The sequence below is a fragment of the Thamnophis sirtalis genome, unplaced genomic scaffold, assembly GCF_051295495.1.
Source record: "Thamnophis sirtalis isolate CommonGarterSnake01/CBP01778 unplaced genomic scaffold, rThaSir2_p1.2 scaffold_8, whole genome shotgun sequence".
In the NCBI taxonomy this organism is placed as follows: Eukaryota; Metazoa; Chordata; class Lepidosauria; order Squamata; family Natricidae; genus Thamnophis; species Thamnophis sirtalis.
The window spans coordinates 14,765,255-14,991,988 of NW_028261388.1; the positions used below are offsets into that span (position 1 = coordinate 14,765,255).

The 226,734-nt window shown below is 41.3% G+C and overlaps 1 protein-coding gene across 1 annotated transcript; it reads left to right on the forward strand.

The window, feature by feature from the left end:
* The first annotated feature begins 15,624 nt into the window (after positions 1 to 15,624).
* ARHGAP42 (Rho GTPase activating protein 42) lies at positions 15,625 to 197,803 on the forward strand. Its single transcript, XM_087721121.1, has 24 exons — positions 15,625 to 16,075; positions 46,482 to 46,577; positions 82,499 to 82,560; positions 105,521 to 105,592; positions 125,752 to 125,853; positions 130,463 to 130,573; positions 147,365 to 147,469; positions 153,311 to 153,440; positions 158,013 to 158,113; positions 160,314 to 160,423; positions 162,341 to 162,419; positions 164,196 to 164,235; positions 168,887 to 168,949; positions 171,055 to 171,129; positions 176,836 to 176,920; positions 178,540 to 178,598; positions 179,962 to 180,067; positions 183,408 to 183,567; positions 185,400 to 185,544; positions 188,801 to 189,184; positions 191,049 to 191,205; positions 191,300 to 191,353; positions 196,442 to 196,521; positions 197,046 to 197,803. Exons 1-24 carry the CDS (start codon positions 15,922 to 15,924, stop codon positions 197,132 to 197,134), a joined length of 2,619 nt encoding a protein of 872 aa, XP_087577247.1. The 5' UTR covers positions 15,625 to 15,921; the 3' UTR covers positions 197,135 to 197,803.
* The last annotated feature ends 28,931 nt before the right edge of the window (positions 197,804 to 226,734 follow it).

Sequence of the window (226,734 nt, forward strand, 5' to 3'; positions counted from 1 at the left end):
TAGCAGTTTGAAAGCACGTAAAAAAATGCAAGTAGAAAAATAGGGACCACCTTTGGTGGGAAGATAACAGTGTTCCGTGCGCCTTCGGCAGGGGTGGGTTTCAACCGGTTCGCGGCGGTCCCTGCAAACCGGTTGGTCAGCGAACCCAGAAGTAAGTAACTTCCGGGAACGGCGAAGGGCCGACCCGCCCGCCCGCGCTCCTTACCCGGTTTTGACGAGTTCTGCGCTTCCACGCATGCGTAGGACGCATACAGCGCCTGCGCGATCCTCCAGGAGCAGCTGGAGCATCGCACAGATGCTAGTACGCATGTGTGCGCCGCGCGCGTGCACAAGGACGCCGCCGGCCCCGTTCCAACCGAACCGGTTGGAACGGGGCGAGAAACCCACCCCTGGCCTTCGGCATTTTGTCCTGCCGGCCACATGACCACGGAGATGTCTTCAGGACAGCGCTGGTTCTTTGGCTTTAAAACGGAGATGAGCACCACCCGCTAGAGTCGGGAACGACTAGCACATATGTGCGAGGGGAAGCTTTACCTTTACCTTTAAAAACATTCTGATTTGCACTGGATTTTTAGAGTGTTTTTATTACCTTGCCTCCTATCTCGACCAGAATTCCTAGACTGGGTGGCTTTAGATATGCTGGAACGTTATTGCAACCTGCAGGTCAACAAGTCAAATGTATCTGGTGGGCACTGTCTTGAGGAAAGCTAACCCAGAATATATTGGCTGAAAAATTAGCATTCTTAAGGTCTCTTCCCATAACTTGACTATTGGCTGCACTGCCTGTTAATAATGTTGGATTATTTGCATTCTCTGCATTTTATTGTAATGATTCCCAGTTTTTTTTAAAGCCAGCAGGCACACATTACCATTTCGAGTTATGACACGGATGAAGAAAACGGCCCCGTGGAAGGCATGCCTTCAAGTAGTCCTCAACTTACAATCATTTGTTTAGAGACCATTCAAAGCTGCACCAGATGGGAAAAAAGTGACTTGTGACCATTTTTTGTTGCAGCATTCTTTGAGCGGGTTTGGTCTCACTGTCAGGAAATTTATCCTTATTTCTAGATAGGTTTTCTCCTTGATTAGGTCTGTCTGAGTCCCTGTGGGCTCAGACCAGGGGTGTCAAACTGGATTTCTTCCAGCGCTGGATCAGCATTGTAGTTCTCCTTTACAGGCAGGCCAGGGGCAGATGGGACAGATGGCTCCTGCACAGAGGTGGGTTCCTACCAGTTCGCACCAGTTCAGTAGAACCGGTTCGTCAAATCTACCGAACCGCTAAGAAGAGGTTCCACCAGTGGACCCGGAAAGCAGGCCACACCTACGGAAGAGGTTCCAAAAATGTTTGAAACCCAACACACACACACACACACACAGAGAGAGAGAGAGAGAGAGAGAGAGAGAGAGAGACAGACAGACAGACAGACAGACTCACACAGAGAGAGAAAGAGAAAGAGAAAAAAGGAAGAAAGAAAAAAAGAACAAAAAAGTGAGAGATGAAAGAAAAAAAGGAAAAAGTGACAGAGAGACAAAAGGAAGGAAGGAGAGAGAGAGAGAGAGAAAACACAGGGCTGGCAAGCCACTCCCACCAGGTCACATGGCCGGCAAGCCACTCCCACACGAGGCCACACCCACAGAGTAGGTTCGAAAATTTTTTGAAACCCACCACTGCTCCTGCAGCACCCTGCCAGCCAAAACGGGGCACGGAGGGGCCACGTGAGCCCCCCTCCCTGCACCCCATTCTCAGCCTGGACGGCCTCCTGCAGCACTTTGCTGTCCAAAACAGCACGGGATGTGTGTGACTGTACGTGACCCTCACCCCCCACTTCCCGTTTTGGCTGCCAGAGGCATCCCAGGCCAGTCCTTTGCTATTTCTAGGCCGGCCCCGTGGTCCAGATTTAAGCACCCCGTGGGCCGGATGTGGTCCACGGTCCTTGAGTTTGACACTCCTGGCTCAGACAAACCACTTATTGACCTTGGCAGTGGTTAGGAAGCGATGTTCTATATTTCTACTTAAAACATTTTTCTATAACCCATAAAGGTAAAGATTCCCCTCACACATACTGTATGTGCTAGTCATTTCTGACTCTAGGGGGCAGTGCTCATCTCCATTTCAAAGCCGAAGAGCCAGTGCTGTCTGAAATAGTCTCCGTGGTCATGTGGCCGGCATGATTAAATGCCAAAGGCGCACGAAACACTGTTACCTTCCCACCAAAGGTGGGTCCTATTTTTCTACTTGCATTTTTACCTGCTTTCGAATTGCTAGGTTGGCAGAAGCTGGGACAAGTAATGGGAGCTCACTCTGTTACGCGGCGCTAGGGATTTGAACCACCGAACTGCTGACCTTTCTGATCGACACCACGTTCCATGTATAGCCCATACATATACTTTAATATGTACAGATGTTATGTAAAACTGTGCCCTATTTTGCCAGTTTGTTGTTTTTTTAAAAACAACAAACTGGCATTTCATTTTTACCACCGTCATGTACCCCATCTACTCAAACAGCAGACGCCAAAGTATTTCCACCTTAAGGCTACATTATACTTCTGTTTATTGTTCCAAGGCCTTGAAGGCTCTTGCTTTTCAGATTATGAGTGTTAAAAAAAAACTGACCTAAAATTTAATCATCTTCTTTTAAAAAGAAAAAAGAAAAGAAGACGCCCGGGTTGGATGCTTTGCACAATATGTTTTCTAATAAAGCGATGGACTTTGAAGGCGAATATGCTCAGAGATACAACCATTTAGGGTCCTAAGAAAACATCTGCAATTTAAAACAATACAGGGAGTACGTATTAAAAAAAAAAAACATGTATCAGCAGAAAAACCAGCATTCTCTGAACTGAATGCACTGGCATGCAGACTGAGAACTGTTGCTCTCATAATACAATAAAAACACAGGAACTGAGAAAAATAACAAGGATAGAAAGAAGTCAAGCAAAGGACATTTTCCTCATTAATACTAGCCTCACATATGAAACTAGGGAGGGCTTTCCCCCCACGCTCCAGTCTTTCCCCCTTCCTCGTCCTCCTCAACATCCCCCAACATAGAACACACACTCCTGTTAAGAAAAGTTCATTTGACATTTCTTCCCTAGGGTTCTTGCCACGTCTGCTTAGGCATGGTGAGAGCAGTAGAGATTTTAATTTGAACACCGTCGTTCTTTGCGCATAATTTGACGAGTTGCAAAACTGATACGGAGCACCAGGTCTTTAATACCCTCAAAAAATGACGCCATCGTTAAGTGGGTCCTGACCATGGCGTTGTTTGCTGAAAACAATCCTGTATGTCGAAAAAGTTTCTGGGATTGTTTCCATGGCACAACCACTCATGCAGATGTTGTTGCCGTAGGCAAAACAAAACAAACTGGAGGAATGCTTTCTCCTGCTCCAATGTAACATCTTTCTGTCGCACTTCCCCGTCCATTCATTCATTGCAAGAGCAGGGAAATATCGCACAAATGGGAAGCCTGATTTCATTATTATTTTTTTAAAAAAAGCTTTGCATTTCATAACAAGCAGTCACTGGAATTCTTCCATCATGGTTTGGTTAGCTTTTCTACAATATCGGCTCTTGTATTCTTGAATTCAAGAATCTAAGGAGGGCCACAGTGGCTCAGTGGCTAAGATGCTGAGCTTGTCGATCAGAAAGGTCGGCAGTTCAGCTGTTCGAATCCCTAGCGCTGCGTAACGGAGTGAGCTCCCATTACTTATCCCAGCCTCTGCCAACCTAGTAGTTTGAAAGCATGTAAAAATGCAAGTAGAAAAATAGGAACCTCCTTTGGTGGGAAGGTAAGAGCGTTCTGTGCGCCTTCGGCATTTAGTCCTGGTGGCCACATGATCACGGAGACGTCTTCGGACAGCACTAGCTCTTTGGCTTTGAAACGGAGATGAGCACCGGCCTCTAGAGTCGGGAACCACTAGCACATATGTGTGAGGGGAACCTTTACCATTACCTTTATTCTTGAGTTCCTTATATGTTGAGTTGCCAAGAAAAACTTACCATCTATTCTCTGAACAATGTCACATCATCCTATGAAATACAGGTAGTCCTTCATTTACAATCATTTAACAACAAAAATATCCATCCAGGAAATGGATTTGACTTATGACAGTGAGTTTTGCTTAACAATCACAATTGATCCCATCACAACTTGTCTTACAACTCAACAACTTACAACTAGTATTCCAGTCCTAATTGTGATTGTAAGTTGAGGACTACCCTTGTTTCTCGAAATAGTCATGGGACCAAAAATAAGCACTAGGGCTTATTTTTTGAGGGGTGTTATTTTTTCCCCATGTATGAGACGCCCTCTTCTTCTGCTTGCTCGCAATGCGTCAGGTTCTACTGTTGCCACCATGAGGCAGGGGGTGGAACTGCCCACGTGCCTTGAACTGGTTTACCTCAAGATCCTTGCAGGTAAGCCATCCATGCTCCAACACCTGCCTCGCCTCACACTACTACCGCACCACTTAACCCCTTGATCCGTTGCGGCCATAAGCAAGCAGAAGAAGTTGGTCGGTGACCATGTGGGCTACTGCTGCACATGGTTGCTACTTCTGCTGCTGCAAGGCATGTGTCGGGGTGTGGATGGCCTGGCTGTGGGGGCCCTGAGGTGAGCTGATGCATGGCACATGGGGCAGCTCCATCCCCCCACCTCACCTAGTGGCCGCAGCACCGTGAGCAACCAGACGGCTCTTAAGTAGGTCTTATTTTGGGAGGTAGGGCTTATAATAGAAGCACGTGTAGAAACATGCTAAGACAGAGCCAAGGTGGCGCAGTGGTTAAATGCAGCACTGCAGGCTACTGCTAGATCAGCAGGTCAGCGGTTCAAATCTCACCGGCTCAGGGTTGACTCAGCCTTTCCATCCTTCCGAGGTGGGTAAAATGAGGACCCAGATTGTTGGGGGCAATATGCTGACTCTCTGTAAACCGCTTAGAGAGGCCTGAAAGGCCTATGAAGCGGTATATAAGTCTACTGCTATTGCTATAAGTCTTATTTTCAGGATATGTCTTATTTTGTGGGAAACAGGATACCTGTACAGGTAGATCAAAATTGGGATCAGAATTTCCATTGTTAAACAAAGCAGTTGCGAAATGAATTACACTTGAATTTATGGCTTTTTTTTGCTATGGTTGTTAAGTGAATCACTGCAATCATTAAGTGAGCATTATGGTTGTTAAGCGAATTCAGTTTCCCCCATTGATTTTGCTTGTTGGAAGCCAGCTGGAAGATCATAAATGGTGATCACATGATCCCAGGACCCTGCAAGTGTAGTAAATACATGCCAATTGCCAAGCACCCAAATTGTGATCACATGACCATGAGGATACTGTGACAGTTGTGCGAGGACTGGTTGTAAATCACTTTTTTTAGTGCCATTGCAACTTTGAATAGTTGTTAAACATGGTTATAAGTTGTGGACTAACTGAACTTTTAAAGATTGCAATTGGAGAAAATAAGATTCACCTCTACACCATGGGACCTTGTGAACGAGGACTGTCCTTAAAATATCTCCACCATTGATGAACATTTAAGAACTATAATGATTAGAGGATTGGAGACTAAAACATATGCAGGAAATGGGCGTGGCTAGTCTAGTGAAGAGAAGCACCAGGGGAGACATAATAGCAGTCTTCCAATATTTGAGGGGCTGCCGTAAAGGCCAGACAAGGAATAATGGATGGAAACTGACCAAGGAGAGACTGACCTTTCAACCTAGAAAGAAGGAGAAACTTTATGACAGTGAGAACAATCAACCCATGGAACACTTGCCTTTGGAAACTGTGGGAGCTCCATCACTTGAGACTTTCAAGAAGAGATTGGACTTGCCATCTGTCAGAAATTGTGTAAACAGTGGTGGGTTTCAAAATTTTTTAGAACTTCTTCTGTAGGTGTGGCCTGCTTTGTGGGAGTGGCTTGCTGGCCATGTGACCATGTGGGAGTGGCTTGCCAGTCATGTGACTGGGTGGGTGTGGCTAACTTGTAAAATGTGGTGAAACTCAACAGCGCTCTTGCTTAGCAACCAAAATGTTGGCTCAGAAACATTTGAAGCACGCAAGTCTTAAAGCTGTCAAGTTACAAGACCCTTGCACCCCTAACCCTTTAGAAAAAAAAACAGGGGTGTTCAAACTTGACAGCTTTAAGACTTGTGGACTTCAACTCCCAGAATTCCTCCTCCAGTCATGTTGGCTCAGGAACTCTGGCATTGAAGTGTACAAGTCTTAAAGCTGTCAAGTTACAAGACCCTTGCACCCCTAACCCTTTAGAAAAGAAACCCCAGGGGTGTTCAAACTTGACAGCTTTAAGACTTGTGGACTTCAACTCCCAGAATTCCTCTTCTCACTCTTCATCTTGATGATGTGCGGACGGACGGGGGGAGAGAGCTGGAACCCGTTCTAAATGGCACTGTAGATTTGTGGAACCTCTTCTATAGAAGAGGTTAGAACTGGCAGGAACCCACCCCTTGTGTAGGGTCTCCTGCTTAAGCGGGGAGGTTGGACTAGATGACCTACAAGGTCTCTTCCAACTCTGTTAATTTGTTAATCTGTGAGAAGAAATCAAGAGGGATAGCTAAATTTTCTTCAGAGAAAAAAAACCCACCAGTACAGATGTTACTAAAAGGTCCTTAATTAATTTTAGTAAGTTTGATTCCAGATGAGGTAATTATTACATAATCATCACTAATCTTACAATGGATTCAGAGGCCTTTGATCTCTATTTGAAAAGTTTTTGAATTTTTCTCTATTTTCTTTTTTTTCCCTTTCAAGAGAACATTCATTAAGAAAGAAAACAGAGGCACTATTTGTTTGGAAGTATTAGAAGTCTGAAAATTACTGTGCGCCCCCCCCCCCCACCCAGCTGTAATTGAACTACAACTCCCAGCATCCCTCATTCTTGGCTCTGCAGGCCAGGCCTGTTGGGAGTTGTTCAGCAAGAGCCGGTATGGCAAGCTTCCATTTCTGAGCTCTTTTGCTCAGCGTGCATATAAAAGCTGGGCTTGTGGTGACTGTTAAATTCGGGCCTTGTGTTTTCTGCTTTGTGGTTGAATTACTTTCTCTGATGCCTCTTTTTGCATTTTACACACTTGATCTTAGCCAAAAGGCAGAGAAGCGATTTTTTGCATTTTTAAAAAAATATATATTTGCATCTCTTTGGAGAGACAGTTTGGTTTCATGGATAAGGCAGCAGGCTAGAAAGCAGGAGACTGAATTCTATTTTTTTATTTTATTTCATCAAGCATGTATTAGATAACATACACAAGTATAAACAAGATTTTGGATACATGAAATGGATACGAATAAAAAGGGATATTAGGACAGGGACAGTAGGCATGTTGGTGAGCTTATGCACACACCTTAAAGACACTCTTAGGAATGGGGTGAGGTCAACAGTAGACAGTTTAAGGTTGAAGCTGTGAGGGTTTGAGGATGCAACAACAGAGTCAGGTAGAGCATTCCAGGCGTTGACCATTCTGTTGCAGAAGTTGTATTCTCTGCAATCGAGTTTGGAACGGTTTACCTTAAGTTTGCATCTATTGTGTGCTGGTGTATTGTTGTGGTTGAAGCTGAAGTAGTCATTGACAGATAGAACATTGTAGCCAGTGGTGGGTTTCAAAAATTGTTCGAACCTACTCTGTGGGTGTGGCCTCCTTTGTGGGAGTGGCTTGCTGCCCATGTGACTGGATGGGAGTGGCTTGCCGCCCATGTGACTGGATGGGAGTGGCTTGCCGCCCATGTGACCAGATATGAAGATGCCGACGACACTTGTCAGAACCACTTTAAATTACCTCACACACAACACTGGCATGCATAAAAATATGATGTAAACTTGTTTTTTAAAAGGCATCTTTGGTTTGCGTTAAAACAACTTCAACACACGCTTCTGATTGCACCACAAATGCAGTAGTCATCCTTACCTTTCACAGAGGCACTGAGTTTCATAAATATGAGCATGACAGTGTAGAATAATCATATCCAAGGACCAGTGGTGGGTTTCAAAAATTTTTGAAAACCTCTTCTGTAGGTGTGGCCTGCTTTCCGGGTCCACTGGTGGAATCTTCTAACCGGTTTGGTAGATTTGACGAACCGGTTCTACTGAATAGGTGCGAACTGGTAGGAACCCACCTCTGATTGTAGCAGATAGTTTTATGTACTACGCTTAGGTCAGACCGAAGGCAGCATAGTTCTGCAAACCCAAAATTTCAAGTCTGGTGGCATAAGGTATTCTGTTGCGAGCAAAGGATTGGAGGACTCTTCTCGTGAAATATCTCTGGATTTGCTCAATTGTAATAATGTCCGATATGCAGTGCGGGTTCCAAATAGATGAGTTGTATTTGGGAATTGGTCTAGCAAATGTTTTGTATGCTCTGGTTAGCAGTACAATATTACCAGAGAAGAAGTTACACAAGATTAGGTTAACAACTCTTAATGCCTTTTTGGCAATATTATTACAATGGACTCTGGCACTTAGGTCATTAGATATGAGTATTCCAAATACTCCAAGGTACTTCTACCTCAGTCAACTGGATGACTTTGGGCAAATCACTCTCTCTCTCTCTCTCTCTCTCTCTCTCTCTCTCTCTCAGCCCAACCTACCTCACAGGGTTGTTGTTGGCAAAAATAGGAGGAGGAAGATGTGCTGAACATGTGTTTACTACCTTGGCTGTTTGTAAAAATAATAAAGGTGGGATAGTAATAAATAAATATTAACAACAACAAATCTAAATGTTTTGAGATGACCTGATTTTTATTTTTATTTTGTATTGTTTTATCTCCACAATATTAAACTGTACTCTTCAGTGAAGGTTGGGCCATAAGAAAGGCTGAGCGCCAAAGAATGGAGGCCTTTGAACTCTGGTGCTGGAGAAGACTCCTGCAAGTCCCTTGGACTGCAAGGCAATCAAATCGCCTTGAGGAGATCAATCCTGACTGCTCTTTAGAAGGCCAGATCCTGAAGAGGAAACTCAAATGCTTTGGCCACTTAATGAGAAGAAAGGACTCACTGGAGAAGAGCCTAATGCTGGGAAAGATGGAGGGCAGAAAAAGAAGAAAGGGATAAGAGAGAATGAGGTGACCGGATGAAGTCACCGAAATAGTGGTGTGAGCTTAAATGGACTCAAGAGGCTGGTAGAGGACAGGAAGGCCTGGAGGAACATTGTCCATGGGGTCACGATGGGTTGGACAAGACTTTGCAACTAACAACAACTTCAGCGATGGTCACTGCCTTCAGCATGGCAGGTGTCATAGAGTGATCAAAGTCATGTCCTGTTTTAGGACTATGTGATTGATACATGTTAAAAAGAGTATTCTGACTGCCCATTGCATCCAACATTTTGGAGCCAGTGAACGTTACTGCGGCTGCCCCAGCACTTTCTGCCAAGGTGCTCATATGATCAAGTCACTCACTCAGGAAATTGACAGGTCTTCTTCCGCTTGGTACAACTTGATCAGTTGTAGAACTGATTTAAATCTCTTCAGAACTTTAATGGACAATATAGCCAGAGGTGGTATTCAGCTGGTTTGGACTGGTTCGTCTGAACTGATAGCGTAAATCACGGGTGGGCCTGGGCACTCGCCCTGGCTCTATGCCGTCCGGGTGTATGCGCGGAAGGCGTGTATGTGAGGAAAGTGCATGTGTGGAAGGCCAGGCTCATGGGGGCGGGCGCACGGCGAACTGGTGGTAACAAAATGTGGAACCCATCGCTGAACATAGTCAACTGCAATGCTTATCAGGGTGAAGCATGGTTGTAAATCACTATTTTCAGTGTCAATGCAACTTTGAACATGGATGTCCAACCTTTGGGTTTGCCTGAGTCTCGCTGAGTGGAATTGTCTTGGACTGCATATCACATAATAGTGTTATAAGTTTATGATCTTATGGCACCTCATTACTAGTTTTCCAGGGCCGCATGTGACCTACGGGTTGAAGGTTGGATACGTCTGAGCTAAATGAGTAGCTGTAAACCAAAGATTACCTGCAATCTAATGCAGGTAATTCTCAAGTTATAACCTTTCATTTACTGATCATTTAAAGTTAAAAGGACTGAAAAAAAACCTGACTTATGACTGATTTTTACCCTCACATGATCAAAATCCGGATGCTTGGCAACTGGCATATGTTTATGACACTTGCACTGTCCAGAAGTCACATAATCAACATTTGCAATCTTCCCAGCTGGCTTCTGAGAAGCTAAGTCAATGGAGGAAACCCAACCTCTGGAGGCAAGTCATGATTGATTGTTCTGTCAAGAAATTTAGTTCAATATTGCTTCTCTCCTTGATTAGTTTCCATCCATTGCTTCTTTTCCTACCTTCAGGTGCCTTGGGGAAAAGGTTTGACACTCTCTTCTTTGTGGCAGCCCCTTAGATATACATAGAAACACTGTTATCATGTCACCCATAGTCCTTCTTTTCATTAAAGTAGATATACCTAAATTCTAGCAATTATCATTCACTGGTTATTGTCACAGTAAAATTATCAGCAGAATTATTGCATTTTTGCTCTTTGAAACTTAAACATAGTGCATTTGAAAAGTAATAGTAATGCCAGAAAACATAATGGTTTTCTCAGAAAAAAATGGTCTTCTCTTAGGTAGATTTACCATACCTAAAGTACAAAACTGGATGACTAATAGATTTCAGAAAAGAGTTGAGTGTTTTGCACCTATTGCTACCATTTAATAGCTGTGTGAATTTATGTAGACCAGATGTGATAAATTTAATATTGGCGAGACTCAGATTCTTTAATAAATTGATTTGAGAATATAAGATTATGAGACAGAGAACTACCAGTCAAAGAAAGTTTTATTCATTTATTTGTTCAATTTATATCATTTCTACTTAAATTTTATATCAATCAGTGACTCTGGATCAGAGGTGGGTTCCTACCAGTTCAGACTGGTTCAGCCGAGTAGTTAGTAACTCGGCCTGCCACGCCCCCGAACCGGTTCTATTGGCAGTGGTGCCATCTTGATTTTTGGTTCTGTGCATGCACTTTTTTTGCGCGCCAAACTGGCAGTAATGCCGGTAGCAACCCATCCCTCCTCTGAGTGCCTTACAGCTCTATGATCTAACCCTGATCTAAGCAAATTTATATGGTAGAATATTCGCCAGAACATTCACTTATATGTAAGAGCCAGGGGTGGGTTTCTCGCCCCGTTCCAACTGGTTCGGTTGGAATGGGGCCGGCGGCGTCCTTGTGCACGCGCGCGGTGCACGCATGCGGACTAGCATCTGTGCGATGCTCCAGCTGCTCCTGGAGGATCGCGCAGGCGCTGTATGCGTCCTGCGCATGCGTGGAAGCACAGAACTCGTCAAAACCGGGTAAGGAGCATGGGTGGATGGGCCCTTCGCCGTTCCCGGAAGTTATTTACTTCCGGGTTCGCCGACCAACCGGTTCGCAGGGACCGCCGCGAACCGGTTGAAACCCACCCCTGGTAAGAGCTCAATAGGTTAAGCAGAAATCCAACTGATAAAGCTTTTCATAAATTATTAGATATCTGTGTGGGCAAAATTTTCCAAGGTTATTTATACCTTCCAGACACCTTTGAGGCCAAGCTATGAATCAGCAAGATTTGGTTCAACTCATTTACTCATTTTACTCATAATTATAACCACATCGCCCTACCTACTGTGGTTGTTGCACAAAGATACCGAAGATAAATTGCTTTGCTTTTAGCCCTTAAAAATAAGGAATGCATATTTGTTATTCTGTATTTTACTTGAATTCTGAAAAATCTTCGTTGGAAAAAATGTCCAGTTGGGTTCAGTTCCAAGTGGGAAGAAAGACACTGGAAACATGGAGACTGCTGTGAAAGATGGCTTAATGGTGGACAGGGCCACATGGTTTGAGGTCTTGGGCAAAAAGAGCACAGGGATGAGATGGGGAGAGAGATTTATACCCTCTCTTTATTTATTTATTTTATTTATTTATTTAGTTTGTCAAACATGTATATATAAAACGATAGGACGATAGGCCTCACCTTGGAGCTTCCTATTCCTGTGTAAGAAATGTACTCTGATTGGTTGTCAGACGCTCATGGGGCCATGAAGGGATAACTTTGTAGGTTGTCTTGAGTCCCAGGCCTGGTTGAATCTTGCTGGGTGATGATGTAATGAAGGGGCTTTGGGCAATTCCTATTATGGCTTAATGGCTTTGCCTTGGTTTGGATCTTGAGTGAGGGCTAATCCTATCATATCCTGAGGGCCATGTCTTTTCTTTTGTAGATAGGTTGGCACCAAAATATCTGCTGTGTGTGCAGGGAGCTGAGGCTCTGAGTTTATGTCTTTAGAAACATGTTTCTCCTTTAGGGAAAATACAATATTCTGCCTTTTTAATATTTCCTAGAATATTTCATTTTTCTAGGGGAGGGGTAGGTGCTAACGTCCTGTCCAGGACCTATTCAAGTTGGGTAGCTAATACATTTAAATTCATATATATATATATATATATATATATATATATATATATATATATATATATATATATATATATATATATATATATATATATATATATATATATATATATATATATATATATATATATATATATATATATATATATATATATATATATATATATATATATATATATATTTGAATAAGAGTGGCTTATAAATTATTAAACTTCTTTTTTTTCCTCTCAGAACTCCTTCCCACTTTTAAAAAGGACGGGAGGACTTCAAAAGAGCTTTTGCCTACCGTGTTCCCCCCAAAATAAGGCTGGGTTTTATTTTCTTATCACCCCAGAAATAAGCACTTGGCCTTATTTTCAGGGAGGTCTTATTATTTTTGAGGAGCAGGAGGCAGTGAGCGTGGTCACCTCATGGCTGCTGCTGTGTTGCAATATGTTCAGGGGGGTGTCTTATTTTCAGGGAGGCTTATTTTAGCGCATGCGCTCAAAAGCCCAATTTGGCTTATTATCTGGGGAGGTCTTATTTTTGGGGAAACAGGGTAGTTTTGCTTTTGGGGGAACCGCATGAATCCTAGCTGCACTTTTTAAAACAATCAATCAATTGATTTAAGACAGGGGTGGGCAATTAATTTTCCCAAAGGGTCATAGGAAAAAAAAAACCCAGACTGTTGCATAGAGTGGAACTACTAAGAGGTTATACTTAATTCTGCTCAATATTAATTTTATAAAAAGCAGTAAGTTATATGGTTTTGATCAGCTGCTACAGGTAAGAAGACATGATATGCTTCATTTACATTTGATTTCTAATTTCCGATTGATCTCATGTGGGCCAGACAGAGACAGCCGAAGGGTCGAATGTGGCCCAGGGGGGCAGAAAATGCCCAGGTCTGCTTTAAAAAAAATGCTGGATTATTATCGTTAAATATGAGCTAACAGTGTGCAGCTGCAGCCAAAAAACCAATGCAATCCTAAATTGCATTAAACAGAGGGATACAATCAAGATCAAGTGAGGTACTAATACCACTCTATAAAGCCCTAGTAAGATCACACCTAGAGTACTGCATCCGGTTTTGGTCACCACACTATAAAAAAGATGCTGAGACTCTAGAAAAAGTGCTGAGAAGAGCAACCAGGATGATTAGGGGACTGGAGACTAAAACATATGAAGAACAGTTGCAGGAATGGGGTATGGCTAGTCTAGTGAAGAGAAGCACCAGGGGAGACATGACAACAGTGTTCCAATATTTGAGGGGCTGCCACAGAGAGGAAGAGGTCAAGCTATTTTCCAAAGCAGCTGAAGGCCAGACAAGGAACAATGGGTAGAAACTGAACAAAGAGACATTCAACCTGGAAATAAGAAGACATTTTGTGACAGTGAGAACAATCAACCAATGGAACAGAAGTTGCCTTCAAAAGTTGTGGGAGCTTCATCATTGGAGACTTTCAAGATGAGTTTGGACTGGAGTCTTAGGGGGAAAATGTTATGATATAGGATACAGTCAAATAAAGAAGGGATAATGATAAATAATTTATATATAGGTATGGGTACATCATAAGGAAACTGGATGTAAATTGCAAACTGTTTTGAAAAGGAGGATTGGAAAATTTTGTTACTAAATATTATGGATGTTTAGCTAGGATATAAGGACTTAGTACTATTGGAGGATTTTAGAAATAGTAAATGAAATGCCAGTTTGTGGTTATGTATTAAATTTTGGTGTATTTTATGATGAAGGATGTCTAAACAATGATAGTTCAAATAAAACTGGAGGTATGATGATGGTAACATATATAAACATTGGAGTTAAAATACTGGAGTTAATATGAACTATACTTGATGACGGTGGAAGAGATGCACGAAAGCCTTTTGTAACCAACTGAAACACCTTCTACAGTATGTAAAGAAAGATTTTATGTGTCATGTTTGTTTTGAAAATTAAAAATAAAAAAATATTTTTTTAAAAAAGAAATTGGGTTGCCATTTCTCTGAAATCGTATAGGGCAGTGGTCCAAATGTGGGGCCCACGCCCCACAGGGGGGCAATTTGATTTTTAATGGTGGAAATCAAGTTAGTTGAGGGGGGGGGGAAAGGTCAAACTCAGCTATTCTCTACTCTTAATTACTAGAATTGTTTTACTGTCTCCTCTCTGTTTTATTGCTGGGATATGGCTTTAAACCAGTGGTTCCCAATATGGGCCCTGAGAGGGGGGATTTTATTTTTAAGAGAGGCAATTTGAACATTGTTTAAACCAGGTTAATGGCCTTTTAGGCTTCCTCCCATGAGTAGAGTTCACTTTTTGAGTAAAGTAGGATGTCACAGTGGTGGAATCAGGATTTTAAAGATGCTTAGGTGAGGCATGGCCCAAAAAAGGTTGGGATCCATTGGTATAGGGATTCCTGCTTGAGTGGGGGTGGGGGCTGGACTAGATGACCTATAAGGTCCCTTCCAACTCTGTTAATCTGTCTGTTAATCATTATTAAATCACCCCAGTGGAGAAGGAAGGGAATATTCCTACTCAAAGCAAGTTTACCATGTTCCACATCGATCCTTAGTTGAGGAAATAAAGTCAAACTCAGCTATTCTCTAGTGTAATGGTGGCACCAAAATAATGCCCAAACAGGAACGCACATGCATGCGTGCGCGCCAGAGCACCGGAAAAGACCAGCATGCCAGTTTTTTCTGCCATTTTGGGGGGCATTTTCAGGCTGTTTCTTGGGCCGTTTTCAGGCCATTTTCGAGCCGTTTTCAGCCCCCCGCGAAGACCACCTGGTAACGGTGCGTGTGCCCACACTGGAGGGCTCTGCGTGCCACAGGTTCGCCATCACGGCTCTAGTCTAATTACTAGGATTGTTTTATGGTCCCCCTCTCTCTTTTATTGCTGGAGTTTGACCTTAAGCCAACCTGATTGGAGACTTTTAACAAGAAAGGTGGGCAGGCAAAACGGGGCGAAGTTCGCGCCTTCTCCGGGGAGAACTTTGGGGAGAGAGAGGAGGTGGGTGTGGGTGGTCCCCTTTCCAACCTCTTAAAGGAGGGGCGTCGGGGAGGGGGCGTGGAAAGAAAGAAAGAAAGAAAGAAAGAAAGAAAGAAAGAAAGAAAGAAAGAAAGAAAGAAAGAAAGGAAAAAAGAAAAGAAAAAGTGGGTGGGGGGTGCTAGGGCTGGCTCTACTGATTGGGCCGGAGGCGGGCTCTTGCCTCCTCTCCAGCGCAGCTGCTCGCGTTGCGGGCAGAAGAGCCGCCCCGGCCGGCCTTGGGAAGGGAAAAAAAAAAAAAGGCTCCGCGGGAAACTGGGGGAAGAGTTTGCTCACGGCCGGAAGGCGTCTCTCTCTGAGCCGGCGATGTCCTGCCGGCCGGAGCTTGTAAGCAGCTGACAGCGTCTTCTAGGGAGTCGGGAGAGCCCCCCGAGACGGGCGGAAGATCCAAGCGCGCTCCTCTGCCTGCTTTGCCTGCTCTGCCTTCGCTCTCCTCCGCCCGGGATTTGTGTGTGTGGGGTGTTGCAGCAGCCATGGGGCTGCCCACGCTGGAGTTCAGCGATTCCTACTTGGACGGTCCGGATTTCAGGGAGAGGCTGAAATGTCACGAGGTGGAGCTGGAGAGGACCAACAAGTTCATTAAGGAGCTGATCAAGGACGGCAGCCTCCTCATCGGGGCGCTCCGGAGTGAGTAAAGAGGCTGGGGTCGGGGGGTGGGTGGGGAGGGAGCCGAGCCGACGCTGGGAGTTGCTTGTGAGAGAAAGGGCCGCTCTTTTGTTTCAAATGGAGCCTCCGAAGAACAAAATAAATAAATAAATAAGTATTTTAAAAAAATTAAATAAAAAATCCCACCGGGGGGCGTGGAGTGGGCTTCGCATTCCGTTCCACGCGCGGGGTGGGGAAGGGGCGCGCGCGCGCGTTTTTGGGGTCCGCGCGCAAAGCCTCAAGCTCACCCAGCTGGCTTTGTGCTTAAAGCTAGGAGTAGAACTCAGGACTTCTATATTCTATATTGATATCTTTACCACTACATTATTTTATTTTTCTATTTATTGTTTTATTTACAATTGTTATTGGTGTTTTTTTTTAAAAATTAATTGCATTATTTGTATTAATGGTGAGGAGTTGCTGTAGCGTCTCCCTCCAGCGCAGCCTTGACTTAAAAGGTTAAAATGTCTTTTCTAGGCTTTTCGTCCCAATAATTGCTTTTTTCCCTCCTCCCCATCCTGGACCTGACTTGTGAGATCCTATTGCCCTGCGTTGTCTCCCCCCCCCCCTTTTGCAGACAAGACATGTGCAGGATGCTGGGCAATACCAGCTTCTCCTCCCTGCCCCCTTGCAGGTAGTTCTCGATTTACAACGGTTCGTTTAGTGACTGAAGTTAAAAGGGCACTGGGGGGCAAAGTGACTCGTGACTGTGGGGTTTTTTTGCGCTTAGAATATTGCTGGGTGATCTTGGGTGAGGAATTTATCACATTAACAGAGTTGGAAGGGACCTTGGAAGGGTCATCTAGTCAAACCCGCCCCGCCCAAGCAGAAGACTCTGTACCATTTCTGAGAAATGTCAGTCCAATGTCTTCTTGAAGGTTCCACCACAAATGCGCGCACAACAAAAGCACGCCTGACTAAACCGCGGTGTCTAAAGTGCGGTGACAAAATCGCGCGACGAAGGAGCGACTAATTAGCCCTAAAGCGCGCTGACAGAAGCGTGCTGTAACGTAATCCTAAACCTAACCCTAAACCTAACCCTAAACCTAACCCTAAACCTAACCCTAAACCTAACTGTAAATCTTACCTTAAATGAAATCGCGCTTCTGTCGGCGCGCTGTTGTCGGCGCGCTGTTGTCGGCGCGCTTTTGACATCGCGGTTTTAGTGCCGCGGTGTTGTCGGCGCGCTTATGACGTTCGCGCTTTTGACGGGTCACGTTCTTGAAAGTCTCAAGTGATGAAGCTCCCACAACTTCCAAAGGCAACTTCTGTTCCATTGGTTTCTCCTTATTTCCAGGTTGAATCTATCGTTCAGTTTCCATGTGTTATTCCTTGCCTGATTTTATTTATACTCTGATTCAGGTACAAATGAACCACCGATTCAGGTCCTCATTTTAAAACCTCAAAAGGCAAAACCAAGTAGCGTCAATGACTCTCAGAAAACAAACCTTCACAGTGCTAATGACTAGTTGACTGCAAAGAGTATAAACCCTTCTACAATCTCATTGTTCTCTTTTCTCTACCTTTTTCGGTGCAATTCATATTCCCACCCCTCACACCCCACTCTTGCCAGTCCATCACTTAGAAGTTCATCTCCTTCATTGTCTTATCCTGAACCACCTTTAAAACAAACAAAAAAGGAGCCAGGAATAAAAAAAAAAAAAAAAAACCAAAATCACACTATCCCAAACTATCTAACAAAATGAAATTCAATGGTGGGGAAAAAAAAATAAAGTTCTTATTTTTCATCATTTTTTAAAAATAGTCTTTTCTGGTTGCTTTTTCACCAGTATTGAAATACGATTTCAAAGGAAGTACGGTCACTGATGAAAGAATCATTGCGGGGAAGGGGGGGGGGGATCCTGTATCAAATCAAGTCATTTATTATAACCATCGTCAGAAAAGAACAAGATAAAAACTTACTGAAAATATACTATATATGTGTGCGTGTGTGTATGTGTATGTGTAGGTATGTGTATGTATCGATCTATTTCAAGCTATTTAGCTCTCATCAGCTAGCCATACCCTTACTGAGAATCGAACCTGGTTAGCTAATGAGAGCTAAATAGCTTGAAATAGATTGATACTAGTCTCCCTTTATTTATTTATCAGCACAAATGCAACACACACACACGTGTGTGTGTGTGTGTGTGCATGTATCTGTGTGTGCTTATTTGGGTGTGTATATGGATCTACCAAAATGCAGGTAGTCCTTGACTTATAACAGTTCATTTAGTGACCATTCAAAGTTACAACAGCTCTAAAAAAAGTAACTTAGGTTCGCTTTTCACACTTAACCAGCATTGCAGTATCCTCCATGGTCATGTGATCAAAATTCAGATCCTGGCGACTGGCACGTATTTATGACGGTGATAATGTCCCCAGGTGATCCCCTTTTGCGACCTTCTGACAAGCGATGCCAACGGGGGAGCCAGAATTATTTAACAACTGTGTGATTATTCCCTTTGCAAACAGTAGGCAGAAAGCTCATAAAATGTAGCAAAACTCACTTAATATCTGTCTCAATCAGCAACAGAAATTTTAGGCAGAATTGTGGTCATAAGTCGAGGACCACCTGTACAGCTGCTTCCCCTCGTAGATGTTTACAATCTTTAAGAAACTGTCTGTGGCTTTACTCGGAAGCTAAAACATGTGGTAGGTGGTTTATTTATTTTTTTCCGCCTATGAGGTAGGTTCAAAGAGATACAAGCTGGGGATTAGATGCTTCGATGCCTGAACATTTGTGGGTGTATAACTAAATGGCGGAGGAGAGACACTGAAGAAAAGTTTCCAAGATAGGTAGTAAAATACAAAGGGAATACCTACCTCACAAGGGTTGCAAACAAACCCTCCACCACAAAGGAGCTTAAAATTTCTATTGCTAAGCAAGACAATTGAATTTTGCCCCATGATATGACTTTCCTTGCCACAATTGTTGAGTGAATCAGTGTGGTGGTTTAGTTAGTAACACGGTTGCAGAAGTGAATCTAGATTCCACATAGACTTTGCTTGTCGGAAGGCCACAAAAAGTGATCACATGACCCCGGGACACTGCAACTGTAATAAGTATGAGGCAGTCACCGAGTGTCTGAATTTTGATCATGTAACCATGGGGATACTGCAAGAGGTCATAAGTGTGGAAAAACACTCGTAAGCCCCCTTTTTGCTGTTCCAAAGGTTTTATTTCTTTTAAAAAACACAAATATTTCATCATTCGTCAATCATTAAAACATTGAAGTACAATTTTTTTGTATGCCCCTCCCTCCCTCCACCCCCCCAACCCCCCTCCTCCTTCCCCCCCCCCGACTTCCCAGAACCCGTACACGTATGGATTTTTAACTAACACTGTCTAAAATCTATTGAGAAAAAAGAAATAAAGAAATTAATGACATTCTACATTGACCTTAGCTTCTTCTTGCTGAACTAACTTTATACAATTTAAATCATGTCTGATCTTAAGCATCGGCTAACTGGAATTTCTTGGTCCCGTATTTATTTTGTATATAGTCAATCCATTTTTTCCAGTCTCGTTTATATCTCTCATTTGAGTGATGTTTAAGATATGCCGATATTTTAGCCATCTCGGCTAAGTTTGTGACTTTCAATGTCCATTCTTGGATTGTAGGCAAGTCTTCCTTCTTCTAGTGTTGCGCCACCAACAGTCTTGCTGCCGTTATTAGGTGCAGAATCAAGTTAGTCTCTACCACTGTAAAGTCAGTACATATACCTAGTAAAAATAACTGAGGAGTAAACTTATCCTTCTTTTAAAAATATTTTGCATAACCCACCATATTTTTATCCAGAATGCCTTAACCTTTTGGCAGGGTAAGCCCCCTTTTTGAGTCCCTTTGAAATTCGAAGAATTACGAAATGAAAGTTTGTAAGTCACCTATACTAGAAATATTCTGGCACTTTCAATGTGCATTGCAACTCCTAAATGATATGGCCATAAAATACATTGTGAGGTTAATTGAGTACAGTAATATTTTTGTAGGGCTCAAGATCCCCCACCCCCTCCCCCCCAGGGCAGCCTGTAAAAGCAGCCAGAAATTAAGATTGCTAAATGATGCTTCAGTTATCCATTTTACCTGGAAGTGATCGCTGGCAGCAAGTTCAGCTGGGGTTACATAGGACGGAGCGCATAGATGCTGTGTGGGCCTGCGCTCTCTGTGTGCAAGAAATACATGTTTAGAAATGCATAATTACGCTAGGGAAGCAGACCTGGCTGTCTTCCCAGGATATTTATTTATCTCATTTAGGAACTTTTTTTTTTTAAATGCTACCCACTCCCTTAACAGCTCTGGGTGGCTTACATAAAAGCAATAACAATGTTTGTAAAAGCTAAAGCGAAGCCAAAGCAATTGTAAAACACTTATAAAAGAGAAAAAGTCAGCACGTTGTAGAGGGAAATACATATGAATTTGGTCCCTTCCTCAGCTGTATATAGCCTGCTTTGTTCCGTAGGGTGGCACCAGGAGAGTTAACATTTTAATGTCAGATATATCTGTGACAAGGCCTGAAAAATGGATTCCCTAAAACTCACAAAAAGGTGAGGCTGTGGATTGTTGCAACTGGAATTTAGGCCTAAGCTGTGTAATAATACAAAGGATTTCTGGGTATGCAGGTAGTTCTTGATTTATAACCAGTGGTGGTATTCAGTCGGTTTGGACCGGTTCAGGCGAACCAGTAGTGGTGACTGTACTGGGTGGGCCTGGCCACCCGCCCCAGCGCTGTGCTGTCCTATTTAGCCATGTTTTCTAAGCCGCGTGCATGTGTGCAAGCCTTCGCGCTCACATTTTCGGCGCATGGCGAACCAGTGGTAAAATTACTTGGAACCCATTGCTGCTTATAACCGTTTGTTTAATGATCATTCAAAGTTACAATGGCACTGAAAAAAGTGACTTATGACCACTTCTCACACTTGTGACCGCTGCAGCATCCCCAAGGTCATATGATGAAACTTCAGGTGGTTTGGAAGCAACGTGTATTTATTATGATAGTTGCAGCATCCCTGCGTTCTGGAATAGTCATTTGCAATCTTCCTAAGGAGCTTTTCACAAGCAAAGTCAATTGGGGGAGGGGGATTTGCTTAACAACTGCATGATTCACTTAACTACAGTGATTTGCTTTACAACCATGGCAAAAGGTCATAAAATGGGGCATGACTCACTTAATAACCGCCTTAGTTAGCAAAATAAATTCTGGGCTCAAAGGATTACCTGTATGTATATGTATTAGAAAAATGTCCACTGAATACTGTGTATTGCTATGATAGGTATTTGTTGTTGTTAGTTGTGTCCGAACCATCGCAACTGCATGGACAATGTTCCTCCAGGCCTTCCTGTCCTCTACCATCCTCTTGAGTCCATTTAAGCTCACACCTACTGTTTTGGTGACTCCATCCGGTCTCCTCATTCTCTCTCATCCCTTTCTTCTTTTTCTGCCCTCCATCTTTCCCAGCATGAGGCTCTTCTCCAGTGAGTCCTTCCTTCTCATTAGGTGGCCAAAGGATTTGAGTTTCCCCTTCAGGATCTGGCCTTCTAAAGCGCAGTCAGGGTTGATCTCTTCTAGGACTGACCGGTTTGATCGCCTTGCAGTCCAAGAGACTCGCAGGAGTCTTCTCCAGCACCAGAGTTCAAGGGCCTCAATTCTTTGGCACTCAGCCTTTCTTATGGTCTAACCTTCACAGCCATACATTGAAGCTGGGAAAACCATAGCATTTACTATATACACTTTTGTTGGCAGGGTGATGTCTCTGCTTTTTAGCATGCTGTCTAGATTTGCCACAGCTTTCCTCCCCAGGACCAAGCGTCTTCTAATTTCTTGGCTGCAATCCCCATCTGCAGGGATCTTGGAGCTCAGGGAAATAAAATCTGTCACTACCTCCATTTCTTCCCCATCTATTTGCCAGGAATTGAGAGGACCAGATGCCATGATCTTAGTTTTCACTAATATTGAGTTTCAACATTAACATGATAGGTATAGGCACCGCAATAAACTATCAGGTAATTCACATAATTGATTATGTGCCATCAAGTCAGTGTCAACTGACAACAAAAGAGATAACTTTTTTTTGAAAAGAATCCGTTATCAATGTGGTCCTTCAGATCTCTACGTGATGCGACCTTGTTGTAATTCTGCACGTCAGTGTTGGTGTTGGATGTCCTCCTCCTCTTCTGTTTCCTTCCACCTTTTCCAGCATTCTATTCTGAGAAAGTATGTGTCAGCCTGCAAGAAAAGATAATAGATAATTATCTATTATCTATCTAAAGATAATTAGAGCTTGGTTATATACGTGCCTCAAATTAGAACTTTTGGGTTGATGTGTTCAGTTGGTAATTATCTAAGTCAGATACAACCTTGTTGGTAGTGCTGTTGAAAATCTTTTCTTCCAAGCTAATGTTTTCATAGAGATGATATTTCCCAGTAAAACTGGGAGATTCTCAGTCATCCAGGTCATGGCTGTCCCAAAGGTGCTTCTTCAAGAGGCACCTGGACTTTCTGGTTATTTCTTTGAAGACATTTCCCTTCTCATCCAAGAAGCTTCTTCAGCTCTGAGAAGCAGAACGTCTTCAAAGAAAAACCAGAAAGTCCAATTGGCTCTTGAAAAAGCATCAATGGAATAAAACTGGGAGGATTTCCCCTTAAAAGCTATTAGCTTGGGAGGTTTAATTCTTCTTTCAGACAACTAGTTAACTCCTTCTCTGGCTGCTGCTATCTCCCTTCTACAATGTTATTTACATTTTCTTTTAACCTGTGCAATAAACGTAAGGAGTGTTTAACTTCCTGTATTGTTTGTTTGACCCTTATCTAAAATACGCCCAGGAAACGGAGATGGTAGGAAAGACAAAAAAAACATCTTGTTTTTCTTATAGTCTGTTGTGAAGGGGGACAAGAGCTTCATTTTATTGTGTAGATCTTTATGTTCACCAAATGTTCTGTCAGCAGGCTAAACTAAGTCTCTCCCCCCCCCCCACCATACACACAGTTAATAATTATTCACATATTTAAATTTGTGTGGAGCTCACAAGTAATCCAGGAGCAAATGTCTGTGCTGTAAAACCTAGAATGACCACTAGCTGGCAGTAAAGAAATCCATAAAACTTAACTTTTTGCTGCCATCTAGTGTTTACCCAAATTCTGTAGTCTAAGCATCTAATATGCTGTTTGGGTTGCCTGGTCCTCATTTGTTCTGTTCTAAAAGAACAGAACTTGGTTGCCGAAAAGGGGTTGTGGCATGTTTTAATTCAGTTTAGTGAAAATTCATAGAGGATGGGCGTGTTGTGAGGGATTTGTTAAGATAGTTTTAAAACTTGGACCATTGAATTCTTTTAATCCTCATGCATATTGACCAGTGGTGGTATTCAGCTGGTTCGGACCAGTTCGGATGAACCGGTAGTGGCAACCTGCGGGTGGGCATCTCCACCCACCCACCCCGGCGCTATGCCGTCCTATTTAGTCACGTTTTCTAAGCCATGTGCATGCTTGCAAGCAAAATGCATGTGTGGAAGGGGTGCGTCCGAGCAAAGTGCATGCGTGGAAAGGGCGTGCACTCATATTTTCGGTGCGCAGCAAACCGGTGGTAAGATTATGCTGCCATCTAGTGTTTACCCTGAAAATGACCATGTGATCATGGTCACAAGGCATGTTTTGCTAAGTGGAGTGCGTCTAAACTTACTAGTAAGTCTAGAATAAACTACTTACATTAACAAGTCACCCTTATGGAAGTAATGTCTCCAGTCATTTTCTCTAGAAGGCACTAGGACCCTACTCTCCTTGGTCCCATATAGTGTTTGTGATGCCATTTCTTCTTCACTGTACCAAAATTTGAAAGATTGCTATGCTATGCTGCTAAACCTGTATGATTGTATGTTGAGAGACTAAGGTTTTTTTTTTAAGATGGTTGATTTATGTGTTCTTATGATAGGAATTGGCATTTCTAAATAATTGGAATTAAAACGTGGGTAAAGTGATACTTCATTAATTTAAATTTTAGATTTGTTAAGCACTTTGGTCTCAGTTTTAAGAGTGCTTTGATACATGGAGGATTAGCAAATATGGAACCTGTCTCCAATTCTTTAAAACCGCTATGTCTTTGCAGCTTTTCTTTTTCCTGGACTCATATACAAAGCACTGCACATCTGTAGGAAATTTAAACTCTCTGTTAGTTCATAGGATCAGATAACCTTACTTGGGTGTCCCAGACACATAGCATTCATCTAGTTAAATCTTTGCATTGAGACTACAAAATCAGGTGCTATAATAAGCTTATTTATCAAATTTGGGCTTTCTTCTAATTGCATCATCTATCAATCTGGTATCTCTATTTATAGGTATACTTTTTCATCAAAACAGTGCTTCAAAAAAAGGATAATATTTGGGTTACATTTTAATTGATTAGTTTGCATGAATGAAATTGTTGATCCGTTCCCTGATTTTGTAGGATCTTAGGGAAATATATCAGTGTCTCCTTTTTTAAAAATAATCCTGGTTACATACAAAAACAGGATTCCTTGTAGTTGTTTATTGTTACTTAGGTTAATATCAGAATGTATGATTGCAATGGATGGTCCATAATTCCATCATTAGTATTAATGTCACATTTTAAGGAATATCATGAGAGGCATTTTAAGAAATAGGCCTTTAAAATCTTTTCTTACTTTGGAGAAATGCATCAGGCAAGGTTTTCTTCAAGAAAGCAGTAATATGGTTTACTGGCTTTGATTTCTTTATAACTTCTGATATAATGACATAAAACAAAAGATTATGGCTTTATCAGACCTAAAAATATTTCAGAATGTTTCTGGAGGGTTGATTGTGTCTGCTACAGCAAAACCATCAAAGAATCTTCAGACAGTTTGAGAAATATTATTTTTATTATGGATATAAACTTTCATGACTGTAGTCTACTCCACTATAAACCGATGGAGTGGGTTATTATTCTATAAACATGTGAAAATAAATGATTTTTTTTTAGGGTGACATAAATTTATACTATATTAAAAAATCTGGAAAACATGGCTGGTTATGTTTGAAGTAGACTTGACAATGTGCAGTGCATATATATATAAAACTAGGGAACAATCTGCCTTGTACTAAACTAATGTTGAATATTATAAACCATTTATCCCCTGAGCAAGACGTCTGCTAAAAACCATTATCTTAATCTCACTTCTAATCTAAATAGCTTTAAGTGATGTTAAATTGCACATGATTTCACTACTTTGTCTTTGCAAATAGTCTGCAGAAGAAGGTTAGTTCAAAAACCGGTCACAAAGTGAGATTTGTGACCAAACAAGAGGTTGTGATCTGTTTTTCCTTTGCCTATATATGTTTTCCAATCTCTTAAATATGATTAAGAGATTTAGAATGCCCTGTGGATTTACCCAGCTCCCTGCTTCTTCCTTTCCCAGGCTAAAATTTGGGCTCTTCTTCCCAATGTTGACTGTGGTGTAGTTTGCTTGCACCAAATATAGTGATGGATTCCACTGTGTTTAAACTTTAGCTCACATCTGAATACTAACACTTGCTACAGTTAAAAATACTCTGAAATCTAAGCTTAGGAAAAGCACATATTTCTCACGGTTCTGCAGAATTTGTTTACTTTGATAGGCCTTTGGTTGAAAGGAAGGGAGGGGGAGAATGGTTTCTTCTCCAGGCCTGAGAAACTCCACTGAATTTCAGCGGAAACTACCTTCTGGAGTGTTTTTTGGCAGTAGCTCTGTGTTGTAGACAAAAAATTCTTTCAAGTTCACATTGCGTTAACCACACTCTCCTCTTATACTTTTAATGTGTTGTTTTCTTTTGCTGATTAGTCTTGCACCCATAATTTTGAATTTTTTCAGCGTCAGTGTGTCAGCTGAGCTCGTTAAAAAAAAACTTGCAGGGTTTGGAGACTTTGAAATTTGGAAATAATGATTTAGAGGGAATCCTCGGCTTTCGACGACAATTGGGACTGGAACTTTTATTACTAAGGGAGGTGATTGTTAAATGAGTTGTGCCCAATTTTTTGCAATGGTGGTTAAGGAGATCATCATGGTCATTAAGAGAATCATGCGGTCATTAAGCAAATCTGGCTTCCTCCATTGATTTTGCTTGCGGGAAGTGCCTGGGAAGCTTACTAATAGCAATCACGTGACCCTGGAACTCTGGAATATATTGTAAAAATGATTGTGAAGTTCCTGAATTGTAATCAAGTGACTTCAGAGATATTGCACAATCATATATGTGAGGTCATGTTTAAGTCATGTTTTTCAGTGCCATTGTAATTATGAACAATAATAAGGGAATGGTTGTTGAGTACAACCAGTATCACTTTCTTTGGAATAATGTTGTGTGCACTGAGTTTTTAATTTGCACACTTTTCTCCTCTATTTGCCTCTACCCCAAATAACCCCAAGTAATCTTTATTCCATCCAGAAACATTGCAAGGGTATTGGTGTGTTGTTCTTATACTTCCCCTACTTAGCTTAAGAAATAAATTGGTTTCTTAAAGTATTGCACCTCCATCAAGAATAAGGCACTTGAAAGTAAATAATTAAACTGTGCAGAAAGTTACTCACAATTGAAGCATCATTTGGGAAAATGATAGAGTCTTGTATTTTTCCAAGCTTCGTAGCTCTTTCGGGATTTCAGTGAAGTAAACTGTTTCCAGTAGCTGGCTTTTCCTTCAGCAAATATTTGATCTAATGTAATGTAAATAGAGTACTTTCTTTAATAAAGTCTAGTATTCTAGAACTTGAACATATATGGATGTTCGAAGTTAGCACACTCAAAGTTAACAAAATGCTCTTTTCTTTCGCTACAGCTATTTTTTCTCAATTTGTTTATCTGTTTGGAGGACCGAAATATGCTAAAGGTTCTCCTTTTCTTAAGATAACAGGAAGAAAAGTCCTACTGTGATTACACTGACATTATACATTTACAAAATTGCCTGATAGTATTGCTGCTATGAAAAATAGCAATCATGCGCCTTTGGACCTTTAAACATAGTTAGGCCAATCCTCAGCTTGGAAACCCACTCATAGGTTTGTGTGCTTTAATTGTCTACATTTGAACAGTTCCATAGCTGCTTGTGATTTTCTTTTTGATGAAGGACCTTCTCAACTTACAGGTTTCCTTTGCAAGAGAGGCAAAACTTAGAAAGCAATCAGGCTTGTTAAGCAATTGTGTGCATAGTTAAATGGTTCATATGAGGGTAAGTTCTAGGTCCATTTTCTGCTCTTCAGAAAATCAGATAGGTTGACACTAGTCTAGTGGTCTTTGTTGAAATGCTTGGACTCTGGAAAAACCTAGAGGTATAGGGTTTCCTGCCTAGGCAGGGGGTTGGACTAGAAGACCTCCAAGGCCCCTTCCAACTCTGCTATTGTATTGTATTGCGAAGTCTGGTTTTAACCACGATTTGGACTGGAGGCTAAAACATATGAAGAACAGTTGCAGAAATTGGGTATGTGTAGTCAAATGAAAAGAAGGACTAGGGGTGACATGATAGCAGTGTTCCAATATCTAAGAGGCTCCCACAAAGAAGAGGGAGTCAACCTATTCCCCAAAGCACTGAAGGCAGGACAAGAAGCAATGGATGGAAACTAATCAAGGAGACAGGCAACCTAGAATAAGAGTGAAATTTCTTGACAGTTAAAACAATCAATCAATAAAACAGCTTGCCTTGAGAAGTTGTGGATACTCCCATCACTGGATGGAGACTTTTAAAAGAAGAGATTGGGCAGCATTGTCTGAAATGGCATAAAGTCTCTTGCTTGTGCTGGGGTTTGGACTAGAAGACCAAGGTCCCTTCCAACTTTGTTATTCTGTATTTCTTATAGTGCAAAGCATAACCAATGTGGAGAAGGGATAGGACAAGTTGCATGGAATAAATGGAAAGTGAAAGAATTCCCAAATTCATAACTGCCTCTTAATTTTCATCCTGTATAGTGTGCTATTAGAATGGAAGTGTTGGACTTGTGCTTGATGTGCGAAAAAAATGGTATGCAGATTATCCAAGTAGTATTTCTCATCAGCCCTCCATTTGTGGTGGAGCTGAGCTGGGGGGGGATAACTCAGAGAGGGCTCTGCGTGCCACCTGTGGCACACGTGGCATAGGTTTGCCATCATGGATGGCCTGCTGCCAATTACCTCCACCAGACCGATTAGATCCCACAGACTAGGCCTCCTCCGAATTCCATGCGCCGGCCAGTGTCGACTGGCGACTACCCGGAGGAGAGCCTTCTCTGTGGCTGCTCCGACCCTCTGGAACGAACTCCCCGTAGAGATTCGCACCCTCACCACCCTCCAGGCCTTCCGCATAGCCCTTAAAACCTGGCTGTTCCGACAGGCCTGGGGCTAAAGAATCGTTGCCCCTATCTCGAATGGTATGATTGTTGCGCTTTTAAATTATGTATTGTTTTGTGTTGTTGTCAAATTGTCTGTATCTCCCTTCCCTTGTTTGAGTTGTGAGCCGCCCTGAGTCCCCTTTGGGGAAAAGGGCGGCATACAAATGAAATAAACAAACAATATGGTCAATGGTGATGAATAACAGGAATTGCAAGCAAAGCAGTGTCTGATGTAGATCAGTTTCCTCACTCTGAGATAGAAAGAAGTCCCATTGAGAAGGATGCTTGATTGCAGCCTACAATATTGCATTCATTTTACTGGATGCTCACACAGGATGAGTAAGACTTCTGTTCAGAAGAAAATAATTTCGTGAATGTTGTTCTTTTATTAAAGTGGAAAAAATGAGTCTTTGTTACCTGCTTGGATTTTATAGACTGGAAATTGTTGTCTCCAATCAACAGTTTCTTTTCGTTGCTCAAAATGATTTTCTGCTTTATCTGTTCGTTGTGCCATGAGTTTATATTTGATCGCTTAAACCAAGGACAAAAAATTATTATTATTTATTTTGGGAAGATCTTCTGTTTTCATTCTTTGTCGAAGGACAGCCGGCTGAGGCTGCTAGTAGAATAAAAACTTGCCAGCTTACAAAATAAAAGCTGTTTCCCAATAATCTTGTGAAAGTTCTTTACCAGTTGGAGGTCAAGAATTGGTTTATTTAGTTTGATTTGTTTATCTCACATTGTCTATCACTTATGACTGGATAGGAAACTTCTGAAAATTATGGGAATTATATTGCAAACTTCTAAAGGACCAGTAAGTAAGTAACAGTAACAGAGTTGAAAGGGACTTGGAGGCCATCTAGTCCAACCCCCTGCTCACGCAGGACACCTGTACTAGGGACTCGAACCGCCGAACTGCTGACCTTTCTGATTGACAAGCTCAGTGTCTTAGCCACTGAGCCAACTAGTCGGACAAGAAGTTGCCTCAAAGAAGCAAATGATCAGATTTAAAGCACAGCCATATTTAAGTCTACAGAGAAAAGCCAACGTTTTTATTTGGATGTAACGTTCAACTGTTGAATACAATTGTTACAAAAAATAGTCTAAAACCATCAACATTTAAAACAAGGATAGTCTGCAATTCAAAACATATAAAGCATAGAGATGTTGAGAAAACCACTCATTAAATACCAGTGGTGATCTGTATTGTTACCAATAACAGTAAATATAGAAGTCATCAGAAGTCAAGTTCAACTTAAAACATTTTATTGCTCTCCCCGCAAAAATACAGATAGTCCATAACTTAACAACAGTTTATTTAATGACCATTCAAAGTTACCACGGCACTGAATAAAAGTTACTTAGGACCGTTTTTCACACTTATGACCATTACAGCATCCCCAGGGTCATATGATCAAAATTAAAATGCTTGGCAACTGGCATGTACTTATAACGGTTGCCATGTCCCGGGGTCATGTGATCATCTTTTGCGACCTTCTGACAAGCAAAGTCAATGGGGAAACCAGATTCACTTATCAACCGTGTTAGTAACTTAATAACTGTAGTCATTCACTTAACAACGGTGGCAAGAAAGGTCATAATATGGGGCAAAACTCACTTCACAAATACTTCACTTAGTAACTGAAATTTGGGGATCAATCGTGGTCATACATTGAGGTGTACCTAGAGCCGAGGTGGCGCAGTGGTTAAATGCAGCACTGCAGGCTACTTCAGCTGACTGCAGTTCTGCAGTTCGGCTGTTCAAATCTCACTGGCTCAAGGTTGACTCAGCCTTCCATCCTTCCGAGGTGGGTAAAATGAGGACCCGGATTGTTGGGGGCAATATGCTGACTCTGTAAACCGCTTAGAGAGGGCTGAAAGCCCTATGAAATGGTATATAAGTCTAACTGCTATTGCTATTGCTATTATATGGTAGATAACTACCAATTAACTGTACTAACAATGGTATTGGCTATATTTCTAGTTGATATATGACTTGTATAGCAAAATTATTGGGTGAGTAAGCAACAAAAATACTTCGTGTTGTCTTAGAAAGAAACATGGGGCGGGGGGGAGAAAATCCCAATTAAATTCTATGAGACCTACTCTTAAATTAGTGAAAGTAAATAAATAAAATTTATTTAAATAGAATTTTGAGAATGGCTAGGCCTTAGAGAAGTGCCACCATTATTTACATGCATTCACAATTGTTTCTCTCTCTGCACAAAATTCTACCCAGATTCTTTCATGAGAGTAGATGAAAAAATTTAACAGATGTCCAACCGTTTTTCAAGCTCTACTGCCAATGGAACCAACTTCACTATCCAGAAATTTACTAATCAGAAAAAAAAAGAACTTAATATTGTATCTGACTCATATTTTGCAATTCCCAAGCATGCCAACTTCAAATTCTGGCTTATTAAGGAAGCGCCATGCCAGAAGTTCCATTTTTCTCTCTGATGAATTCCTAGAGGGACGATATGTAGCCGGATATGAAAAAGGAGACTTTTCTTAGCAAAATAATGAAGGCTATGTCTATATTCCTCTCTGACCCATTGTAAACAATGTTTTAATATTTCCTCCATTCAGGAAGAGGAGAGGGATTCTATTTAATATGTATAGCTACTGATCTTTGATAAACTTAAGCTCTGGAAAACATCATGGTGGCCTCCAGATGTTTTAGATGACAATTCCCACAGTGCCTTGTCATTGGTTACGCAGGCTGAGGCTGATAGAAGCTGAGAACTAAAACATCTGGAGGGCATCAAGTTGCCTGTTCCTAGGAGAAGCTAAATGACCTCAGTGGAATGGGTGAGTAGACGTGAACAGGGTTATGAAATTGTCTACTTTCTTCCTTTGTAAATTCAGAGAGATCAACTAGGTTTTTGTGCCAATGAACTTTCACAGGCTGTTTATGTATTCTGCAACTATTCTATCTTAACATTTCAGAGTGATTAAAAAAACAAGTTTTTAATATTCCGTAGTTCTTCCACATTGAGGTTTTTTGGTGTTTTTTTAAAAAAAACTCCTTTGGGGCTTTTTGAGGAAATATGAGTATAAAGTTGAAATATTCCTCTTTTGTGGAATGTATGCATTTGCCCAGGCTTACCCTGACTTTGTAGGATTCTCAATAAAAAGGAGTGATTTTATTTAAAGTATTTTTATTACTCTTAAAGGCATTTTTGTCTTCTACTTCAGCTCAGAACTTCTACCTTTTAAACATTATTTAAAAAAAAATCCCCTCAAAAGTTTCTTTAGAAGTTTCCATTTGTTTAGCTGTCTGTCTGTGTGTTCCATAAGTCACTGTCGGATCTAATGTATTGAACTGTGCATCTGCTTTTTATTCTACGTCTGGGGGTTCAAATGACGGCTGAAAGTGTTTCACTTTCAACATGAGGTTACTGCCTGTCACTTCCTGTTTATATTTCTTGGAACCTTTAGGGTGATTAATACGAGGCATAGCATGTCTGTTTTGTCAATTTAAAATTTAGTAGGTGTTTGTTTCTGAGAGGTGATATTACACGTCACTTTCCCCCCCATCTCTCCCTTCCTTTCCAAAATAATGCCCTGGTATTACTTTAGTTCAGGGGTGTCAAACTCAAGGCCCGGGGGCCGGATCTGGCCCGCAGGGTGCTTAGATCTGGCCGGTGGGGCTGCCTTGGAAACTGTGAAAGACCGGCTCGCGGTGCATCTGCCAGTGAAAATGGAGCTAGGGAGAGTCTTGTGGTTCTCCCAAGTTCCGTTTTCACTGGCAGAGCGTTGCAGGAGGCTATCACAGCCAAAAATGGAGCTTGGGAACCCGTTTTTGCTCGCATAGTGCTCAGGCCACCCCAGGCGCCCCCAACACGAGTGACATCAAGCTGGCCATGCCCACCCCAGCCACCCCCACCCCGGCCCCCCAGCTCAAACACAACTCTGATGCGGCCCTCAATGATCGAGTTTGACACCCCTGCTCTAGTTGAAATAGTATTTTAAAACACGGCTATGCTAGGCAATGCAGGGATAGTTTTATACGTATGAGCATAATCTAATAAATAAATCACAATCCTGTAGCAAGCAATTTAGTTTTTGGATAATAGAGTGACTTTCTTCAAGGCAAAGTTTACATGCAGATGCTTGCTCTGTCTGTAGGAAGGGCTAATTGTTATGCATGTGATGCATTCCTAACTTAATGCAGCACACAATTTGGTAGATTTGCATAGCTCCCCTAAGCATGGACCCACTAAAATGTTGCAACTGCGGTAGAAAAACATGGAACAAATACCCTGCATGTGTTAAAATTCCCACATCCTCTCATTTGAATAATCCACCCCAATTAAGTTGTTCCAACTCTATGTAGTAAAAGTTCTTCGTGAACTAATTAGAGGAGAAGGCTGTAATTTCAGAGAGTCTAGTCAATCTGAATACATCATTGTGGAAATATCATGTGCATCATTTATGTTTGGGGGATGATATATTATGCAAATAACCGCAATTGATGCAAAAGGGATACATTTTTGTGTAATGACTTCATGGATATAAATTGCAATGAGATTTGTTTTGTTGGATGGAAAGTGTGTCGCTTTCAGGTCCATAAAAATCGAGGTTGGTGATTTCCATTTTGCTCTGTGAATGCAGGGTGACCTAACCCTAACCCTAACCCTTAATGGATTTTCTCCCAACGGGATTTTCCTATGTATTTTACCACGGAATGCAGATGAGCAGCCTCGAAAAGTCAGGGCCCTCCTAAGCATACTGTTGTGCTCTGAATCTATTGGCAACATCCGTTTTGCTCTCTGAATTCGTGGTAACCTAACCCTAGGTGCATTTTCCCCCAATGGGATTTTCCCATGTATTTTACCAGGAAACAAAAAGAAGGAGGAGTGGTAAGAGGAGAGAGGAGAAGGAGAAGGGAAGGGGAAGTAGAGTAGAAAATGATGGAGGGAAGACAGGATGTAGAAGAATCGGAAGTAGAGGAGAGAAGAAGATAGGAAGAGAGGGATAGGAGAGAGGGTGAAGTGGAAAGATGAGGTGTATAAGGAGGAGTGGTAAGGGGAGAGAGTAGAAGGAGAAAGGAAGGGGAAGTAGAGTAGTATGGAAGCGGAAATACACCAATGAGAGGAAGAGTGGGAAGCAGAAGGGAGAAGAAAGGTGGGAAGAGAGGGATAGGAGAGAGGGTAAGGGGGGAAGATGAGGAGGATGAGCATAAGGAGGAGTGGAATGTAGAGAGAGGAGAAGGAGAAAGGAAGGGGAAGTAGAGTAGGAAAGGAAGATGGAGGGAAGATAGGAAGTAAGAGAGAGGTAGAAGAAAGAGGTGTAGAAGAGCTAGTGTTAATCTTTTTGGGGCGTTGAGGACAAGAGGAACTGATGTAATCATTATTTAATACTATATGATACTGGCTATGCATAGTATACATGTGATTGTATGTTATGAAAATGGAAATAAAAATATGTTTATAAAATAAAAAAGAAGGCAGGTTGGAAAAGTCAGCGCATTCCTAAGCATATCCATGCTGTGCGTATCCATTGCCAATGTCTGTTTTGCTCTCCGAATTCATGGTAACCTAACCCTAAGTGGATTTTTACCCATTGGGATTTTCCTATGTATTTTATCAGGAAAAGTAGATAATGCAGGCTGGAAAATTCAGCACCATCCTAAACATACCTATGCTTCCAAATCCATTGGTGATGCCTTTTTCTCTCTCCAAATTCATGGTGACCTCTGTCTCTCTGTCTCTCTCACACACAGAGACACACACTTTTTTCCTCCGCTCCTTGCGTGCAAGCCAAAGCAATCACTGCGTCCCCCTCCTCCCTGTACCTGATGTTGCCCAACTTCGGCGCATGGATTGGCTGTCCAAATGCGCGTTTTAATCTCCCACATAGCCAACAGAGGGAAAAGTATCCCTCTGTGAATTGCCCAGGATGAAGGGGCGGGGAAAGTGCCCCAGCGGACCAGTGGCGGGATAAGAGCATTGGCGGAGAGCTGGGCCAAGTATGAATGCCACTGTTTGGGAAGCTGTAGTCCCCCCCCCCCCCCCTGAAGTGGATGTGTTAAGGCAGCCTTCTTCAATTGTCCCATTCCGCCTAGAGAAGGCAGTAAAAAAAATACCCAATTGACCTCAACCAAGTTTTGCTGAAATGGAAAATGGTTATCTAAAATTTCATTGCTGATTGGTGGCATGACTTCACCTTTTATTTCTGGGTGCCGTTTCTTATTACGTAACTTATAAAAATGTTCTGTTTGTATAGTGGGTGTTTTTACAATTATATAGGAACAGTCCAATGGGTTCATTCAAGTAAGGAAGCAGAGCAGGGAAATAAATGATGATCTCATTGAGTTGTCTCACCTGTCTTTGATACTTAGTTTTTGTGGTTTATACTGTATATTGTTTTGCTTAGATTCCCGGTGTTTGCTTATTTTGGCTTGTTTTTATGGAGTTTTTGTTAGGCAGCCGCAAAAAAATCTCCATTAAATAATGAATCTTGGCATTGTAATCTTCTGCATAGGGTTTTGTTGTTACAGAATGACATGACGAAATTGTGATTTATTAAACCAAGAATGAGCATTATTCCTATATGCTCCCTCTTTGGTTCATGTTTGCATTTTAATTCTGTTTTTCCAGGTTTCTTTACACCACAGTCCTGCAATTCATGTGAACTAAGAAACTTGTTGAATCTTGCTTGAAATCAATAAGTAATAAAATGTAAGCAGATTCTTCATTTCAGATGATGTTGAAATAGATCTCATGATGGATAAATGTTTTTTTCACACAGTTGCCTTTTCCCTCCCCCACTCCTGCCATTCATTGGTTGCTTGCACTTTACATTTGTAAGAATTTGCTGTATCCACATTTATTTTAGTGATGTGTTTAATTTCATAGGTATTTTGTTTAGAAAAGTGGGTGTAATGACGTAGTGCGTTTCAAGAACTGGGTGAAGAAGGGAAAAGTTGCATTCTTTTGCTTTGTAGCCTGCAGCTAAAGAGCAGTATTAGGACTGCTTCCATTCAATTAAAGATAGTTATGAATATTCTTCTGACCGAGAAATAATTTCTGAAACTGCAGAAAAAGATAATAAGGAACTACAGGATATAGAAATGATAGTTCATGGGGTTATTTGCTGTTCAAAAGTAAGAAACTTTTTTTAAAAAACTCATTAGGTGTGTGCAAATTCCTGGGCGTGCCAAAATTTATTTGGATCCCAGCCTATAAGCGAAAGAGCAACTTTTTAAACTCAGAAAACTCCCATGATTTTCCTGTTACACCTGAGTTTAGTGCATTTGGGAGCAATCATCAGTACAAGCTATAACAAAACGTTGGTGGTATGTTTTACAAACTAACACATGCATCATGCCTCAGTTTATCATTCCCCTGTGTAAATACAGGTGTATGTGCGTGTATGCATATTTGTAAACAGGGAGTCCTTGTTTTACAACCATAATTGAGCCCAAATTTCTGTTGCTAAGTGAGACACTTGTTCGGTGAATTTTTTTCCCATTTTACGACTTTTCTTGCTACATTTGTTAAGTGAATCATTGCCGGTGTTAAGTTAGTAACACGGTTGTAAAGTGAATCTGGCTTCCCCATTGACTTTGCTTGTCAGAAGGTCTCTAAAAGGGATCCCTGAGACACTGCCACCGTCATAAATATATAGCAATAGCAATAGCAGTTAGACTTATATACCGCTTCATAGGGCTTTCAGCCCTCTCTAAGCGGTTTACAGAGTCAGCATATTGCCCCCAACAACAATCCGGGTCCTCATTTTACCCACCTCAGAAGGATGGAAGGCTGAGTCAACCCTGAGCCGGGGAGATTTGAACAGCCGAACTGCAGAACTGCAATCAGCTGAAGTAGCCTGCAGTGCTGCATTTAACCACTGCGCCACCTCAGCCATGGGGATGCTGCAGTGGCGTGAAAAAGGATCGTAAGTCATTTTTTAGTGATGTTGTAACTTTGAATGGTCACTAAATGAACTGTTGTAAGTCGAAGACTACCTGTATGTACATTTTGCAGTGCTTTGGATTTTTTTTAGGAAGATGCATGAGTTTGGATGCAGCCTATATGCAAGTGATTCTTGATTGCAATGGCGATTGAGGCTAGGAAATCCATTGTTGAGCAGGGCATTCGTACAATGCAACATCATGTGACTGTATCACTTAGCAATGGAGTTCTCAGTCCCTAATGCCATCATTAAAATGAGGATCATGTTGGTTGTTAAGTGAGGAGATCAGTGATTCTTTTGATTACAGCTGCCAGCTTCTCCATTGATTTTACTTGTGGGAAGTCAGCAGGGAACATGGAAATCGTGATCACATGACTGTAGGGGCAACTGTGATGGCTTCAACTCCGAGGAGCCATCCCTCATTCAGTGATGTTGTAACTTTGAATATTTGCTGACTGAATGGTCGTAACACAAGTATTTGCATGTTATTAAAGTCAATAGCTATGTCTTTTTCCAGTATCGCATGTCTGCTGGCTATATGCTCCTGAACACATAGCAATAATGTTAGTTATAGAACCTACCCTGTTTCCACGAAAATAAGACCCAACCAGGAAATAAACCCTAGCATGATTTTTCAGGATGCTTGTAATATAAGCCCTACCCCCAAAATAATCCCCAGTGAAGATCACCAGCCTGATGGACGCAATTAATACTGCATTTTCCCCAAAATAAGACCTAACCATAAAATAAGCCCCAATGCATCTTTTGGAGCTAAAAATAATATAAAACTTGGTCTTATTTTCAGGGAAACGTGGTAGTAATAAAACAGCCCATACATGTTTCCAAGAAAAACAATGATGGAAATTTTAGAACTGAATCCAAAGCATCCCTACCTACTTACTGTATACCACATTGATGTTAATATGGCAATAGACATTTAGCAACACACGGTTATGTAGTTTTGTCCGTCATGTTCCGTTACATGGCTGTCCTTGCAACTCCAAGGATACCATATACACCAGATGTTATATTTTTTTTAAATAGCTTTTGTTAATGGATTTTATCACAAAATTGCCAAATAATAGCATCATCAATATTAATATTATGAAAATTTTCTTTTGGCTTTGAAACAATAGGTTGAAAATAAATTTGTGTACCTGAAGATCCAACCATTTGGGTTTGATAGAAGCATGATTGAAATCTGATTAAAATAAAGGCCTTCCCAAAAGTTTGAAGTCAAGCCAGATGACAAATGCTGGATCTAGTCCAATTTTATCCTAGCATTTATGTGTCCTTGTGGAGTGCTGTATCCAGAAGTAAAATCTGCACTCACATTTGCAAATAAAAATAATGCTCTGTAATGCAAGAGAAAATATTCGAAATACTTCAATGGACTTTCAGATCTTTAAAGCTCTTTATGCTACTAAAATAATCTTGAGAGGTCCACTTATTTCCACTGTACTTGGAAATTTGTTTAATTGGAGCTAGCAATCCCATTCTGAAAAAACTCCAATTGTATCTTCTTTAAGAGCTTCCTACCACATCTGTGTTTTCCAAACTTGGCAGCTTTAAGGTGGACTTCAACTCCCATGCTGACTGGGGGATTCTGGGAGTTGAAGTCCACCGATCTTAAAAGTTGCCAGGTTTGAGAAACAGCATACTAGATGATTAAAATCTTTTCCTAATTTGAGTGTTCTTGGTCAGAGGGACGAAAACATCCCTCTTTTTTGTCATCTATAAAATCTTCTCAGAAAGGTTGAGGTCAAATAGTTTGGCTTTTTTTTTAATTGGATCTCCTTCTGAATTTTGGCATTTTTTCAAAAAAGGAACAAGTGAGGGGCAAAGACTCAAATCCAAGTCTTTCTATTGTTCAGATCAAATGCTGTTAAATTTAGAAGTAATCATTTTTCACATGTGATTACTTTGGATATTGGTAGGAAAGAAGTACCGTATTTATCGGCGTATAACACGCACCGGCGTATAACACGCATCCCCCATTTTAACACAAAAATTTGAGTAAAAATTTTTTTCATTAAAAATAAATGACTTGGAAGCTCGGAACTTAATGTTGGATTAAAATTTATAACATTAGAACATGAATTATAACATTAACTCCTCTTAAAAGGCAAATATGAAATGAAAAAACACCTCTTTGAGCAAAAAGTTATTTCCATTTTCTTCCTTATATAATATTTTCTGTTTCAACATAAAGTGCCTTCCTTCCTTCCCTCCCTCCCATCCCTTTCTTTATGTTTTCTTCATGCTTTCTTTTCTTTTTCCTCTGCTCTTTTTAAATCCCCCCCCCCTTCTTCTCCTCCTCTACATTTAGGTTGGATTAGTTTGTACAACGGTCATCAAACTTCTGAAGTAAAAATAAATAAATAAATCATATTTAAGAAGAAGAAGAAAAAGGAAGACGTTTTTAGTTAAGTCAAACGTTTTAATAAAAGTTTCATCTTTTAAGATTTGTCCAACACATCCAATTGTAACCTTAACAGTAAAGAATATCACCCCAGCTGCTAAAGGTTCAACCAGTCTGAGAACCATTGAAAAGACAACAGTGCAAAATCCAAAAGACACAACTTCCTCACCGCCATTGCTTTGGTACCAAATCTTTGAGGAAGGGGCTCCAGAAAGAAGGAGGAGGAGGAGGGAACCAAAGAGAGCTTTTACCGAGTCTGCGCCCCACAGCCAGGACCGTCCTGGCGCCTCCAGCCGCGTTTCTTCCCCGCAAAGCCCTTCGGGCAACCCGAGAGTTCCGCTTGACGCCAGAAGGGCTTTGCAGGAAGAAACGCGGCGTTTCTTCCTGCAAAGCCCTTCTGGCGTCAAGCGGAACTCTCGGGTTGCCCGAAGGGCTTTGCGGGGAAGAAACGCGGCTGGAGGCGCCAGGACGGTCCTGACTGTGGGGCGCAGACTCGGTAAAAGCTCTCTTTGGTTCCCTCCTCCTCCCCCTCCTTCCACAGTCTGTGTGACGCTGCCGCCAGGCTGAGAGCTGCCGCTGAAACAAGTTTGGGGAGGTCCTTTGCAGCCAGCCAGTTCTAGCTGCCTGCAAAGGACTTCCCCACGTTTGCTTTGAAAGAAACCTCTGCGCGGGAGTTAGAAACCTCTGCGCGGGGGTTTCTTGCCATGTGCGCGGCCGCGCGGCCGCGCACCTTAGAGGGAACAGTGGACCCGGCGTATAACACGCAGTATCGGCGTATAACACGCAGGCAGGGTTTAAGCTTGCAATTTTAGTTTTAAAACTGCGTGTTATACGCCGATAAATACGGTACTGCATTTCCCCAAAAATAAGACAGGGTCTTATTTTCTTTTGACCCCTGAAATAAGCGCTTGGCTTTATTTTCGGGGAGGTCTTATTATTTTTGAGGTACAGGAGGTGGCGAGCATGGTCACCTCATGGCTGCTATCCTGTTGCAATATATTCGGGGGAGGGCTTATTTTAGCGCATGCGCTCAAAAGCCCAATTGGGTTTATTATCTGGGGAGGTCTTATTTTTGGGGAAGCAGGGTATGAAATAGTGCATGGAGTCTCATTATCCAGTTCCTAGCACTGAGTGTCCTAATTATTAAGGGGAGATGTGGGTTTAATTAGGGTCAATCCACTCTTCTTTCTTGTCACTGCTATTTTATTATGAGAAGAACAATTAGCCTCTCTCCCTCCCCCCCCCCCCAAAAAAAATCTAGTTACATATTTTGGCTCGTTCCACTGGTTGCAAGCTGGCACATAGCAGAAATACAGAATGTGTGAAAGACCACTCATTATAGTAGACAGTAGATCTACTGTTGATGCAGGCTAATCAGCCTGTAAATTTTTTGGCTAGAAGATTAGACCATGTAGCTTTTCTCTTTTTGCTGATAAGGTTCATTTTCTTTTTCTGAATTTGCTTGTATCTGGGTTTTTTTTTCTTCTTCCCCCACTGCCAGGCCCTGGTTTCATTATGCAAACCATCTGGTTACTAAGTTCTTTAGAAAATTGGCCAGAAAGAGAAACAAGTGCCGACAGACAGCTCTTGATGGAAAGGAAAACGTTGAGTTGGGGATGAGCTTTGGTTAAGCTTTTGCTAACAAAAAGAGATGGATGGAGCGCAGAGAAAAGCATGTTCTGTGAAATTGAATGGCTTTTTCTAAATAAGCAAGCAAAATATAAGATTGGTTGTTAGTAGTCCGTTGGATGCATTATTCAGCTTTTGGCAGGATCTAGAAATCTATCCTTGTCTTGGCAATTTCTAGAATTCATTCTTCGCTTCTGGCATCTTGACATTTAACGTCAGAGCCGGTATTTAGCTGTCACAAGCAATAGATGCAGATAGGATTTAGCATCCAAGAAAGGAAGTCTATCCGAGAGCTATGGTGGCGTAGTGGTTAGAATGTGGTATTGCAGGTTAATCCTGCCAACTGACAGCAGTTCGATTCTCACTGGCTCAAGGTTGATTCAGCCTTCCATCCTTCTGAGGTAAAATGAGGACCCAGATTGTTGGGGGCAATATGCTGACTCTGTAAAACAGCTTAGAGAGGGCTGTAAAGCACTGTGAAGGGGTATATAACTCTTAAGTTGGTAAAGGTTCCCCTCACACATATATGCTAGTCATTCCTGACTCTGGGGGGTGGTGCTCATCTCTGTTTCAAAGCCGAAGAGCCAGCAGTGTCTGAAAACATCTCCGTGGTCATGTGGCTGGCGTGATTAAATGCCAAAGACACAGAACGCTGTTACCTTCCCACCAAAGGTGGTTCCTATCTTTCTACTTGCATTTTTTTTGTGGTTTTGAACTGCTAGGTTGGCAGAAGCTGGGACAAGTAATGGGAGCTCACTCCGTTACATGGCGCTAGGGATTCGAACCACCAAACTGCCGACCAGTCTGACCGACAAGCTCAACGTCCTTTAGCTATAAATAATTTAGAGCAAAACCCTATCAGAGTTTTTTAAGCCAGGGTGTCATACCATAACCATAATCAGTGTTTCACTTGTAGAAGATGTAGTTATCCAGTGCCATTAATGGAGGGGAAAGTGTTTTGGGCCTCCCCCCGCCCCTTTCCCCATTTTTATAGCAGGTACATTGTTTTTCTTGTATTCTATGCTTATCTTGCTTAATTTTTTTGCTGAAACATACACAGTTTTGGGAAGTTAGATCTTAATATTCTGCTTTCCAGTGAACTCATTTGAAGAAAGTTTGCAAATCCAATGAAATCCAGAATGAAGACAGTGCATTAAAACTCTAGTAAGAAGGAAAACAAAAAAGAAAGGAAGAAAGATCAACAAATTAAAAAATAACTGCAAAACTGGAAAATGATTAAAAGATAGAAATATGAAATAGATTGTAGAAAATAAATAATAGGAAATGGATACAAAACAGCTCAAATGTAATAAAGGTTGTTATACATAGAATATATAGAATGTTATGTATAGAATGAAGAAAAAAGATATATGAAATAATATAAATGCGCGCGTGCACACACACACACACACACACAGTTATACAAGACTTATATGTACAGATAAAAGAATCACAACAGATGTGTAAAAGAAGTGTAATGTGTTGTAAAGATGTGGTTTGCATAAACAAAATAAAAAGTTTTTTTAAAAAAAAAACCTCTAGTAAGATTGTAGAGGAGGGTACCGTCAAATGTGAGTTCCTAAAGACACCAATGCCCTGTCAGTGATCAGATGGACAAACTGTCCAAAAACATTGAAGAATTTCTGGCACTCAGACAAATCAGCCATTAACAGGCACAGAGATAAACAGTGTGTGCATACCATTCAAAACAGACAATCCAAACGTTAAAATGCCACCTCTTTGTGAGCAATCCAAATCCAGATAAACAGAGATTAACACCAAGATTAATACTAGACCAACAATCAACAATAACCCCATCAAGGAACTACCAACTCAGACAAACAGTCAAACATTAAACAGCAGTCTAATCAAGGAACCACCAAGAACATTCCCACCAATATTAACAAGGCCAAGCCATATTATATAAACAAAGAGCAAACCCCACTTCCCATCTAGCATGTTTACTTGGTTGGATAATGAAACATCTGCACAAAAACAACCAAGTAGAGAGAGTCCCAGGAACTCCAAAGTTATAAAAACTGGATAAAAATATAATAACTAACTAACATTACTTTAAATTCTTCAAGATCAGCCTCCCATGTTCCATCAATGTAACTGAACTATTAACCATCTCTGCCACTCGCGTCACAAGTGAAGTTGAGGAAAATAATTTTTCAATCTTTAACTTGCAAGAAGGATTTTAATGTCTTTTTTCTTTCTTTTCCAGATTTGCTATCTTTTTTTTAAAGATTCTTTTTGTTGTTTTAATGTTGCAAACTTTATTCTTAAGGCTGATCGGGACTTTTTCTCAATTGGAGAATTAGTCATGAAACTCCTTTAACAGCCTACTTGATCCCTGTACAGTAATATGAATATAATATGCTTAATTTGGGGTTCACATGGGGATTGGAGCAGAGCCCAGCAACGTTGACTAGGGCCTATGATGAATGGATTGGGAACCATAAAACATGGCTTGCATTTTGCAATATTTATAGATTGCGGAGTAGACACGCAGGGATTGATGTAAAAAGGATTTCCTGAAGGCATTAAGCTTTTCAAAACCGCAACCACTTTAAAGTTATTTTGGAATGCATATTTTTTTCAGTATTTTCATCTGTCGCTATGTTGATTAGCAAATGGGGTCTAGGATTTTGACAGCCAGGGTACCATTTCTGTTTTATAAACCTTCCGTCCACCCTATGGTTTCTAAATTGGTGTAACTAAATTGGTGTCTGTGGGTTGAGGTTTTGTAAGAAGAGGTATAATCTCAAATGCAATCTTGCTTCCATCCAATTGCTGGTTTCAATGTTTGGGTTTTTGGGAAGAGATGTACACAACAGAATATATTCAGCATGAGCTGAACGAGCACACATTTAAAAATCATGCAACAATCAGCATTTTAAAAGGCAGGATTTGGCGATGAATCTTAAGCAGTACGAAAGTATAATGATGATAACGGTTTCCTCTGTCCAGTTGCATCCGTGAGGAGGTTGGGGAGGCTGGGCCAGTCCTGGAGTCTGGGGAAGGCTCTGATGTGGGCTCTGTGTCGGAGGCAGAGAGGGGGCCAGAGCCATATGCCAGTTATCAGCTGCCTTCAGAGCCAAACATCAGTGAGGCAGACAAACAGCTGGAACCTGTTCCCAGTGTGTGCATGCGCAGAGTTGCGAGACAAAGGGAGCAGCTAAGGAACAAGGATCGACTTGGGAGTAAGGCCACAGGTGGACGATGAATGGCCCCTCCCAGAGGAAATAAAAGAGGACTGAAGGGGGAGTGGAGTTTGCAGGAGACAATTTGTTCATTTCATCAGTGTGAAGATTTGTTCTTGACTCTCAGAGACTCCTTGCCAATTACTTTCTTGTACAGCTTTGGGAAGATATCGGCCTGGCAGCTCTCCAAGTCTGATAAGGTCTGTGGTTGTAAATTCACCCTTGAAAGACTGTTTGCCCGGACTTTGCTGGATGCAAATGAGAGGAATTCACATCAGCTTAATACAAAGGGGTTTTGTCGGGACAAGGAGTCTGCCTTGTGATTTTGTGAAGCTTAGGTCAGAGCAAGGTCATGTGATTTCCATTTTGTGGAATCTGACAAGCAAAGTCAATGGGGAAAGCCAGATTCACTTAACAACCGGGTTACTGCAGTGATTCAGTTAACCACTGTGCCAAGAAAGCTCGTAAAATGGGACAAAACCTGCTTAGCAAATGTCTCATTTAGCAATGGAAATTTTGGGCTCAATTATGGTCGTAAGTCAAGGACTATCTGCAATGTATTCCCGAGGGAGGATAAACTCAGGGTTCCAATGTAGATGAAGTGAAGTGGAAGCCTGTTAAACCATCTTTCTCAGCTGACTGTGACCTTGCAAGTTGAATTATAGGACCAAACAGGTTTCCCTCCCCCCTCCACTTATTTTAACCCCAAATTAACTCTGGGTGGCCTTGGGAAGCAGGACTTATTAGGGGTGGCAGAGTAGAACAAGTGTGAGTCTTTCAGGAAAGCTACTATTTAACTGATTTGATTTTTAATTTAAATAATCCTTCATCTGGGCCTTTAAGAGAAAACACACTTTTTTCTGGATCGCAGTTGGAAAGAATGAAGTTCAGCTTTTGCTGCCAAAACAAACTGAACACTTGGTTGTCAATTTTCAGATGTTTCATTGCAAAATAAAAATGATCTATTTCTTCAGTGCATGTCTTTGAACATTTAAACAAGGAAAGGTATCCGCTAATTTTGTCCAACATTCACTCAATGCCTTTTTTTTTTTTTGTTACTGGAAAACAAAAAAAATATGAGATAGTACAGTAGCTCAAGACATCAAGAAGCCAACCAGATGGACTTCTGTTTTTTATCATCATAATTCAATTCACAGCTAGTTTCTCAGGATTTCTAAAGGCAGAGAGGCACAGAGAGCAAAGCTTTGGGGTGAATTTATAGGTGTTTGTGCTTTGCTCTAAAGGCGAACGTGAAGGTCTCATGGCGGGGGAGGAAGTGTAAGAGTAGACACTTAAAACGATGGACCCATAAAAAAAACCCTGTCCATACCTGTTTTCCAATGTAGAGTTATAGATCATAAAACTATACAGCATGAAGAATCTGCTTATACTCTATAAAAGTGCCAGACGATACAAGTGGTATTTCTGCTTCCTGCTGTCATTATTAGCAAAAGACAATTTAATATAGAAAGAGACAGTTTGGCCTACTGGTTACGGCGTTTTTCTTCAGCTTTTCCAGCTTGGCAGACTAGCAGTGATGGCAGCAGTGGAATGTGGAGGGGATGGATTTTCGTGCACGTGCCAGTTTCACAAATGCAGCTATGCATGCGCTCGCCCACTACTTCTGTGGACTGGCTTCCAAATGAGCCTCAGACGAGGGGTTGGGGACCCCTGGGTTAAGGTACCAGCTAGAAAACTGGAGACTGTGAGTTCTAGTTGTACTTTAGTTGTGGAATCCAGCTAAGTAACTTTGGCCCAATTACTCACTCTCAGCTGCAACATCAGGCTTGGGTGACAAGTTGGTCAATCAATGCCTCTCACATTCAATCAATTAATACTCATTGATCCTCCCCAAAAAAGTAGACCCTGCATTGTGAGAAAATGTTAGGGAGACCAAAAAAAAAACAAAATTCACCCCACTTTAATATAGTTTTTCTTTCTTTCCATCTTCTGTCTCCAAATTACAAAGCATGAATAAATGCCTAACTTGTGATACGTGATAATTCACAACTCTGTACTCCCCCCCAATTTTTAAAAAATCTCCATATTTAGGGTACAAGGAACAAGAAAATTTAAAATAACAGAAGAAACCTACCATATATACTTGCAAATAAATTAAAAAATTTTAGGTGCCAATACACACCCTAAAATTGCGTTCAGCTTATCCACATATCCTTTATGCATTTGTGTACCAGCTCATTAGCAGACAAGCTCAAAATTTTTAAATAAAATGCCACGAAAAAAATCAGGGATTACCCATGGATAAGCGAAGTGACAATGAAAATTAAAATGTACAAAATTTTAAGGATCAGCTTAAAGGTCAGTTTATCTGCTGGTGCATTTTTCATGGTATTTTGGTTAAAAATCCAAGGCTCAGCTTATCCAGAGATAAACTTATACATGAGGTATATATATGATATTTATTATAGTTCTGGAAATGTAAATTACATTTTAAACATGGAACTTGGAAAATTATTTGTGAAAAAAATTGTATCTATTCCCACCTATGACTCAGCATGCTATGGAATTCCAACAGGTAGACCGTGGCCCGTCAAATGCGCGCCTGACAAATGCGCACCGACAAAACCGCGCCCGCCATCAACAAACAACATAGTGGGACACGAAAACAATGTTATAAAGGGTTAGGGTTATAACGTTGTTTTCACGTCCCATTATGTTGTTTGTTGATGGCAGGCGCGGTTTTGTCGGCGCAGTTTTGTCGGCGCGCATTTGTCAGTGAACCCAGGTAGACTACCTATTGCCTTTCCAAGTATTGTGCAGGGTTTTAAATTTTGAAACTCTTAATTTTTCTTTGTATTAGTGAAATGCTGTGTTTTAAGTAGAAAGCTGAGGCTGACTTTTGTTCTTTTATTCTACAGATCTCTCAATGGCAGTGCAAAAATTTTCCCAGTCACTTCAAGATTTTCAGTTTGAATGCATTGGAGATGCTGAAACAGATGATGAAATTAGCATTGGTGAGTTGAACTTTGTTTTAACTTGAATTTAACTGACTATAGATAGTCCTCGATTGACGACCACAGATGGTTCCAAAATTACCATTGCTAAGCAAGGCACATGTCAAATGATCTTTGCCCCATTTTACAAACTTTTTTTTTGCCACAGTTGTTAAGTGAATCTTGTGGACGTTTAGCAGATCTGGCTTTTCCCATTGATTTTGCTTGCCGGAAGCCGGCTGGCAAGATTACAAATGGCAATCCTATCACTTTGGAACAATGCAGCTGTCATAAATACACGCCAGTTGCCAAGCACCTAAATTTTGATCATGAGACTATGAGGATGCTGCAGTGATTGTAAGTGTGAAAACCTGTCACAAGTCACTTTTTTTTTGGTGCTGTTGTAACTTTGAACAGATACTAAACGAAGGGTTGTAAATCCAGAACTGCCGATAATAAAGTCTCAGAATCAGCTGTCATTGAATTCTCTCCCTGTTGAGCTTACTACTATCAGTTGCCAATGGGAAGGAAGCCAGGAATGGTTATCATTTTTTCCCCATATTTTTATTTTATTTTTTCCTGCCAAAAGAAACTGCATAAGTCAATGGGACGAGGTTTAGCTGCTCTCGCTTAAGGTGAGCTTGTCAAAGAGGTATTCACCCATGCCATTCTGGGGCAGCCCCAAGCGCTTCAAGTTGGTACAATGGTCTCCCAGGAGCTTGGTGGCCTTTACTTGCTCCACCTGTGACGTGGCTCAAGTGAGTGGATCCATGAGTGCCCACAAGGCTCATGTGAGAGGGGCCACGAGCACCCGTGATGATGCTCACACTACTTAGGACAACACTCACGGGGCCCAGTGGTGAGATTAGCCTGCGGCCTGGTAATGGTCCATGGACCACAGGTTGGGAACCCTTGTTTTAAAGAAAATATTTTTTGGTTTTTCTAAGAGGTGTGGTGGCTCAGTGGTTAGAATGCAATTCTGCAGGATACTCCTGCTGGCTGCTGGCTGCCTGCAACTTGGCAGTTCAAATCTCACTTTGACTCAGCCTTCTATCCTTCCGAGGTTGGTAAAATGGGGACACAGGTTATTGGGGGCAATATGCTGACTCTGTAAACTGCTTAGAGAGGGCTGTAAAGCACTGTGAAGGGGTATATAAGTCTAAGTGCTATTGCTATTCGTGTTAACTGTGAGATGTACTGGTAATACCCATTTTTTTGAATGGCAAGTTAGTATTGCACTTATGATGGTTCTTCTATAGAAATTTGAATTCAGGATGACGATGTTAATATAGGCACTTTTTTAAAAACATTCACACGTTCAGCAACCATTTGAAATTACCGCAGTGCTGAATGACGACTACTTACAATAGGTCTCCCTATTTGCAGCCGTGTAATGTTCCCACAGTCATGTGATTGCGATTCAGGCACTTGGCAATCAGCTTGCAATTACAATGTCACGCTATTGCCATTTGCAACCTTCAGACCAACTTTGATAAACAAAGCCAATGGGGAAGCCGGCAGGAGGTTGTAAATGATGATCACATGACTGCAGAATGCTGTGACTGTGCAAGATTCACCTAACAACGGCAACTGGGACTGCTGGAACTACTGTCATAAAGTGATATACATCGTGATTTCACGCCGTATGACCATGTTGCTTAGCAATGGAGCTGCTAGTCCAATTATAAGTGGGAACTACTTGCTGTCAACCCTGAAGCTGGACTGGCTGAGGCCATTTTGCAACTTCAGTCCTGACACACCAGAGAAGAGGGATAGGGAGGGGAGAATAGAGATAGTTGGGATGTTGTAGCCAAAACAAAATACTTTTTCGTGGGAGCCAAGGACATTCATGAAGGTGCTCAGAAGGAGGGGACTGGAATCACCTAGCAACTGGACAGTATCCTGATTGGGCCATGTGACTGACTGTTTTGAGAAAGTGACAATCTTTTAATTAGGTGAAAACTGTGGGAATAGTCAGAGTCGGTTTTCACCAGCCTTTGCCAACGTGACATATCCAATAAACCTATTCTTTGAGGAAATTGCCTGCCTCAGTTTTGTTTGCTATGGGTATGTTACTTGAACCCTGACACTTGCAATCTGTTTGGTAAATACAGACTTCTTGGGATTCTAATTGTGATATGTTCAGTTTGGAAGTTTAGAGTTTTAAATGTTGATGCCAAATAAACAGCTTTTTGAACTGAGGGGGGGGGGAGTGGATATGAAAGGAGCATTCTGTGGAGCCTGTAGACATTAAAGCTTTAATTTTCGGAGATAAGATCTCTCTGTTTCTTTACAATCTTCTTATATCATTTATTCCTTGAAGCAGAGTTTCATGACTTCTTATTGAACTGGTCAGCAGCTTGAATAATTAAAATAAAGATAAAGGTTCCCCTCATACATATGTGCTAGTCGTTCCCGACTCTAGGGGGGCAGTGCTCATCTCTGTTTCAAAGCTGAACAACCAACACTGTCCGAAGACGTCTCTGTGGTTATGTGGCCGGCATGAGTAAATGCCGAAGCCGCACGGAACGCTGTTCCCTTCCCACCAAAGGTGGTTCCTATTTTTTCTACTTGCATTTTTACCTGCTTTCGAACTGCTAGGTTGGCAGCAGCTGGGACAAGTAACGGAAGGTCATTCCATTATGCGGTGCTAGGGATTCAAACCATGGAACTGCCAACCTTTCTGATCTACAAGCTCAGCGTCTTAGTCACTGAACCACCGCATCCCTATCTTGAATAATTACCACAAGCTAAATTATCAACGTCAATATAAAGTAGGAGAAATAGAAAATACTTTTATTTAATTGATCCACCTTACCTCACCTACTGTAAAAATACTATATATCATTTTCACAAGTGCAAGCTTCAAATGGTTGATTTGTGTGTTTTTTACTCCTTAGCATGGATTTATGCTTCTCATTCAAAATATTGTTTGATGTATTGTTTCATCTGTTGCATTACTTAGGACTCTTTTCTAGTCAATGTATTTGTAATTCTTTGATATGATGTGATTAGATTAAGGAACATTGATTCCCATGGCTTTCTTCTTTGTCTTGCTTCAAACTCCTCTGCAGTTTTTTTTTTTTTGCAAAAGTTCTCCTAATATAGAGAATACACATAATATATTTTATTGCATGCTACCGAACAATGACGTGTGCCAAAACACACAATGACATATGACAAAAAGGTAATCTTGGTTATTGATATAATTAAATGGGGAAACAGCAAACAAGGGATTGCCCCTTTATAAGCTACATTGTTTTTTGCATGCATAGAAAAATTGAAAACAACAAATGTACTAAGAAAAATAGATCCTTGTATGCTACAGATCTAGTCATATTTTTGTAGAATAATCTTTACCCTTTAATCTCAGTTTATGTAGTGAAATGATCAGTATAAGAAAGATGGACTCTGAAGCATACTTTTTCTGATATTTCTCAGTTCTATTTTTAAGTTTTTTTTAAAAAAAATTAAAAAATGTGAACTGGGAAGCCAATATGCTGCAAAATATTAGTTTTCAGAATTATCTTTATTTCAACCATTCAGTTTGCAGCCCTTTGAGATTCTGCCACCGAATTTCAATGGCAAATGCTTATTACATAAAGAGTGCAAAGAGTTGAGTCTTATAGCCTCAAAAATCCAAAATAGTTGCCTGTGTGTGTTTGTGTTGCTTTCATCTCTTTCTTTTACTTGGGATGGGGGGTGTCAAGAATAGAAATGGAAACAGGAATTCAGTAGGAAGTAAATTTGTATCCAGACTTCTAAAATTCCTTCCAGTCCCTGAAAATGGCCCATTATAAACCTAAAAAAAGATGATTGTCTTCCATTCCCATATTAAATCCCAATCCTCCATGCCCAAATCTTTCTCCAGAATAAACTCCAATCACTCACTTTGATCGAGTTAAATCAGTGATTTCCTGAGTCCTAATACAACACAACAAATGTCAAATCCCATTTAACTATATTATACTGGCTCTCATATGCTTCATCAAACAATTTAACTACCCCGTTTCTCTGAAAATAAGACCTCCCCCAGATAATAAGCCCAATTGGGCTTTTGAGCACATGCGCTAAAATAAGCCGTCCCACGAAAATAAGCCCTCCCTGAAAATATTGCAACACAGCGGAAGCCATGAGGTGATCATGCTTGCTGCCTCCTGCACCTCAAAAATAAGACCTCCCTGAAAATAAGGCCAACTGCTTATTTCGGGGGTGAAAAGAAAATAAGACTGTCTTATTTTTGAGGAAACACGGTACTTAGTGAAATTACTACAGGTAATTCTTGACTTATGGCCAAGAATGTAACCAGAATTTACACTATTAAGCAAGATAGTTGTTAATAGCAATAGCACTTATATACACTTCACAGTGTTTTGCAGTGCACTCTAATCCAGTGGCCCCAAACTTTTGGGTACCAAGGACCAGTTTCTTGGTGAGAGGTTTTTCCGTGGACCAGAGGGCCATGGTTTTGTGTGCTGTCTGCATCCCATGGATATGGCTTCGCTTGTTTGCACGACCCAGTTTCTGGCATGCCACAGCTCAGTACCGCTCAACGGACTGAGGGCTGGGAACATGAGTCAGCATGTCAACATGTTGCCTCCAGCAATCTGGCACCTCATTTTACTGACCTTGGAAGGCTGAGTCAACCTTGAGCCGGTGAACTGCTGAACTGCTGGTAGTGGGCAGTCAGCAGAATTAGCCTTCAAAATAGATGGGGCCACTGGTTTGCTGATAAGACAGTTTTCTAAATGATGCTAGCTTGTTCTTCTTTGCAAACCAATATAGTGTATGCCAAACGGGACACCGGATTTATAGTCCAGTGAAAAAGTATACTCTGCTTGGCAAATCGATTTTTATCATTAGATAAATAAAGCAAGAACCAAACTTTGCTATTATAACATAGTTCTGACTCCCTTTATATACACTTATCAATAGGACCATGTGAAGCTTTGATAACAAGTTACAGCAAAGTTATGAAAAAATGTAGAAAATTTGAAAAAAGGACATGCCTTTTTAAGAACTTTAGATCTAGCCTTCCTAAACAGGATATCGTCCCAGAAATTCAGAGCCATTACTGAGAAATTTTAAGACTCAAAGTTGACACATTTGGAAAAACACATTTGGTTGGGTAAAGGAATCTTTAGATGCAATTGAAGGACTGAAGAAGCAAGGAAGGCAATTTCATCTGGTCAAGGTTTACCTTAAATATTTAGCCATAGGGGCATGATGGCAAACCTATGGCACGCGTGCCACAGGTGGCATGCAGTACCCTCTCTGTGGGCACGCAATCCAGTGCCCGAGTTCAGCTGCACCGCACATGCACCTCCTGCCAGCCAGCTGATCATTGGGTCTCTGCTGTGCATGCGCAGGGGGCAGGAGTGCATGTCTGGGGGGGCAGTGCATGCACAGGGTCTGTGTGTGCATGCATGCGCAAGGATGGGGCACATGTGGGAGGGACATACACATATTACATTTGGGGGTTTGGGCGTGCGCGCACGCATTCCCATGCATGCACGCACACTTTGGGCACTCGGTCCGGAAAAGGTTAGCCATCACTGCATGTAGGGGAACTTCATTTAGATGAGCTAAGTCCACATGGCGTATATAGGTAGTCCTCAACCTACGACTACAATCGAACCCAAACTTTCTGTTGCTAAACGAGACCCTTACTGAGTCTTACCCCATTTTACAACCTTTCTGACCGCAGTTGTTAAGTGAATCACTGCAGTTTTTAAGTTAGTAACACGGTTGTTAAATGAATCTGGCTTCCCCCTTTTACTTTGCTTGTCAGAAGGTCACAAGACGATCATATGAACTTGGGGCACTGCAACCGTCATAAATATGAACCTGTTGCCAAGCATCCAAGTTTTGATCATGTGACTATAAGGATGCTGCAATGGCTGTCGGTGTGAAGATGGACATAAATCACTTTTTTCAGTGCTGTTGTAACTACAAGCAGTCACTAAACGAATGGTTGTAAGTCAAGGACTACCTGCACATTGGTGTAATCAATACTCAATCCTGGAAGCAAATGGAAAGTCTACTTCTTGACTTGTCAAACTAATAACTGCTATCTTTCACTATAAATGTTTATATAGGTTCCTCCAAACTTTGTAATTGCCTTTGTAAGGTTTTGAGGGTGGACAACTCACCTTTTGTTGTTGTTGTTGTTAGTTGCGAAGTCCGACCCATTGCGACCCCCATAGACAATGTTCCTCCAGGCCTTCCTATCCTCTACCATCCTCTGGAGCCCATTTAAGCTCACACCTACTGTTTCGCTGACTTCATCCAGCCACCTCATTCTCTGGCGTCCCCTTCTTTTGCCCTCAATCTTTCCCAGAAGTAGGCTCTTCTCCAATGAGTCCTTCCTTCTCATTTGGTGGCTCAACTTTTACAGTAACTATAAACTTGCAGGACTGGTCAGGAGAAAAATTGTGGATTTTTCATTAGAGTAATTATTAATGCAAATTCCATAATTAAATCAGTGGATATTATCACAGGAAAGATGAGTTCTTGTTAACATTGTGCCAAGATTCCTTTCAAAGGAAGGACATAGTATTAAAGCTTTTTAATCCTTCTGTTTCAGCATGCTGCTTTTGTAACTCGTGGCATTACAGTTTGGATTTAGATTGCTATGCTACATTTCTCCCATGGTTGTGAATATTAAGAACCTAATCTTTTTCATAGCTACCGTTCTGCCTCGCTGCTCCGAATCTCTTGAGCAACATGCAGGAGCTGTGAAATTCATTATTTTAAATGAATAAGTTGGCCCGAGATTACCAGAATGTTAATGCTGTGGATATTTGTGGACTTGTGTGAATTCAAGCATAGTTATCCGAGTGTGAGAAGGCATCAGATTCAGGTCTTATCTTGCTACAGTCAATCAATGAACTATTGAAAGATGATCAAATTAGAAAGCCTAACAAGCAGCAACCTCTAGCTTGTCTCACTCGGGTCTTGTTATTACTTGGATGGGAGACTACCAGAAAATTCCTGGATTGTTGAATTGTCAGGGAAGTTGAAAAATATCCTGGATGAAGGCAGTGACAAAACATTCCATAAAGCATCTCTATGAATCCATCAATTATGGAACTGAATCTAAGGAAGATTTACTATTTAAAAGCTTAGGTGAAGGTAGAGGTTCCCCTCGCACATATGTGCCAGTCGTTCCCGACTCTAGGGGGCGGTGCTCATCTCCATTACAAAGCCAAAGAGCCAGCACTGTCCGAAAACCTGTCTGGGTTATGTGGCCGGCATGACTAAACGCCAAAGGCGCATGGAACACTGTTACCTTCCCAGCAAAGGTGGTTCCTATTTTTCTACTTGCATTTTTATACGCTTTCGAACTGCCAGGTTGGCAGCAGCTTGGACAAGTAATGGGATGCGGCACTAGGGATTCGAACTGCTGAACTGCTGATCTTTCTGATTGACAAGCTCAGTGTCTTAGCCACTGAGCCACGGCATACTTATTTTAAAAGCTTAGTACTTTAAAAGCTTAGAACTCTTTTACTGGATGAGAAGGGTATGGAACAGGGGTGGGTTTCAACCGGTTCGCGGCGGTCCCTGCGAACCGGTTGGTCGGCGAACCCGGAAGTAAGTAACTTCCGGGAACGGCGAAGGGCCCATCCGCCCGCCCGCGCTCCTTACCCGGTTTTGACGAGTTCTGCACTTCCACGCATGCGCAGGACGCATACAGCGCCTGCGCGATCCTCCAGGAGCAGCTGGAGCATCGCACAGATGCTAGTACGCATGCGTGCACCGCGTGCGTGCACGAGGACGCCGCCGGCCCCGTTCCAACTGAACCGGTTGGGGCGAGAAACCCACCCCTGGTATGGAATATATATATATATATATGTATGTATGTATGTATGTATGTATGTATGTATGTATGTATGTATGTACGTACGTACGTAGGTACGTACGTACGTACGTATATGTATATGTATATGTATATGTATATGTAATATATATATTACATATTACATAGAGATTAGTGCAATAGCAGAAGTAGCATTATAAAAAACAGTTGCAATAAAGGACAGAAGGCTAGGGATGGTAGAATGTAAACCTGATAAAAACGTTTTTTGTACTGTTTAAAATACAGATAGACCTTACGATCACAATTGAGCCCAAAATTTCTGTTGCTAAGTAAAATAGTAACTTGTCAGAAGGTCGCAAAAAGTGATCACATGACTCTGGGACCCTTGTAAACCGTCGTAAATTTGAATCAGTTGCCAAGCATCTGAATTTAGATCACATGATCATAGGGATACTGCAGCAATCATAAGTGTGAAAAATGGGTCACAAGTCACTTTGAAGCTGGGACCAGTAACAGGAGCTCACTCCATTATGCAACACTAGGGATTCGAACTGCCGACCTTTCTGATCAACAAGCACAGTGTCTTAGCCATTGAGCCACCGCATTCTCAACCAGTTCACAAATGTGAGTGTGCGCGTGCAGATTCTTCCGTGCGATTCATCGGCAATTTCCACTATTGGTTTGGGCGATCCAATCCGAACCGGTAGAATACCACCTCTGCATTGTACCTTTGTACGGTTCCACCACAAAACCGCGGTAGACTAAAGCGCATGTGACTAAAGCGCGGTGACAAAACTGCACCGTCAAAACCGCGCGACAACAGCGCGCTAACAGAAGCGCGCTGTAACATAACCCTAAAAATAACCCTAAACCTAACGCTAAACCTAACGCTAAACCTACCCTAAACCTAACCCTAAACCTAACCCTAACCCTAACCCTAAACCTTACCTTAAGTTAAATCACGCTTCTGTCGGCGCGCTGTTGTCGGCGAGCTTTTGACATCGCGCTTTTGACATCGCGCTTTTGACATCGCAGTTTTAGCGCGGCGGTGTTGTCGGCGCGCTTTTGACGTTCGCGGTTATGTCGTGCCACGCCTTTGTACTGTCACTAAATGAACTGTTAAATAGAGCACTCCCTATTTAAATTACAACTTATAAATACTACTATGATGTGGCTATAATAATTGTTCCAAGAAAAATACCAATTTGAAAACTCAATGCATCATTTACTAATAACTACACTTCTCTATATTCCTAAATCATACTAGCAATCTTTCTGTTGGTGGGAAGAATACAAGTATCCTTGATTTACGTTTAACAATAATTCAGAATTATGATGCCTTGGAAAAAAATATTTATGACCTGTCCTTACAGTTCGGACTGTTCTGACCTAGGGTTCCCGAAAGCATGAAGCAAACTTCTTGTCCCAGCAAAAAAACCTTTTATTAATTTACTGGGAATTCTGCTCATTCACATCCAGTAAAATCCTCCCTTTCAAGGGAGGATTTACAGTCACAGACCTCATCTGGCTTGGAGAGCTGCTAGGCCGATATCTGCAAAACTTGGCAAGGAGTCTTAGAGAGTCATGAATTTTTTTTTTAGAATTTTTTTTTTAGAATTTTATTAGTATTTGTAGGCCGCCCTTTTCCCTGAGGGGACTCAGGGCGGCTCACACAAAACTGGGAAGGGGGAATACAGACATTAAGACAGAAACATGTAATAAAATAGCAAGCAACATACATTCATCATTCGGGAGGGGTAACTATCCTATCCCCAGGCCTGACGGGCGAGCCAGTTCTTCAAGGCTATGCGGAAGGCTTGGACGGTGGAGAGGGTATGAATCTCCACGGGGAGCTCGTTCCAAAGGGTCGGGGCTACTGCTGAGAAGGCCCTCCTCCTTGTAGTTGCCAGCCGACACTGGCTGGCCGATGGGATACGGAGGAGGCCTAATCTATGAGATCTTATCGGTCGCAGGGATGTAATTGGCAGAAGGCGGTCTCTCAAGTATCCAGATCCACTGCCATGTAGGGCTTTATGGGTGATTAATAGCACCTTGAAGCGCATCCGGAGATCGACAGGTAGCCAGCGCAGCTCGCGGAGGATAGGTGTTATGCGGGTGAATCGGGGTGCACCCGCAATCACTCGCGCGGCTGCATTCTGCACTAGCTGAAGTCGCCGGATGCTCCTCAAGGGCAGCACATTGCATGTAGAGCACATTGCAGTATTCCAGCCTAGAGGTCACAAGGGCCCGAGTGACTGTTGTGAGAGCCTCCCGATTCAGGTAGGGTCGCAACTGGCGCACCAGGCGAACCTGGGCGAATGCCCCCCTGGTCACGGCCGTTAAGTGGTGGTCAAATGACAGCTGTGGGTCCAGGAGGACTCCCAAGTTGCGAACCCTCTCTGAGGGGTATAAAATTTGAATTAATGAACCAATTAAGCAAACAAATTGTCTCCTGCAAACTCCACTCCCCCTTCGTTCCTTCTTTATTTCCTCTGAGAAATGACACAGTTTAGACATTAATGGCTGTGTGTTGCGTTATTTTCGTGACCCGTCAAAACCGCGGTCCACAAAAGCGCGATCGACGAAAGCGCGCATTTGACGTCATCACAGCGCGACGAAAAAAATAAAAAATTGAAATAACAATAAAATTAAAGCAAGCCGATTCACATAAAGGTAAGGGTTAGGTTTAGGTTTAGGGTTAGGTTAAGGGTTAGGGTTAGGTTTAGAGCGTTAGGGTTACGTTAAATTTTACGTTAAAGGTTAGCGTTAGGTTTAGCGTTAGGTTAAGGGTTAGGTTTAGGGTTAGATTTAGGCTTAGGTTAAGGGTTAGGTTTAGGGTTAGGTTTAGGGTTAGGTTTGGGGGGGTTAGGGTAAGGTTTTCGCTTTATTTTTACATTTTTCCATCACAGCGCGATGTTTTCGTCACGCTGTGATGACGTCAAATGCGCGCTTTCGTCGACCGCGATTTTGTCGTCCACGGTTTTGTGGTGGAACCGTTATTTTGAGGGGACAGCACATTTACACTGTTATACAAGCTGTATACTCACTACTTTACATTGTACCCAAGTGTCATTTTTTTCAGTGTTGTCACATGAAAAGATATACTTAAATATTTACAAAATGTGAGGGGGTGTACTCACTTCTGTGATATATATCTCCCACTAAAAACTAAAATGAGAACACAACAGTATGACACCATTACCCGTAGACAAAGTTGACAAAGGACTCATTTACCTGCCATTATCACTTGTGGAAAAGGTGCAGTTGACGATGTTTAGATCTTTGGACAGTATGAGAGGAACACATGCTAAGAACACCACATGATTGATGAATTTCAGTTGTTTTTCTGATCTTCATACAACCTTGGAATAGAAAGATCTTTAAATGAGCAAGAAAGTTGAGTGATCGTGAGTCCAAGTATTTAACTGATTATAAATATAGTGCTGTTCAAGCCACTATTAATTAGTATTTTCTGATTTTTGTGTAAACATTAATTAGAATTACAATAGCAAGATATTTTTTGCAGGTGTGAGAATAAAGAGAAACAAACATTTGGTGTCTGATCTGAAATCATTTCTGGATTTTTTAAAATATATATATAGCTGCAATACCACATTAAATAGATTCAATTAGTTAACAAGTCTTAAGTTGTTTTCTTGTACTGTGTGACACTGTCAATCAGTTTATTCCATTAATGAAAAATAACATGGCCACTGATTAGGCTTAAGGTCAGATGTGGTGACAAAAGTTAATTGTTTGTATATGAGATGTTAAAGTTAGTGGAAGGAGGGATTGATGGGAAGAAGGAAATATGGCTGAGATTTGATAGTTGGGAGAAGTGGAAAGGATTAACTGGATGGCAAAAGGGGTCAAAGGATTAGAATTCATCACATTCATCCAGACATCAGTTTATTTGAAGAATAACAAAAGTAAATCATCTAGTAAACATTCTGGATAATTGCCAGGAAAGGTCACACTAAAAGGATTTTGAACACCTTCGTAGTATTTAAGGCAGGTTCTGCTGTTAACAGTAAGACAGAAAATTATTGCGTCAGGTTTCTAAATATTCTTATTGCAGTTAAGCCATTCCAGAGTCTGAGGCTGTAAATTACAAGGAGTTGAATAAGTTACCTAGTAAACCTGTACTCACCTACGGATCATAGAGCTGGGAGAATGTGAGCTGTTTGAGTTACACAATAACAGAATTCTTCATTCCCAGTGATGTTGTGGAAAGATTTGTGGTAGGGCTCACCGAACATTAACGCTTGTTGTGGTCATGGAATTAGATCTTTTTGATCAACTATCATCTACTAAAATATACATTGCTGGCTCTTAATTACCTATGGCAATGATCCTTATTTCTCTGAGTTAATGTTTGATGCTGAATACCTTTTCTTAAATGCTAAGGTGATAAAGGAGGTTCTTTTTATAAGTTGCGACATGTTTTTTAGGGCCTTCTTTTCCTATGAATTCAAACGGAAACTTTAAAATTTTGGCTAACAAATCATGGTATTGAGCAAACCATACTTGGCTGAGCTTGTTAAATACACAGGGTCCCAATTCATGATTTACAAAACAGAATGGCTTGGCCACTAAGGTTGATGCAGTGTTTGAATTCAGCCCATTCCTGAGTCTTTGAACTTCGGCAGAGATTTTGGAAGGGAGGGGGAAAGGAGAAAGGATCTAGAAAATACCTGTATCTGCAATTTTGTCTATTGTTCTGCTTGCTGCAGTTCAAAAAGGATATAAGAGCCATTAAAAGTGCAAGCTTCAAAATCATTAGGGTGCTCAAACATCTTCCCATAAGAAAAGACTATGTTTTAATGTGGAAAATGTCGAGTGTAGAAATATGGGGAAAACTAGGTGTAAACTACTACTACTATTACTTCCTCCTCCTCCTCCTCCTCCTCCTCCTCCTCTTCTTCTTCTTCTTCCTCTTCCTCTTCTTTTTCTTCTCCATATAAAAACGACTTGTGTGTCTAAGTTCCAGCATAACTCTGGAACCCCTCAAGCAATTTCAACCAAACTTGGTACACAGATGACTTGCTTTCTGGAAACAAATATTGTGTGTGTGTGTGGGGGGTAAAATATCCCTAAAGCCCCTTGAGGGGTGTTCTGTTAAGATACAGCCTGTTGTGCCTTAGAATGGCTTTTACTGTACAGCTCAGTGGAGTTGCCATGATAATGGCTTCACAGTACTCCACAAGGGGGCTCCCTCTGATAAAGGGGAAAATCCAATATTAAAAATTACGTTTGGTCCAGACATTTTCCCCTATAAATAAATATCCGGACAATGCCGTGTTATCGGCTAGTGGGGAATAAAAAGGATTTAAGTGACATGCCTATGGTATATTAACCATGCATAATCCAGAGAAAGGCTGCTACCTATATTATGAGGGCATCCAATAAACCTGATGAGAAGGAACTTTAAAACAGTGCATAATTAATCTGTAGAACTCATTGCCACAAGATGTCATGCTGGCTAGTAAATTGGACAACTTTAAAGACGAGCAGGATTACGTTATGGGAGATACTTCTACTAAGGGATATTAATTTCAGGGTTACCTCTGAAATGAGGCAGCATGTCCCCAAAATACCAGTTGCTGGGAGAGCTTCCTATCTACTTCTACTTGCCAAGAATCCAGAAGCATCTGGTTAGCTGCTAACCTTCAAAATCTTTATTTATTTAAAACTTGTGTTCCTCACATGTATTAATTGAGTTTTTCAAAGCTATCTAGGTTTGCATAAAGCCCAGATTAAATCCCAAGTTCTTCTCATTTCTTGTTCACCTACATAGGGCCATCCACATTTAAAGATGATATAACTGCAGTCATGGAAATATCAGGTGTTTTCTTCTTAGTTAAGAACTGGATAGCAGAATTGTTTCCCTTATAGCACTTAGCAACAGCACAAACTTATATATCACTTCAAAGTGCTTTACAGTCGTGTCTAAGCGATTTTACAGAGTCAGCCTATTGCCTCCAACAATCTGGGTCCTCATTTTACTGACCTCGGAAGGATGGAAGGCTGAGTAAAACCCTGAGCCTGGTGAGACTCGAACTGCCAAATTGCAGTCAGCCGGCAGTCAGCAGAAGTAGCCTGCAGTACTGTATTTTAACCACAGCACCACCATGGCTCTTAAATTAATTGTTTATACAAATATGAATACAAAGCAGTGATGGGTTCCTGTGGAACAGCCCCGGCGTCACCCACATGGATGCACGAAGTGCACGCGCACACTTTATACTTGCTTGCGATGCTTCCGCAAGCCTCTGTGATGCTCCAGCTGCTCGGAGCAACGCGCAGGTGCCATACACACCGTGTGCAGTAGCGCCAAAGGCTTAAAGGACATATAGGGAGCGTGGGTGGGTGGGCCCTCCGGAGCACCGTACCGGTGCTCTGGACAGGCTCCGGTACGCCCGTACCGGGGCATACCGTACCGGGGCATACCGCCTGCAACCCACTACTGATACAAAGTATAGAAAGCAAACTGTATCTGGGAATAGCTATCTTTCTCTCCCTATCTTACTAACTGGCCCTTTCAGATATGACTTTACAGCATCTAGCTGGGGATAGTTATCCTAGCATATAGAGCTGGGGTGTCAAACTCAAGGCCCATGGTATTTCCAGGTCATCCCTGCAGGCCAGATTTAAGCATCCAGCCCACGGGGTGCTTAAATTTGGCCTGCAGGGATGACCTAAGAAATAGCAAAGAACCGACCCGCAGAACTTCTGCCAGCCAAAATTGGAAACGGGGCCTTTTCGCAGCCCGTTTGCAGCTTGGACAGCCAAGGTGGCACAGTGGTTAAATGCAGCATTGCAGGCTACTTCAGCTGACTGCAGTTTGGCTGTTCAAATCCCACCAGGCTCAAGGTTGACTCAGCCTTCCATCCTTCCGAGGTGGGTAAAATGAGGACCCGGATTGTTGTTGGGGGCAATATGCTGACTCTGTAAACCACTTAGAGAGGGCTGAAAGCCCTATGAAGTGGTATATAAGTCTAACTATTGCTATTGCTCTTGAAGCTGTTTGCTGGCCAAAACGAGGTGCAGGGAGTGCACGCGCATCCCCCCATGCCCCGTGTTGGTCAGCAAAGTGCTTCAGGAGGCTGTCAAGGCCAAAATGGGTGGTGAAAAGGCTACCCCCCCCCACCAGCCCACGGAGGAGAACTACAGTGCTGATCCGGCCCTCAAAGAAATCCAGTTTGACACCCCTGATCTAGGGGATTAAAGTTTGGGAATGTTGGTCTTCTAGCTTGACTAGTGTCACTTTTAGTCATAGGCAAGCCACTCTCTAATCTACATGAAACCTAGGTTGAAAATTCAATTTGAAAAACTTGGATGTTATTACTCTGAATTTGTTTGGGAAAACAGAAGGAAGGAGAGGAGAACAATGATGACAGAGAACGACAGAAGCCTTACCAATCATGCGTAGGCGCATTAGAAGTCTCTTTTTAAAGTATAATTTTGGTTTTGTCTAAAAGCTGCTTCCTGGCTGTTAAAGTACAGTTACCATCCTTAAGAATCTCTCCCACGCCCCTAAGCTGAGCAAAGTATTACAAGGAGCCTCCTTATCCAATGTTTAAATTAGAGGGTGAGAGTTTCCCACCAAGTTTAACAAAACCATTACCTTGCTCTCTTTAAATAATACTTAAGAAAACCTTCACAAAAACATAAGGAAGCGAATTCTCCGGTTTACTTGTTTTATGTAGGCAGTTGCTTTGTTTCAGTTCAGACCACTGATCAACAGTAAGGGTGTTGTTTTGGGACTCGACAAGTTTCTTCAATCTCTTCGCTGCCATCTAAATGATCCTATTATTTTTTTTACACTGAAAGCACATAACGGTGGTGATTTATAAATTCATTGCCACGTGTTTAACTTGCTGAATCTGCTGATGTATGTGGGGCTGCTTACCAAGATGATTTGGAAATACAAGTAGTCCTCGACTTACAACAGTTCATTTCGTGACCATTCAAAGTTACAATGGCACGGGGGAAAAAGTGACTTATGACTATGTTTCACAGTTACGACCTTTGCAGCATCCCCATGATAATGTGATCAAAATTCAGATGCTTGGCAACTGGCATGTACTAATGACGGTTGCGGTGTCCAGGGTTATGTGATCCCCTTTTGCAACCTTCTGACAAGCAAAGTCAACAGGGAAGCCAGATTTGCTTAAGAAGTGGATTAATAATTTGTCAACTGCAGTGATTCACTTAACAACTGTGGCAAGAAAGGTCGTAAAATCGGGTGAAACTCACTTAACGAATGTTTCAGGAACAGAAATCTTGGGCTCAATTGTCATAAATTGAGGACTACCTGTGCACTTGGTCTAAAGGGTGGAAATCCAGGTGCACACATGGAAGGTAGCCAATTAATAGGATAGTGCCTGCATGTGATTATAGCCAGTTTGATCTAGAACAGTGATAGCCAACCTTTTTGGTGCCAAGTGCCCAAAGCATGCACGCACGTAACCCCAAAATGCAATGTGAGCACCCCCATGCATGCGCCCCCCATGCATACACCCCATCCCCTCCACACATGCCCCCCCCCCCACATATGCTAATCTCACTGGTGGTAAATGCTACCTATAAAACATTTTGTACCGATTTTCCTTATATGCCATTGACATTGTTAGTTTATGGCAGTGTTTCTCAATCTTGGCCACTTGAAGATGTCCGGACTTTAACTCCCAGAATTCCCCAGCCAGCAAATGCTGGCTGGGGAATTCTGGAAGTTGAAGTCCGGACATCTTCAAGTGGCCAAGATTGAGAAACACTGGTTTATGGTTTCTATCCCACAATTTCTGCCATTTATCTACCGTATTTTTCGGAATATAAGACTCACTGGAGTATAAGACGCAACAAGGTTTGAAGAGGCAAATTTTTTTAAAAACGTTTTTGCACTCTGCAGACCTCCCAAAAATGGCCTGTTTTTCTTTTTAAAAAAAGGCATGAATAGCCTTTAGGAGGCTTGTAGAGTGCTCCTGGGGGAGAGGGCAAAAATGAGCAAAAAATGCCCCCCCCCTTTTTGGCAAAATTGGGCTCATTTTTTGCCAAAAAAATTGCATGCATAGCCTTTAAGTAGCTTATAGAGTGCTCCTGGGGGCTGGGGGGAAGCAAAATTGAGTTAAAAAATGGCCCGTTTTTCACTCATTTCTGCCGTTCCCAGCCCTCAGGAGCACTCTGAAAGCCTTCTACAAGCTCTACACGGCCATTTTGGTGAAGGGGCGGTGTTTCGAGAGGCCAAAAATGCTGTATTCAGGGTATAAGACGCACTCAGATGTTCAGCCTCTTTTTTTGAGGGAAAAAGGTGCGTCTTATACTCCAAAAATATAGCAGTTCTATTCCTACTTATTGTGGGACTCTCTCTCCCAATTCAGTCTGCCCCTTGAAGACTTCTTGTGTAGAGGTCACCTTGCAAGAGGGAAAGAGAGTGATGGGCAATCCTTCTTGATGGTGCTCTCAAGAAGTTCATTTGGCTTGGAGCCATTCAGTGCAGGTCTCTTCCAAGAGGCATTTGAACCTTAGCAGAGGACTTTGATCTTTTACTTTTCTTCTGGTGGCTTTTGTAATTGTATTATCTTGGCATTCAATTTGTTCCACTTTGCCGCTGTCGTTTTTGAACTGCCGGGAATTTGATGTAGTGGTTTTTTGTTTTGGTTCCTGAGGTGGGTCTTTAAATAGGGCAGAGAAGAGTGGAAAATTACTTCCTTTGATCTGTACGATATGCTCCTATTAATATACCCTATTTTAGCATTTATCTTTTTAATATCGTGTTTCCACAAAAATAAGACAGGGTCTTATTCTTTCTGACCCCCAAAATAAGCACTTGGCCTTATTTTCAGGGAGGTTTTATTATTTTTGAGGTGCAGGAGATGGTGAGCGTGGTCACCTCATGGCTGCTGCTGTGTTGCAATATTTTCTGAAAGGGCTTATTTTGGGGGGAGGGTTTATTTTAACTCCTGTGCTCAAAAGCCCAATTGGGCTTATTATCTGGGGAGGTCTTATTTTCAGGAAAACAGGATAGCAGCTTTTCATTGTTGGCTGATGTTTAACTTGTGGTCAAAAAGAACATTCAAATCTTTTTCACACATTCTAGATTCAGAGCCAGGTCTGAACGGGTCATCCCGTATGTGTTCCTTTCATTTTATGTGCAGTATTTGGAAAGATGTGGCATAAGTTGAATCTTATTTGTGGGAGGGAACAAAGGTGTGCCAGAGTATATTCATAGATTGGAATAGGCAACAAGGTCAGCCAATGAATAGACATGGAACAGGTCAGCCAATGGGGACTGATTGGAAACTGAAACAGTATTTTCTGGAGACAGCTAGGAGCCTGGGTGTGTCTTAGTTTATCTTTCGTGCTAAAGCTGTAAATTGGTTTGAGCTCTGAACTGAAACTGGAAACAGATCTCTCCTCTTTACCACATTGGAAGAACCACTCTTGGTATTGTATATATGTCTCATGTGTTATATTATATATAAAGGGAAGTTAATGAATCCTGCTGCATCAGTTGCCTATGTGTGCTTTCTGGATTTGATTTCTGCAACAAACTCTGACAAGGTGTTCAATGCGAGCTTATAATCCACCTGGAGGAGGTAGACCTGGATTGCTGTGGTTCATTTTGATTACAGTATCTCCAGATAGTCAAAGCAGAGAGATGGCAGATAGGGAGGGCTGCCTGAAAAAAAACTGAATTGGATCATCTTTCAGCCAAACCATGTACAAGTAGGTCCTTGAATTATGGCCACAACTGAGCCTAAAATTTCTGTTGCTAACAGTACATTCTGTTACTTGTTAGGCGAGTTTTGCCCTATTTTATGACCTTTCTTGCCACAGTTATTAAGCAGTTCGCTGCAGGTAAGTGAAGTCATGCAGTCATTAAGTGAATCTGGTTTCCCTCATTGACTTTGCATGTAGGAAGTCAGCTGGGAGGATTGCAAATGGTGATCACATGATCTCAGGGGATAAGTAGATGCCAGTTGTTGCCAAGCATCTAAATTTGGATCACATGAAGCTGGAGATGCTACAACGGCAGTAAATGTGAAAACAGGTCAGAAGTCTTTTTTTTTTCCAGTGCCGATGTAACTTCATACGGTCACTGTTGTGACCCAGCAGGAGCCGTTGGAGCTGCTGATGGACTCCGATAGCAAGGAACCCTATGAGTCTGTTATGGAAGATGTGGAGGACCCTGGGCAGGGTTCAGACTCATAGCAGGGACCAGAGAGGCTGGTTGGCCACCAGGAGGCGCCTGAGGCATGGAGCAGTGGGGAAGATCAAAGGGAGTTTGTCCCTGATGCCAGGCAATGGAGGGTGGAGAAACAGAGGCAGCAGTTACGGAGACAAACTCATAAGAAATAATCAAGACCAGGTGATTGTGGCTTGGCCCCTCCCAAGAGAGTATATAAGAAGAGACTTTGGGAGGAGTCCTTTTGCAGGACACAACCATTCGTAGTAATCTGGAGAACTCCTTGTCTGGTCTGACTTGTGTTCCTGTGTCTGTTGGAGTCTGGGTTGCTGCCAACTTCTTGCCAGTGAGTCGTGTCTGGGCTTTCAGCCAACAGGATTATAATTGCTGTGAATAAAGAGTGGCAAATAGCTAAGCCTGTGTCTGCGTTCATTACCGGACGGAGGGGGGCCAGAACAGATCACTAAATGAACAGTTGCAATTCAAGGAATGCAGTAATTTGAGAGGAAATGTACCCATTTCTACATTTTGTAATTTCTACTTTTGTACAAATTAAAAGCTGATTCTGATTAGATCCAAAGCTATTGTCATGTCTGAAGACTTTTACAGGGGTACCAGACCCAAGGCCCGTGGTCCGCATGTGGGCCATGGAGTGCTTAGATCTGGCCCGTAGGGCCACCTTGGAAGCAGTGAAGGACCAGCACTTGGTGCCTCTGTCAGCAAAATCGGAGCTCGGAAGGGCTACACACGGTCCTCCTGAGCTCCGTTGTCAGCTGCGACGGCTTTCTGCAACCCTCTGCCAGCGAAAAAGGAGCTCGGGAGGGCCACAAGCGACCTTCCCAAGCTCCATTTTCGCTGGCAGAGCATGCAGGCCGCCACAAGCGCCCCAACATGAGTGACATTTAACTGGCCATGCTTCTCCCCCCCCATCCCCATGGTCAAACACAACTCTGATGCAACCCTCAATGAAATCAAGTTTGTCTTCCCTGCACTTGGACAAAGTCAGGTCACCAAGAACTAGAACAATTTTAGTAAGATTTCTTTAATGATTTCTTTAATCTTTTGTGAGATTATCTCTGGTCCCATCCTGGTCAATTAACTCTACTTCATTCAGAAGAGATATTATCTTCCTTTACAAACATGACTCAGTATGATTGCCTAAGATTTGGCAACAATACTTTCACATAGAGACTTAATAAAAGTTGCAAATTTCATTGCGAATTGTTGCAAGTAGGGATTGTTTTCCCACTTCAGATTTTAAAGAGGCATATCAAAATCTTCTGCACCGGGTTCTCCAATGTTTAGGAAGCTTCATTCTCTCTAATTATCTTTCTTGCAAATTATAACCCATTTTACTTTAAAAGAAAACCTCAAACTGTAAAACGGTTTTGTTTTTTTGTTTTTTGTTCTTCCCACTTTAGATAATCAGAGAACGAAGTTGTTTATCCAAATCTTAGTTTGGACATAAACTTGGGTTAGCCTGATCTGAACAACATCTGCCCTTTTCTGAAACTTTCGATGACTCCTTCAAAACAAATTATGGTAAACAGTTATGATACGCCTGCTATCTAAATAGCTCAGCCTTTTTCTATATTAGACTAACTTGTTTTCTTCAATTATTTTATTTAAAGTGAGTAGCAAATTGCAACATTTAGTGAAAATTCATTTTTAATGAAATACTTATAAAGTAAAAGTAAAGGTTCCCCTCTTACTTATGTGCTAATCGTTCCTGACTTTAGGGGGCAGTGCTCATCTCCGTTTCAAAGCCGAAGAGCCCACATTTTTTAGCCACTGAGCCACTGCATCCCAAAATACTTATACAGAGTTTTAAAGAATATTCAGTAACGTTTGTTTCATTTAGAATCATTGTTAAGAATGAATACACTGAAACTGCTTAATATAGCTAAAAGCTTGCATCTGTGAATATATATCTTCTTAGAAGCAGTCATCTGGAAAAAGTTAATAACATTTTAATTTTAAATTTCAATTGCATCCATATTCATTGTCTTGACTTATTTACATTCTGCTTTACTTTATGGAATGATGTATTTCCAGAAGCACGAAAGCAAGATATCTCTTGCATCACAGTAAATTAATGAAATAAAGTCTATACCCATCTGCTTTGTGTTCAGCCGAGCAATTCAAAAGAGGCGCATCGGCAGGTATCATAAGAATTATTGCTCTGATAAAGCAGTAAAAAAAACCCTGCTATATTATTTTAGTAGGCAAAGGGCAGGTGATCCTTACTTTATGCCCATTGTATTCTTTCATACTTAATTATATCTTTTTTTTTTGCAAGTCCATCTTCTAACCTGCGACTAATGCCTCAGATATCCTTAATAAGGCCGCACCTGGAATACTGCATCCAGTTTCCATCAGCACAATACAAAAAAGATGTTGAGACTTTGGAAAAAGTACAAAGAAGAGCAACTAAGATGATTAAAGGCCTGGAAATTAAAACATATGAAGAAAGGTTTCAGGATTTGGGTTTGGCTAGTCTAGAGAAAAGAAGGACTTGGGAAAGGGGGTGGGGAATGATGACATGATAGAAGTATTCCAGTATTTGAGAGGCTGCCACAAAGAGCAGTCAATTTATTTTCCAAAGCACCAGAGGGCAGGACAAGAAACAATGGACAGAAACTAATCAAGGATAGAAGCAACCTGGACTTAACAAGAAGCTTCCTAACAGTGAGGACAATTAATCAGTGGAACAGAAGTTGCCTTCAGAAGTTGTGGGTGCTTCATCACTGGAGGTTTTTAAGAAGAAACTGGACAGCTACTTGTCTGAAATGGTACAGGATCTACTGTTTGAGCAGGGGGTTGGACTAGAAGACCTCCAGCTCTATTCAGATAGATTGATAGTGACTCAGATAAAAAAATAACCATGCAAAAAAATATTGTGCGCAAAATTGTGCCAAAAAAACCCCTAATGATTCCATTTTAAAATGTGAACTATTTATATAATGGCTCACTAACCCATTATTACATTTTTTGGCAGAGATGTACGTACAAAAAAATAATAATCCATCTTCCAAGAGCAGAAAGTTGGTTCCTTGGCTCATACGCTCCAAGTTAAATGTTTACATTCTGAGTTAGGTATCAGTTGGTATGGAAAGTAGAAGTGTCAGATGTTTACATCTTTAAGAGAAAGATCTTAGGAGTAGAATTCAAGATGATATAAATATTGCTTGAAGTACTCTTCTTTGGGAATTAATTTCATCCTGGTTAATAACATTTTTTAAATCAATGGTGAACTAGGGTGAGTTTTAGGTAAAACTATGGTAAAAGTGAAACTTGGAGGTGTTAAAACTAAACTTGTGCAAAGAGCCAGTATAAATGTTGGACAGGATGGTTAAAACTGGAATTAAAAATAATAGAAAACCCTTAAACATCATTTAAAAGTCTTAAATACATGTAGGACAGAGGTGTCAAACTTCAATTCAACATCACTTGTGTTGGGGGTATCTGTGGTGTCCTGGCTGGGGCGGGAGGATCCGGGATCCGTTTTTGGCCACAACGGTCTCCTGTAGCCCTCGGCCAGCAAAAACGGAGCCCGGGAGGTACGCGCCACTCCCGAACTCCATTTTCACTGGCAGAGACACTGCGGGCCAGTCCTTTGCTGTTTCCAGTGCGGCCCCGCGAGCCAGATCTAAGCATCCTGCAGGCTGGGTCTGGCCCATGACCCTTCAGTTTGACACCCTTGTTGTAGGGCATTTTACATTATGTACTTGCATTATGAGCGCGATGGCTCAGAGGTTAAAGATGCTAAGGTGGTCAGCTGACAGCAAGGGTATGAGACCCGGGCTCCACACAATGGGATGAGCTCCCTTTCCTTGCCCCAGCTTCTATTCACCTAGCAGTTCAAAAGCATGCAAACGCGAGTAGATAAATAGGTATTACTTGGGTGGGAAGGTAACAGTATTCCATGCATCTTTTCTGTATAGCTATACTGGCCACATGACCATGGAAATTGTCTTTGGACAATGCTGGCTCCCTCAGCCAAGAAATAGAGATGGGCACCATGCCCTAGAGTCAGACATGACTTTATCTTTTACTTATACATTGTAGCTTATATTTCAATAGTAGTAGTTTTCATAATCAGCATATTAGTGTAGTATGGCTTAGTAATGGCAAACTGCTAGTACTTTTCATAATATTAGAGATTTTTGTTTGAATGCCTTTTTCTGACATTTGTGCTGTTTAAAAAACAGCAATCTTCTTTTGCCCTTTGCACCTCATGTTTTTGACAGTTGCTTTTGCATTGTTTTCTACAAAGTTTACGTATTAGTTGCTACCTCTACTTAAGCAATAGCAGTAGACTTATATACCGCTTCATAGGGCTTTCAGCCCTCTCTAAGCGGTTTACAGAGAGTCAGCATATTGCCCCCAACAATCTGGGTCCTCATTTTACCCACCTCGGAAGGATGGAAGGCTGAGTCAACCCTGAGCCGGTGAGATTTGAACCGCTGAACTGCTGATCTAGCAGTAGCCTGCAGTGCTGCATTTAACCACTGCGCCACCTTGGCTCTTTTCTTCCCTAAGAGCGTTAGGGAAGGCAGAACCTTGCCTATAATAGTAGTACAATACCACACAATGGTCATCTATAGAACTAATGATAAAATATGCAGCTGGTGAAAGTTATTTAAGAAACCCTGACCAATTTCTTTCAGCCATGATAATTAATACTTGAAGGAATGAGAATCCCCTTCTCTAATGGGAACTTAAAGCAGTTTGTTCTCACATATGTTGTTCATTGTTTTACCATTGGCAGTAAAAGCCACATGCTTTACTTCATTCCCCGCTGAATAAAGAACATTTGCTACTGTTAACTCCATCTTTATTTCGTGCCATTAATTTAATACAACCGCTTTGCTTCTGTCCCTCCTAAAATAGAACAGGAAATGATATTCAGGTTATAAGTACTGTACCTTTAAAATTTCCCATTTCTTCTCCTGGCTTTAAATGATTATTGGAACATTGTAGTGGTGGGTAATGGTATGGCAGCCAGGGTCGCTGGAACTGGCAGCGACCCAGGCCTGCCACGCCCCTGAACCAGTTCCCTGGTCGCTGCCATTGCCATCTTGTTTTGGAGTTCTGCGCATGCGCCAGAGGTGGGTTCCTACCAGTTCGCACCTATTCGGTAGAACTGGTTCGTCAAATCTAATGAACCAGTTAGAAGAGGTTCCACCAGTGGACCTGGAAAGCAGGCCACACCTACAGAAGAGGTTCCAAAATTTTTTGAAACCCACCATTGGTCCTTGGACATGATTATTCTATACTATCATGCTCATATTTATAAAACTCAGTGCCTCTGTGAAAGGTAAGGATGGCTACTGCGTTTGTGGTGCAATCAGAACATTATGTGTGTTGAAGTTGTTTTAACGCAAACCAAAGATGCCTTTTAAAAAACAAGCTTACATCATATTCTTATGTATGCCAGTGCTGTGTATGAGGTAATTTAAGGTGGTTCTGACAAGTGTCGTCGGCATCTTCATATCCGATCACATGGGTGGCAAGCCACTTCCATCTGGTCACATGCGTGGCAAGCCACTCCCACAAAGGAGGCCACACCCACAGAGTAGGTTCGAACAATTTTTGAAACCCACCACTGGCATGCGCAGAACAATTTTAATTGAACTGCGCATGGCCACACAGTTTACATCCAGCAAAGCGCACGCACGAGCGAACCAGCAGTAAAGCCGGCCGGAACTCACCCCTGGAACATTGCTATTCTGGCATCCGCTATCTAACTGCTGCAAAGATCCAAATATCAAGGGCATTATTTATTTATTTATTTTTATTAAATGCATTGGCTGCCTGTCTTACCACACGGTAACTCTGCAGCAATTAGGAGGCTGTCCATAGAAAAAGACACAACACTGGCGGGGGGGGGGGAAGTGCTGAGCTGTTATGACTTATTGAATCCCATATTTTAGATTCTCTGAAAATGCTCACATTTAGTTGCCCTGTTTTTTTTTAATAACTGAGGTAAGAGGTTGTGCTAAATCAAACAGTTGTAATAAAATGCTCTGAATTGTGCCTCAGAAGTTGATCTGTCACTTTTTTTTTAACCTGAAATCCTATATAGTCTTGGTATTAAATCAGGATATACTGAGACTTGTTTTCATGTTCTTTTTTAGGTCTCTACAAATCCATTTACCCTGGAATTTTACTTATTGATATTTTGTGTGATATATTTATATCCCATCTTTTGTGCAAATTCGTTCTTCCACTTTTTACTAATAACAATAACTCAAAGCTCTGTCGGGCTAAGAGACAGTGACAGGTTACTTAGTAAGGAGCTGTAGCTGAGGATGGATCTGACTGCAAGTATATATACACAGTGGCTATTCATGAAATTGACCAAAAAGAATTTCCTTCAAATATAACTTCTCAGTGGCTCCGATTGTGTAGATCTGGCTTTCGCACTGCAAATGGCTTTCACACTGGAAAAATGTCATGAATAGTTACAACTCTTCGGACCTGGGTACCTGAGAGACCGCCTCCTGCCGATTACCTCCCTCAGACCGATTAGATCTCACAGGTTAGGTCTCCTCCGGATTCCATCTGCCAGCCAATGTTGGCTGGCGACCCCCCGGGGGAGAGCCTTCTCTGTTGCAGCTCCAGCCCTCTGGAATGATCTCCCTGTTGAGATCCGGACCCTTACTACCCTTCCGGCCTTCCGCAAAGCCACCAAGTCCTGGCTGCTCCAGCAGGCCGGGGGGCCTGTGAAACATCCAGCTCCACGGAAATTGTGAATGTTGCAGTTCTGTTTTTAAAGTGTTGTCTTGTCTAGTTTTCCCCTTTCCCTTGTCTATTGTGAGCCGCCCGGAGTCCTTCGGGAGTGGGCTGCATACAAGACAAATAAATACAAATACAAATATACAAACTCTGCCTGTGGAAATTTGCAGTCATCCAGGTCATAGTTGTCTCAAAGGTGCTTTTTCAAAAGTCAACTGGACTGTTTTTGTTTCCTTGAGAAAGAAGAAAACATTTTCCTTCTCATCCAAGAAGCTTCATCAGTTGTGTTCATGGGAGGATGGATAGTTCTGATAGGAAGGTGGGCAGGAGATGGAAAGATTGCATTTCTTCGCAGTCCTCTGATCATTAGCACATTCTCTGAGAACTGTTGAGGCCACTCGCGGGTTTATCTGTTCCTTCAGGATCATCTAAATCAGGGTGCAACTAGTGTGGAATCTTTTTGGAGCAGCTGAAAGGGTCGTGTTGTAGACTGGCGCTGTGTATGAAGCCGAGGTGGCGCAGTGGTTAGAGTGCAGCACTGCAGGCTACTTCAGCTGACTGCAGTTCTGCAGTTCGGCTGTTCAAATCTCACCAGCTCAAGGTTGACTCAGCCTTCCATCCTTCCGAGGTGGGTAAAATGAGGACCCGGATTGTTGGGGGCAATATGCTGACTTTGTAAACCGCTTAGAGAGAGCTGAAAGCCCTATGAAGCAGTATATGAGTCTAACTGCTATTGCTATTGCTATTGGAGATAGGTGATCTTATTCTTCCACTACGGTTGAGGGAGTTTCATTAAGGACTACACACTGAGTGTGGTTTGTCAGTCAGTTATGAATCCATCTCGTACTGATTCTGTCTATCCCATATTTTTCTAGTTTGCCAAGAAGTAGGTTGTGGTCTGTTGTGTCAAATGCCTTACTGAAATCCACAGCATTTCCCTGATCCACTAATTTAGTCACTTTGTCAAAGAGTGAAATAAGATTTGTTTGGCATGATCTGGTTTTGACAAACCCATGTTGGCTTCTGGTGAGAATATAACTTTGCTTGCTTATAGATGTTTGCAGATCTGTTGCTTGATTATCTTCTCCAGGATCCTCACAGGTATTGATGTCAGGCTGCTTGTTCTGTAGTTTCCTGGATTTGTTTTTTCCCCTTTTTGCAGATTTTTTTTAATAAAAAGGGAGTTTACACACAGACATAGACACAAACACACACACACACACACACACACAGAGAGAGAGAGAGAGAGAGAGAGAGAGAGAGAGAGAGAGAGAGAGAGAGGGAGGGAGGGAGGGAGAGAGAGAGAGAGAGAGAGAGAGAGGGAGAGAATATCTCTCCCCAGCCGATTAAATCTGCAAAGCAAGTGATAAATATCAGCATAAAAAGTAAAATGTATCTTAAGAGTTTCTATAATAAATCCCCAATAAGCAAATAAAATTTGAACATTGGTAAGAATTAAAGAGATGAAGTATTTGCATATCCTGCACTTATACAGTTGTTTATGGTATTTTATCCTTAATACTGCAAATTGTTTCAAACACTTTGACGTTAGGAGTTTAAACAGAATCCAGATGGGTAGAAAATAACACCCATAAGTTATAATCTTTTCAGTTAAGTAGAGTGATTTTAATGTATGATGGTTCCCCACCCCCACCCCCTAGATATGAAGAAGCCCTGGAAGAATAATTACACTGATAAATTCCTGATGAAATGGGTTAGTCCTAAAATGCCATCTATCATTTTGGATTTATTTAAAGAACTATTTAGGAAGCACATCGAAAAGTGCTTCAAATAAAAATAACATCTGCTTTTTTGTAAACACAATCCTATATGTATGAATTTCCATCAAACATTTTAAGTGAGCAATTCTTGAGATATATTTTATTTTTCATCCAAGTGCTGGAGTAGAGCACAGAATAACATTGATAGTTAGTAGAATCCTTATTTTGGACAAAAACATTAAGCAACTATAAAAACTAACAAATTAAAATCACATTACTTTTTCCTATAGAAGGCAAAGGGGTTATAATAAAAAGTTTATTATAAGTTTTAACAAAATTATAAGAGGACATAACTATTTTATTTTTTCAGACAATTCAGTATCTTTCAGTCTTTCATTCCTCCCTGGATTTGGAAAACCTCCAGGGAAAACAGCTGCAAAACTCCTTTAACTTTCACGAAAGAAACTGCCAAACACATTGCTGGCCTCCGGATCCTGGGGAGGGCAAAAATGACCCACTCTCCATGGTGCAAAAGGACAACTAGGCCTCGCCCACCATGGCCACGCCCACCCAGCAACCAGGCAGAGAACCCCTTACTAAAATTTTTGAAGCCCACCTCGGGAAATTATATTAGTTGCCTGTGTGTTTCTGGTTGCAGATTCAGGTGCTAGTAATAATAGGCAGAATCCTGCAGGGCTTCACATCCGGTCACCTGCAAGACTGCAGTAGAATATGTCCAACTAAGGCGTGTACAAAAATCCGCAGCCCCTGCAAGTTATGGTAGGAATATACTCAGAAGTTATGTTTCTTTGTTAGATATCCCATCGTGTACATCTCCTCCTCCTCCTCCTCCTCCTCTCCTTCTCCTCCTCGTTATTCCTGTAGGTGCAGGATCTGTTTTTTGGATTGACAAACACCATCTTGCACAATCAAACACAGCATCTGTGTCACATCTACATTTTTACTATAGATCCATTGGTTGCAACAACAACAACAAAAAACACTGACTAAGCAGTTTGTCACCTGAGCCTGATGTTGGTCTTGTACAATTAGTGGCCCTTCGAAATAAGATTAATATCCTCAATATAGACTTATTAAACCTGTGTGTTCTTTAAGATGGCATTTAAGAATGACAAGGCAGTAAATGTGTAGCTGCCATACACACACACACAAAAAAAACCACTCACCAACCTGAGGAAAGACAACAACGTAATCATTCTCCCAGCAGACAAAGGTAACGCCACAGTGGTGATGAACACGTCTGACTACCAAACCAAACTATCCAAGATACTCCAAGACTCCTCTTACAAATCTCTAAACACAGACCCCACCATGTACCTGGAAAAAAACCACCAAATCCAAAATAAAAGCCTCTCCCATCAGTGAAGAGATCCAGCTAAGAATCATCCCCAGAGAGTAATCTTCCAGATGCCCCAAACTCTATGACCTCCCCAAGATACACAAGAAGGAACACCACTCAGATCCATAATCAGCTCCATAGGCTCATCTCTACAGAATCTTGCCAAATTTTTCACACACACACACACACACACACACACACACACACACACACACACACACATCTTATTGTGTTTTAATGTGGTGATGGTATTGAATTACTGTGGTGGCATAGTGGTTAGAATGCCATATTGCAGGCTAACTTTCAGGACTTTCATCCCGATGGGATCAAAGTTGACTCAGCCTTTTATTATTTGATAAAATTAGGAGCCAGATTCTTGGTTGCAAAATGTTGACTTGTAAACCGTGCGGTGCTGTAAAGCAGCAGTCCCCAACCTTTTTGGTTTGGTGGCCTGCTGGTGGTAGGAGAGGGGATAGTTCCCTGCAAGTGGCAAGTGCACATTTGCAAGTGTGTACAACTCCATTTGTATGTGCAGCTTGCGCAAGAGGAGCTTCACGTGTGAATGCAAGCGGCTGTCTTTTGCATGAGGGGAGCTTCATGTATGCACTGCTATCCCATTCCAAGCAAGCCACAGCCTGGTAGTGGGCTGTAGCCCGGGGATTGGGGACCCCTGCTGTAAAACACTATGAAGCGGTATATAAATCTAAGTGCTATTGCTATATGTGCATATGTGAGGTTGCTTGAAGTACTACAGTTACACAGCTTTTGCAGGTCGCTTAGATTCATTCATCTGAAGCTACAAAAACACTTTTAAGAAATGTATTCTGCACATCATCCTGTATTGAAGAACGAGATTGGAAACAGGTCTTCTAGAAGAAAATCAATCTGGATGGTCATTAAGAGTTAACACAACTTGATGGTATCTAATCAATCAGATCAATCTATTCCCATCACTACTTTTTAATTTAAATGTTAATGCAAGGTTGTTACTCAAATAAAAACAGCAAGGGGTCATGCGACATCTTAAATTTAATCATCTAAGGTTTTATGGACCACAGTTAACTTTTTCAGTTAATTAGATAGTAAAACAAAGATCTGAAACTCTGTAAATTACTCAGAGGAAACAACAACAATTTCAGTAGTCGTTACCTGTGCTATATGGACATTCTTGGATAATAGATCATTAAAACGAGTCTTGTGATAAGAAAGTTTATACCATTTTAATGCATGAGAAATTATATTAAGACTTCTAATAAAATCTGACTTGTTTCATGATAAAACTTTGTACGGTTCCTGTTTTCAAGGGCAACTTTAGGTCAGTTAGAGAGTGACCTGGAGAGTTAACATGTACCTTATTCATTTTTGCTTTATTTTGATATTTTAATGCTTGAAGAATTGGCATCAGAAGGTGCTTCTGAGTTTTGGTTGGTCCAATGTTGATTAGCAGCTATTTTAAGTTTGTTAATTCTATAAACAGCTTCCTTGCTATTCACAGATATGAAAATAAGGTTTAGAACTGTCTAGGCTGAGCTGTAAATCATTAGGTTATACGCCTGCGTCATTTTATTGGGAACTGTAGGTAACAAGCAATAACATTGGGTTGTGCTGTCAATTTATTTCATACTATTGCGCATTAATCCTAAGCAACATTCCAGTCCTTTTGATCTGTTTAATGCTATATATTTGCATCTTGAGAAATGCCAGCCTTAAATCAATTGCCTGTGTACTTTATCTGATGAGTCTGAATAATTTGTATATTCTAGGTATCGCTAGAAACAATGGACTTCTTAGTGTGTTCCAAATGGAAGCTAGAGACACCTAAAATGTGTAGTGGCCAGTTTCTGGTAGAAGATAGAAGTTACACATCCAAAGTAAACTTTCACAATAGGGTCTAGAATAGGGGTGTTAAACATGATTTCATTGAGGGCCGCATCGGGGTTGTGTTTGATCTCGGAAGGCTGGGAGCAGAGGTGGGGGTATGTGACCATGGTAGGTGTGGCCAGGGGCGTGGCCATGGTCGACGTGACACAGTACTCATGTGATGGCACCTGTGGTGTCCAAATGCTAAGGCAGGACTTCCCTGGGATCCTCACTCTCATTATAATCTTCCTTCCTTCCCTCCTTCCTTCGCTCCCTCCTCCCCTCTTCTTCTTTTTCCTTCCCTTTTCCTTCTCCTTTCTTCTTCCTCTCTTTCCCTATTTTTCCCTTGCTCTCTTCCCATCTTTCCTTCTTTTTCTTTGTCTTTTCTTTCTCTTTCTTTTTTCCTGTCCCTTCTTGCAGGCTCAAACACAAAAGGGACAAAATAGCTCGGTTTCGGTCGGACTTGGACTCCACCGCAGTAGATCCAGCCGAGACACAGGAGGACCGCTTGGCAAATCATCTCTGGGTTGAGTTCCAGGATGTTGCCTCTGGGGATGTGGACAAGGCCATTCGAGCTGTAAGTGCCTCCACCTGTATTCTGGACCCGTGTCCCTCCTGGCTGGTTGCCAACAGCAGGGAGGTGACACATGGCTGGATCCAGGCGGTCGTGACCGCCTCCCTTCGGGAGGGGCACTTCCCCGCCGTACTTAAAACGGCGGTGGTGAGACCCCTCCTGAAGAAACCATCCTTGGATCCAGCCATTTTAAACAACTTTCGTCCTGTCTCCAACCTCCCCTTTATCGGGAAGGTTGTTGAGAAGGTGGTGGCCTTCCAGCTTCAACGGGCCTTGGAGGAAGCTAGTTATCTTGACCCCTTCCAGTCCGGCTTCAGACCTGGTTACAGCACAGAAACCGCTTTGGTCGCATTGACCGATGATCTCTGGAGGGCCAGAGATGGAGGCTATGCATCCATCCTGGTTCTCCTTGACCTCTCAGCGGCTTTCGATACCATCGACCATGGTATCCTTCTGCGACGACTGCGGGAGGTGGGAGTGGGAGGCACTGTTTTACGGTGGTTCTCCTCCTACCTCTCGGACAGGTCGCAGTCGGTGTTGGTCGGGGGGCAGAGATCGTCCCTGAGGCCCCTAACATGTGGGGTGCCACAGGGTTCGGTCTTATCCCCCCTACTATTTAACATTTACATGAAACCGCTGGGCGAGATCATTCGGAGGCACGGGATAAAATACCACCAATATGCGGACGATACGCAACTGTATCTGTCCGCCCCGTGCCAACTCAATGAAGCGGTGGACGTGATGAACCAGGGTCTAGAGGCCGTTAGGAACTGGATGAGCGCTAACAAACTGGTACTCAACCCGGACAAGACCGAGTGGCTGTTGTGCTTCCCTCCCAATAATTTGGCGAATGTACCAACACTTAGGCTGGGGGGTCAAATTTTACACCCCTCAGATAGGGTCCGCAACTTAGGAGTCCTCCTGGACCCACAGCTGACTTTTGACCACCAGCTGTCAGCTGTGACCAGGGGGGCATTTGCCCAGGTTCGCCTGGTCCGCCAGTTGCGGCCCTACCTAGACCGGGAGGTTCTCACAACAGTCACTCGAGCCCTTGTGATCTCTAGGCTGGAATACTGCAATGGGCTCTACATGGGGTTGCCCTTGAAGTGCATCCGGCGACTACAGTTAGTCCAGAATGCGGCCGCGCGAGTGATAGTGGGCGCACCGCGGTTCGCCCACGTTACACCTGTCCTCCGCGAGCTGCACTGGCTACCTGTTGGTCTCCGGGTGCGCTTCAGGGTACTGATGACCACCTTTAAAGCACTCCATGGTAGTGGATCTGGGTACTTGAGAGACCGCCTCCTGCCGATTACCTCCCTTCGACCAATTCGATCGCACAGACTGGGCCTCCTCCGAATCCCATCTGCCAGTCAATGCCGACTGGCGACTACACGGAGGAGAGCCTTTTCTGTTGCAGCTCCGACCCTGTGGAACGATCTCCCCGCTGAGATCCGTACCCTCACCACCGTCCAGACCTTCCGCGCAGCCCTCAAGATCTGGCTCTCCCAGCAGGCCTGGGGATAGGTTCCTAATTCACCCGCCCGAGTGTTTGATTGTTGAATGAAAGTTGCGTTTTACTATTTTTTTCTTTGTTCACATTTTGTTTTGTTTTTGATGTTGCACTTCCCTCCCTTGTGATTGTGAGCCGCCCTGAGTCCCCTCAGGGAAAAGGGCGGCCTATAAATTTTAATAAATTCAAATTCAAATTTCTCCTTTTGTTTTGTTTTTAGTTTGCTTTGATAGCCCTCTGCCAGCAAAAATGGGCTGCGGGGAGGGGGGCTGCATGTGGCCAAGCTTCGTTTCCGCTGGCAGAGACACCGCAAGCCTGTCTTTTGCTGTTTCCTGACCGGCCCCACAAGCTATACGTATCTAAGTGCCTTGAGTTTGACATCCCTGGTCTAAAAAGTGGATCTAGCATTCAAGGTTGCAAAACCTACAGAGTTTTTAAGTTAGTGTTAATGCTGATCTGGAGTTGCATACAGAATCCTGCAAACTGTAACTCATTTATGAGTTGTTATGACAGAGACTCATTGAAGTGCTTCTTCCAGCTTTCTTATCACCATGGCCGGTTTGCTACCAATAAATTCAAACTCCGTACCTTGATTGTTTATGTCTCCTCTCCCTCCCGCTCCTTTCTCAGCTATTCTAATCTCTCACATGTGGTGATGGATGTATTCTGTAATCAGGAGCCTTGAGAGGCTACTACACACTGAGCTGAAGATCTTCACTTTATCATCGGTTTCATTTATGACTAATGAATGTGCTGGCCTTTTAAAGTTTCTACTTAAAGTGATAATGAAGAGAGCCACATGTTTGTTTTCATGGTGGACACATACACGGGAATTCTGTGCCATCAAAAGAGGGGGGAAGCTTAGAAATTCTATGATAGCTGCAGATCGTATACTTAAAATGAAATAGCTACCATAGTTGAAATCATTTCACAGTGATGTTTTTTACTGATATTTACAAGAATTCAACTGTTTTACCAAAGCAATTGTCTGAATACAAATGCAAATTCAAATTGTTTTTTTTTAAAATCATCTTCATGACAAATTAATGTGACTGTCATTTTGAAGTATCTATAAGTTCCTTCATGAATTATCTGGGATGGTTTCACGGCCATAATTTTGCATCTGTTTGTGTTGACAGCGAAAATAAAGAGTCCTTGAGAGATCTATAATTTGTCTGCAGTGGGCGTCTTTATTAAAACATTCTTATTTTATGCATCTAATTCGTACTTTGGCTAAGAGCTTGTCGCTCAAGTATAAATAAAAACTTAATGAACAGAAAATAATATGAAGTTCGGGTTTTCTTTATTATTATGCTGTATTCCTGTTAATTAGCAGAATACAAAATAAGACTTGGAAGGGATCTTGGAGGTCTTCTACTTTAATCCCTTCCTTGAGCAGGAGTTCCTATATCATTCCAGATAAATGGCTTTTCAGTCTCTTTTCTAAAAATATCAGTGATGCAGCAACTTCTGGAGACAAGCCATTCTACTGATTAATTGTTCTCATGAACAGGAAATTTCTCCTTAATTCTAGGTTAGATCACTCTTTGATAAGCTCCCAGCCATTACTTCTTGTCTTGTCCTTCTTTGGAGAATAAGTCAACTCTCTCTTCTTTGTACAACGTTTCAAATATTGGAAGACTTAAATCATCTTACCCTTAGTCCTTCTCTTCGTTGGACTAGACATACCCAATTCTCACAACCATTCCTCATATGGTTTAGCCTCCAGTCCCCTAATCTTCTTTCTTGCTCTTCTCTGCACTCTTTTTAGCTTCTCAACATCTTTTTTCTATTGTGGCGACCATAACAGGATGCAGTATTCCAAGTGTGATTTTAGAAGTGGACTATAAAGTGATACTGACACCTCACATGATCTCAATACTATCCCTCTGTAAATGCAGCCTAGGACTTCATTGGCTTTTCTGGATTTCCTATCTGATAGGATGTTTCTTTACTAACCTGCTCTACTCTGTCTTTATTTTGAACTCATACTTCTAAACTATTGCTGGAAATAATGGTTCCCAAATTTAACTTGTGAGCACTTGATTCAGGAATTTGGCTGTCTTAACAACTCGGGGTTTTGTGTCCTTCAAGTAGATGATGATTTAAAAGACAAGGAAACAGAAGGATGAGAACAAGCGACATTAACATGTGCATATGTACACAGGCATATTCATATGTGTCCATATTACAAGGAAAAAAGGATAGTGTCAGTAAAATATGTTGATAGGAATTCAAAAATCTTTTTTCCCCTTTGCATTCTAATAGGTTTTATTTATGCATTTGGTCATACTCATTACAATGTCTTTAAAATGATGCCATAGGTTTAATAACTATAAATATATTTTAGAAAATGAAAATGAGAGGGGAAACCCTTTTGGATTGTTTCTTTTTTAGAGAGTTATATAGTCTTGGATGGATGTAAAATTTCATTGCTTTGTTTAAATCTGTGATGTTTCTCTATGTTCATGTGTGTTTTAACTCTTTATTTCTTTTGTCTATTTATGAACCTTCCCCACCCTCTTTTTTCTGTATCTTAATAGAAATGAAAAGAAGTCTAAAAGAACATTAGTTTTATTGTAAGCCGCCCGGAGTCCTTCGGGAGTGGGCTGCATACAAAACTAATAAAACAAAACAAACAAACAAAATTGTCTTGAAGTTAACAGAATAACAGAGTTGGAAGGGACCTTGGAGGTCTTCTAGTCCAACCCCCTGCTCAAGCAGGAAACCTTACACCAGTGATGGCGAGCCTTTTTGACACCGAGTGAGGACACCCATGCTCATCAAGGTCACAACCCGGAAGTGGAGCTGCCCAGGGGCATGCGCGTGCCAGAAAATGTACTTCTGGTTACTGCCACATGCATGCTTACTAGCCAGCTAATCTTCCGGTTACATGCATGAAGGCCAGCTGATCATCGCAAACGCACGCGTGCTAGAAACCCGGAAGAGGAACGGGCGATGTTGCATGTGCCAGGCGACATAGCTCCGTGTGCCACTTGTGGCACACGTGCCAAAGGTTCGCCATCACAGCCCTACATTACCAAGTTACAGCCAGGGATAGAAGGTTGCAATTATGATTCTTCTTGAAGGAATTTATAAGAGGTGTGACGAATAGCATGGTAGTATAACGTAAAAATAATGTGGGTTTGTTTTTTGTGTCTTTTTATAGCTCAGTCATTAAAGGAGTTTGCTCGATTACTAATTGCTGTAGAAGAGGAAAGGAAACGCCTGGTAAGTCTGCCTGAGAATATACTTGTAAAATTCCACTTCTGTTTCTACATCCCAGAAATTCCCTATTTCAAGTTTTGTAAAATCCCAGCAAGAACTAAACATATTTTTTTAAAAAATTATTTGGCAGATGACAATTGAATACATCATTTTGTACTTCACGGTCTGCATATTCTTTTCACATTTAAGAAACCAACCTTATTTTTATTCAGAATTCTTGCTTTTATTGTATTATACCTGTTATACTTAGTTATAAACTATAGTTCTAGTTCTCTTTTTTTAAAAACATGAAGAATATTTAGCCCAAAGACCTTAGATTAGACTGATATAACTTGAAACATAGCCCCTTTGCTGCCATCCCAATACCTGAAGAAGCTCTTACCATTGTAATATAGGTACCTTAACCCAGTGTTTCCCAACCTTGGTGACTTTAAGTCCTGTGGACTTCAACTCCCAGAATTCCCCAGCCAGCTATGCTGGCTGGGGGATTCTGGGAGTTGAAGTCCACAGGACTTAAAGTCACCAAGGTTGGGAAACACTGCCTTAACCTATATTAGTCCTTAACTTACAACCATTTCTTCAGTTCATTTAGTGAATGTTCAGAGTTACAATGGGACTGATAAAGTGACACAACCATTTTTCACAGGAGCAATCTTTGTAGCATCCCCCATGATCATGTGATCAAAATTCAGATGCTTGGCAACTGGTTCATACTTACGACCACTGCTGTGTCCCAAGATCATGTGATTCCCCTTTTGCGGTCTTCTGACAAGCAAAGTCAGTGGGGAAGCCAGATTCACTTAACAGCTGGGTTACTAACTTATCAACTGCTGTGGTTCATTTAGCAAATGAGGCAAGAAAGGTTGTAAAATGAGGCAAAACTCATGTAAAAATGTCTCATTTAACAACAGAAAAGTTGGACAAATTTTGGTTGTAAACCAAGGACTATCTGTAATTGTTTGAAGTTACTGCCCTGGTCATAAGATTGAAATATGGGCACTTGGCAACTGGCATATGATGGTTGCATCATCCTGGGATCACATGGATTGTGAGTTTTAACCTTTACAAACTGGCATCTGAGACAATGGGAGAAATTGGATTTGCTTTAGTGACTGCATGAGTCACATATAACTGCAGTGATTTGCATAACAACCATGGCAAAAATGTCATCAAATTGGGCATCTCAGTTAACAACCGTGTTGCTGAACAACATAAATGCTAATCCCAATTGTAGTCCTAAATTAAGCATTTGCTATATTTTGTGATCAGAAGGAGCAAATTATTAAATACCTGACCAGAGACTATGATGTTAGTGTCTGGTCTGCCATCTTTGGCTTGGCGCCTCTCTGGCATCCTGCCATCAAGGATCAGGGGGGAGGACAAATGCGCAATAAACATATGGGGATGTGATAAGGGGGATGACAGCTTGACAAAGACCAGGGAAGCAGGGAACCAGTTTGTGCCAGCACTCAAGACCACACATCCTGAAATTGGAATGTAGACTACACCAAACATCTCAGCATTCTCAAAACACCTCAAAACATGGCTCTTCATTGGCTGAAGATGAACTGGTCCTGGGGAGAGGGCTATGATCAGGGGGGAAGTTTGTAACTTTCTGTGTGGGAAACTTAGTTCTAGCATGATTTTACTGCAGCTTTTAGTAAAAGAACCTACCAATTCACCCAAATGGAGTCGAGGGTCTTTCTTTCCTAGGGGATCTGACTGAGGTAGGTCTGACAGTTAGATAAATGGATGATTTAATTCTAAGTAAATTGAAATGAAACAAATAATTGTAGTAGCTGTACCACTTCCATTTTAATTGGGGCATTCTATAACAAATGTATATCAGCCCTTCAAGATAGACCAGACTTGGAAACAAAATCATAGTGACCAATAATAATTTATTTTAAGATTATCATAGCAGAAACTTCCAAATTTGAATGTGCTTTCCCCCTTCCTCCCTTTATCTTCCCAAGTGTTAGGGAGGGTTTTGTCTGAGTTGTTTTCTCTGTCCCATACTCAAGGTTTATTTCTTGGATTTGTTGGCTTGGCAGCATGTCTTTCTCCTGTTCCTCAAAATAATTCCTTGTACTCATTACATTGTGGCTTAATTTTTTTTTAACCCCTGCTATAGATTAATCTTCCCCAACTAGTATTTTCCAATTGATTGGAGAATAGGCTTCTGAAGCCTGCTGGATCACAGATTTATTACACTTTAATAACAAGAGAAGATATCTGGAAACATAGCCCATTATATCTGGCATGTGCCAAATTGAGGACTATTAGCAGAACTGAGGCTAAGTGTTCCACTCCTTTTCCTCTCTGTTATCCAACAGAATGCAGAAAATGGAATTTTTCCCCCCCTTGGTCAAGTTTCAGTTGGTGGGTGGAGTTGATGAATACATCTAGTCTTTTTGGCTGTCTGAAGGGAAAATCATGCACTCTACCACAGTCTAATGAATAACTGTCACAGTTAGTCTTTAAACACATTTATGCTGGTACCCCAGAAGTGTTGCCAAAATGATACAACCGGTTAAATCTTAACAGGATTGACCTGTGCCAAATTGTTTGCTCCAGGGTGGATGGTTTATAAATTAAAATATTATGAGAACTGGTTTGGTCTAATGGTTAAGAAAGGCACCTGGGTAATAACTAGGAAACTGTGGGCAGGCTGGATGACTGGGACGCTCACTTTCAGCCCAAAAGTTCCCTAGGCTCAGATGACAAGCTAGATCAGGGGTATCAAACTCAAGGCACATTGGTCGGATCCGGCCCATGGGGTGCTTACATCTAGCCCCCAGGGCCACCCTATAAACAGCGAAGGAACAGCCCTCAGTGCCTCTACTAGCAAAAATGGCCATATGCGGCCCTCACAGGCTCCATTTTTTGCTACGACAGCCTCCTGCAGCCCTCTACCAGCCTTCCCAAGCTCTATTTTCACTGGCAAAGGGCTGCAAGAGGCAGTCGCAGCCGAAAACAGAGCCTTGAAGAGTGATGTCGAGCTGGCCACATTCCCACTGCCCCCCCCCCCCCCGAGGTCAAACACAACCCTGATGCAGCCCTCAATGAAATTGAGTTTGATACCCCTGAGTTAGATGGTCAGTTCCTGTTGCCACCAATAGATCAGCACTTGGTTGATCCCAAATGGGAAATGAGGGGAAACCATTAGGAAAGGGGGAGGGGAGGCTAATTAATTGAGGGAAAACTGTTAGGAAAGGTGGGGGGAGAATAATTAAAATACTGCACTAAAGAAGCACACATTAAGATGGATGCAGTGATTTTATTAGACTTTAGTAACAGAAGCTATCTGGAAACGCGTCGCAGGACTGATTTGATTTAAAAAGGAAATGTTTTCCCATTGAGAGTCATAGTGCAAATGGTCTCTAACCTGCTGCCTAAATGCTAACTTTTCCCATTTTTCTATCTGCCTCTGTACTTTGAAACAGGGTTTTAGAACTGGATTTCAGTGTCAATATTTTAATACTTCACACTTAAGCTACTTCAATTTACCAAGTTAGATGAATTTCCGGCTGAGCAAGATAAGGAGAGTGCCTAGAGGCCTGGAGTTTCCACTAAAAAAAATAAATTGTTGTTGACATTTAGGATAGGAAACATTTCTTGAAATAGCTAAGAATGGCCTGTTTTCATCTAATGGTTGGAAAGACCAAAAAGCTTCTGTATTTATTTTTTAATTTATTTTCAGGCTGTTGTGAGGCTAAATCCTAAATATCAGAATTGTATGTTTTTCTGCTCTAGCTTTACTATAGTGTAATGTAGGGCAGTGATGATTAACCTTTTTTGGATCACATGCCAAAGGCAGGGAGAGCACAGGGGGGTCGTACACGGGCGTGCCCACACCCATAATGTTATGTGCACGACACACACACCCCCGCGCCAGCATGCATGCGTGACCAGTGCCCTGCCCCCACCGCTTTTGGTGCATTTGTTTCACCCTCCCTAGGCTCCAGAGGCTTTCTAGAAGTCTCCCGAGGCCCTCTGGAGGCTTCAGGAGACTTCCCCGAAGTCTTCAGAGGCTGAAAAATGGCCCTATGGGCAAATCAGAAGTCACCATTCCTGACTTCTAGGTTCCCTGTAGGGCCATTTTTCATGCTCTGGAGGCTTCAGGAGGCTTCCCTGAAACCTCCGGAGCGCGAAAAACGGCCCAACATGCAAACCCGGTGTCCGTTCCCAAGCTTCCGGTTTGCGCATTGGGTGGTTTTTCAGGGAAGCCTCTGGGGGGCAAAAAACGGCCAAAATGAAGGCCGAAGTCAGCTGGTTGGAGTTGACAGGGCAACGCCTGGCGTGCCCTAACAAATGGCTCTGCGCACCACCTGTGGCACACACTCCATCGTGGCACGACATAACCGCGAACGTCAAAAGCGCGCCGACAACACCGCGGCACTAAAACCGCGATGTCAAAAGTGCGCCCACAACAGCGTGCCGACAACAGCACGCCGACAGAAGCGCGATTTAACTTACGGTAAGGTTTAGGGTTAGGTTTAGGGGTAGGTTTAGGGTAGGTTTAGGGTAGGTTTAGCGTTAGGTTTAGGGTTATTTTTAGGGTTATTTTTAGGGTTATGTTACAGCACGCTTCTGTCGGTGCGCTGTTGTCGGCGCGCTGTTGTCACACGGTTTTGACGGTGCGGTTTTGTCACCGCGCTTTAGTCACACGTGCTTTAGTCTACCGCGGTTTTGTGGTGGAACCACACTCCATAGGTCACGCATCTAGGACCTCATTTCCTCTAATCCAGTGGGGAAGTAGCTACTTTGATCAGGGATCTTACAGTCTAAAATGACATTAATTTGAGTTCCTTAGTTCTACAAAGTAATTCTGTGGGTTGTTTGGAGGAGGAGGTGTTACTTAGACCACCTGGAACTGGGGGCAAGGGTTAGAGTTAGGGTTAAGATTCGGGTTAGGGGTGGACATATAGAGATAGATTATTCTCCTTAAAATTTGTGTGTTTTGAAACATGCAAAAAGCCATTATAAAATCATGCCTCTTGCATGCCTTTATTCAAACTCAAGGCCTGGGAGGCGGATATGGCCAATGGGGTGTTTACATCGTCCCAAGGGGCCATCCTAGAAACAGCAAAGGATCGGCCCACAGTGTCTCTGCCAGCAAAAACGGAGCTTGGGTGGGAGGGAGCCCTCTTGAGCTCCCTTTTCGCTGCCAGAAGTTTGCAGGAGGCGGTCGCAGCTGAAAATAGAGCTCGTGAGGGCAACAACCGGCCCTCCAGAGCTCCTTTCTCACTGGCAGAGGGTTGCAGGACACCGGTACAGCCGAAAACAGAGTTTGTGAGGGCCGCGTGGTCCGTTTTTGCTGGCAGATGGTTGTAGGAAGCTGTCGCAGCCGAAAACAGAGCTCGGGAGCCCGTGTTCACTGGCAGAGCGCTCAGACCACCACAGATGCCTCTGACACAAGTGATGTCAAGCTGGCGATGCCCACTCTGGCCCCTCAAAGTCAAACACAACCCTGATGTGGCCCTCCATGAAATAGAGTTTGACACCCCTGCCTTTTATTCAAAGAATATCATGAGTATTTTCTTGAGATTTAAAAAAATATATATCTCCAGCAATAATAAAAGAGTCTTGTAGTCTAAGCTTTAGTTGGAATAGCGTTTATACAGTGTGTGTCCAAGAGAGCACTATGATGTATGGAAATATCTAAGTAATGTTCTGTCATAATCATTCCCAATCAGACATAACTAACAGCTCACAATCTCTGGATATTCCCTTTTTACTAGCTAATGAAAAATTGCTTTAAGCACAAGCCTTCTTGCCAAGAGATTTTGTCTAGAGCATTGCAGGGTGGAATAAGAAGGGGAAAAAAAGTGTCTGGCGATAGAACGGAAATTGAATGTCACATGAAACCCCCTTTTAACTTGCAAAATATTAATATTGCTGTTAAAGACCAAACTTCACTTTTCTTCGCCATCTGTAGAGTTTCCTTTTGCTTTCTTTGTGGAGGCTAATGGCAAAATGCTTACAATTATTCATATTACTTTCTCCATCCCAATGCATTCCTATTTGCAGATGCTGTTTCCTCTTATTGACTTTTTTTTTAGAAGTAGAGGTTTTAATAGGCTTTAAAAATTACCTAAGAGAAATTGATTTTCTCTATCTTAGCATTCTTCCATTTGGCTATCAGCCTTTCATGGTTTTTTAAAGCAAAAGGATAATCAGTAGGATGAGGGGAAGACAGAGGATGTGAAGAAATGGGGAATCTCTGCTGAGTGGCTTGGGTAGACACAGGTACCCATCATTCTTGACCATTGGTCATGCTGGTTGGAATTCATAGACTCTAATGATATTAGGAGATTGAATGTTAAAACATATGAGGAACAGTTGTAGGAATTTGGTATGTCTAGTTCAATGAAAAGAAGGACCAGGGGAGACATGATAGCAGTCTTCCAATATCTCAGGGGTTGCCACAAAGAAGAGGGAGTCAAGCTATTCTCCAAAGCACCCGAGGGCAGAACAAGAAGCAATGGGTGGAAACTAATCAAGGAGAAAAGCAACTTAGAACTAAGGAGAAATTTCCTGACAGTTAGAACAGTTAATCAGTGGAACAACTGGCCTCCAGAAGTTGAGAATGCTCCAACACTGGAAGTCTTTAAGAAGAGTTTGGATAGCCATTTGTCTGAAATGGTATAGGGCAGTGACGGCTAACCTTTTCCGGTTGGAGTGCCCAAAGCACACAAGCGTGCACACGTGCCAGAACTCCCAAAATGCAATGCATGTACCTGCGCCCGCCCCCCCACGCATGTGCACATGACCCCCCTGCACACACCCTACCCCCTGCGCATGCCCGCATGACCCTCTTGCACATGCCTTGCTCCCTGTGCATGCGCAGCAGAGATCCAAAGACTAGCTGGCCGGTGGGAGGCAGGCACGCATGTGTGGCGGAGCTGAACTGGGACGACGGCTGCTGTGCCCAGAGAGATGGCTCTGTGTGTCACTTCCAGCACGCGTGCCATAGGTTCGCCATCCCATGTATAGGGTTTCCTGCTTGAGCAGGCAATTGGACTGGAAGGCCTCCAAGGTCCCTTCCAACTCTGTTACTCTATTAAAATATCTGAAGCAATCTTGGTAGGTGACTTAAAACAACACTGTCCACAATAACAATAAAAGAAAGATGAAAATGAGATGTTGAAGGCATTAAAATACCCACTAAAGAAAGAAAGAACAGTTACAGCGCAAAAGCAGCAGGAAAGCTTTAATTTTTTTCTCTTTAAAATAATAGTTGTGCCACTAGAAGAAAAGCAGAAGACTTTTGCTTTTAGAATGTGTATTTTATTATGAACTGTCAGAGTTTGGTAAAAAATAATAATTCTAATGGTCTGCTGGGTTTGCTCATGACTTTAAAGACACACTGTCTTTAATATTGCCATATTCGTTGCGCTTAAACAAACACGATATGCGTATGGAAACTGCTGTGCTGCACCGTATTCTGTGTTTTGACCCTGATCCCCTTTAAGCAATTTTTAAACACTTGGCTTTTCACGCAGGTCATGGATGGATGGATGGATGGATGGATGGATGGATGGATGGATGGATGGATGGATGGATGGAAGGATGGATGAATGGAAGGATGGATGAATGGCCACATCCTGTGAATTTCTAGCAACATGGACATATGACCCTTAGTGATGCAATGGTTAGAATGCAAATATAGTACTGCAGGACTAACTCACTGCTCAATCCAGGAGTTCGATTCTGAGCAGCTCATGGTTGACTCAGCCTTCCATCCTTCTGAATTTGGTAAAATAAGGACCTAGATTGTGTTGGAGGCAATATGCTGACTCTGTAAAACACTTAGACAGGGCTGTAAAGCACTATGAAGTGGTATATAAGTCTAAGTACTATTGCTATTGAGGAGGTATATGCTGGTAATAAAAACAGTGAAACACCGAAGTTAAGAAAATGTGGCTTTGATTCAAAAATAATCAACTTGTTCAAAGAATGAAGGCTTTGTAGATCAACGCTTGACCAGTTAAGAATTTTTCTAACCTGGCAAAATAATGACCACTTATTAGAACATATCTTTATTTAATTAACCACAAAACAATTTTAATTATAAGAACAACTTGTTTTTGCGATACTACAGACTAGCCTTTGCCGTTTGGCATCCTCATGCTATCTTTGACTGCAACTCCAATAATTACCAATCAGCACAGTCTTCCAGAAACGTCATGGAGCACCGTGCCAGATTTCATGGAAGCCTTTAGCTAGAGTAAACAAGGACCTTAAAAAGCAATCAGCTCAGTGAAACAAAGCACAACTGCCTAAGTGTTGAGAGAAAAATAGCATATTGAATGCATTCATTTACCACAGACTTGCTGATAGGGTCTTAGAACTTAGACGGTTGTATTGTCTACCATTATGTATGATATTTTTCCAAAGCCCTTGCATCTAGCAACCCAAGGTCATTTAGAAGAAGCTAGACAAATACATCTTAAATAGAAAAAGCATATTGGACAGAAGCACAAGGCAGACGTTTCTTGAGATAATTTCAGAGTTGCGATGGCCTGCTTTTTAACAATCTCTAATAAAAATTGCACTTGCTTTTAACCCAAGAAGTTGAAATCCAGAACAGAGCTGTCATTGACCCACTAAGAACAAGACTGAGCTTTGTGTAAAATTCCATTTGGGAATTGTTGGAATTTTCCTCTCTTCAGTTGCTCGCACAAGAATTTGCTAATTTATTTCGTGATGGAGAGTCTGCCAGATATGCCTGCATCACACTCTTAAGTGTTTGGTTGTTCTTTCCCCCCAGAATATATTACTGTAAAACAGTTCCTGTCTAAGGACTTCTGGCTTTGACAATGACACGAAATATCCCATTTCACAATTCCTGCGAATCATGTAGAATACTAATGAACCCAATTCTGAACTGATCAATCCTTTGTTCTCCATATATTTTGAGTCTTCAACTCAAAATTTGTACTTAATATTTGTTAAATTTGCTGGGGATGCTAGAAATTGTTGTAAATTTCTGAAGATATAGGAAGATTGTGAGAAATTATGAGGACTGGCTATAAATAAAATAAATGAGAGCCGGTTTGGTCTAGTGATTAAGGCAGTAGGGTAGCAAGCGGGAGATGGTGAGTTCAAGTCTTGTCATAGCCATGAAAGCCACCTGGGTGAATTTGGGTCAATCACTCACACTCAGCCCAACCTACCTCACAGAGTTGTTGTAGGGAAAACAGGAGGAGAAAGGTGCATTTTTTCTGACTACTTCTGACGATGATTATTGACACATACACAAAAACAAAGCACAAGGGAATCTACCTGATACTGTGAGTGGAGGAATGTGTTTTTTAAATTACCGTATTTTTCAGACTATAAGATGCACCGGTGTATAAGACGCACCAAGATTTTGAAGAGGTAAGTAAGAAAAAAAGTTCTTGTCCTCCCCGCCCCCAAGGAGCACTCTGTAGGCTTCAGCAGGGCTGAGGGAAGGCATAAGCGCCCCCGTTTTTCACCAAAACGGGGGCATTTTCCCTTCCCCAGTCTTGCTGAAGCCTGCAGAGTGCTTCTGGGGGGTGGGGGAAAGCAAAAAGACCCCCGTTTCGGTGAAAAACAGCCCATTTTTCACAAAAATGGAATGCAGGGGTAGGGCTTCGGGAAGCCAAAAATGGCTGTATTCGGTGTATAGGTCACCCCAACATTTCCATGCTCTTTTAGGGGAGGGAAAGGTGCATTTATACTCTGAAAAATACGGTACTTATTCTTAACTCAGAAACCCTTGTATATTTACTACCAGAAATAATTTTTCAAGGTATGATATGCCTTAGAACAGGGGTGTCAAACTGAATTTGTTCGAGGGTCAGATCAGCATTGTAGTTCTCGGTGGGCCAGTGGTCTTGGAAGACGGGACAGAGGCCTTCTGCAGCACTCTGCTGGCCACACAGGGGCGCTATGAGGTGACTGCGCAGCCCATTTTCACCTCCCCAGCAGTGCTTTGACGGCCAGAAACGGGCCCTGCAAGGCCTCTGTGCAGCCTATTTTTGGCCGGCAGAGTGCTGCAGGAGGCCATGGAGCCTAAAATGGGCCATGGGGGGTGTGTGCAGAGGCACCACAGGCCTATCCTTTGATATTTCCATGCTGACCCCATGGGCCAGATTTAAGCACCCCATGGGCCAGATGCAGCCCGTGAGCCTTGAGTTTGACACCCCTGCCTTAGAAAATCTATACTTGAGAGACCGCCTCCTGCCAATTACCTCCTCGCGACCTATTAGATCACACAGATTAGGCCTCCTCCGAGTTCCATCCGCCAGTCAGTGTCGACTGGCAACTACGCGGAGGAGAGCCTTTTCAGTAGTAGCTCCGACCCTTTGGAACGATCTCCCCGTGGAGATTCGTACCCTCACCACCCTCCAGACCTTCCGCACAGCCCTCAAGATCTGGCTATCCCGTCAGGCCTGGGGTTAAAGATTATAATCCGTCCCCACCCGAATGATGAATGTTGCTTCTATTTTTAATTATGTATTGTTTTATATGTCATTGTGTGTATTCCCTACCCCATAAGTTGTAAGCCGCCCTGAGTCCCCTCAGGGAAAAGGGCGGCCTATAAATAAACTTATCTAATCTAATCTAATCTAATCTAATCTATACTTTGCTTGAGAAACAACACAACCTCATATAAAACGAAACCCCAGATATCTCACTAAAGCAGCTGAACGGAGCTTCCTTTGGACGTTAAAAACTGTCTCCTTTTTTCACGGTATACCAAACAGCTTTGTCTTCTTTGCCTTGAAGAACCCGCTGTGTGGGAGTGGGAGAGGGAATACCGCTCAGCCAAGTTCAGCCAAAGTGCAACCTGATTGTACGGTAGAATTCTAAAATCACTTGCTCTTTCTTGTTCAAAAAGATAATTCATTCCTCTTTTCCCTTTTATTTTTTTTACCACAAATTCTTGTTGCCCTTGAAAAGCGATTGATGGTCTTTGGGACTTCAAGCCCGTACTTTGAAACATACCAAAGTTCTTCATGTAATTTATCTTAATACAATCCTGATAATAACCCTGGAAGCTTGATCTGAACGGAAGATGAGATGAAGATTTGCCTAAGGCTACAATCTGCCTCAGATAATACCTACTAGTCTATCAGTGTATATTTCCCATCTTGGGACTGTAAACTTTAAGGCTGAAACATCTGGTTTCGTTATTAGACTTTGTTATTCCTTTTCTATTTGATTTGTTCTAAAAACCTGCTTGATGAAGATTTTAGACGGAACCCAAAGCTTCAGCGCTCCTTAGGGCTGATTTTTTATTTATTTATTTTATTTATTAATAAAGTTTTTTTTATTTTTTTCATTTTCATAACATATAACCACATGTATATTATTTGTCAGACCTGCAATTATATTCCTTTTAGAATTTTGGCCTGCCACACTTTCTCGCTGACACTATTACATAGCCAACATCGTATTGTATTGTTAAATGTTTACATCAATTCGCCTTGCCACCAACTCCCAAAATCAATTATTGGCTCTTCTGCTCTCCATATACCATATTTGTACCTTATCCATCACTTTCTTCTCCCTCCCTATCTCCTTTCTCCCCTCTTGTCACCCTTCTCTACTTCCCCTACCTCTCTCCTTCTCCTCTCTCCTCTTTCCACTCCTTCTTTCTCTCCTCCTCTCCTCCCCCCCCTCCACCTTAGGCCTGTTTTTGTTAGTCCTAGTAAATTCCTGGTTCACTCAACTCTTGAACTTTATAGGCCTCTTTGTTATGGCTATGAAGACTTTGTACATACTCTCATCCGTTTTGAGGAGAGAAGGAAGCTCCAAGCTAAAATATATATCTCATTTGCCTTGAACATTCTCTATATCTAGGGTTTATATTTATGGCTCGTGTGGGTAAACCTTTGCACTGGGTTTACTGAATCCAGAATTGCACAGTAGTCTCAAGTTCAAGGCTGCTGGGCATGGTACCATTACAAACAGCAGTGCTGATTTGGCTGGATGCCTGGACATGTTCATTCATGAAATCCCGTTGAAGCCATCGCTTCCAATTATATTCTTTCGGTACAACAGATACGCTTGCATGCTTTCTGCTCTTGTTTCATAAGCCACCAAACAGTTATTTCATGGGTCAGTGGCGCTCTGTGTAGGGACCGTAAATATGAACTCGTTTTTCTACTGACATATTTTTTAAAGGGAGAAATTTGTATTACACAAGATTTCCGCACAATGAGATCATTGGAATCTATTTTGTGGTGGAACGTAGAAAACAGAATTGTAGTATAAGAAGGAACCAATAAGTCCAAATTCCTAGTTGGAACAAGAAGCCACATAAAAGCACCTGTAGTATGGGCCAGTGTCTCTCAACCTTAGCAACTTTAAGATATACGGACTTTAACTCCCAAAAGCCCCAGCCAGCCCTGAATTGATGAACTGAAGTCCACACATCTTAAAAGTTGCCAAGGTTGAAAAACATTGCTCAGAGCTGTGGTGGCACAGTGGTTAGAATAGTGCTTAGTATTGCAGGATAACTCCCTGGTCACTCCAGGAGTTCGATTCCCACTGGCTCAAGGTTGATTCAACCTTCCATCCTTCCAAAGTTGGTAAAGTGAAGACCTAGATTGTTGTGGGGCAATATGCGGACTGTAAACTGCTTAGAGAGGCTGTAAACGGGTGGGCTGCTACGGGTTCGTCCAGGTTCGGGAGAACCTGTAGCTAACGTTATGGCCGGTTCCGCATCCCACCCATCGCTGACCCCTTCCATCCTGGCCTGCTTCTCCCACCCAGCCCACCCCTTCCAGGAGTCTCCATGCAGCCCGATTTGAATGCAAGGTAAGTTCAGGGCTTGCACGACAGCTTGGGAAGTGGGGGAAACGGGTCTCCCGGAAGACCTCCAGAGCCCAGGGGAGGCAGTTTTCACCCTCCCAGAGGCACAAGGAAAGCCTCTGGAGCCTGGGTAAGGTGAACACCCCCCTCCCCACCGCCACTGTGGTGCAGGAGGCCGACTAGGTCACGCCCGCCCAGCAACCAGGCAGAGAACCCATTGCTGAAATTTATGAAACCCACCCCTGGCTGTAAAGCAGTATGATACAGTATATAAGTCTAAGTGCTATTGCTATTTGGACACTTTCAAAAGGTAGGTATCCCATAATCACTTTGGACAATTGCTTCCAAGTAAAGTTAATTTATTTACCCATTACTCCAGCTTATTCATCCTGATTGCAAATGGAGCAGGATAGTGGACATCTCCCTTTAATTCAACTCTCTATTCCCTTTTTTTCCCCACTTCCCAAATTGAGAGAGAGCAATAGCAATAGCAGTAGACTTATATACCGCTTCATAGGCCTTTCAGGCCTCTCTAAGCGGTTTACAGAGAGTCAGCATATTGCCCCCAACAATCTGGGTCCTCATTTTACCCACCTCGGAAGGATGGAAGGCTGAGTCAACCCTGAGCCGGTGAGATTTGAACCGCTGACCTGCTGATCTAGCAGTAGCCTGCAGTGCTGCTTTTAACCACTGCGCCACCTTGGCTCATGAGAGAGAAGAAAGACAAGCTCAAAACAGTTCGGGAACAAAATGATCCAGTTTTAAAGAAGATAAAATCACTGCTCTGCTGGATCAAAACAAAATTTCAAAGTGACCCTGGCCTTAGGTTCTCCCCCGCCCCCTTGACTGTGAGGATCTTCTGGATGGAACAGTGTTTGCAATTTTTGTCTATTATGCATCTGTCAAGAAAATGGTCAGTGACTGATTTTAAAAGAAAAAAGAACTAAACAGGATTAAAGGCGGCATCTTAACCATTGTACGGCATTCAGATCTGAGGATCGTATCACTACCTTCTTTCTTCTTAAAATTATAATTCCTAAACAAAAACTAAACTGATCGATAAAATGGATCAAAAATAATTTCTTACTCGTTTCTTTACAAAATAATGTTACTGTTATTGAAATTCCTCCCTTTGTCCAATATGCTGCCTTCCATCTGTATTGGGCTATTATTATGGTTTCAGGATCCAGCCTGGGTAATAATATTGTGCCCTCCGAGCCATTATAATTTGAAGCGGGGAAGTTGCATCAATGCGTTGGAAGGCACTAGGTCAGTGATGCCGAATCTATGGCATGCATGCTCAAAGTGGCACACGGAGCCATGTTGCCTGGCATGCGCAGCGTCACCTGTTCCTCTTCTGGGTTTCTAGCATGCATGCGCACATACCGATCGGCTGGCCTTTGTCCTTGCGGCAGTGCCAGAAAAGCTAGTTTTCCATTTTCCAGCATGAGCATGTGTGCCAGCCAGCTGATTGGCATGTGAGCATGCGTGGCAGTAACCGGAAGACTTGCTGGCTGGCGTGCATCTTCGCACCAGAAACCAGAAGTATATTTTCCAGTGCACACATGCCCCCCGGGCAGCTCCTCTTCCTGGTTGCGGCCCAGATGAGCGCACACGCGAAGTACTCCCTTTTAGGCTCTCAGTGCCGAAAAGGTTCACCATCTCTGCACTAGGTTGAAGAAGGATACATAATATTGGCATTTCCACGTGGAAACCACCTTTACCAAGTCTATCGAAAGCATTTTTGCAAACCGGTGTGTTAATGTCTTCCTTCCCGTTGACTTCAAAATGCTGTCAACAAATAGGGACAATCATGAGCCAGTCAGTGAATCCTCCAACTTATCAGTGAGACAATGCAAAAATCATAACATGGTTGATGACTCTCCCACTAAGCAACAATAGCTCCCGGAATAATAGTGTGTTCAATTAGTAACCACTTGAAATTATGACATATTTTGAAAGTGGAACTTAAGACCCAGATTCGGAGTGCTAATATCTGCAAGTTTTCTTTCCCTGCCCTGGTCAGGTGACCATGTTTTTGCAGTGCCTCACAGTCATATGACTGCAATTTATGACATTTTTGCTGGAGACCAACGATTGCTTCCAGTTTTTGGCAAAAACTGCCCCATAGCGAATAATGGATTAGCTTAATGACTGTGGCATCCATTTTATGTCGACTTTACAATTGCTGCAAAAATGTTGGCAAAATTGGGCTTCTTCCCATAATGACCCATTTTATGATTGTTGTGACTTAACAATTGAAATTGTAAGCTCAGTTATAGCTGTAAATTGAGGATTCCCTGAAAAAGGGCCTTCAAACCTACCCAACGTTGGAGAAGTGAATTGATAAAACTCTACTCAACAAAGTCCTCCTTGAGTTTTCAGCATATGCTCGGCGTTCTGTCCCAAGACTCTACAATATGTACGGATGCAGACTTGGCTGTCTGCCACAACTAAGGAGGGAGATAAGCAACCCCTTGGCTGGGAGTCCAGAAAATTATCTCTATGAAAACAAGGCTTGAACTCACGAAATTCTCCCAATCTTTCACTATGCCTGGATTAGTAAACTGTTGTTTCCTGCAAAATTCCCCTCCCATCACCCCACCTATAAGCTCTCCGGGAGGGGCCAATCAGTAGCCACCTGTTCCTATTTCCTTCTGTGCGCCTTTTTCCAAAGCTGCTCCCTCCTCCTCTCAGCCCTACGCATATGTACGTCAGGGACAGCCTCCCACTGTTCTTCCTCAACGCTCACTGACTCAGATGCCATCTGGTGGCCAACAGGCCTCTCTAGTCCCTGCTCTGACTCCGAACACCCCCCAGAGTCTTCCTCAGCCTCCAGGGCAATCCCATAGTGTTCATCGCTGTCAGATTCCACCAGCAGCTCAGCCAGCCGCTATTGAGCCACAACAGCTCGGTATGTTTGCTTTGCAGAAACCTTGAACTCTTGATCAGTGGGAAGGCCTGACTGGTTACCAAAACCTGTGCCTAAATTCCCTCTGAAAGCTGGTAAGGACGGCATGGCAGTCCAGTTTTACAGCCATGTACTTTTAAATAACAGCTCAAAGTTTGTATTGTACAGCCTCTGTGAGAAAGGGGATGGGAGTTGCTGCTCCCTTGAGCTAGAGCAGGGGTCTCCAGCCTTGGCAACTTTAAGACTTCTGGACTTCAACTCTCAGAATTGCTCAGCCAGATTTGTGGACTTCAGTTCCCAGAATTCCTCAGTCAGCATGGCTGGCTGAGAAATTCTGGAAGTTGAAGTCCACAAGTCTTGAAGTTGGCAAGTTTGGAAACTATTGAGCTAGAGGTTGGGAAGTGAAGCTAAGCACAAATCCCGCGTGGTTGCAACTCCACTGAAAAAAAGTGATTTATAGAATAGAATTCTTTATTGGCCAAGTGTGATCAGACACACAAGGAATTTGTCTCCAGTGCGTAAGCTCCACAGTGTACATATAAACAGCAAGTAATAGGTCAGAATCATAGTTGCAATCATTGATCATAAGTTACAAACAACAATGGATAAATCATAAGAAACCAGTAAGAGAAGATAGTAGGAAAGATGAGAAATGAAACACTGCTGTGGCACATACCCAAGTGAAGCCAACTCTGGCCCCACGTAATTTACAGCCCAATTATGACCCTGTTTCCCCTCCTTCCCCCCCCCCCCCAGGGCGTGCCATAAATCACATTCTCCAATGGAGCACTTTTGGGGGCTGTAGAGATCATGCCCCTCTGGCTATTGCTGGTAACCTGGGAAACAACATTGAGAAAGATATGCGTGGAATGTGCTTCTGGTTGTGGCAGGCGTGCTGCTCCGTCAGTTTCTCCCCTCCCACCTTGCATATGGCAACTCGAGAGCAGGTCAGGGATACTTTGCGAGTTGGCAGATGGCACAGGGAACAAAAAGCCTGCTTGCTTTGGCATACAATGCTCTATAGTGGTATCCTGAAGGGAGAAATTGAAATAGCAATAGCAATAGCAGTTAGACTTATATACCGCTTCATAGGGCTTTCAGCCCTCTCTAAGCTGTTTACAGAGTCAGCATATTGCCCCCAACAACAATCCGGGTCCCATAGATTATGGCCAGGATGTTCTCACACTTATGACCATTTATTTATTTATATTTCATATTTATAAACCACCCAACTACCTCACAGAGGGACTGCTCCACTGCGGCATTCCTCACAGTCACGTGATCAAACTTCAGGTGCTTGGAAACTGCCGATGGTTGCAGCATCTTGGAATTGTCACCTGCAGTTCTCCTTCCTAGTTTCTGACAAGCAAAGTCAATGAGGGAACCCAGATTCGCTTAGCGAGTGCATGTTTAACTTTAACAACTGTAGTGATTCACTTAACACGCATGGCAAAAATTGTTGTAATATGGGCCACGACTCATTTAACAGCTGCCTGGGTTGAATTGTGTGTCAGGCCTGGAGGCCATTTTTGGGCTTTGGATCTCAGGCCTGCCACATTTAGTGCTGGGAGGTGGGATTGTAGGGAGCTGGGGAGTTATATAGTCAAAATAACATGCCTTTCTCCAAGAGTCAAGGCCACTCTGCCCTGCACCTGGAGGAGTGTGATTGGGAAGCATCTCCAGTTAGGAGGTGCATTGATTGGACCATGGGATGAACATGTGGGTCCTGGGGCAGGGACTTGGGCTTTCTTTTGGGTGAGAAAAACCCCGAAGCTTTCAGATTCGGGTTTTCCCAGAGGTGCCAGTATGACATCTCTAATAAAATAGAACTTTGAGAATCTTTAGCCTTGGAGTCTTCTTTCATTGGGGGTATTACTTGGAACCCTGACATTGTGGTTGTTATTCGAGCACTACCTATAATCTATTACACAGGTGTCAAACTCAATCACATCACGGGCCAGATCATAGCAATAGCAATAGCAGTTAGACTTATATACCGCTTCATAGGGCTTTCAGCCCTCTCTAAGCGGTTTACAGAGTCAGCATATCGCCCCCACAGTCTGGGTTCTCATTTCACCCACCTCGGAAGGATGGAAGGCTGAGTCAACCTTGAGCCGGTGAGATTAGAACCGCTGAACTGCAGATAACAGTCAGCTGAAGTGGCCTGCAGTACTTCACCCTAACCACTGCGCCACCTCGGCTCTTATATGGGTAACAATGTTTTTTGCCTTTGTGGAGCCGGGGTGGGAGTGGCCTGCACCTGACATATCCAGCCTACAGGCCACCAGTTTAACAGGCCTAATTTATTAGGAAACTCCAAGTTCCATGAGGAACCCACAGAGAGACAATAGTTTTATTGTGGCCCACCAGCAGATTCAGACAGTGAGGAGGTTAGGGAGGAACATGGGCCAGTCCTGGAGTCTGAGGAAGGCTCTGATGAGGGCTCTGTGTCAGAGGGAGAGAAGTGGCCAGAGCCATATGCCAGTTATCAGCTACCTTCAGAGTCAGACATTAGTGAGGCAGGCGAACAGCTCAAGCCTGTTCCCAGGATGCGCATGCGCAGAGTTGTCAGACAAAGGGAACAGCTAAAGAACAGGGGTCAATTTGGGAATAAGACCACAGGTGGATGATGAATGGCTCTTCCCAGAGGACACAAAGGAGGAGCAAAAGGGGAGTGGAGTTTGCAGGAATCCATTAGTTTGCTTAATTGGTTTGTGACTCTCCGAGATGTTTTGCAAGTATCCGCCTGGCAGCTCTCCAAGCCAGATAAGGTCTGTGACTAAATCCTCTCTGGAAAGACTTCGCTGGATATGAATGAGCAGAATTCACAGGAAATTAATAAAAGGGGTTTTTGTCGGGACCAGGAGTTTGCCTCATGCTCTTGGGAAGCCTCGGTCAGAACAGGTTTCCACAAATGGGGAAAACCCTCAGACCACATGATGGTGTGTCATTACCAAGGGAGAAACCAGTTGGCTCAACTCTTCGAGAAGGGTACAGCCATATGGCAGTTTCTGCACTTTGAAAACTGCCTGTTCAGTTTCATAGCACGGTTCCGCTTTCATGAACTTCTTTATCGATGATGAAAGAGAAAATCCATACCATGCTTTTTGTTTCTCTCAAGACTGCTTACGTTTTTTGTTTTTTTTAAAGTACTGCTTTTAAAATTCAATTAGCGTTTCCACTGGGGTGGAGACCTCACAAGGAAGACAGTTATGATTACATTTTTCTTTTGTTTTAATTGTTTGGTATATACACGTTGAAGATATTTGGTTTGTGTAGCTTGTGGCAATGCTTGAACCTATAAAAAAAAAGCGTGGAATGACAACATAAGGAACTTATTACAGGCATTTCTTTACAATTCCTGAGAGCATGGTTTTGGGTGACCGCAAAAGTTATGTGTGTTTCTTTCTCTCCCTGTTGTTTGTGTATATGTTTCCCTTTTTACGATGACTTAATAAAGGAACTGACTTTTATTTACTTATTTAAATGTAAATGATTTGGATACATCTGGATTCATTGATAAGAGATACTTGAATTCACCATGATGTTTTAATTTATTTCTAATAACCTCCCCTATCCCTTTTAGTCTTCATTCTGCAAGAAACGCCACATTCAGCTTTGTAGACAAATGCTGCAGTTTAAGGCTTAAATTATTCTTGCAATTCATTGGTAACAGCCTTCATGTAACCAATACTGTGAGTGGATATCACCACAGGTAGTCCTCAACTCATGACCACAATTGATCCCAAAATTTATGTTGCTAAAGAGAGAAATTTGTTAAGTGAGTTTTGCACCGTTTTACAACCTTTCTCGCCACAATTGTTTAGTGAATCGCTGCAGTTTTGAAGTCCGTATATATATGGTTGTTAAGTGACTCTGGTTTCCCCATTGACTTTGCTAGTCAGAAGGTTGCAGAAGGAGTTCGCATCTCCCCAGCATACTGCAACCGTCATAAATATGAGTCAGTTATCAAGCATCCGAATGTAAATCATGGGGATGCTGCAATGGTCACGTGTGAAAAACGGTCATAAGTCACTTTTTTTCAATCCCGTTGTAACTTTGAAAGGGTCACTAAGCAAACTGTTGTAAGTCGAGGACTACCTGTATGCTAAAAACAAATTGACTATTGTTACAAAGAGGTAGAAATGTTCAGTTATAACGGAGAAAGTGGGGTCAGATGTTATTACTGGCCTAAATATTTTTAATACAACAGCAAGTTAGTCTACATTATAATGAGTCTATAATGGAGAACCTTAGGTAAATGAGAACCAGTAATAGAGAACATAGGTAGCTCAATAGTTTGTTTCTCGATCTTTGGTCCTCTGAGACGTGGTTGTTTTTTTGGCAGATGTTTCGTTGCCAAGCTACAAGTGCAGTGATATGATTGCCTGGCCTGGTAATGAAACATCTGCAGGAAAAGATCCAAGCTCAGAGAACACCAAGAATCTAAAAGAATCTGTGCTTATAAAATAGTTGTGTTGCCTTTAAAGATAAGCAAGATATCGTTGGATGATCAAGAATTGTACAGAGGTGAGTGAACGAATGATGGAAGAACTACACATCTGAAGACAGTAATTAGTAGATGTATCTCCCATTTTCTCTGCCCAGCACAGAAATATAGCAGGGCATGGTCGCTACCACAGCTAGCAGTCTTCTAAACTAAGAGTCTCCAACCTTGGCAACTTTAAGACTTGTGGATTTCAATTCCCAGAATTGAATTCCCAGATTCAATTCCCAGATTCAGTTCAATTCCCAGAATTCTGGGAGTTGAAGTCCACAGCTCCTTAAGTTGCCAAGGTTGAAGATTTTTACTCTAAACAGTTCCAGAGACAAGTAACGTGGAATGTGTGTGTGTGTATTAATGAAATTGTTTTCATATTAAGTAAAGATATTTAACAGTTTGTCTTTTTAGCATCTCTTTGACATTTTGTGAAATTGCAAGCTAGGTAGCTCTCTCCAATGTTCACTTGCACTCAAAAATAAATTTAACTGCTTGAAATATTTAGCTTTAGGCAAGCTACCAGTTTGTGGCTTAGGGCCTTAAAAACACACTTTTTGATGAAGTAGCAGAGACATGTTTGCATTTTCTTTGGGAACAGATAATAGGAGGATTGCAAATATTTTGAAATAAGTTCCTTAAGCCCTGTGAGGATTTGGTCTCTCCAGCTGGGAACGTAATGCCTTTATATTAAGTCTAGCAGATAATTCCTAAACAAATCCGGAACACCTATTGGCAAAGAAGACTCAGTTATGTCCTATAATCCAAACTGATTTTTATTTCCATACATATAAATTTTATATATTGCATTTAAGAACAGTACTTTAATCTTAGGAATTTCCCCCTTGCATCATTAGGACATCTTAAGCATCCTCAGTGTTTATGGTCTTTGCTCATTTGGCTTGCCAAGTGTTTATCTTCCAAATATGAGTGATATTTATGATGTCTACATGATTATATAAAACTCTGCTTCAGGCAATTTTCTTGCCCTAATATCCTACACTTAGCACTGAAATACATGAAATGCATCAATGTTCAAACACTAAAGTCTAATTACTGTGAAATAACTGCAGCCCAGGGAGCTTCGTTTTACAATGTTTTTCTCTTTAAATATTCATAAGCATTTTTTTTTTTAAGAAAAAAGTCTCAGCTGTATAAATATAGAAGTTGGGGACAGATGGGATGATTAAGACTCCATTCAAAAGGTTTACTGGTAATAAATATAGTAGAAGCAGTCATAATATTTTAAAAGCAAATACTTATTTAGTCATGCCACTGAAAGTATTTTAAGAAATCGGTGATGTATGTTTCCTATTCAAGAAATCCACTTCTTTGGAAGTTAAATGTGGTCTTGTGGGATTGTGGCAGAGTACAAATGGAATGAATGAATGAATGAATGAATGAATGAATGAATGAATGAATGAATGAATGAATGAGATTAAGTCCTTATAGGTATAGGTCATTATGTTGTAGAGATGGTGCTTAGATCTGCAATGCCAGCCTCTGTGACATGCATAATGATATTCAAATATAATTCATGCCAGTGTCATCATGATTTATATAATATACAATATGCAATTCTTGTCATTTGTGTAATGAATTCTTGGGTGCACAAACAAATCGTTCTCAGATTATGACAACAATTGGCGCTGAGATTGTTGTCAACTGATCGTAAAGTAGGATATCATATGATTGCTTAACTTAGCAATAGCAAACCTGGGTAACGGTACCAGTAGTTCCGGTTGCTGCCCTAACTCCAAGTTGGTTCGGATATTTGGAATATTCACTAAGGTTTGGGAAGCGCTGCTATAGTGGGTATCTATGTAGATGCAGTTGAAATAATTGTGCTGGCTGCAATTGTTTTTAAACAACCATGATACTATATAGCTGTGATGGCAAAGCTATGGCACGTGGGTCACAGGTGGCACGTAGAGCCCTCTCTGCAGGAACATGAACTGTCCCCCCGCGCAGCTCCATCGTGCATGCACGCGCGTCTCCTGCCGGCCAGCTGGTTTTGGGGTCTGCTGTGCATGCATGGGGCCAGGGCACATGCGGGAGATGCATGTGCATACATGGAAGGGATGGGGTGTGCATGCGCATGTGGGGGAGCACAGGGGCTTGGTGTATCTCTCGCGGCCCTTTTTTGCTCCTAGGAGGCCTACTAGGCCCAAAACAGGGTGCAAAGGTTCGCACACGCATGTGCAGGGGGGCGGGGGGAATGCAGGGTTGTGCACGCTTGCATGGGGGAGCACCGGGGGGGGGTGTCATGCACACATGTCCAGGGGGACAGGGCGATGTGCGCATATTGCATTATGGGTGCGAGCGCATGTGCACGGACACTTTCGACACACAACAACAAAAAGGTTAGCCATCACTGCTATATAGCAAGCAACAATTGAAATGTTGAATATAATTATTAATACCACTGACAAGTGTCTTGAAGAGTTTGTAGAGAGAAGCATACTTCATCCTACTAGGGTTATAATTAAATTGGAACTTTTGTGTGTCCATAGTAAGCGGGGATTGAGATTTATATAAAAATGTTTCTTAGTTAGATTGTGATTTCTGTACTTATCAGGCACCCCTGAAAGTGTTTCATTTAATAGGGTCACTGGGGTTAACTTGATTATTTGACCATTTCTGGAATTAGTGTTTTAAATGTAAAAACTACTGAACTACTTTAAAATATTATTATTTTGAATTATTATTATATACCTACCATTGAAATAATGATTTATTTATTTTTTGGTTTGGTATTTCAGATCCAGAATGCGGACGATGTTTTAATAGCACCGCTTGAGAAATTTCGTAAAGAGCAAATAGGTGCAGCAAAGGTGAGTTGTTAAGAAATACTACTGTTTTTGTTAAGGAATACTACTGTTTTTACTTTATTGTTGCATCACTACTACATCTCTTAAATTCAAAGTCAAAGTATGCACATTCTCTTGGATTAATGACTTTAGGGTGGTGGGGGGGGACACAAGAGACTCCATCTTGGGAACTTGACAACTTCTTGACTTCAACTCCCAGAATTCTTCAGCCAGCATGGAGGAATTCTGGGAATTGAAGTCCACAAGTAGTAAAATTGCCAAGGTTGGAGACTTTATGCATTCTTGTTCTAAGAAGCTGTTTGTTGATTGATTGGTTTTCGTATGTGATCTTCTAATCAGTACAGACTTCTAGTGGCTAATGTCATAAAAATTACAATAGCTGCAAAATAAAAAATGAAAAAACCCTCATAACGATAGCAATACTAATAATCAGCCAACATTGATACATTTCTGTTGCCTAGTTATTCAGTTATCGTGCTTGACAAGTCATTGCTCACAGTGACAATAGCATGCTTTTGGAGGGTTTCAGTTGTAATGAGAATTAAAAAAAATAGTATTGCATTAACTGTTATCCTATCTCTTACTGATATGTCATATGCTAAAGAAATTTATGGCTCTGAGAACTAATGGTTTAACACTACTCATATCTTTAAGATTTATTATAAACTGCAGTAAGATGTAAAAGAGATTAGGCTTCTATTTTTAACATAGCTTACTCTCCCTTTAGCTAGTCATGTGTAGTATATGCTGGCATCTTCTTCCTTCAGCTAACTGAGATGATCTGGTCTGTGTGTAGGACTAGAACGGAGAGAATAAATAGGATAGGGAGATTTTGTAATGTTGGGGGTCTTATGTAACTTGAAAATGATTTGCGAGAGTTATTAAATTTATAAATATGGGGAAGATAAAGAGAATAAATATTAGTTGTGTTTATGATTAACCAAGCTTCCGATCTTAAGTATTAAGTCTAAGCTAGCTAATGATTTCCTGTCTTGAAATTGCCAAAGACTGAAATACAGAATAGAGCTGGAAGGGACCTTGGAGGTCTTCTAGTCCAGTGGTCCCCAACCTTTTTATCGCCGCGGACCAGTCAGCCTTTGATAATTTTACCGTGGCCCGCTGAGTGCGCGCAGGGGTGGGGGGGGCGTTGTTCGCAACGACACATTGATTGTTTATATATCAGATTGTTTTGATTAAACAACTTTTATTTTATTGTATTAAACATGCCATACTAGGGCCTAGTATCAATGTTTGATACTGATCTGGCTGGGTAACTTTAGCCCATTCACTCTATCTAAGCCCCCCCACCTCACAAGGTTGTCGTGGGGGAAATAGGGGGTGGGAGTATTAGGTATCTTCACTATCATATATAAAAGGAGATACTATCTTAAATAACAAAGTGGGCCCCCACCTCCAAAATATACTAAAAGAAAAAAGATTCCATGTGCTCAACTAATTTTTTTTTAAATCATCACTATATTATGGACTACTAATATATATATATATATATACGTACGTACATACCGTACGTATGTACGTACGTATATATATAATGTCCAAATAACAGGAAAAGCGCTTCAAGGACCAAAGTATATTCCTTTTTTGCAGCCTTAAGAGAACTCTCGTTTTTTGAGGCTCAGAACCAGGCAGTCTCGTGGGCTGCAAAAAGGAAACGCGACCCGGGAGCGCAGCCTCCAAGAGTCCATATCGCCAATAACTACGCGTGGGGGGAAAGGAAATGTGTTTTGTGTGGAAGAGAAAGAGCGCGCTTCACCGATGCCCGTTGGCAAAATTTTGGAAGAGAGGGAAGAGACTTCAGGCACCGAGCCCCCACCCCTGGCTGCGGCAACTGGAGCGGGCGGGAGGCAGGGAAGGGGTGGGCAAGACCGCCGCTTTTCCACCGTGCGCTGCAATAGCGGCAGCGGCGGCCTGAATCTGGCGACTGCCCCTCACCACCTCAGGCGGCGCTCATACCCTCCCCTTTCCTGCGCTACCGTTAGACTCCTCTCAGCCCCCCACCCACGCCCGCGGAGGGCGCACGCGCGCCAAAATCGCGCACCCCCATCTCCCCTCAAAAGACCCCCCCCGCCCTCGGCTGCCCGACGTTCTCTCTCTCTCTCTCTCTCTCTACCTCTCCCGCCGTTCCTTCTCACAAGCCAAGGCCGGGCGGGGAAGCGCCGTCTCCATCCCGGGCGCGCCGCCCCTCCCTGGGCAACTCGGAGACGACTGAGCCGCTTTTTCTCCGGCTGCGCGGCCCGGTGCCAGGTACTCCACGGCCCGGCACCGGTCCGCGGACCGGGGGTTGGGGACCACTGTTCTAGTCCACCCCCCTATTCAAGCAGGAGACCCTATAACATTTCAGACGAGTGGCTGTCCAGTCTCTTTTTAAAAACCTATTTTTATTTTCCACTTGCAACCACAATTGAATCCCATTTTTGTTGTTGTTAAGCAGGACAGTTAAGCAAGTTTTGACCTATTTTATGACCTTTCTTTCCACGGTTGTTAAATGAATCACTGCAGTTGTTCAGTTAGTAACACAATTATAAAGTGAATCTGACTCCCCCTTGACTTTGCTTATCAGAAGGTCATAAAAGTAGATCCCATGATCCCATGTCATAAATACATGCCAGTTGCCAAGTGTCTGGATATTGATCCTGTGACTAAGGGGATGTTGCAATGGTCGTAAGTGTGAAAAACAGTCATAAGTCCTATTTTTAGTGCCTTTGTAACTAGGAACGGTCATTTAATGAATGCTTGTAAGTATCTGTATTCCAATTTTCAGATCTTCATCTTTTGCTCATTCTGGCTGGAAACTAATTCAAAATATGTGAAGAATAGTAGTTCTATGCTTCCCCCAAAATAAGACAGGGTCTTATTTTCTTTTGACCCCAGAAATAAGAGCTTGGTCTTATTTTCAGGAAGGTCTTACAATTTTTGAGGTGCAGGAGGTGGCAAGCGTGGTCACCTCATGGCTGCTGGTATGTTGCAATATTTTCGGGGAGGGCTTATTTGAGCGCATGCGCTCAAAAGCCCAATTGGGATTATTATCTAGGGAGGTCTTATTTTCAGGAAAACAGGGTATATGATACATTTCTGTTAATGTCATTGAATCTCTTGCCTTCCCCTGCCGTTAGCAAGTCCCAATATGCATTGGGTAGCCTGGCAATCAAATTTATCTGAGCTAGAAAGTATGGGGGGGTGGGAGAATGACCTCTATCTTTTATATTCCCCAACTGTAAGGCGGGAGGGGGGGGAGTAGAGTGAGCTAACTGGGAAAGGATTCCAGGCACGAAGGCACTTTCCTTATTTGGTCAATGTGGTTAGCTGGAACCCAGCTGGTAATGTTGAAATCATGGATTACTGTGTTGTCTGCTTTTAGGGCCCAGCTCCCTCTTGGTTCAGCCTTATCCATTCTGAATAGTATTTAGCAATATTTTTTCAAGTGCTCCTTGGCCTCTTTGCAACAATCTGCATCACATCAAAGAAGATGGAGGAGCAAATTCTTGATGTTTTTAAGATATTAATGAAGACTTCTTTGCTCGCCACCTCCCCTCTTCCGCCCAGCACTGCATTCCTTCTGCTTTTGCTATTGTATTTGGCACAGGAAGAAACGGATCTGTTTGTTGTTCTGTTGATTTGGCTCTATATCTATATCTTGAATTATCACAACCTCACATTTCCACGGCATTTCAGAATCTCCCAGACCTTCAAGCTATAGGATCTTGTTGCAATTCCTGAAACATCCCTATAAACATAATGCCATATAGTACCTGCCTATCATGCTATTTAGCTTGCTGTTGCATTCTTATGGTTCGTCACACAGTCAGTCAGATGTTCAAACTGGATTTGGCATTTTTATAACTATCCAGTCCTTCTCAAGGACCTTTGATGGGCAGATATGGATGTTTGATGGTGTTACAGATATTGTCACAGGATGGAAGCTGTTCCAAGTAAAGCTGCCATTTGCAATTGACTGATGGTGAATTTGTCAATGCCGATGGTGATCATGTGGTGCTCCAGTTATTTTGGCTTGCAGCAAAAGCACCTATTACTATTGGTGGTATCTTAGCTTTCTTTTGCTACAGTTGTTTGTGGGTCTTTATATTTTGTTGTTTTCTCCAGTTTTTTCTCTTTTATTCCACTATCTATGGGTACTTCCACGTCCATAATCCATATTCTTTTGTCTTTCTTATCAACAATTATTGTTGTTGTCGTTATCATGGTTGGTCACACAGTCAGCCAGATGTTTGGATTGCATTGGCATTTTTGTCCTCCAATCAAGTCCTTCCCAAGGACCTGTGCGATAGGTAGATGTTTAAGTTGGGTGGTGTTACAGGTATCGTGGCAGGATGTAAGCTGTTCCCATTAAAGCTGTCTTTTGCAATTGACTGATGGTAAATTTGTCAGTGCCGGTGGTGTTTAAGTATGTTTAGATGTTTAGACTGCATTTGGCATTTTTGTCCACTTATCTAATCCTGGGATTATTATTATTTCCTGTTCATCCTTCTCCTATGATACAGTTTTGAGAAACAATTATGCTATTACAGTGTTTGGAGAGCAATAATACTTTAGTCTCAAGGAAAATAACTGAAGCTTTCTTTTCCTGTTCTGTTCCTTCAACATGGTGTCATTTTAAATCAGGAGACTGAGGGAAAGAGATTGTATTATTATACAATTGTATCACAGCGGCCAGTTGTTTCGCCGGATTTGGCATTGATTACTAGTCGGGCCCCACCCAGAGGCCTAGGACATCGTAACGTATTTTCGTAATATGCGTGCAGATCCAAGCAGTGCGGCTTTTTGCATTTGACTGATGGTGATTTTGTCAATTTTTAACTGTTTTAAATGTAATTCCAGTGCTTTTGGAATAGCACCCAGTGTGCCGATTACCACTGGAATTACCACTGCTGGTTTGTGCCATAGTCGTTGAATTTTGATTTTTAAGTCCTGGTATTTTGCGATTTTTTTCACATTCCTTCTCATTGACCCTGCTATCACCTGGTATTGCGATGTCTATGATTGTGACCTTGTTTTTCTCAACCAGTGTGATGTCTGGTGTATTATGCACCAGTATTTTGTCTGTTTGTATGCGAAAATCGCACAAGATCTTGACCATCTGATTTTCGGTGACTTTTTCAGGCTGATGTTCCCACCAGTTTGTTGCTGTTTTATTATTATAATTTTTGCACTTAAAGCAGCAACAAACTGGTGGGAACATCAACCTGAAAAAGTCACCGAAAATCAGATTATTATTATTATTATTATTATTATTATTATTATTATTATTATGTTAATCTTTGGTGAGATTCACAGCCTTTGGGGTTGGTTGGTAGCTTAACAGCTCGAGTCCTAACCAAGAACCTAGGAACTATTAAGGTAACGTCGGAGGATATAAGCTGTTCCAAGTAGGGTGGTTTTTTGTAGAATCAGAATGTTCAAGTCTGATAAATTTAAAATTTCCAAATAGTGAGATCATATTGTTGTTGTTGTTGTTGTTATACTGTAAGTCACTCTAAAGAGCTTTCCAGACTGAAGAGCAAGATATACATGCTTTAAATAATTAAGTAAGTTTCAGCCTGGTCTGGTTGAATACAAATAGTTTGACTGCTAAAATAATACAACTTTTTCTAAAATAAAAAAGTGTTGTGATGAAAGAATGCAGTGAAGAAAATTAGTTTCTATATTCCCACTGCAAGCAGGTTCACAATGTACCAAAAAAAAATTGACATCGAAGAAGTTGGAGACTAAACTAGCAGTTCCTCATCAGACAATGAGATAATTGAATGAGAATTCCAACTCAGGGCCTGGATGCTTAAGACAAATGCTTAAAGGATTGTAGGAGAAGGACAGGCAAAGCTTGAAGGCAGGGTCAAGAGAGTAATCAGTCTAGAGTCATTGCATTCCCATAAACAGTCTATGTCTAATACCCTGAATTCTGTTGACTCTTATCGAGCACCCATTCAGTGCTGACCATAAGGTGATCAATTCTTGTGTATAGACATGAGCAATAAATCAACTTAACTGGAGCTTAATGTGTGGTCCTGATTCTTTGGGCTTGACAAGGATGATGTTATTGAAGGGGTGCTGTTGAAGATTATGGGACATTAAACACTCCCTGTTTATTTCTGTGTACCTTCAAAATGCTGGTTATCATCTTTAAAGCCTTCTATGGCACAGACCAGATTCTTGGTGGGACTACCTTCTCCCTGAGGGCATTTGCTCATTTGCACTAGATTGGATATAGCGGACCTACTCCAGGCTCCTACCCTTAAATCCCACCTACGAACTATGCTTTTCCTGTAGCTGCCCCTGCCCTGTGAAAGACCCTTCCCCTTAAGATCAGGTAGGATCCACCCTCTTATCTTCTGCAGATATCGCTAGACTACATCGCTGCTTTAGAAGAGTGAGGAAAATCCTCAGGGATGACTCACACGCTGGTCAGCCCTTCTTTATTCTCCTACCATCTGGAAGGAGATAGAGCTCCAGTTAAGTTGATTTATTGCTCATGTCTATACACAGTTTTTATCTGTGGGCTGTCAAACTCCTGAATGAAAAATAATGCTACACCACCATAGTATGATTGACTTGCAGGGCCGGAGCGATGTGCAATAAATTCACATGGTGCTGGGTGTTTGGACTGGATGTTTATTAGTAGGATTCACTGGGCTAGGAATTTTTTGTCTTTCACTGTGAGTTGTATTGTATTTGGGGGGGGGGCACGAAGGGAGGCTCAGCCAATGTCATTGTACACATGTTGTACTCTGACAATAAAGGATTGAATTGAATTGAATTGAATTGAACTTGTGGCTTTTCCCACAAGTGCTAGGACAGTAGGATTGGAATCTTAAGGATTTACGAGATGAAAGGGTATAGTTATGGATTCGGGGCCAGTTTTTTCTTGGTTTCTTCTTTCTCTGTTGGAATTCTTTTTATTGCTTCTGTTTTTATTACTGTAGTTAGCTATAAGGGATGCAGTGGCTAAAATGCTTGTTGATCAGAGAGATTGGCAGTTCAGTGGTTTGAATCCCTAGCGCTGCATAATGGAGTGAGCTCCTGTCACTTCTCCCAGCTTCTGCCAACCTAGCAGTTTGAAAGCACGTAAAAATGCAAGTAGAAAAATAGGAACCACCTTTGATGGGAAGGTAACAGTGTTCCCTGCACCTTCAGCGTTTAGTCATGCCACCCACATGACCACGGAGACGTCTTCGGACAGTGCTGGCTCTTTGGCTTTGAAACAGAGATGACCATTGCCCCCTAGAGTTGGGAACAACTAGCACATATATACGAGGGGAACCTTTACCTTTTAGCTATCCCGAGTAGTGTACTGCAAAGTGGGAAGCCGTATAAATCTAATAAATAATAAAAGTATTAGCTATGATAGATATATTATGTCTTATAACATCTTACATATTTTCTAAAAGAAACAGTTGGAGTTCTAATGCCAGTCACTGGAGAATATGAGAAGAATGTTCTTTTCTTTGTTGCGTAATTTTGATCTTGATTTTTTTAAAATTGTCCACTGTCCCTTAATCATCCTCCATAGAGGGGCCTTCTGTTGTTATGTCCCAAATATGGATGTTATAGCAGTGACTAAGCATAAAACAATAATGTTATATTAGAATCTCACAGTAATTGCTTAGTCTACTTAAGGGCTGCGCAGCCTTGATTAACCTTCGGATTCATTCATTTATTTGCCTTCCTTGTTTTCCCCATTTCTATAAACAGGAAAACATTTGTATACAATTTTTGATGATGAGCATGAGATTGTTTTCCTATAGAAAGTTTCTGGCTCAAAACTACAGGGAGAGTTATGCCGTGATGTCACCTGATAGCTACAAGGAAAAAATTATATTTAGCAGATACTGTATTAAATAGATGTTGTTGTTTTTTTGCTTTCAATTCTCTCTTTACCCCAGAGAACGTTAGCAAAGAGGAGTATAAATCTGCAAACACTTTATGAGATAAGTAATATTTTCCACTGTTTGTGACTTCAGCCTCTTTAATTTAAGGTCACTTACTTAAAAAGCAAACAAAGTGATCAAGGGAAGGAGATACTTCTCTTTGAAAAGCTAAACATTTGCTTTTGGAGGGGTTATATAAAGGAGATGACATAATTATTTGTGGGGAAAATGTGTAGAACAGTGATAGAGAACTAGACGGCTTGACATGCTGTGAAATTGTTTGGAAAGAGATTTAAGCCTTAAAAATAAATATTTTTATACAGTAAATAATTAAGATGGAATTAGCTTTCTCAGGAAATCTTGGTGGATCGAATCTACTTTAAATTACTCTTTTCCAATCCAGAAATGTGTTGGGACTATAAATCGCAGAATCTCCCAAAATATTTGAGAATACAAATTAGATAAAATGAAATTTTAAAAAATTACCTTATATTATGAGAAGGAAGCACTCACTAGAGAAGAGCCAAGACAATGAGGTGGCTGGATGGAGTCACTGAAGCACTAGGCATGAGCTTAAATCTACTCCAGAGGATGGTAGAGGACAGGAAGGCCTGGAGGAGCATTGTCCATGGGGTCGCAGTGGGTCGGACATGACTTTGCAACTAACAATAACAACAACCTTATACAGTGGTGAGTCAGAAAAAGCTTTTAGAACTTATGTGGGCTCCTAAGTAATACCAGTTACCAGTATGAGCCGAGGTGGCACAGTGGTTAGGGTGCAGTACTGCAGGCCACTTCAGCTGACTGTTATCTGCAGTTCAGCGGTTCAAATCTCACCGGCTCAAGGTTGACTCAGCCTTCCATCCTTCTGAGGTGGGTGAAATGAGGACCCAGACTGTGGGGGCAATATGCTGACTCTGTAAACCGCTTAGAGAGGGCTGAAAGCCCTATGAAGCGGTATATAAGTCTAACTGCTATTGCTATTGCTACTATAGTTCCTTTAAACTAGGGGTGTGAAATTCAAGGCCCATGGGCTGGATCCGGCTCGCGAGATGCTTAGATCTGACCCAAGGGGCTGCCCTGGGAACAGTGAAAGACCAGCCCGCAGTGTCTCTGCCAGTGAAAACAGAGCTCGTGAGGGCTGTGTGAGGCCCTTCTGAGCTTCGTTTTCATTGGCAGAGGGTTGGAGGAAGCCATCACAGCGGGAAACAGAACTCAGGAGCACATTTTCCTTGCCTGAGCACTCAAGCCACCACATTCATCCCCAACATGAGTGCCATCGAGCTGGCCACACCCACCCCAGCCACCACCACCCCGGTCTCCCTAAGGTCAAACACAACCCTTATGCAGCCCTCAATGAAATTGAGTTTGATACCCTGACTTTGAATGAAAGGTATCTTTGTTTGGAATTGTGATGGAGCTATCCTATCCTAGGGCAAGTTGTAGTTGCTTTAAAGAGCCATGTCCCCGGTTGCTTTGATACACGTTTTGATTTTCAATTTTTTGCTGGTCTTTTTTATAGCTCAATTTTTTTTAAAAAAAACTAGCTACTGTAAATAGTGGTTTTTTTCTTTTCTTTTTTTTTTCTAAATCATGTTATATTGTTTTGACCTCATCACTCAGGAACTTTGGGAAAGAAAGACTAAGCAGGAGTTTAAAGACCTGACTATGCCAGTTGGCTTGAAATTCCAATGGAGGAGTTCCACATTGGGGATGGTTAATAGATTAATAACAGATCCAACCTCCCCTCCTTCTCATCCTATTCCTTTCCTTCCCATCTTTTTAGTTACAGCTCAGCAGTTTGGATCTTTGTAGTATTTTATTGATATCATCAAAATTTTGTACAGTTTTATATTTTTAATATTATGAGATGCCCAGACTTAGCCTGTGGTAAGATGGGTGGCTAGTAAATTTTGCAAATAAATAAATAAATAATAAAATAAATAAATAATAAAATAAATAAATAAATAAATAAATAATAAAATAAATAAATAATAAGGAAGGAAAGAAGGAAGGAAGGAAGGAAGGAAGGAAGTGAGATAGATAGATAGATAGATAGATAGATAGATGCCATATTTTTCAGACTATAAGATGCTTTTCCCTCCTAAAAGAGGGTGAAAATTTGGGTGTGTCTTATACACTGAATGTAGCCCCACCCACCTACTGGCCCCAACCCTTTGGCCTCTGCCTCCCAGCAATTTAACTCTTTGCAGCAAATGGGGGCTTGCCAAGGCTTCAATAAGCTATAGCAATCCCTGCAGCCTGTAACAGCTGATGATTGGGAGAAATTGAAAGTGAAACTTGCTGTTTGCTTGGAAAATTGCTGGGAGGCAGGTTTTTTTTCTTGGGCTAATCAGGCTGTTTGCTGCAAGGAGGTAAGTCAACAACTATAAATGCCTATAGAAATGTTCAAATTATTAGACTTATTTTTTAAAGACTACTTTATTATTATTCTAGACAACTTAACAAAATGAAGAAACTTTTTAAAATAAATGCTTGATCTGAAGAGGCCCCGTGCTATTGTTTTAAAAAGTGCTATTCTTTTAAATAGCAGAGAATAACTATACTATATAGCACATCTATTTTAACAGAATCTGTACAAGTATAGTCTGAAATATAACATTACAAACAGTGTATATTTTCTGTACTGTTTGTTGCAAGGAGGCAAATTGCTGAAAGGCAGAGGCAGATATTTTTCCCTTGTTTTCCTCCCCAAAATCTAGGTGCGTCTTATACTTCGGAGCGTCTTATACTCTGAAAAATACGGTAGATTCCTTACCCTACTCCAACATTAAGCTCTTTTGCTATCCCCAGAGAACCAAAACAAGTCATCTTCCACTACCAATACTCTCCAACCACGTAGTTCGACTTGGACTTAGAGCCGTGGTGGCACAGTGGTTAGTATGCAGTACTGCAGGCTACTTCTGCCGGCTTCCAGCAGTTTGGCAGTTCAATTCTGACCGGCTCAAGGTTGACTCGGCCTTCCATCCTTCCAAGTCCGGTAAAATGAGGACCCAGATTGTTGGGGGCAATATGCTGACTCTGTAAACTGGTTAGAGAGGGCTGTAAAGCACTGCAAAGTGGTATATAAGTCTAAGTGCCATTGCCATTTAAGATCACTGTGGGAACTTGGGAGTCTGTAATACTTCCTTCTTCTCCTGAGATAAGCAAACAATCTTTCATCAGTAACATGTTTTGCAAGTTAGATCCCTGTAAGCAAAAAAAAAAAAGGGTTTCCCATTAGTGATACCTTTTTACAACGGTGACCTGCCTCTTTTTTCTCCAGGCAAGCAGCAGTGCAAGCATTACACCCACAACTTCCTATTGTGTGGATGACTCAGGGGTTGAGCACATGTTTAGAATGAAGATCACTGTTTCAATCCCTGATGACTATAGTTGACAAGAAGATAAGAAAAAAAAATAAGCTGCTGCTAATCTGAGTAGATGGTTAAATACATCTAGGGACTAAACTGCCTGGATTTTTATAAGTTTCCTATGCTGTTATTTCCATTTGGAATGCCTGTCTTCTCTGTTATGTCATTAGTAAGTAGATATATTGGACCAACAGGAGCGCGGTGGCTCAGTGGCTAAGATGCCAAGTTTGTCGATCGAAAGGTCAGCGGTTCGAATTTCTAACACCGCGTAATGGAGTGATCCCCCGTTACTTGTCCCAGCTTCTGCCAACGTAGCAGGTCGAAAGCATGTAGAAATGCAAGTAGAAAAATAGAGCCCACCTTTAGTGGGACGGTAACAGTGTTATGCGTGCCTTTGGCATTTAGTCATGCTGGCCACATGACCACGGAGACGTCTTTGGACAGCGCTGGCTCTTTGGGTTTGAAATGGAGAAGAGCACGGCCCCCTAGAGTCGGGAACGACTAGCACATACCTTTACCTATATTGGACCAATTATCTTCCATGTTCCATTGGGAAGAGTTGTTAAAATATCACTGATCATTGCAAAATTTAAAGAGCTGGTGATCCTCCTAAAAACAAAACCAGCTTTTTGAGATACCTGTGGATATTTTTTCTGCTTTTCCGTGAATACGAAGAGTTATTTCCTTAATGTATAGAGTGATGCATAAATATGTTAAAAATGAAATTGAAATTTTAAGGTACGTTGTATTATATATAAAACATATGTTCTTTCTTCCAGGGAAAATTGATATTGTTATCAAAGTTTGATGGTCCTGGGTGGTCTCTGAGCTTTCTTGCTTTCTTGCAGACCTTTCATTACCCAAACTAAGTAACACCATCCGTCCTAGTAGGGAGTGCTGTTTGAATTCAGTTTATTTTCATGTGCAGGGGTGTGTCCAACTCAAGGCCCGTGGGCCGTATCTGGCCCACGGAATGCTTAGATCTGGCCCATGAGGTCACCCTGGAAACAGCAAAAGACTGGCCCGCGGTTCCTTTGCCAGCGAAAAGGGCACTTGGAGAGTGGGGGAGAGAGCTTTCGCTGGCAGAGGACTAGCAAAACAAGCTAAAAGCAAAACAAAACAAAGGAGAAATGTTTCCCCTTTTGAGCATCCAAGAAGGAACAGGAAAGGAGAAAGGGAAAGAGGAAAGGCAAAGAAAAAGAAGGGAAGATGAGAAGAGAGCAAGGAAGGAAGAAGAAGGAAAGAGGGGAAGGAAGAAGAAAGGAGAATGAAGAGGGAAGAGGAAGGAAGGAAGGAAGGAAGGAAGGAAGGAAGGAAGGAAGGAAGGAAGGAAGGAGACAATGGATCCCCCAGCCCTGCCTGGGCCACCACAGGTGCCCCCAACACGAGTAACATCGAGCTGGCCACGCCCACCCCGACCCCCAAGGTCAAGCACAACCCTAATGCAGCCCTCAATGAAATTGAGGTTGACACCCCTGTTCTAGTCAGTGTTGGTGGGGGGGGGGGGTCTTAGAAATTCTTCGGTTGAGTTGTTTGCTATTGGCTTCTTTGGCAGCTTCTTGATTGGAGGTATTGTTACTTGAATGTTGGTCTTTTTTGCATAGTCTATAGATACGCACATCCAAACAGAAACCCAAACACAAGAAAACAGCTTCTTTTAATTAGGTATAGGTTTCCATTTGTATTATTTTAAGAGACTAAGAAGGAATCACACAACAATGAATTCACTACACCAAGGTACAAACGGGTCCCAAATGCGAAAAAGTTAGCAGTTAATTTTGACAGGCAAGAACAAATGCTTATAATGGATGAAAAATTGCTTTTTGTTTCCCAATTTTATTGGGAGTAGGTTTTTTTCTTTTCTTTTTGTGCTGTTTTGGAAAAAAAAAAGGAGGTTTAAGGGATTATGGAAGGAATGCTGGTATTCCAGTGTGACATCCAATATTACTAGTTTATTGACCATAAACTACAAGTAATTGCTTTCTTGGGGGGAGGTGGAGGTAAGAAGAGATTTCTTGGCATAATTGAAAATGCTCTGATTTCCCACAAAAGAAATCCCCTTTGCTGTTAGAAAATATGGCCCTTTGCATCTCCCCCACCTTTACTGTGATTTTCTTTGAATCTTAAGAGGTTGCAATGGAGGCTTCCATGAAAAAATAAACATGTATTTTTATTGGCAGTTAAAGATGGGCATTTTGTTCTTGCTGACCCATAAATTTGAAAGTTACTGTTTTTGTTTTAGAAGTGTTCTGGGAATATTTGTCAAGCAGTTTTATTTTCGAAGCTGGAAAAGACTGGCTTGCTAATTTTTTTATTGAGAAATCCTCAACAGCGAGATCGTAGTCTCAATAAAAATGAAGATATAAATTCAGCTGAAACTTGTGACGAATGGCCTTGACATCTTCCAAGGCTCCTCAAAGTAATTTTCTTCTGCCTTTGGAATAAAAAAAAAAATGCCAGCATGTGGTAAGAATAGAGACAATTAAAAAAGCTGTATTACATGCTTTCCAGTAAATGGACCTCATAGGTCACTGGATGATCTGGTAACAGGAAATCATAGTTAAGGTTTTTGTGTGGGTTTTTTTTTTTTCAAAATAGCTGGTTTCCAAACATTGAATCTTAAGGAAGGTGAACTATTGCCCTTATTGTAACAGACTATCTTTTGTTTCCCCTTTAGGAGGAAGGGTGGAATTTTAATTGACTGCTGGTCCTGTGTGTAGGTAGATTTGGGAAATGTTTACAGTTTATCAAAGCACATTAATGACTTAACCATTTGGTGCAAGAATTTATCTTGCAGTTTCCACAAAGAGCAAAAGATAATGGTGAAAATGATCTATTGGGGAAAAAAGCAAAACCCACAGAAGAGTTTGTCCCACTCTTTGGGGTTCCCCAGAACACTTCATCCACTGTGGGGTGCCACAAAGAAGAGGTAACAAAAAAGATAGAACCTGGCTGTGTCGGCAGGCCTGGGGTTGATGAGTTCCCTTCCCCTCTCGATTGTGTGTCTGTTGGTTATTTTAAATGCTTGTATTTGTAGTTCTTGTGTTTCCCTCTCCCCCTTGGGTTTGTGAGCTGCCCTGAGTCCCGCTGGGAATAAGGCGGCATATAAATAAAACGAAACCTGAAACCAGAATGCCCCCCCCCCCCAAAAAAAAATTAGGGCAGAGGCAACTCATTCATGTCACCTCTTGTTCTTTGTAGCACCCCACAGTGGATAAAGAATTTTGGGGAACCCCAAAGAGTGGGACAGTTTGTTGGATCCAACCAGTGGTCGGTTTCCATTTTTTTTTACTATCGGTTCGTTCATACGGGCATGCATGACGCTTCTGTGCATATGCAGAGGCGCCCGGGCGGGTGGGCGGAGCCCGATCCATGCTGAACCGGCAGAAACTCACCTCTAGATCCAGCGTATCTATTATGTGGGTTTTGCTTTTTCCCCAATACATCATTTTCATCATTATCTTTTGCTCTTTGTGGAGTCTACAGAATAAATTCCTGTACCAAATGGTTAAGTCATTAATGATCTTTATTTTATAATTTAATCTACAGTCGTTCTCACAGACGGAATGCCTTTATTAGCAGCAAGTATAATTGGTGTCAGATTCCTCCTAGGTTCAGAAACAAAGACCCACACCACTATGCTTCCAAAACAAAAGCCATTAGTTTCCAATCTGTTTCTCATCACCCCCCAAAAAATCACAAGCTCCTGGTCCTGGAAACACAAAAAAACTAGTAAGCAAATCCAGAAAATACTTTTGGGTGTTACTTTGGCTAGTATATATGATATTATCTTGTAATTGGAAAGAAAGTTTGAGAAAACTTCCTTCTTGCAGTTTCTCTGCTGATCCATAGAGAGGATCTGTTCATCCCTACTTCATAACTTGTTAGTGGTTACATATTTTTGCATGGAGATCATGACTGAGATTTCAAGGCAGCAGTCCTGTGGCTTGTGGGACTTAATACAGAGAATTTATTTGTAAGAAACCCCAACAATCAGCAATTCATAGAGCTGTGAGCAAGTTAGTGATGAAGTTGTCATTATTTCTTCCCAATTTAATGTTTTATACATTATTTACTTATCTGCAGCAAACGTAATAATGTCCTTATTATCATAATTCAGTATAATTTAATATAGAACATTATTGATGTTAATCATTCAATTCATAGGTTACAAGATGGTAATAGTGCTTCTAGATCAGGAGTGTTAAACTGGTGGCCCGTGGGCCGGATACGTCACGCACAGGTCATGCCAGCTCCGTGAATGGGAAAATGTTGCAATACATCACATGCAGTGGTGGGTTTCAAATTTTTTTAGAACCTCTTCTGTAGGTGTGGCCTACTTTGTGGGAGTGGCCTGCTGGCCATGTAACCTGGTGGGAGTGGCTTGCCAGCCATGTGACTGAGTGGGAATGGCTTGGAAGTCATGTGACTGGGTGGGTGTGGCCAATTTGTAAAATGTGGTGAAACTCACTTAACAATGCTCTTGCTTAGCAACAAAAATGTTGGCTCAGAAACTCTGGCATTTGAAGCACGCAAATCTTAAAGCTGTCAAGTTACAAGGCTCTTGCACCCCTAACCCTTTAGAAAAAAAAAAACCCCAGGGATGTTCAAACTTGACAGCTTTAAGACTTTAAGGTTTAGATAGGACTCTTAGAGGCGGGCGGGGGGATTGGTGAGCTAACCAATCAGTGAGCGACAGGCGGGGCAAGTGTGGTGCGGACGGGCAGGGGGAGGAAGCTGGAACCAGTTGTAAATGGCATGGTAGATTTTTGGAACCTCTTCTATAGAAGAGGTTAGAACTGGCAAGAACCCACCCCGATCACATGACAGCAACATGACGTCACAAGTTTCACACCCACCTATATAACATATTCTAAGTGTTGGTTTTCTTTTTCTTCAGTCAAACTTCTTCTAGTTTACTAAATAGTATAATAATAATACTGTACTAATACTTTCTGTTGTGGGCCAGTTTGATATAGGTGTTAAAAATCACAGGCTAGAAATTGGAACACAGTTGAACAACTTTGCCTAGTGCAGTGACGACCTTTTTGTCATCGCATGCCAAAACAGCACGCGCTCATGGACGAAAGCGTGCATGTGCACACAGACTCAATGCAATGCATGTGTGATAACCGGCAGGAGTGCGCACGTAGCTGAGCTGGGGTGACGGCTGGCGTGTCCACAGAGAGGGCTCTGCATGTGGCACATGTGTCATAGGTTCGCCATCACGGGCCTAGTGAATCTCAGCTCAAGGAAGAAAGAGGCAATGATGAACCACTGCCAAAAATGTTGACTGCAGGGTCAGGCAGTTGCCAATAGTCAAGACTGACTCAAAAGCACCAAAAATGTGGCTTTCAGTTAATGTAATGTTCTTGCTAAATTTCAAAGAAATGCATCTATGCCAGGGGTGTCACTCGCTTCATCACAGCAGCGTCATGTGAGATATCGCGACTTTTCCCCCTTTTACTAAACTGGGTGTGGGCGTGGCCAACACATGACGCATCTGCCCGTAGGCCGCAAATTTGACAGCCCTGATCTATGCCATTTTCATTCATACTTGCAGAGTTCCTCCATATGGGCTCAGTGAATTGGTTATTGTCGATATGCCTTAAATGAGAATGGTGAAACTCATGGCATTTGCAAGCAAGTAAATAGCTTGCCACACTAAACAAGGGCCTCTTATGAACAGAGCTACTGATTTTACACAACAGGGTAGCATCTTGTATTACAAATAGTTGATTGAGTGAAATAATATGATTAATAGGACCCAGTACTGTAAAGAATTCATGGCTGAAGTTCTGCTTTCACTGGGAAATTCCCCATGCAGAGTTCAGGGTATCAACAGTTGCATCATATCAATTGTTGAACAATACTATGATCTGTTTCACTGCACTGACTTAATTATGACCTGTTCTTATTTCTTGGGGTTTGTAGCAAATATGTTGGCAAACTGGACAATTTAAGAGAGTCATTTTTTTCTGTTCTCCTACTTAGACTCCCATACTTATATTCTCCTACCATGTAGCTGCTTCTTCCTTATAAGTTAATTTTGGTTTTTAGTAGATGACAACATTCATTTTAACATGTTGAACAATTCAGACATGTTCCTTCCTCACAATAATCAAAGAACTTATTATCTGCTGCCAGATTCTACTGGTTGAAATAATAATATTAATAGTCTAAATCTGTGATGGTGAACTTATAGCACGTGTGAAACAGGTGGCACACAGAGCCCTCTCTGCGGGCATGCAAGCCATCACCCCAGCTCAGGTCCATCGCGCATGCACACGTTTCCCGCCAGCCAGCTGGTTTTTGGATCTTTGCCGCACATGCACAGGGGGCGGGGCGCATGCAGGAGATGTGAGCACATGCATGAGGGATGGGGCGCACACAGGGGTCACACACACATGCATGTGGTGTGGGATGCGTGAGGGCAGGACACGGGGCATCATACACATGCACTGGGTGGGGTGGGAGTTGTTTGCACATGCCACAGGGGCAGGGCACACGGGGATCACATGTGCATTGCATTATGGGCGCGCACACATGTTTTCACACACACATGCGCTTTCGGCACCCCGCAACAAAACGATTAGCTATCACTGATCTAAGTTGTCTACACTATTGACTGATTAGGAGGAATATTCTGGATTTTGATGCATGAATCTTTCCTACCTCTGTTATGAGACACACAGCCTGAGTTTGTCTGTACACAAAATGTATGTTGTTTGCTCCTTATCTATCCTTTGCATTGACCTGATCTTTGAATAGCCTATAGAAATTTTGGGCAAAAGATGTTCAGATCATATAAGTGCTATTTTAGATTTATAGATTTGGCAGTAGACAGAGGAGCACTCCTGATCTTGACCCACAGCAAAGATAGCAAAGATGACACCAAATTCCTGCAAATAGCTAGACTCAGTACTCCCAACTTTCCAAGTAAGAACTTCTGCTAAAGTCTCCACAGCACTTATTATGTAATAAACATTTGGAATTCTTTGCAAACAAAGGTCCAATTGTTCCTGTGGATTTCTTACATTAAACTGAAATTTCTGAAATTTTGATAACAGAATCAACAATGGTGCATTCTGTATTTATGCAGATGTGCTGTGGTATTACGACCTCCCTTGCCTTGAATCCCCCTCTTCCAAAGTTATGTTTGTAAACTTAGTTTAAACTTCAGCAGCTGTGTATCTTGCTTGGCTTCTGCATATTTTAACATACAGCTGGACTACATATGAAAATTGTTGACTCTACCTGAAAACAACTGGGAGGTAAAATGAGAAAACTTCCTGAAAGAGATAAACATTAAAAAACGTGAGCTGTCAGCTCTTGAACCAACTTGTTCTGTCTTGGTGGAGCGTGTGAGTGTCATGTGGAACCATAAAAGTGCTCATCTTATGCTTCCTGCCAACTCATACTGAAATTTATTTCCAGTTGTCCCTGGATATTTCTGGCAAAGGATAATCTCAGACAGTTAAAAATGGAACAGTAGGAATGTCTCACTAGCTGTTTGTCCCCCCAACCCCTTTCCCCCCAAAAAGTTGATGTGGGTACTCAGGAAAATTTTTATGATCCACATTGCTCTGAGCCAGACCTGTCTGTCTGGAGGTGGTGGTGCCAATGAGTCATCAAAGTTTTTCAAATCTGACCTAATGGGTTTTTTTCTGTTTGTAAAACTTTACCTGCTTAACTACTTGAGAGGGGTCCGCTAGAAATCATCTTTATAAGGCATATTTAGTATTATTCCATGGGACTAATATACCCAAACCTTAGTAAAGCATCCAGCATAGAAAGAGGAAAGACATGGAAAGAGATGCTTTATCATTATGCATTCTCAACTATTCAATACCACGTTGAATAATTTCAGGCTGGGAGAGGTATTCAGAATTATATCTTTCCCCCTTTTTTTTGCTGCTGATAGTTGCAGACAGCATGTGCAAATTGGCTTAGCATACATTGCCATCATCCCACGCAGTTATCCGGCATGTATGTAAATGCTCCTCATTTGGGTCCACCAGATCTAAGGAGGGCTACTATTGTTTGCTGACATATAGGGAAAACCAATAATGAAAGTTCTGTAACAACCTCCTCATATGATTGGCTGTGGAAGACTCTCGCTTTGAAGGAGAAGAAGACATTTCAGAGCATGCCAGGGTCCATAAGTGGCACCTAGTGACAACTCTTTAAAGCAGCTGCATCCTTCCTCAATATCATATAACTGTCATGCACAACTAAAGTGCAATCCTGGGGGGGAAAAAACATTTGGTTTAAGGCAGGGGTGTCAAACTCAAGACCCGAGGGCCAGATCTGGTCCGTGGGGCCATCCTAGAAACAGTGAAGAACTAGCCCCGCCGGTGCCTCTGACAGCAAAAATGGAGCTCTGTTTTCACTGGCAAAGGGTTGCAGGAGACCGTGGCAGCTGAAAACGGAGCTCGAGAGCCTGTTTTCACTGGCAGAGCATTTGGGCTGCCAGAGGCGCCCCCGACATGAGTGACATCGAGCTGGGCATGCCCACCCCCGCCCCCCATAAGTCAAACATAACCTTGATGCGGCCCCCAATGAAATCGAGTTTGACACCCTTGGTTTAAGGAGTTATGAACAAATCAGCAATTATATATTCTGATGTAACCTTTTGTCTTTGACTCTAAAGTCTGTTCATTATAGAAACGATTGAAGGGCTGTGAAGGACCCATTTTGCATTTAAACTCTTGAGTCTTCACAGCAATTGAGATATCAGTTTTGATCTCGCATATTTAAGCCATCATTTCTAAGTTTCGGGGGGGGTGGGGGGAGGTTGTTAACTTTTTTTTTATTTTATTTTACATCATAAGCATTTCTTTGACTTTCCAATTCATTTATTTTATAAGTGTCTTTTATTTTCCAGGAAGGAAAGAAGAAGTTTGACAAAGAAAGTGAAAAGTATTATTCCACCCTGGAGAAGCACTTAAATTTATCAGCTAAGAAAAAGGAGTCACACCTGCAAGATGTAAGTTTTCGCAACTGGGATTTTGTATTTTCAAATTTCAAAGGAGGAAAGCAAAAGATATAAAACATACTTGTTTTAGGCAGAGCAGAAATGAAAGCATTGTATTATGTAAGTAAATATATGAGGTCAAAGTCAGGTGTGGGTTCCAGCTGGCACTACTGCCGGTTCGCTCGTGTGCATGCTTCGTGCGTGCATGCGCAGTGCAATTAAAAAACAAGATGGCGCCACCGACTGGGGAATCAGTTCAGATATGTGGCAGGCCTGGGTCGCTGCCAGTTCCAGCAATCCAGGCTGCCAAACCACTACTGGTTCAGCCACACCGGTCCGAACCAGTAGGAACCCATCAATGATGTTGCTAGCAAAGGAGAGTGTTTGCCTGTTTTAATAATTTAAATATGAGCCTAACTGTGTTTCTTTTATGACCAAATATTTAAGCTCTGGATTTAATATGTTTTTCCTTCATGTTTCCTTTGAAAAGAAGCTATTGAAGAAAGATTAATGAATTTAAAAGAAGTAATATACAATGATAATGTCAGCGTTCCAAGTATCATGTGGAATTAAATCAGAGTCCAAGGCAAAACGATCCTTAAAGTTCCAATTTAATAGATCAGACATCTTGGCATTATGCTATGAAATCCCAATACTGGAAGTGACATCAGAATCCCACCCAGTTAAAAGTTCATGGTCTTGTCCCCACACCCATAATCCATCACATGGTCCAATCTTCTTCTTCCACGCTAGCACCCACGCCCAGCTGCTTCCGGTCAGGTGCAAAGGTGCGGAGACAAAAGATGACCTTGAGCTTCTAGAAAGGAATTTTTTATTTTGAAAACAACACATTCTACCCCTTGCTATTCCCCCCTTAATGAGAGTGTGGCAGGCCAAAGATTCTTAAAGGAACCGCTGCAGGCCTGACAGATTACTTGTCAGAGGAAAGTTAGATCACCTCATGCCACTTCATTTAGGGTTCAAAGACAGGGATGCACTGTTTACATGCGCAGATTTGTCATTATTTTGAAACATAAGATAATAACACAGTTAGAAGGGACTTCTCAAACAATTTTTGTTTCAGCAATTAAAACATCAGTTTTAATTATTTGAAACAAAAACTACTAATGGTTCACTGTGGAATATTGATGTCATTTTTAGTAATTATCCAGATTAGTAGTAGTGCTTGGTCTAGTGTCCCTCTCATTTTTTCCCCAGCTGCTAGCAACAGGAGAGTAGAACAGCAAGTAGAAAAATCACCAGATTACTCCTATTTCCTGTTATTCACTGTCAGACTCTCAAGCTAAACATTTCATAGCCCACTGAGGATTCTAGAATGTTGCCCACAGACGCACCCACTCATTCCAAAAAGAGTGGGGGGAGAGTTGGGTAGAGTATGACTATCAGAAATCTTTAACTTCATTATTTTTGTTGGGCTTTGCAATTTTTTAACAATTTATTCCTCAAGAACATTATCATCCTCCACTCCCTATAACCACCCTTCGGTCTGGTTCATTGGGAATACATTTCCATCATCCATAGGGTGAAAGGCAACATTTATTCTAGCATGATCTATTCTAGCATGATGTCATCCATTTGTTGTGCAAATATGCTTCACCCTCCCTGATCACTGGCTGTGCTGGCTGTTCTGAGACTGGAAATCCAACATACAGGTAGTCCTTGACTTACAACAGTTTGTTTAGTGACACTTCAAAGTTACAAAGGCACTGAAAAAAGTGACTTACGACCATTTTTCACACTTACAACCATTGGCCGGGTGATCAAAATTCAGACACTGGACAAGTGACTCATATTTATGATGGTTGCTATGGTCATGTGATCACCGTTTGTGACCTTCTGACAAGCAAAGGCAATGGGGAAGCCAGATTCACTTAACAACTAGGTTACTGACTTAACAACTATGGTGATTCAATTAAGAAATGCAGCAAGAAAGGTTGTAAAAACTCAGTTAACGACTATCTCACTTAACAACAGAAATTTGGGACTCAATTGTGGTCATAAATCAAGGACTACCTCTACCTAGTAAATACCATAATGCCATAGAAAAGACTGGTCTATACCATGCTTTTGTTGCATTGTTAAAATTTTGCTAAAGGGTTGGGTTTTTTTGTGATTAAAGGAACTTTATCTCAATAGGCAGTTACCCAAAGTCAAAGGAAGTTAATTGCTTATACGTCCTCTGGATGTCTATTGGATGATCTTGTTGTTAGTTGCAGTCATGTCCGACCGATCGCGACCCCATGGATAGCATTCCTCCAGGCCTTCTACCGTCCTCTGGAGTCCATTTAAGCTCACGCCTACTGCTTCGGTGACTCCATTCAGCCACCTCATTCTCTGCCGTCCCCTTCTTCTTTTGCCCTCAATCTTTCCCAGCATTAAGCTCTTCTCCAGTGAATCCTTCTTTCTCATTAGGTGGCCAAAGTCTTTGAGTTTTCTCTTCAGGATCTGGCCTTCTAAAAAGCAGTCAGGGTTGATCTCCTCTAGAACTGACCGGTTGGATCGCCTTGCAGTCCAAGGGACTCACAGCATGACCCGTCAAAACCGCGCTCGACTAAACCGTGCCCGATTAAACCGCGTCATTGACGTCATCAACAGGGCGACAACAGCCAGCGCGGAGAAAGAAGGGCGCTTTAAATAGCGCTTTGAAAGCAAGCCGATTCAACTTAAGGTAAGGGTTAGGTTTAGGGTTAGGTTTAGGGTTAGGTTTAGGTTTAGGGTTAGATTTAGGGTTAGGTTTAGGGTTAGGTTAAGGGTTAGGGTTAGGTTTAGGGTTAGGTTAAGGGTTAGGATTAGGTTTAGGGCTAGGTTAAGGGTTAGGTTTAGGGTTAGATTTAGGGTTAGGTTTAGGATTAGGATTAGGTTTAGGGGGGTTAGGTTTAGGGGTTAATTTTAGGTTTAGGGTTTACAGTGTGCTTCTGTCTCCGCTCTGTTGTCGCCCTTTTGATGACATCAGCGACGCGGTTTAGTCGGGCACGGTTTAGTCGAGCGCGGTTTTGTGGTGGAACCGACTCACAGGAGTCTTCTCCAACATCATACTTCAAACGCCTCAATTTTTTGGCGCTCAGCCTTTCTTATGGTCCAACATTCACAGCCATACATTGCAACTGGGAAAACCATAGCCTTGACTATAGCCACTTTTGTTGACAGGATGATGTCTCTGCTGTTTAGTATGCTGTCTACATTTGCCATAGCTTTCCTCCCCAGGAGAAAGTGTCTTTTAATTTCTTGGCTGCAGTCCAGTGGTGGGTTGCAGGCAGTACGCCCTGGTATGAGCGTACCGGTGCCTGCTGGGAACACCGGGTACCGTTCCGGTATGGTGCTCCAGAGGGCCCACCCGCCATCCCGAGCTCCTTACCTGTATTTGAGCTCTTTGGCGCTTCCGCGCACGTGCAAAGAGCGTATGGTGCCTGCCTGACGCTCCGCCAAGCAGCTGGAGCAGCGCAGGAGGAAGGACACATGCGTGTGCTGCACGTGTTTGTGCACATGTTGCACACATGCATGTGGGGGATGCCGGGCCCCATTGCACCGTACTGGTTGCAACGGGATCCAGAACTCACCACTGCTGCAGTCCCCATCTTTGGCTATCTTGGAGCCCAGGAAAATAAAATTGATTCAATGGGATTTGTAGAAGTATCCATCTTTCGCTTGGGACCAGTAAAAATGCCCTATGTATTATTTACCTCTTTGAAATTTTTGCTCTATAAATCTTGATTGTACAATAAATGGTTTCTAGACTGTCATTTTATCTATATTTTATTGATTATCTATATTTCACTGCCTAAATTTTAGACGTAGATTGTAGAATTCATTTACTTTCATGAGAGATCATGTATTTCCTTTTAACTTCTTTCTTTATAATCCTTTCTGTTATATTTCTGAATCTGACAATGATTTCCGATCGATCGTTATTTACATTTAATAGATGAGAAGGAGGGAGGGAGGGAGAGAGAGAGAGAAAGAAAAAATGACTACAAGATGAACTTCTACTCACTTTTAACTCAATCTAGATTTCTATAGTACTTTTTCTTGTTCTTTTCCATAAGAGGAATATATTTTGTTTAACAATTAATTTGAGTTTGATCTAACTGACTCCACTCTTTAACATAATCATTTATGTTCTGGATCAGAGAAAATACTAAATAAAACTAAGGTACATCAGAAGCAACCCCTCCCAAAACTAAGAACTATTTATTGCTCTCAATTTGTTTTTTTTTAAGAATAATTCTCAGACCAAATAATTCATCATGTCTGGAACCAGGGGTGAGTTTTTTGTAGCAATGCAGTGATTCTGTCATTGAATTTCCTTCCACGGAAATATGAATCTCAGATGATTGTATATTTTTCAGTACATAGATTTTCATGCTGATCTATCTATTCCTTTTTTTTTAATCTGTGCAAGAAACAATTTGCTTCTCCTAATCCAGTAGAATGCCTAACCAAGAGAATTTATCTTGTGTTTACTTTTTATAGGATATATTGAGTTAATGTGGAGCTTTTGTTACAGAAGACTTTCCTGCTGCAATTATAACAATACTAACAACATAATTGTATATTTTTGTATATTGTATATTTTTACAATCATTTTATATTTGAATTTTAGGCAGATACCCAGATTGACAGAGAACATCAAAATTTTTATGAAGCATCATTAGAATACGTCTTCAAAATCCAGGAAGTGCAAGAGAGAAAGAAGTTTGAATTTGTTGAACCTGTAAGTTTTAATAATGCTATTTCCTATAAGCAACGTACCTCTAAATCAGGGGTGTCAAACTCACATCGTCACAGCGGCATCACATGATGTATCGGGGCTTTTTCCCCACTTCACTAAACTGGACCTGGGCGTGGCCAGCATGTGATGCCTCCTGCCCATGGGCCGGGAGTTTGACAGCCCTGCTCTAAATAGAGACCAAAATAGAAATAATTCATAGGATTGACTGACTATGCTACTTTTACATCACATCCATTCAAACATCCTATCTTCAAAATATTTTCATATTTATTTATCTCACAGTAAACCTCTGTTTATTAATTCTGGAATCTCTGTAAACTCTACAGATGAGATTGGCTTGGTCTCTCCTGCCAGCAGATTGGCTTCCATAGCAAGAGGAGAGATTTTCTACATAGAAGCGGTCTCCATGTAGAAAATCACTACCTCTTCCTACATGGAAACCGCTTAAGAACTTTCTACTTGAGGTGGAAAAAAAATGAAACTTTGATTTTGGGTTTTACTAATTCGATTGATTTGTTATTATAGAAATGGCTAGTTTATATTATTATGGAAAAGTAAAAATTGAGATTCGATGTTAATGCTTCATTCTACTGCAATAGAGAGAGTCGGAAGTCAATGCTTCCCTCCCCCTTTCTTCCTGCCTTCCTCCCTTTTCTTTCCCCTTTTCCTCCCCACTGTGTGTCTTTTTGTATTTTATTCTATAATTTAATGAAACATTTTTTTAAAAAATGAAGAGGAGTGATTTCCCTCCATCAGGCACTCCCCCCCCCCCATGTCTTCAAAAATCGGAAATGGAAAATCAAGAGAGGATTAGAATGTCCTGTTGTGTAAGGATCACTTTGAATAAGCAGAAATATTGTCATATTAGATTGTGTTGTGCTCCTTTTTTGCCGTTTTTATTCTTAACATTCTGTCTTTCATGATACAGGGTTCTTTGGCAGAAAAATTACAGGCATCATTATGAATTTGGTTCGTTTTGTTTTAATACCAAGCCATGTTTAATGCCAAGCACAGTGCAAGTTTATTTTAAATGTAATTTAAATTTAAACTGTCTAATCACAAAACTTTGTGGTTTTTTTCCCCCCATTCTATAGTTCAGAGGTGTCAAAATCAAGACCCACAGGCTGGGACTGGCCTATGGGTAAGCAGATCTGGCCTGCAGGGCCACCCTGGAAACAGTGAAGGACCAGCCCGCAGTGCCTCTGCCAGTGAAAATGGAGCTCAGGATGGCCATGTGCAGCCCTCCTGAGCTCCATTTTCACTGGCAGAGCGCTTGGGCCACCACAGGCGCCCCCAACACAAGTGACGTTGAGCTGGCCACCCCCACCCTGGCCACGCCCCCTCCCCAAGGTCAAACACAACCCTGATGCGGCCCTCAATGAAATCGAGTTTGACACCCTGCTGTCAAACTATGCTTCAACCACATGATGAACATTGACGAGAACTGTATATGTTTAGCCTAACGATAAGACCTAGAGGTGATATGATAGTAGTCTTCTAATATTTGAAGGGCTGTCAGGGAGAAAAGAGGTCAACCTGTTCTCCAAAGACCTCAGGGCAGGGCAGGGAGTAACGGATGGAAGCTTATCAAGAGATCCAACCTAGAACTAAGGAGATATTCCTGTTAGTGAAAATGATCAGTGGGACTGCTTATCTCCAGAAATTATAGGTGCTTCATCACTGCAGAATTTTATAAACAGTTGGAGAGCTATTTGTCCAGAATGACCTAGGGTCTCTTCTCGTGTAGAGAGTTGGACTAGGAGACCTCCAAGGTTTGAATTTGTTGAGCCTGTAAGTTTTAATAATGCTGTTGCTATAACGCAACATACTTCTACATACAGACCAAAATAGAAATAATTCATAGGATGGATTGACTATGTTCCTTTTCCATAATATCCAAGTCTGTTATTCTATATTCCAAAGCTGACTAGCAGTCAAGCTACCTAAATATTGGTTACCTTAATAATGACCTCCTAGTGAAATTCTAGAGATTTTCTTATGATTCCTAGTAGATGCAGTTCTTAATCACCAGAATTATACCCATGCAAGGAATGCAAATCAAGTAAAATATATTAGTTAATGAAGGAAGTGAGTTTTTCCCATAAACAACTGAAAGTCTAAACTGTCATGTTTTAAATGTTCACAGAAAGGTTTTCTCATCCACTGTGGAATAAAATTGCAGATGGCTTGCCATCTATCTGTGTGACATTTTAATGGCAGTGCTCGTTGTGCAACTAGAATTTCATAATGTAAAAAATGGCTAAAATGCTTGCCAGAGACACTACTCTTCAGGTTTCAATAAATCTATTTGACCTTTTATTTAAGAATAATAAAAAAGAGCATGGAAAATATTTATAAATGTGGAACTATTGTGCTCCAACCCTGTTTTTCTAGCACAGTCAAATAATTTCTAAATAGATTTCACCAAAGTAGATAAAAATTGAAATCTAAAAGAAGAGAATATATATATCTTAGGCATGAACTGTGGGGTCCTTGGTGGTTTCCGAGCTTGGTTGTTTGCTAGTTGATGTTTCATTACCCAACTTAGTAACTTCATCCAAGCTAGTGAGTACAAGTAGGTCCTCAACTTACAACAGTTTGTATAGTGACTGTTTGATGTTACCATCGCACTGAAAAAAGTGACATGACCATTTTCACACTTACAACCATTGTAGCATCCCATGGTTAAATCAAAGATCAAAATTCAGATGCTTTGCAGCTGACTCATATTTATGATGGTTGCAGTATCCCGAGGTCATATGAACACTTTTTTTGCAAATTTCCAACAAGCAAAGTCAATGGGTAAGCCAGATTCACTTAACAGCCATGTTGCTAACTTAGCAACTACAGCAAGAAAGGTCATAAAATAGGACATGTCTCAGTTAGCCATGGAAATTTTGGGCTCAGTTTGGGTCATAAATCAAGGACCACCTGTATAAGCAAACCGCACATGAAACGTCTGAGAGTAAACCACGAAGTTTAGAAAATATCAGGACCAGAGGTGGCATTCAGCCATTTCTGACAAGTTCTGCGGAACCAGTAGCAGAAATTTTGAGTAATTCAGAGAACCGGCAAATAGGCTGGCCCTGCCCCCACTGCCTCCCAGCCTCCTAGCTGATCTTCTTTTGTTGCCCTGAACAGGAGAACAGAGTTGGAAAACAGGTTAGTGGAGTGGGGAGGAAATGGGGATTTTGCAGAATCCTTCCCCTGCCACACCCACAAAGCCACGCCCACAATACTAAAAATATTTTAATCCCACCACTGATCAGGACTCCACAAATTGAATTCTGTTCTTCCTCTTGTTGATTCTTTTCAGAGTAGTCTTGATGTAGCAAAATACATAAACTGAAACCATAAAATTTATGACTTCAATGGCTGCATTGATAGGCCCAGGTTCAGAGGATATGGGTTTGATGAGCACAACAAGGGCAGCAATTACCAGTCTCCCTTTCAAGAAACGAACACAAGAAACGCTCTGCAAACATTAATTGCACGACAACTAGTGACACAATTTCACCCTATAGCCACTTTCAAGAGATCTCTAACTGTAGATGAGGATGTGTACTTAACCACTTTAGCTGATGTCTGACGATAAGTCTCTTTATAAACAGTTCTGTTTTATTAAGTAGAGCCACAAAAGATTACGAGCCAACTCGCCTATAACTATGCGTCCCCTGATCGTTGCAATCGTATAAAATTGCACTTTGGTAAAACCTTGGATTTGAGCTAATAAGTAATTAATGTGGTAATTAATCTATAGTGGCTCATTTGGAACTTGGTACTGCAACTGTGCAGCGATGAACATGCTTAATGTTTTGTTGGAGATAATTATATGCAGATCCATAAACATTAACCTTTCCTTGAATCCCTAAATTAACCAGTTCAATAAATCAAAGTTTAACACAGCTCAGAGCCATGAGTGTGCTAAGCAACTTTAAGGCTCTAACCAACAAAGCATAGCATCTGAAAACCTCAAGTAGTCTTGTATTTATTTTTATGTAGTGTTGTTGACCCTGAGATTGTTTGGCCATCTCATTCTCACAGGAAGACGATTTTGGTAGGAATTTGACCTCTACCCTTCAGTTCATCAGCCAAGCACTTATTATCTTCCTAGTTACTTTAAAAAAAACCAGGGAAGAGAGAGAAAGAGAAAAAGTAACAGCTACCATAAAATATATATGAACAATCAAGTTTTAAACCAATGTGTGGTTAGCAATCTGGTAAGAGAGGAGAGGCAAGTGACTTTTGATAACCATCACTCTGTCAATAAAAAGTGGAATAGTTATCAAGAGTTGCTTGGTATTGGTCTATGCATATATTTTTTAGAAGGGGTAGTCTTAACAATTCAGTTTGTCTGCCAAGAAGAAATTTATTTAAGATGGTTTTGCTGAAACTTGGGTGGCTCTTAAAGCGGTAGCTTTTTCTCCAGCAGTTTTTTCCCATCTGGACATTCTCCAGATGTTTGGACTTTAACTTTTAGTTCTTTAGCCAGCCTGGGTATTATTGTGGAATTGAAGCATTTGAGGAGCATTTGAAAACTAAAACGGGGGAACCCAATTATGTAATAGGTTGGGAACAAACAGTTCCTTTACGAGCTATGGACTTCAACTCCCAGAATTTCACAGCTGGTTCAGGAATTCTGGGAGTTGAAGTCTTGTTGTTATTGTTAGTTGTAAAGTCGTGTCCAAGCCATCGCGACCCCATAGACAATGTTCCTTCGGGCATAGTTCAACGGCCTCAATTCTTTGACGCTCAGCCTTTCTTATGGTCCAACTTTAGCAATAGCAATAGCAGTTAGACTTATATACCGCTTCCTAGGGCTTTCAGCCCTCTCTAAGCGGTTTACAGAGTCAGCATATCGCCCCCACAGTCTGGGTCCCCATTTCACCCACCTCGGAAGGATGGAAGGCTGAGTCAACCTTGAGCCGGTGAGACTAGAACCTCTGAACTGCAGATAACAGTCAGCTGAAGTGGCCTGCAGTACTGTACCCTAACCACTGCGCCACCTTGGCTCCTCACAGCAGTACCTTGCAACTGGGAAAACCATAGCTTTGACTATAGAAGTTGAAGTCTACATACTTGCCCACCCCTGTAATAGGTGTACTGGTATGAGAAGCCGATTTTTTTCCCCCCCTGAAAGCTGCCCTACACTGTTTATAGGTTTCATGGAACCATTCCTACTATTCTTATGACTTAAATTTATTCCTTTAAAATGTGAAGTTGGTAGAAAACGTTTAAATGCTTTACAAGTTGTTTGTAGATGCAGGAGCCATCCTGGCCTATATAGCGACTAAGGTTGTCCGTCCAAGAATGCTACTTGATCCACCAAGAAGACTTCAAGCAATGTAAGGAACAGGATGCTGACCTGCAACCGTGTTTTTGAGCTGATGTTGCCATAAAAAAAATGTTCAGAAATTTGTTTCACTGAACATAGGCCCTTTTCCCACAGTTTCTTGAACTAATACAGCTAGCAATAAGACAGTCATTACAAAATGCCAAATTTGGATTCTCTGTTGGGATAGAAGGTAGTGTAGCATAATGACTCTTCAAAAAAGCATAATTACAGGAAGATAATATTCTTTTTTCTTCTGATTTCTGTGCACCTCATAAATGGGTGAGTTATTTACAGATGCAAGGGCAGGTAGTATCAGAATGAAGAATGAACTGGCTTGGGGAAATCAGTTTATACTCCAGCCTAAATACCAACTTATAGTGCTTTGTGAAGGCTGAAGGTTGAGATCATGGAGCTGATCTTCAGATAACTAGCAGTAGCATCTTTTTGAAGAAAATGACAGCTGTCCCAATAATGCAGATGGAGTGAAAGTAGATCCTTTTAGGTTACGGAAGCCATAAACTGTCATAAGCCAAACCTAGGATGACAATTAAATTTGCTAGCAACATGTTGACCTAATGCAGAGGTATTCTACATTTGATGGAGAATAACAGATTATCATTGCAGGTTTTTAAGAAAAGATTGGACAACCATTTGTGTGGAATAGTATAAGACCTCCTGCTCAAGAAGGGAGTTGACTGGAAGACTTCCAAGGTCCCTTCCAACCCCATTATTCTATGTTCTATATTCTAATGGAGTGTGCTTGAAATTTAAAGAAGTCAACGGATACGGGGGGGGGGGGGGAGGTAGAATGAATTCCTGGCTACAATAGTTTATAGTCACAACCTTTGTCAGAAATTTATCTACTGTATATAAAAACGGCTCTGTGTGTGGGTGTATGTGTATGTTCCAGCATAACTCTGGAACGCCTTAAGCAATTTCAACCACACATGGTACACAGATGACTGACTCTCTGGAAACAAATACTGCGGGGGTAAGACACCCCTAAAGCCCCTTGGGATTTGTGTTCTGTTACGATACAGCCTTCTGTGTCTTAAAATGGCTTCTACTGTACTGCTGCAAAATTCCTTCTACTGTACAGTGCAGTGGAGTTGCCATGGTAATGGTTTCACAGTACTACAAAAGGGGGCTCCCCCTGGTAAGAGGGAAAATCCAATGTTAGAAATTACATTTGGTCCGGACATTTCCCCCCTATAAATAAATACCTGGGCAAAGCCAGGTTATTGGTTAGTAATATAAAAAGCAGCTTTATTCTTGTGAAAAATAAGGTCTGGCTGGTTCACCTCTGGTTCAAGGCCATAAATATTTCCGGTTCAGAGACATTAGAAAAATGAATCCACCTGTTCATGGAAAATGATAGCGGGATTTTTTTTTTTAAAAAAAGATGAAGTCAGTTCCTTAGGATAGAGAGACATCAGGAATGAGAAACTGTCTCTGGAGATTCATGTGGATCCAGTAAATGTTGGTAGGATAAACAAGGTAAACATTTTTACTTGGATGTACTGTACAAGATCACCACGTGGGTGGCTTTCTGGCCATCACCAGTACAGCTGAACATCTGGTGTTATGCTGAAGATGAAGAGACCCTCCACACTCTGAGGCAGTCGTCCTAGATACCTAAGTGATTTACCACAAGATCAAATCTGAAGAAGGTCAGATTCTGAGGAATTTTGTAATTAAGTCTGCAACAGATGAAAGAAAACTTAGTGAATGTCTACAAAGAAATGATGTGATCATTTCCTCTCTGATGCCTTTTCCTACCCCCTTTTTGAGCAGAAATAGAGGGAAAAGAGGACCTGTTCACCCTTAGTTCTGCAGGAACTTCACTCTGTAACATTTGGCCATGGGAATCCTTTGTAGATGAATAACAAGATAAAGGATATATCCAGTCCTAGATATCAAGTACTAAGTGTACTAGAATTTGTGGGTTTTTTTTTTTTTTTTTAGAATTGCAAGTTCTAAGTTATTTATTTAGAGATTTTCTCTGACCTGTGCTAAATTTGTCTAATCTGAAGACCATTGCTGTCTTCTTGAAGACTAACATCTCTAGGATGGATAGATAGAAATTTCCAGACATGGAAATGTCCAGTCCTCCACATCAAAATCCGTGACTAGATTTTAAAGGAGAAAAACTGGGTTCCTTAGTACAGGTTTTCCTTGAGTTTAGCCCAAAAAGAAGCATTGCACCTAACTGGGAAGATGCAGTTATGTGGAGGATATTGGTGGCGAATACTTGAAAAAAAATCAAAACTAGAACTGTGTTGGCTTTTTTGGCAGCTGCAGCACACTGCTGGCTCCTATTAAAGTAATTGTCCACTAGGACTCTAAAATCCCTCTCACAGTTACTACTATTGAGCAAGGTACCATATATACTGTACCCGTACATTTTGTGTTCAAATGCGTAGCAGCTTGGGTCCTTATTGTGTCAACAAGAAGCCATTCGTCCATCAAAAGAAAACTGTGGATGCCACACTATAGTATCTAGTGTTATAGATATTCTGCAGAAGGAACCTTTTACAGCAACACAAGACACTATAAAATTTGCTAAAGCAAAGTTAACATCTCTAGGATGGGTAGATAGAAATTTCCAGACATGGAAATTTCCATCTCAGATCGATAGTTGCATCCAAACACATCTGCTTAGACTAGAGTCCTCTTCTCCAATTCTTAAATATATAGTTGATGAGATGCTTGATGATAATATTATGCTATATTTCACAACATCCTTGAGGCCTTAGTTTCAAAAGACAGGCAATACCTTTGGGTAATATTTCCACAGAAAATGCTTGCTTACTTCCTGATTGATTGATTGATAACCTCTCTTGTCTACCACAGTTGAGAAATTCCTAGGAGGCTGCAGTCACAATAATAACATTTCCACACTACAATTACAGTTTCATAACTACAAATACAACCGTTACTAAGCAGTTTTCACAATTAAGTTACATGAAAAATCCTGAAGCAACCATCCAAAAATCCATAAAAATAGATAGCAACATCTGTACATCAAATTACATTCTAAACAGTTCTGTTTCTGATAATTTCTTGAAGCCTAAAAAGGAAGAAATAAATGGAAATAATGGCGTACATTCATTTAGGCCTGGTAAACTATCTTAAGTCCATCTGGAGCAGGGGTGTCAATCTCAATTTCATTGAGGGCTGCATCAGGGTTCTGTTTGATCTTGTGGGGGGTGGCCAGGGAGGGTGGCCAGGGTGTGTGTGGCCAGCTCAATGTCACTCATGTCGGACGTCTGTGGCAGCCCGAGCAGTCTGCCAGCGAAAATAGGCTCCCAAGCTCTGTTTTTGGCTATGACGGCCTCCTGCAGCCCTCTATCAGCAAAAATGGAGCTCGGGAGGGCTACGTGCAGCACTCGCGGGCTCCATTTTCAGCTGCAACAGCTTCCTGCTGTCTTCTGCCAATGAAAATGGTGCTTGGGAGGGCTGTGCGCAGCCTTCACAAGCTCCGTTTTCAGCTGCGATGACCTCCTGCAACCCTCTTCCAGTTAAAACGAAACTCCATTTTTGCTGGCAGAAGCACTTTGGGCCAGTTCTTCGCTGTTTCCAGGGCAGCCCTGCGGGCCAGATCTAAGCATCCTGTGTGCCTGATCCAGCCCATGGGCCTTGAGTTTGACACCCCTGATCTGGAGTATTGTTTCCTACCCAAGATGCCATTTTTTTTTCAGTCTTCTCTGTCAACATGCTGCTGAGATGATTCTCCTGTTGCTGCTTCCATCGGAATCAAATATGGCATATGGATCAAAGTAGAGTGGTGCACATTTTCAAACCTTGCCATCTTTTATTTATGTTTTTCCTCACCCATTTCATTTTAACACTGTATCTTAGAAGTCAGCTTGAGCTTAAATAGACTTTGGGGGGATGGTAGAGGACAGGAAGACCTGGAAAAATGTTGTCCATGGGGTCGCGATGGGTCGGACACAACTTCACGACTAACAACAACAACAACAATCTTAGAAGCAAAAAGACGAAGGACTTACTCTGCTGGTTCCTTCAATATGGAGGCCATAAGAATTGAATTTATTTTTTATAACTGCACAAGATTCAGTGAGGGAACCATGGTCATAATACATAATACCTATGGAGTTGTTGATTTATTGATGCTCAGGGATCTGCAATTTTAAGTTCTTATTCCCAAAATGTTGCCCAGCTGTAAAATAAAAATGTCTATAAGAAATCTATTTTATAAAGGCTTGGCAAGTGGTACATGAGTCAGCACTATTTCTCTCAAATGCTATAGGTTCTTGCTTACCTGAGGAGTGATTTTTTTTGACACATTTTGTGCATTTCTTTTTTTAAAAGCCCTAAAAATAAAAAATTGAAGACATTGACGGCAGAGAAAATGTCAAAAGAATGTGGATGCAGCATGAATCAATCAATACTTTCTTTCTTCCTTTCTTTCTTCCTTTCTTTCTTCCTTTCTTTCTTCCTTTCTTTCTTCCTTTCTTTCTTCCTTTCTTTCTTCCTTTCTTTCTTCCTTTCTTTCTTCCTTTTTTTCTTTTTTCTTTCTTTCTTTCTTTCTTTCTTTCTTTCTTTCTTTCTTTTTCTTTCTTTCAATATTTACTTACTTACTTACTTATTTTTATTGGCCATCCATCTTACCACAGGGGTAAAAGCTTGGAAAAAGTTCTCTGCCAGCCTAAAGAAAGTGAAAACATGCAGTAAGCATCTCTTGGACAAATGCAATAAGGGTGCATTTAAATACTTTGAAATATTTCCTGCTTTAAGATCTGAATAATGCTATATATCAAAGTAGAAAAAGAAAGGCAGTAAGTTGAAAGCATAATCAAAGTTAGATTTGATAAGTTGCAAACAAGAGCGATTATTTTCTGAACACCTCAAGGTCAAGTTGTAATAAAGAAGTGTACAATTTCTCATAGGAGTACTCTTACAGGACCATCCTTTTCTAAAATAAATTAATCAGAATCACATGGCTTCGTAATTTCTAGCTCAACTTCTGCAGTAAATCTCTGGGCTAATGTTAACATGTGGCAACTGGTTTAATATTTGGTAACTAGATTAATCGTGAGAGTAATTTGAATATATCATATTGCTCACATAATAAAATATATTCCACTGTTGATATATCTCTACCAAAAAAATGATGGTGCTTACTTTTAAGGACCTAAATTTGTTAAAAGCTACCATATTTTTCGGAGTATATTACGCACCTTTTTCCCTCAAAAAAGAGGGTGAAAATCTGGGTGCATCTTATACACTGAATACAGCATTTTGGGCCTCCCAACTCTCCTCCCCTTTGCAAAAATGGCCATGCATAGCCTTTAGGAGGCTTCCAGAGTGCTCCTGAGAGCTGGGGAGGGCAAAAATGAGCTAAAAACGGGCCGTTTTTGGCAGGTCTGCAGAGTGCAAAAAACTTTTTTTTTAATTTGCCTTTTCCAAATCTTGATGCGTCTTAAACTCCAGTGCATCTTATACTCTGAAAAATACGGTAACTTAGAAGTCACATGGTAAAGGTCTACTTGATGACTCATTAGACATTGACTCAAGTCTTCTACAGATATCCAAGGTTTTTGAATGTGTTCCCTATAAGTCTGTAGAATCTCAGTCATCCAGGTCATGGTCGTCCCAAAGGTGCTTTTTCAGAAGGCAACTGGACTTTCTTGTTTTTTTTCTTTTGAAGACGTTTCTCTTCTCATCCAAAAGCTTCTTCAGCTCTGACAGGACCCACTGCCCATTCCCCACTGTCCTGTCAGAGCTGAAGAAGCTTCTTGGATGAGAAGAGAAACGTCTTCAAAAGAAAAAAAACAAGAAAGTCCAGTTGCCTCCTGAAAAAGCACCTTTGGGTGTTCCCTATAAGATCTCTGAGATGACACTATCTAGTTAATCTTGTTTAGACTTGAAATCTAAGTACTTTCTTTCTTGGTTAAGGCCTGGATGGGAGATCTTCAAAAAATACATGGATTGTAAATTAATCTGGGAATTTGAAAGACTAGTCCAACAAAATAACAAGCCATGTCTGTGTTGCTGGCAAGAAAACTAAGTAGGTATCTGTGAATTCAACTTAAAAGACTTTTATTCCTTTACTTGAAGTAGTAGCATACTTTGTGGTTTTTATAGAAGTTTTGAAATGCATAGATTTTCATTTGATTTAACTGCTTTAGCTTTTTAAATTTTGTTTTGCTTTTACCCACTTAAGGAATGTAGAAACAAGGACAGTACAGTAACACCAAAATACAAGCTACAAATTGATTCACTTATTTAACCTTATTGGTATATTCATGAAAACCACAAAAGGGGTTGCAGTCTGACATTCAGATAGATCCCATGATAGCCAGTCTAGTGGTTGAATTCAAATTAGAATAAATGTTAGCTAGCTACTTACCACCTTTTATCCATTTTCAGGATAGCTCAAGGCAGTGGTGGGTTCTGGTCGGTACATCCCGGTATGGGCATACTGGTGCCTGCTGGAAGCAGCAGGCACCATTCTGGTACGGTGCTTCGGAGGGCCCACCTGCCCGCCCGCTCTTCTTACCTCTATTTGAGCCGACCGGGGCATTTGCACATGCACACACTGCATACGGCGCCTGCGCGATGCTCTGCTAAGCAACTGGAGCATCGCAGGGCAGTTGTGTGCATGCATGCACAGCGCACGTGCAGGGGGTGGACACCGGCCCCATCGCAGCATACCAGTTGCAACGGGATTCAGAACCCACCACTGGCCCAAGGAGATCCAAAGGTTTTGCTTCTTAATTTCATTTAACTTCAATGTTCAATATTTCTAAACCTGACTGCCTTAATTATGGGTTATTGCAATAAACCAGATCGATACATATTGCATCTGAACTGGAAATTTATATTAGTTACTATTTGTTGGGTCAAAAATAGGGGGGAAAAACAGGCTTTTGATTTCTTGGTAGGTCTGGAAAGAAATGGAAGAAGCTTGAAAGACTACCAGTATTCAGTTTTAAGATCTGAATGCTGTGATTAAAATCCTGGCGGTTGAAAATTAGATTTTCATTACTGAGATCAGATTAAAAACCATTAATCCTTTCTCCCAGTCACATTTTACACACAGATGCTTATTAAATTACCTTGACTGCAGGGTTATTTTTGAATGAGCAAAATTACCTTCCAAGAAGCAGGTGACACGAGTGGAGAAGAGGACATTGCCTTTTTTGTGGTTTGAATAATCATCCTGGAAATGTTCCTTAGGCTCACCCACCCATCCAGAAATGCCTTCTTATAGTTGCATTTCTAAAGTGGGGCGGAGCAAGAACCTTCCTGGATGCCCTGTCTTCTTCATCCCAACTGTAGGTGACTCCATGCCCTTTTGCTTGCTTTCTTGCTTGGTCTTTCTTGCCACAATTTTTGCACGTCCTTCCTCTTGCTGTGGAAGGAAGGAAGGAAGAAAGGAAGGGGGAAAAGGAAGACAGGAAGAAGAAAAGGAAGGAAGGAGAAAAGGAAAGAAAGAAAGAGAGAGAAAGAAGGAAGAAAGAAAGAAAAAAGAAAGAGAAAGAAAGAAAAAGGAAGGAAGGAAGGAAGGAAGGAAGGAAGGAAGGAAGGAAGGAAGGAAGGAAGAAAGAAAAGATAGTTACCAAAAAAAGAAATCAGTTCTGGAAAGTGGCAAAAATCAGACATTTGTTGGGAGCAGCACGGCCAAACAAAGGGGAAGATGGCAACAGCACAGTGGTGGGTTCCGGATCCCAGTGCAACCGTTACAGTGCAACGGGGCCCGGTGTCCACCACATGAATATGCGCAGTGCACGAGCACATGCATGCAGCACACACGTGTGTTTACCGTCTGTGACGCTCCGCGACGCCTCTGCGAAGAGGCCGAAGAGCTCAAATACAGGTAAGGATGGCGGGTGGGTGGGCCCTCCGAAGCACCATACTGGAACGGTACCCGGTGCTCCCGGCAGGCACCGGTACGCCTCGTCGTAACGCACCATTGCAACAGCAGTTTTGTGTTGTTGCATGAAAGGGGTAGTAGAACTTGCATCATGATGGCATGACACTCTTTTTGTCATTTCGGTGAAAATGTTGGCTCCTGAAGACACCTGTGGTTGGCAGTAATGGAATAAAAAAATGCCTTGCTGCCACAGTAGGGTAGGGAGACTGTTCAACTGTGTACACATTACTCAAGAGACAGAGAAGCTCTTTGTCTAAAGTATGTCAGGCTCCCAAAAAATAGGAAAGATCAAGAGTCTTCTAACTGGTTTCCTATATTGTTCCTCGCCTATAGGCAGAAGTCTTGCCAAACTAAAGCAGTTCCTTGCACCATAAAACATATATTCTGGGAACCAATAGGGAAGAGCTGTCTTAATTCTCATTCTCTAAACTGTGCTAACTTTCACTTCTTCAAAATACTCCCCCCTCTCCTGGGAATTCAAACAATTTTCCATCACCAAAGGACACTTTAAAGGACAGGGATGGCTAACCTTTTTGTTGTCATGTGCCAAAAATGCACACATGTGCATGACAACACACGCCCCCCTGCATGCATTCACACCCGCTCCCCCACGCATGCATGTGTGACACCCCCCCCCACGCCCCACTTTGAGCCTAGTTGGCCTCCCTGCAGCCTCCTGGGAGCAAAAATGGGCTGTGGGGGAGAGCACTGCACTCCCTGTGCTCCCCCCCACCCCTTGCATGTGTGCATGACCCACCCGCTCTCATGCATGCATGCATGACTCCCACACACACCCCAGCGCATGCGCGGCAAAGACCTGAAAATCAGCTGGCCAGTGAGAGGTGCACGCACATGCGTGGTGGAGCTGAGCTGGGGCGATGGCTCGCGTGCCCACAGAAAGGGCTCTGGGTGCCATAGGTTCGCCATCACAGGTATAGGACCTAGCTTGAAAGTTAATTTCTCTTCTTGCTTACTGGTGACAATGTTATTTCTTTCCCCGCCCACTCACCCAGTTTCCAGCCTATCTTAAGACTATATACGAATTCAGGTACAATAAGATTCTGAGATTATTCAAGATCCATGTCTGAAATCGTCACAATTCTGAGTCTCCAACTGATGGCACATCTGTGGAGACACCTTAGAACCGTGATGGCGAATCTATGGCACGCGTGACAGATGTGGCACACAGAGCCATCTCTCTGGGCATGTGAGCAACAGTTCACGTGTTGCTCTTCCGGGTTCTGGTGTGTGGGCCAGCTGGTCTTTACACACACAGGAGCACTGGAAACAGGAAGAGTAGCCACCCGATGCGCATGTGCACACCGGGCAGCTGCTCTTCTGGTTTCTGACATCCGCACTGGCCAGCTGGTCTCACGCACATGCGCACCATAAACCGGAAGGCTAGGTGGCTGTTGTGCATGAGTGCGCACACATGCGCACCGGGTGGCTGCTCTTCCAGTTTCCGACACACACACTCTCCCATTTTGGCACTCGGTGCCAAAAAGGTTCACCAACACTGCCTTAGAGCCATTTATATTAACGCAACATTTGCTGGATTTTTCATACAGCTCTATTGCTCCCATAATACTGAACCAGACTAACATTATTTATCTATTTATTACATTTACTTGCCGCCCCTCTCATTTAGAAGCGGCCCTGAGGTCCCTTAGAGCCTATATTTTGGTATATGACTTTTATTGACAAAAGTATTTAAAGTAGGGATTTCTGAAAAATAAATTCTTCATAAGAGATGTAGCAGATCTTCACAATAAATTTGCCATGACTGCCATCTAGTGTCGGGAGTTGTCTACGATTAAGGAGATATTTAAAAACATAACACGTACATAATCTGAAGCTGACATGGAAGTCTCACCTTGATACTACATTGAACTAAGGAGCACAATGGGTTTACCAAAAGATGGACAGCAGAAAAATTAAGGAAGCTTACATTCATTTGCAAAATAATAATAATAATAATAATAATAATAATCTTCAACCTTGGTGCTGAAATTAGCAGTATTAACAAACATTAATAATGCTTAAATTGATAAAAGGCTTAATAAAAGTCTTGCTCACTGCTTTAAAAAATGTTACTCTGGTTAATTGGAAGCTGGTCTTACTTTGGATGTTTTTTCCTGAATCTCAGCCTTTTCCCTCAATCTGGACTAGAGACAATATCTCCCACCACATGTGTAAACCTGTGTACTGGTTTTAGCTATCAAGTTGTCACTTTGGGCCAGGTCTATAAAGTATCTGCTGTTAATAGAAGACCTAAAATATCACAGTCAATGCTGCATGGTCTCTGTAGTTACGGTGAATATTCAGACTCAATCGGGGATGGGTTCCAGCAGGCATTACTGCCGGTTCGCTCGTGTGCACGCTGTGCATGCGCAGCGCAATTAAAATAGTTCTGCGCATGCGCAGAACTGAAAAACAAGATGGCAGCGCCATCGGTGCTGCCCAGGGAATCAGTTCAGGGGTGTGGCAGGCCTGGGTCACTGCTGGTTTCAGCGACCTAGGCCGCCAGACTACTACCGGTTCAGAACCAGCAGGAATTCAACCACTGGTGAATTCTGGTGAATCAACGTGCTATTATAGTAATTATTTTCAATAATTTGCAACTCCAGCTTTTATTTTTGGGTCTTGTTCTCTTCTTTTCTCTCTCCCTACTTACCTTTCGTGTTCTTTCCTGACTTACCTCTTAATTCCTTCGGACCAGTCAGTCTTCCATTCCTATCCTTGCCCTGCAGTAGCTTAATCCATCTTTGGCAACTTGCTAGCTGGGGTATTCTGGGAGTTGAAGTCCACAAGTCTTAAGGTTGGCAAGTTTGGACATCTCTGACTTGCAGCTTGGCTTTGTTGTTTTCTATTTTCTTCTGCTGTCCTACCTCCTGATTTCTCTCAGTGGTTTTAAAAGAGACAACATTGGCATCTTGGGATAACTACAGTGGTGGGATATGACCAGTACACCCCGGTACAGACATACCGGTGCCTGCTGGGCACACCAGGTACCATTCCAATACGGTGCTCCGGAGGGCCCGCCCATCCTCCTTACCTGTATTTGAGCCAATCGGGGCTTCTGTGCATGGAATGTATGGCACCTGCGCGACGCTCCGTCGAGCAGCTGGAGCGTCGCGGGCGGTAAGTATGCATGTGCGCCATGCGCGCATGCATGTGGTGTACACCCGGCCCAGTTGCACCGTACTGGTTGCAACGGGATCTGGAACCCACCACTGGATAGCTACAAACCAAAATACTTGTGCTCACCAACTCTTTGTGCTAGCAATCAGCTTCGAAGGTGGGCTAACAAACTATGCTTAGATTAATGCATCAAAGTCTCAATTCTTCTTTGAAAAAGCCAAAGAAAGAAACCGTGTTTTGTTTTCATATTTTGTCCTCTTAATATCTTCACAGACATTGATTCATGTTCTTTCAGTTACACGATGGATAAAATGAATTTTAAACGCTTCCTTTGGGTTTTGATTCTATTTTGTTTTGTTCTCGTTTTTATTGTTTTTTCTCTTTTTTTCCCCAGCTTTTGGCATTTCTTCAGGGATTATTTACATTTTACCATGAGGGATACGAGCTGGCCCAGGAATTTGCACCATACAAGCAACAGCTGCAGTTCAATTTGCAGAATGTAAGGCTAAATTTCATTTACTAGCATTTTTTGAATAATTGAATGCCTTTATGATGACTGCCCAATTCAATTACAACATTGAAATCTCTGGAAAATAAAACGAATAGTTTCAGGCATAAATGCACAAACTTTCCTGCAATTGCTTATCACATTTATTTATTTTTTTATTTATTTGCCTCCCATCTCGTGATTCTAGGCTGCTTAGAATATAAAACAAAAACATTAAAACCACCAATTATAAATTATTATAATTCCAAGGAACAGACATTTCAGGTCTCTACCTTGGAAAATCAAGTTTAAAATTCCTAAGTTATAAGCGAGTACAGGTAGTCCTCGATTTACAACAGTTCACTGAGTGGCCATTCAGAGTTATAATGGCACTGAAAAAAGTGGCTTATGACCATTTCTCAGACTTATGACCGTTGCAGCATCTCCATGGTCATGTGATTTACATTCAGATGCTTGACCACTGACTCCCATATATGACGGTTGCTGTGTCCCGGGTCATGTGATCCATTTTTGCAACTTTCTGACAAGCAAAGTCAATGGGGAAACCTGATTCACTTAACAATCAGGTTACTAATTTAACAACTGCAGTGATTCACTTAACAAATGTGGCAAGAAAAGTTGTAAAAGGGGGTAAAACTCACTTCTAACCAATTTCTCACTTAGCAACCTAAATTTTGGGCTCAGGAATGTTGCAAAAGTATAAACATGACCCTGGGACCCTGTAGCCATCATAAATATGAGCCAACTTCCAGGTGCCCTGAATTTTGAACATGTGACTACAGGGAGGCAGCAACAATTGTAAATGTGAAAAATGGTCATAAGTACTGTATATTGCCAAAAGTATACGCTCACCTGCCTTTACTCGCATATGAACTTACTGTAAGTGACATACTATTCCTAATCCATAGGGTTCAATATGACATTGGTCCACCCTTTGCAGCTATAACAGCTTCAACTCTTCTGGGAAGGCTGTCCACAAGGTTCAGGAGTGTGTTGATGGGAATCTTTGACCATTCTTCCAGAAGCCCATTTGTGAGGTCACACACACTGATGTTGGACGGGTTTACGTGGCCGACCACTTCGTGGCTGAGTTGCTGTTGTTCCCAAACACTTCCACGTTCTTATAATACAGCTGACAGTTGACTGTGGAATATTTAGGAGCGAGGAAATGTCACGACTGGATTTGTTGCACAGGTGGCATCCTATCACAGTTCCACGCTGGGATTCACTGAGCTCCTGAGAGCGACCCATTCTTTCACAAATGTTTGTAAAAACAGTCTGCATGCCTAGGTATTTGATTTTATACACCTGTGGCCATGGAAGTGATTGGAACACCTGATTCTGATTATTTGGATGGGTGAGCGAATACTTTTGGCAATATAGTGTATATTTTTCAGTGCCGTTGTAAGTTCAAGCGGTCACTAAAACTGTTGTAAATCAAGGACTATATGTAATATGTTTATATGCAGCTAAAAAGCACTGCTTAAATGGAATGTAATCTGCTACCCATCTTCCTATTCCCTTTTATTGTTTTGCTCCACAAATGGACACACTTCAAAGCAGAACGTGTGCTTTGATCATCCGTTGTTGTTTTTTTATTTCCCTTTTTCTTACTGACCTGTTAGAAGTCCAGATGCATTCTGAAAATAAAAATGCTGAGAGTAGAATTTTGTTCTGCAGCATGCCAACCTCCCATTTTTATGAGATTTCTATAAAAAGTTAACAGCCATATTACTCACTTACTGTAGCTGCAGTGAGTCACTTAACCACTGGGGCAAAGAAAAAGGATGTAAAATGGGGGAAAACTCACATAACAAATGTCTGTCTTAACAATTTAATTTACTAGATCCTGGATGGCGAACCTATGGCACGCATGCCACAGATGGCACGCGGAGCCCTCTCTGCGGTCATGTGAGCCGTCCCCCCAGCTCAGCTCCACCCTGCATGTGCACATGCCTCCCACTAACCACCTGATTATTGTGTCTCTGTCATGCATGCGCAGGGGGAGCGTGGGGGTGCAGTGCACCCTCCCATGCCCCATTTTTGGTCCCAGGAGGCTGCAGGGTGGCCTAGGCCCAAACTAGTGCACAGGGGGGGGGGGGTTGGATGCACATTTCTGGGGGGGGGTGTCACGGGTGCATGCGCAGGGGGCGGGTCATGCAGAATGGAATGGAATTTTATTATTTGTATGCCGCCCTTCTCCGGGAGGACTCAGGGCGGCAAACAATTCAAGGGGGAAAAAGGGGAACATTAAAAAAAAACAAAATACAAATAATAAAAGTAAACAACAGTCGCACAACCATACATGTCGAGAGGGGAGGGAACTCATCACCCCCAGGCCTGTCGGCAAAGCCAGGTTTTGACGGCTTTTTGGAAGGCCTGGAGAGAGGTGAGGGTCCAAATCCCTGCGGGGAGTTCATTCCAGAGGGCCAGAGCTGCCACAGAGAAGGCCCTCCCCCAGGTAATAGCCAGGTGGCATTGGCTGGTAGATGGCACCCGAAGGAGGCCAACCCTGTGAGATCTAATGGGTCTGTGGGAGGTAATTGGCAGCAGGCGGTCTCTCTCGGTGTGTCATGCGCACATTGCATTATGGATATGGGCACGTGACAACAAAAATCACTGGACTAGATCCTTATGAACTGCAAGTCTGGGGGGGTCTGTTGGAATCCATAGACCCCCACATTGAATACAGCAACTGTAATTGACATCAGGACATGTGGAAACATAATTTTAATAAACGGGAGTAAATATGTCACAAGATGCATTTTATATTTATTATAGTTTGATGTAGTTTCTTCCCCCTGCCCCACCCCCACCTTCCATTTTAATCTCCAGATAACTGGAATGTCAAGAGTCAGCTGGACTTTCTGGTTTTTCTTTGAAGACATTTCGCTTCAAGATGCTGAAGAAGCTTCTTGGATGAAAAGCGAAACATCTTCGAAAAAAACCCAGAAAGTCCAATTGAAAAAGCACCTTTGAGACAACCACGACCTGGATGACTGAGAATTTCCATAGACAGATAACTGGAATGTATAAGAATATACAGTATAACAAAACATATTAAGGATGAAAATATGCTTCGTGCTGAACAGATTATTAATGCAGAGTGCCATGATGGGAGAGAATGAAGTATTGTGGATGTCAGTCCTCAAAATACTTTTAACTCTTATGCTGTCATCTGTCTTACCTTTGGGGCAAGTCCAAATTGCTGCCTAGAAGGAGAGAACATATAAATAGAAATTTTTAAATCTCTGAATCAAGAAGAAGAGGAAGAGAAAATACAAACTTCCAAATGTCAACAATTCAAAACTGAGGATACAAAAATTTCATATTTACTGTTGCATATTTTATGTACCATTCAACAGAATGGTAAAATCTGACCACAGAGAGGAAAAGGAAAGTGTGTATTAAGATCACATCTAAACTGTTGATTTTAAAAGCACCAGGGGTCACTGTTGCTCTAACTTTATATTTTGAAAGAGCAAAGGGGAGATGTGTTTTAGCCAAAAGGCTGAGGAAATTTACAGGTCGTTATTAGATTAGTTCAATCTCACAACTCTGGTTACATATCACAATGATTCAGTGCCAGTTGCTGATCTTGTTCAAAGCAGTTGTATTTAGTGTTAAAGATGTCATCTTCAACAGTATGTTGAAAGGGAGAGGGGAAAACTCTTTTTTTTTTCCATTAACATCTTTTATTTCATTTTCATTTTCCTTTATACAATCACTTAAATACTGTGCAGTTAAAAAAAAAAAGCAATAAACACAACTCATAACACTTCTATCCTTCATACACCCTTTCTTCTACCCCTCCAACTTTCATTTCTCCCCTCCAACAATCCCCTCTTCTACTTCCCCTCCCCCTCAACTATTCCTTTCTCCCCTTCCCACCATCTCACCCTCCTTACATTCCCTTCTCACTCCCTCTTAATTCCTCCCTCTTCTTTCCCTCTACTCCTCACTTCGGTGTATTTTTACTATTCATTGGTCTATTCGTTTTGTAATTTACACTAAAATTATAAAAGAAAAATTTAAGGGAAAGGAGGAAAAAAAGAAAGAAAGAAAGAAAAAAAAGCAACAGTATCCAAGTGCATTCATTGTTTTAAAAAATTGAATCTATATTTCCACCCTCCCCCCTCCCCCCCCCATGAACCCCCCCTCCCAGACCGCCTTCCGACTTCCCAGATCCCATTCCCGACATCGTTCCTTATCAAGCAAAGTCTGGAGTATATTGAAACCAAATAGATTAGAAGCTAAACAAAAAATAAAGAATAAAAAAAAAATAAAAAAAATAAAAAAAAAGAAAGGGGAAAAAGACCCCCCCCCAAAAAAGAGAAATCAATAAACTCTCTACCTTAAGCTCAGCTTCCCATTATTATTAACACTTAAGCAATGTGCATCATTCCTAGTCTCAATTAATTTATTACTTGCAGGATTTCAAACTATGTTGAAACCAAGTGAGTTAATCAAATAAAATTCTACTCTAGCTAGGGACCTTATCTCTTTATCTAAATATGTATCCATTTCCAAACCTTTAATATATCCCTTTTACCTCTTTCTCTATAAAGCAACTTAAACACCTCAAATATTTCTCTCGGTTTCTGTTCCAACTCCTCTCATCCTGCCTCTACCCGTGTCCATATATATATTTTATTATCATCCGTACACCTCTCCTATTTGCTCCGCCTTCCTTCAAGCTCCCTGAATATATTCTTCCAAACATTATGTTCAGATAAAAATTACTATAAAAGTCAACTTACTTTCTGGCCCAAAATAAGCTCTAATTAAACCTTCACTACCCTCCCATCTGCGCCACCCTTCCCAACTCGATTCAACCTAAACCACAATCCGAAAGCATCACAATCTCCGCCTTCCTCACCCTAGAGAATAAAACATAAGCAGTTTATGTAAAAGTTCCAAGTTGTCCATCAAGTCTTTTTTTTTTTTTTTTTTAAAGTCCCATACAATATAATTTCCGAGGCGATCAGCATCACTTCCCACAGCCTTAATGTCTCTTGATCGGTATACCGCCACGCCATCTTCTACAAGACATAGTCACAGAGTATTATTCGAGTTAAGATTAAGCAAATGTTTTGGAAGCATAACTAAATCCTTGATCTCCACTCTGCTGCCCCTCCGAAGGGGAATGGAGAGGGGAAAACTCTTTAATTCCTGGATTTTGGGGGGGCTTATTTGGTACTTGGCTACAAATAATAAATATTCCCCAAGGCCACTTTATATGAATGTGATAATGCCATTGCCTTGACGTCTTTTTACTTTATTAGCAGAGCAGAGATTCTATACTTGAAAAAAATATAGTTTTGTTTTCATCCCAAGAACTAATGGAGATGTGCAATGCTACTGTACTAGTGAATTATGCACTAATATACAATACTAGCATTCTCTTCAGATACAGCATATAGTTTGCTTATTAATAGCCATTTGTACTCGGAGGAGGTATAAAGGCAAATACATTAATATATTAGTGTTCTGACCTAGGCTTCCGAAAAGCACGAAGCTGACTCCTCGTCCTGATTAGTTTTATTTAGTTTAAAGTGAATTCCTCTCCAGCAAAATCCCGGCCAACAGTCTTTCAAGAGATTTCACAATTACAGACCTTTATCAGGCTTGGAGAGCTGCCAGGCTGATATGTTCCAAATGCTACTCTGTGGCAGACAATACTTGGCAAGAAAGTCAGGAACAGATCTTCACCCTAATGAATTGAACTAATTGTCTCCTGCAAACTCCACTCCCCTTTTGCTCCTCTTTATTCCCTATGGGAGGGGCCATTCACTGTTCACCATCTTTCTTTTTCTCTGTTTGATTCCTTAGACCAGGAATAATTTTGAAAGCACGCGTCAGGAAGTGGAACGACTTATGCAGCGAATGAAGTCTGCCAGCCAGGATTACAGGCCACCAAGCCAGTGGACTATGGAGGGCTACCTCTACATCCAAGAGAAGCGTGAGTAGTCAATACCCCACACAATATATTATAAGTTAATCACAAGTTAACACATCATAGAGTTAAAGACACATCATACTGTATGTACTGGTAGTCCTCAATATACAATTGGAACCAGAATTTCCGTTGCTAAGCAAGGCGGTTGTTAAATGAGTTTTACTTCTTCTTTTGCTCCAGTCGTACTTGATTCATGCAGTTGTTAACTGAATCATGCAGTTGTTACGGAAACCCCTTGTAAGAAACCAGCTGAGAAGATCGCAAATAGTGATCACATTATTCTAGGACTGGAATAATTCCAGTTATTCCAAAACTGTCATAAATATAAGCCAGTTGCCAAGCTCCTGAGTTTTGATCACATGGCCTGTGGGTTTTGTGGTTATCGACCGGTCATGGGTCATTTTTTTCAGTGCCATTGCAGGCGCTAAACAATGATTGTAAGTTGAGAACTGTCTATACTCTTTTCCATTATAATAGTTAGTTGCACAGTCATCCAGATGTTGAGACTAGATTTGGCATTTTTAGCCATCAAGTCTTTCCCAAGGATCTGGGATGTAGGCAGATGCTGAGGTTTTTGTGGTGTTAGAGCAGGGGTGTCAAACTCAATTTCATTGAGCGCCGCATCAGGGTTGTGTTTGACCTTGTGGGGTTGGGGGGGAGTCAAGGCCAGGTTGTGTGTGGCCAGCTCGATGTCACTTATGTGATCAAATGCCACTTTTGCTAGTAGTTTGTTTTGCTAGCGTTCTGCCAGCAAAAACGTAGCTCGGAGGGACGCGCGTGTCCCTCCTGGCTCCGTTTTTGCTAGCAGAGGCACCACGGATCGGTCCTTTGATTTTTCCAGGGCAGCCCCGTGGGCCAGATCTAAGCACCCCATGGACCGGATCCAGCCCTGTGTTAGAGATATCATAGCAGGATTGTAAGCTGTTCTGAGTAAAGCTGCCTTTGGTAATTTGACTGATGGTGAATTTATCAATGCCAAAGGTGTTCAAATTCCCATTGTTTTAGGATTGTACCCAACGTGCTATTGGTACTACCTTTGCTTTCTTCTATGATATTATTATTCCTATTATTATCAGACTACACCAATGCACCTGTAGAAGACCTTTTGTTGACAGATTTACTATTTTACTATTGGATGTCCATATTTTAGGGGGGAAAAAACAGATTTTACTAGAAAGATAAGGCACCTGCACACTGAAGTAGAAAGACCGAATGGTAGAACTGATGTATCTTATAAATCATTAGAGAGAAGTAACCATTAAGGACAGAGATTTTGTAATAGTAAAATAGATTTCATAAGTAAGCCCTTTGCTTATTTCAAGATGTCATCAAATGGCAGAAGTTTTTATTAGCTTCCCAAGGAGTTGCCATCACTGTTTCCTCTAAGGTGCGCGGCTGCGCGGCCGCGCACGTGGCAAGAAACCCCCGCGCAGCAGTTTCTAACTGCCGCGCAGAGATTTCTAACTGCCGCGCAGAGATTTCTATCAAAGCAAACGTGGGGAAGTCCTTTGCAGGCAGCTAGAACTGGCCGCCCACAAAGGACTTCCCCAGACTGGGAGAGATATTAAAAAAAAACGGCGGTCCTTCTAGCTCGCTTTGTTGCTTGGTTTGCTGCAGCCCTGGGGAGCCATGGAGAGGGCGAGTCTGAGGCAGCCCAGCACCTGGTGTTCCCCCCCCCCTTGGCGGCACCGAGATGGCTCTCCTGGACACCCAAACTGCCGGTATCTCCCCCCCCCCCGCTTTCCGCCTTCCGGAAGCCCATCGCTTCAGGCGCTTCAGGCTCTTTCCTTTCCTCCCATCCCTTGCCCTGCTTTCTGCTCGAACGGAATATCTGCTGCTGCCTCCTCCTCCCCCAACAGCACTGCCGGATTTGCCGCCCAACGCTGCGGCTGAGGTGAAGCCGCCAAAGCTCCCGCCAGCACCCCTGTTTAGGCGAGGTGTTCCGAGCGGAGGGGGAGGCAGGCACCGCCGCCGCTGCCATGGGCGGGGGCACCAGCGGGAGCTTTGGCAGCTTCACCTCAACTGCAGCGCTGGGCAGCAAATGTGGTGGTGCTGTTGGAGGAGGCAGCAGTTATTCTGGTGAGGGGGGCTCGTCACAGCAGTGATAAGGCCATAGATTAGTTTTAGATGCAGGACATTTTCATACAGTAATGTAGAAAAAGCAATGCTGTCTGCCAAAATGCTGTCACTTAATGAATATATATAAGCATATCAGTGAAAAGTGGGTGAATGAAAGGCAGTAAAAATAGGAAATGTTTGCTGAAAGCAATGCAAACAGAAAAGCTTTCTTGTTAAATTCTTTGAATACAAATTTTAAAGATTGTCTTAAATTTCTTGCTGGTTTACAGGCATTATTTTTTTTTCTTCCAAAAATTAAGTTAGCCTCACGGAATTTCATTCCCAAGAAAATGAACACAGAAATGAATGTAAAAAGAAACTATTAAAAAAAACCCTGTTCATTAATTATATAAAGCACTATTTTACTTACACTATTTTCTCCAACTACCATTTCAAATTATTCACCCTTCGAAGTTCCTATGTTTCCCTCTCTCCGTGTGTGTGTGTGTGTGTTTAAAATGCAGGACTAAAAATGCTCCTAACACACCACAACTTTAAAGGCTATTTTTTGTTTCAAATGCCAGACTTTCTGAGCCAACATTTTGGTTGCTAAGCAGGAGCTTAAGTGATACTGATATTATATAACACTTTTAATTAAGCGGGTACCTTGAATAAACATAACTGAGTTTCAAATAATACTGATTTCGTCGTTGTCTTAGGTGACATCTGTGAAAAAAATTCAGGTGCTCAGGCATGAAAATGTGCCACTCAAAGACTATACTTTTCTGCTCACACTGAAAAAAAATTAGAGGGAACATTGGTTGCCATCATTGTATCCCACGTTAAGAGCAAGAGCATGGCTATTCCTGGGACATCTGTCAGATATATCCCTTTGATTTTTTTCCTCTCAATATTGTGTGACCACTTGAAAATGATTGTTAAATTAATGACTCTGGAATGGTGATATTCAGTTGCCTAAAAGCAGGTCTCCGAGGACCAAGTAGCTTGAAGTTACGATTGTTTCACTGAAATGTTTTGCCCTCCCCATCTATTAAACAGCTTCTAAGTGACCCCCCCAAAAAATAGCCCTTTCCCTCACGATGATTTTTCAAGGCTGCCTTTCCTGCTTCAGAACAGCGACAGTTTGCTCTGGGCATTTTTTCCCCCCTATCCTTTAACTAACTGATAATAATAAAAGGCAACCCTCCACCCCAAAGGTCTCTGTTAAGCAGAAATTACCTTGGACATCATTAAGAGGACAGCAAGGACATAGGAAAATGCCAGGCCCCCACACAGTGCTTCACTAGACAGTGAAAGGCCACGGTGACCCGTTGTCATAGCGGAGGAAATTATTTCCTCCTTTGTTTAGGCTATGGGAGAAAGATGACACAAATGTAATTTCAGTCTCAGAGATACAGTCTCTCCTATATGGCAGACTAAATTAACATATTTATTTATTATCTTTGTGTGGTAATTTTGAGACGGGTGATTTAAAATAGACCGAGTTTCCCCGTGTATCTCAAAATACTCGGCGCTAATTTTGGGGAAACACCTAAAAATATCGTCATTTAGCTTATTTCATGGGTGGGCATTTTCTTTTTCTTTTTGGTGCTCGTAGCTTTATCCCTTTGTTTTTTTTAAAAAAAAATTGTGCACTTCCCAGAGTCATGTGGGGTCCTTGGTAGCTTTCTGAACTTGGTGGTTTCTTGCAGACATTTCATTACCCAACTAAGTAACATCATCAGTGCATCATCTACAGAGTCGTCTACAAGTGAGGTGGCTTTTGAAGTGGGAATCATAAATAAATTAGTAAAATTATATTTTAATAAACATTACTTTATACTATATGACTAAGCGGTGGCTCAGTGGCTGTTGTGCTTGTCGATCAGAAAGGTTGGCAGTTTGGTGGTTCGAATCCCTAGGACCGCATAATGGAGTGAGCTCCCGTTACTTGTCCCAGCTTCTGCCAACCTAGCAGTTCAAAAGCATATAAAAATGCAAGTAGAAAAATAGGGACCATCTTTGGTGGGAAGGTAACAGAGTTCCGTGCACCTTCGGCATTCAATCAACTTTCAACTTTAATAAGATTTGTATGCCGCCCACTCCCTTGGGACTCTGGGCGGCTCACAACAAAAGTAAAAACATATAAAATATTAAAAATACAATTATTAAAAATAAGATATCATCCATTCAATCAAGTGGGGCTGGATGTTAATCAACAGCCCCAGGCCTGCCGGAACAGCCAGATCTTGGTCGCTTTACGGAAGGCCGGGAGAGTGGTAAGAGTCATGCTGGCCACATGACCATGGAGACGTCTTCAGACAGCACTGGCTCTTCAGCTTTAAAATGGAGATGAGCACCACTCCCTAGAGTCAGGAACAATTAGCAGATGTGTGCAAGGGGAAGTTTTACCTATATGACTGTAGTATACATTTTAGCATAAAAGGTTTCCTTGTTATGAATTTTTTGTTCTCATGACCTGCAAAAAAAACCACTTCCCCTCCTCTTCTTTTTTAGGACCGTTAGGATTTGCTTGGATAAAACATTACTGTACATATGACAAAGGGACCAAAGCATTCACAATGAGTATTTCTGAAGCCAAATCTGGAGGGAAAGTTGTGAGTATCATCCCGAAGACCGAGTGACTTTAGTCATATGCTTACCTTGAACAATGTCTGTATCTCCCAGAACATTTATTTATTATTTATAAAATAAAATTATATGACAAAATTATATTGTATTATATTGTATTGCATTTCATTATTTTTTTTACAAATAACTCAAAGTGGCGAACATATCCAACACAACTTCTCCCTCCTATTTCCCCACAACAACAGGCCTGTGAGGTGAGTTGGGCTTAGACAGAGTGACTGGCTCAAAGTCACCCAGCTGGTTTTCATGCCTAAGGCAGGACTAGAACTCCTGGTTTCCTGCTTTTGTAGCCCAGTGCCTTAGGCAGTAGACCAAACTGGTGCTCTGTCTCTCTCTCTATTCTGTTTTAAGTCTTAAAATGTAGCACTCCTTAGGAGAAATTAACAGATTAATAGAGTTGGAAGGGACCTTGTAGCTCATCTAGTCCAACTCCCCACCCAAGCAGGAGACCCTACACCATTTCCGACAAATGGCAGTCCAATCTCTTCTTGAAAGCCTCCAGTGATGAAGCTCCTGCAACTCTGAAGGCAACTTCTGTTCCATTGGTTGATTGTTCTCACTGTCAGAAAGTTCCTCCTTATTTTTAGGTTGAATCTCTCCTTGATCAGTTTCCATCCATTATTCCTTGTGTGGCCTTCGGGTGCTTTGGGAAATAGCTTGACCCCCTCCTCTCTGTGGCAGCCCCTCAAATATTGGAAGACTGCTACCATGTCTCCCCTGGTCCTTCACTAGACTAGACATACCCAGTTCGTGCAACCATTCTTTGTATGTTTTAGCCTCCAGTCCCCTAATCATCTTGATTGCTCTTCTCTGCACTTTTTCTAGAGTCTCAATATCTTTTTTTTTAGTGTGGTGACCAAAACTGAATGCCGTATTCTATGTGTGTTCTTCTGTGTGCCAAGATAAGATTTGGAAATGTGATAATGGGAAAAAAAAGTAAAGTGTCGAGTGACAGCACTCAGTTTTAATTATTTTCTATATACAGAGAACAGCAAATTCACTCTGTTTTAATGCAGTCGTTCTCAGCCTTCACCTTTGACCCCCAGAAGTTAACTCGAGATTTAAATCATAACATTTCTTCAAGCCTTTCCCGATTCTCTCTGATGACATGGTAGCCCCCACAAGGGTCCACGGACCACAGGTTGAAAACCGCTGGTCTAATGGTACTGGCTGTAAAGTGGCACAAAAATTAGTTAAGTGATCTTGGGCCAGTCCCTCTCTCTCAATCCTCCAAAGAAGGCAATGGCAAACCACTTCCGGAATCTTCTCTAGAAAACTAGCAGTCCCTGGGAGTCATCACTGACACAAGATGCCTTTAGTGAAGAGCTTAGACATTGGCTGAATTTAGCCTTTCCAGAAATAAAGCCAGTAGAGATTACAGTATCTCCAGATTTATTGGTTAAATTAAAAAAAAAATGAATTTATTAGTTAATAACATTAGCACTTAGACTTATATACCGCTTTACAGTGCTTTACAGCCCTCTCTAAGCGGTTTACAGAGTCAGCCTATTGCCCCCAACAATTTGGGTCCTTGTTTTAATGACCTGGGAAGGATGGAAGGCTGAGTCAACCTTGAGCCTGGTGAGATTCAAACTGCCAAATTGCGGTCAGCTGGCAGTCAGCAGAAGTAGCCTGCAGTACTGCACTCTTAACCACTGCGCCACTGTGGCTCATTTATTAGTTAAACTAAGAAAAAGTTTCTTAATGCTAAATAAGGCAAATGTCTGCAGAGTCTGTTGCAAAAGAGATATTCTCCGTTCTCTTGAAGAGAAAGGATGATTGCCTGCCTCATTCAAAATACTTCCAGAAATAATATGTGAGCACTACTTAAAAGCAAAGGTGAATATGCATGTCTATGCAAATATAATAAATATAGAAGGGAAATATAGATCTGGTAGGTCTTACATATTTTAAGTCTGTACTTTGTCCCATGGCCAGAAAGAGACCTCTGGGTTAATATTAAGCAGATGCTAGAGATAATCTCTCTCCTGCTGCTGTTTTATCGGCAAAGTTAACCAAAGCTCCTGTGGTTGATAATTACAGTTTCTTTATCTTATTTGGCAATTGATTTCATTGTGCAATGAATGTTTCTTCATTCTAACTTTAAATGTTCTAATTTTTTAATTTTTTTTTTTTTTTTTTTTTTTTTTTTTTTTTTTTTGGTAGAACGGCCTTGTTCCAAATTCACCAGAATTGTTCAAGCTGAAGTCCTGCATCCGGAGAAAAACAGATTCAATTGACAAGCGCTTCTGCTTTGATATCGAAGTTGCCGAAAGGTTTGCAATTTTAGAAAGGGTGATTTTTTTAATTCTCTTAAAGGGAAAAAAAATGTCGTGGTGCCCTGTTAGGACATTTTGTGAGCCATCTGCATAGCACTTAACCCCGCAACCTTTTTTTTTCCTGTTCCCAAAACCTCTCTAGATCAGGGGTGTCAAACTGGTGGCCTGCGGGCCGGATGCATCACATGCAGGCCACACCCACCCCAGCTCCGCGAATGGAAACAACGTCACGTGATGGCAACGTGACGCATCAAGTTTGACACCCATGCTCTAGATTATATAAAATGTGATGGAAAACCATTCATAATGGTAACAGTTTTCTACTTCTTAGAAATAAAACAGGTGTGTTAAGTCCTCCAGAATCATTTTGTCTATAAAGCATCTGCCCTTATATCTCCACAATGACTTTCAAATCTTTTTGTGTTGGTTTTTGTTCAAGTTCTATTTCTCTCAGCAGATTTGATATTCTAGAGCAGTGGTCCCCAAACTTCCTGGATTTGTGGATCGATGGGGGGGGAGAGGAAATGGTTGTGTGTGAGTGACAGGTACGCACGCTTTTGCGCACAGCTCCATTTGCGTAAGTGGCGGGCACTTGTGTGCGCGTGACGCTCCATTTGTGTGAGCGGTGAGCTAGTTATTTGAAGTTCCATTTGTGTGAAAGGTTTGTGCAACTTCCGCTTTCGCGCCCCAGTTCTAAACGGGCCATGGCCAGTACGAGGGTTTGGGGACCCCTGTTGTAGAAGACCCTATTCTTTTTCATTATGGGACATATCTTCTATAATGTTATACATTTAGTCCAGCAGCAGGATTCAGTTAGGTTTACCATTGGTTCGCCATTGTGAGTGCACGCATGCTTGCGTCACGCATATCTCTTTCACAAATGTGTACGGCCTTCCTTGCATGCGCTTTGCTTGCACATGTGGTGTGCACACATGCGTGTGACATGCACACATGTGTGACGTGCACGCATGCATGTGACATTGTAAATGAGGATACATAGGATGTTTTGGAGCCAAGGCGGGTAGCCCCCCCCCCCCCCCCGGCAGTTCACCGCTACCAGTTCTGGCGAACCGGTCCAAACTGGCTGAATACCACCTCTGATTTAATCCCATTTCAAAGTCATTGTTTCTGTTTTCAGTGCTGTTGGATATCCATTTCTCCTTTGGATTTATGAATTATAGAAAATACATAGCTGTTATTTTTTCTGAATGCACCACCTGTTACCATTTTGGAAGATTGTAATCTTCCAAAGTTATTCATGTGAATGTATTTTATTGTGTGTGTATATCAGTTGGTGTCTGTGTGTATACATGTGTTTATTAAATATATTAAATAGCTATACATCCTTTGATAATAGCTAGCTTTCCCAGCAATTATCACTTAACACATCTGTCTCATTTTAAACAAACCTATCTCATTAATTTAAAATTAATGGTAAAAATAAAGTATTCTGCAATGAATAAGATCTTATCAATGTATTTCGTTTCACACTATTTTTAACAAAATAATAACAATACAATTTGAATTCGCTCTTCTTGAAAAATCTTCTTTGACCTTGCTTTTCACTATTTAAGAACTTTTTTTTGTGTGTTATTTTCTGCTGTATTGCTGTTTGTTAATTTTGTTCACCTTATGGCCCTAGAAAATTTCCACTTGGGAAACTTGCAATAAGCAAGAAGATTTTGTATTAAGAACAGAAACAGTTAACCTGATAAGAACATTTATTTGTTTGTTTGTTTGTTTGTTTGTTTATTTATTTATTTATTTCAGATATGCTCAGGTTAATTGTAATACCTAACATCTTTTCATGTTCTAGGTTTTGTACTTTTATTTAGCGTAACTTTCAGATTCATGGGAACAAAGTGAATAACCAAGTTTCTAATTTGTATATTGTGTTCTTTTATTTTTAAATAGACATGGGATCATTACCCTGCAAGCTTTTTCTGAATCCAACAGAAAACTTTGGCTAGAAGCTATGGATGGAAAGGAACCTGTAAGAAAAACATTTCTCCCTCTCTCCCCCTCTCTCTCTCCTTCCCTCCCTCCATTCATCCATCCCTCCATCTCCCTTTCCCCCTACTTCTGCTCCCTCTGAGATTTTTGAAAGTAACAAACAAAATAGTTTTGCATGCCATTTAAAAATATCACTGCTGTTTTTAAATACAAATATACTTTTATTAATCAATTTATTTGTTCTGACTTGATTTACCGCAAACTATCAAAATCTCTCAGTGATTTGTTGTAAAAAATAAAGTTAATATCAGGACAATAAAAGGAATTAAAATAGCAAATAGCTGAAGTTAGAACTGAAGAAGCTTCTTGGATGAAAAGTGAAACATTTTCAAAGAAAAAAACAAGAAAGTTCACTTGCCTTTTGGAAAAAGCACCTTTGGGACAATTGGCATGGGGCCTAAAAGTAATATTCAACCCCAAGGGTGGTTAATGGCTTGCAGGTGATTCTACCTCCTCTTTAACATTTTAACCTTTAAATTTGTAACCTCTAATTTTATTTTGTTTTTAATACTGCTTTTAACTCTGTTTTAATTTTTTATATGGCTGCATATATATTTGTAAACCATCAAGAGTCACTTAGGTGAGATGGGTGGCATAGAATTTAGATAGATAGATAGATAGATAGATAGATAGATAGATAGATAGATAGATAGATAGATAGATAGATGATAGATGATAGACAGACACTGTAGATAGATAGATATTATCTAAGTTGTTGTAGAAGTATATGAAAGGAGGCCTCTGCATTGGTGAGAGTTGCATCAATAATTAGATTAGATTAAATTTGATTTGATTTATATGGCTACTCATCTCACTCATCTTAATAATAATAAGAATTAAAATATTTCTATAAATGCAGTTCCCAGCCAACTAACACAAATGGGCTCCCAAAAACACCATCAACTAATAACATGGGCTCTATTACTCTTCTAGCCCCCCATGCCTAGAAAAACAGGCAGGTCTTTAAAACTTTCTAAAAGATGAGCAGAGTTAGTTGAACTTTGAGTGGTTTGGTGTTCCTAAGGGCAGATGCAGCTACAGAAAAGTCATGCTTCCCGAGTCCCTCCAATGATGGCTAGGAATGATGAGCATCGGGTAGTGTGGTCGAATGTAATCCAAAGTTGCAGGAGGGAAAGCAAAGACCCAACATAGCTTGGAATCTTTGGTATGCAGAAAGAGAGTGATGGTGAGTCCTCCCTAGCAGTTCGCAACTACCGTATTTTTGGAGTATAAGACGCACCTTTTCCCCCCCAAAAAGAGGGTGAAAATCTGGGTGCGTCTTATACACTGAATACAGATTTTTGGCCTACCGAAACTCCACCCCCTTTGCAAAAATGGATGTGCAGAGGGATTGGGAAACTTGCAAAGTGCTTCTAGGGGCTGGGGAGGACTGTTTTTGCTCATTTTTACCCCACCTCCTAGGAGCACTCCACAAGCCTCCCAAAGCTCTGCATGCCCCCTCCTTTTTTTTTTTTTTGCAAAAAAACAAGGCGTGCAGAAGATTTGGGAGGCCTGCAGAGTGCAAAATCTTTTTTTGTTTTAATTTACCTCTTCAAAATCATGGTGCCTCTTATACTTCGGTGCGTCTTATCGTTTGAAAAATACAGCATATCTAATAGTTATACAGATAGTACTTTAGTCTGGCAAGACTGCTGTCTATAGGCGAATAACAATAACTCTGATAAGAAAATAGTGAAATAGCCTCATCTGATTTTCAAAAAATTACATTATAATAATACAAATTTGTTCTTTTTAGATTTATACTCTACCAGCAATTATTAGCAAGAAAGAAGAAAGTAAGTTGAATTTTAATTATTTGAAATTATTATGCATGTTTAGATTTTTTTAAAGTTGTAAATGTTTCCTGCTCCCCCCCCCCCCATTTTCTTCTACTATTATCTTCCTCTGCCATTCAAGTCCTCAAATAGCACAAACAAAGTAAAATGTTCCAGGGTAGGCATTTGATTGCTACCTTATATATATTTAAGAGTACAGCTTGATTATTGCTGAAATACCTTTAGGCTACAATCTCATTAAGCTGAGAGTTTCTAAACATGGTTTCCTGTTACCATCACCTGTATTAATCTGATGAGTCAAAAGTAAACTAAATATAGAACCTGCAGAGTAACTTATTTTATGACTAAAATGTTGACAAAATTGTAATCACATTTTTAGACTTCAGTAAAATTCTTGAGCAAAATGTTATTGGTGCTTTCTATTTCTGGGAACAATTAAACCTATGAAATGTGTCATATGTATCACACAGGTTTTTTCCGGTCTTCTCAAAAAATTTTTTAGCAAAATAGTTTCTTTACTTTGAAAACAGTTTGGGACAAGGCTAGAAAGAGCAGAAGTATTTCTTTTCATCTTAAATGTTTTTCCTTAAATAATATTCCACCCCCTTTTACTTCCCATGGGAGGAAAAACCAACATTTTCTCAACAAGCCTTACTTCAGTTTGTAAGAATTTGATATTAGCTGTCTGCTGAAAGAAACGTTCATAAGATAACAAAATAAGGCATGGCTATTTTTTCCCTTTCTACATATGTAAGATAAGCCCTATTTCTCAGTCATTCACATATTTTTGCTCCCTTCAGCATAAACTTTGAAGTTTAGGGAAGGCTTTCATACAAATGTTGCATTTTATTTGCGTGTGTGTGTGTGTGTGTGTGTGTGTGTGTAAAAATTCATATCTGTCTCAAGGGGGGATGCTCATCTCTGAGCCAGACGTTTCCATAGTCATGTGGCCAGTATGATATGCCGCAGAGCAAAGTGTGCATTGAAACATGGAATGCTGTTATTTTCCCACTGAATTGTCTACATACGTAAACACACATGCATGTGCATGAATACATCCAAACACACACACACACACACCATCTCTGACTAACATCCATCTGGAGACATTACGTCAAGATTAGATGTTGACTACTTTATTTGGATCTCACCAAAGTCTTCCACAAATTCTCTCATGAAATTCTCCTTGACAACATGTTAAAATACAGTTGACGACTGAGAGCAGTAGGATCTTATGATTGATTGTGTTGGCATGCCACATTCACTGGTTAAGGGCCTGAACCGTGATGAATACCAAGTCAGGCTAAAAATAACTTATACAAACTCGTCCCCATTTGGGGCAGGCGTGATGGTTCAGTGATTAAGACACTGGGCTTGCCAGCTGGAAAGCCGACAGCCCAGGTTCGAGACCTGAGTGTGGCGTGACAAGGCGAGCTCCTGATCCTTGCTCTAGCTCCTGCCAACCTAGCAGTTTGAAAGCATGCAAATGCAAGTAGATAAATAGGTACCTTCAGTGGGAAACTAAGAGAACTCCATGATGTCATGCTGGCTACATGATCACGGAAACGTCTTCAGACAGTGCTGGCTCAATGGCCCTTGAAACGGATGAGCTCTATCCCCTACAATCAGCAACAACTAACAAAGTAAAATCCCCAGGGACTCCTTGACCTTTACCTTATTATAGCAATAGCAATAGCAGTAGACTTATATACCGCTTCATAGGGCTTTCAGCCCTCTCTAAGCGGTTTACAGAGAGTCAGCATATTGCCCCCAAAAATCTGGGTCCTCATTTTACCCACCTCAGAAGGATGGAAGGCTGAGTCAACCCTGAGCCGGTGGGACTTGAACCGCTGAACTGCTGATCTAGCAGTAGCCTGCAGTGCTGCATTTAACCACTGCGCCACCTTATCCTCACTTAGATGTTTGATTTTATGTCCATATTCCCCAAAACAAAACAAAAAATGTAAAAACTTTGTTTGACTAAAATGCAGATTTAATTGATTAACCATTAATATACACTTGTATTTTTTCAAATTTAAAACTAATTAGATGAAAGGTTTTTCTATAAGTTAGCAATAGCACTTAGACTTATATACCGCTTCACAGTGCTTTTACAGCCCTCTCTAAGCGGTTTAGAGTCAGCATATTGCCCCCAACAATCTGGGTCCACATTTTACCAACCTCGGAAGGATGGAGGGCTGAGTCATTGAGCCCGGTGAGATTCGAACTGCCAAATTGCAGGTAGCCAGCAGGCAGCAGAAGTAGCCGGCAGTATTGCATTCTATCCACTTATGAGCCAACACAGCTCATAAGTTAGATAATAACTACACATTTGTGAAGAGTGCAAGTCACTGATTATATGGAAATGTTTCTGAATTTAAATAACATTCATATAAATGCCAAGGTAAATATTTTGATCACCTTTCTTAACAATAAAATTTGTTACATAACATTTAAAAAAATGATTAATAGGAGAAAATGTTGAAAGATGGTGTCTATGTGTTATGGAAAGGAAATCTTACTGTTTGACTGCTTGTGACTGTCCTTTTTATGCTAGAAACATTGTGTTTTGTTTGCCATAATTCAGCTAGTTAGCAAAATAAGCCACAGAAGGCTTTTAAACTATCTGTGAAGTCTACCTTACAGAAATAAATCTACCCATTGAAAAGGCTAAGAAATGTTTGCAAATGCTGTTTGCCTTTCGAGAGTTGATAATAGCCTGCTTTCTTTCCCTCTGTGAATGGATATCAAGTACAGTTCAGCCTGACATTTCATCTTTTCTAATTAGTTTGTCATGACATGAAACTCTCTACTCCCAACGTTTTCTCTTGAATGGTCTGAATTCATTTCTTGGATTCTAAAACAGAACACTTAACGTTATCAAGCACGGCTGTCTTCCTTACGCCTCCTCAGCATAGATGGATAAGTTTTTACAAAAGTAAAACTAGTGGGCCTGGTTTTAAGAAAGTTAAACGTCTCAAATCTAATGCTGAGGTTTTGATTTCTCTACATTGGTCTTTTTTTCTTTTGGTGGGCTTTCTGTGAACCTCTCTCTCTGCATGGGGCATGATAGGTTTTGAAGGGAAGCTAGTATTGGAGATGAGGATCCCAGACATGTCATAGAGTATATTTGATTTTATTTTCAAAACGTGCCCCTCCAATTTTGCCTTGTAGCTTTCTTTCTCCTGATTATTGCACCTCATTCTAAATTAATGGATGTCTAATTGATACTTAGAGAGACAAAGTGGCTCAGTGGCTAAGACGCTGAGCTTGTCGATCAGAAAGATTGGCAGTTCGAATCCCTAGTGCCATGTAATAAAGTGAGCTCCCGTTACTTGTCCCAGCTTCTCCCAACCTAGCAGTTCAAAAGCATGTAAAATGCAATTAGAAAAATAGGGACCACTTTGGTGGGAAGGTAACAGTGCTCTGTGCACCTTCGGCATTTAGTCATGCCAGCCGCATGACCACGGAGACGTCTTCAGACAGCGCTGGCTCTTCGGCTTTGAAAGGGAGATGAGTACCTCCCCCTAGAGTCAGGAACGACAGCTCACATGTGCAAGGAGAACGATTACCTTTACCTTTAAAGTTCCATTCCAATGCAGAAGAAAAATTATACAAAATAATAAAATAAAATATCCTACCCTGGTTAATATAAAAACCATATTATCTCCCAGACCCCATTGAGATTCAGGTTAGAGGAGGAATTTTTAAAGGCAACAATGAATAAATAATGGATTGAAGAGAAATGTTTTGAGTTGGTCTGATTTCTAAGTTGGCCTCTATCTCCCAGAAACTGGGAACGCCGTTAATAAAACGTCTCTATTCAGTTAGATCAGTATTTCTCAGTCTCTGCCATCTTAAGATATATGTATTTCAACTCCCAGAATTCTTGAGCATGCTGGCTGAGGAATTCTGGGAATTGAAGGTCTTAAAGTAGCTGAAATTAACCAACATTGTGTTAAACAATACCCTTCTATTGTCCTTCTTTTGTTCCGATGGGGGCGGGGGTGGGTGGATTAAGGATGGAATTATGGGTGTCCGTTGTTAGTTGAATTCATTGCATCGTAGAAAATGGCTTACTTTTTAGCTTTCTAAAAAATTAATTTCTATTTAACACCTTGTCTTTCACACTCCAGAAGCAAAAACAGAATCATAAGAGAACTTTGTTCTAAATTGTATGAATGGTGGTCTAAATGTCAACTGGTTTCCTTCTGGTTGAACTCACCTAGTGGTGACTTCACAAGCATGCCCCGTTGTTTTCATGATAATAGATGAAAGGGATTTCTTTTTTAGTCTACATCATGGGGATCAAACTTAACCACGTCATGTTGATGTCATGTGACGTTTCATAACGGTTTTCCCATTTGCGGATCTGGGGTGGGTGTGGCCTGCACGTGATGCATCCAGCACGTGTGCCGCCATTTTGACATTCTTGGTCTACATCTCTCTGCTGAAATAGGATGCAATGATAATAAGGAATGCTTTTTCTTTAATGCTGATTATCTACCATAAAACAAAAAGTCACTTGATTTCTCCTCATTATTATTATATAAGCCTCATCAATAATTCAGTGGTTTTGATAGCAATGAATTTGGCTTTCTGGTTTGCCTGATGAATAATGGATGTTATTTTGGGTCTTTTCTTTTGATAGCATTCCTAAATGAAGCTGGTTTTAATTTTGTAAGAAAATGCATTCATGCAGTGGAAGTAAGAGGTATGTATTAAACTGTTGGTGTAATTTAAAACATTGCAATTAAACCAAACAATTTAAATAACTAAGTAATTAACAAAGAAATTAAATTAATACTTCTTACCCCTTGGGGACTGCTGAGCATATTTAAAACTTCTCAGTTTGAGCAAAATGGCTGCCTTGAGGGGATTGCAGATTTGACTATTGTCAAAGTGTCAGAACTTGTAGCTGTAGCTTATTGCAAAATACTTATTGTACCCATGATATTAGCTACCAACTATCATCCTGCCTCTGTTTTTTTCTTTTCGTTTCTTTTTCTTGACAGATAGGAAACCTTTAAACACGTTCTATTGTAGTTCTCTATCATTGTTATTCCCATTTTATGAAAGCAATGCATAACTTGCATTTCACCTTTGCAATGCCCGCTCTTAAAAATATTAGGCTGCTTTTATCAGGGGGTTCACTCAGTAAAAACCCTAAATTAATCTAAAATTGTGGGCCTTTGGTCTTCAGTGGTGTTATGTCATTACTTAACCATCCTCTTTGGGCTTCCTGAAGTCTCTTCATTCACCATATGTTAGTAGACTGATTTAAACATGATTCCAAGAAGAAAGACATTGAACTCTGCAATGCTGTACAAGACTGGCTTTTCAAACCATTAAACCTTGTTTGTACACGTCTGGTTCATTGTATTGACTTATTAATTCAATCCTCACTTTTATATCGCCACCTTGCAAGGAACTTGGCAGGTCATCTAATCCAACCCCATGCCCAAGCAGGAAACCCTACATCTGCCTCTACCTAGGATCAAACTCACAACCTCCTGATTGTGAGGCGAGAGCTCCACCTCTAGGGCACAGCAACAGGTGAAGTTCGCTGCCGTTAATTACATCATGGAGATTTTTCTGAAAGCCAGACATAGGGATGTACAGTTTCAGAGTATTGGCCATGTCTTTTTCCTTCTCCTCTTTCTTTTTATTCCTCTTCCTTCTATGCTAATTTTATCCCAATGTTCCCTCGAGAGATAGATTGGACTCAAAAACTGATTGACTCCAGATTGCTGAGAACATAGAGACCATCACACTTCAATGGCCTTCTCATTCCTGTTCTAATCTGGGACTCTTCTGTCATGTGACCCTGTTGCAAAGAGTCATGGGGCTTACCTGTGGCTATTGGAGGGCAATGTGCCTCACAAATGAACTCACAATATGGATTTGTGACCATGCATCACAACAGTGGCAAGGTGACAAGGCTGATTACAGATTAACAGAGTTGGAAGGGACCTTGTAGGTCATCTAGTCTAACAACTCCCCCCCCAGCGCGCAAGCAAGAGACCCTATAGCATTTCTGACAAATGGCAGTCCAATCTCTTCTTGAAAGCCTCCACTAATGAAGCTCCCACAACTTCTAAAGCCAAGCTGTTCCATTGGTTGATTGTTCTCACTGTCAGAAAATTCCTTCTTATTTCTAGGTTGAATCTCTCCTTGATCAGTTTCCATCCATTATTCCTTGTCTGACCTTTGGGTTCCTTGGAAAATAGCTTGACCCCCTCTTCTCTGTGGCAGCCCCTCAAATTTTGGAACACTGCTATCATCTCTCCCCTGGTCCTTCTCTTCACTAGACTAGCCATGTCCAGTTCCTGTAACCGTTCTTCATATGTTTTAGTCTCTAGTCCCTTAATCATCTGGTTGCTCTTCTCTGCACTTTTTCTAGAGTCTCAACATCTTTTTTATAGTGTGGTGACCAAAACTGGATGCAGTACTCTAGGTGTGGCCTCACTAGGGCTTTATAGAGTGGTATTAGTACATCACTTCATCTTGATTGTATCCCTCTGTTAACACAATTTAGGATTGCATTGGCTTTTTTGGCTGCCACTGCACACTGTTAGCTCATATTTAATTGGTTGTCCACTAAGACTCCAAGATCCCTCTCACTGTCACTGCTATTAAGCCTGTTTCACCCAGTCTATATGTGTACTTTGGGTTTTTCTTGCCTAAGTGTAAGACTTTACTTTTATCTACTCTGAATTTCATTTTGTTAGATAGATCGATGTTTTAAGTGAACTGTAAATGTGGGTATTGAAGCATTCATAAAGTCTAACTACACCGTATTCTTGTTTATCTTTGAAGGTATCACAATCTTGGGATTGTACCGGATAGGGGGTGTGAACTCCAAAGTGCAGAAGCTGATGAATACCGTTTTCTGTAAGAGTACTGAGATGTTCATTGTGCTTCAGTGTTTTACTGTGTGTTCCACCAGAATCTACTTCTATGCGCAAGCAAAATAAGCTTGTACTTATCCAACAGTCCTGCTTATTGGATATGTTCTTAGGAAAGGAAGAGTTCAGGCGTAACCCCCCATTTAATGTTTTTTAATGGTTAAATATTCCTTTTTCCAAATATATATCCTGGTTATATATGATTAGCATTAAATTTACAACTGAGTTTTATTCACTTGCTAGGATAATTGCATGATTTGTAAATACAGGTAGTCCTCGACTTACAACAGTTCATTTAGTGACTGTTCAAAGCTCCAACAGCACTGAAATATCTGACTTGTGACCATTTTTCAGAGTTACAACCTTTGCAGCATCTGTATGAACATGTGATGAAAATTTGGATGCTTGGCAACTGGTATATAGGTGTAGGTGTGTGTGTGTGTGTGTGTGTGTGTGTGTGTGTGTGTATATATATATATATATATATATATATATATATATATATATATATATATATATATATATATATACATACATACATACATACATACATACATACGCACACGCACACGCACACGCACACATACATACATACATACATATTTAGATTTACAACCCCCGGTATGCCCAAATATGGGAGGAAGATCACTACTTCTATTCGATTCCCAGTAAGGGTATAGCTAGCTGATGAGAGCTAAATAGCTTGAAATAGATCTATACTAGTTTCCCTTTATTTATTTATCAGCACAAATACAACATATATATATATGGCCACGGCCACGCCAACCAATAGGAGGGATGCGGGAGACCCCTTGCAGGGTAGGGCTGAGGATTATGCTCAATTCTTGGCGGACAAAGTAGCTCGGTTTCGATCGGACTTGGACTCCACCGCAGTAGACCCAGCTGAGACACAGGAGGATTATTTGCCACATCAGCTCTGGGTTGAGTTCCAGGAAGTTGCCTCTGGGGATGTGGACAAGGCCATTCGAGCTGTAAGTGCCTCCACTTGTATTCTGGACCCGTGTCCCTCCTGGCTGGTGGCTAACAGCAGGGAGGTGACACATGGCTGGATCCAGGCGGTTGTCACCGCCTCCCTTCGGGAGGGGCACTTCCCCGCCGTACTTAAAACGGCGGTGGTGAGACCCCTCCTGAAGAAGCCATCGTTAGATCCAGCCATCCTAAACAACTTTCGTCCTGTCTCCAACCTTCCCTTTATCGGGAAGGTTGTTGAGAAGGTGGTGGCCTTTCAGCTCCAACGGGCCTTGGAGGAAGCTAGCTATCTTGACCCCTTCCAGTCCGGCTTCAGACCTGGTTACAGCACAGAAACCGCTTTGGTCGCATTGACCGATGATCTCTGGAGGGCCAGAGATGGAGGCTATGCGTCCATCCTGGTTCTCCTCGACCTCTCAGCGGCTTTCAATACCATCGACCATGGTATCCTTCTGCGACGACTGCAGGAGGTGGGAGTGGGAGGCACAGTTCTGCGGTGGTTCTCCTCCTACCTCTCGGACAGGTCGCAGTCGGTGTTGGTCGGGGGGCAGAGATCGTCCCTGAGGCCCCTAACATGTGGGGTACCTCAGGGTTCGGTCCTATCCCCCCTACTATTTAACATATACATGAAACCGCTGGGTGAGATCATTCGGAGGCACGGGATAAAATACCACCAATATGCGGACGATACGCAATTGTATCTGTCCGCCCCGTGCCAACTCAATGAAGCGGTGGACGTGATGAACCAGGGTCTGGAGGCCGTTAAGAACTGGATGAGTGCTAGCAAACTGGTACTCAACCCGGATAAGACCGAGTGGCTGTTGTGCTTCCCCCCCAATAATTTGGCTAATACACCAACGCTTAGGCTGGGGGGTCAAATTTTATACCCCTCAGATAGGGTCCGCAACTTAGGAGTCCTCCTGGATCCACAGCTGACTTTTGATCACCAGCTGTCAGCTGTGACCAGGGGGGCATTTGCCCAGGTTCGCCTGGTCCGCCAGTTGCGGCCCTACCTAGACCGGGGGGCTCTCACAACAGTCACTCGAGCCCTTGTGATCTCTAGACTGGAATACTGCAATGGGCTCTACATGGGGTTGCCCTTGAAGTGCATCCGGCGACTACAGCTAGTCCAAAATGCAGCCGCGCGAGTGATAGTGGGCGCACCGCGGTTCGCCCATGTTACATCTGTCCTCCGCGAGCTGCACTGGCTACCTGTTGGTCTCCGGGTGCGCTTCAGGATATTGATGACCACCTTTAAAGCACTCCATGGTAGTGGATCTGGGTACTTGAGAGACCGCCTTCTGCCGATTACCTCCCTAAATCGACCAATTAGATCGCACAGACTGGGCCTCCTCCGAATTCCATCTGCCAGTCACTGCCGACTGGCGACCACACGGAGGAGGGCCTTTTCTGTTGCTGCCCCGACCCTGTGGAACGAGCTCCCCATGGAGATCCGTACCCTCACCACTATCCAGACCTTCCGCGCAGCCCTCAAGATCTGGCTCTCCCAGCAGGCCTGGGGATAGGCTTCCAATTACCCGCCCGAGTGTTTGGTTGCTGAATGAAAGTTGTGTTTTATTATTTTTTCTTTTGTTCACATATTGTTTTGTTTTGACCTTGCACCCCCCCTCCCCTGTGGTTGTAAGCCGCCCTGAGTCCCCTCAGGGAAAAGGGCGGCATATAAATCCCAATAAACCTTAAACCTTAAACCTTAAACCAGGCAGAGAATCCCATCGCTGCTGGTTCTGTGACCCAGGCCAAAATACCACTACCGGTTTGGCCGAACCTGGCCGAATCGGGAGCAACCCACCTCTGGCTCAGTCAAGCTGGTCATAAGTCAAGGACTACCTGTGCTGAAATCTTAAAATGATGTTTCTACCTCTTATAACTGCTTTTTATCTTCAGTTTAATTTCAGCATTCTGATGAAATATTATAAATAATACAATATAAAAAGACACAACAATAATATACTTTGAGAGTCTGTATAAAAAGATTTGCAATGTTAAACTGAAATTTAAGAACATTAAGACACCCTAATAACCAAAAACAGAGTACTATATCTACAACCTTTGTAATTTAAGGAACTGCATTATTATTATGCAAAATGAAAGATATAAAATAGCCTTTTTAACTGCATGAGTCAGTTTGGAATCCTTTAAGTTATGAATTTTTATTTTATTTTTGGGAAATCATCAAAATTGTAAAATAATTTATAGATGGCATTTTACCGTAAAATCGCATTATGTTAATCAGTCTTTCTATATTGTGAAGATTGTACCCCAATTAATACATGTTACCATTTCTGGTAGCAAAATTCCTGTTCTGCTTACCATTTTGGTTCATAGTATTTGAAAAACTTTTTGGAGATAATTTTTGGAAACGATACGACAACCTTCATTCATTCGTTCATTCATGTTCTCCAAGATATATAAAGTAACACAGCTCAAGAGATTATGAGCAAATTAAATTTCTTTTTATTAGCTGCCACATATATTACAGCAAATTATGGGGGAACTATTTATTTCAGATTATTCTAACTTCTAAAATGGTTTCTTCAATTTCCAATAAAAATGAGAGTGATTCAGTAATCGGATTTAAAAGCAAGCACAATTTTTTAGTCTTTTGAAATGCTGGAACATTTTGGCATTTATGCAAGACAATCAAACAGCGGCAGAGAATTGCCAGTGACACTGCCAACAACTGTAGCTTGGCAATAGAGAAGGAGCATAAAAGTTCTGCCAAGTTAGGCTGTAGCTCCTCTGGTCCATCATTTTATATCACATAATGGCCAACTGAATGGAAATGGGAAGTTGGACTGGAGAGCAAAAGCCTCATTCACTCTTGCTTCCCAGGAACCACTATTTTAAGCCATTCTTAAGAGGTGAGTTCCTACCGGTTCGGCCGAGTAAGTAGTAACTCGGCTGCCCACGCCCCTGAACCGGTTCTATCAGCAGTGCCGTAGCTGCTATCATCTTGTTTTTTGCTTCTGCGCATGCACAAAAGCAATTTTTCACTACTGCGCATGCGTGCATCAAGCTCCCATGTGCCCAGACCGCACATGCGCCCGATGCACATCCGTGAGCAAACCGGCAGTAAAAGAATCCGGAAGCCACCCCTGCTTCCTATGATTTAGAAAATAATAAAACTAATCACCAACACTATTAATAGCCATTGACAGCCTCATCTTTCATGAACTCTTCTAAAGATTGAAATTGACAACCATTCATTGTAATTGCTGGCAGCAAATGCCAAAGTTTGTCTCATGAGTCAGTTAAGTATCTCCTTGCCTCTGGTTTCAGACACTGACCTTGAGTTCTAACTTTGTAAAGGGTGAAAGGATTTCTGTCCATGTTGTCTGTGTCACAGATGAACATCCTCTTAGCCTCCGTTATTTGAGCTATAGAGCAGTGGTGAGTTGCAGGCAGTACGCCCCAGTAGGGGCGTACCGGAGCCTGCCCGGAGCACCGGATACCATTCTGGTACAGTGCTCCGGAGGGCCCGCCCGAGCTCCTTACCGGTCTTTTAAGTCTTCGGTGCTTCCATGCACACACATGTGGATGCCACCGGGACCCACCACTGCTGTAGATCCACCAAGAGCAATACAACGTAGACTTATATACCGCTTCACAGTGCTTTACAGCACTCTCTAAGCGGTTTTACAGAGTCAGCATATTGCCCCCAACAATTTTGGGTCCTCGTTTTACCCAAACTATACAACACAGCTGTTTCAACACAGCTCAACTACTGGTATGGATTCCTTATTGAAAATATTTCTATACTCTTTCTTTCCAAAGAAGGGAACCACAACCATAATATCTGGGACACAATACAAGGGGAGAGGATCTCACACACAGATCTCTGTTAAGAGTGGTCATCAGAAACTTTCATGGGACTCTGAAATTCTAAGCATTATTTGCAGTTTGACCAGGAAGTTATCTGACCATGATAAAGGTGATATTGTCCTCAGAGGTGGGCTTCACATAATTTAACAACTGGTTCGCCTAGTGCAGAACCGAAATTGTGAACGAGCGGACACATTCTTGCTTCGCTTGTGTGCGCACCTTCCGCACTTGCATGTGGCTTCAAACACACGGCGATTTCCTGCACGCGGCTTTCAGCACACCACCTCGGGTAGCTGGGCTGTGTGGGCGAGCCAGAGAGTGATATATATAGGAAGGGATAGCGCTGGGGGGGGGGGGGCAGTCGGAACTACCCTTCTTTGGAAAGAAAGAGTACAGAAATATTTTCAACAAGGAATCCATACCAGTAGTTGAGCTGTGTCGAAACAGCAACAGACATTCAGAGGTACTTTTAGAGTAAGCTGATAGGATTTCAGATTGCAAAGCTATCACAATTACTTCTCTATTGTTTTGGAATAACTGGTGATTGGGAGTAGTATTTTTGATAGGATCAGCCAAGGGTTTGACTCTAAGTATCTCTCTTTGAATATTCTTAGATGTTTAACACTAATCAAGGGGAAAATTTGTTGTTGTTGTTAGTTGCGAGCTGTGTTGTATAGTTTGTCATATACTACTTGTTTTTCCCCAATGATATAAGTTGTTGTTAATATTGAATTACCAACTGTATTGAATATTTCAATATGTACAGATTTTCATGGCTTCACGTGATGACAATACTAGCAGGGGTACCTAAAATTCCACTAGGAAATGGATTCATCCAGTTTCTCTCCCTTTTTATTAGCTCCTAAATCTCCTCCTGATATGGACATTGATTTGGAAATTTGGGACAATAAAACTATAACAAGTGGACTAAAGAACTACCTCAGGTAAGCATAAACCATGTGCCATTCCAGCCTCTTATGGCAGGTGCTTGTCAGTATCTCTGATTTTTTTTTTTTTTTTGGTTATTTTGTCTTATTTTTGGTGCATTATGAATCTTTCCCTTTTAAATGGACCTTTTCTTAGTTGATATCTAATGCTTACAACACTGGGTAATATATTTCTTTAACTAGTTAATTCATTTATTCAGAACTTCTGCAGCATGGTTCACTAATTGTCTATTAGAATCACATAAAATAAATACAACTTATTTGTTTAATAAATCCAGTAATTTAGGCAGCTGCATTGGCAAGGAATGGGGGGGAAAATGAGGATACATGTTTATTCAGAAAGCAGATTAGTTTTAAATCCATTGTCTTGCATTCCAGACAACCTAATGTTGAATTCATTTGAGCCATATTGGAGTATTTTGACTGTGAATCTACTGAGACAGTTGTTAAGAGTGCAGACATTCAGAGGTACTTTTAGAGTAAGCTGATAGGATTTCAGATTGCAAAGCTATCACAATTACTTCTCTATTGTTTTGGAATAACTGGTGATTGGGAGTAGTATTTTTGATAGGATCAGCCAAGGGTTTGACTCTAAGTATCTCTCTTTGAATATTCTTAGATGTTTAACACTAATCAAGGGGAAAATTTATTGTTGTTGTTAGTTGCGAGCCATGGACCCCATGGACAAGGATTCTCTAGGCTTTCCTGTCTTCTACCATCCTCTGGAGTCCATTTGAGCTCATGCGTACTGCTTCGGTGACTCCATCCAGCCACCTCATTCTCTGTCCTCCCCTTCTTCTTTTGCCCTCAATCTTTTCCAGCATGAGGCTCTTCTCCAGTGAGTTCTTCCTTCTCATTAGATGGCCAAAGTATTTGAGTTTCATCTTTAGAATCTGGCCTTCTAAAGAGCAGTCAGGGTTGATCTCCTCTAGGAAAATTCCAACGGTTTATCCAAAATAAAGAGGCAGATTGAATTTAGTTAAGGACGCGGCAACTTCTTTGGAATCTAAGTAAACTTCCTTCTTCTTCACATAATTTAATGAAATCATAGAAGATAGCCTGTTGCAGCACCAAGCTAACATTGGTCAATGTCTAAACAAGCAAAGCCGTCAAACCCATCTAGGACTTGATGAGAAATCACTAGAAATCTGAAATCTGTAGGCTAAACAAAACAAGGCAGTAATAATCATTACTGTGCTCTGGCCAGGAAAATTACATGGAATCAAGGAACCAAACTTGATGTGAGAAGATCTTTACCTTTGAGAACTATGAATGATTTAGTCACAAAGTTTTGTCTCCTATGCTTCCATGATCATATCCTTCCTCCATGTAACATCCTCTAAAGATCATACAGCTGAAAAAGAGCAAAGCTCTTGTAGCCCAACTCATCTGGAGGTCACCAGCTTGGAAAAAGCTGCAATAGGGCACGTCAAGAAGCTTTATTTATCATCTCTCCTTCCAGCTGTGTGACTATTTAAGACTTCAGTAGTACTATCCATAACTCATAGCCATGCGAGTTTAGAATGGAGCTAAAGCAAGTGTCTGCTTTGGAATAAAATGCGAAAATCTTCAAAATACTACATTCAGCCTCTTTCTTTCACTATTTTTCCCCTCAGGTGTCTTGCAGAGCCACTGATGACCTTCAAGTTACACAAGGATTTCATCATTGCTGTTAGTAAGTGAAAAAAAAAGAATGATAATCCTGGAATTGGGGGAGAGAGGGAGAGAGAGGGAGGGAGGTATGTGTGTGTGTATCCACATACAGTATGCACATTACGCACAAACACACACAGAGAGTGCATTTAGAAAGTAATCAGACACCCTTTCAATTTTATTATGCTGTTTTCACTTTGTCATTATGGGTTATTGAGTGTAGATTAATGAGAAAAAAGTGAATTCTAACAACTATAGTCTATCTATCTATACATCTATATATCTATATTTATATACTAGTATACTATATATATTAGTTTATGCCACAGCAACCTAAGTCTATAAAGAAATCTGGTTTCTTATTTACTGTGTTTCTTGTAATAGTCGATATAAACTGTTGGATGTTGGCATTTTGTAATATTTCAATTTTCCTAAGAGCCAGGCAGTGAACAATACCGTGGGCCTTCCAGTAGTTCTCTTGTATGTCCTTGTATTTTTATTTTTATTTAAAAGGGAAAGGGCCACTGAAGGCTCAATTCTCTAAACAAACATGCCTTTGTGTGTTTGTGACTTTTTAAGTGAGATCTCTTGGGGGATACTTGTAGATGTTCCCAGATTGCCACGGAATTAGGACACTCCTCCCCCGCATCAATGGGCCTAACACAGATTTTATACAGGAAGCCATTTAGATGAAAGTGGTGAATCCAACTTGAATAAAGTTAAAACTGGGCTTAAAGATATGTGGGAAGTGGCAGGTGAATTCAGCATTTTCATCTATGTGTCCCATTTGCAAATCACATCGTCTTTTGTCCCGTTCCTGCCGATAGCTTTTGATATTCATATGTCTATTTTATCCATTTCTATTTTAAGAATTCAATGTGCATTTTAAAACTTTCTATATGGATGGCCTTATGCATTTCTGTGCGGTGAATAATCAGTAGTGTTTAGACGTCTGGTGGTGTATACTTTGTTTGTTTAAAGAAATCTTTAAAGATACATTCCATTTTTGTTCCTGACAATAAGTAGCATGTGATATAGCAATGATGATTGAAGTAGCAGAGCTTTATATAGTATTCTTAAAATTGGAGGGAATCTTAAAGATCATCTTAATCAATGCCTTCCTCAGCATAAGATTCACTAGTTAGAACAGGGATGTCAAACTCGCGATGACACATTGTCATCACATGACGTATCTCAACTTTTTTCCCCTTTGCTAAACGGGGGGGTGGGCGTGGCCAGCCTATGACGCATCCAGCCCACAGGCCGGAAGTTTCACACCCCTGAGCTCGAACATCTCAGCCAGGACGACCTCCAGCTTCTGTTTGAAAGCACTTAGTACAGGAGAACTCATTGGGTTATTTTTAATGTTACTATCTCGTTAATAGAGTCTGATGACCAGAATTATAGAGTGGAAGCAGTCCATGCCCTTGTCCACAAATTGCCAGAGAAAAACCGGGAGATGTTGGACATCCTGATAAAGCATTTGGTCAAGTAAGAATTGCTTTTTATGGGGGTTACTTACAATCATGGGAGGAAAGAAAGGAGTTTTAGTGCCGCTGCCTTAAATCACATCCCAAAACAACAGTTAAACCCAGTGGTGGGATTCAGCCAGTTCGCACCTATTTGGGAGAACTGGTTGTTAACTTTCTAAGCAGTTCGGAGAAATGGTTGTTGGAAGAAATCTCCTTTTGGTTTTTTTTCACTTCACAGGGCTAATCCTGTAAGGAAGGCAGGAAGGAAACATTCTGGTGTTGTTTCTAGCCTAATCTTTATTGCCCTGCTTATAGAAACTGCCTCTCCGGTTAATCCTTATTACACTGTAATAGCTAAGGTGAAATGCCCATTGACTTGAGTGACGATGCCCACATGATCACATGACCACCAAGCCATGCCTACCCAGCTGTTCATTAGGGCACAGAACCGGTTGTTAAATTATTTGAATCCCGCCACTGGTTAAACCCTATGAAATAAGTACTCACGACTGGAAATGTATTTATTAACTAGCGCCCCCTGCAGGTTCCCAGTGCAAAGTTGAATTCATTCCATGATCTGTTCACCTAAATTTTTTCTGGCAAAAGGTTCTGTTGAAGGTTGCTCCAAGCTGATTGACCATTCTCCTTTTCATATATTTCTGAAAAAACAGTAACTTAAAATGTCAGATCTGTCTCTTGTTCCTGATGCTGTTTAGGTGGTCACCTTGCTGTATGTTTGAAACTTCTTGTGTGTGTGTTTGTGTTTAAAACTCTTTCATTTTTTTAATTTTTCAAAAGCGTTACTTAAAGAACATCTGGAAATCTGTTATAGATCTGCCGTTGATGCTTGTAACCATTTCTTGGTAGAATGAAATCATGGAACATAAAGGAGCCAGTTCTGCCTTAAATTAACTCTCAAATGGATTTCAATTTACAGTCCCTACATTTAACTCTATATAAATATGTGTGTGGTTAACGTGTGTTCCTTGGAAATGTTCAGCCATAAGCAATGATATTCAGTCATTGGATTCACACATTCTATTTCTCTTCCCATAACTATATCTGTTTGGCAACCAAATACAATAAAAGACACAAATGAAATCGTTAGGGTACCTCACAGGATGATTTTAAGCCAATTGCTCTCACTCTACATTACACGTACTGTTATGGGGGGGGAGGGGAATGGGAAGAGGCAATTATAAAAGTATCTTTAGATTTTGGCATAATGGATAGCGTAATAATCACCATCATCTTGTCTTTATCTAATTCAGGTGTACTGTAATATAATCTAAAGAAATGCTATATATAATATATGCTTCCATGAATTCTTTTCATATGTTACTTTGATAAAATATTAGATTGACATTTCACAAATAAGAGTTAAAATTTGTGGTGTCATTTGTGGATGAAAGGATTACTAATCAGATCTAATAAATCTGTTCAAAATTTGACTATTCCACCTTTATAATGATGAAAAACTAAAGATTGTTAATATTTAAAATTTTATCTGGAAATATATAGCACAATAAAAGTAGACTTTCGGGAAATGGATATTTAATGTAATAACATACATTTTCTTCTCTTATTATTTCAGCCTATTTATATTCATTATCCCAAAATAAAACCATTACAATAACATTTCTATCTCATTAGTATTTTGAAAAAGCTATTTTCTAAAATTTCTTAAGAACCTGGGCCTTGGTTCCCATTTCAAAAAATTATGTCCAATTTATTACTTTTGAGGGTAATATCTGCCTCACTTTTATTATCTAAAAGATTCAATTTGTTACTAAGGTAACAAACCTAAGCTTTCCGTCTTAAGATAATAAATTACAGTAATATGGAAACTGACATCAGTATTACCTCAGTTTTAACTTTACTTACTTAATATTCTTTTATTAGTAAAGAATTGAAAATCTTTATAGGGCATTCTAGTTGCATACATAGTTATGTGACTGCTTTAGACAATATTAAGCCATAAAATATTCCAACTTTAAATATTGTATTCAGTAATATGTAATAGGGTTAGTTATGAAATTTGGAACCGCTTTAATATGAAGAAGACAACTACCAAGGACAACACCCTGTGTCAATTGTGTCCAATGTTATGTGTAGGACAACTTACTCTGAGATATGAACTCCACAATGAGTCCGTATGACAAAAGTTACTGCCCAGTCTACTCTCTCAGGAAAGTGAGACTCATTACTATATTTAGCTGAAGCAAAGGAACTTTTACTGAAAGAAATTGGTGTTCCCGCTCAAAATACAAAACTATTATTTCATTTCCCACTCCCTTTCCCCATGACCAGTCCCCCGGCCAGCCAATGTGATGCTAGTAAGATGTTTTGAGAAACTCTGAGGTATCAAACTGGTAACATTCTATTCTTACAGCAAACGGCCTTGAAGATCCTGTAAGTACTGGTTTCCAGCAAAAACTTCATAAATCCCAGTCATGTGACTGCAGGACACTGCAAGTTACCATAAATTTAGTCCAGCACCCACAATGCTATCTTACATCCAGAGGGAGCCAGATGTTGGAACTTTAAATCTAGGTCATAAGTAACTTTTTCAGGATCCATCGTAACTTTAAACAGTTGTTAAGCAATCAGTCATAAGTCAAGGTCCACCCATAGTCTAAAACAAAGCTTTTATAAATTTCTGGCCTCTTAAGGATTGTATAAAATGACAAATTCTGCCTGGCGTGCCTTTTCATGTGGTCATGCTACAAAGTGTTGGTGTTTGGAACTGGATTGTGTGAATCGATTTGAATTAATTAAATCATTGGTGGCAATACATTGAATAGAAGTCAGTTATCATTTTGGGAAAAAAATTCTGATTTCAGTTAAGCCCTGTCAGCTATATTTGTTTGTGATTCCTCTTACTTGGGGGGAAAAAGTTAAAATAATTTCTACTTCACACATAAAAGAAAGTGTTATATTGGATTTATATTTATTGGGAAGAAACCTGATCTTTAGAGGCAGTGTACATAAAATATACATATTGTTTGGTATTTGTGTTAATCTGTAGAAATTCCGTAACAAAACAGCTTGGGAGGAAAACTACAATTAACCAAATATGTTAAATATTTGAAACTCTGCTTAAAATATGTAGAATGTTTAAATCATTTAAATATTTGAATTATTAACTAGGAAAAGCCTGTTTCCAAAATTTCTACATGAATATATTCTTCACCAAAGGGCAAATAGTTTCTGTTTTTCCAACGTACGTTATCAAAACAAATTATAAATGTTACTTAACATATACCTAAATGGCGTGTCCAGTTATATTGAGTGGAAATGCAAAGCTAATTATATGATGCCTAAAGTCTATCTTTTTTAAAAAAAATGTTTGTTTTCAGAGTATCATTACATAGTCAGCAGAATCTCATGACGGTCTCCAATCTTGGAGTCATTTTTGGTCCCACGCTGATGAGAGCTCAGGAGGAAACAGTGGCGGCTATGATGAACATCAAGTTTCAGAATATTGTGGTTGAGATTCTCATTGAGCATTATGAAAAGGTAGAATGTCGTGAGTTTTACTGAAATCTACGGTGAAAAGAAATATGAATTACAACTCATTATATTACTGTAATAACTAGGAATATAAATGTCTTGGGTTTTTTAATGAATAGTGAATAAACGGAATAGTTTATTCCTGTTTTGGCAAACCAGAGGTGGTACACAGAGCCCTCTGTCGGCACGCGGGCTATTGCCAGCTGCTCTTCTGGGTTCTGTCACGCACTTACGCGTCAGGCAGCTGGTCCAGCGCGTATGCACAATAGCCAGCTGCTGCTCTTCCAGGTTCCGGTGTGCACATACATGCCGGCCAGCTGGTCTTCGTGTAGAGACCAGCTGGCCAGCGTGCACGCGGGCACCGGAACCTGGAAGAGAGCAGCTGGCCAGCGCACATGTGTGTGACGGAATCCGGAAGAGCAGCTGGCTGCCCTACACATGCACCCTGGCCAGCTGCTCTCTTCTGGGTTTCGGCTCTCCGTTGCACGCTCCAGTTTCGGCACACAGTGCCGAAAAGGTTAACCATCACTGGTTTATTCAGTCAACAGCACCATAACATTTCCCGATTTGAAGCTAGGCTGCAATTTGGGGGGACTTCCTAAACTCATAGCTCCTGCTTCAACGTCAAGTGAAAAGAAAAATGGAGGAATTGCATGTTTAGCCTACTGAAGAGCTAACAGAAAGAGCTATGACGAGAGCCTTCAAATATCTGAAGGGTTGTCACATAGAAGATATATTCTTTGTGGTCCCAGACAGCAGGACAAGAAGTAATAGATTAAAACTATAACAAAGAAGTAGATACCAGCATAGTTATCAGAAGGAACATCTGGTCCAGGGGTGTCAAATTCAAGGCTCGTGGGCTGGATTCAGTCCACGGGTGCTTAGATCTGGCCCACAAGCCCATCCTGGAAACAGCAAAGGACCAGCCCATGGTGCCTCTGCCACCGAAAACAAAGCCCGAGCAGCCTGCACGTGGCCTCCCCAAGCTCCGTTTTCGCTGGCAGAGAACTGCAGGAGGCCATCGCAGCCGAAAACAGAGGCCAATTTTTCACTCATTTTAGCCCTCCCCAGCCACCTGGAGCACTTTGGAAGCCTCCTGAAGGCTATGCATGGCCATTTTTGCAAAGGGAGTGGGGTTTCGGGAGGCCAAAAATGCTGTATTCAGTGTATAAGGCGCACCCAGATTTTCACTCTCTTTTTTGAGGGAAAGGGGTGTGTCTTATACTAAGAAAAATATGGTAATAATGGGGAGAAGTAAACTAGAAGTAAGGAGAAATTTCCTGACAGTGAGGACAATTAATCAGTGGAACAGCTTGCCTCCAGAAGTTGTGGGTGCTTTGGACATTTGTTTGAAAGTGATGGTGAACCTTTTCAGCACCGAGTGTCCAAACCGGAATGAGTGTGTATGTGCACGCTTGCACACATCGGACCCCAGAAACTCAAAGACCAGCTGGCCAGCGCATGCATGCTTGTTTTCTGCCATTTTTTTGCCCTCTGGCACTCATGAAGACCAGCTGGTCCAGAAGAAATGCTGGAAACCAGAAGAACAGCTGGCGATGGTGCATGTGCCTACAGAGAGGATTCTAAGTGCCACCTCTGGAGCATGTGCCATAGGTTCGCCATCACAGGTATAGGACTTAGAAGACCTCCAAGGTCCCTTCCAACTCTCTCATTCTATTATTCTGCAATTGTTAGATTATATTGCAGAATTTAATGTGATACTCAAATTGTATAGAAAAACTTCTGCTGCAAGCAGATGGCTCACAATCTCTCAGCCTGAGCAAATGCAAGTATTGCCAAAGATTCTCAACAATATGGATGTTTGCTTTTATTGATAGATATTCCACACGGCCCCAGATCCCAATATTCCTCTTCGGCAGCCTCAATCCAGATCAAGCTCAAGAAGGACAAGAGCAATCTGTCTCTCCACAGGTACTCGCAAGCCCAAAGGACGATATACTCCATGTCTAGCGGATCCAGATAGTAAGTGCATTTGATTCTATTAGCACTTTCTGGTTTCTCACAGTTGATTATAAACGGGTGGTAATAATTGTATTGCTCTGAGCACGAGGGCTGCTTCTCTGCTGAGCATTTTATGCCATTCAGATGACACCCAGGTATCTGCACTTTTTCATTTGGGCTTTTCTTATTTAACATATTTACATCTCACTAGCTGATATGGGATATTTACTTATTACATTCCTGTATTAGACAGGAATGGCAAGAACAACTTCTCCCTGAGCCCTGATTTCGGCAACAATTAAATTAGTTAAAAACATTTTCCCTGTGCCCCCAGAAGTGTAATTTCGAATGTTGGATTGTCCCCCTTACCAGAGGGAGCCCCCTTGTGGAGTACTCTGATGCCGTTACCATGGCAACTCCATTGTGGTGTACAGTAGAATCCATTTTACGGCAGTACAGTAGAATCCATTTTATGGCAGTACAGTAGAAGCCATTTAAGGCACAACAAGCTGTATCTTAACAGAACACACACCCCGAGGTGTGTTAGGGGTGTCATACCCCCACAGTATTTGTTTCCAGAGAGTAAGTCACCTGTGTACCAATGTTTGGTTGAAATTGCTCAAGGCGTTCCAGATATATGCTGGAACATGCTGCATGCACACACACACGCACACACACACACACACACACACCAATGGTGGGATTCAAATAATTCAACAAACTGGTTCTCTGCCCTAATGGCCAGCTGAGTAAGCGTGGCTCTGTGGTCATGTGAGTGGGTGGGCATGGCCAACTCAATGTCACTCAGATCGATGGGCACTTCGCTTTAGCTGTTACAATGTAATAAGGGTTAACCCGAGAGGCAGTTTCTGTAAGCAGGGCAATAAAGATTAGGCTAGAAACAACACCAGAATGTTTCCTTCCTGCCTTCTTTACAGGATTAGCCCTGTAAAGTGGAAAAAGCAAAAAAAAAAGATTTATTTCAACAATTGGTTCTCCAGAATAGGTGCGAACTGGCTGAATCCCACCACACACACACACACACACACAGACAGACACACACACAGACAGACATTTTTATATAGAGAATTTACGTTGGAACTTTTATATATTTCTTGTTCCTTTGTTTCATCTAAAATGTTTCACTGTTTTTTTATAACCTCCCCCCCCCCCCAACAAAATCTAGATATGCTGAGGCAGAATTAGCTGTCTTAATTGTACACAAACAGAATCTTTCCGACTCAACCAAAGATATAGGAGGGATCACAGGGTATGATCCAAAGGCACATGATGCAATTTTGGGGTTTAATAATTATCTGACCAAAATACTTCCTGGAAGTTTATTTATATTGCTCTGCGCTTCATGATGGAAAAATCCCAATACAGATAGTCCTTGACTTTCAACAGTTGGTTTAGTGACTGTTTGAAGTTACAATGGCACTGAGGAAAGTGACTTATGACCATGTTTCACACTTACGACTGTTGCAGCATCCCCTTGGACACGTGATCAAAATTCAGACACTTAGCAACTGACTCATATTTATGACGGTTGCAGTGTCCTGGGGGTCATGTGACCCCCTTTTGCCACCTTTCGACAAACAAAGTCAAAGGGGGAAGCCAGATTCACTTAACAACTGGGTTACTAACTCATCAACTGCAGTAGTTCACTGAACAACTGAGGGACAAAAAGTCATAAAATGAGGCAAGGCTCAACAAATGTCTCACTTAGCAACAAAACCTTTGGGCTCCATTGGGGTCGTAAGTCACGGATTATCTGTATATATAAATGTAAAATAAGTGCTCAAGAGCAATTTAATTACACTGGTATATGAAGGGCAAATGTTTCTTTTAGCCATTTGTAACATCAAATTCCAGTGGTTTGATTTACAAAAGACTTGAAAAATAGGATTTCAAATATTCTGATGCTTGTCTAGATTCATTCAATTGACTATTGAAAGCTCCAAGGAGACATTTTTTGACTTTGGGACCTTCGTCTGGCATAGAGTACTAGTACTAGCATTATTATTTAGACTTATATATTGCTTCATAGTGCTTTACAGCCCTCTCTAAGCGGTTTACAGACCCAGCCTAATGCCCCCAACAATCTGGGTCCTCATTTTACCGACCTCAAATAGATGGAAGGCTGAGTCGACCTTGAGCTGGTCAGAATCGAATTTCTGAAATGAGCAGTGAATTAAACTGCAATATTGCATTCTAACCACCGCACCACCCCAGCTCTTACAGATCATATAGCCCAGGGGTGTCAAACTTGATTTCATTGAGGGCTGCATCAGGGTTATGTTTGAGCTTGGGGGGGTGGGGGCACGACAAGATGGGCATGGTGAGTTTCACATCACTTGTGTCTAGGGCACCTGTGGTGGCCCAAGCACTCTGCCAGCGAAAACAGGCTTCCGAACTCTGTTTTTTGCTGTGGCGGCCTCCTGCAACCCTCTGCCAGCAAAAACAGAGCTCCCCCGAGTTCTGTTTTAGTTGGCAGAGGATTGCAGAAACCCGCGCAGCTAGTGCTATTTTCCTCCCAGCGGAAAGCAAAGAAATTTGAGAAATGTGGGTTCCTTGTGTTGTGGCCTGCTAGTGGCCAGTGGAACTGGCAGCAAATTCGGATAGTGAGGAGGTTGGGGAGGAACATGGGCCTGGAGTCCTGGAGTCTGGGGAAGGCTCTGATGAGGGCTCTGTGTTGGAGGCAGAGAGGGGGCCAGAGCCATTTGCCATTTACCAGCTGCTTTCAAAGCTAGACATCAGTGAGGCAGACGAACAGCTGGAGCCTGTTCCCAGTGTGCGCATGCGCAAAGTTGCCAGACGAAGGGAACAGCTAAAGAACAGGGCTCGACTTGGGAGTAAGGTCACAGGTGGATGATGAATGGCCCCTGCCAGAGGAAATAAAAGAGGAGTGAAAGGAGAGTGGAGTTTGCAGGAGACAATTAGTTCGCTTAATTGGTTCGTGACTCTCCACTCCTTGCCAGGTTTTACAGATATCTGCCTGATAGGTCTCCAAGCCAGATAAGGTCTGTGACTGTAAATCCTCCCTTGAAAGACTTTGCACGATGTGAATGAGTAGAATTCACAGTAAATTAATAAAAGGGGTTTTGTCGGGAGAAGGAGTTTGCTGCATGCCCTTAGGAAGCCTAGGTCAGAACACCTTGATGCTCTCTGAGCTGACATTTCATTACCAATCCAAGTAACATCATCAGTGCTGGCTAAATTTGAGGAGTGCCATTTATTGTTTTCATCCCTTTCTCTTAACTTTTCTACCTTCCAGGTGATTCATACAGTAGCAGCCCAGACAGCACTCCTATGGGCAGCATAGAATCCCTGTCCTCTCATTCTTCAGAACAGAACAGCACTACGAAACCTGCATCTTCTCAGTCCAGGGAAAAAACTGGGGTGGTTCCGTGGATTGCATCATCGTCCCCATCTTCCAATGGACCTAAAAATCCAGGGCTTTGGACCACCAGTCCTGAATCCTCCTCAAAGGAGGATGCAGCAAAAACAGATGTGGAATCTGACAGTCAAAGTGTCACCTCTGTTACTGGACAAGACAATGTGACTTCACCAGGAGACCCAACCAAAAGAGGGTTGTACATTCTCTCTGGAATGAAGAGGTCATCAGCTTTGTCTTTAAGGTCTATCCCTTCTGCAGAAGGTAATCTTTGAATGATCCATTGCTTTACTGTCAATAAGTTAATTAATAGTTTGAACGTATCTATTTTCATATATATTTCAACATTGCAATTACATAATATTGGTATCTTGCTCAACAAGATAGATGGCATATAAATTAAATGAATCAATCAATCAATGAGCATAAAATTGGGAATAGTTGCGGGCTATGATTAGAGGCAAAAGGGACGCGGTGGCTAAGACACTCAGCTTGTTGATCAGAAAGGTCGGCAGTTTGGAGGTTCAAATCCCTAGTGCCGCGTAATGAAGTGAGCTCCCGTTACTTGTCCCAGCTTCTGCCAACCTAGCAGTTCGAAAACATGTAAAAATGTGAGTAGAGAAATAGGAATCACCATGGCCTTTGGCGTTTAGTTATGCCAGCCACATGACCATGGAGACGTCTTTGGACAGCGCTGACTCTTTGGCTTTGAAACGGAGAGGAGTACGGCCCCCTAGAGTCGAGAACGACTAGCACATGGGTGCAAGAGGAACCTTTACCTTTTACCTTAACTTGGTCAGCAAGATGAAAGACATTTGAATGAATGAATGAATGAATGAATGAATGAATGAGAGAGCATAAAATTGGGAATATTTGCTGGCTATGCTTAAAGACAATGAGACACGTAATATTGAGTTTTTACTACCTGGGATGACAAATATATGAAACAGAAAGGGTTCTTATTAAATGCTAAAACAATGCAGTGCTTGCAAATTTAGTATTTGGGAGGTATTTCAAAAATTATTATAGAACTTAATGACAAGGTATGTAAGATTTCAATTCTGATTGCTGTTTTATTTTATTAAGTTTTAATGTTGTTTCATAGTAGTGGTTGTAATTTTTCTTTCATTTATTTTTGCATTCCCCACCCCACCCCAAGAGTTAGTTGGTATGAATATAAAGCCATATAAAAGCTTAAATAACCCAAAGCAGGCATCCACAAGATGTTGTTGTGAGATGATGTTAAAATGATGGGATTATTTTGCCAATGATCTAAAAACTCTGCAATTTCTATACATTTTTAGAGAGAAAATAGATGAGATAAGTTGGTTGTTTTACCATGTTTACAATAAATGTGCTCCTATTGCTAATTTCAAATATATGACTGGGAGAAAAAATTGCTGACAGGCCTATTTTGCATTCACAATAAGGATTGTGGAAAGCCATAAATGTATATAGTAGGATATAACCAAGCAAATATTTGGAACTGAATAATAGGCTAAAGAAGTATTTAACACACCGCTATAACTTTATCTTCACGTTAAATCAGTTATTATTCACACATCATGGTCTTTCAGGAAATAATGAGAATATTACATCCAAAGAGTCAACTAGTATACATCTATCTATCTATCTATCTATCTATCTATCTATCTATCTATCTATCTATCTATCTATCTATCTATCTATCTATCTATCAACCGACCTACCTGTTTATTTATCTATCATCTATCTATATCCAACCTTGATTATTTTATTATTGTTTTTCACACTTACAACCATTACAGCCTCCCCATTGTCACATGATCAAAATTTGGACGCTTGGCAACTGGCATGTATTTATGACTGTTGCAGTGTCCAAAGGTCACCTTTTGCATCTTTGAATAAGCAAAGTCAATGGAGAAGCTGGAATCCCTTAACAACCGTGTTACTAGCTTAACAATTGCAGCGATTCACCTAACAACTGTGGCAAGAAAGATCGTAAGATGGGATAAAATGCATTTAACAACTGCCTTACTTAGCAACAGAAACTTTGGGCTCAATTGGGAGCATAAGCCAAGGATTACCTGCATTGAACACCAAACTAGGAGACATTCAAGTTAATATCATGTAATACTTTGTTATTTAGGTAACAAAAGCTGCAGAAGCTCCTTGCAAAGTTTAGCTTCCTTGGACACCAAGGAAGTACCAAAGATGCTAGAAAATCCAGATTTGCCTCCAAAAATGTGCAGAAGATTACGATTGGATACAGCATCGAGTAATGGCTACCAGAGACCAGGGTCTGTGTAAGTTTGTCCACATTTTGACTTGCTTAAATTTCTTACATTGGAAAGAAATTGGAAACTATTGGTAATCATGGAATTATTTCCTATATTTCAGGGTAGCAGCAAGAGCCCAGCTGTTTGAAAGTGGTTGCTCAGCGAAGCAGGCTAGGTAGGTCTTAACTATAATAATAGCTGTCCCTTTGAATATTAAGTCATATTTTACTTCTAAGTTGCAGCTTCTTTTGAAATGCAGATACTATATAATGCTGGAAGAAAATCAGTCCTTATGTTATTAGCTAGCAGTAACAGAGTATTAAAGAGTTGAAAAAAATCTGGAGATTCTCAGTCATCCAGGTCATGGTTGTCCTAAAGCGTGACCCGTCAAAACCGCGGAGGACAAAATCACGCTCGACGAAAGTGCGCATTTAACGTCATCACAGCGCGACGAAAAAAATTAAAAATTGAAATAAAATTAAAATTAAAGCAAGCCGATTCACATAAAGGTAAGGGTTAGGTTTAGGGTTAGGGTTAGGTTAAGGGTTAGGGTTAGGGTTAGGTTTAGAGCGTTAGGGTTACGTTTAGCGTTAGGTTAAGGGTTAGCGTTAGGTTTAGCGTTAGGTTAAGGGTTACATTTAGGGTTACATTTAGGGTTAGGTTAAGGGTTAGGTTTAGGGTTAGGTTTAGGGTTAGGTTTGGGGGGGTTAGGGTAAGGTTTTCGCTTTATTTTTACATTTTTCGATCACAGCGCGATGTTTTCGTCGCGCTGTGATGACGTCAAATGCGCGCTTTCGTCGAGCGCGATTTTGTCCTCCGCGCTTTTGTGGTGGAACCGTCCTAAAGATTTATTCATTCATTCATTCTCTCCCTCTCCCTCTCTCTCTCTCTCTCCCCCTCTCCCCCTCTCCCTCTCCCTCCCTCTCCCTCCCTCCCTCCCTCCTCCTCTTCAAGAGACAACTGGACTTTCTGGGTTTTTTTTAAGACATTTCATTTCTCAGTCTTTTCTTTGAAGACGTTTCATATCTCATCTCAAAAAACAAAAAAGCATCTTTGGGACCAAATTTTAGGTGTTTCCCTCTCCTTCTTGTGGAAGAAAAGTGGAGAAATCATGCAGTGGAGCTGGAATTGCTAGAGATTTAGAAGTAACTCTTATTAGAACTGATGCTTCTGAGCCTTCCAGAAAACATGGGATACAGAGATTCCATTGCATCCATGCCATAGAATAATGAACCTACAGACTTAAAATACAGTACAGTTGCTTGGAAGTGAACTAATCCATCAAGGAAACCTACCTAGAAATTCACAGGACCTGACTGAGGTCCAGTCTTAGAAATGTACAGAATAGTCCTCAATTTATAATCTCAATTAGGATCAGTATTGGTTTTGTGACAGTCATAAATCAAAGCACTCCTCTGACCTAATCTGGTTTTGTTACCATTTTTAAGTGGCCGTTAAACTAATCACACTCTGAGTCACAACTCTGATCCATTCTGCCAAGTGGGCATCTTTTTCAGAAAACTGACCAAAAAAATATCACAAATCACAGTCACATTATCTTCAGGATGCTACAACCATGAATATGAGCTTGTTGCCAAACATCCAAAATATGGTCATGGGGCCCCATCGAAGGCAATTTGGCATTTTACGATGGCCAGAAGTGCTTTATAGGCCATAAATTGCCCTTTCTGAGGTGGTCGTCGTTCCAAACAGTTGCTAAGTGGATAGTTGTAAGTTGAGGACTACCTGTACTTTGTTGCCAGTGGTCTGTGTAACAGACTTGCCTCTGAAGATGCCAACCACAGTTGCCAGCAGAACATCAATATATCTGTTGCATAGACAGCAGTCACTAAACCTTGGAATGTGGAAAACTAAATTCCAGTCCATTCCTTCCAACAGAGGGTTATGGAGGCAGACAGATGTCAGGGTTCCAAGTAACACCCCCAACAAAAGAATAATCCGAGGGTTGAGGTTCCTCAAAGTTCCATTTTATTAGAGATATCATATTGGCACATCTGGGGAAACCCGAATCTGAAAGCTTCCAGGTTTTCCCCACCCAAACGAAAGTCCAAGTCCCTGCCCAGCACCTTCATGTCCATCATGTGGTCCAATCGGGCACCATCCCAACTGGAGATGCCTCCCAGTCACACCCCCTCCAGGTGCAGGGCAAGACATCCTTGACTCTCTGAGAAAGGAATGTTATTTTGACTATATTTATCCCACTCCATATAATCCCTCCTTCCCAGTTTCCCACAGCATTAAATATGGCAGGTCTGAAGGCCCAACGCAAAAGATGGCTTCCAGGCCTGAAAACAGAAAGGTTTGTCGTCCAGGTTCAAAGTAAATCATTAACTTCATAGAAATGCAAGTGCCTTTGTGTGTCCTGGAGAGTTTGAGCTCTTGCACAAAAGAAGTGAGAATCTTCTTCAGGAACATGCAGCAGTTGGCAATGTTATTTTCACATCCTCTTCTACTGGCAGCTTTATAGCAAAGAAAGAAAGAAAGCAACCCAGCTTCAGAGAAGCATACAATGAGTTCTTTGCATGGAACTTCAGGGCCTCTAAGGTGTGAATAGTGATGATTAGCAATGAGAGTGAAGAGCATCTTGACCACCCTCCATGGTAGGTGTCAACCCTGAAGTCAACCTGGCTGAAGCCATCTTGGAGGCTTCAGGGTTGCCACACAGTGATGGGAAATAGTTAGATGGGGTTCTATAGACAAAACAATAAAGTTTACCTGTGGGAACCAAGGACATTCTCACAGATGGCTGGCCAGAGGAGGAGTTGTTGTTGCGCAACATCCTGCACATAACTCTACGGGACCGATGGAAAAACGAAACGGTATTGCAGCTGTGTAAAAACCAAACTACAATCGAACTTTACCTAAGAAGACAACGACTTAGATGGTTTGGACACATTTGCCGTATGGACAATAGCCGATTACCTTACCGATCGATTAACTCACTGCGACCGGATGGGTGGAAAATCGCACGAAATGGCTCACGATCTTCAACCACTCCATTTCTCGATAACCGATGCCCAACAAGCCGCCCTAAATCGGAATCAATGGCGTGCTGTAATCCGTGACGTCCTGCCCCTGGCCTTCACAATGCAACGGTCACTGCCTTATGGACGTTGACATTTATGAAGATTAAGTCCAAGTCCAGAGGAGGAGCAAGTAACCAAGTAACTGGCCAGCACTTGATTGGAAAGCATGACCAGTGACTTGGGAGGAAAGAGGAAACTTTTACTTTTAATCAAGTGAAAGCCGCAGGAAATTTCAAGTCAGCTTTCACCAGTTGTGCCAATATGATGTATCCAATGAACTGTTCTTCGAGGAACTCGCCTGCCTCGGAGTTTTGTTTTCTATGGGTACGTTACTTGGAACTCTTGACAGTAGGTAAGAAAAAACCTTGGGAAATATTTATTTGGAAAAATGGAAGTATCATTTGTCAGTATGCCTGGATTGGGAATCTCCAGAAGTGCAATTCCCAGAATCCTCAGATGACATCTTTGGCCATTCTGACTAGAAAAACTAGGAGCTCCCGTTGCAATACATATTAAGGGACACCAGGCCAGAGTGCAGCTAGTCCTCAACCTATGACCACAAATGGGACCAGAATTTCCATTGCTAAGCAAAGTGGTTGTTCGGTGAGCCTGATTTTATGACCCTTTTTTTGTTAAGCAAATCATTGCAGTTAAGTGAATCATAGCAATAATTAAGCAAATCCAACTTCCCCCATTGACTTTGCTTGTCGGAAACCATCTGAGAAGGTCACCAATGATGATTGCAGGCCTATATTTAGTGTTATCCATATTTAACAGGAGCTTTGTTTATTAGAAAGTGTATAGCACATTTCCAGCAAAGGATGTACAAGTAAAGGATGTACAAAGGCTTAACTAAATAACATGTTTTTGCATGTTAGTGGGAAGGTTAGAAAAAAGAAAGAAAGCCTAATCTTTACAGATCTAGAGCTAACCTTTTTGTCATCGCATGCCAAAAGCGTGTGCATGTGACATCGTACATGCATGCCCATACCCATAATGCAGTGTGTGTATGACATGCCCCTGACAGTTAGAACAATTAATCAGTGGAACATCTTGTCTCCAGAAATTGTGAATGCCCCAACACTGGAAGTCTTTAAGAAGATGTTGGATAGCCATTTGTCTGGAACGGTATAGGGTTTCCTGCCTAGGCTGGGGGTTGGACTAGAAGACCTCCAAGGTCCCTTCCAACTCTGCTATTGTATTGTATTGTAAGACGCAATCCCCAACAAATATTTTTGGGTAGCATTGGGAATAAAACAAGTGTTTCTTCAGATTTATTAAAACACAGGACCTATTTATGAAAAGGAACGTAGTATTGTATTTGGAGGGGTTTAGTTGCACCTCAAGTAAAGCTTCCAAGTAACAGACCCAAGGCAATCAAAACTCTGTGGCCTGGAGTTTCCTCAAAGTTTTGATTGCCTTGTGTTTGTTACTTGATTATAACAATGGTATACTTTATGCATTGAAGCAGACTAGTATCCAACAGAATGGTTTTAACCAAAATAACTAAATACAGATAGTGTTTGACTTACCACCGGTCACTTAGTGACTGTTCAAAGCTACGATGGAACTACCCAAAAGATACTTACAACCTGGTTCTAAAGTTCCAGTTGATGCCCCCCCATGGTCACACAATCACAGTTTGGGTGATCAGCAACTGGCCCATATTTAACCCTGTTTGCAGGGTCCTAGGGTGATGTGACTAAGTTGAATGACATTTTTGTTTAACACAGCATTTACTACTGATTTGGTGCAAAAACATACCCTAGTGAGGCATGTTGAGCCATGGGTTTGCTTAACAACCGTTGACATTCACTTAATGTCCATGGCCACCACAAAATAGGTCTCAAAATTACATTGATCGCATGAGTAACCCTCTTTACAACTGTCACAATGTAGGACCATAACGGGCAGGCTCGTAAGTCAAGGACTACTTGTAACTGGATTTATTTTTTTCATAAAATTGATTGGCCGCCCATCTTACCTCAGGGCAACTCTGAGTGGCTGGATCCTGCCACAACATTTGGTAGGTCAGTCCCACCGCGTTTTAGAGAGTGCCTTACTTTAGTTAACTGCAAAAGGGCCTGTTGGTTTGAAACATTTCATTTACGGATGTATTTCCCATATTGCAATTTTGTTCTACTGGAGTGCTCTTCCATTCGTAGATCTTTTTCCTTTCTAGTCTACAATGTTTGTTTGTTGTTACTCTTTTCAAGGCAAGCCAAGGCCATGTATTCCTGTAAGGCGGAACACAGTCATGAACTGAGCTTCCCGCAGGGGGCAGTGTTTTCCAATGGTAAGATGCAAATTAGCTTTTATTGTCCTCGTAGCAATCACATTACTAACTCTAGCACCTCCGTTCAGCTTTAAAGAGCTGTAAAGTTGCTTGTATGTTCATTATTCCAGCACAATTCATCATATTACTTTTCCAAGGGTGACTGATAATGGGAATATGAACGTGTGTGTGTGTATCATCATTCTCTTTTAACGTCCCGATAACCCCTTGTGGGATGGAGTCTGGATAACTGAATGGATCTGAGTGTTTACTGGCCGGATGCCCTTCCTGGCACCAATGCGGAGTCTTTTTTAGCAGATATATTCTCAGTGTGCCCAGAGAGAGAAATGTCTGCCTCTACCTCGGATCAAACTCACAGCCCCCTGATTGTCAGGCAATAGCTTCACCTCTAGGCCACTGCACCACGATCTTGTGTGTGGAGACATGCAAATATTATTATTATTATTTATGTTAAACATTAAACTGTGTCTATGAGAGAAGACCATAATCGATGTAAGTCATACATTTTCCTTTTTTCTTAACAGTATATCCATCTGTGGAACCCGGGTGGCTAACGGCGACATATGAAGACAAAACAGGACTTGTTCCTGAAAACTACGTTGTCTTTCTCTAGTGATAGTAATAATGGACAGCAGTTTCTTCATGGTATCCATGGTAACAAGCAATAAGCACTGTGATTTTTTTTTTATCTGACGCAGATATGGAGAGCCTGCCAGCTATCCCCATGTATGGTTGACTCCCTTCTGTTTCTGCAACTGCAGATTATGTAGCTTATGTAGAACAGAATTTAACGAAAACAGTCGAGAGGATGAAGTTTGTTTTGTTTTGTTGTTTTGTTGTTTTGTTTCAGTCTGTGTTTTAAAACTGAACATGGTACTTTCTCTGTCTTCCACTGTTGGTAACGAGAAAAATCACTTTATTTTATTTTTTTTCCTTTATGGCACAAAATCAAATCACCTGAAAATGAATATGTTTTTTTAAAATAATAATAATAATAATAATAATAGTAATCTGAGCGACTGATTCTCAGTTGGTCCCTATCATTTCAAGAAAAGCTTGTATTTAAATTGTTAATAAATATTCACAGATATCACTGTTTGTAAAAGCAATATGGACATTTGATAGGGATATACAAATGCGTTACTTGGAGCAACACTTCATCAAAGTGATATTTTTGTTTCAAACGGCATTTTAAAGCGGTATATGTGCGTCTTTGGTTTTTCTTCCTTCACTTCTATGTTTTATCCTATAATTATTAATAAATTATATTTATAAAATCTCACTGCTGTTCTAAAAATACATTGGAATGCCAACTACATAAATCAGCTGCTGCTATTATTATTATTGCGTGGTTAATCTTTGGTGAGATTCACAGCCTTTGGGGCTGGTTGGTAGCTCAACAGCTCGAGTCCCAACCAAGGATCTAGGAACTGTTAAGGTAACGTCGGAGGATATAAGCTGTTCCAAGTAGGGTGATTTTTTGTAGAATCAGAATGTTCAAGTCTGATAAATGTAAAATTTCCAAATAGCGAGGTAGCCCTTTAGGTATTGCTCCAAGGGCTCCAATTACAATCGGGACAACAGACGATTTCTTTTTCCACAGACGCTCAACTTCAATTTGCAAGTCCCGGTACTTTGTAATTTTGTCTTGCTGTTTATCTTCAATTCGTGCATCTCCAAGTATTGCAATGTCAATGAACCATACTTTTTTTCTTTTCAACTATTGTTATGTCAGGTGTGTTTTGGGCCAAGTGCCTGTCAGTCTAAATTCTGAAGTCCCACAAGACTTGACTTTCTCATTCTCTAAAACCTTCTGAATCTGATGTACCCAGTGTTTTTTGCTGTACTCAAATCCAAACTTTTGGCACAATTTCCAATGAATGATCTTAGCAACGCGGTGATGGCACTGTAGGTAGCCAGTTTGTGAAATTTTGCTGCACCCACTGATCAAGTGGTCGACTGTCTCTTCTTTCTCATTACAGAGATGACATTTGCTGTTGGTGATAAGATGTTGAATTTTTGTCTTCATGCAGTTTGTGGCTAAGGCTTGTTCTTGAGCTGCCAGAATAAAGCCTACTATTTCTTTTTTCAGTGCTCCTGATCTTAACCAGTTCCAAGTTAGCTTTTGGTCAGCTTTGCCTTCAATACTTTTCAAGTATTGGCTATGCATAGCTTTGGTTTTCCAATTTTCAGCTCGCTTCTCAATTACTTCTTTCTTATATTCAGCTTTTGACTTAGTTGTCTTTAAAAGACCTCCTTTATTTACTTCTTTAACCTTAAGTGATTCTTCACTTTTCTGGATGTAATCATTCAAGCTGTGTTTCTCTTCTTCCACATTTTGTTTTATTTGTATGAGTCCTCGACCACCCTCTGCTCTTGGTAGATATAATTGGTCAACATCACTTTTAGGTGCAGAGTATGACTTATTGTCATAAGCTTCCTTGTTTTTCTGTCCAAATTGTCCAACTCCAACTGGGTTCAGTCAATTATTCCTGCAGAGTACCGAATCACAGGTATAGCCCAGGTCTTTATGGCTTTTATGATGTTTCCTCCATTCAATTTGGACTTTAATATCTTGCGAATTCATCGAATGTACTTGGCTGAAGTTAATTCCTTGACTTTATTATTAACCATTGCACAGTCAGCCAGATGTTCAGACTGGGTTTGGCATTTTTGTCTACCTATAGCTGTGATGGTGAACCTATGCACATGTGCCACAGGTGCCATGCAGAGCTGTCTCTATGGGCAGGTGAGCCATCTCCCCAGCTCAACTCCACCGGGCATGTGCACATGTGCCTCCTGCCAGCCAGCTGGTTTTTGGGTTGCTGCTGGGGCATGGGCCGCATGCAGGAGACACATGTGCATGCATGGGGGGATGGAGGGCACGCTCGTGCGGGGATCACGTGCACATATGCGGGAGGTGCGCACATGCACAGTGGAGCTAAGCTGGGACACCGGCCCATATATTTGTATATATATATTTGAATAAGCAGTAGTGACAATTCATTACTTATGATAGCAGACTAAAGTTAAGCTTCTCTGATTATAGTATGTTGTTACTGAAATAGTTTACAGGCAGTAAAACTGAGCTTGTGCTCCTTTTATAAGATGCCAAGCTGTCATTTATATACATTACTTACTTGGGTTGAAATTAATAAGAAATTCAGAATCATTTTATGACACCACATCTTATTCTTCTGGCCTTTTATGTGCATCATTTAGGAAAAAAAGGCACATAGAACAAGGAATTTCAAGTGATAAAAGACTACTACAACCCTAGGCTTCAGAACCAGGTTGGTTAATTTAATTCAAGATGCTTAATGCAAGGCAGAAAAAAAACCCCAAGTATCTCTGTCTCCAGTCTTAATAGTAAAATAACAAAAACAGCTGATTAAATTATTTTGTCAGGATGAGCCAGGTCACCCATGTTTATGTGAATCCATGCCTTTAAATCAATGTTTGTATTTTTCCTCCTCAATCTGTAGAAAATGACAAACGGAAATCAATTCAGTGCTTAGTGGAACTAAGCATATTCTAAAGTTCATGCAAGGCAACAAAACAAGCAAGTGTCTCCTTCTGAGATGTACAAATTAAGGAGTCCATGAGAATTTTTCTTTGTTAGTTCTTGCTGACTGTAGGATACGATGCTCATCTCTGTTTCAAGGCCATTGAGCCAATGCAGTCTGAAGACATTTCTGTGGTCATGTAGCTAGCATGACATCAACAATAGTGCTGTTACCTTCCCACCATAGTGGTACCTATTTATCTACTCACATTTGCATGCTTTCGAACTGCCAGGTTGGCAGGGGTAAGTAATGGGAGCTCGACCCATCACATGGTATTCGGGTCTCGAACCTGTCAGCTTTCCAGCCAACAAGCCCAGCATCTTAACCGCTGAGCCACCATACCACTCTTCTGAGAAACATGTTTGCAAAAGGGTCTTTTTGGAAAAATCAAGCCAGTCCAATACTATAAATCCTAAATTCAGAGTGGCATTAACATTAGGCCAAGTTAATATCCTTCTTACATCGATCATGGAAGGGAAATTCAAGAAAATTCCATATGTGGACAGATTATTATGCCCAAGTGTGTTGGTATTACAAATTGATAGCTCTTGTTCTCCTTTATTGTTTACTTTATATGGACACACTTTTAGTACGTCGTTGGTATATATGGACATACTTTACGTATCCTTGGTATATCCTAATGAATCATTTCAGGTACTCGTACTTAATTCTGTTTAATACATCTCCCATATAGAAACCAGCTCTCATTTCATATGGCAGACATTTACAGATTAAAAGGCCCAACAAGTTAACAGTGCTGGTGTTTTATGGTATATATGATGTCCTCTGCTTTTTATTTTAGTCCATTTTTTTTCTGTTCAGTTATCTCTGTTTATTAGGTTTTTGTGATATTTTATGACCAAATCTGAGCTGATCATCCTGACTTTGTAAATTATTTAAAGAATTGCTTTATTGTGTGACATATAACTAATTTGAGGAACACTTTTCAGTATGTGCAACATCAAATGTTCTTGTCATAACTTAAGTGAAACAGTTTGAAAAAGGTCAAACAATGCAAGTCCTTAAGTACATACTTTTAACGTGTCCCACTTCCTATTATTGTTTTTCTACATCTATTATGAGGAATGTCTCAGCAGCTTTGGCTAAACCAGATCAGGCTTGATTGACCCTTGGATGGAGAATCATGGGGAATTAATGTACTATTAGGAAGTTGAAGAAACATTTTTAAAAAATGAGATATGTGACTTTTTCATTGTTGCCAAGAAAAATTGATTGCGTTCATAAAATTACAACTCAAGCTCAGCTGAGGGACATCTCTACCTTTCTAATATAATGTCGCACTGCTAATTTATTTCTGGATGAAAAGAAAATTGCCAAATCATTGTACCAAACCTATCTTTCTATATCCGGAAGAGAGAGAGAGGAAAAAAACAAGAGAAAAGAAAAAGAAGCATGGAATAAGAAATGAGTTTTCCAATCTCAATTACCTCTTCCACAAGCTGGAGGGTTTTATTTTTTTTCCTTTAAAAAATAAGCAAAAAAAAGATCAGGATGTAGATTTAGTCATGCTTAGAATTGTTGTTGTTGTTAGTTGCGAAGTTGTGTCCGACCCATCGTGACTCCATGGACAACGTTCCTCCAGGCCTTCCTGTCCTCTACCATCCTCTGGAGTCCATTTAAGCTCACGCCTACTGCTTCGGTGACGCCATCCAGCCACTTTATTCTCTGTCGCCCCCTCCTTCTTTTTTGCCTTCAATCTTTCCCAGCATTAGGCTCTTCTCCAGTGTGCATTGAAATCAGTAAGATTTAATTGAATCAGTTGGTCTCTAATCATAAAGTGCTCTGGATCCAATTAGTGTCTTGGTTTCATTTGTTGGTACTTCGTGTGTAATTAACATTTAAGAATAGAGAAGACAATACAGGTAGTCCTCTTCTTTTTTTAAATTGAAAAGTTTTAATAGATTTTACAAATATTTCCCCTTCCCCTTCTCTCCCTCCACCCCAACCCTGCCCCCCCCTCCAACCCTCCCTCCCCCCAACCTCCCAGAGAAAATACAGGGTATAAACATTTAGCAATCATCCACTAAGATAAGCTAACTAATTATAGCATCCTACCTCCTCTTGTACTTTAACTCCCCTTTTATTAAGCTAACTTTAGATAAATTGCAACATTCCTTATTCATTCATAAGCTAATTGAAATTTCTTAGTCCAATATTTATTTTGAATGTAGTCAATCCATCTTCTCCATTCCAGCTTGTATTTCTCATCTGAATGGTCCTTCAAATATGATGAGATTTTGGCCATCTCTGCTAAGTTTACTACTTTTAACGTCCATTCTTAAATAGTAGACAGATCTTCCTTCTTCCAGTACTGCACCACCAACAATCTTGCTGCCGTTGTTAAGTTCAGAATCAAATTAGTCTCTATAACTGTGCAATCTATAAATATACCTAGCAAGAACAGCTGGGGAGTGAACTTTATCCTTTTTTTAAGAATATTTTAAATAATCCACCATATTTTTATCCAAAATGCTTTAACTTTTTTACAAGTCCACCATATATGATCAGGTAGTCCTCTTCTTACGATCACAATTGAGCCCAAAATTTCTGTTGTTAAGTGAGACATTTATTGAGTTTTGCCCCATTTTCACGATCTTTGCGCCAGTTGTTGAATGATTCACTGCAGTTGATAAGTTAGTAACCCAGTTGCTAAGCGAATCTGGTTTTTCCCATTGACTTTATTTATCAGAAAGTCACAAAAGGTGACATCAGATGCCTCAAGGACACACCAAAGGTCATCAATATGAACCAGTTACCAAGCATCTGAATTTTGATCACCTGATCATGGGGATTCTACAAAGGTGGTGACTGTGGAAATTGTACATAAGTCACAGTTTTCAGTGCTGTTGTATCTTTGAACGGCCACTAAATGAACAGTTGTAAGTCAAGGACTAGTTATAATGAAATGAATGTGTTTCAAGAAACCACTCCCTTTATGATGTGCACATATTTGCAATTTGTTTTGGTCAAAGGGCTTTTTCAGGGCTTTGAAGCACCATCTGATTGAATTTATTAAATATAGAAGTGGAACAATTAGATCAGAAACAGCAAATCTTGTGGGTTTGTCGTGTCAAAAATTGGGGAAATGCCTAACTTGAACGTTCTGGCATATCGCATCTCTCCACCACCACCACCCCTCCCCCTGAACAAAAGAGAAACCATTCTTTACATATTTATTTTTTAAAAAAAATACAAATTATAATTGGACTATTATAGTGTAATCCCCAGAATCTGCCACCTGTCACTTAGCTTAAGGCGGTGTTCTATTTCTGTTGACAAGCCCTTACAGTCTACCTGAGGCACCTCTGTGTCACACGAGGTCCTTGTTCTTGAACCAACTTCAGAAAATGCTCCTATGTGGCTTCTGCAGCCTCAGAAAACCACATGGACGCATTCCCCATTCTTGAACCACTTCTGGACGCTCTGAAGGCTGCATGAGAATCCTCTCTTTCCATTTCTAGAGCAGCAGTCACCAACTGGAGGTCTGTGGACCACTGGTCGTTTGCAAGAAAATTTTGGTGAACTGCAGAAAAATTATTTGCATTTTTTATATTGCACTAAATTCCTCAAACTACGGTCCCTGGGATGGATATGTGCAATGAATGGTTTTGTTTCTGCAGAGAGTCTCCCCCTTCAGGGTCTTTATGTGTGGTTTGGAAGGGGGCAGAAATTCTGAGTAGCAGTCTCCTTCAGCCTCCTGGTGTGGGACTTTGGCTGAAGGCTAGAGGGAAGTGCCGCTGGTGGAGAAGAGCCGGAGGGCCTTGTTCCAGTGGGACTGCATCATGGCCTGGAACTGGCTGACCATCTCAGCCCGCTGAGCCTTCAGGCGCTGGCACCTGGCCTTGCATCCCCACAGGTGTTCCCTCTGCTTGGAAAGCCTATGCTCATAATCTTCAGTGAGGTCCTTCTGCTGAGCATCTTTCTCGGTCAGATCCAATTTGAACTGAGCCACATGTTTTGCCAACTCTTTCTCATGGTGGCTGCTTAGCTCCAACAACTGCTTCCTGTTGGGGCCCTAAGGAGCCTGGGTGGGCAGGCACGGAATAGCTGGGAGGGGAGGGAGAGGAGTAGAGGCCGGCGAGATGCCCCTTGACATGAGTTACATTGAGTTGGCCACATCCATTCAGTCATATGACCACTTAGCCACACCCATCCAGCCAACCATTAGGCAGAGCATATTAATGGTCTGTGGGATTTAAAATTATGAATTAAGTGGTCCCTGAGGTCCAAAAGGTTGGTGACCCCTGCTCTGGAGGAGCCATAGGCCACGCAACAGCACAGCACATTCTTGAATGACCTGCTGCCTTCAAAAAAAATCACATGGGGCATGCTTTCAAGAACAGTTGTTGGGTGTTGGGAATACTGGTGTGTCACCTACCACATGGTGTTTCACCTTTGACATGCGTGTCCTAAACTTCCCATTCCTGGTTTAGACTCATCGCAATCAGTGTTTTGAATTGCTTGTTACGTGAAAGGACAAATTTGGAGTGATAACTTCTTTGAAAGCTAAAGCTACATTTTGATGATATTTGAGGAGAACACAATGATTATCCTTTGGGGACGGTTTCCCTCCCCCAAATTTCATATGGTGCCCCCCTTTCCAACATTGAGAAAAGTGCCTAAAATGGACCATTTCATATGAATACTCAATGTAGCTTTTGTCAGTGGGGTACTATCCAGGAGTGAGATTCTTCCAGTTCAGACCCGTTCGGGGGAGCTGGTAGCTCCGAAGATCAGCTGGGAGTGAATCAGTTCACTCCCAGCTGAAGTTAGGTACCTGATAAAGGCAGGTAAAGTGCAGGGGTGGGCTGGCAGGCCCATTTGCTGTGGGAGCAAACCAGTTCGCTCCCGGCTGATCTTCGGAACTAGCAAGTGGGCCCGCCCGCCTGCTCACCCCTATGCTTTACGTACCTTCATCTTCTCAGCTGAGTCACGCGGCAGAGCGAATTGCTGCATCTCAGCTGTTTTCTTTCACAAGCAGTAATCCAGAAGGTAAGTCTTTTCAAAATTGCGATACATGCGTTCAGCGAACCGGTTGTTAAACTGGTAGGATCCCACCCCTGGTACTATCCACGCTTCTCTGTATTGTCATCTTGCTTATGACGATGTAATATTCATTGTAGTAATACGTTGTATCATGTGAGTATGTGTATTTCTGCTGTAAACTGCCAGGAGTCTTGGGAGTGTAGCAGTATAAAAAAAATACAGTAAATGCATACAGAGAAAAATGTAATATTGTATGTGGAGGGATATTAAATTCTCTGTGACTTCTCTTTCTTTATTAAGATACATTGAGTATTTTTACTGGCAGTGACACAAATGCCACGTAAGTCAGTTTTATTCTATTAATGCTGGATCAAGGTAGTGCTGTTGTGCTGTTCTAGATAAACTGAACAAATCAACTATGCATTTACTGAGGAGAAAAATAGCCTAGCAAAACAGTAGCCTTCAGCTGATTAATAGAACAGTTGACTTTCAAAGCACAAGCCAAAGTTTTGCAGAGGTAATGAACTACATTTATTCAGCTAGACATATTTGTTTAGAATAATGTGTTTTTGTATGTGTTGTATTTTGCTTGCATAAGTATATATGTACAATTTTTTTTGTGAATGCATTTCCTGCAGGCCTGAAGAAATTAATTTATTCCCATCACCACCACCACCACCGGCAATAGTGTAATGGTAGAATAAGCATGCTTTTGATTTAAAATAATGCCAAGATTTAGCTTGTTGTTTTACCCAAGATATCAGTTCCATTATCTGAACTCCATTGTAATATGTGCTTTCGGTAGCCATAAACAAAGTATAAATAATGCGCTAAAAATTTCAGCATTGAATAGCTTATATGCTATAACTCTGAAATATGGCACTTTTTATGTTCTTTTTTATAAGCATTTTAATTGATCTGTGGAGGAGGGAGGAAACCATTCTGACAAAGATTTCAAATTACTCCCAGGTTTTTAAATTTTCAAAATATAGTGGATTCAAGTACGATTTAACAAATATTATTTCCACCTAATTTAACAGATTTCTCCCCACAGGTTTTTGTACAGTATTTTTAATATTTTATATTTTATCACTGGATTCTGTACCCAGTAATAAGTTAAGATCAAGAGCCGAGGTGGCGCAGTGGTTAAGGTGCAGTACTGCAGGCTACTTCAGCTGACTGTTATCTGCAGTTCAGCGGTTCCAATCTCACCGGCTCAAGGTTGACTCAGCCTTCCATCCTTCCGAGGTGGGTAAAATGAGGACCCGGATTGTTGGGGGCAATATGCTGACTCTGTAAACCGCTTAGAGAGGGCTGAAAGCCCTATGAAGCGGTATATAAGTCTAACTGCTATTGCTATTGCTAAGATGCTGCTAGTAAATAGACATTTTTGTGTATTTCATGGTGTGCTTGGAGGGGGAGGGGGGAAAATCACATAAATTATACATAGCTAACCAACTCACTCACTATCAGCATATATTTCCTGGTAAATTCTGCCTCTGCGGTCTGCACTAATGAGTTACGTGAAGGAATTAAAACGACTTATTGTTCTTTTCCTTGTAATCATATATTATTTAACTGCGGAAAAACCCACACTGTTGGTTTCTTATGACTGAGTTGATGATGCATCACTCCTTGAGAATTGTTGAAAAGCGTCACTGAAAAATGCTTGGCCCTCAAGATTTTACTAAAGGAAATTCCCAACAAGATTGGAACCAATCCTTGTTAAGAAATATTCATGCTGAATTTATGGTTAGCAAAGGAGATGTTTGAGGCAGGTACAACTGCAGTGCATTTTGGCTGCAATTCAGTGTTTTATAAGGTTGAGAAATACCAATCCTAGAACAATGTCCATCTGCTCTACATCATTTGTAAAAAGGGTGATATATATATGTGTGTGTGTGTGTGTGTGTGTTTGTGTTTTATTTGTGCTGATAAATAAATAAAGGGAGACTAGTATAGATCTATTTCAAGCTATTTAGCTCTCATCAGCTAGCCATACCCTTACTGGGATTTGAACCTGGGCTATATTGCACACTAGGCATACTAGGCAGAGATCTTAGCCATTAGGCCACAGGCTCTTATCCATTTATCTGCGAAGCCAGGGTGAAAGGTATCTATTAGATAAGGAGTCGAGCCTTGTAGCTCAATGGTTAACACATCTGCTTGAGAGGCAATAGAGCACAGGTTCGATTCCCAACATAGGGTATGGCTAGCTGATGAGAGCTAAATAGCTTGAAATAGATCTATACTAGTCTCCCTTTATTTATTTATCAGCATAAATATAACATATATATATATATATATATATATATATATATATATATATATATATATATATATATATATATATATATATATATATATATATATATATATATATATATATGTATATATATATACTTTATTTATTTATCAGCACAAATATAACACACACACACACACACACACACGTGTGTGTGTGTATATATATATATATATATATATATATATATATATATATATATATATATATATATATATATATATATATATATATATATATATATATATATATATATATATATATATATATATATAATAAAGTCATTCAGCAAAGTATTAGGCACCATTGGCATTAGGGTGCTGTGGCTCAACATTAGGATTGTATGCCTGCTCTCAAATAGCAAATCAGACAGTAACTTCTTTGCTGAGTTAGTGAGGAGATTCTCTCCTTGAAAAAAATATGGAAGTAAGCTCCTGAACTACTGTTTGCTGTTAAGAGATTTCACTATGATAGTTTCTACAAGTTTATGTAGAAGAATTAATATGATTGAGGTATTTCACGAGAAGAGTCCTCCACTCCTCTGCTCACAATAGAATCCTTTATGCCACCAGGCTTCAAATTTTGGGCTTGGACAACCTTGAACTACGTTGCCTATGATCTGACCTAAGCATAGTACACAAAATCTGCTACAACGTCCTACCTGTCAACAACTACTTCAGCTTCAACCGCAATAATACACGGGCAAACAATAGATACAAACTCAAGATAAACCACTCCAAACCTGATTGCAAAAAATACGACTTCAGCAACAGAGAGGGCACCTAGGTGCTCCCATGTTACACCCCTTTTAGGTGGCCTGCACTGGTTGCCGGTTGTCTTTCCACGTGCGATTCAGGGTACTAATTATGACCTTTAAAGCGCTCCATGGCTTAGGCCCGGGATACCTGCGAGACCACCTACTGCCACCGGTAGCCTCCCACCGTCCAGTGCGATCCCACAGAGTTGGCCTCCTCAGGGTGCCGTCGGCCAGACAGTGTCGGCTAGCGACCCCCAGGGGGAGAGCCTTCTCTGTGGGAACGCCTTCCCTCTGGAATGAGCTGCCCCCGGAGCTCCGTATAATCCCCGACTTCCGGTCCTTCCGACGCGCCCTAAAAAGTTGGCTTTTCCAGCAAGCCAGCCTGGCCTGAACAAAACAAAATAAATTATTGATCATTGTTAATTTTAATTCATTTTTTTTTAAAAAAATGTTATTGTCAATTCTAATTGGGTTTGTTTGGGATATTCTATTTAATTTTTTTAAACTTTTGTATTATGTGCTTCTTTTAATGTTGTACGCTGCCCTGAGTCCTTGGGAGAAGGGTGGCATATAAATCTAATAAACCAAACCAAATGTCTGGAATGCTCTACTTGACTCTGTTGTTACATCCTCTATCCCCTATAGCTTTAAACTTAAACTGTCTACCGTGGACCTCATACCATTGCTAAGAGGTCCGTAAAGGGGGCATCCTACTGTCTCCATTTATTTATGTCCATGTTTATTCTCATATCTGTTATCCAATACATGTTTGGCAAACTAAATAAATAAAATAAAAGAAATGAATTCCACTCATATTATTCATCCTAATATTCCCTCTGTGCTACCCAAGCATTAATTGACCAGAAGTATTTTTCTTGTGTGATGTGTTGAGACATATACAATGTTGACCTAGAACAAATCAACTTGTCAAAGAACTTAGTCCTGCCTTTTTTGGGATTAACTCCCCATTATTTAGATCAGCATCTTTGTCATCTGCTACCTGAACCTAAAGTTGTTTTCCCCATCCCGTGTCCTTCTCATTTTTGCTACATGGGCAGGGTTGTTTGTTTTTTTCAATTCAAAGGTTTTATTTCTTTTAAAACACAAATATTTCATCATTCCTCAATCAATAAAACATCGAAGTACAATTTTTTTTGTATGCCTCTCCCTCCCTCCACCCCCCAACCCCCCTCCTCCTTCCCCCCCCCCCGACTTCCCAGAACCCGTACACGGTATGGATTTTTAACAAACACAGTCTAAAATCTATTGAGAAAAAAGAAATAAAGAAATTAATGACATTCTACATTGACCTTAGCTTCTTCTTGCTGAATTAACTTTAAACACTTTAAATCATTTCTGATCTTAAGCATAGGCGAACTGGAATTTCTTGGTCCCGTATTTATTTTGTATATAGTCAATCCATTTTTTCCAGTCTCGTTTATATCTCTCATTTGAGTGATCTTTAAGATATGCCGATATTTTAGCCATCTTGGCTAAGTTTGTAACTTTCAATGTCCATTCTTGAGTTGTAGGCAAGTCTTCCTTCTTCCAGTATTGCGCCACCAACAGTCTTGCTGCCGTTATTAGGTGCAGAATCAAGTTAGTCTCTACCACTGTAAAGTCAGTACATATACCTAGTAAAAATAACTGAGGAGTAAACTTTATCCTTCTTTTTAAAATATTTTGCATAATCCACCATATTTTTATCCAGAATGCCTTAACCTTTTGGCAGGTCCACCATATATGATAATATGTAGCATCGAGAGAACCACACCTCCAACATTTAGACCAGTGTTTTTCAACCTTTTTGTGCAAAGGCACACTTTTTTCATGAAAAAAATCACGAGGCACACCACCATTAGAAAATGTTAAAAAAATTTAACTCTGTGCCTATATTGACTATATATAAAGTAATTTTCCCACGGCACACCTTACACTATGTCACGGCACACTAGTGTGCCGCGGCACAGTGGTTGAAAAACACTGATTTAGACTGTACATTCGGATACATAGAAGCCAGCTTTTTAGGATCTAAATGCCATCTATGCTACATGGGCAGGGTTAATGAGGAGTTTAGTCTATGATATACAGAAAACTAACTGGAGGTGTTCATCACAACTGAGTTTGGCTGCTTGAGCATTGTTCTCACACCAAATTGCAATACCTGCCTGCTTGAGAATGAAGCATATATAAGCAGAAACCCTCATGCTGCTAAATACTATTTCTATACAGGTGTAACACAGAGTCAGCATGACTAGCTGGGGAATTCTGAGAGTTGAAGTTCACAAGTCTTAATTGTTCTAAATTTGGAGAGCCCCAGACTAAAGGGAATCCAGCTGGTCTTTAGGGTTGAATTAACAAAGAGGACTTTGTAAGAAGTTTCTTGAGTCATTTGAAAGTTTCCATCTTCTTGGGAGGCTTTGAAATTTGCATCCAGGCACTTAGCTGGCAGTTCGATTGTCTTTTAGCTGAAATATTGCTTTACATTCTTTAATGCAGTGTCAAGAGTACTGCCTTTCCATTGTCCTTACAGTTTGTAAGGATGCATAACTAACTTAGCAGGAGTCCCCTTGCCAAAGATCGTGGCGTACTTCTTAGTATAAATAGCAAAGAATTCATAGGAGCCTTTACTGACCTTCACTGTATACAGAAAGACCTTTGGGTTCTCTTCAAAAGCAATTTGGTGGGTGAGAAAAATCCACCAACATAACTAAGAGGAATATTGGTTAGTTGTACTCAGTTGTGGTACATTTCCTATGCTGTCATTGTAAATCTATTCAATTTCTCCTTATAAATGAATGGAGGGGGGGGGGGAAATATAGAAATATTTGTGGTACAACATCAACATACATAATATAGGAAGAGACCTTGCAATCTAATTTCCTGTCTCATACAGGGATTCACTGCACCTATGCTTCTCAAACTTGGCAACTTTAAAAACTTGGCAAAAAGAAGGCTGTAAAAATATTTACAGACCCCTCACATTCTGGACATAAACTGTTTCATCTCCCACCCTCAAAATGACGCTATAGAGCATACACACCAAAACAACTAGACATAAGTTTTTTCCCGAACGCCATCACTCTGCTAAACAAATAATTCCTTCAACACTCAAACTATTCACTAAGTCTGCACTACTGTTAATCTTCTCATCGTTTCTATCTCCCATCTCCTCACACTTATGACTGTATGACTATAACTTTGTTGCTTGTATCCTTATGATTTATATTGATTGTTTCCTAATATGATTTGATTGCTTATTTGTACCCCATGACTATCATTAAGTGTTGCACTTTATGATTCTTGATGAATGTATCTTTTCTTTTATGTACACTGAGAGCATATGCACCAAGACAAATTTCTTGTGTGTCCAATCACACTTGGCTGATAAAGAATTCTATTTTATTCTATTCTATTAAGATAGACAAACTTCAGTTCCCAGAATTCCACAGCCAACCAGGGTGCATGACATCATAACTCACAGATGACGATATAAGCATCTCCAATGAAGTAGATTCTATCTCCCAAAGAAGTGTCTTTTCCTTGCAAAATAGTTCTTACAATTGGGAATGTTTTTTTCCTAATGATCAGGGGAAGTATTCTTCTTTAAGCAAGTTTTTTCTCATCCTTTCTTCTGGAACAACTTTGAATAATTCTGCTACCTCTTCGGCATGACAGCCTTTTTGATCTCTGAAGACGCCTCATCTGTCTTCAGTCTTCTCTTTTCTGGGCTAAACAGACAGTTTATATATGTGCTAGTCATTCCTTATTTTAGGGGGCGGTGCTCATCTCTGTTTCAAAGCCAAAGAGCCAGCCCTGTCTAAAGACATCTCCATGGTAATGTGGCCAGCATGACTAAATGCCAAAGGCGCACGGAATGCTGTTACCTTCCCGCCAAAGGTGGTTCCTATTTTTCTACTTGCATTTTTACATGCTTTCAAACTGCTAAGTTGGCAGAAGCTGGGACAAGTAACAGGAGCTCACTCAGTTATGCGGCGCTAGGGATTTGAACTGCTAAACTGCCGACCTTTCTGATGGACAAGCTCAGCATCTTAGCCACTGAGCCATCCTGTCAGCAGACAGTTACAAGCAGCAATTTAATTGGTCAGACTGTATATTCCCATGAAACTCTTTAAGTGAACAAAGACCAACTCAGTCTTTTGCAACAGTGTAAAATTACAGGTGCCTTTTTTATTTGAATACATATTTACCCTTTTTGTGCAATTTTTTACTTATTCATAATATACACAGTGAATGTGGTGAATACAAGTTAGGACAGATTTTGAGTCAATGCTTTGTTACACCTTCCTTGAAAGAATGATGAAACTTCTAAATATTTTTTATCCCCAGCTAACAGCTTTTTCTGTTCTTGATTTTTATTTCTCCTTGCACAATTCTAGCTAACAACTATTCTTATGTCTCCTTGAATTTAATCCGTGTTTGAGAATTCCTCACAGATCTTCAGCTATTCTAAAATCTGGGAACTGTAAAGTTCTTTTCAAAAATGTATTCCTTTATAAGTTTTCCATGGTTGATTCGGAAGCATGCTTTGTTCTATTGTTTGCTAAAATAGCCAATCTCTCTTCAGTTTCATTTTCTTCACCGATACCAGCTTCTTGGATGTGGTGATATCAGTTGAATTCATTCTTTCTTGTATTTGCACAGTGTTTCCTGAGTTACTGGTTGATATACAAGCCTACCCATTCCTTCCTTAACCTTTGGCAAATGTTCTCCTGATACTTCATGCTTTTTTTTTTCCTCCAAATTTATTTTTTATTTATTTTTGGTTGTTTCATCAGTTCAAAGCACTGTGTTTCAAAACATAATAGACTTATCAGGGTTTTCTTTTGTATAGTTTAAACAAGGAATTTAGTGCTGAAGTTGGGAGAAAAGGGTTTCTGTGACAATCTGCCAGGTGGAGCTGTGTAAGCAACATTGCACTTCTGGAGCAGGTGAATTTTTCAGTGAGCTGTTTGCTGTGAACTGTTTTGCAGTGTGCAGCAGTTCAAGCCAAGATTTTTCTTCAGGCTTGCCTTGACTTCAACAGTTGCATGCCGCTTCCTTTTTTAAAATGTTTCTCCCCATTGAAACTGCTAGCTGGAAACCTTTACATGTTTTCAAAGGCTCCTCTTGCCATTTAGAGCTGCTCATCGCAAAACAACTATAACCTGAAATTGTGGGGGGGTTTTTTCACATTTTTTTTTTTACTTTTAAGTTTTTATTTCCATTCCATTCTATACAATCACATGTTTACTGTGCATAACCAGGGCATATAACATTGAATAATAAACACAGCCCTCACTTATATAGAAAATGCCCTCTACAATACAAGCCCAATATACCTCCTTGGCCCACCATACACCCTCTTTCAACCCCCTCCAACTTTCATTCTTCCTTCTTACTATAACCTGAAATTGTTAGGAACATTAGAGCCTTTGTTATCTTGTGAATTTTTTAATAGTAGGCCCAACATTTTGGCATTTTATTAGGAATGATGCAATAACAAAGAAGGGGGGGGGAGAGCAGAGAATCAACTGGAAATGTAGCTCAACTTCTGAACTTGCCATATTCGCTATTTTATTATTTTGAACCAAACAGCTATGCATACATACCCTGTTTCCCTGAAAATAAGACCTCCAATCGGGCTTTTGAGTGCATGCACTAGAATAAGCCCTCCCCTCAAAATAAAGTCCTTTCTGAAAATATTGCAACAAAGCAGCAGCCATGAGATGACCATATTCACCGCCTCCTGCACCTCAAAAATAATAAGACCTCCCCCAAAATAAGGCCAAGTACTTATTTCGGGGGTCAAAAGAAAATATGACCCTGTCTTATTTTTGGGGAAACACGGTAGTAAGTATTCATTCACGCTTGTAGAACAGTGCACATTTAATTTTGCTGCATTTAGAGGCTGTGTCAGCTTTTATTCACCTAAAGATTCAATGTAAGGATTGACCAGGAGAACATAAATGTTCATAAGCAATATTTCTAACTTTACTCCTACATTTCCAGCCTGTTCCATCTTAGATGTGCTCCTGTTGCAGCTTTTCAGTGTCCTTCCTAAAATGCAGGGCCTAGAATTTGTTGTAATATGTGTATGTGCAGAACAGAGTTTGAGTTTTAAGTTTGAGTTTTATTTCATTTGTATGCCGCCCTTTTCCCTAAGGGGACTCAAGGCGGCTCACAACTCGAACAAGGGAAGGGGGATACAGACAATTTGACAACAACACAAAACAATACATAGTTAAAAAGCGCAACAATCATACCATTCGAGATAGGGGCAACGATTCTTTAGCCCCAGGCCTTTCGGAACAGCCAGGTTTTAAGGGCTATGCGGAAGGCCTGGAGGGTGGTGAGGGTTCGAATCTCCACAGGGAGTTCGTTCCAGAGGGTCGGAGCAGCCACAGAGAAGGCTCTCCTCCGGGTAGTCGCCAGTCGACACTGGCCGGCGGATGGAATTCGGAGGAGGCCTAGTCTGTGGGATCTAATTGGTCTAGTGGAGGTAATTGGCAGCAGGCGGTCTCTCAAGTACCCAGGGTCCAGAGAAATAAAAATATTTTTCCTTGATCTTGATCAGTGGTGAAATTCATTTTTTTTTACTAAAAAAAATTGGGGGGGGGCATGGCTTGGTGGCCGAGGTGTGAGTTGTTAGGTATGGCTTGGTGGGAGTGGTAGGGGAAAAATACTGCAAAATCTCTATTCCCACCCCACTCTGGGACCAGCCAGAGGTGGCATTTGCCGGTTCTCTGAACTACTCAAAATTTCCACTAACGGTTCTCTAAACTACTCAAAAGTTCCGCTAATGGCTCTCCAGAACCTGTCAGAACCTGCTGGATTTCACCCCTGATCTTGATACTATTTTTTGCTCAGTGCTGCCTAAGATTGTATTTGCATTTCCAGCAGCTGCATCATACAGTTGGCTCATGCTCAGCTTGAGTTCGTCAAGATACTCAGCTCTTTTTTGCAGATACTACTGTCCAGTATTGTCCCCACCATCCTATATCCTTGTCTTTTTTTTTCTACCCACCTGTAGGACTTCACATTCTTTCATACAATTTATCCTTCTGGTTGCTTCCCTCTGTTCAGATTTGCCAAGATACTGTCCACTAAGAAGTTGGTTATCTTCCCCATCTTTCTGTCATTGCAAATCATATTTTTTCATTCCTCATCTGGCTCTTCTCATGGCCTCCTTTTCTTTTCTCAAAGAAAAAACCCCTCCTAGTCTGAAGATCTTGCATTGGAATGTTTTTCAAGAAGAAAATTCCAAATAAGTACAAAGTTTAGATATTATTTTTCCCTCTTAGAGATTATCAGCAGCTCAACTATGTCAAGTAGGGAGCAGAGCCAAAATGGAAGATATGTTGAAAGAGTTTTGATGTACCGTAATAAGGACTGGCTCATAAAGCCATATTTTGAGCTATTGAAAATTCCAGTTATAGAGTATTTTACACTGCTGCATTTGGTCAGCTGTTACTCAGTAATTACATAGGGTGGAAAACCTCTAAAGGGAATGAATTCCTTTTTCATGAGAAAGAGGAATGGACATCATAGCGAGTATAATCCAAGCATACATCTTGCACAATAAAAGGCATCTATCTTCTCTTGTGGATTTGAACGATAAATTAGTTTAGGCAGGGGAGATGAAGGAGAAAGATTTTCTTTTGACAAATAAAAAAATACACATGATTAAGGTAAGTGGAATGGATGAGGGGTGCTACTCCAAAGTGGAGGCAGTTTAGAAGTATGTCTAGATTGCAAATATCCAAATTAATTTGAGGGGACAGAAAGATTAATGTGGCAAGTCCATAGACTTCTGAACTCCAAGAACAGTTGAACATTATGAAGCAAAGAGAACCAAAAAGCATTAATATTGGTTCAAAAATGGCAACAAATATTTCAACACTACATAAAAGGGTATTTGCTTCAAAAAGATAGATTGCCTTTTTCTCCCCCTTCCTATTGCAATTTTTACAGGGCCCTTTGTTTTTGTGTCATCTGCAAATTTCACCAGCAAGAACATATACTGGCAAATCCCCAAAGAATTTGGAATACCAGAAAGTTTATAACCGATAAAACATCCAGCTTGCAATTCTGGCAGGGCATCATGGTTGACACGCCACCTCAAAGCCACTCAATTGTTTTTTAGATTCTTCTGTTTCAGATGGGCCCTGTTGTAGATCATTTTGGTTGCTATTATCAAGGGAAGCTGCTCATAATATTCAACTGCATCTGAATTGAAAACCTTGCTTTATTTGTTTATCTATTTATTTCGAAACTGTATTTGCCACTCATGTTGCATCCAATGACTGTGTGGCCTACAGCTTTAAGTTCACCTCTTTCACGGAGAGGCAAGTTAGCTCAGTAACAATGTGGATAGCTGGGAGGACAAGCCCCAACTTCTAAATTACAGTAAATTAATATGCTATGGAAAATCATATTATGAAATGTCAATATAAGTTGTTGATCTACACTTCACAACAAAGCCCCACTGATGATCTTTTTTTTTAACTTTAGAAGGATTATAATGCTCACCTTTGCAGGAAATGATGATTCCCAACTCTATGGAGATTCTCAGTCATCCAGGTCATGGTTGTCCCCAAAGGTGATCTTTCAAGAGGTTACTGGACTTTCTGGTTTTTCCTTGAAGACGTTTTCTTTCTCATCCAAGAAGCTTCTTCAGCTCAGAACTGAAGAAGCTTCTTGGATGAGAAATGACACATCTTCAAAGAAAAACCAGAAAGTCCAGTTGTCTCTTGAAAAAGCACCTTTGGGGTGATTCTCGAGGTTTCTGGCCACCATTTGCAAATTCAGTAGCATTTTCCTCCCTAACTTTAGTGAACAAGATACCTCGTTTTCAAAGTGAAACCTAGATTGTAAGCATTAATACAGATGTAAGCAAGCAAGCTTCTTCTTAAGGTAATGGTTTTAAAGTTGAGGGAAGCAACTGTCTTGATTATTTCAAATGAAATGATTTTAAATGAGAGTGGCTTCCAAAAACTGGATCATTTCCAATCAAGCCATTTTATTTTACAGAATTGTTAAATTCTGTAAACATTGTTTTTATTCCATAGCTAGCCTAACATTTGATTATTAAAAGCAGTATGTGTATTTTGTGTATAAATTCATTTACAGTATCATTTTAGGAGGGTTATCATAATGCACATTTTGAGAATCTGTACACCCCATAGATGGGGATTGGAAAGATACAGTAATCCTCAGAGTTTCATCTTTTGTTATATAGGACATACTTAATGGTGAACAGTGGCTGGAAAACCACATTTCTGTATTTCCCCAGGCGTTTGTGCTACCTTGTAAGTGGAAGCCAAGCTATAATGAGAAGATGGAGTAATTTCCAAGTGAATTCTTTTTTTTGATATAAAAACTTCCATTAAAGGACGAGGCTTTTGAAAGAGGCTTCCTGATAAGAGAATATAATAAGGAACTAACATGGTATAATACAAAGCTGATACTGCATTGTACTCTTTCCCACAAAAGTTGCTAAAAGAACCTAGTTTTTTTTTTACAGTGGTGTCGGTGGGTGGGTGGGTGGGTGGAAAAAGGGAGGGTGGATGGATGCCAGCCGAGGTGGCGCAGTGGTTAAATGCAGCACTGCAGGCTACTTCAGCTGACTGCAGTTCTGCAGTTCAGCGGTTCTAATCTCACCGGCTCAGGGTTGACTCAGCCTTCCATCCTTCCGAGGTGGGTAAAATGAGGACCCGGATTGTTGTTGGGGGCAATATGCTGACTCTGTAAACCGCTTAGAGGAGGCTGAAAGCCCTATGAAGCGGTATATAAGTCTAACTGCTATTGCTATTGCTATACAGTGAGACAGCATGGTGCAGAATTGTTAAGGGTCCATATTGACTGTGTCAAATTTCCTAATGATGCCCTAATTAATTCATAATTACCGAGTCAAGTTTTTTAATACAAAACCAATGATTTATTAGGCACTTCATTAGGCAATATCTGTTCGCAGTCAAGCCTGTGCTTTGTTTTGATTTTCTTCTGAACTTTACCCCTGTTCCTTCCCTCCCCGCAGTCTGTGTCATAGATCACATTCCCCTGTAAAATGCACCCCTCCCAAACCGGCTACAGTAATCTGAGACCCAACTTCAGCCGACAGTATGCGTGGAATGTACTTCCCCCCCCCCTTTCTACCACGGCAACTTTATTCCCGTGGTGGCAAACCTATGGCAGGTGTGCCAGAAGCAGCACACAGAGCCATCACATGCAAGAGGCGCAGCTTGCTGGCTCCTCTTCCGCATTCCTGTGCACACAAGTGCACCAGTCAACTGGCCTTTGCGCACATGGGAGCACTGAAATCCGGAACAGCAGCATTCTGGTGTGCATGTGTGTGCTGGCACCCGAACTTTGGGGTTTCTGGAGTACACCTGCGCGATGCCCAGGTGTTTTGTCGGTCATGCACCCATGCCAGAAACTGGAAGTTTGGGTGCCGGAGCACCAGAACACGGCTCTTCCAGGTTTCAGTGCTCCCACATGCGGGAAGACTACCCAGTCCAGGTGAGATGGTTTTGCATGCCATTTCCGGCACGCAGGTCGGCACGCGGTGACGTAAAAGGTTAGCCATCACTGCTTTATTCCATAGCTAGATTAACATTTCATAATTAAAAATAAATGTGTATTTCCTGTACAATTTCATTTAGAGTATCATTTGAGGGGTGGGGGAGGTTATCATAATGCAAGTTTTGAGACTCCGCATACACCATAGATGGGGTTGTTTTTTTTCAGATTTACAGTAGTTAGTTCGGGAAATTCAAGTTTAGCTTCTTCAGGAAGATCTTTGCAGGCATAATCATTCCCAGTAAACTGCCTTACAAGGTTTGTAAAACCCATGAGGAAATCTTAGCTCATCTTCTGATGAATGCCCAAATTCAAAGCATCCATGACAAATGTGGAAAAGACCTAGGAATGGGAGTCTACCTCTTTTTGTGGCAATTCAAGTGTTGAACTGACTTTATAATCAGGATGCACTTTCCTATTCATTCAGCCAGAATCTGCCTTTCAGTAGCTAAGTCATTGTTTGGTCTTTATGATAATTTAAAAAGACAAAACAGAAAGGTCAAAGGCCTTTTTCTGTGCAGTGCTTCTCCAGATATTTGACGCATGCCATCATATCTTCTCCTAGAGCTCTTCCGAAGGATAAACATACTCAGTTCTCTAGAAAGGTAAAGGTTCCCCTCGCACATATGTGCTAGTCGTTCCCAACTCTAGGAGGTGGTGCTCATCTCCGTTTCAAGCCGAAGAGCCAGCACTGTCCAAAGACATCCTGGTGGTTATGTGGCTGGCATGACTAAAGTCCACTGTTAGCTTCCCACCAAAAGTGGTCCCTATTTTTTCTACTTGCATTTTTACATGCTTTCGGACTGCTAAGTTGGCAGAAGCTGGGACATGTAATGGGAACTCACTCTGTTACGCAGCGCTAGGGATTCGAACTGCCGACCTTCTGATCTACAAGCTCAGCATCTTAGCCACCGAGCCACCATGTCCCTGTTCAGTTGTCTATATCTGCTTGCATTTATGAACCTCTGAACATTCATTCATATAATTATACAGCCATCCATCTTAAACTCTGGAAGTTTCACACACAAGGATAAAAGCAATATATACAGAGAAATAAAATGTGTGCGGCGTGTGTGTGTGTGTGTGTGTTTGTGTGTGTGTGTGTGTGTGTACCTTTATATAACTTGTAATTTTGAACAGTCTCTAAATGAACTATTATAAGTTGAGGACTACCTTTATTAATTCTATAAATCACAGGATGGGTATAAACTTGTACTATTTTTAATTCAACTGCATCCATTCAATTTCCACTTATTGCCTTGCTGATATAAAGGATGGTTAGATTTTTTTTTCTTAATCTACCTGCCCACAGCATCAAACAAAAGTTGCCAAGGTTGGAGACCACTGGACTAGATGACCTACAAGGTCCGTTCCAACTCTGTTATAATCTGCCTTGTCACCTTGCCACTGTTGTGATGCATGGTCACAAATCCATATTGTGAGTACATTTGTGAGGCACATTTCCCTCCCAGATCCACAGATAAGCCCCATGACACTTTGCAACAGGGTCACATGACAGAAGAGTCCCAGATTAGAATAGGAATGAGAAGGCCATTGAAGTGTGATGGTCTCTATGTTCTCAGCCATCTGGAATCTATCAGTTTTTGAGTCCAATCTTGGGGGATCACTGGGATAAAATTAGCATAGAAAGAAGATGGATAGAAAGAAATTGGAGAAAGAAAAAGACATGGCCAATACTCTGAAACTGTACATCTCTGTGTCTGGCTTTCAGAAAAATCTCCATCATGTAGATTATTTTTACCAATGTTTGCAATTTTACCAATTGCAATGGTTGGGCTCAAGCAATTTAAGAATTATTGCTTGGGAATTCCGTGACCCGTCAAACCCGCGGAGGACAAAATCGCGATCGACGAAAGCGCGCATGTGACGTCATCACAGTGCGACGAAAAAAATTAAAAATGGAAATAAAATTAAAATTAAAGCAAGCCGATTCACATAAAGGTAAGGGTTAGGGTTAGGGTTAGGATTAGGGTTAGGTTAAGGGTTAGGGTTAGGTTTAGAGCGTTAGTGTTACGTTTAGCGTTAGGTTAAGGGTTAGCGTTAGGTTTAGCGTTACGTTAACGCTTAGGTTTAGAGTTAGATTTAGGGTTAGGTTAAGGGTTAGGTTTAGGGTTAGGTTTGGGGGGGTTAGGGTAAGGTTTTCACTTTATTTTTACATTTTTCGATCACAGCGCGATGTTTTCGTCGCACTGTGATGACGTCAAATGTGCGCTTTCGTCGAGCGCGATTTTGTACTCCGCGGTTTTGTGGTGGAACCGGGAATTCATAGCAGCCTGACTATATAACAGTAAACATAATGCAATCAGCCAAAGATCATTGCATTGTAGAACTTACAGAATGCCAAGAACTGCAAGGGATGAAATGGTGATTATTATGCAATCCAATTAAACCAACTTAAACCACTGCTGGAATGTTACTGTATGAAGTCATATTTGTTCATCATAAATATCGTTTAGCCTACTATAAATTCTGGAAACAGCCTCTGTAACACTTCGCGGATTGCAGGGTAATAAAATAACTTCTTATCTTATGAACTCTTTCCAAACTAAAGAATATTTTTTAAGCTTAACTCTTCATGCGTGGTCAATTCCACAGTCATGGCTCATTGGCAACATGCAGAGAAAATACTAGGTGATGGGCATCAACAACAAAGCTGAAAAAAAGAAATATAAAAATACTGAATTATTTCTTGCATTATTTCTCTTCTTTGTAAGGTTCGTCGTTAACTAAAATATGCCCCTGGCTGGCATATTTGCCTAGGAAATTCTGAATTCTGTATTTTGAAAGCTCTCAGACAGCAAGTTAAATTCCATATTCCTCATCTCTGTTGCAGTGCTAAAGTGCAATTCCAGCCAGCATGGCATGGTCCAGGGATTGGTTGCTGTCAGTTTTACTACTGGTTCGCAACCCATGTGCATCAAGCACTCGTGCGCGCGTGCACAGTTCAATATAAATTGTTCTTCATGCATGCACAGAACAATTTACAGTGAACTGTGCACATGTAGTCACTAAAATCCAAAATGGTGGCGGCCCAGCAAGGGAACCAGTTCGAGGGCGTGGCAGGCCTGGGTCGTACCCATTTCTGTGACCCAGGCCTGAATTCCACTATTGGTTTGGGCGAACTTGGCCAAACCAGGAGCAACCCATCTCTGGCATGGTCTGATACCAGGATAAAGTATACATTAGCTGGCAACTGCAGAGTCCAATTTTCTCATGCAGTTGAAAGCCCTTGCAAGAGAATTAGGGTCAACTATAAAATCAAGCAAGAGATATTTTTAAAAAATGACAGCCTGTTAAAAGAATTATTGTGATGGTTGGAATTTACATTGCTGTTGTTGTTAGTTGCGAAGTCCTGTCGACCCATTGCAAACCCATGGACAACCTTCCTCCAGGCCTTCCTGTCCTCTATCACTCCCTGGAGTCCATTTAAGCTCACACCTACTGCTTCGGTGACTTCATCCATCCACCTCATTCTCTGTCGTCCCCTTCTTCTTTTACACTCAGTCTTTCCCAGCATTAGGCTCTTCTCCAGTGAGTCCTTCCTTCTCATTAGGTGGCCAAAGTATTTGAGTTTCATCTTTAGAATCTGGCCTTCTAAAGAGCAGTCAGGGTTGATCTCCTCTAGGACTGACCGGTTTGATCGCCTTACAGTCCAAGGGACTCACAGTAATTTACATTACCTCTTCTTAAAAGAATCTATAGTCTCTTTTTCATCTCTTTTTAACAAATGAATGAAATTTCAATGTTGAATTTATAAGAATGTGTTTCAATTCCTGTCTTCATTCAATTCTATTCAATTGCAGGGCTTCCCATATTTCCTTTTGAACAATCCTATAGAATTCTGGTTTCAATCTTGAGGAATTTCAGTCCTCTGAAATGCTTTTTTTAAAATAACTCAGTGGTTAAGAACCCAGTGCTTGTTTCAAGCTATTTCAAGTGGTTAGAGTGCAGTATTTCAGGCTACTTCTGCTGACTGCCATCTGCCTGCAACTTGGCTTTTCAAATCTCACCAGGCTCAAGGCTGATTTCCACCCTTCCAAGGTTGGTAAAATGAGGACCCAAACTGTTGGAGGCAGTATGCTGATTCTGTAACCGCTTAGAGAGGGCTGTAAAGTGCAGTGAAGTAGTATATAAGTCCAAGGGCTATTGCTATTATTACTCAAAGCACAACATACCCCAAAGAAGCACTTCAAGTAAGCAGAGCTAGCTTGTTGCAGTGGTAAAGGTACTAACCTAGAACCAGGTCAGTGTGAATTCTAGTCTTCTCAGGTATGAAATCTGGTTGGGTGACTTTGGACACTAGTCACTTTCTCTTAGTCCAATGCATTTCATAGGGTTATTGTGTAGAAAAACTATTAAGCAGGCAAGGCCTCCCACCATCCAAATTAATATATTATTATAAAAATATAAAAATATAATAATAATAATAATAATAATAATAATAATAATAATAATAATAATAATAATAATACGTTACGACGTCCTAGGCCCCTGGGTGGGGCCCGACTAGTAACCAATGCCAAATCCGGCTAAACAACTGGCCGCTGTGATACAATTGTATAATAATAATAATAATATCAAGATCAGATGGTCAAGATCTTGTGGGATTTTTACATACAAACGGACAAAATACTGGCTCATAATACACCAGACACCACACTGGTTGAGAAAAATAAGGTTACAATCATAGACATCGCAATACCAGGTGATAGCAGGGTCGACGAGAAGGAATATGAAAAAAACGCAAAATACCAGGACTTAAAAATCAAAATTCAACGACTATGGCACAAACCAGCAGTGGTAATTTCAGTGGTAATTGGCCCACTGGGTGCTATTCCAAAAGCACTGGAATTACATTTAAAACAGTTAAAAATTGACAAAATCACCATCAGTCAAATGCAAAAAGCCGCACTGCTTGGATCTGCACGCATATTACGAAAATACGTTACGACGTCCTAGGCCCCTGGGTGGGGCCTGACTAGTAATCAATGCCAAATCCGGCGAAACAACTGGCCGCTGTGATACAATTCTGTTGTTGTGAATAATAATATGTTTAAAGGCTGCAGTTAAAGTAAAGGCTCAACTTTAAATTCTCTTAAAAGAATGTCCCTCTCTCCCCCCTCCTGAGTAGGAGAGGAAAAGGGGAATTAAGTTAGAAGCAAACACTGTACTTGCTACAAGGTCATCTTGACATGAAACCCAAAAGCTCAACACACATATAATAAGGCTGACAGATCAGGCTTATTTGGACAGTTATTTCCACAGAGTTGTGTATCAGCGTTCCAAATATCATCCAGAATTAAATCAGAGTTCAAGACATAACTTTCATCAAAGTTCCAATTAATAAGACAGTCATGTTGACACATCTGTGGAATCCCGAATCTGAAAGCCTCCTGGGTTTCCACCCAGTTGAAAGTAGTTCAAAACCTTGCCCCCACACCCACAAGTCCATCACATGGTCCAATCTTCCTCTGCCACGCTGGCATTTCCACTCATCTAGTTCCAGTCAGGTGCAGCGGTGCAGAGACAAAAGATGACCTTGGGCTTCTAGAAAGAAATGTTCTGTTATGACAACAACACATTCTACAATTCTACTCCTTACTATTCCCCCTCCCATTTAACCCACTAATGAAACAGCATAGTAAAGAGAGAGAGAGAAAGTGTGGCAGGCCAAAGATCCTAAAAGGAATATAACTGCAGGCCTGACATTGTGAGCAAAGCTGGGATGCTTTTGGTCCCGAGGTCAGCTGCAAAGTCTCCCTTGAGCAAGAGGAAGAAACCAGCTCTTTGCCAGAGAGGAAAGCACCACTCGATAACAAAATCATTAGTTTACTGGGTGAGATGATGTAGATGTGACATCCTGAATCGTGCTAGGCTTCAACAGATTGCCTAGAATTATTCATTACTTCTCTTTCATCTATCTTGTAAGCAGTGGTGTGATCCTGCTGGTTTAACCACCAGTTCAGTGATTATGTGTTTCACGCGCATGCATGCTAGCTTCACTCACGCAGTTTTACCAAAACTTACCTTACATGTTACTTCTTGGGGAGTAACATAGCAGAGGCGTAGCAATCCGCTCTGCTGCACTAATCAGCTGAGAGGATATAGGTAAGTAAAGTGCAAGGGTGGGTGGGCGGGCCAACCTGATCATCAGAGCGAACCAGTTGACTCTCAACTGATCGTCGGAGCTACAGTTCAATCGAACCAGTCCAAACCAGCTGAAACTCACCCCTGCTTGTAAAGCTCTTTCAGGCATAGAAAACAAGGGGAAAAAACCCTAACACCGCGACAGATGGTGGCAGGAACAGTCAATCAAATCCAGAATTATGACCTACATTAAAATTGCTTTATTTCAATATTGGGAAGCACTGCCATCCATTCTCTGCAGCAGGGCCTTTGTGGTAAAGGCACCCATCTTGTGAAATACTCCTGCCAATTAAAATTTGTTAAGCCCCTTATACTCAATTGCCACCTTTCTCAACCTGATGTGGTCCAGAAGAACCAAAGATTATTTCTTCTCCTCCGTAGGCAGCATGGTCAACCATGGTCTTTGGGGGTTTATGGAAATTATGACAGATTACGCTCTATTGTACAGATGATACCTGAGCATCTTGCCTTCAGCTCCTAGTAGCAAAGAGATATAAATGTAATACATTGACATTGCTTGAAGGAAAGAGAAAATCCGTGTGTAATGCAAAAATAAAAAAAAATATCTCTGTCAATATCGCACTGTAAAGAGACTTTACACTTTAAAAAAATTAAGATTAGTGTGAGTTGGCCTTTGTGCCTTAACAAGAGGGAATGGTGGAGGAAAAGCACACCCCTCTGCGATAAAGACACATATTTTGCTGATGTCTCGTGATTATTGAGCCAATGCTCACTTTTCACTTCATCCTGGAAATTAAAGGCTGCCATCTTAAACATGCATAACGTTCATGAGGGTATCAACAAAAGTCAAGATGGCCATTGAGATCATGTGATTGAAATTGCCATCATTGGTTGGTGACCCAATGCTTGTTAAAGTGTTGAATTAAGTGAAGAGACATAAATTCAGATCCAGCTGAATCATGACGATTCACTGTGACTGTCTCAGCCTATGCCCTTACAGGGAGTTGTATTGGAGATTCCTGTGTAAGCCATCTTCAGCTCCTTGAAGAAAGGCAGAGTATAAAACAAATCAATAAGGAGGATTAATTACAACAATTAATCAATGGAACAATGTGCCTCCAGAACTCGTAAATGCTCCAATACTGGAAGGTTTTAAGAAGGTATTGAATAACCATTTGTCTGAAGTGGTGTAGAGTTTCCTGCCTAAGCAGGGGGTTGAACTAGAAGACCTCCAACTCTATTATTCTACTCTATTCAAAAAGGAGGCTCAATCACTGAATCCATATGTTACGTTATCTATGGATTAGCCACTACTGGCTGGCTTCACAAAACATGTTAAGCTAGGAACTATGACTAATTTGAACAATGTACTAAATGGTTAAAATAAAACTGAACAACTTACTACCGGTTCTGTGGGCATGACTTGGTGGGCATGGCGTGGCGGGCGTGGCAGGGGAAGGATACTGTAAAATCTCCATTCCCATCCCATTCCAGGGGAAGGATATTGTAAACTCTCCCTTCCCTCCCACTCAAGGGGAAGAATACTGTAAAATCTCCATTCCCTCCCAATCAGCTGGGACTCGGGGAGGCAGAGAATAGATGGGGGTGGGGCCAGTCAGAGGTGGTATTTACCAGCTCTTCAAACTATTCAAAATTTCCGCTACCAGTTCTCCAGAACTGGTCAGAACCTGCTGAATACTACCTCTGGCTTAGTGCAATGTATAAAGTTAGTCAATTTGCTCCACCAAAATCAATGCACTTTCAGAGAAAATGCTTTTAAGGCAGGATAATTCCTATATTGTGATCTTTGTTTTGGAGAGCTGAAATGAAGAACAAAGTCAGAAATTCACTTTGCCTATGCCAACCTA

What these genes read in the sequence shown, in the direction of transcription:
- ARHGAP42 (XM_087721121.1), top strand. Translation starts at nt 15,922, where the DNA reads ATGGGGCTGCCCACGCTGGAGTTCAGCGATTCCTACTTGGACGGTCCG. An exon ending in CCTCTACATCCAAGAGAAGC is followed by an intron (nt 153,441 to 158,012) that starts GTGAGTAGTCAA and finishes CTTCTTTTTTAG; the next exon opens with GACCGTTAGGATTTGCTTGG. An exon ending in GCTGATGAATACCGTTTTCT is followed by an intron (nt 171,130 to 176,835) that starts GTAAGAGTACTG and finishes CCTTTTTATTAG; the next exon opens with CTCCTAAATCTCCTCCTGAT.